At 46.4% G+C, this 241761-nt stretch overlaps 4 protein-coding genes and 1 long non-coding RNA gene across 12 annotated transcripts; 2 read left to right on the forward strand and 3 right to left on the reverse strand.

Annotated features, from left to right (window-relative positions):
- The first annotated feature begins 66266 nt into the window (after positions 1-66266).
- Positions 66267-74256, forward strand: PMPCA (peptidase, mitochondrial processing subunit alpha). Its single transcript, XM_081848534.1, has 13 exons — positions 66267-66388; positions 67911-68113; positions 68479-68558; positions 68991-69073; positions 69668-69762; positions 70299-70399; positions 70952-71215; positions 71366-71458; positions 71556-71674; positions 71883-71973; positions 72317-72379; positions 72602-72746; positions 73733-74256. Exons 1-13 carry the CDS (start codon positions 66342-66344, stop codon positions 73900-73902), a joined length of 1554 nt encoding a protein of 517 aa, XP_081704660.1. The 5' UTR covers positions 66267-66341; the 3' UTR covers positions 73903-74256.
- A 1789-nt stretch (positions 74257-76045) lies between these two features.
- On the reverse strand, positions 76046-87344 carry INPP5E (inositol polyphosphate-5-phosphatase E). 2 transcript variants are annotated; one of them, XM_081848354.1, is made up of 11 exons: positions 87160-87344; positions 84855-85751; positions 83663-83786; positions 82849-82946; positions 81509-81633; positions 80037-80156; positions 79272-79379; positions 78372-78530; positions 78151-78266; positions 77805-77941; positions 76046-77111 (listed from the first exon to the last, which is right to left on the reverse strand). In XM_081848354.1, exons 2-11 carry the CDS (start codon positions 85589-85591, stop codon positions 76979-76981), a joined length of 1857 nt encoding a protein of 618 aa, XP_081704480.1. In that variant the 5' UTR covers positions 85592-85751; positions 87160-87344; the 3' UTR covers positions 76046-76978. The 2 variants fall into 2 exon arrangements, with proteins under 2 accessions (XP_081704480.1, XP_081704479.1); XM_081848353.1 differs by having other exon boundaries at positions 78372-78533; positions 87160-87343.
- Positions 87345-88312: 968 nt separating this feature from the next.
- SEC16A (SEC16 homolog A, endoplasmic reticulum export factor) lies at positions 88313-130124 on the reverse strand. Of its 7 annotated transcripts, none has more exons than XM_081846867.1 (32): positions 130021-130124; positions 119176-122894; positions 117175-117317; positions 116491-116579; positions 114938-115058; positions 113487-113673; positions 112153-112315; positions 111896-112038; positions 110407-110468; positions 110162-110300; positions 109520-109762; positions 108817-108914; positions 108057-108138; positions 107556-107673; positions 107313-107424; positions 106690-106795; positions 105213-105353; positions 104254-104367; positions 103457-103664; positions 102537-102776; positions 101322-101410; positions 100049-100102; positions 99250-99399; positions 99038-99115; positions 98882-98938; positions 98458-98569; positions 96917-97063; positions 95859-95953; positions 95315-95389; positions 94228-94287; positions 91704-91766; positions 88313-91042 (listed from the first exon to the last, which is right to left on the reverse strand). In XM_081846867.1, exons 2-32 carry the CDS (start codon positions 122818-122820, stop codon positions 90974-90976), a joined length of 7203 nt encoding a protein of 2400 aa, XP_081702993.1. In that variant the 5' UTR covers positions 122821-122894; positions 130021-130124; the 3' UTR covers positions 88313-90973. The 7 variants fall into 7 exon arrangements, with proteins under 7 accessions (XP_081702993.1, XP_081702994.1, XP_081702995.1 ...); XM_081846868.1 differs by lacking the exon at positions 130021-130124 and adding an exon at positions 129119-129254 and having other exon boundaries at positions 100049-100099; XM_081846869.1 differs by lacking the exon at positions 130021-130124 and adding an exon at positions 129119-129254 and having other exon boundaries at positions 96917-97060.
- LOC309333644 lies at positions 91773-97922 on the forward strand. The gene is made up of 3 exons (XR_014152632.1): positions 91773-94000; positions 96797-96875; positions 97501-97922. It is a non-coding gene; the product is annotated as an uncharacterized lncRNA (long non-coding RNA).
- Positions 130125-141426: 11302 nt separating the features above from the next.
- NOTCH1 (notch receptor 1) lies at positions 141427-241070 on the reverse strand. The gene is made up of 34 exons (XM_081846864.1): positions 240553-241070; positions 231082-231163; positions 202575-202837; positions 202116-202454; positions 198149-198271; positions 197046-197279; positions 196723-196878; positions 195389-195574; positions 193924-194037; positions 189667-189780; positions 185486-185719; positions 184211-184321; positions 183140-183332; positions 180953-181098; positions 179274-179387; positions 176872-176991; positions 171154-171306; positions 169937-170165; positions 165549-165750; positions 164629-164782; positions 163732-163916; positions 162449-162581; positions 157429-157686; positions 155970-156082; positions 153914-154482; positions 152771-153196; positions 152316-152464; positions 150003-150219; positions 148930-149020; positions 148195-148360; positions 147331-147626; positions 146795-146942; positions 146614-146711; positions 141427-145873 (listed from the first exon to the last, which is right to left on the reverse strand). The coding sequence occupies exons 1-34, from the start codon at positions 240629-240631 to the stop codon at positions 144467-144469; spliced, it is 7602 nt and encodes a 2533-aa protein (XP_081702990.1). The 5' UTR covers positions 240632-241070; the 3' UTR covers positions 141427-144466.
- Between the last annotated feature and the right edge of the window lie 691 nt (positions 241071-241761).

Here is a 241761-nt window from a genome sequence, read left to right on the forward strand (position 1 = left end):
GTGTACAGTGGTGCCTCGCAAGACGAAAAGAATCCGTTCCGCGATTCTCTTCGTCTAGCGGTTTTTTCGTCTTGCGAAGCAAGCCCATTGACGGCTTAGTGGATTAGCGCTATTAGCGGCCTAGCGGCTTTTAGCGGCTTATCGGCTTATCGGATCAGCTGATAAGCGGCTTAGCGGCTTAGAAAAAGGGGGGGGGGACAAAACCCGCAGGAACTCGCAAGACATTTTCGTCTTGCGAAGCAAGCCCATAGGGAAATTCGTTTTGCGAAGCGCCTCCAAAACGGAAAACCCTTTCGTCTAGCGGGTTTTCCGTCTTGCGAGGTGTTCATCTTGCGGGGCACCACTGTAACAGAGACTTGGTTGGGTGAAGCAGATGGGCCTGTTCTTGCCCCTGCTTGTCCACCAGGTTTCTCTTACACACAACAACCCAGGTCATGTGGGCAGGGAGGGGGAATTGCAGTGATTTTTAGGAAGTCATTAGCTTGCACCAGGCGTCCTATTGGGAAGACCCAGTTCTCTGAGTGCATGTTCTGGAAGTTGGGCAATAGGGGCAGTACAGGATTCCTTTTGGTGCACCGACCTCCCCACTGCACAAAGGATTCCCTGCCCAAGCTGCTTCGGGTTGTGGCAGATGTTCTCCTGGAGACACCTAGTTTGGTTGTCCTCCTAGGGGATTTTGATATCCACACCAACACGACCTTACAAGGGGCTGCTCAGGACTTCATGGAAAGCATGGTCTCCATGTGGCTGTCCCTGAATAAGTTCGGCCCAACTCATAGTCGTGGACATGCCTTAGACACTAAGTAAAAGCAGAACAAAAGAAGTGCCATGGTTGGATCACTTCCTGGTGCAACTGGACTTCTCCATGACCCTTTCCATCTGCAGGGAGGTGGGACCAATTCGGATGGTCCTCCCCCTCCTCTTAATGGATCCAAATGGTTTCCAGAGAGCGGTAGGGGATGTTTTATCCCATGTTGATGGCCTTTCAGCTGATTCCCTGATAGCCCACTGGAATGTGGAGTTAACCAGGGCTATTGACTGTCTGGCTCTGAAGCGCCCTCTCCAATTGCATGGAGCCCAGACAGCCCCGTGGTTTTCACAGAGCTGAGGGCAATGAAACAATCGTTGAGATGGTTAGAGCGCTGGTGGCGGAAAACTCATTCTGAATCTGACTGAACATGGCTTAGAGCTCAACATCAAGCCTACCAAGTGGCGATAGCAATGGCGAAGAGGACCTTTTTCACTGGCTCTATTGCATCTGCAGAAAACAGCAGCAGAAGACACTTTCAGGTGGTTCGCAATTTAACAGCACCACCTTCACTAAAAGGGCCCCAATATCTCCTGCAATGATTTTGCTACGTTTTTTACAGGTAAAATTGCTCAGACTCGGAAGGAGGTAGACACCACCGTGGGAGCAGGGATTGGGCGGGAGAGTGCTGGAGTCCTGTCTAGTCAAGTTGTGTGGGATCAATTCCAATCTGTTACCTCTGAGGATGTGGACAGGATGCTTGGACGAGTGAAACCAACCACCTGTCTCCTTGATCCTTGCCCATCCTGGCTCATAAAAGCGAGCTGGGAAGGCCTGGACGGTGGGCTCCGCAGGGTGGTGAATGCTTTTCTCTGTGAGGGAGCCTTCCCAGACCTACTGAAAGAGGCGGTTATTAAACTGCTTCTTAAAATAAGCTTTTTTTTAAAAAAAAAATAATAACTTTTATTCAAAATTAAAACAAAACATATTATCCAGAAACATATCATCCTTAATTCCCCCCATTTTTCCTCCCTCCCCCTCCCTCCCCCACAGAACCCACCCACCCCCATCCCCTGACTTCCCTCAGTTCCAGTCTTTGATTTCTCTAAAAATGCTGTTTTCTGCATGTTACACAGTTGGATAAAACCTCAAACTATTTAACTGATTATTATCAATAAAAAGTTTGTGACTGTTTATTCAAAACCAGCCAAGGAGTCCAGTTCGCTTTGTTGTGTCTTCAAATACTTTGTAAAGGGTTCCCATTCATCTTTAAAGTCACAGTTATCCTTGTCCTGTAGCTTGTATGTTAGTTTTGCCAGTTCTGCATAGTCCATCAATTTTTCTTGCCATGATTCTTTAGTTGGGGTTTCTTCAGTCTTCCATCCTTGTGCTACCAGAACTCTCGCGGCTGTTGTCGCATACATGAAGATGTTTTTCAGCTTTTTTGGCATATCTTTCCCTACAATCCCTAATAAAAATGCTTCAGGTTTTTAACAAATGTTAAATGGAACATTTTCTTCAATTCGTTGTATATCATTTCCCAATTTTTTAAAATTACCTTACAATCCCACCACATATGATAAAATGTCTCCTCCTTTTCCTTACACTTCCAACATATATTTGAACTAGTTTTGTACATTTTCCCTAACTGCACTGGTGTTGTGTACCATCTGTACATCATCTTCATATAATTCTCCTTCAATAGGGAACAATCTGTAAATTTTAAGTCAGTTTCTGGAAGTCAGCATCAACCATGGACCACTGTCTAACTCTTTATCACCTTGCCAGTAAATACACTGCACCAAGGCAAGGCCACCTGTTTGCCGCTTTCATGGACCTGGAGGCCGCCTTTGATTCCATTCCTAGGCAGAGATTATGGTCCAAACTTGCCCATTTGGGAATTGATCCGCACCTCCTTTCCCTAATTATTTCCCTTTATTCAAACACCACAGCTTGCGTTCGAATTGGTCCCAACGGCTACCTTACCACTCCATTCCCAACGGCCAGGGGCGTCCGACAAGGTTGTCTCTTGGCCCCTTTACTGTTTAATCTTTATCTTCATGATGCCCTTTCCCCTTTGAAGCTAGCAACTAAGTACCCTCCTCACTTAGCAGGCCACCCCGTTGCTTCCCTTTTCTATGCGGATGATGCCGTCATCTTATCCAGAACAGCTGCGGACCTAGCAAATGCAGTTAATGCATTTATCGCCTATTGTAAGGCGGAAGCTCTTAATATTAAATTATAAAAAATTGAAAGTTCTCCACTTCACTCGTTCCCGCAGACTCAAGCTGGAGCCGCTTAAGATCACAGGTGGCTACTTAGAAAAGGTAAAAGCCTTTAAATATCTAGGCTTAATATTTACTTATAATCTCTCCTGGACCACCCATCTACAATCTGCCTCTCTTGCTGCAACCACGACCTCTAATGCCATTGTCCGATTTTATCACCAGAAGGGCGGCAAACACCTTCCAGCAGCAATTCAAATGTTTAATGCCAAAGTTGTCCCTAAACTATTATATGGCTGCGAAGTATGGACTACAGCAATATCAGGTAACTTGGATCGCCCACTTCACATGTTTCTGAGATCTCTTTCCGGCGTCCCAAGATGTGTCTCAGGTGCAGCCCTACGACTTGAGTTCGCCCAGCCCTCAATTGTAAAACGAGCATGGAGTCGAGCCATTTCCTACAGCTCCCACCTACTACCATCGGATGCTCGAATTAGAGGTGGTTTCTCCAATCTGATCCTAAGAGATATTCATAATTCTCCTTGGAAAACTACAATTAATCTCAAATTCCGCTCTCTTCTCAATTTGAACCGCAAAACTGTTTTTAATTTAGAGTGTATTAGCCCGGCGGCCCTACCTCTAATCAAAAAGAAGCTACAGCAACTTGACTTCTCTAACACAGCTTCCCATGCAAGAGGGCCGTGTTCAGGCTTAGCCCTAGCTATTCCACCCCCTGAAGGGATCCCTCTATACTGCTTTACAATTCCTTCGGAGGCTAAACGAAGGGCCTTTACCTGTGCCCGTCTCAACTGTTTTCCTAAAGCAGTTCTGTCGGGTCGTTACTCCAGAGTTCCCATCGCAAATAAAACATGCTCCTGCAATGACACGGCTCTGGAGACTATGGAACATGTAATGCTCTTCTGTCCCAACTGGACAGATGAAAGATCTCGGTTTCTAACTCCTCTCGTGAACAAGCTTCATCTCCGAATCCAGCCTTGGATAGTGTCCCTTCTTCTGCAGGATTCTGATTGTTGGATTACCGAGATGACAGCTAATTTCCTGCTTAGTGTGATGAAGAGGAAAGCGGCACCAACTCCTTCTTCAATACCACAGATGTAGTCGATACGCCGCACAATCGAACCTGCTTTTTGTATTCTCTGTTACTCGATGTTTTAAATCCCCCGTTACCTTTGTTATCCCCATTCTCTCAAAGTATTCGCCCAGGATGACATACGCTTTTATCTCCCCACCCCCATTTTATGTTGTTATTTCTATGTATATTATGCTATGGCCGCATGGCTAATGCAATAAAATCATTATAAGTCAGTTTTCCATATTTTTTCCCAATCTTCCATCATAATGTTGTGACCTACATCTTGTGCCCATTTAATCATAACTGCTTTTACCTCTTCATCTTTTGTCGTCCATTCTAATAGTATGCTGTATGCGGCCTTCAGTAGTTTCACTTTCCCTTCAATCACTTCCGTTTGAAACCTAGATCTAGTATAACTAAATCCTTTCTTGCTGTCTTCTTTATGTGTTTCATATAGTTGTCGATAATTCAACCAACTCTGAAAGTGGTCTTTGATCTCATCATAATCTCTTAATTTCCATTTTCCATCATGTTCCTTTAATAAATCAACATATGTGAGCCATTTTCCTTTCTTTCCAAGTGGTTTGAGCAGTAATGATTCATGTGGTGAAAGCCACCACAGGGTCTTTTGTTCCAATAAGTCTTTGTATCTCTCCCATACTCTCATTAGTGATTTCTTGATTGTTGTTGTTTAGTCATTTAGTCGTGTCCGACTCTTCGTGACCCCATGGACCAGAGCACGCCAGGCACTTCCGTCTTCCACTGCGTCTTGCAGTTTAGTCAAACTCATGCTGGTAGCTTCGAGAACTGTCAAACCATCTCATCCTCTGTCATCCCCTTCTCCTTGTGCCCTCCATCTTTCCCAACATCAGGGTCTTTTCCAGGGAGTCTTCTCTTCTCATGAGGTGGCCAAAGTATTGGAGTCATCTTCAGGATCTGTCCTTCCAGTGAGCACTCAGGGCTGATTTCCTTAAGAATTGACATGTTTGATCTTCTTGCAGTCCATGGGACTCTCAAGAGTCTCCTCCAGCACCATAATTCAAAAGCATCAATTCTTTGGTGAATATGGTTGTAAAAACTTCTATGAAACTTCCCTTTCCTGTACCATAAGTATGCGTGCCAGCCAAATCTGTTGTCATGTCCTTCTAGTTCTAATGCCTCTTGCTTATCCAATCTCATACAGTGCTGATCCATACCAAACAAGCAGATTCATAATACAATTTAAGGTCTGGGAGGGCAAACCCGCCTCTATCTTTTACATCTGTGAGTATTTTATGTTTTATGTTTTTATAAATCTTGAAATCTCTTTCTGCCATTTTTAAAGCATTAATATTTCAGGATGACTGGTATTGATTGAAAAAGAAATATCATTTTTGCCAACACATTCATTTTAATCGCCGATATTTTTCCTAACATTGAGAGATTCATTCTGCTCCATATTTCTAAATTTCTTTTTACCTCAAGCCAAATTTTTTCATAGTTATTTTTAAATAGGTTTATATTTCTTTATGTTAACCAAATCCCTAAATATTTAACCTTTTTATGGACTTCAATCTCAATGTTTTGTTCCAATTTGGTTCTTTCTTCTTCATGTTTTTAACTAATAATTTAGTTTTATTCCTATTTAGCTTAAATCCTGCCACTTCCCCAAAATTCTGATTTTTTTCTATTACTTTAGGGAGTGAAGTTTTAGGTTCTTCCACTGTTATCACTAGGTCATCTGCATATGCTTTTAACTTGAATTCACTTTTCCCAGTTTTTACACCTGTAATCTCTTTATTTGCTCTTATGTTTTTGGCAAGTACTTCTTGTTCCTTTTTGGATCTTACAATCATCCGTTATCACCCGATTTATAATTAGTTTGGCTTTTTGTTCTGCTTTAAATAATCTTTAGACCCGGCCAATATAGCCAACTATTGCCCAGTCTCAAATCTTCCATTCTTGAGCTAGGTGATTGAGCGGGTGGTTGCTGAACAAGTCCAGGCACGCCTGGCGGATTCAGACCATTTGTATCCCTTCCAGTTGGGATTCAGGTCTTATCATGGGACTGAAACTTCCTTGGTCACGCTGGTTGATGATCTCCAATGGGCTAGAGACAAAGGTGAAAGCTGTTTCCTAGTTCTGCTGGATCTCTCAGTAGCCTTTGATACCATTTACCACCACATCCTGCTGGACTGTCTAGAGGGGCTGGGAGCTGGGGGCAATGTCATACAGTGGTCCCGCTCCTTCCTCCTGGGCCGTGTTCAGAAAGTGGTGGTGGAGGATGAATGTTCAGGCCCCTGGGCTCTCACTTGTGGGATGCCTCTCCCCCCATGCTTTTTAACATGTACATGAAGCCGCTGGGAGAGATCATCAGGCGGTTTGGGCTGGGTGTTCATCAGTATGTAGATGATACCCAGCTCTACCTCTCTTGAAGGTCCTGGGGTATTACCCCATGGCCTGGACCCCACCTCACCAGCCTGGGGCAATGATCCAACAGCTCGCAGAATAAGAATTATAAAAAATGATTTCTTCTCATCTCTGTTCTTGCTCAAAGACTGTTGCAGCAAAAAGCAAGTGAACAGACAGTTTTTAAAAAAAATCATGCAAGTAACAGGACATCAGCTTTTTTTTTTCCTTTACTTGTGCCAGCCACTCGAAGTAGCTTTAGAGCGCTTATCTCTTAGCTGCTATCTCAGAAGGACACTGCTGCATTCTCGCCAGCCAGCTACTCTGACCTGCTACTGCCTGGAGCCAATTAGGATTTACAGTCAAGCGACATAAACCCAGAAGGCAAGGGTTACCCACCCCCCTGCCCCAAGTACTAACCTGGAAAGTGACTTTCTTAAAAAGCAAGTGAATGCTTTCTGTGAACTTTGTCAAATGTTTTTCTTTTTAGGTGCTATTGAAGATGCGCAGCATAGGAATTTGAAACTTTGAAACTTTCCCAGTGCACGGGAACACCATGTCCCTCCTGCTTAGAACTAGCAATCACTTGGCAGATGAGCTGAATATTACACGCAAAAGCTCTGAAAAAGCAGAACGCAGGAAAAATACTTTAAAAAATCTCAGCTGGCAAAACTTAACCCAAGAAAAGGACTGTCAAATTGGGTTGCCATGTTAACTTCTTGCCCAGTTCCATGTGCGAAGACTTCCTGCCACATTCCCTAGACGTATACCTTATGTGAAAATGATATGTTCACTTCCGGAGGCGGCACCTCCAACAATGGCGGATTCCCTCTGATCCAGAGGGAGACAGCTCCACAGAAACTGGGTCTTACCGCTGCAGCGAAGTGGGGACCCTTTCAAAAATCGCAGGCGGAAGAAGCCTGCGACCGTGGGACTCGGTGGGCACCATTTGCGCCCCCCCCCATTTAGCAAAGGGACCCTATTAAGGGCTCCGGAGTGGGACGGGGGTTGACGTGGTGCTGAGAGTCAATCGCTACTTCTGCGGAGCGAAGCTGCATAGCTGATGTCGGAGAGCGCTGTCCTTTTTCCTGTGACAATTCGGACTTTAAACAACAACCCGTGAGTAGGATAATTGAAACTTTTGGACTTAAAAAAACATCTTTGAATTTGAACCAAGACGGGAAGGTGTAAACAGGAAGTCCGCCTCCCGTTCCTTGTATAAAGAACAAAGCAAAGATCCTATAAGCTAAAAGCCGGGTAAATTGACAGCTGGGAATTTCCTGCATTTTTAATCATCAACCGCCCCCCCCCCAGCCAGCAGGAGGAAAGGGGGAGAAATTTGACTTTTAAATCCTGCTGAGAGTGTGTTAAGAAAGCAAGCTTCCACTGTCCCTAATCTGGGGACGGAATGACAGGAAAGAAACCGTCGGTGATGCCTACAATTTGATTATAGAAAAATTGACAGATAGAACTGGAAAAGGGGGAAAAATAATTCTAACGCTCCCTTCTGCCTGTTTGTTTTACATTGAAAGGAAACAAAATATCTGAGAATGGAAAGTAACTTTTTTCCTTGTTGGTTACATTTTTAAAAATGGATGTCAAAAAGTAACTACACCCCCTAGAGGAAGCCAGCCAGGGTGTTTGTTACAATCTGCAAAGAGAACACTGTAACTGGGAAAAATAGACCGTGGGACTAGTTCCCTGACCTTGACAAAATGACTAGAAAGGAAGCTTTATCTACCCTGGACAAAATATATGATGTATTGCTCCAGCTGGATGAGAAAGTATCTCGGATGAATCAACAGATGGTCTATGTAACAGCTGCAGTCAGCAAGGAGATGCCAAGGGGAAATGCAGTCACAGAAACCGCACAACAACTTACTCAGGAAGTTGGATTAACAGAGCAAGTGCAAGGTCAGAGAATGATGGAAGAGGCTGTGAATGCACCTCAGAAGATAAAGAGACTTCAAGTCCTACATGACCAAAAGTTGCAACATTGGGAAATGGAACTTGGAGGACACTGGCTAAATTTTGGATTTAAGAAAAGTGTTATTCTTGGTGGGATTGTGAAACAGGTGAAAGATCATTTCTGGAATAACTGAATATGTTCAGTGCAGTCGCTGCCGTCTTTGTTTTCTCTTCTCTTAACAGGTGGACTTTTGCCAGAACGCCCTATCAACCGGGTGAGGAAGTGATTGGACTCCAGCCTTGTTGGAAGGGACCCAAGATGCCCGACGCCCACCAGATGACCCGACGCCCACGAAACTACCGCCCTGCTGACGTCATTCCTGGACGCTGACGTTTTGCACGGCTCAAGAATCCAGCATGGATTGAAAGAGGACATTTTCTCATTTTCTTTCCTTTCCCTTTGCATATACAGTTTTTATAGAAGGCTGCTGGGCCCCTGGATAGCCTTACACCACCCCTGCAGAGGAGGGTGTTTTTGTGGGACATTCAATCAGGGAAATTATGCCCCAGCCCCTTTCATTATCTTGCCACCTGGCAGAGCTCCACCCAGAGCCTCCAGAACTTAACTGAAGCCGCCCCTTGGCCCACAGCACTGACTTGGTAATAGATAACTGGATCCCTGTGCACAATGCACATGATGGTACCATGATGGTATTTTTGCAAATGGCAGAAATGATGGCTTATTCTGCAAATCAAACCAATTGCACCGTCTGCACTCTGGCACCTACAGATGCTCTGGGGGGACTGCCCCTCCTTCCTGTTCCTTGGAATGAGACCTTAGTTACAGCTCCGATTCTTGCCTTCCACCCTCTGGGCAACCATTTTTTTTAATGGAATCATTCCATCCCTTTTCCAGGTTCACCGAATTACTGGCTAGCTTTGTGTCAAAATAAATCAAAGAGTGCCAGTAACAATCTGACATGTGTAGAGACCTCCAGCTGCAATTGTACCTTCCCAGCCCAAACCGTTACGCCTGAGTCCACAGCAGGAACTCTTTCTGGCTTGGTGTGGGCTTCAGAAGGGGGAGGTAGTGTATCTGCTCAAGAATGAGAACATGTGGCAAGCATGGAGTTTGCTTCCTGACCCGATAAACTCTGCACCCCGTCGAAGGAGGCGTTCAGCTAACCTAGCAACAATTGCAGGAGGCAGCTCCCAAAAATTGGGGCAAGCATTAGTGGCCTCAAGAAAGGTTAGTGGCCCATTTGGGATGAGCCTGGAAAGGCTGTCCAAAAATTAAGAGGGGGGAATGAAGGAGGTGAGGACAGGTGACCCCACCTAGGCGAAAAGTCACCCCCCCAACCAGGCCTCAAAACTGTCCAAAATTCCTTTCTCTCTTCTAAAAATCCACAGCTAAAGTTTTCCTCTGCTTTTCTCACAAGATGCTGTGCATAGGCAAACCATTACTTTTATCAGTACGAGAAGGCTTCAAAAAGCTAATGAATAGACTCTTGTCAGAGCAAGCCTGAGAACTGACTTTTATCTCATTCAGTTGCAACATCTTGGACATGCTGAACCGCAAGGCTCCTCGACCCCCTTGGCTTCTCACCCCCTTTCCTAGGAAGAGTCCAAAAGAGTCCCAAGACAGGAGCTTTCTGTTCATGCTCAGGAAACACATGGGGCAGGACTCTTGAAGAGGAGAAGAAAGGGGAGGGAACTGGAAGGGGAATATATGCTCTGTGCAAATGACTGTGAACTCGTGCTTGTTTTGTGAATCTATCACACTTGCTCCTTCTGCCCCCCCCCCCCCCCCGGAATGGCAGAATAAAGCTCTTTCTCTGGATTTAACCCCCTTGGTGTCGTTTGACTCTTTTCGTCTCTCTCCAGGGACAATGCTTTCCTACCCATGGTTAAAAGGGCCTAGAAAGGCTACACTGGATGGCAGCTAACAGTTTGAGGTTGAATCCTGACAAGATAGAAGTACTGTTTTGGGGAGACAGGGAAAGTGTGGGTGTGGAGGACTCACTGGTCCTGAATGGGGTAATTGTGCCCCTGAAGGAGCAGGAAAGCAGCCTGGGAGTCATTTTGGACTCACAGCTGTCCATGGAGGCACAGGTCAATTCTGCATCCAGAGCAGCCGTCTACCAGTTCCATCTGGTATGCAAGGAAAAACCCGGCCAGATGGGTGGGGTATAAATAAAACATTATTACTATTATTAAGTCATCTATGAATTTCTACTATATCAAAAGGCATGGGAATTGAAAGACTGAAATGAACACCCTAGATCAGAAATTAAACATATGTTTAATTTTAATTTTAGTTTAATTTCAGAAATGAAAAGGGCTGCAAGTAAAGTTGGGCTATATCTGGTTTTAAAGATTGTGATGTTTCACCAGCTAAATATCGCAGTATACCGGAATAATATTATATCTAAAATAATGACAGAACTATGTAGAGGCTAATTGAGGTAATGTCCTGCCAACTGCTGCTGCTTAGGTGTTTAAAACAGATAAATTTTTGCTTACTTTAACATATTGTTACAACTGTGACTCTAAGATACAGAAAACCTTTAAGTTAGCACATTTTTTCTAAAGCTGTGGAAGTAATTAATAGCATAAATATCAAAGGTAATGTGAGATTTTGTGCCCACAAATTTAACTATTACTAAATATTAAAAAATCCAATTCTGTGACATGAGGGAGATGCAGAAACACAGAGAAATGCACACACACAAACACACAATAGGAGAGAAGGGAGCTATGAGGCTTAAACAACAGGGCAAGATTTATTTGCATTTTTTTAACTAAGTAAATAACCCCAGTTTATTTTTCCACAGTCAAGCTGCTACATTTGCATAAGGTTTACCAGGCTTTGGGAAGGCGGTGTCAGGGCTTTGGCAGCATCCCAGAGCCCTTCCCTCCTTCCCAAAATTGCGCAAGCACTTACTAGACTTCCTGCTTTGGGTGGTGGCAGAGCTCTAGCAGCATCCCAGAGCCCTCATGCTGCACTCCAAAAGCCACACAAAATGGACGGACTTTGCAATCTTTCCTGAAATGGCACCCTCTGTGGAAACCTATGTTTGGCGCCCTCAAGTGGATCTTTTTAATTGTGCACCACCTCAGCTAAGAGGCGCCCTGTGCAGAGAAACTGACAGCACCTCTCAAATATTGCTGGCACCACTGTCAATCCAGCCCTGCCACTACAGCTGAGCTTCTGGGAATAAAATTATCGGGCTCTGGCAAGGTTCTAGAGCCGTTCTTGTCCTTCCGAAAGGTGGGCAAGCACGGTTCTGGTTGTTTATGGTTTTACACCTCTGCCCCCACCCCCAAAAGGATTCTCCTCCACAATCAGCTGAGCGGGTCAGATTTTGCCACCAGGCACAAGAAACATCCACCATTAATGTTGGTTCTGCTTCATTAGCAGCACTGAAGTGAACTCTCTGGAGCACAAATCAAGTCAGTCCGTCTTCACAAATCCCCTCTACATGAGAGGAGAGACAGTTGTCCTTTCAAGTGAGATAAGGGGATGGCTCTCCTGAGGTAATAAAACAGAAGCCCTTAAAAGCCGAAAACTGAAGGGCAACTGCTTTTCTTGGAAACCAGCATTAGAAGAAATACAATTACGCACAGTGGTTCAGTTGTATCTTTTTGTACAAGGAAGTGTCTATGCAATTTTGGTGTTCCACCACTAGAGGTGTATTCAGATTTTTTTATGGTCTGAAATAGCATAGCTCTATGTAAATACGAAAAGGGAAAAATGGACGGAAATGGTAATAAGTACCTCAGGAGAAGGTTCCACAAGAAAAGCAGGTTCTACAAGCAATGTATTGTGTCATATATGAGGTTCCGCTTGAAAAGGAACGGAGAGTAAAATTAACCTCCTTCATAAACATAGCTCAGAAATGAAAAGGGCTGCAACCAGGGCTAGGCTCTGTCTGCTTTTCAGCATCGTGATATTTCACCAGCTAAACATCGCGGTATACCAAGATAACACAATGTATGAAATAAGGACGGAACTGTGTAGAGATGAACGAGGTAGTGTCCTGCCAACTGCTACTGCTTAAGGATAAAAAATTAACACATTTTTACTTATCTTTAACATATTATTACAGCTGTGATTTTATAATACAGATAATTTTTAAATTAGCACATTTTCTCTAAATTAAAAGGTGTAAACCTAATTCGCAGTATAGCTATCAAATATAAGGTGAGAGATTGTTCCCTAAAAATTTAATTCTATTACTAAACATGAAAAATATTCTATGATATGAAGGAGACACAGAAACACAGAGAAACATGCACATAAAAAGAGGGGAAAGGGAAGAAAGACACTTAAAGAACAGGACAAGCTTGGTTTCCCCCCCAGTTCTGAAGTAAATGAGCCCAGTTGATTTTTCCATGGACTTGGAGCGGCTGAAAGGGTTCCAGCTTTTGGAAGGGGGGTCAGGGCTCTGACAGTAACCCAGAGCTTTCGCGCCGTGCTCCAAAAGCCACACAAAATGGATGGAGATTGCAATCTTTCATAAAATGGCGCCTGTGAGAAGCCTGTATTGGCGCCCTCAAGTGGATCTTCTTAATTGTGCATCTCTCAGCTCAGCAGCGCCCTGTGTGGAGAAACTGCTGTCACCACTGTCAATTCAGAACTGCCACTGCAGCTGAGCTAGGCACCTGGCTCTGGGAAGGACACTCCCAGGCTCTAGTAGAGAGAGCCCTTCTGTCCTTCCAAAAGGTGTGCAAGCACAGTTTTGGAGGTTTCTGGAATTATGCTTCTGCCCTCCCTCCCAGCACCCGCATTCAGGATCCTCCTCCACATTCAGCTGAGTGGGTCAGATTCCCCCCCCCCCCCAGGCACAAGATAGACCTAACCTTAATGTTGGTTCTGCTGCTCCATCTTCAAAAAGAACCTCTACACTGTAGGGTTGCCACCTGTCCCGTATAATACAGTATTGTCCTGTATGTCAATGTAAAATGCTATGTCCTGTTTGATACAGTTTTGCCCTGTATTTCAGGTCTCCTCTCTTTCTCCCTTCCCACCCTCTCTCTGCCAAGTTATGGATCCTCTCTAAATGCATGTGTTTGAAAGGGTTTGCAAAAGATCATGTATCATAGCTCTGGGTAGCCAACACAGACCGATTTACAAATTTGTGTGTGTGTGTGCAGCAAATTCCCGAGGGCTGGTCCTGTTAGGCTGCAATAAATTGTAATTGATTACTTTGAAGTCACTTCAGCACTAGATGAAAAAACAAATCACCACCCACCCTGCCCTGTATTTTGACAGAACAAAGGTGGCAACCCTAATGAGAGGAAAGACAGTTGTCACTTAACATGAGATAAGGGCTGTCTCTCCTGAGGTAAGAAAAACAGAAGTCCTTAAAAGCCAAAACCTGAAGGGCAACTTCATTTCTCCGAAATCATCTTTAGAAGAACCAAAATTAAATACATTGCTTCAAATATATAGTTTTGTACAAGGAAGTCTCTATGCAATTCTGGCATTCCACCACTAGAGGTGCACCTCAGATTTTCAAAAGATTGAAACACCACATACAATGTAAAAATGAGAACAGGAGTAATGGGGTGGAAACAGCCTACAGTTTTATTTCACCCAGAACAAAGACCCAGTTTGGCACCCATATGCGCATTTCCGTACACACACACACACACACACACACACACACAGAGGCTGGGAGCCTCAATGGCGTCAATCTGGAAGCTTAACTTGTGCAAAAAACCTAGATGGCTCCCCTCCCCAAGCCACGGCTCTGATATGCCGTACCAAAAAAACAGGTCCTACAAGCAATGTATTATATAATATAGGAAATTCTGCTACTTGAAAAAACATTGAAATAGTGAAATAAGCCTCCTTCATAAACATAGGTCAGAAATGAAAAAGGCTGAAACTAAGGTTGGGCTATGTCTGCTTTTAAACATCGTGATATTTCACTAGCTAAACATTGCGGTATACCGAGATAACTTGATGTCTGAAATAAGGACAGAACTGTGTAGCGGCAAACGAGAATGTCCTGCCAACTGCTACTGCTTAGGGGTGTAAAATGGACAAATTTTTACTTACCTTTAACATAGTTGTTACAACTAAGATTCTATAGAACAGATGATTTTTAACTTAGCACATTTTCTCTAAAATTAAAGCTGTAGATGTAATTAATGTTAAGGTGAGAGATGGCTCTCATGTATCCAACTATATTACTCAATGCAATAAAAGACAATTCCGTGATATGAGGATGACACAGAAAGACACACACACACACACAGAGAGAGAGAGAGAGAGAGAGAGAGAGAGAGAGATGGAAAGAGAAGGAAGTAACAAGGCTTAAACAGCAGGGCTAAATTTATTTGTATTTTTCAAAACGGAGAAGTAAATGACCCAGTTTATTTTTCCTCGGGACTAGCAGCAGCTTCTAAGCCGAAAAGATGCTTTTGCATTAAGTTTACTTATCAGGGCTCTGGCGGCACCCCAGAGCCCTTCCCTCCTCCTCCTCAAAGCTGGGCACAAACTTTTGGCTTTCAGAAGTGGGGGCAAGGCTCTGACAGCATCCCAGAGTACTCGCACCCTGCTCCAAAAGCCACACAAAATGGACGGGCCTTGTAATGTTTCATAAAATGGCGCCCTGTGAGAAGCCTATTGGTGCCCTCAAGTGGATCTTCTTACCTCAGGTCCGCCCACTCTCTGCAAAGCAAGTGTTGTCACCGCTCTAAAATGCTGCACTGCGGCAGACCAAGGCGCCTGGCTTTCTGAAGCTTACCATGCCTTGGGAAGGAAATCGGAGGGCTCTGGGATGCAGCCAGAGCTCTCATGCCATTGCCTTCCCAAAGTCAGGTAAACTTTCTTTCACCCTTCTGGGGGGCGCTGGTTTTGGTTTTATGTGTTTTTCCCCTATATAAGATACTCCTCCACATTCAGCTGGGAGGAGTCTCAGTCCTCCCCCCCCCCCCCAGCATCCTGCCCTGACAAAACCAATGACCTACAAATCCTTGCAGCATAATAAAGAATGGAGCCACAGTTAATAAGTGAAGCTGTCTACACCTCCCCCCTGCCACTTGCTTCTGTTCTTGTCACACTTCCTAGCAGATGGGTAATAAGGCTGAGGCAAAGGGATATGCACTACGAAGACCCAGCTTTAATGTTGGTTCTGCTGCAATAGCAGCACTGAATTGACTTCTCTAGTGCACAAGCCTGGGCAGTTTGTTAGAAAGTCCTGGGCTGTCCAGACAAGAGCCCCCTCTCAGCCCCCACGCTGATGTGGTTCAAAGGAAAGCAGTGCTATATGGTACCTTTGGCACCAGCCTGGTTGCAGGAGATGCCCAAAGGAGGCATCCAAGGTGCCATCCAACCACCTTAGGGACTCTATTCCGGACTTGTGCAGGGTTTACTCCTTAGCCGTTTATTCTCCAGAAGATATCCCACAAGGCAGCAGGTACGGATTGTCGTCGACAGCTGAAGGGCAACTTCATTTCACAGAAACCTTCATTAGAAGAAACACAATTAAGTGCAGAGATTCAATTGTATCTTTTTGTAAAAGGAATTCTCTTTGCAATTCCGGTGTTCCACCATCAGAGGTGCATTTGGGATTTTTTTTAGGACTGGGAAAGCATAGCACTATGTAAAAATGAGAAAAGGAATAATGGACAGGAAATAGCACTAAGTCCCTACAGGCAATGTATTATATGATATATGAGGTTCGGCTACTTGAAAAGGCATGGAGATTGACCAGCTGAAATGAGCATCCTACATAAACATAGGTCAAAAAATGAAAAGGGCTGCAACTAGGGCTGTGCTATGTCTGGTTTTCAACATTGTGATATTGCAGTATACCAAGATAAGACCATGTCTGAAATAATGATGGAACTATGTAGAGGTAAACAGGATGTTGTTCTGCCAACTGCTACTGCCTAGGGGTCTAAAATGGATAAAGTTTTGCATACCTTTAACATATTGTTACAACTGTGATTCTATAGTACAGATAATTTTTAAATCAGCGTGTTTTCACTGTCATTAAAGTTGTAGAAGTAATCAGTAGCATAGGTATCAGAAGTAAGGTGAGACATTGTTCTTATAAATTTAACTAGATTACTAAACATGAAAGAAGCCAATTCTGTGACAGGAGGGAGACAAAGAAACTCTCACAAACACACAGTAGAGGAAAAGTAAGGAATGAGGCTTAAACCAGGAGAAGGTTCTTTTCTATTTTTTCAACTCTGAAGTAAATGACCCCATTTTATTTTTCCATGGAACTAGATGCAAAGAGCTGCATTTGCATGGTGTTTATCAGGCTTCTAGATGGCTATGTCAGCGCTATGGAATCATCCCAGAACCCTTCCCTTATTCCCAAAGCTGGGCACTTACTAGACTTCCAGCTTTTGGGAGGGTGAGCGCAGGGCTCTGGCAGCATCCCTTCTTCACAAAACCCTTCCACATGAGAGACAGTTGTCAGTTGTCAGTGAAGGAGCAAAACAGAAGCCCGAAAAATCAAAATACGAAGAGCAACTTTATTTTGCAGAAACCATATTTAAAAGAACCACTATAAGGACAGAGGTTCAATTCAACCTTTTTGTACAAGACAGTCTCTTTGCAATTCTGGGGTTCTATGACTAAAGCTGCATTCGGGATTGTTTTTAGGTCTGCAGTAGCTTAGCACTATGTAAAAATGAGAACAGGAATAATGGGCAATAAATAGTACCTCAGGAGGAACAGACTCTATAAGAAAAGAAGTCCTAGAAGCCACGTATTAGATCGCATATGTAGTTCTGCTATTTGAAAAGGCATGGAGATTGACTGGCTGAAATGATCATCTTACATAAACGTAGGTCAGGCATGAAAAGGGCTGCAACTAGGGCTGGGCTCTGTCTGCTTTTCAGCATTTCACCAGCTAAATACTGTGGTATAGCAAAATAACACCATGTCTAAAATAAAAGACACAGAAGCATACAGAAAAACAAACAATCACATTAAGAAGGGAGGACAAGAAGAGAGACGATTAAACAACAGGGCTATGTAGATACGGTAGATAGATATTTAAAACAGTGAAGTAAATGATTCCTTTTTATTTTTGCATGGGTCTAGGAGCAGCTTGCAAGCCATCCTAGAAACCTTCCCTCCTTCCCAAAGCTGGGCAAGTTTCAGAAGCGGTGGAGCAGGGTTCTTGAGCATCTCAAAGACCTTGAGCAGTGCTCCAAAAGCCACACAAAATGGACAGACTTTGTAATTTTCCATAATACATGTATGGTGCCCTATGTGAAACCTATATTGGTGCCCACAAGTGAATCTTCTTAATTTTGCACTATGTCAGCTCATCAGCTCAGTGCCCTGTGCATGGAAACTGCCAGCATAGACACTGCTCTCAAGGAGAGCAAGGAGGCAAAGCAAGGGACCTGCCTCTGGGAAGGACATTCCCAGGTTCTGGCAGGGTCCTAGAGCCCTTCTGTCCTTCCCAAAGCTGCACAAGCACTTCCCATGCTTTAGGAAGGAGATGGGAGGGTTCTGCATGATGTGTGAAATAAGGATGTAACTATGTAGAGGCGAGGGGGCTTTAATGTCCTGAACACTGTTGCTGCTTAGGGGTCTAAAATGGATAATTTTTTATTAACTTTAACATATTGTCACAACTGTGATTCTATAGTACACTTCACTTTTATAATACCATGTTTTCTCTACGATTCAAGCTGTGGAAGTAATTAGTAGCCTAAATATAAAAGGTTATGTGAGAGATTGTTGCCTAAAACATTGATTCTATCATTAAACATGAAAAAAATCCAATTCTGTGACAGGAGGGAGACTCAGAAATACACACACACAAAGAAACAAAGTCAAAGAAGAGGAGAAGGGAGGAAAGAGATTCAAACCTGAGGGCAAGGTTTATTTTTATTTATTTTTCAACTCTGAAGTAAACTGACCCCAGATTATTACTAAAGAACTAGAAGAAAAGCTGTTTACAAGCTGAAAAGCTGTTATTGCATAAGGTCAGCTTTCAAAGGACTTTGGCAGGATCCCAGAGCCCCTCCCTCCTTTCCAAAGCTCTGGTTTCTGGTTTGGGGAAGCCTCCCCCCTTCCAGAGCCCTTGCACTGCACTCCAAAAGTCACACAAAGTGGACAGATTATGTAATGTTTAATGAAATGGTGCCCTTGGATAAGTCTGTATTGGTGCTCTCAAGCGGATCTCCTTAATTGTGCACCACCTCAGAGTGACGCCCTGTGCAAAGAAACTGCCCTCACCACTTGATCTCAAATACCTTACTGCAGCAGAGCAGGGCACCTGGGTAAGCAGTCCTCCTCCTGACTGAGGCCCCTTCTGCAGGGTTTTGGTTTCCCCACATATATGATCCTCTTCCACATTGAGCTGAGAGGGGCCTTAGATTTTGCTCCCCAGCATCCTGCTCTGATAAAATCCATGATGTACAAGATATTTGCCGCAAAATAAAGAGTGCAGCAACGTTTCATAAGTGAAACGGCATACACCTCCCCCCTGCCATTTGCTTCTGTTTTTGTCAAACTAGCTAGCAAATGGTTGAAAAGGCTGAGGCAAAAGCATATGCACAAGAGAGACCCACCCTTAATGTTGGTTTTGGTGCATTAACAGCATCAAAGTGACCTCTCTGGGGCACAAGCCAGGGCAGTATGTACCAAGGTCCTGGGTTGCCCCCCTGCCGCCGCTGCCACTGCTGCGCTGATGTAGTCCAATGAAAAGCAGAGCTTTGCAGGACTTGTGTACGGTTTACTCCTTAGTCTTTGCTTCTCCTGAAGATATTCCACTAGGCAGCAGGAATGAGCGTAGCCAAGGGGGGCAGCTTCCCTATTAAATCAGGCAAATTTAAAAAATGTTTTAACAAACTAACCAGCCATGTTACTGTTAGCATAGTTCAAGCTTCCCCAACAATAATCCTGCCCCCCCCCCCCAGAAATCCTAGCTACGACATGGCAGCCAGTGCAAATTGTTCAGAAACCATAATTAGAAGAACTACAATTAAGCGCAGAGGTTCAATAGTACCTTTTAGTATGCAGAAGACTCTATGCAGTTCTGGGGTTCCACCACCAGAGGTGCATTAGGGATTATTTTAGGACTGGAAAAGCATAGCACTATATAAAAATGAGAAAAGGAAAAATGGACAAGAAAGATGACAAGACCCCCCCCCCTTTTTGCCACACTGATGTGGTCCAAAAGAAAGCCAAGCTGTATGTTTGGCACCAACTTGACTGCAGGATGTGCCGGAATAAGCTCTTTTAAAAGCTGAAGGGCAACTTAATTTCTTAAGAACCATCATTAGAAGAAACACAATTAAGAGCAGAGGTTAAATCATACATTTTGTACAAAGAAGGTGCTATGCAATTCTGGGGTTCCACAACTAGGAATGCATGAAGGATTTTTTTTAGGTCTGAAAAAGCATAGCACTATGTAAAAATTAAAACTGGAAAAATGAACTGGAAACAGCATGAAGTACCTCAGTAAAAATAAACCTAACAAGAAAAGTAGGTTCTATGACTTTCTGCCACTTCAAAATGCATGGAGTTTGACAGAAATGAGCATCCTACAAAAACAAAGACCAGAAATGAAGAGGGCTGCAACTAGGACTGAGCTGTCTCCTTCTCATCATCGTGATATTTCACCAGCTAAACATCGTGGAATACCGAGATAAGACGATGTCTGAAATAAGGAGGGAAGTATGTAGAGGCAAACAAGGTATTGTACCACCAACCACTACTGCTTAGTAGTGACTTAGTTTATGACTTAACTTTAGCATATTATTACAACTGTGATTCTACAATACAGGTTATTTATTTATAAATTTTTATTATTTATTTATTTATAAATTAGCACATTTTCTATAACATTAAAACTGTAGAAGTAATTAGTAGCATAGATATCAAAGGTAAGGTAAGAGAGTGTTCCCAGAAATCTAATTCTGTAATTAAACATGAAAAAGGCAATTCTGTGACATGAGGGAAACACAGACGCACAGACAAATATACACACAAACAAACACAAAAACCTCAGGTCAAGGTTTATTTTTATTTTGTTCGACTCTGAAGAAAATAAACCCATCTTATTTTTCCACGGGACTCAATGCGGCTTCCAAGCCGAAAAGCTGCCTTTGCAGAAAGCTTACATGTTAGAGCTCTGGTATCAACCCAGAGCCCCTCCCTCCTTCCCAAAGCTTCCCAGCTTCCAGAAGGGGAGGCAGGTCTATGGCAGCAGCCCAGAACTCTCATGCTGCACTCCAAAAGCCACACAAAATGGAAGGACTTTGTAATGTTACATAAAATGGCGCCTTTGTAATGTTACATAAAATGTGAGAACCCGTGTTGGCGCCCTCAAGTGGATCTTCTTAATTGTGCGGCACTTCAGCTCAGAGGCGACTTATGCAGAAAAACTGCTGGCGCAGTGCAAGGCACCAGGCTTTGGGAACCTTACTGTGCTTTGAGAAGGAGATAGGAGGGCTCATGCCACTGCCTTCCCAGTGTCAGGTAAGCAGTCCTGCACCATCCTGGGGTCCCCTGTTCTGGAGGTATTTGGTTTTGCGCCTTTTTTCTCCTATACAGGATCCTCCTCCACATTCAACTGAGAGGGGCCTCAGATTTTGCCCCAGCATCATGCCCTGTCAAAACCAATAACTTAAATATCATTGTAGCAAATAAAGAGTGGACAAACATTTCCTAAGTGAAACTACATATACCTCTGCCATGCCACTTCCATTTGTTCTTCTCACACTAGCTAGTGGATGGATAATAAGGCTGAGGCAAAGGAATATGCACAACAAAGACCCATCCTTAATGTTGGTTCTGTTGCATTAGTAGTACTGAAAGGACCTCTGGGGCACAAACCTAGGCAATTTGTGCAGAGCTCCTGGGCTGCCCAGATGACAAGACTGGCTGCCCAGTTCGTCTCACAACAGTGGTCCAAAGGAAAGCAGAAGGAGGTCTACAAAATGCCAGAACCACCTTGTGTAGGGTTTTCTGCTTTGCCTTTTCTTCTCCCAAAGGTAGCCCACAAGGCATCTGGCATGGGCGCAGCCAAGGCAGTGCAGGGGACCAGCTGCCCTCCTCTAAATCAAGGAAAAGCTTAATAACAGAAACAATTGTGTTGTCCACATCAATCCTGATACCCTAAAATAAACCCTGCCTATACCCATGCCAGCAGGTAAGGATTATTCTATCTTCACAAGGGCTCCATGTAGGGCTGGGCCATGGCTTGAAGCTATGGAAGCAATCAGTAGCTTAGATATCAAAGGTAAGGTGAGAAATTGTTCCCTAAAAAATTAATCCTATTACAAAATATGAAAAAAGCCAATTCTGTGACAGGAAGGAGACACAGAAACACTCCCACACACACAAATAAGGGGAGAAGGGGAAATATAGGCTCAGAGAAAAGAGGAAGATTTATTTTTATTTTTTTCCAACTCTGAATAAAATTACCCATTTATTTTTCCATGAGACTCATTGCGGCTTCCAAGCCGAAAAGCTGCCTTTGCATAAGGCTTACGTGTCAGGACTCTGGTAGCACTTACTAAGTGCTTAGTAAGGTTCCGGCTTACAGAAGGGGAGGCAGGGCTCTGGCGCCATCCCAGAGCCCTCCCACTGTGCTCCAAAAGCCGCACAAAATGGAAGGACTTTGTAATGTTACATAAAATGGCGCCTTTGTAATGTTACATAAAATGTGAGAACCCGTGTTGGCGCCCTCAAGTGGATCTTCTTAATTGTGCACCACCTCAGGTCCGCCCTCCCCGTGCAGAGAAAGTGCTGTCACAGCTCTCAAATACCGCACTGCGGCAGAGCAAGAAGCCTAGATCTGGGAAGTTTACCTTGCTTTGGGAATGAGATTGTCACCACTTTCCCAAAGTCAGGTAAGCAGTCCACCACCTTGCTGGGGCTCCTGGTTCTGGACATTTCTGGTTTCATGTGTGTGTTCCCCCCAACAGGATCTCGGTCCACATTCAGCTTAGAGAGGCCTCAGAATTTGTCGTCCCCCCAACATCATGCCCTGACAAAATCAATGGCATATGTATCCTTGCAGCAAAATAAAGATTGCAGTCACTCTTTAATAATAATAAGTGAAGCTTAATAATACCTCCCCCCGCCACTTGCTTCTGTTCTTGTCACGCTAGCTAGCAGATGCATAATAAGGTTGAGGCAAAAGGATATGCACAATAATGAACGACATTTAATAATGCTGATTCTGTTGAATTGGAAGCACTGAAGCTCTGGGGCACAAGCCTGGACAATCCTGGGCTGCCTTAATGACAAGACCCACCCTACTGGCTGCACTGATTTGCTCCAAAGGAAAGGGAGTAAAATGTTTGGCACCAATCTGGATGCAGGAGTTGGCTGAAGGAGAGGTGCAATATGCCTTAGGGACTACACTCTTTTTGTGTGTAGGGTTCACTCCTTAGCTTTTTCATCCCCAGAAGCAATCCCACAAGGCAGCGAGAATGGACATATCAAGGGGGTGCTGGAGGCAGTTGCCCCCAATCAAGCAATTTTTTTAAAAAAATACTTAACTAACTGACCAATCGTGTCACAGATAGTTCAGTTCTGCCACCACCACCACCCCACAACAAAAATCCTGTCCACCTGAAATAAATACTGGCTGTGCCCATGGCAGTAGGTAAGGATTGTTCTGTCTTCACAAACTCCCTCTAAATGAGAGACATGTTGGTTAAAGAGAGATAATGGGATGGCTCTCCTGAGGTGACAAAATAGAAGTCCTTAAAGCGGACAGCTAAAGAGCAACTTCATTTCGCAGAAATTGGAAGAACCACAATTAAGCACAGAGGTTCAATTCTACCTTTTTACAAGGAAAGCTCTATGTGGAATTCTAGGGTTGTACCATTTTTTAGAACTGATTTTTTTAGTATAGCACTGTGAGAACAGGCATAATGGAAATGAAACAGTATTAAGTAGCTCAGTAAGAGATTGCTCAAAAGAAAAGCAGGTCCTATAGACAATGTATTATATCAAATATGGAGTTCAGCTACTCAAAAAGGCACTGAGATTGACAGACTGAGATGAACATCCTTCATAAACATAGGTCATAAAAGAAAAGAACTTCAACTAGGGTTGGGCTCTGTCTGGATTATAACATTCTGATATTTCACCAGCTGAACATTGTGGTATACCAAGATAAGACCATGTCTGAAATAAGAATGGAAGTATGTAAAGCAAACAGGGTATTGTCTTGCCAACTGATCCTGCTTAGGGTAGGGTTGCCATATTTCAAACAGTGAATATCTGGACAGAAAATGTATAGGAAATTATGGACGAACGGCAGCCCTTCTTCCATGAAAATAGTGATTTTGCCCAGAAAAGCTCAACAACTTTTATAATAATAATAATAATAATAATAATAATAATAATAATAATAATTTATTATTTATACCCCGCCCATCTGGCTGGGCCTCCCCAGCCACTCTGGGCGGCTTCCAAAAGAATATTAAAATACTATGATACATCAAACATTAAAAGCATCCCTAAACAGGGCTGCCTTCAGATGTCTTCTAAAAGTCTGGTAGTTGTTGTTCTCTTTGACATCTGGTGGGAGGGCATTCCACAGGGAGGGTGCCACTACCGAGAAGGCCCTCTGCCTGGTTCCCTGTAACTTCACTTCTTGCAGTGAGGGAACCGTCAGAAGGCCCTTGGCGCTGGACCTCAGTGTCCGGGTAGAACGATGGGGGTGGAGACGCTCCTTCAGGTATACTGGACCGAGGCCGTTTAGGGCTTTAAAGGTCAGCACCAACACTTTGAATTGTGCTCGGAAACGTACCGGGAGCCAATGTAGGTCTTTCAAGACCGGTGTTATATGGTCTCGGCGGCCGCTCCCTGTCACCAGTCTGGCTGCTGCGTTCTGGATAAGTTGTAGTTTCCGGGTCACCTTCAAAGGTAGCCCCACGTAGAGTGCATTGCAGTAGTCCATCCAGATTTTCACTGTTTGAAATATGGCAACACTAAGCAATGGTTGTCCGTTAAACTAAGATGAGGGAATGGGTCTCTTGAGGTAAGGAAATAAAAGCTCTTTAAAGTCAACAACTGAAGGGCTAATTCATTTCTCAGAAACCATCATTAGAAGAACCACAATTAAGCACAGAGGTTGCATCATACCCTTTTGTACTAGGCTAATTGCAATTCTGGGTCCACCACTAGAGATGCAGTTGTGCTTTTTAAAGGACCGAAATAGCATAGCACTATTAAAACTGAGAACATAAATAATGGACAAGTAAAAGCCTTAAGTACCTCAGGACGAATAATACCTAGCAACGGGAGCAGCTCCTACAGGAAATGTATTATTTCATATATTATGTTTTCTGCTGCTTGAAAAGGCATGGAGATTGACCGCCTGAAATGAGCATCCTACATAAACATGTAGGTCGGAAATAAAAGGGCTGCAAGTAAGTTTGGGCCATGTGGGGCATCCAACATCATTATATAGTATTTTACCAGCAAACCATCGCTGTATAATGATATAACACAGTATTTGGAATGAGGAAGGAAGTATATAGAGGTGAAAGGGGTGAAGTTCTACCAGTTACTACTGCTTAGGGGTCTAAAACAGTTAATAATTGACTTACCTTTAACACATATACAAACAAATAATCACAAAGAAGGAAAAAAGTGGCTTAAACAAAAGGGGAAGACATTTCTTTTCCCTGAAATAAATGACCCTGGTTTCCTTTCAACAGAACTGGGAGCAGCTTCCAAAGCAAAAAGCTGCCTTTGCATAAGGTTCAAGTGTCAGGGCAGAGCCCTTCTCTCCTTCCCAAAGCTGAGCAAGAACTTACTAGGCTTCCAGCTTTCAGAAGGGGGGACAAGGCTCTGGCAGCTGCGCTCCAAAAGTCACACAAAATAGAGGGACCTTGTATGTTTTTATGTTTCATAAAATGGATCCCTGTGAGAAGCCTATACAGACACCCTGAAGTGTACCTTCTTAACTGTGTGTCATTTCAGCTTGGCAGTGACTTGTGCAGAGAAACTGTCGGCACAGTGCGGAAAAGGAAGGCGCCAGGCTTTGGGAAGCCTACCATGTTTTCAGAAGGAGATGGGAGGGCTCTGGTTTCCCACCGCCTTCCCTAAATCTGGTATGAAGACCTCCACCTTCCTGGGGCCCCCTGTTCTGGTGGTTTGACACCCCCCCCCCAAATACAGGATCTTTGTCCACATTCAGCTGACAGGAGCCTCAGATTCTGCCCCCCCCCCCCCAGCATCCTGCCCTGACAAAACCAATGACACACATATGTTTGCAGCAAAATAAAGGATGGAGTCTAGGTTCATTAGTGATGCTGCAGACACCTCCCCCCTTTGCCACTCGCTTCTGTTCTTGTCGTGCTGGCTAACAGATGCACAATAAAACTAAGGAATATGAACAACAAAGACCCACACTTAATGTTGGTTCTGTTGCATTAGCAGCACTAAAGTGATCTGGACAGTTCTGGGTTGCCCACATTTCAACCCTTTTGGTTCTGCTGATGTGGTCCAAATGATAGCAGAGCTATATGTTTGGCACCAATTTTGCTGCAGATGTTGTGCTAAGTAGGCCTGAAGGAGATAATTTTTAAATAAAAACTTACCGTATCTTTCAGATAAGTTTTAAATTAGCACATTTCCTGTATAATTAAACCTATGTAAGTAGTTAGTAGTATAGATATCAAAGGTAAGGTGACAAATTGTTCCCTAAAAAATTAAATCCATTACTCAAATTGATAAAAGCCAACTCTGTGATATGAGGAAAACAACGAGGCAAGGTTTATTGTTATTTTTTTCCAACCCTGAAGTAAAGTATATGATCCCAGTTTATTCTAGAAGCAGCTTCCAAGTCGGAAAACTGCCTTTACATAAGGTTTATGTGTCAGGGGTCTGGCAGCATTCCAGAACCTCTCCCTCCTTCCCAAAGCTAGGCAAGACCTTACTAAGCGTCCGGAATACTGAAGGGGGGGAAGGGGTCTAGCAGCATCCAAAAGCCACACAAAATGGAGGGACTTCGTAATTTTTCATAAAATGGAGCCTTATGAGAAGCTTGTATTGGCGCCCTCAAGTGTCTCTTCTTAATTGTGCACCACCTCACATCCGCCCTCCCCGTGCAGAGAAAGTGCGGTCACAGCTCTAAAATACCGCACTGCGGCAAAGCAAGCAAGACGCCTGGCTCTCAGAAGCTGACCATGCTTTGGAAAGGAGACGGGAAGGTAGTTGGAGGAGGGCTCTGGCAGTATCCTAGAACCCTTCTCCAACCACCTTCCCAAAGTCGGGAAGGCAGTCCTCCACCTTGCTTGGGCCCCTGGTTCTGGAGGTATCTTATTTTACACCTTTCCCCCCAATACTGGATCCTCTTCCACATTCAGCTGAGAGGGGCCTTAGATTTTGTCCCTGAACATCCTCCCTGGGAAAACCAATGAGGGATATATCTTTGCAGCAAATTAAAGAATGGAGCGACAATTCATAAGTGAAGTTATAAACACCTCCCCACTGCCATTTGCTTCTATTCTTGTCACAGCAACTAGCACATGCTTAATAAGGCTGAGGCAAAGGATTATGCACAAAAAGACCCACCCTTAATGTTGATTCTGCTGCATTAGCAGCACTGAAGGGTCCTCTCTGGGGCACAAGCCAGGGCAGTCCTGGGCTGCCCAGAGGACAATACCCCACCCCTGGCTGTGCTGATGTAGTCCAAAGAAAGCGAACTATATGTTTGGCACAACGTGCCAGCCAACCACCTTAAGGACTCCACTACAGACTTGTTTAGAGTTTACACCTTAGCCTTTTCTTCTCCAGAACATATCCCACAAAGCCATTTCCGACCCTGGGGAGGAGAGGGGGTTGCGGTCTAGCCCCTCCCCCCCAGGCGCGGGGGCTGTCCTTGGCCCCCCGCGAGAACTGGGGGAATCCCTGGGCGTGCCCGCGACCCTGGCCGCCTATCGGCAGGCCAGGGGGAGGCGTGGCTTTATGTATTTTAAGCCGGGCATGCCCAGGGTCCGCCCTCTTCACTCCCGACCAGCTGAGAGGTTTTTTGCCCATCCCACCCACCCTTAGATACTTAGGCAGCCGTAGGTCGTCATGACCTTGCTATGGACTTCGGTTGGTCGCCGCAAGGGGCCTGGTAGGAATTTTTCCAAGTTGGCAATCTTTCTGCCATTTGGTTTTTTCGCCTACCTCATAGCAAACGTCACAACTTTCCCCGTATTGGCGGTTAGGCATTGGCTGGGGTTCTATTGTTATGCAAATGGATGGGGGGGAAGGAACGCCATCACCTTCCCCCAGGAAATGGGGTAGTCCGGTAGAGGACTCCGAGGGGCGTTGTCTTGTCCGAAACCTAGCTTGGTAAGGGCCCCCGGCACGCCCCAAGCGGTGACACCCGTGGGATCCTAGTTGGCGTACTTCAACAGGCTCTCCCACGGTTCGTGTTAACCCTTCCCGGTCATCATCCCGGGTAGCTGATAGGAGCCAATGCCTAGGGCCAATACCTTCAATCCTCTAATCAATAAAGTTGTGGCCATTTCATGCCCATTAAAACTTAAACATCGTGTCCTGTGTCTTTCTTTCTGGTGGGAGGGGTTTTGACACGCAAACAGCTGGCATGGGCATATCTGGTGGAGGGGCAGTGCCCTCCCCGAAATAAAGCAAAAAACAACATGAGCACTTAACTAACTGACCAATTGTGTCACAAATATCTCAGTTCTTCTCCCCCAACATCAATCCTGCCCCCTTAAAATAAATTTTGGCTACACCTATGGTAGCTGGTAAGGATTGTTCCATCTTCAAATACTTCCTCTACATAATACACAGTTGTCGGTTAAATTCAGATAAGGCTCTCCTGAGGTAACAAAACAGAAGCACTTTAAAGCCAAAAGTTGAAGGGCAACTTCATGTCTCAGAAACCACCATTAGAAGAAACACAATTAAGTGCAAAGGTTCAATTCTATCATTTTGTACAAGGAAGTCTTTGGGCAATTCTGGGGTCCCAGCACTAGATGCATATTTGGGTTTCTTTTAAGACTGAAGAAGCTTTGCACTATGTAAAAATGAAAATAGCATAAATTGGACTGGAGTGTTAAGTACCTCAGGAGGAATATATCCTATAAAAGAAGTAGGCCCAACAGACAATGTATTATATAATATAGGAGGTTCAAATACTTCAAAAGGCAAGGAGAGTGACAGTCTAAAATGAACATTCTACATAAACATAGGTTAGAAATGAAAAGGGCTGCAACTAGGGTGTGGCCGTGTCTGGTTTTCAGCAATGTCATATGTCAGCAGCTAAAACTTGTGGTTTACTGAGATAATATGATGTGTGAAATAATGATTGAAGTATGCAGAGAGGAACGAGGTAATGGTCCTGCCAACTGCAACTGCTTAGGGGTCTGAAAGGAATACATTTTTATTTATCTTTAGCATATTGAGAAAACTGTGATTCTATACTGCACATTTTTTAAAATTAGCACATTTAAAGCACATTTAGTAGCCGAGATATTAAAGGTAAGCTGAGATATTATTCCCTAAAAAATTAACTCTATTATAAAAATGAAAAAAGCCAATTCTGTGATGAGGGAAAATAGAAACAAACAGAAACACACACACACACACACACACACACACAGAAAGAGAGAGAGAGAGAGAGAGAGAGAGAGAGAGAGAGAGAGAGAGAGAAGGGATGAAGGGAAGAAAGAGGCTTACACAACAGGACAAGGCTTATTTCTATTTTTTTGAACTCTAAAGTAAACTGACCCCAGCTTATTTTTCCATGGGTCTCAAAGCGTAAAAGCTGCCTTTGCGTAAGGTTTACAAGCCTCCAGCTTTCCAATGGCGGGGGGGGGACATTGCTATGGCAGCAGCCCATAGCTCTTGCGTCAGTGCTCCAAAAGCCACACAAAATGGAGGGACCTTACATAAAATCGCGCCCTGTGAGAAGCCTGTATTGGCGCCCTCAAGTGGATCTTCTTAATTGTGCACTACATCAGGTCTGCCCACTCTCTACAAAGAAAATGTCACAGCTCTAAAATGCTGCACTGCGGCAGAGCAAGGCGCCTAGCTTTCTGAAGCTTACCATGCCTTCGGAAGGAAATTGGAGGGCTCTGGGATGCTGCCAGAGCCCTCACACAACCGCCTTCCCAAAGTCGGGTAAGCAGTTCTCTACTTTGCTGGGTCCCCTGTTCTTGAGATTTTTGTTTTTTCCCTTTTTTCCCCTGTACAGGATCCTCCTCCACATTCTTCTGAGAGAGGCCTCAGATTTTGTGCCACAGCATCCTGCCCTGACACAACCAATAACCTACATATCCTTGTAGAAAAATAAAGATTGGAGCTGTAGTTCATAAGTGAACACCTCTCCCCTACCATTTGTTTATGTTCATGTCACACTAAATAGCAGGTGGGTAATAAGGCTGAGGCAAAAGTTTATGCACAAGGAGCCACCCACTCTCAGCAGCCAGAAGCATCATAGCCAGACACTGGAGAGACCTGTCAGGAGTAAGCATAGACCCATGGTATCAAATAGTATGGGAAACAGCCTTATTAGAAAAACTAACCAACAAATTGAAACTAACCAGCAAATTGAAACTGACACAGGGACAAATAGAAGAAGACACTTTCACCCCAGTATGGTTACCTTTTATCACATCCAACAAGAACCCACCAACAGCATACAAATCAATCTGGCTAACATGATCCAACACACACACACACAAAAACAAGTTTCATTACAGCCAAACAAAGACAACCAACCACACCTTAAGCCACACCAAACCTCTCTCACCACCAAAGAAATACAAGCGAATAGTAAAGAGAACCCACAAAAGTGACCCTGACACAAAACCACACCTATACACTAATTAGAATAGAAGCATTGCCACCCAACCCCACCCCACTCACCATTCCCCCCTCCACCTCTCTCCCTTCTTTTCTTCCTGTTGTAACACTAATGTCTCAATAAATGAAACTGATCTGTAGAAAATGTAACTTGAAAAAAGAGACATTGCACATACTTTTGTAAACCAAGAAAACTTTAATAAAAACATGTTTTTAAAAAAGAAGGAGCCACCCTTAATGTTGGTTCTGTTGCATTAGCAGCACAGAAGGGATCTCTTTGTGGCACAAGCCTGGCCAATCCTGGGCTACCCATATGACAAGACCCCACCCCTGGCTGCACTGATGTAGCCCAAAGAAAGCAGAGTTATATGTTTGGCACCAACTTGTCTGCAGGCGTTGCCTGAACTAGGCATTTGTTGTTGTTGTTGTTGTTTAGTCATTTAGTTGTGTCCGACTCTTCGTGACCCCATGGACCAGAGCACGCCAGGCACTCCTGTCTTCCACTGCCTCCCGCAGTTTGGTCAAACTCATGCTGGTAGCTTCGAGAACACTATCCAACCATCTCGTCCTCTGTTGTCCCCTTCTCCTTATGCCCTCCATCTTTCCCAACATCAGGGTCTTTTCCAGGGAGTCTTCTCTTCTCATGAGGTGGCCAAAGTATTGGAGTCTCAGCTTCAGGATCTGTCCTTCCAGTGAGCACTCAGGGCTGATTTCCCTAAGAATGGATAGGTTTGATCTTCTTGCAGTCCATGGGACTCTCAAGAGTCTCCTCCAGCACCATAATTCAAAAGCATCAATTCTTCGGCGATCAGCCTTCTTTATGGTCCAGCTCTCACTTCCATAGATCACTACTGGGAAAACCATAGCTTTAACTATACGGACCTTAATTGGTAAGGTGATGCATACAAGGCTCAATACAACTGCCTTAGGACTCCACTTTGGACTTGTGTAGGGTTTACTCCTTAGCCTTTTCTTCTCCTTAAGATATACCACAAGGCAGTGGGTCCATATTGTTCTGTCTTCTGCACAAATCCCCTCTACATGGTAAACAATAGGGTTGCCATAAGTCCAGTTTTTCCGGATGGTGAAGGGCAATTTCATTTCTCATAAACCATCATTAGAAGAACCACATTTAAGCACAGAGATTGCATCATACACTTTTGTACTAGGTTCTATGCAATTATGGGTTCCACCTCTAGAGATGCAGCTGGGATATTTTAAAGTCTGAAATAGCATAGTACTATTAATACTGAGAACAGAAATAATGGACAACAAAAAGCCATAAGTACCTCAGGGGGAATATGTCCTGCAACGGGAGCAGGTCCCAGAGGCAATTGATATCATATATGAGATTTTCTGCACTGGAAAAGGCATGGAGATCGACTGGCTGAAGTGAGGATCCTACATAAACATAGGTTAGAAATAAAATGGCTGCAAGTAGGGCTGTGCCATGTCTGGCATCCAACATCATGATAGATTATGTCATCAGCAAAACATCGCTGTAAGCTGATATAGTATAACAGGGTGTCTGAAATAAGAATGGAAGTATATAGAGGTGAAGTGGGTGGATTTCTGCTAACTACTATTGTTTCGAGGACCAAAACATAAAATTATTGACTTATGTTTAATGTCTTGTTAAAACTGTGATTCTGTAGTACAGATAAATTTTAAATTAGTACATTTTATCTAAAATTCAAGCTGTAGAATTAGTACCACATATATCAAAGGAAAGATGAGAGATTATTCCCACAAATTTAATTCTATTACTAAACATGAAAAAAGCCGATTCTGTGACATGAGGGAGACACAGAAATATAGACAGATAAACACACACACACACATATAAAGAAAGAAAGAAATACAAAGAAGGGAAGAAATAGAAATAGAAAAAGAGGAAGATTTATTTTTATTTTTCAGCTCTGAAGTAAATGACCCTGGCTTATTGTAAACTGGGAGCAGCTTCCAAGCTAAAAATCTGCCATTGCATAAGGGTTAATTGCCAGGGCTCTGGCAGCATCCCAGAGCCCTTCCCTCCATGCAAAGCTGAGCAATAACTTACTAGGCATTCAGCTTTCAGAAGGGGGGGGGGCAGGGCTCTGGCAAGAGTGCTCCAAAAGCCACACAAAATGGAAGGACCTTGTAATGTTTCATAAAATGGATCCCTCTGAGAAACCTATATAGGCACCCTGAAGGGTATCTTCTTAACTGAGCGCCACTTCAGCTTAGCGGCGACTTGTGCAGAGAAACTGTCAGCACAGTGCGGAAAAGGAAGGCGCCAGGCTTTGGGAACCCTACCATGTTTTCGGAAGGAGATGGGAAGGCTCTGGCTTCCCACCGCCTTCCCTAAATCCGGTATGAAGACCTCCACCTTCCTGGGGCCCCCTGTTCTGGTATGACACCCCCCCATATACAGGATCTTTGTCCATATTCAGCTGACAGGGGCCTCAGATTCTGCCCCCCTCGCATCCTGCCGACAAAACCAATGACGCACATCTGTTTGCAGCATAATAAAGGGTGGAGTTCATTAGTGATGCTGCAGACACCTCCGCCCTTGCCACTCACTTCTGTTCTTGTCGTGCTGGCTAACAGATGCATAATAAGGCTCAGGTAAAGGGATATGCACAGCAAAGACCCACACTTAATGTTGGTTTCTGTTGCATTAGCAGCACTAATGTGATCTAGACAGTTCTGTTTGTGTGGATGTGGTCCAATGGAAAGCAGAGCTATATGATTGGCACCACATTGGCTGAAGATGTTGCCTGAAGTAAGCCTGAAGGGAAATGTACAAGGCGCCATCCAATCACTTTAGGGACCCCAGTCTGGTCTTGTGTAGGGTTTATTCCTTAACCTTTTCTTTTCCAGAAGCAGTCCCACAAGGCAGATGCCATAGGCAAAACCAAGGAAGTACAAGGGGACAGCTGCCGCCCTACATCAGCCGAACTAATTGAGCAATTACATCACAGATAGGTCAGTTCCCCGCCCCCAGCATAAACCCTAGCTACGCCCATGGCAGCGGGTAAGGATTGATGCATCTTCACAAACCCCCTTACATGAGAGTTTAACTTTGAATAACGTGAGATAAAGGAGTGGCTCTCATGAGGTAGCAAAACAGGAGGCCTTAAAGCTGACAGCTGAAGGGTAACTTCATTTTTCAGAAACCACCATTAGAAGAAACACAATTAAGCCCAGAGGTTCAGTCATCATCTTTTGTACCAGGCTCTATGCAATTCTGGTTTCTGGGTTCCACCACTAGAGATGCAGCTGGGATTTTTTAAGGACTGAAATAGCATAGCGCTATTAGAACTGAAAACAGAAATAATGGACAACAAACAGGCTTAAGGACCTCAGGAGGAATATGTCCTATAACGGGAGCAGGTCCTACAGGCAATGTATTATACAACATATAGGGTTTTATTCTACTTGGAAAGACATGGTTATTGACTGGCTGAAATGAGTATCCCATAGAAATATAGGTCAGAAATTAATAGGGCTGCAAGTGGGGCTGGGCCATCATGATATAGTATGTCACCAGTAAAACATTGCTCTATGCTAAGGTTACCAGACGTCCCCGTTTCCTGGGGACAGTCTCCAGATTTACAAATCAATCCCCTGACAAAATCCATCTATTTAGTAGGAAGTTTAAAAGTATCCCTGGATTCATTGAAAAAAATCTGGTAACCTTACTCTATGCTGATATAACACGGTGTCAGAAAAAAAGATTAAAGTATATAGAGGTGAAGGGAGTGAACTTCTGCCAACTACTGCTGTGTAGAGGTCTAAACCAGATTATCATTGACTTACATTTAACATCTTGTTAAAACTGTGATTCTGAAGTACAGATAATTTTTAAATTAGCACATTTTCTCTAAAATTCAAGCTGTAGAATTAATTAGTACCACAGATATCAAAGGAAAGGCGAGATGGTTCCCACAAATTTAATTCTATTACTAAACATGAAAAAAGCCAATTCTGTGACATGAGAGAAAAACAAACAAACACAAAGAAAGAAAGAAACACAAAGAATGGAAGAAAGAGGCTTAAACAAAAAAAGGAAGCCTTGTTTATTTTCTTTCAGCTCTGAAGTAAATGACCCAGGTTTCTTTTCAAAAGAACTAGGAGCAGCTTCCAAGGCAAAAAGCTGCCTTTGCATAAGGTTTAAGTGTCAGGGCTCTGGCAGCATTCCAGAGCCCTTCCCTCCTTCCCAATGCTGAACAATAACTTACTAGGCTTTAAGCTTTCAGAAGGGGGGGACAGGCGGGCAGGGTTCTGGCAACAGTGCTCCAAAAGCCACACAAAATGGAAGGACCTTGTAATGTTTCATAAAATGGATTCCTGTGAGAAGCCTATATAGGCACCCTGAAGTGTATCTTCTTAACTGAGTGCCACTTCAGCTTGGCGGCGACTTGTGCAGAGAAACTGCCAGCACAGTGCGGAAAAGGAAGGCGCCAGGCTTTGGGAACCTTATCATGTTTTCGGAAGGAGATGGGAGGGGTCTGGCCGGAAGGAGATGGGGGGGCTCTGGCCTTCCCTAAATCCGGTATGAAGACCTCCACCTTCCTGGGGCCCCCTGTTCTGGTAGTTTCACACTCCCCCCCCCATATACAGGATCTTTGTCCACATTCAGCTGACAGGGGCCTCAGTTTCTCCCCCCCCCAACATCCTGCCCTGACAAAACCAATGACTCACATATGTTTGCAGCAAAATAAAGGGTGGCGTCTAGGTTCATTAGTGATGCTGCAGACACCTCTCCCTCCTTGCCACTCGCTTCTGTTCTTGTCGTGCTGGCTAACAGATGCACAATAAGACTAAGGAATATGAACAACAAAGACCCACACTTAATGTTGGTTCCTGTTGCATTAGCAGCACTAAAGGATTCTGGACAGTTCTGGTTGTGTGGTTGTGGTCCAAAGGATAGCAGAGCTATATGATTGGCACCAAATTGGCTGCAGATCTTGCCTGAAGTAGGCGTGAAGGGAAATGTACAAGGCACCATCCAATCATCTTATGGATCCCAGTCTGGTCTTGTGTAGGGTTTACTCCTTTTTTTCTTTTCTTTTTTAATAAATATTTTTATTAAGTTTTTAAAAAGACAACAAGCATGAAAAAGAAAAACAAATACACAAAAATACAAAATTATAAAATACATAAGAAAAAAAATAGTTTCAAAAAAGAAAAGAAAAAACACATTTTAAGAAAAAAGAAGAAAAAACAAAGATTCCTCTTTTTACTTCTCATCTTTGATTCACTTATTTTCTTGACTTCCTCACATCTCCCTTTTTTGTATCCCTGTTGAAAATTAATTCAGCAAATTCATATCCAATTTATTTGTCTAATTATCCATCCAATCTTATTTTTAACCTCGTTGCTAGAACCCCTTCAGTTCATTTCAATGCCATTAACATTCAAAAAATTTACAATATTTCTGTAAGTAAATTTTAAATTTCTTCCAATCTTCTTCCACCTACTCTTCTCCCTGGTCTCGGATTCTGCCAGTCATTTCCGCCATCTCCATATATTCTATTACTTGCATCTGCCATTCTTCCAGAGTGGGTAGATCTTGTGTCTTCCAATGCTTTGCGATGAGTATTCTTGCTGCTGCTGTTGCATACATAAAAAAAAATTCTATCCTTCTTTAACACCAACTGGCTGACTATGCCCAGGAGAAAGGCCTCTGGTTTCTTAGGAAAAGTGTACTTGAGTACCTTTTTTAGTTCATTATATATCATCTCCCAGAAAGCCTTAATCCTTGGGCACATCCACCAAAGGTGAAAGAATGTACCTTCTGTTTCTTTACATTTCCAACATTTGTTATCGGGCAAATTATATATTTTTGCAAGCTTGACTGGGGTCATGTACCACCTATACATCATTTTCATAATGTTCTCTCTTAGGGCATTACATGCCGTAAATTTAATCCCGGTGGTCCACAACTTCTCCCAGTCAGCAAACATAATGTTATATCCTATATCTTGTGCCCATTTTATCATAGCAGATTTTACCGTTTCTTCCTCAGTGTTCCATTTCAACAGCAAATTATACATTATTGATAATATCTTAGCATTGGGTTCTAACAATTCTGTCTCTAACTTTGATTTTTCCACCTGGAAACCCACTTTTTTATCCTGATTATAGGCCTCTCTTATTTGAAAATAATGTAGCCAGTCTCGCACCTTATCTTTAAGCTTCTCATAAGTCTGCAATTTCAATTTGTCACCTTCCTGTTCCAAAATTTCTCAATATTTTGGCCATTTAGTCTCTATATTAAGTTTTTTCAAAGCTTTCGCTTCCATAGGTGAGAGCCACCTTGGGGTTTTACTTTCCAAAAAGTCTTTATATCTCGACCATACATTAAACAGTGCTTTCCTGACAATATGGTTTTTAAAAGCCTTGTGTACTTTAACCTTGCCATACCACAAATATGCATGCCACCCGAATACATTGTCACAACCTTCAAGATCAAAGATGTCTGTGTTCTCAAGAAGTAGCCATTCCTTCAACCAGCAAAAAGCTGCTGATTCATAGTAAAGTTTCAAATCTGGCAGGGTAAACCCCCCTCTATCTTTAGCATCCGTAAGTATCTTAAATTTTATTCTGGGCTTTTGTGTAGGGTTTACTCCTTAACCTTTTCTTTTCCAGAAGCAATCCCATAAGGCAGATGCCATAGGCAAAACCAAGGAAGTGCAGGGGGACAGCTGCCCACCTATATGAATCAAATAAAAATACTGTACATATGCCAGACTAACTGAGCAATTACATCACAGATAGGTCGGTTTTGCCCCCCCCCCCAGCATAAATGCTAGCTATGCCCATGGCAGCAGGTAAGGATTGGTGTAGCTGCACAAACCCCCTCTACACAAGAGGTTAACTGAGGTAAGGCAATGGCTCTCTTGAGGTAGCAAAACAGGAGCCCTTAAAGCCGACATCTGAAGGGCAAATTCATTTCTCAAAAACCACCATTAGAAGAAACACAATAAAGCCCAGAGGTTCAATCATACCCTTTTGTTCCAGGCTTTATGCAATTCTGAGAACCACCACTACAGATGCAGCTGGTATTCTTTAAGGACTGAAATAGCATAATGCTATTAAAACTTAGAAGAGAAATAATGAACAGCATTAAGTACCTCAGGAAGAATATACCCTACAAGTGGAGCAGGTCATGTGGGCCATGTATTATATCATATATGAGGTTCAGGAACAGACATGTATATTGACCAGTTGAAATGAGCATCCTACATAAATGAAATGGTCAGAAATGAAAAGGGCTGAAACTAGGGCTGGACTATAGCTGTTTTTCAACATTGTGATATCTTACCAGCTAAATATCATGGTATACTGAGGTAAAATGATATCTGAAATACGGATGTAAGTAAGTAGAGGCATACCGGGTAATATACTGCAAAGTGCTACATCTTAAGCATCTAAAACAGACCATTTTTTACTTACCTTTGTTACAACTGTTATTTTATATTAGAGATTATTTTTATATTAGCACATTTTCTCAAAGATTAAAGCTGTATAAGTAATTAGAAGCATAGATATCAAAGGTAAGGTGAGAGATAGTTCCCTAAAAATTTAATTATTTTACTAAGCATTAAAAAAAGGAATACTCTGACAAAAGGAGACACAGAAACACTAATACACACAGACAAGAGGAGAAGGGAAGAAAAAGGCTTAAACACCAGGGGAAGGTTTATTTTAATTTTTTTCCAGCTCTGAAGAAAATGACCTCAGTTTATTTGTCTACAGAACTCCATGTGGCTTCCAAGCTGAAAAGCTGCCTTTGCATATGGTTTCCCAGAGCCCCCCCCCCCTCCTTCCAAAAACTGGGCAAACACTTACCAGGGGTGTAGCCAGGATTTATGTAAGGTGGGCAGGCTTCATGTTAGGTGCGAAAGGACCTCCATTAGTTAAGGGGGGGTTGTATTGTTTGGGGAGGGGAATTGTCCCCTACCCCTTCCCAGGACCATGACACTAAGTAAGCTTCCAGCTTTCGGATGGGGGGTGGCATTGCTCTGGCACCCCTCTGAGAGGCCTCGCATGCCCCAAAAGCTACACAAATGGACATGCTTTGTAATGTTTCATAAAATTGCGCCCTGTGAGAAGCCTGTTTTGCCGCCCTCAAGGGAATCTCTTTAATTGTACACCACCTCAGTTAGGCATGCATTGTGCAGAGAAACTGCTGCCATGCCATGCTGTCAAATATTGCACTGCGGCAGAGCAAGGCGCCTGGCTTTCTGAAGCTTACCATGCCTTGGGAAGGAAATGGGAGGGCTCTGGGGTGCAGCCAGAGCCCTCACACAACCGCCTTCCCAAAGTCTGGTAAGCAATTATCTGCTTTGCTGGGTCCCCTGTTCTTGAGGTTTTTTGTTTTTTGCCCCCCCCCCCCAGGATCCTCCTCCACATTCTGAGAAGGGTCTCAGATTTTGTGCAACAGCATCCTGCCCTAATGAAACCAATGCAGTGGCAGAGCATATGTCTGTGCTGCGGGGGGGGGGGGCACTCTCCCGAGGGGGGGCGGGGCATGTAGCGAGCTGCACACCCCCACCAATCCCGCTTTCTTCCTCTCCCCTACACTTCCCCCTCCGTTATTTACTCACCTGCCTCCTTCCTGTCCTCTCCCTGCCTGCCAGCCTGTGAGCGTCCTGGGAGGTTTCACAGGCAGGCAGGCGGGCAGGCAGGCGGGCAGGGGAGAGCACGGGAAGAGGCAGGCGAGTAAATAACGGAGAGGGAAGGGAAGGGAAGAGGAAGGAAGCAGGATCAGTGGGTGCACGCAATGCCCAGTGGGGGTGCCAGCACCACCCAACGGGGTTGCACGAGATGCCCGGCATTGAAGGAGCGCAAGGGGGTTTTTTTGTCACACACCCCAGAGATGGCACCTGGGATGAACCCCGCCCCCACCTTTGTCCACCAGTGAACCAATTATGCACATATATTTGCAGTAGAATGAAGAGTGCGTCCACATTTCATAAGCGAAGCTGCAGACACTCCCTTCTGCCATTTGCTTCTGTTCATGTCACGCTAGCTAGCAGATGCATAATAAGGCAGAGGCAATGGGATATGCACAAGAAAGAACCACCCTTAATGTTGGTTCTGTTGTATTATCAGCACTGAAGGGACCTCTCTGGGGCACAAGCCTGGGCAGTCCTGGGCTGCCCAGATGGCAAGCACCCCCCTTTTCCCCATTTTGGCTGAGGTGATGCAGTCCAAAGAAGGCAGAGCTATATGTTTGGCACCAGCTTGGCTGCAGGAGTTGCCCAAGGTGGCGTACAAGACCTCACTCTGGACTTGTGTTGAATTTATTCCTTGGCCTTTTCTGCTCCTGAAGATATCCCACAAAGCTGCTGACATGGGTTTGGCCTAGGGGGCTGGGAGGGCAGCTGCTGTCCTCCTAATACAGTAAATAAAGAAAACTTTACTAATTGGCCAATCACATTGCCGATAGCTCAGTTCTGCCCCCCCAAACATATGTCATGCCCCCCTAACTTCAATCCTGGCTATACCCATGGCAGCTGGTATGGATTCTCCCATCTTCACAAGCAAATAAATAGTTGTCAGTTAAAGTGACATAATGGGGTGGCTTCCTGAGGTAAAAAAAACAGAAGGCTTTAAAATCTGAAAGCCAAAGGGCGACTTAATTTCTCAGAAACAATCATTACAGGAACCACAATTAAGTGCAGAGGTTCAACCATACCTCTTTGTACATGGAAGTGTTTATGCCAGAGGTTTTCAACTTTTCTGAGTCCACGGCTCCCTTGACCAACTATATTCTTTCTGTAACACCCCTTTGGGGCTCAGGGGCCCAGTTATGTCACCCCTTGCCTGCAGAGCTGGCAGCCTTTTTTTGAACATCTCCCTTGTGGAGTATTCCCTCAGCCTCCTCTCACCTCACCTCACATCTCCTTGGGAGTCCTCTGAGTAGCCACTGCTGCTGCCCCTGGTCTCTGAGCTCCCAAGTTTACCAAGATGACTCAATGTCTGAAATAACGATGAAACTACGTAGAGGCGAACAAGGCATATGTCGTGCCATCTGCTACTGCTTAGGGGTCTAAATTTTTACTTACTTTTAATATATTATTACAACTGTGATTCGATAGTACAGATAATTTTGACATTCATACATTTCCTCTAAAAATAAAGCTGTAGAAGTAATTAGTTGCATAGATATAAAATGAAAGGTGAGAGATTGTTCCCAAAAATTTAATTGTACAGTATTACTAAACATGAAATGCCCATCATGTGACATAAAGGAGACACAACCCCCCCCCCCACAAACGCATACACCTAAAGAAGGGGAGAAGAGAAGAAAGAGACTTAAACAAAAGAGGAGACTTCCCCACCCCTAAGCTCTGAAGTACGTGACCCAAGTTTCTTTTCAACAGAACTATGAGCTGCTTCCAAGGCAAAAAGCTGCCTTTGCATAATGTTTATGTGTCAGGGCTCTGGCAGCATTCCAGAGCCCTTCCCTCCTTTACAAAGTTGGTCAAGTGCTTACTTAACTTCCGGTATAAGGAAGGGGGTGCAGGGCTCTGGTAATCTCAGAGCCCTTGCACAGTATTCCAAAAGCCACACAAAATGGACGGACTTTGTAACGTTACATAAAATGGCTCCCTGTGAGAAGCCTGTATGGTGCCCTCAAGTGGATCTTCTTAATTGTGCACTACTTCAGCTAGGCACGCCCTGTGTGGAGAAACTGCCGTCACCGCTCTCAAATACCGCACTGCGGCAGAGCAAAGCGCCTGGCTTGGCGAAGCTTACTGTGCCTTGGGAAGGAAATGGGAGGGCTCTTGGATCTTCCACATTCAGCTCAGAGGGGCCTCAGATTTCTCCCTCCAGCATCTGCCCTGGCAAAACCAATGAGTCACATATCCTTGCAGCAGAATAAATAGTGGAGCCATGGTTCATAAATGAAGCTGCATACACCTCACCCCCGCCGCTTGCTTCTGTTTTTGTCACATTAGGTAGTGGAATCAGAGTAAGGCTGAGGCAAAATGATTTTAGTTAATATTTTAGTTGCAGTTCATTCATTTTCAGCTTTGTATTCTTGTTATAACAAAGTGTGTCGAGACATTCCATTTTTGTGTCCTTAACCTAGGATTAAGGTGCCATTTAGCCCCTACCTTTAATATCTCCATTTATAACACTGTGCCTAAGGGACCCCACTCTGGACTTCTGCAGGTTTTACTTCTTTGCCTCTCTTCTCCAGAAGCAATCCCACAATGCAGTGGGCATGGATGTAGCCAAAGGGGGCAGAGGAGCAGTGCCCCCCCAATCAAGCAAATAGAAACGAATACTTAACCAATGGACCAACCACGTCACAGAATGCTCAGTGCTGCCCCCCCCCCATAAACTCAGCCCCACTAACATAAATCCTGGCTATGCCCATAGCAAGAGGTGGTGGTGATTGTTTTATACACCACCCATCTGGCTGGGTTTCCACAGCCACTCTGGACAGCTTACAACATATCTAAAAACATAATAAAAACATCCTTAAAAACTTCAAATGTTGCCTTCAAATGTCTTCCAAAAGTCAGACACTGTAGTTGTTTATTTCCTTGACATCTGAAGGGAGGGTGTTCCACAGGGAGGGTGCCACTACTGAGAAAGCCCTCTGCCTGGTTCCCTGTAACTTCACTTCTTACAGTGAAGGAACCAGCATAAGACCCTTGAAGGAGGACTTTAATGTCCAGACTGAGTAATGGGGATGAATATGCTTCTTCAGGTAAAATGGGCCGAGGCCATTTAGGGCTTCATAGGTCAGCACCAACACTTTGAATTGTGCTCAGAAACGTACTGAGAGCGAGTGAAGATCCTTTAGGACCAGTGTTACATGGTCCTGACAGCCACTCTCAGTCACCAGTCTAGTTGCTACATTCTGGATTAATTGCAGTTTCCGAGTCACCTTCAAAGGTAGAGCCCATTGCAGTAGTCCAGGCAGGAGATAATCAGGGCATGCACTACTCTGGCAAGACTGTGGACAAGTAGGGTCTCAGCCTGCGTACCAGATGGAGCTGGTAGACACAGAATTGACCTTCGCCTCTATGGACAGCTGTGATTCCAAAATGACTCCCAGACTGCACACCTGGTCTTTCAGGGGCATAGTTACCCTGTTCAGGACTAGGGAGTCCCCCACCCCCACCCACCCCCTGTCCCCCAAAAACTACTTCTGTCTTGTCAAGATTCAACCTCAATCTGTTAGCTGCCATCCATCCTCCAATCGCCTTCAGGCACTCACACAGGACCTTCACTGCCCTCTATGTGAGGGGCATGTTGGTTAAAGTGAGATAAAGAAATGGCCCTCCTGAGGTAACAAAGCAGAAGCCCTTGCAATCTGAAAGGTAAAGGGTAGCTGCATTTATCCAAAACCATCATTAGAAGAACCACAAAAAAGTTCAGAGGTTAAATTCTACCTTTTTGTACAAGTCTCTAGGCAATTATAAGGTTCTACCACAAGAGGTGCATTTGGGATTTTTTAAGGTCTGAAACGCATAACAGTATGTAAAAAAGAGAACGGAAATAATGGACTGGAAACAGCGTTAAGTACGGTAGGGCAGGAGGAATATACCCTACAAGAAAAACAGGTCCTACTACAGGCAATGTATTATATAATATATCAGGTTCTGTGACTTGAAAAGGCATGAAGATTGACTGGCTGAAATGAGCATTCTACATAAACAGAGGTTAGAAATGAAAAGGGCTGAAACGAGGGCTGGGCTTTGTCTGGTTTTCAACATCGTGAAACTAAACATCGTGGTATACCGAGAGAACACGATGTCTGAAATAAGGACGGAACTGTGTGGAGGCAAACAGAGTTATACACTGTCAACTGCTTCTACTGAGTCTAAAACGAATTTACCTTTAACATATTGTTTCAAGTGTGATTCTACAGTACAGATAATTTTTAAATTAGCACATTTCATGTAGAACTAATTTGTAGCATAGATATCAGAGGTAAGGTGAGAGATTGTTCCCTAAAAATTTCATTTTATTACTAAACATGAAAAAAGACAGTTATGTAGCAAGAAGCGTGCACAGAAGCACACAGAGACAAACAAACACACATGGAAAGGGGGAAATGGAAGAGAGAGGTTTAAACAACAGGGCTTCATTTATTTATATTTTTAAAAATTCAGAAGTAAATGACCCCAGTATATATTGTTTCACGGGACTCAGAGCGGCTTAAAAACTGAAAAAGCTGCCGTTGCAAAAGGTTTCCAAGTCAGGGCTCTGGCAACAACCCCTCCCTCCTTTCCAAAGTTGGCCAATCACTTACTAGGCTTCCAGCTTTCAGAAGGGGGGGAGGGGCAAGGCTCCAGACCATCCCATAGCCCTCGCACCATGCTCCAAAAGCCACACAAAATGGACGTCTTTATAATGTTTCATAAAATGGCTCCCTACGACCAAACAACTAAACAACAACAAATGAGAAGCCTTATTGGCGCCCTCAAGTGGATCTTCTTAATTGTGCACCACTTCAGCTAGGCACGCCCTGTGCAGTTCTCTGACGTCACAGGTACTGCTCTCAATCCGGCACTGAGGCAAAGCCAGGCGCCTGGCTCTGCGAAGGATGCTACTTCACAAAGCTGTGCAAGCACTTAACATGCATTGGGAAGGTGATGGTAGGGCTCTGGGATGCTGCCAGAGCCTTCCTGCTGGTTTCTTGCTTTACACATTTTCCCTCCCATATGCAGGATCCTCTTTCACATTCAGCTGAAATGGTTCATAAGTGAAGCTGCATACACCTTCCCTCTGCCACTTGCTTTTGTTCTTGTCATACTACCTAGTAGATGCATAATAAGACTGAGGCAAAAGGATATGCACAAGAAAGAACCACCCTTAATGTTTGTTCTACAGCATTAGCAGCACTGAAATGACCACTCAAGCCCGGACAGTCCTGGGTTTCCCAGAGGATAAGACTCCCTCTTGGTCCTGCTGATGTGGTTGAAAGGAACCCATAGCTATACATTTGGCAACAGCTTGGCTGCAAAAGTTTCCCAAAGGAGGTGTGAAAAGTGCCACCCAAACACCTTAAGGACTCTGCTCCAGACTTGTGTAGGGTTTACTCCTTGGCCTTTTATTCTCCTTAAAATAACCCACAAGACATAGGGCACGGGCAGAGCCAAGTTGGTGTGGGGGGGCTGGAGGGCAGCTGCTCCCCACAGAATCAAGACTAATTTACCAATCGCATCCCAGAAAGCTTGGTTTTGTCCCCCTAACATCAATCCTGCCCCCGCATATGAATCCTGCCCGTGCCCATGGCAGTGGGTAGGGATTGTGGTGTCTTCACAGCCCCTGTCTACATAAGTAACAGTTGTTGGTTAAAGTGAGACTAGGAAATGGCTCTCTTGAGGTTACAAAAAAAAGCCCTTAAAAACGCACAGCAAGGGCAACTACATTTCTCATAAACCACAATTAGAAGAACCCTATTAAGTGCAGAGGTTCAACCGTATTTTTGTACAAACAATTCTCTATGCAATTCTCTGGTTCCACCACTAGAGGCAAATTCAGGATTTTTTTAGGTCTGAAAAAACATAGCACTATGTAAAAATGAAAATAACAGGAAAGGACTGGACAGAATGTTAAGTACCCCAGGAATAATATACCCTATAAGAAAAGTAGGTCCTACAAGCAATGTATTATTTCATATATGAGGTTCTGCTTCTTGAAAAGGCATGGAGATTGACCAGCTGAAATGAGCACCCTACATAAACGTAGCTCAGAAACGAAAAGGCTGCAACTAGGCATGGGCTATGTCTGCTTTTCAGCATTGTTATGTCAGCAGCTAAACATTGTGTTATACCAAGACAACACAATGTCTTAAATAAGAATGGAAGTAAGTAGCGGCAAATAAAGTAATATCCTGCCTACTACTACTTCTTGGGCATCTGAAATAGATTCTTTTTGACATACCTTTAACATTTTGTTACAACTCTGTATTGTAGAGATGATTTTATATTAGCACATTTTCTCTAAGATTAAAGTTGTGGAAGTGATTGATAGGATGGTAGCATAGATATCAAAGGTAAGGTGAGAGATTGTTGCCTAAAATTTTAATTTTAAGATGAAAAAATAAATTTATGTGACATGAGGGAGACAGAGAAACACACATACAAATACACAGACACACACACACACATACAAAGAAGGGGAGAAGGGAGGAATGATATTCAAACTGCAGGGCAAGGTTTCTTTCTTTCTTTTCAACTCTGAAGTAATGATCTCCCCTTATTTTACCAAGGGACTAGGAGAGGCTTCCAAGCCAAAGAGCTGTGCTTGCATAAGGTTTATTTTTGGAAGGCGGTGTCAGGGCTTTGGCAGCCCCTCCCTCCTTCCAAAAGCTGAGCAAGCACTTACTAAGCTTCCAGCTTTCCGGAGCAGGAACAGAGGGGGAGCAAGGCTCGGAGGGGGAGCAGGGCTCTAGCACAGAGCCCTGCGCCCCTCTCCAAAAGCGCACACCCTGGGCAGAGGAGCTTCAGGCAGCACTGTCAAGCCATTACCACCACTGGAGCTGAGCAAAGCCCCTGGCTCTTGTAAGGATGCTCCCAGGCTCTGGAAGGGTCCTAGAGCCCTTATTCCCTTTCCAAATCTGGACAAGTATTGAGAAGGCAATGGGAAAGCTCTGGGGTGCTGCCAGAGCCCTCCTACAGCCATCCCAAAGTCAGGTGAGCAGTCCTCCACTTACTGGGACCACTGGTTCTGGAGGTTTCTGGTTTTATTCATTTTTTCCCATATGTAGAATCCTCCACATTCAGGAGAAGGACCTTCGATTTTGCCCCCCAGTGTCCTGCCCTGATGAAACCAATGATGCACATATTCTTGCAGCAAAATAAAGAATGGAGTGGTGGTTCAAAGCTGACACTGCATATCAGCTCCCCCTTAAGATTTGCTTCTCTACTTGTCACACTAGCTAGCAGATTTGTGATAATGCTGAGGCAAAGTGATATGCACAAGAAAGACCCACCCTTAATGTTGATTCTGCTGCATTAGCAGCACTGAAGGGACCTCTCTGGGGAACAAGCCTGGACAGTGTGTGTGGATTTCCATACAAAAAGACACACATGCCACACTAATGGGATCCAAACGAAAGGAGATGTTCAGTTCACATCAATTTGGCTGCGAGAGTTGCCCAAAGGAGACTTTTAAGGTGCCATCCAACCGATTTAGGGATTCCACTCCAGAATTGTGCAGGGCTTATTCCTTAGCCTTTTCATCTCCAGAACATATCCCACAAGGAAAAGGATACATTTTGTTCCATCTTCCCAAAAAACCCTCTACATGACAGGAGAGACAGTTATCGGTTCAAGTGAGATAACGAGATGGCTCTCCTGAGGTAACAAAACAAAAGCACTTAAAAACTGGCAGCTGAAGGGCAACCTCATTTCTCATAAGCCTTCATCAGAAGAACCACTATTAAGTGCAAAAAATCAAGCACTCCTTTTTGTACAAGGAAGTCTCTGCAATTCTGGGGTTCCACCACTAGAGGTGCAGTCTGGAATTTTTAAGGACTCAAATAGCATAGCACTACGCAAAGATGAGAACAGTAATAGACAAGAAAAAGCATTAGGTACCTCAGGGAGAATATACCCTACAAGAAAAGCAGCTCCTACAGGCAATGTATGAGATCATATATGAGGTTCTGCTACTTGAAAAGACATGGAGAATGGAAATGAGCATCCTACAAAAACATATGTCAGAAATGAAAAGGACTGAAACTAGGGCTGGGCTCTGTCTGGTTTTCAACATCGTGATATGTCGGCAGCTAAACATCACGGTGTACCGAGATAACACGATGTCTGAAATAAGGACGGAACTGTGTAGAGGAGAATGAGGTTATGTCCTACCAACTGCTACTGCTAAGGGGTCTGAAATGAATACATTTTTATTTTTAACATATTTTTACAACTGTGATTCTATAGTACAGGTAATTTTTAAATTAGCACATTTTCTCTAAATCAAAAGCTGTATTAATCAAAAGCTAATTAGTAATATAGATATCAAATGTAAGGTGAGAGATTGTTCCCTAAAAAATTAATTCTATTACTAAACATGAAAAATGTCAATTCTTTGATATGAAGGAGACACAGAAACACACAGAAACACACACATAAAGAAGGGGGAAAGGGAAGAAAGATACTTAAAGAACAGGACAAGGTTTATTTTTATCAATTCTGAAGTAAATGAGCCCAGTTGATTTTTCCATGGACTTGGAGCGGCTGAAAGGGTTCCGGCTTTCGGAAGGGGGGACAGGGCTCTGACCATCCCAGAGCCTTCACGCCGTGCTCCAAAAGCCACACAAAATGGATGGAGATTGCAATCTTTCATAAAATGGTGCCCGCAAGAAGCCTGTATTGGCGCCCTCAAGTGGATCTTCTTAATTGTGCACTACGTCAGCTCAGCAGCGCCCTGTGTGGAGAAATTGCTGTCACCACTGTCAATCCGGAACTGCCGCTGCAGCTGAGCTAGGCACCTGGCTCTGGGAAGGACACTCCCAGGTTCTGGTAAAGTCCTAGAGCCCTTCTACCCTTTTCAAAGCTGGGCAAGTGCTTACCGGGCTTTAGGAAAGAGATGGGAGGACTATGGGATGCTGCCAGAACCCTAGTGTTGCCTTCCCAAAGCCAGGTAAGCAGTCCTCCACCTTACTGGGGTGCAGGTTTTGGAGGTTTCTGATTTTATTCCTTCCCCCAAATCCTCCTCCACATTCAGCTGAGAGGGGCCTCTGATTTTGCCCCCCTGCATCCTGCCCTGACATAACCAATGATGTACATTTCTTTGTTTATGAGTGAAGCTGTATATATCTCCCCCCCCGCCACCTGCTTCTGTTCTTATCACACTAGCTAGCAGATGCATAATAAAGCTGAGACAAAGGGATATATACAAGAAAGACCCACCCTTAATGTTGGTTCTGCTGCATTAGCAGCAGCAAAGTGACCTCTCTGGGGCACAAGCAAGGGCAATGTGTATGGCAGACCAAAGCTCCCCAGACAACAAGATTCTCCCACTCGGCAGCACTGATTTGGTCAAAAGTAAAGCAGAGGTGCATGGTTGACATCAGCTTGGCTGCAGGAGATGCCCCAAGGAGGCATTCAAGGTGCCATCCAACTGCCTAAGTGGCTCCACTCTGGACATCTGTAGGGTTTGCTCCTTAGCCCTTTCTCCTGAAGATATTCCATAAGTCTTCATAAACTTATTTACTATATAAGCGACAGTTTTCAATTAAAGTGAGATAAGGGGATGGATCTTTTTGCGGTAATGAAACAGATGCCTTTAAAAACCTGCAGCAGAAGGACAATTTAATTTCTCAGAAACCATCATTAGAAGAACCGGAATTAAGCGCAGAGGTTTAATCATATCTTTTTGTACAAGAAAGTATCTATGCAATTCTGGGGACCCACCACTAGAGGTCATTCGGATTTTTATAGGACTTAAGTTGCATAGCAACATGTAAAAATGTAAACAGGAATAATGGACAGGAAACAGAGTTAAGTACCTCAGGAGAAATATACCCTATAAGAAAAGCAGGTTAGAAATGAAAAGGGCTTCAGGTAGCCTTTCATTCATTGGTAGAAGTGCAGTATTTAAATGAAGGAATTGATTGATTGATTGATTGACTGACTGACTGACTGACTGACTGACTGACTGACTGACTGATTGATTGATGAATGAGTGAACACTTCCAATGTTTGATAATGAACTGTCACCTGATTTTAATAATGCAGAAGCATAATGCTGATATGTGCCACCTGGCGACTCTTCTTCCTCCCTCCCCACCTCTGCCATCAGCTATGGAAGATACCCCAAAAATAACTGTATCTCTGCCTTCTGAGAACTGTAACCTCAAGAAATGGTGCCTATACTTTCTTTTTCTTTCCTCTCCATCCCTTTGACCCCATCCTTCCGCAGGGTCTGCAAGATGGAGCTGTTCCGCCTGGCCTTCGGTCCTGGCCCAGTTTGACCCCTCTCTATGGGACCCTTTTATTGGCTCATGTGGGACCAACATGGATAGCTGGCCCTGATGAATACTTAAGGTTCCCGATCCGTATGGTAGTAATTCGTGGGCAGTCATTTAATTTTACCCTGATTCTAATTTTTAAGCTGTATTTTAATCAATTGTTCAATTGTGTTTTAATGTATTTGATATTTGATGTTAGCTGCCCTGAGCCCAGTCTTGGCTGGGGAGGGCGGGGTATAAATAAAAATTTCCTTCATCCTTCCTTCCTTCCTTCCTTCCTTCCTTCCTTCCTTCCTTCCTTCCTTCTATGTACTGTGTCCTTTAAGAGTGCAGGTACCGAATGCAGGCAAGGGATGTGTTACTACTGAATCTTTGTATGGTGCTCTGAGACCCATTTTGGCTGAGGGGTTTAAATAAATAAATAAAGTGGGGCTTCTTTCAGAGTGGTCACACATAAGACTGCACATGTTGAATTATATAGAAGCTCAGGAAGTTTTACCCAATGCAACAGAAGACAGAATCAAGGATTTAAGATGACCTTAACAGATTGGAGAACTGGTCCCAAACTAACAATATGAATTTCAATTGCAAAAAAATTAAGGTTCTACATTTAAGCAGGATGAACCAGATGCATAAATATAATCTGAGGGACACCTGGCTTGCCGGTAATACATGCAGAAAGGACCTTGGGGTCTTAGAAGACCACAGCTTCACATGAGTCAACAGTGTGAAGCAGCAGCAAAACAAAAAAACAAACAAACAAACAACCCTAATGCTATCGTAGGCTGCATCAACACAAGCATAGTGTCCCGTTCAAGAGAAGTAATAGCTCCACTTTATTCTGCAATGGTGAAACTCCACCTGGAATACTGTTTCCAGTTCTGGATACCACAATTTAACAAGGATATTGGTAAGCTGGAATGTGTGCTTAGGAGGGTGACCAGGATGATCAAGGGTCTGGAAACCAAGTCTTATGAGAACAGTTGAGGGAGCTGGGTATGTTTAGCCTGGAAAACAGACTGAGAGGAGATATGATAGCCATCTTCAAATATTTCAAAGGATGTCCCATGGATTATGGAGCAAACTTTCCCCCGCCCCTGCTCTGGAGGGTAGGACCCAGACAAAATAATTAAAGTTACAAGAAAAGAGATTCCAACAAAACATCATGAATAACTTTCTGGTTGAAATAACTGTTTGACAGTAGAATAAACTGCCTTGGGAAATGGTGAACTCTCCTTCCTTGGAGGTTTTTAAGCAGAGGTTGGTTGGCCATTTGTCATGTAGGTTTTAGCTGATATTCTTGAATTGCAGGGGGTTGGACTAGATGATCGTTGAGGTCTCTTCCAACTCCCCAATTCTATCATTCTCTGAAACAGGCTAGTTTAGCATTTGAACAGCTCTTCCTGCACTTGCTAGGCTGGGTCTTAATGCCGGAACAGGAAAAAGGAAACCAAGGATGGAAGAGTAGCTTGTGCAAGCCAGCTAGCCAGTTACAAGGATTCCAGAATATCCAAGAGCAAGTGAAGCAGGAGCTCAGCTTCATGGGCAATGGACACCCACAGGAATAAGCTTAAGGAGGGCCCTGATGGTGGCAACAGCAGCTCTGAGACTGCACAAAGAACATAAGCTAAGCAGAGTTAGGTGGTGCAGATGCTCATTTCTTGCCTGTGTCCAGAGCTGGTAGTCAACATATTCAGGTACCTGAACAAGGGCAGGGCGGTGTATCTGTGCCAGGCCTGGTAAGATGCTGCCTATCTCCACATTATGTGGTAGGGTGTGGAGGGCAACCTGGTCCTGAATCACTCCTTCACTGAGAATTGTTACTGGTTACCTAAACAAGGGACGTGGGTGGCGCTGTGGTTAAAACCTCAGCGCCTAGGACTTGCCGATCGCATGGTCGGCAGTTCGAATCCCCGCGGCGGGGTGCGCTCCCGTCGTTTGGTCCCAGCGCCTGCCAACCTAGCAGTTCGAAAGCACCTCCGGGTGCAAGTAGATAAATAGGGACCGCTTACCAGTGGGAAGGTAAACAGCGTTCCGTGTGCTGCGCTGGCTCGCCAGATGCAGCTTGTCACGCTGGCCACGTGACCCGGAAGTGTCTGCGGACAGCGCTGGCTCCCGGCCTATAGAGTGAGATGAGCGCACAACCCTAGAGTCTGGCAAGACTGGCCCGAACGGGCAGGGGTACCTTTACCTTACCTAAACATTAGGAAGAACTTCCTGACAGTAAGAGCTGTTCGACAGTGGAATTTGCTGCCAAGGTGTGTGGTGGAGTCTCCTTCTTTGGAGGTCTTTAAGCAGAGGCTTGACAACCATATGTCAGGAGTGCTCTGATGGTGTTTCCTGCTTGGCAGGGGGTTGGACTCGATGGCCCTTGTGGTCTCTTCCAACTCTATGATTCTATGGTCTGCCTGGAAGCACTTGGTGTCTGGCAGTTTGGGGTTGTGGAGATCCTCAACGTCAGTGACTATTTTGGTCTCACTGGATGAGCTGAGATATGTTTTGGGGGGAGACTTGCTCTCCCTGTGGGTGTTGGACCTTCACTGACAGGAATTTCCTAGGCAGGAATTTCAAATACCTCAAAAGCCTGGAAGTTCTGGAGCAGATATAAAAAGGTCGCTGATACCAGCCTCCTGCTCATTGTCAGTGACTTGGGGCATCTCAAGAGACTCATACTGAACTGATGCAGCCTGATCACTGACCCCAGAGTCCAGTATCTGGCCCAGGAGCTCTCCTGCCTATGTCACCTTGGCCTTTGTTGCTGTCAAATCACAGATGAGGCTGTCTCTGTCATGCCTTAGAAGGCTGAGGCCTCTCAACTTGAAATTATGTGACTTCATCACCAATGAGAGCATCAGGCACCTGAAAATGGCTGCCTGGAGCTGAAGCAACTCAGACTGATGACTTGCCATAGGCTCAGCAATTACAGTGACCACTATCTGTCCCAGAATCTCCCCTGCCTGCACCCCTTGACCTCAGATAATAATGTGTTAAGTAATAATGGTCAAGACACTGCTTTCTCGGTCACACCTGAAGAGGCTGAGGACCCTTGACCTGATCTGCTTCAACATCAGTGACAAGGGCATTGGGGTGGCATCACCTCCAATAGATTCCTGGAGCTGAAGAAACATCAACAGGCAAGCTTTAAGTGGCTTATTAATTTTGGCATCCACTGCTTGGTCCAGGAGAGGCTCCAGGAGCTGCCAAAACACCACAAACAAGATGTTGCTGTCCCTGTCATGCCTGAGGAGGCTGAAGACCCTCCCGGATGAGAGCATAACAGTCAATGATTGCATTACAGTACACAACTGTAACTTACATGCATTTAACACACGCAATTTCAACCATATGTGGTTGAAGGCTGTCTGGTTGAAATTCTGCTAGTAAAATGCAAGCGAAGAATAGAGTGTAAAAGCTTTATCTATTGGATTGGGTTGCCAAGTGCAAAAAAGAGCTTTTAATCTCTCTATGCTGTTTGGGGGTCAAGTCCCCCTCAGAACACTGGTTCCAGAAGGCTAGAAGTGCTTGTGTAGGGATGGTTTGAGTATACACATTTTTGCATATGTGTCATCCCTGGAATGCAACCCCTGCATAAGATGCAATTGTACTGTACAGTACTTGTTTTTGTTTTCTGTTTTTCCAATTTTTTTTTATTATTTTCCTTACACGCTTTTTCAGACAATACATTGATCAACATATAAACCTTTTTGCTCTGCCGAGCTAACGACTTCCCTCCCTCCCTTCAGCTGGTATCCCTTATCAAATCCAATCGTGCTTTCTGACTCTTTACAGCTTATCAACATTGTAGGAGTTACTTCAGTCCTGCTAGTGTCTTTAAATTTTTACAGTAATCATTTAAGTATACAATAAATTTACTCCAGTCTTTCTGGAATTTCTGATCGTCCTGGTCTCGAATCCTGCAAGTCAGTTTGGCCAACTCAGCAAAACCCATCATCTTCACCTGCCACTCCGCAATAGTAGGAATTTATTGTGATTTCCTTTTTTGGGCCAACAAAGTCCTCGCTGCCACTGTGGTGTACATGAATAGTCTTTGATCTAACTTCATAATCTTGTTTCCTATCAAGCCAAGCAAAAAAGCTTCCGGCTTTTTGGGGAAGGTATATCTAAAAATTTTCTTTAATTTGTTGTAGATCAACTCCCAAAATGTCTTTGCTTTATCACAAGTCCACCACATGTGATAGAATTCTCCATCTCCATCTTTACATTTCCAACATTTTTTATCCCTCATCCTGTACATTTTTGCTAACTTTACCGGTGTCAAATGCCACCTATATATCATCTTCATTTAATTTTATTTCAGAGCCATACAAGCTGTAAATTTAATACTTTCATTCCATAATTTTATCCATGCATCCAATTCAATGTTGTACCCAAAATCTAAAGCCCATTTTATCATAGCTTCTTTCACTTTCTCATCTTTCGTAAACCATTCTAACAACAAATTGTACATTTTCGATAGTGTTTTACCTCTGCCTTCCAACAATTCTAGAGTGGTACCTCTGGTTACGTACTTAATTCGTTCTGGAGTTCCGTTCTTAACCTGAAACTGTTCTTAACCTGAAGCACCACTTTAGCTAATGGGGGCTCCCGCTGCTGCCACACCGCCGCTGTGCGATTTCTGTTCTCATCCTGAAGCAAAGTTCTTAACCCAAGGTACTATTTCTGGGTTAGCGGAGTCTAACCTGAAGTGTATGTCTAACCTGAATGTCTAACCTGAAGTGTCTAACCTGTCTATGTCTAACCTGAAGCGGAGTCTAACCTAAAGCGGAGTCTAACCTGAAGCGGAGTCTAACCTGAAGTGTATGTCTAACCTGAAGCGTATGTAACCCGAGGTACCACTGTATTTGAAATTTTGTTTTTTTATCTTCAACCCAGCTTTCCTCTTGTCTTCTTTAAGTATAGCATTTACCTGGTGGTATTGCAACCAACCTGTAAACAAACCTTCAATTTGTTCATATGGTTTAAGCTTTAACCCTTGTTCCGTTCTTCTGGTAATTTCCTCATAGGTGGCTCGCCTTCCCTCCATACTTACTTTCTTAACCATCAGTACCTTTATCAGTGATATCAACCATGGTGTCTTTCTTTCCAATAAGTTTTTATTTCTTTCCCATACTTCATAAATTGTCCTTCTAATCACGTGGTTTAGGAAACCTTTATGAACTTTTACCTTATCATACCAAAGGTACGAGTGCCACCTGTACCTATTATCGTGACCTTCCAAATCCAAAAGATTCGTATTTTCCAATATTATCCATTCTCTTAGGATGCCTCAAAATAGAGTTTCAGATCTGGCATGGAGAATCCACCTATTTCTTTTATATCTGTTAATATTTTAGATTTTATCCTTGGCTTCTTCGCCTGCCAGACAAATCTCAATAATATTTTTTGCCATTCTCTGTCCCCTTGATCACTGGAATTGTTTGAAATAAGAATAACATTCTAGGCAAAACATTCATTTTTATCACTGATATTCTGCCTAAAAAAGACAGTTCAAATCTATTCCAAATCTCAAGGTCTTTCTTGATTTCCCTCCATGTGATTTCATAATTATCCTTAAATAAATTTATATTTTTTTATGTCAGCCAGATTCCAAGATATTTCACTTTCTTAGCCACCATAATTTCTGACCTACATTGCAATTCCTCTATCTATTCTTTATTCATTTTCTTAACTAACATTTTGGTCTTAATTTTATTAAGTTTTAATCCTGCTACTTGCCCAAATTCATCTATTTTCACTAGAGCTTCTCGTACACTATTCTTTGGATCTTCTACTGTTAAGACTAGGTCATCTGCAAAGGCTTTTAATTTAAACTCTTTTGCCCCCACCTTAATACCTCTGATTTCTGGCAATTCTCTCAAATTCTTATTTAATACCTCCAGGACCATAATAAACAACAATGGTGACAGTGGCCTGGTACCTTTGGAGATATCAAAGTTATCGGACAAATTATTATTTATTATGAGTTTGGCTTTTTGTTCTGAATATATGGCACCGATACCTTTCAAAAACGTTTCCCCTATTCCCATCATTTTTAAATTTTCTTTCATAAAATGCCACGAAATATTATCAATCGCTTTTCCCGCGTCGATAAACATTAGTGCTGCTTGTTTATCATTCCTGGTCTCCAAATACTCAATTATATCCAATATAGTACTGATATTATCTTTCAGTTGTCCACCTGGTAAAAAACCATCTTGGTCCTTATGGATTACTTCATTTAACACAATTTTTAATCTATTAGCTAGTACATCTGCAAATAACTTATAGTCATTGTTCAATAATGAGATAGGCCTGTAATTTTTGACATTCAAACCATCAGTGTCCTTCTTTGGAATCAGGGTAATGTACGCCTCTTTCCATGTTTTCTGGATTTTCCCTTCTTTCAAAATATTATTCATAACCTCACATAGCATCGGCAATAATTGCCCGCTTAGTATCTTATAATATTTTGCCGAAATACTATCCTGGCCTGGAGCTTTCCCTATCTTCATTCTTTTTATTGCCATCTCAATCTCCTGTTCCATTATTAGCCGATTTACCGTAACTGTTCCATTTTCCCTAAAGGGATCTGTTGTAACTGATGACTTTGTATGTAGCTCTCTATTTTCTTAGTATCTTGTTAAAGTAGTCACCAGAAATTTAAGAACAGCATAAATAGGAGCGGGGAACCACCAGGAGTCTGCAAGACCCCAAGTCAGTTACTACCGGTACTTTCCAGTGCTCTGCTGTGGTTGATGCTGCCCTCTTTGCTCTGGGGCTCTGCTGTTGTAAATGAAGAAGAGGAAGACGAACATGCACACAGAGAACACACACACACAGTGTATTGGGTGGATTTATCCACACACACACACACTGTTCAGACAAGACAACCTCTTGAGGTTCAGACAACCTCTTGTCTGAACAGTGTGTGTGTGTGTGGATAAATTCACCCAATACATGCTAACAAGCTAAAGTGGCCTGTTAATCTATGCAGCGGGGAGTCAACTGAAAGAGGAAGACTCAAATATGCAAAGGAAAAGTGCTATTTAGACCTGATTTTTGCTGTTTTCTCTAACGAAACCTTTCAGAAACCACCTTTTTACTTGGAACTTTTTACTGAATGTACCTGAAATGATTTTCTTATGATCCTGTGCATGTAATAATAATAAAAACACCTTTTGACTCTTAAACCATTCTTGACTTAGCACTTCTACAGTGGTACTGCGGGTTACAGACCCTTCAGGTTACAGACTCTGCTAACCCAGAAATAGTACCTCGGGTTAAGAACTTTGCTTCAGGATGAGAACAGAAATCGCATGATGGCGGCGCGGCAACAGCGGGAGGCCCCATTAGCTAAAGTGGTGCTTCAGGTTAAGAACAGTTTCAGGTTAAGAACGGACCTCCGGAATGAATTACCGTATTTTTCACTCTATAAGACGCACCAGACCACAAGACGCACCTAATTTTTGGAGGAGGAAAACAAGACAAAAAATATTCTGAATCTCAGAAGCCAGAACAGCAAGATGGATCGCTGCACAGTGAAAGCAGCAATCCCTCTTGCTGTTCTGGCTTCTGGGATAGCTGCGCAGCCTGCATTCACTCCATAAGACGCCCCCCCTTTCTTTTTAGAAGGGAAAAAGTGAGTCTTATAGAGGAAAAAATACGGTAATTTCTTAACCCGAAGTACCACTGGAAAGGCAAAACATAAATGTCAATATGACACGCAAGACATCACATTGCATCTGAATACCCTGTTTCTGACACCTATTGTACCACTCCGATTTCGTCCATCAACCTCTTGTCTGAACCACCTAAAGTTGTCACGCCTGTGTAACTCAGCACCGCTGTCTTTTCATCTATGTACCTCCTTGCATGCCTCACCAATGTACCTAAACCCACCCCACCTTTACGTTAATATGACAGCTTGCGACATTTCATTTTGCCCGAAAACCTAAGGTATAAAGGCTCAAACACATCTTTGTTCTGGGTTCTTCTTCTGCCCATCTATGGCTACCCAGTTACAACTGATTTGTTGGATTGGAATTGTTGTTGTTTAACAGCGGAGGAAGTGTTTGTGGTGATTAATGTTTATTTGCACCCAACCTACAAGAAAAACCTGGTGGACCAAAGATGGAGGGGAATTCAACTGACTCTTGAAACTCTCCTAGAGAAATATCCTGAAGCCACCTTTCTAGTTACAGGAGATTTCAATGGCCGATTGTCTCACTCTGATAAATCATTATTTGCTAAATATAATAAATATCCCCCACTACCCATTTTAACCTCAGACCTTTTACCCAGGAACTTTAAAGACAGTGTTGCTACATACGCAGGTTTTAAATGTAGACAAACTTTGATGGCTCTTAATTTTCACCTTCTAAACGGAGCTCTCAGTTCTGATTACCCTGCTGAATTTACTTTCTGGTCAGGCTCCCGAGCTTCTACCATAGATAGCAAGGAGCTAGTCTCCAATCCGGTTGCCACCACTAGGGGGGTAAGACAGGGCTGTTTGCTTGCCCCTGCTCTGTTTAATTTCTAGATTAATTCGCTAGTGGTGCATATGGCAAATACTGATTTCCATCCACCAAAACTGGCAGGACGAGCCTTGAATGTCCTGCTGTATGCGGACGATGCCGCCCTAGTAGCTACCTCCCCCATCGGATTAAGGAGGATGCTTCGAGCTCTTCATGAATATGAGACCCAACATGAGCTCCAACTAAATTATGCCAAGACCAAAATAATGGTCTTTGCTGCTCGACTGAAACCTAATTTATGGTCAATTAATGGTATTCCTTTAGAGCAGGTCAGTTGCTTCAAATACCTGGGTCAGGTTGTTAGATCAAATAGGTCCTTCTTGGCACACAGAGAATACATAACCTCGAACACATCGAAAGCAGCCTTGGTGATTAGAACCCTGTACTCCAAGAAACAGGCACAAACTGTCAAAGTTGCCTTGCGACTCTTTAAAATGAAAGTCCTCCCTCTTCTGCTGGTGGGCATTGCCTTGGGCTCACGTAGGGACTTTGAAAAATTGGAATCTATCCAACCCAGTTCCTCAGGGCCATACTCAGGATCCCCCCCTCCGTGGCAGGTGCGATCATGAGATTGGAAACCGGTTGTCAAGCCTTTAGGTATGTGGCCCTGAAAGCAAAGTTATGGCTATGGCTCAAGCTCTGTTTCAGACCGGTGGGTTTGGCCCCCTTGATTCTGAGGGATAACTTTAAATCTCCATGGTAAGGGGAGATAGTGGAGGAAGTGCAGAAGTGCGGGTTGTCCTCCCTTTATATAGAGTCCATGACGTATAGCCACGCAAAGGCGGTGATCGCCCAAAGATTAAGGGATATTGCCAGACAGGAGGACATAGCCCGTGTGAAACCTGGGTTGTTTCTGGGGGAGCAGATGTATCGGGCTGCTCCAGCTCGCTACCTGGCGGATATCCACTACGTGGAATACCGCAGACTATTTACCGCGGCTAGGCTGAATGTTCTTGACTCGGCGGTTCTGAAGGGAAGATATGGAGGAGTCCCATATGACCAGAGATTATGCCATTGTGCGTTGGGTGAGGTAGAATCCACAGAGCACATTTTACTGAGCTGTCCCTTCTACAACGATTTAAGACAGTATCTTATAACCCCATACTTACCCCAGCTCAGTCCCCGACAAAGAGGAAAGCAGACAGCATATCTGCTAAATAAGTCTTCTGGGAAAACAACTTTGTCAGTGGCTAAATTCCTTTTCCTGGCACTCAAGTGTTGGAAACGTATAACTGAATGCCTTGATGTGGGTTATCTGTGAGAGGTTTAGTACTGTGGCCCTACCTTATTTATGTACCCCTATGATGTTTTAGTTTATAACTCTGTATTGTGTTTTATCTCTAACTATCGGTCGAATAAAGGAAATTGGATTGGAATTGTTGTTGTTTAGTCGTTTAGTCATGTCCGACTCTTCATGACCCCATGGACCAGAGCATGCCAGGCACTCCTGTCTTCCACTGCCTCCCGCAGTTTGGTCAAACTCATGCTGGTAGCTTTGAGGACACTGTCCAACCATCTCGTCCTCTGTCGTCCCCTTCTCCTTGTGCCCTCCATCTTTCCCAACATCAGGGTCTTTTCCAGGGAGTCTTCTCTTCTCATGAGGTGGCCAAAGTATTGGAGCCTCAGCTTCACGATCTACAACTGAATAACCAGGATCAAATTTTGAAGCTTATTTGATATGATTCACTGCATTCCCTGAGTCTTTTCTCCACTTGCCTAGCATTCTCTCCTGAGGGCTCCTGAAGCTCCAGTAGCAGATGGGGACCTTCCAAAGTCCCCCCCACCCCGTTTTGTATTTTTACAAACGCCAAACGCTGCTCCTCCACGGCCCTGGGCGCTTTTCAGCACCTGCAATGGTCTTTGTAAGTGTGCAGACGCGGTTGGCCCTCCATGGGAAGCCCTCTGGCGGTTTCACCTCTGACTGGTAGCTCAGTCCATCTCCTTCAGGCGAGGGACTGTGCACACTTCTTCCTCTCTGGTGGCTGAGGCAAGCGAGGCAGAAGCAAAGCTAGCGGGGCGAAGCCATGAGTGGACACAGCATGGGATTGGGCAATGATAGCAGAGAGCAGCGGGGAAGAAGAGGTATCAAAAGCACCTGGAGGTGGGGGCAGCAGCGTACCTAATCTCCCTTGCACCCTTGGCAAGGAGCTGCAGATGCACTCCTGGTCTCTTGTGCCCCTGGCGCCTCCGAAGCCGGGAGAGACCATGGACTAGAAACTTAAAAATGTTGCTTTTCGTCACCTTTCGCACACTGCCAATAGCCATTGGGGTCTGCTCTGCCTCCCTCCCTCCTCCGTTGATCCATCTGCCTGCCTGCCTGCCTGCCTTCCTCCTCCTCTTCCTCTCCCCCCCCCCCACTCGCTGCTGTCACTTCTGCCTCCTCCCTCCTTTTTTCTTCTTCCTGCATCTCTCTCCTGCTCTCTTTCCCCATCTTTCTGCTTTGATGACCCATGCAAGCAACTGGATTCCTCCGCCGAGACGCCCGACCGCCCAGAGCAGCGGATGAGCGGCCCAGTGAGCATGTGAACGGGCGGGCTCCTTGCCACTCCAAGCCAGACTGGAGAGACGCAATTTTTGTGCCTGCCTGAGAATGGCCACGTATGTGAGGATGCAGGTGGCAATGGTTCCCCATCCACCACTGACCACTGATTATGATCAAGGGACTGCTGCCCTGATTCCCAGTTAAGCATTTGCCTTCAAAGTTCCAGTTCCTAGTGTTATGGAAAATATGCTCGTAGGAAAGTACATTTTTACTCTCGAGTATGCACAAGCACAGCACAGACAGATAGCATCGGTGACAAGCACCGGTAGCCCATTAGATTTTAAATCCCCTAATAAAACAGCAGTCTCTGTAGGAATAGCCTTGTAAGCAGCAGGCTAGACTCTGCAAAACCTCTGCAGAGTATCCATCAAACAGCAGGGGGCAAAGTAGAGAAACGCGCCTCGCGGGACTTAGGGTATTAATGCGGGTAAACTCATTTTTATGAATGAAAACATAGTAAATATTCCCAAATGTTCGGGTGGTCCCGAGCAGCCAGGTAATTGGCAGCCACAATTCCGGTACTCGACCTTTCCAGCAAGCTATCAATGAGCAATACGGGGTAACAAAAAGCAGAAAAATGGTTTGTTGTTGTTTAGTCGTGTTTGACTCTTCGTGACCCCATGGACCAGAGCACGCCAGGCACTCCTGTCTTCCACTGCCTCCCGCAGTTTGGTCAAACTCATGCTGGTAGCTTCGAGAACACTATCCAACCATCTCGTCCTCTGTCGCCCCCTTCTCCTTGTGCCCTCCATCTTTCCCAACATCAGGGTCTTTTCCAGGGAAGAAAGATGGTTATCTAATCATAAATAAAGGACTATTTGAACAAGAGGTTGAGTGAATGGGATTAGAGCGATATTATCTGTCATATGTCAAAGAGATATGTAAGTTGTTGCCCAAAAGGTGAAAGACACTTTGACTGACAATTGACAGGTCAGCGACTCGAATTTATGCACATCACCACCCCTTTCTGTGACATAATATGCTGACTGTATTACGCTTTTGGGGGGTGGATTTCAGGAGGAAATAGAAATTTGAAAAGGAGTTGCATCCTTCCGTTTGGGGCTTCTTCTTGTTGCCTCTATGAAATGGAAGCGTCTTAACAATTAAAAATCAGTCTTACTAGCTACAGTGGTACCTCGGGTTAAGTACTTAATTCGTTCCGGAGGTCCGTTCTTAACCTGAAACTGTTCTTAACCTGAAGCACCACTTTAGCTAATGGGGCCTCCTGCTGCCACTGCGCCGCCGGAGCACGATTTCTGTTCTCATCCTGAAGCAAAGTTCTTAACCCGAGTTAATATTTCTGGGTTAGTGGAGTCTGTAACCTGAAGCGTATGTAACCTGAGGTACCACTGTACTTTGTTTTACCTAGACTTTGTTTCAGTTCCTGACAAATGGACCATGCGGAATCGCGAGGTCCTTTTCTGAGGGGTGCGCTGCACCAGCGACCTCTGATTTCCACATCAGTAGTTTTAATGGAGACGATTGTGGGATCTCGGAGATTTTGCCTATTGACTCCAGCAGTTCAGCCACCTTCTGCAGCTTTTTCACGCTAGAGAGCAGCTACCTGAACTGAAAGGAGGTCGTTTGAAGAAAGGTTTTTTTAAAAAAAGGAATGTGGACATGCCAGGATTTTTTGTTTATTTGTATGACCGCTGTGACATTAAAAATATATCAAATAAAGAGAAGGGAAATTAAAACTCAAAGATTACGAGGAAATAAAAGACTTGGTTTATGACTGGCTGCTACATAAACAATTAAACGAGACATTTAAGGAAGATAATAAGAAGGGATTCAGGTATACTGTATCTAGATTCCAAAGAGAAGTAATAGATTATTAAAGAAAACATATAGTTTACTGTTAGAATGGGAGACAAAAGATAAGGAGGTGAAGTCAGTAATGATTAAATGGGCACAAGATATAGGACATAATATACAAATGGATGATTGGGGGAAATTATGGAAAAGTAACCTAAAATTTACGCATTGCATATTGTTGAAAGAGAATTATATGAAGATGATGTGGTATATTACACCGGTGAAAATGGCAAAAATGTACAAAATAAGTTCTAATAAGTGCTGGAAATGTAAAGAAAAAGAAGGTACCTTTTTTCATACGTAGTGGAATTGTAAAATAATTATAAATTATTGGGAGATGATTGATAATGAAATGAATAAAATGTTTAAGATAACCTTTGTTAAAAGACCAGAAGCATTTCTGTTAGGTATTTTAGGGCAGGATTTACCAAAAGACAAGAAAAATCTATTCATGTATGCAACAACAACGGCCAGAATTTTATTAGCTCAAAGATGGAAAAGCGCCCTGCCAGGCGTGAGCCGAAGATGGCAGGCTGGCAGTGCTACGTGGATAACCTGATGTGTGATGGCTGCTGCCAGGAGGCCACCATTGTCAGCTACTGTGATGCCAAGTACGTCTGGGCAGCAACGGCCGATGGCATCTTTCACAGCATTACGTCTTGGTTTTTGTAATGGGCAAAGAAGGGGTCCCTGGAGGCGGATTGAATAAGAAGACATACTCAATAGCAAAATACTTGAGAGACTCTGGGTTCTAGTTGCTAGGCAGACTGTTAAGTATTAGGGGAAATTGCTATTAAATTTTCCTGGCCTCAAGCTACACTGTGGAAACTTTATTAGCAATGCAGGGTGATGGGGTATGAACCTGTGTCTCCTTTGTATCCCTTTATTGGTGGGGAAAGGTGTTATTCTTTCTTTAATTCTGTTCATCCTTGTTTCCTTGTGTACTCCAGCATTGATTATGGTCATGGGAAAGGGAAGGTGTCCATGGAGGGACACTCAACAAGAAAGCTTATAAACTGGCTTTATACCTGAGGAGACCTGATGTCTAAGCAGCCTCTCCCCATCTACATAGCAACTGTTCTCATCACCACCTCTTGTGTTAAAAGTACTACTAGCCTATAGATGGCTGTTTTATTTACACATTTCCCTATTGTCATGGCTCCAGTTACCCTTTTTGTTTGTATGTTAATCACTGTTATACCCATGTTCTGTATCTGGCACCATCTATTGCACCACAAAAGATGATATGCATGATACCTTGAAGCCTTGGCAAGGAACCATGCCAAGTCCAGGCATTACTTGTCTTAGCAATTAGTGTGACATTGAGAACTAAACCAATTTAAATTAAACTAAATAAGGTGCCGATTGTACAATCCAGATTGATCAATGCGTCCTCAGCACTTTGAGCATTTATACAGCTCATTAGTCTTCCTTTTGTAGAGCATGGTTGGGAGGGGGAAAGTGCATGCATATCTCTCCTTTCCTCCCCTTTATCCTTACCTTTAATCCACTCTTCTTTTTTGTTTGCTTCCATCTCTATCTTTCTATCTATACACATTTTTAAATACAGTGCCTGGTTTGTTTAACCAATTTGCTGCTTGAAAGCTGTCACAAGTGTTGCTTTAGTTTTGTTGTTGCTCTTCTGTGTAGACTTGCAAAACTCTTCATGGTGTCTGAAGCTCATCCTGCTTTTAAAAGGGTAACTGCAAAACTATGAAAGGTGCCAATACTCTTCTCCCTTCCCTTCACCACCATCCCTATCTTGAATGAATCCCCAGGGACATTCCATCACTGCAATAGCTCAGACACGTAATTTTGTTTTTGTTTCTGCCAGCTCCTGTTCTGAAGTTGAAATGTAAAAAGGCTGCCATCATGGACTTTAGATATCCCAGTGTAAACCATCTGGAGTGTGTCCTGTTTCATTTTTTAATAGGACCAATTTGATTTGCAGTTTGGGTTTTTATATGAAACTGCATTGTCATTGTCAACAAACTACCACCTCCAGCTATATACCTATAGCCTAGTCTGAGATCAGTCTGTCAGATCATCAACTGAGAAATAAGATTTGCTGCTTTGATGTCAGTGTATGTTTTGAAGGTTGGTAGTTGTAAGATAAAACGGTCCAAACGGATACCATTTCAAATCTAATCTTCATTTGGCCTGTTATGCCCTTGCTGCAGAAATTGTGGAGTGAACTGCCTTGTGCACTAGTCATCCGAAACACGTGTAACCAAATTGTCAGTTTGAGCACAGTACTAACTTGTGTGTCCATTTAAAAGAGAACTGCAGAACTCTGCATACAAAAGAGAAAATGGAAGATGGTCTTGGTTGGAATAACTGAGTTGGCTGTCTTGTGATGAATTTTTAAAGTATTCTGTGCCATGCCAATGTTTTTAAAAAATGAACTGTTGCTATTGTGAGATGGATTTAACTGACAAGAAAGATTTCTTCTGAATGGCACTACTTTAGGGACACTAGTATTTGCTTCTGTTGTTTGGGCCTTTGTGGATAATGTACAGACTTAAAAACAAATTCTTGTTGCTGATTTGTCCATTTATTTCCCTGCACTTTGTTACATCTGGGATACAGTCTAACTCATCTGATTTCATATGCATTTCAAAAAATGCCATAACTATTAAACACTTTGTTTACAGACAGATGAAATAAATTTATTCAACAACAACAACAAAAAGATGGAAAAGCGACGAAATACCAACGAATGAAAATTGGCACGAAAAGTTGAGGGAATACGCAGAAATAGTGAAGCTAACTGAAAGACTCAAAGATAAGGACAATAACGACTTTAAAAAAGATTGGGAATATTTTATGATGTATATACAGAAACAATGCACTGAAATGAACTCACTGTCAGGATTCGAATAATACACTTACAATGGACAAATACAAACAGAAATTATAATTGTGTGGTAAAAATGAGAAGAATAGACAAATGATACAACCTTAATTTTAATATACAAGGAATATAAAATTATGAGCAGAAGAAACAGATATGCTATAAACCAGGAAGGGAAGTCGTGGGAAGTTGGGGGGGGGGGTGTTAATTGAAATTGTAAAATGTAATTTGAATGTTTGACTATGTTAAAATTTCTTCAATAAAATTAAAAATGTTGAATAAAGATAAAAAGATATCAAAGCAGTTTACATCAATAAAAACATAGCACCACACAATAAAAACTATTGAAAAGTCAGAAACCGTTAATCTCCATGGAAGGATCTGCTTATAATTGCCCACACCCCAGCCTCCAGCTCTTTCTCAGTGATGGAGAACTGGAAAGGTGGGCGCGTGGCACCAGTGGTGTTGTGAAGGGGTTGCCCAGGTGGATAGAACACACACTCCTGGTCCTTTCTACCAGGCCCTGAGTGTGTGGCTCTGAGTGTGGTGTAGCCAAGGAGGCGTAGTTGCCCCGTAAACAAAGTAAATAAATAAAAATGTTTAACTAACTGACCAATTGTGTTGCACATAACTCGATTCTGTGCCCCCATAAATAAATCCTGGCCCCGCCCATGTGGGTCTCTCTCAACTTTGCAATGCAAACTTATGCCATGGACCTGTGCCCCACGGCTCTTACGGATCTAGCCATGTCCGTGCAAGCAATGAGCAACTGGCTTCTTAGTGCAATCAGAACCCATTGTGTCCTTATTCATGGCTCAGTGGCAGAGCACCTGCGCTGCCTTGCAGAAGGCGTTCCAGTTCAATTCCCAGCGGCATCTCTACAGGTAGGGCTGAAGAGACACCTGCCCCAAATCTTTGGATAGCTACTGCTGCCCCTGGCACACGCCTGCGCGTGTGATTTCCTCCCCGCAAATGGAGCCAGGAAACTTATTGCCCCTCAGTGAAGGGCACTCCTCAACAGCAAACTACAATTCCCATAACTCTTGTGGTGGGAGGGGATATAGGAGGCCAATACGCTTCGCGTCCAGGAGAGAGGCGGGCCTTTGGGCGCCACCGCAAAGCGAGAGCAGAGGAGTTCTACGCCACGCAAGCCATAGAGGCTGTAGGGCATCGAAAAGCAAGGCTCTGAAGCACAGTGCCCCCTCAGCGTGCACAAAAAAACCGTAGGGCGGAGGAGGCACGAAGAATCTGCCCGTCAAACCTCTTAGGGCTAGGGGTCCATTGAGATTTGGAAGTGTTAAGCGGGAACCTTATTCTCCTTTCCTCTTTACTCTCGCCCTCCAATCTTCTCTCTCTCTTGCAGCAGCAGCTGACTTAAGCTCCGCCCCGTAAAGGCGGCCGCCGGCCAATCCACGCTGCCCTCCTCAACTGGCCAATCCGCGCTCACCTCGCGTGCCTCGTGACTGGCACCTCTCCGCCCTCGCCGTAAAAGGAAGCAAAAATGGCGGCCAAGGTGGTCGGTCGGGGCGCCTGGGGCTCCGCGCGGAGGTGAGGCTGGAGCGGACCCGGCGAGGGTGGGGGGCGTTATTTGGGGGCGAAACGTTAGCAGTGAGCCCCGCCTCCCTCAGCTTGTCACTCAGTGGGGGCGATGGGGAGACGCTTCCTGCCCACGAGATTCTCCCCTCCTGAGAGAGAGAGAGCGCGCCAAGAGGCAGCCCCTTTCCCTGAGGGAGAGAAACCGTTTTTGTGGAACTCGCGGGGAGGGCAGGAGCTCCCGGTGGGTGCAGCACAGACCTCCCTCCACGCTGTATTAACTCAATATAACGGCAAGCATCGTTTATGCACCGCTTTCCCCTTGGTGAGCTCAAGGCAGTGGCTGCGTCCCCCAGCACCCCCATTCCACCCCTGCCACTTCCAATTTTATCCTCACTACACCCCTGTGATGTAGGTCATGCTAAGTGGTTTGAACAAGGTCTTCTAGCAGGAACCAGGAAGGTTGTGGCTCATAGCTGTCAACCGTCCCTTATTTGGTGGGAAACTCCCTTATCCCAGCGCCGTGTCCCACTGCTGTCCCTTATTGATGATGTCCCTTAAATTTCCTGAGTTTCATGCTCGCCCGGCTCGATAGGGAAGCAGTGGCTCGGGGTCCTCTGCGGTGAGAGAGAGCGCGTGCTGGCGCCGTCATCCTGGCGCAAGGAGTTCCATCGGCCCTTCCCCGCCCGAGGGGGGGGAGGGAGAGAGACTCTTGCCCACGCCGCCCACGAGCCCGGAGGTGGCAGCAGTGGTAGCAGCTGAGGAGGTGGCCTGAGGGAGGAGGAAGAGGAGGGGATGGGGAGGGAGGCAGAAGGGTGGTGCTTCAGCTGCCACCGCAGCGCCGCAACTGCCTCATGCCAGATTGACAGCATCTGTCAATCCTACCAATGTATGTAACTCTTTACAATAACAAAATCCCTTATTTGGGCTGCTGATCCCTTATTTTTGAAGCTGCTGGTCCCTTATTTTCAAATCTGTAAGTTGACAGCTATGTTGTGGCTGCATCAGAGGCACCAACTTGAATAAAATATTGGGGGGCCCAGGTAAGCCCCACCCCACATAATTGATCACAAGATGCAGTGCACACCATTCGAATGGCAATGTACATCAACTTGGGGAAGTTGGTGCCCTCTAATATTTTATTTTTGGGGGGGATGAAGGAACCTCACTCCCTAGTATTTGGCTCCTATGGACTGCATTGATATCTTCATGTAAGTCTGGTGTGTGTGTATATATATGTGTGTGTTTATATATATATATATATATATATATATAAAAATAATTACTGTTAATTTATTTTGTTTGTATCCCGCCGTTCTTACAAACGAAGCACGTGTCATATATAAACCTGCAGTATATAAAAGTAAAGCAATTAAAATCCAACTAAGTCTTCTGAAACCCATTGAAACGAATAGCTCTACATTACACCATGTTCATTATTTTTCAATGGGTCTGAGTAGATCTAGCAAATGAATGCAACCTATAGTTGCTGAAACTATTTCTAAATCAGTGTAAATTCTTATTTATTCTTCTGTAGGTTTGGCCTAGTTGCCTACCGGAAATACAGCAGTGGGGGCAGCTATCCCAACATCCCTCTGACAGCTCCTCTGCCTGGAGTGCCAAAGCCCGTCTTTGCCACTGTTGATGGCCAAGAGGGCTTTGAAACCAAAGTGACCACCCTGGAGAACGGGATGCAGGTGGCTTCCCAGAACAAATTTGGACAATTCTGTACAGTTGGGAGTAAGTTGATTTCAGTTGCAGCTATGCAGGTTTCCTGGTACCAGATTTATCTGCTTGGGTATATTATGTGACACATTTTGTGTGGTCCAGGATGGGAAAAGCAGACTATTCTCTGCTTTCTTCCCACCAGCAAACCCATCCTGGTTTTCCAATCTAAAGGGATGGGAATAATTTTGCTTTGGCAAAGAGCCTTATGTTTTGGGGTGGGGGTCATATTTGTGAAGAGGCTTTTGAGCCTTTCCTCCTGACATGCCTCCTGACTGGGTTCCCAATCCCAAGCGCAGGAAGATCTGAGCGTCCACACTACTTTTGGAGGGTAAACAAACTGATTCTCTTTTCTTCTCTCTCTTCTGCCCTTTTTTCAGTCCTTATAAATTCAGGCTCAAGATATGAAGCAAAACATACTGGTGGCATTTCACACTTTCTTGAAAAGCTTGCTTTTTCTGTAAGTAAAGTGATGAGTGATAGTCATATATACTTGAACTTACTCTTTGCAATTATGGGTGACAAACATCCATTGAAGTCAGTGGACCCAATCAGACTATGACTAATGTTAGGTATCACGCTGAACATATTATTGTAAACTGTCTTGCGGTCTCTTGATGAAGAGCGGTATATAAATTTAATAAGTGATATAACAGCAGCAGCAGCAGCAATTATCGTAATAACCTGTGATCCTTACTACTGTTATTTGGTAGCATGTATGTGCCCTATAATTCCCCTCACCCTTTTCATATCCAGCCTCCTCCCCATGTCCTGTTAATCCTATAAGTCTCTGAGAGAAACCCCCCCCCCCTCTCTTAGGCTATAGCCATAGTCACCCATGGCTAGAACATGGTTTATGCTGACATCCTTGCTTTTTCTGTTGTGCTTTCAGTCTACAGCTCAGTTTGGCAGTAAGGACGAAATCCTCCTCACTTTGGAGAAGCATGGCGGCATCTGTGATTGTCAGGCGTCAAGGTATGTCAATCTAAGCATCCTCTGCTGAAGACAAAATGATCAGGAAACAAATGGGCATCTGTCGAATTTGTATTTTATTCACTCTTTTAAAAAGCTAAATAATATATGGACCTCTAAAATAGGCCTTTTACTGTTGGACCTACTTTCACGCCAGGCTCTTATGTTAATCCTTTTTAGGGTTCAGATTAGAGCCTGTGTTGTGTTGTGGTTAGAGTATCACCTGGGAGACCAGGGTTCAAATCCCCACTTAACCATGAAGCTCACTGGGTGACTGTGGGACAGTCGCTGCCTCTCTCAACCTAACCTGGATTAAACGAGGAAGGAACAACGTGGGTCACTTTGTGCTCCTTGGAGAAAAGTTGGGATAGAAATGCAGTAAATAAATAACAAAACTGTTCTGACTTGTAGTAGCTTTCCAGGGTTTCTTAAGTCTGGTGCACATTTCTTCACATGCAGTTAAGACTGCTTTTTCATATAGTTTAAGAAAGGGCCTCAGCAGAATCACAGCAATGTAGGAGGTGTCTCAGGGCCATGACTTCACTGAGGCTGAATGTCCTAAACTGCTCATCAACCCAAATTCATCCACCTTTGCAGGGACACCACCATGTACGCCGTTTCAGCCGATGCCAAAGGCCTGGATACTGTTGTCAGTCTGCTGTCTGATGTGGTGCTACAGCCCAGATTATCAGGTGAGGCAGTACAAATCTTGAGACTGTAGCGAGAGAGAGGACTGAAACCCTGGCTTGGGGAGCCCCTGTTTCCACAGATAAAGACATAACAGGAGCTATGGTTGCTGCAGCAGATAGCATGAATATGGGGATTCAGGGCAGGAGAAGAGTAGCATGGGGGCATAAATGCATGTCCTCTGAAATTTATTTGTTGGCAACTCAGAGGCTTGGCTCTGTTTTGAGGACCATATTGCAGTTCAGGCAGGACTTTCCTTCCACATGAGAATGGCATGTGAATGTGCCGTCGTAAATGCAGCTTCAGTAAATGTGCTGTTGTACACTGACCAAAAGGTCAAGGAGTGACATTCTTGGCCTTGCTTTGAGTTTGGTTCTGTGAGCTGCATTCAAGGACCCTGTGCTCAGATCCTGCTTGCGGCTTTCCCATGGAGGCACCTCATTGGCCGCTGTGAGGACCAGAAGCTTGACTATATGGGCCACAGGTCTGACCCTGCATGGCTCTTCATATGTTCTTAGGATGCTTTTTTCTCTTGGAACAGATGAGGAAATTGAGATGACACGCATGGCGGTCCGCTTTGAGTTGGAGGACCTGAACATGAGGCCTGATCCAGAGCCACTGCTTACAGAGATGATTCATGCAGTAGGTCCTGTTTGAATCTGTTCCAGGAACATGTTTTTGAGATTGAAATTGAGTGCTCTGTGTGTGATGCTTGAGAATCCCTCAGCTGCACAGCTTAGGAAAAAGAGCAGTAGCTAAGAGACCACTTATCTCTTGAACTGACTATGAGGGTGCTCTTTGGGACGACACTGTCAGTGGGCCAAATAGGGGCATTACCAGAACAGCTGCCCAGTGCTGGTTCTGAGAGCCTTCCCAGACTGTGTACCTGTTCTAGGATAGGCTACCTCCCTAATTCCTGGACACAAGGAAAGCTCACTTAGAAGATCTCCATCTTGTTGTGATTAAGCCACTGGTTTTGTTGCTGGTGCTCTATGTTCACAAGAGTTGAATTTCTGCTGAAGGCAAAAACTTTTATTGTCTTGCCTGATAAACATATTTAGGCCAGTGGTAATCTCTTGCTAATTAGACTCTTGGGACTCATCTCTTATAAGGCAAGGGAATGCAAATGAATTTGTGGATCACTTCCCCCTCCCCCCAAAAAAGAGCCTCTCCATCCGTTTTTTCTCCCAATAGGCAGCTTTCAGTGAAAACACGGTAGGATTGAACAGATTCTGCCCGGCTGAAAACATAGACAAAATTGACAGGAAGGTTCTCCATTCATACATGCGGAATTACTACACACCCAATAGGATGGTATTGGCTGGCGTTGGGATCGAGCACGACCAGCTGGTGGACTGCGCCCGGAAGTATTTCCTTGGAGCTGAGCCTGTGTGGGGGAGCAGTACGGCTGCAGCAGTGGACAGGTCTGTCGCCCAGTACACAGGAGGGATCCTCAAGGTAAGCCAGAGAAAATCCACTCCTGCTAGCCAGTGGATGCTTAAAGAAGTGCTTCCAGGTGGAATTGGTGGTGCAAGCTTCGTATTGGAAGAAGCCACAGACTGTGGTGAACATCTGTTTTCTTTTTCTGATTATTTTCTCCCTCTGCAGCTGGAGAAAGACATGTCAGATGTGAGTTTGGGGCCCACCCCTATCCCAGAGTTGACCCACATCATGATTGGGCTGGAAACCTGTTCATTTCTGGTAAGGACCTCCCCACCCCCTGAAGCCTCTGCTTGCACTCGACATCCTTTACGCTGAACTCTCAGCCACCCACTGCCTTTGCTCCCCCACATTCTAGGAGGAAGACTTTATCCCCTTTGCCGTCCTGAACATGATGATGGGAGGAGGTGGGTCTTTTTCTGCTGGAGGGCCAGGCAAAGGCATGTTCACCCGGCTGTACCTCAACGTGCTCAACCGGTGAGTCTCTTCTGCTCAAGGGGCAATGTGACAGATCCCCTCAGAAGACCTCCTTGTCTGAGATCCCAGACTTGTGCTTCTGCATTGGGGATGAATTGCGCATTTGTACACGGGAGGTATTGAGCAGAGGGGAAGAGCAAGATGAGGGTGGAGGAGCCAGCAAGAATTGTTGCCTGTGGGAGTTCACCTTAGCTTTTCCGCTTTCCAGGCATCACTGGATGTACAATGCCACAGCCTACCACCACAGCTACGAAGACACAGGCCTCCTGTGCATCCATGCCAGTGCAGACCCCAGACAGGTGGGTGGCTTTCCTGGACTGATTTCACATCACAGACCACTTGGTGTCCAGTCTTGGGCATCTCGTCTGGCCACCTCATGAGCTGATCAGTGGTAACTGCAGTGTGGGGATGCATTTACAACCACAGCTAAAAGCTTTCCAGGCTGGCATGCAGACAGCCCTGGAATCCCACTGCTCTCAGTGGGGCAAGATTGGGTGATACTCTTCATCTTTGGGGGTTCCAGGAAGAACTCATTGGTGATCAGCATTTTATACAGTTGCCTTCCTTCCATCCTTCCTGTCCCAACTTGACAGCCACCTTCATTGCTGCTTTTCATCTACTTACTTCATTATTTGTTTCCAGGTTCGAGAAATGGTGGAAATAATCACCCGGGAATTCATTTTAATGGCAGGAGCAGTTGGAGAGGTTAGCTGTTCCCCATATTCCTAGAATTTACCTGCTGTTCTTAAACAGAGCAGCAGCAGCAAATACCCATCTGGGTACCTGGGAGGAGCTCCTGGGGAGGTTTGTGCTGCTCATGACTTTCTGGTGCCTTTGGTCACTGACCCTGCTCCCTCCTTCCCCATGGAGCACATGAAACAAAAGCCTGAAACATAAGTTGCGTTTGTCCTCGGTCTCTTCTTCCAGGTTGAACTTGAGCGAGCAAAGACTCAGTTGCAGTCCATGCTGATGATGAACCTGGAGTCTCGGCCGGTTATTTTTGAGGATGTCGGAAGGCAGGTGTTGGCAACTGGCATGAGGAAGCTGCCCCACGAGCTCTGTGTCTTGATTGGTAAGTAAACTTGACTGGCTTTTCTAGGGTCTCTTCTTTTTCTGGGCCTCATAGCTCAGAGCACCTGCTTGGCATGCAGAACATATCAGGTTCAGTCCCCAGCAGCATCTCCAGGTTGGGCTGGGAATGCCCTCTGCCTGAAACCCTAGAGAGCTGCTGCCAGTCAGTGTAGACAATATGCAGCTAGAGGGCAGCTTCTCATGTTCTTCTGAGGGAGAATATATTTTTGTAACCATCAGTTTTATTTTGGGCTCTTACCAAGACCAGCTTCATTGTCCCCACATCACTTTGACACTCCTGGGCACACACACAAAGCTCTGGCTCCTAATGCAGTTTTAGATCCCTCTCATTTCTCTAGCCACTTCTTTCTTTCTCTGGGCCACATGACTGCTGTTTGCTGGCCCCTTGATCTCCATTGCTCCTACTGCACCTCCTTCCTGGCTTAGATTTCCCTTTTTGTGCTAGTCATCCCAAACTCATCTCCTGCTAATAGTGGGGTGAGGAGCTTCCAGCTCTGAGGCTGAATGCATCCCTCTGGGCCTCACGATCCAGCCTTCATGACTTTCCAGAGGGTGTGCTCTGCACCATGTTGGGTGCCTTTGCCTGCTTGGAACGTGTCCTTTAGCTGTGCTGAGGTTTCTTGCTTTGGCTGGGTGGAGGCTAGAGAGATGTGTGGGTGAAAAGATACCTTTGGCTTTTACACAACTGGAATGTTACCTCCCATCTTAACAGAATAACATTCGCATCTGTTGCTCTATCCCTACTCAGTGCCTTTGGAAGGTGCGACCCTTGGGCTGGAAGCATTTGCCTGTTGTTTTTACAGTTCACCATTACAGTCCAATAGCCAATACCTACATGTACTCAGCACCAAATTTTAAAAACTAAATTTGCATAAGCAGAAACAGTGGCAATGTGGCTTTGCTTTGTATTGGTTCTGAATGTCCCTTGAAGCCATGCCTGATAGTTCCCCCCCCCCCCTTCTTTAGGCAAAGTGAATGCTAGCGACATCAAGAGGGTGGTGACAAAGATGCTGAGGAACAAGCCAGCTGTAGCCTGCCTGGGGGACTTGACTGAGCTGCCCAGTTATGAACACATCCAGGCAGCCCTTTCCAGCAAGGATGGGCGGCTTCCAAGGATGTATCGGCTCTTCCGTTAACAAGCCCTCTTGGATCCACTTGTCGAGATTTGTGGTTTCCCTGCCAAAGCAGCTCCTGTGTGTGCGAGCCCAGGAGAGGAAGCTTTGTGAAGGTTCTTCGGGCACCTTCGTAACTTTGAAAAGAGCACTCTGGGCCTGTCAACTCAAGCACCTTTGTCTCTGGAAACAGCTTCTTCTTAAGTTTCCTAAACAAACTGCAAAACATGCACCAGTGAAAAGACAGTGGAAAGAGCTGCCCACAAAACTACAGCCTGCTGATTTGATTTTATATGTGTTGCAAGCCACCCAAGAGTGGCTGGGGCAACCCAGCCAGATGGGCAGGGTTTAGACAATAAAATTATTATTATTATTGTTCTCAAAGTTTCTGTTTGTGTTGATTTTTTGTCCTAAATCAGGTGCCTGCAGCCCAGCGACAAAGACCTGTTCCACTCCATGGTAGTAAAGAACACAAATAAATTAATATAACAGGTCACGTGTTGTGATTACATACTGATTTTTGCTTGGCCACAGTAATATACTGATATAAAAATTAGAGACCCAAGGTGTATATTTTTGATTGTAACGTTTCAATATTTCACTATTAATTGCTTTTAACCTCTTAGCTAGATTGCACAAAGGGAAAGGTTTGATTTCTGTGTGAGGTTCCCTATCTAACAAGGTGGTGCAGATGGCCTTCCAGGATGTTGTTCTATCATGAGTTAGTTCTGGGCTGTAAAACCAGCCATCCTTGAAGTTTCTTGGGAGAAAGTAGAAGGGAAGTGAGATACAAGGAAGGCATGTCCATAGCCCAAAGACCTGGTTGCCAGAGTAGCAGTGATAGAAGCATGACATTTGAGACCAATGGCCTGGCCACATTTGGGCCACTCCAAGGTGATTGCAAGGGTGAAGATACTGATATGGAGCCATGTGTGGTTTTTGTTGTGTTTTGTTTTTTTACTTCTCATGACCCATAACCTTTCCTGATGTACGTAGAAGGATGTTTATGTTTTAAGAATGTTTAGATATTTTGTGGCTCTTTGTGTGCTGCCAAAAAGCCCTTGTTCTGATGCTCCTCATGGCAGACTTCTTAACTGGGAGTTCTAGCCTATTGCAATAGCTACAATCAATGCTGCGTCCCTCCTGGACTTGAATTAATTTCCTTGGTTCTATGTTTTATTTAAGAGGTGGTCCCTCAGCTGGGTAACAAACAGAGTGGTGTAGAAGTACATTCTTACTACAATACTTGTGTAGAAGTATATGCCACTATTATGGTCTTTCACTTAGGCAGGAAGAGTAAAGTGCTTAACAGTGACTGGTGGCCTCAGGCGAATATTTGGGCTATCTGAAGAATGGGATTCGTTTCCTCTCCTACTGCCCACTTACCCATGGCCAGCCTTTTCCTCTGCCTCTATAGAGTTACAGCAGCTTAGCCAGTGGTAGCTTCAAGTATGCTTGCAATGCCCCATCATGAACAAAAGAGCATTGCTGGATCAAGCCAATGGATTATCTAGTCCAGCATCCAATTCTCACAGTGGTCAAGCAGATGCCCCGATGGGAACCCTACAAACAGGACCTGAGTACAACAACATTCTCCCCTCCTGTGGTTTCTGGAAAACTGTTTTCAGAGGCAGGAAGTGACTGAAAATGGAGGCAGTACACTGCCATCATGGCTGATAGTGACTGGTAGATCCACAGAGGCACATCAGGACTCTTAATTTTTAAAAGACATTCAAATTGGTGGCCCCTGCCACATGGAAGCCAAATTTTAACTTCTGTGAAAGAGGGGCAACTCAAACCAGTCACTACCAGAATGATGTCCCCCTATCCCAAATCCATTTGTGCACAACAGTGATGAACAGGGGAGATTCCTGCATCTTGGGGCATTTACAGGTGTGAAATTTGCCATGAGGCACAAAATTCAACCTATTAAAGACACAAGCTCCTACTCTAACATGGAATCATATTAATTTCCTTTTGCATTATTTACTCTGAGCAGAGTTTAACATGTCACAACATTTAGGGGTGGGGTCCTGCCTTTTCTAAATGACTGAAAGCTTATCCTAACCTGATGGAATGCCTTCTGTTTGCTTTGTGAGGATGTTTGATGGTGAATCAACAATGCAAACTGCAGCTGAAGAAGAAGGAAACCTTGACACATTTGAAATAAGTTTTTAGAAATCCAGCACTTGGTTTATTAAATTATGGACACAAATGCAGTCCAGAGCAGTAACAAGCAACCAAATGGTGGAAGGGTAAACCCAAAACTCCAACATGCCTGCGGCCCTGCTTTGCACCTGTTTACAAGTCAAAATTTGGTCTTGCCACAAAGAATACTGATTTTTGTAGCCAGCTGGGAAGAGACAAGCAACAAGGGTTCTTGGTTCAATGAAACCAGAAAGCCTTCTATTTCTTAATACTACTAATCTATGTCCAGGTCTGGGAATGAGGGAAGATATCCGAGGCCCTTCCCAGGAGTTGCAACATGCCATCAGCACTCTCCCTGGCACTTCCTACTTCAAAAATAAATGTGCCTGTTCCAAATGGGAACTTTGCTCTTTCTGGAATTGAGAAAACCATGTGTTTTGGGGGGCAAATGAAGCTAGCAGCATGCTCAAATGTTTCTGCATATTCAGCTTCTTGGTGGCAGGGAACGAATGGAGTAAAAATACAGATGCAGAATGTTCCCAGAGCTGGTCCCCAGAGGCACCTGATGAAAACCAAGATGTGAGCACATGGTCTTAAAACACAAAAAGGATGCCCATGACCCTTTTTCAGGCAACAAGTTTCCCAAAACGGCATCAATGAGACAAGGGAGCATCTCAGTCTAGGAAAGTCTCCCCCCAGCTCCACTGGACAAGTTTGTTGCCTTCTTGTGATCAAGTGTCTACAAAGAGCCAGTCACTGTCAACCTCAAGAGCATTCCTTCCATGTTTCCAGGCACAGCAGCGACAAGGCAGTTTCAAAGACCTGATGGCAGGAGGCCCCAAGCGACAGATGCTGGCGCTCTTTCCTGCACAGGCCCTTTCACTGCGGGGAGCAGTCAGAAGCTCCTCTTGTGCCCAGCTCAGAAAAGCCCTCTTTGGATGGCCCTTTGAGGTCAGGAAACAGAACAGACGGCACTGGCTTTTTGGTCCTTGAGTGCTTGCTTCCTCTGAAGTTCCCTGGTGATACGTCGCCTGATGCCAATCAAGTAGAGTTCTCGATCAAACAGGCCAGCAGCCAGTGGGATGCTGGAAAGAGACAAGGCAGCATTTAGGTGGGAAGTGACACGCAGGTGGAGGAAGCTGCATCTTCACAAGCCATAAAAGCAGGACTCCTGGCATCTCCAACACTTGATGAACTCTTAACTCCCAGCAACCCCAGTAGCCAGCATCGTCAAGGCTCAAGGAAGATGCTGGTGCTGATGGTGGGGAGTATTATTCAGCAACATCCAGAGGGCCTCTGTTTCCCCATCCTTGCTGTCAAGCGATATCCATGCCAGGTGTGGGGAACGTCCAGATGCTGCTGGACTATGACTTCCACCAGCCCCAGTGGCTGAGTAGGATGAGAGGAATTGAGAGTATAATAATAATAATAATAATAATAATAATAATAATAATAATGATAATAATAATAATAATGTAGTATTACTTATATCACACCCATCCAACTGGGTTGCCCCAGCCACTCTGGTTAATCATGCTACTGCCAAAATCAAGACTTTTTACTGAATTAGACCACACATCCCTCTCTGGGGACTAGTTTGCAAGACCTGTGCTGCCTGCCCATGATGCAATTCCTGTGCCAATGTGGTTCCCTACAGCAGGGGAACAAGTGCTACCAGTCTGCTCTCTCTTGGAGGCTGCTTAGTACCTACCCCTCACCTCCAGCCCTCCATCAGATTCATGCCAAAGGCCACCACGACGCAAAGTGTCAATACTAACTTGTCTCTTCCAGGCCTGACTTTGACACGAAATAACCCATATACAGGCCGGTGGTCTGACGTTTTGATCCCAAGGCAGGAAGAGTATTTCACAGCTTGAATGTCATCCTTGTGACGGCTCCGGTAGATCACACGATCCTGAGAAGTCCAAGGGGCAAAGAGGGGAAAGGCGAGTTAATCGCTACAGCAGAGAAACAGCCAGCTCTCTTCCAAAGGCACTTTCCTTTTCACAAGCATAAAAGACACTCAGTGGTAAGTGCTGTACTTCTTTCCCACCAAGGCACAATATCATTCTTCCTGAACTTTCCAGGTGAGATGCTGTCTGCTGCTCATGTAGAAGTTCTTACCGTGTACGAGGGTGTCCTCTGCTTGGAGGTAGTATCGTAGGAGTCCTGCCCAACATCAAACTTGTAGGAAGGGCGGAAAAGAATGGGAGCCTCTTGGAACCCCTTGAAAATTGATCCTGTGGGAGGGAAGGACGCAAAGAGTCAACTTTCCCCATGGCTTCATCAGGGATGAATCAAGCTTTAGTTTTGGGATGGAAACATGGCTGTGATATTCTCCTTACCACTGGCCATTTCCTTAATCAACTGGTCATGCTGTAGCAACTTAGACATGTCCGCTTCCAGCCCTTGGCTAAGGATCTGCTCCACCACCTCCCGATCCTCGTTCAGGCGGAAATTGAAATCCCCGAACCAAAATACATTGTCAAAGTGGGTTGTGACGTCTGCTGCAGAGCCAAATGAAAGGGAGCTGGGATTAGGTGAGGAATCTTACCACGACCCTATTTCAGCTGAAGATCCAAGATGCAGAAGTTCAGCAACCAAATGTGAGATGCAGGAGTTTGATGAGATTGTCACAAGCCTTGACCTTCAAGAAGCACGTAAATAAACTGCTAAGTACTGCCACTGTTAACATTCTAAATTAAGGGGGATGCCTCCACAGCAGCTTAGCTCTGGAGCTCCCTTCTTCAAGGGCTTTATGGTGGCCTAAATACATTCTCTTATGTTTACTGGGCCAAAGGAAAAGAAACTATAAGTGATGAGGTTTTCAATCTCTCTAAAGATTGTGGACTTCCTCCTCCTTCCTTGCAAGGAGGGCAGCAGATTAGAAGTTTCAGCCTCTAGTTAGTGGAAAGTCATTGCCTGTAATTGGCAGTTCCTCTACGTCACACTAAACTGTGGTTTAGCATGACATGCATGAGCAGGAGGAACTCCAGCAAATTTCAGGCTCTGCCTTGCAGCTGGAAGGAGGAGCTCAAAAACATTCACTTTGGCTTGTGTTAACTGTGTTTACCATTAACCACATGAGGGCTAGACCACTCATTTGGAGAGGAAAATCAGCTTATTATTTAGAACTAAGTTTTCCATGGTGGTTTACATTTACTGGGAAGGAGCAGCTCATTACAAAACTGCAAGTATTTCACACAACAAAAAAGGGCCTTTCTTCCAGACATCAAGCTACTCACAAGGACTGGAGCGATAGGGGTTGGTATCAGGAATGTTTTTTGGAAGTGTAAGAGCCTGGATGGTTTTGTTGTAGTCCAGGACCCTCTCGTACACTTTGCCATCTCCAGCTGAAAAAGAAAAGACAGTCTGCTTAATGCAAGGCCTCTTGAAAACAGGAGACAGGGGACAGAGTTCATGGGTAGCTTGCTCTGGCAATTAATTATCAAGAGATTCCTATATGGAGAAGAGGCGATGGATTCTGTTTTGAAACCCAGCTGTACTGCACAGGTCCTGGGCAGGATGGGGTGTGGTCCACAAGGCTGAGTCAAGGCAGCCCAATTTAGCAGTCAGCACCATCAAGCAGGTTAAGCAAGATTTTCCTCACAACAGACTGTCCAAGGATCCAGAAATGCCACACATACAAATACAGACATCCAGCAACAGAAAAATGGGAAAAGGACAAAGACTGGGGAGAGGGACAAACCCCAGAAATGCCAACAGAGGATAGTACATTAGAAGCTCTATGTAATCTATGACTTGGATGAAAACATCTGGTCAATTGCCTTTCCTCTGCTTCCGTCTCTCTCTCACAGACACACAGTCCACAGTCCACAGTCCACAAATACCCAGCCTGATCTGCATGGTTCATTTTAGAGCCTGCTCTTGAAATGAGATGTTGGTGACAAGTCCCATTCAAACCATTGATCCTGGAAAGAAGGGGCAGCAGTGTTCCTTGCCCCATCTGCTGCTTATATATGGGGATGGGGGCCTGGGGAGATACTCACATGTGAAGTGGGAGGTAATGAAGAGGAAGGAAGTGCCGAAGAAGGTGAAGCAAACTCCGAGGGCCCCCTTGGTCTTGATCTGAGACACAATGCGAGTTGTCACGGTGGCATATTCCACCTCTGGAACGAAGGAGGGAGAGAATGCCTGTCACAGGTGATGCACCCAACTCGTGGCCAACCCCGACCTCTGGCATAAACCAAGATCACAGGCCAGTGGTGGTGGTTAAACAAGGGACTTTCCTTCCAAGAAAAGTTGAAGCTTCTGCTTATATTGGTGCAGATTTCATCACATTGAAGAAAAACAGTAACAACCGACCCCTGGGTTTGAGTCATTTTAATTCTGTTGGATATTGCAGTTTTATGGGCATTTTTAAAATTAGATTGATTATAAATGGCTAGCTTCTCTCTCTCCTATCTCCCAGTCCCTGCTTCGGAATGGTTTTCTAGGATTTGGGATATAGCAGTAATGTATAATATAAATTAATTTATTGTAACCATGCATGGGGAAATATTCTGTATGAATTATTGAAAAAAAGAGCAATTTTAGTTTTGGTTTGGAATTAGAAGTTTGGAGAAGACATTAAGACCCTGTTTATTATTTTTGTTACTTTAAAAAGAGTAATATATTATGTGCACATTTTTTTCTCTTTTTGTCCTATTCTGTGAAACATAGTAAGAATGAGAAAATATTATGTATGGTTTATTTTAATTTTCTGGAAGCTGCCTTGACCCCTAAAGGATAGATAAATAAATAAATAAATACTGTCCCTAAATAAATTTAAATCCAGCTTGATTAGATTTAATACTTATACCTTGCTTTTCTATCCAAGTAATAATCAAAGCAGCTTAACTAATAAACTGAAACTGATACGGGGACAAATAGAAGAAAACACCTTCACCCCGGTATGGCTCCCCTTTATCACATACACAGCCCAACAAGACGACAAGAATCCACCAATAGCATACAAATCAATATGGTTAATTTGATGCAAAAACACCCACCCACCCCACTCACACATGAAAACAAAGTTCACCATGGCCAATCACAAACAAACAACCACACCCTAGGCCAACCCCAGCCTCTCTCACCACCAAAGGAACACAAGCGAATAATAACGAGAACCCACAAAAGTGACGCTGACACAAAACCCCACACATACACTAAGTAGAAGCATTGCCACCCACCCCCACCCCCCTCACCCATTCCCCTCTTCACCTCTTTCCCCCTTTTCTTCCTAATATAACACTCATGTCTCATCAAATGAAATTGATCTGTAGAAAATGTAACTTGAAAAAAGAGACATTGCACATACTTTTGTAAACCAAGAAACCTTTAATTAAAAATATGTTTAAATTAAAAAAATGCAAAGCAACAAAAATACTAAAACTACATATTCAAGATCAACGATAAGAAATCCAATGCATAAATGACTTAAACTTTTTTCAAAGACCACCCAATTGGCAAGCCCCACCTGAGCAGAACCAGATGAGGTCCCTCCGCAGGAAAACTGACATGTAGAGTACACCGTGAGATGCCGCATAGAGCATGACGTAATGGGGGCCCAGCGTCTCCTGCAAGCGGATCTCCCACTCACGCCTGGCAGGGGGAAGCAGAGGAAAGGAAACCTGTTGCGCGAGCGTCTCCTCACCCAGCCTTGAAGTCCACCAGACATGTTTCAAAAAGGCTTGCTAGTGACAAGTGTCAGGCTCATTTACATGACATGGGGTGTCTGACACTGTTCTAAAAAGTGCAGGGAATCCTCAGCAGTGCCCCCAGATTTAGGTTGTACCCAGCTAAGTCCTACTCAGAGCAGACCCACTGAAATAAATGAACGTAAGTTAGTGTCATGGACTGGCTGAATGCAGAGGAGATGGGGAACCCCTTAGGGAACCCCTAAGGGAGGAAGGCTCAGAGCCAGAGGATTTGTGCTGAGACTATGATGCGTGGTCAGAGGGAGAAGGAGCAGGCTGGAAGGAGGAGGTGTCAGCAGTAGGAGAGGTGGCAGGGTTTAGTGAGCAGGAACAGGCTGTGGCAAAGGGCAGTTCAGACTGAGGCTGAAGCAGATGCTAAAGAGGAAAGGGATCAAGAGGCTGCTGAAGAATACAGGGAATCTCCGCCTACTGCTGCGACCAGCTCCCCTCACCCAGTCTCTGAGAATGCACAGAGAAATGAAAAGAGCAGTGATTAGTTGTGTGCAGACGCGGTTTGCGACTGCATGGGGAAATCTCTGGAGAGAAGAAGTCTTAGAGAGGGGTGGGAAGGCAGGAAACTTTAGTCCTTGCAACTGCTTCACTGGGGCAAGACCTCCTAGGAGAAGTTGCTGAGACCACTAGGCCTGAGCTCTGTGGCTGGTTTCCTTGAATAAAGATTTAACTTCACTGGCCTCAGGTAATTTGTTGTTTTCGTTACTGACCTACACTTGACTCAAGCCCTGACAGTTAGCCATGTCCATCAGCTTAAATGCATCTACTCTGAGTAGGACTAGTACTGGATGCAACCCCAGACTTCCTAATCCTGCCAAGGAACTCTCCACTCCACCCACAACAGAGGCGAGGCAAAGGCCTCCTGCCTCCCAGGAGCCCTGGGGCCCTTATTTCAGACACTGACAATGATCCAAACTGAAGAAACAGGGTACACTTGCATCAGGCAGCAGGAGGTCTGTACTGGCTATACTCTACAAGGGGAGAATTGCCCTGCATGAGGTCATGTGGCAGTGCTCAGCTACAGACTTCGACCCCTTGCAGGCAAACCACCCTCTGTGCAGTGGGTGGGGGTTACGAGGCCAAAGCCAGCTTCTCTTGGTTTCCATACCTATCTGGGCAGCCTTCTTGGATCCCTATCACATACATGTCCTGGGCAAAGTCAGGGCCTGGCGGCAGCAGGAAATCATCCAACACCTCAGGAAGTTCCTGCAAGACAAGGAAGACTTTTCCAAACTCTAGGTGAGTACTTAAGTGGGAGGGTGATAGGGAAGGAGAAGGAATGGACTCTCAAGGATACAAGCGCCAACATGTTTAGGGGATGTAACCAGCAAGCTGACTACTAATCAATCCCATGCAGGTTCGTTAAACCAATAGAGTTCTTTAGGTTTACAGACACACATCATGCACTCCAGGTGTGCTTCCAATAAAGTTTCCATAAAGGTATAAAACAAGTTCAAAACAGGACTCATAAAGTGGCATCACTAGGGAACGTCTACACTTCTTAAGTGGCACATGTAAAATGTCACAAGGGATGTGAGCTGGAATGATCTACTCTGCCATCTTGCTTGTTGTATGTGGGCAAAGCTGTTATTGTGGCCAGATTTGCAGGATGTGCATGACAAGAGGGAGGAAGAGGCTTCCCAGACAGTTTTGGACACAACTATGCATAGAAACATAAGAAGCCGCTTGATACTGAGTCAGTCCATCTAACTCAGTATTGTCTACAATGACTGGCAGTAGTGGCTCTGCAGGCTGAAGATGCCTCTGGAGATGGAACCTGGGACTTTATGCATGCAAAGCAGGTACTCTGCCATTGAGCTATGATGGCCCTTTCCAAATAAGTATTCTTGACTTGGCCAGGCTCCCTGGATCAAAGGCCAATCACCAGGCAAAGCCCCCAGCCAGCCTTTTTCTTCCCTCACCTTTTGGCCCTGCATATTCCAGGTGGCAACAAAGATGCCAATGTTCCGGTCAGGAAAATACCGGTTCAATTCCTCTGCTCCCAGCAGTGCACCAGTCGCCAAAAGGCTGCCTTCCAAATAACTTCTGTAGGGAAAGATAATGCATTGTTATTTCTTTTTAAAAAAAATATTATAAATTTGCTTCATTTGAGGCTGAAGTGAAAACTGCCCAGTGATGCAACAGAACTAATGTCCTGCCTGGGTGGGGTTTCTTTACAGGTGGAGGTGTGCTTGCCACATCCTGCACTCTTGGTGCTTGAAAGATGGGTCTGGAAACAGAACAACAGCTGATGAGGCCACTGTGATAGTGAAGGAATACACTCCTAAAACCCAACACATAACCTGTTCACTGCATTCAAGACCAAACTCCTCCAAGAGAGTCCCATTGAGAATATGCAGCAGTAAATCAAACTGTAAGATGTAACTCAAGCATGTGTCACTATGGCCAGATCTGCACCCTCAAGGCACTGGCTGGCATGTCAGTCTAAGTGGAGCTGAGGCCTTGCTGGCCAAGGCTGTCACCTGGACAACTGTAATGCTACAATCCACTATCCCAGATTGCCTTCCTCATTCTTTCTTCCTTGGGAAATGAAAAACAAAACAAAAACAGAGTTTGGGAAACATCCTATGAGAGTCAGGGAAGGCAGGCAGGTGGGGAATTACCTAGTTGAAAGGTAGTGCCCTTCTATTATGTATTGGTGTAACAAAATATAGCAGGATGCTGAATCATAAACACCACTGGGAATCCTGTAAAATATATTATGTACTTCTATTTATCTGCTCCCCACCCCTTCATTCCTTTCTTCAAACAAGTTGTGCTTCTTAGTGCTATTTATTTCTTTTTGTGTGTATTTATATTCATAAGCTATGGGAAATAAAAAGATGAAAGCAAATGAACTAAAAGTTTAAATCAAATATATTTTTAAAATCTAAGGGGCCCTTTCAGGAAAGAGATGAGAATGGGTTATCAGATTCCTGCCAACTCCTGTTCCTAAGTCTTTCCCTGGGACAACCTCAGGGATTTTTTATTCCAACAGAAAATTCCGTCCCCACCTCACTGAGCACCCAGTGAGAATTAGCATAAGTGTACCTGTGGAGGAATGCTCCTCATGACTCCCCCTCTTGACCTCCCCCCACGCTACAAGGACCCTACCTGTTCCGCACATCCCTGACGCGGATGGGGGTCAAGAGACTGAAAGTGGACTTCATAGAGGTGGTGGAGCAGTTGTCACAAACCATCCCGCGGCTGTGGAGCCTGGTGTCACTCCAGCTGCTGCCTGCCCTTGGAAAGGCACTCTGGGAGCAAAGCCTGTAATCCGCCCAATCTGGGTCGATCCTATTAGTTGTCCTCAGAGAAGGGAAGGAGCCATCAAGCTCCAGAGGGGGCGGAGGATGGGTGGGCATCACTCTAGACAGCTTCCCATGCAAGTTGCCATGCCTGGTGGGGGGCGCCTCCGAAGCTTGCTGCAAGCCACAGAGGGATTCCTGGTCACAGTGTGAATTGCTTGTGGAGGCTGCCATCTGTCCCAGAGGATTCTCCCCTTGGAGGGATCCATTGGAGGAGCTCATCTCGGAGGGATCCACCAAGCTGTCTCGGCTCATCCTGAAGAGCCTCCTCCTCCGCCAGATCAGTTCATCGAGAGAAGAAGTTCGCTCAAGTCTTGGGGGCTTGCGGGGAGGCTTTGGGGTGAATGACCTGAGCTCCGTGTGGGCCTGGAACCCTTCTAGATGGCTTTCCAAAGCGTTGTTGAAAAAGGAAGCCTGGATTTCTTGCTGGTGCTTGGAGAGGAAATCCACGTTGTCACCCGCCTCCTGTCTGGCAGCCCGAGCAGCCTCCTTGGGTGGTATGTTTTGTGGTACTTTGTCCTCAGGGTTCGGTGTGTGCTCCATTGTCCCCTAGGAAAATCCATTGGATATCCCATCTATGCAGAAGTCAAGGCAACAGCCTAAGGCATGTTTTCCTGAGTGGGAAAAGAACCCCAATCAGGACACCAGTGTCAGGAACGGAAGGCCCGTTGCCTGAACATGAAGATGCATTGCTGGGATCCACCTAGGAATAAAATAACAACAACAACAACAATAATTTATTTTGTATTATTATTATTATTTTAAAAAAAAGATTAGCCAAGATCTCCAGGCATTATTAAAGGCTTCCCATCTAAAGCTCCCAACCTCCACATAGGATCTCTGCTCTCTAGAATAACTGTTTTTTATTAGTTTTTATAGGAGTGCTTTTGGTGTTTTATGTTGTTATTGTGTTGGACTGTGAATATGACATTCTGGGCTCCCTTTGGGCAGGACAAAGATGTAACAAGCAAATAATTTAAATATATTATTGATTAGCCAGATCACTCCCATTTGGCAGGTGGCCAGCTGAGTGACTCACAAGTCAGGAACCTGGGATGAGGGTGCATCAGTTGATTCAGGGGTGCTTTATTTCCACAGCCTGCAACTGTGTGGGAACACCGTCATGAGCAGTGACAGTGTTTGTGTACACAGAATCTGCCTGGCAGTAGCTGTTCAAGTCTAAAGCTCCGGAAAGGTGCTGCCACTCTAAGGCTCAGTCACACCCCTCCGTTTCCCAGAGAAGCTGCAAGGACCCATAGCTACAAGCAAACAGTTTGACTCAGCCAACACACCTTTTTCCATAGGTTTCTCAGGGATTGCTTGAATCAAGAAATATGAGGTTGGCAGTCAATGTGGCCCAGTGTTTGGGAAGAAGACAGGACTGGATTCAAGACCTGCTTCTTCTACAGCCGCTCTTGCTTAGCCTCTTTAGCCCTGTCTATAAAATGGGAATAGCAGCTGCCTCTGTAGGCTCAAGCACGCTAAGCAGCAGTGGCTGATGGCTCTATCCTAAGGCCTTTGTCAAGGCAGTGATCCAGAGCTCAAAAGGAGGGATGCCAGCAGAACAAGGGCCTGTTTTGAAACTGTAAAAACTTTAGCATACACTGTGAGTTTCAATGGGATGTTTAAGCAGCTACCCAGCTATGTTATACTAGAGAATAGAGCAGACCCACTAGAGGTTAATGGAACTAAGTTAGTCGTGTCCACTATTCTGCAGTGTGTGTTTATACATTTATATTGACCTAAAAAATAAAATGCTGCTGTGATACAGTATTTAATACAACCACACACACACACACACCAATGCATGTAAGCACGAAATGGAACTCTACCAAAGTTTTCGCTGGATCCCTTTTAGAATTGCGGTTTGTCACCAAGATAATATATATGTCATTGTGATTAACCAACAAAAAATATCATTTGTATTAAAGCAGCCGATGAAGGAGCGATTCAAACCGTTTCCCTGCATATTATTCACAGTAATAATATGTAACACAGTAACATGCGTATACACACAGAACGTGCGCTGAGACACCCTGTCCCGGGACAAGCCCCCACCCTCATCCTCTTCCCTCCAGTCCCACCCCCCGCCTCCATCAGCACCCCCAAACCTGCAACTCTCTGAATGAGGCCAGGCCGCTTTCCTCCCCGGCCTCTCGTCGCCGCTGCCCTCCTCTGCCTCCTCCTGCGGGGCCTCCCTGCTGCTCCTCCCAGCCGCTTCACTCCGCGAGGGGAGCCAGAAGCTCGAGTCCTTCTCGGAACCGCCGCCTCAGAGATGGGCCTAGCGGCGGGGACTCCAATTCCCATCAGCCCCTGCGAGGGCGGCCAATGGCAGGGCATGACGGGAGTTGGAGTTCCGAAACACCTGTAGAGGTGTCCTGGAGGGGGTGTCTTCCCCACCACGGACCACGACGACGTGGGCTTTTAATACTTTTAAATAAATGGATACTGCCTTTCTATCTTTGAAACAACAGCAACATTAGTAGTAGTACTTTATATAGTATGGCACCACTTTTAGCGGTTTTTCAACCTGTGGGTACCCAGATGTTGTTGAACTACAACTCCCATCACCCCTAGCTAGCAAGGCCAGAGCTCAGGGGTGATGGGAGTTGTAGTCCAACAACATCTGGGGACCCACAGGTTAGAACCGCTAAAAGTGTCCGTGGTACATTGCGTGAGGGATCCCTACGTTAGTCCCATACTGTAGCCGTGGGCTGAAAGACTTTAAAAGCAGGAGCACCTTTGTGGCCCTCCTGGCAATTCTGGACTCAAACTCCCATCAGCCCCTGAGAACACATCCAATGGCCAGGCATGATGGGAGTTGTAGTCCAATAACCCCTGAAGGACCACAGCTCTCCCCCTGCTCCTCTCAAATTCAGAGTTTTACTCATTTACTACATTTATGTTCCAACTCTCCTACTTCGATCTTCACAATGACCCTGTGAGCTAGGTAAGGCTGAGAAGGAGCCACAAGCTCCAGCTGGCTGTGTCCACTGTTAGCTTCTGCTAAGAGCAGACCCACTGAACCTGATTGGACACGACTAACGGCAGTGTATTGATTTCTGTAGGTCTGCTCTGAGCAGACGGCAATCCTAGTTTTCCAGCTTTTTTATTAGCATTATTTAAAACATGGTGCTATGGTTCTACTGCGGCGTATGGTAGGGTCTTCTGTTGTTGTGACCAGCCCCTCCCCTTTGGAAGAGATATATTTTGAGAACCCCAATTCTTCTGCGTGACCCCCCCAATAACCACAAGCCAAGTAAATTGTGAAACGTGCTTCAGAGCACAAAATATTTTATTTTTTAAAGAATGTACAGTGTGTTGATTCTAACATTTAGAGAGGACAGGGAGAAGGCTCTCTGTGCCAAGGAAAACCTCTTGAGCTGAGAACATGTTTTGGCGGGTCCACATGAAAAGACACAGAATCAGAGACAGCTGCACAAAAAGGGCAGAATGGCCAGTGGGGCACAAGTATTTGAGAAGACTTGGAAGGTAAAAAAAGAAGCAGCCATCATCACACTGTCAGCAAAAAGTCCAGGGCTCTTGAATGTGGATCGTTAACAATTCCTCCTGAACACAAGTAATCCCTTCGTCATATATTTAAGGCTTTCCAGATTCCAAATATGTGGAGTTAACCCATAAAGACTCCAGTCAATATTAATAAATCAGTAATAATAATCATGATTTATTTATATGCTGCCCATCTGACTGGGTTACCCCAGCCACTCTGGGTGGCTTCCAACAAATTAAAACACAATTAAGATCAAACATTTAAAATTCCCTATAGAGGGCAGCTTTCAGATGTCGTCTAAAAGTCAGATAATTGTTTATTTCTTTGACATCTGACGGAAGAGCATTCTAGAGGGAAGGTGCCACTGCTGAGAAGGCCCTCTGCCTGGTTCCCTCTAACCTCACTTCTCGCAGTGAGGGAACCACCAGAAAGCCCTCAGAGCTGGATCTCTGTGTCTGGGCTGAATGATGGAGGTGGAGATGCTCCTTCAGGTATGCAGAGACAAAGCCGTTTAGGGCTTTAAAGCACCAACACTTTGAATTGTGCTCGGAAACGTACTGGGAGCCAAAGTAGATATAATTCAGATATGGCCCCAGAAGCTGCTCCCCATCACCAGTCTGGCAGCTGTATTCTGGATTAGTTGTAGCTTCCGAATCACCTTCAAAGGTAGCCCCACATACAGCACATTGCAGTAGTCCAAGCGGGAGAAAACCAGAGCATGTACCACTCTGGCGAGACAGTGTGCAGGCAGATAGGGTCTCAGCCTGTGTACCAGATGGAGTTGATAAGACAGCTGCCCTGGACAGTGTTGATCTATGCCTCAATGGACAGCAGTGAGTCCAAAATGACTCCCAGGCTGCACACCTGGTCTAAGGAGTCCAGTTACCCCATTCAGAACCAGGGAATTCCCCGCACCTGCCCACCCTCTGTCCCCCAGAAACAGTACATCTGTCTTGTGAAAGTTCAACCTCAATCCATTAGCCGCCATCCATCCCCCAACTGCCTCTGGACACACACATAGTATGTTTACCACCCTCACTGGTTCTGATTTAAACAGGAGGTAAAGCTGGGTATCATCTGCATATTGGTGAACATCTAGCTCAAACCCCCCTGATGATCTCTACCAGTGGTTTCAGTGTTAAAAAGCATGGGGGAGAGTACAGATACCTGAGGCACCCCACAAGTGAGTGCCCAGGAATCCATTCACTTCCCACTCTTTTCTGGACATGATGCAGGAGGAAGGAGCTGAACCACTGCATAACAGTGCCTCCAACTAAACATCTCTTTCATCTCTTCAGCATGATTGGTTGTGGTGGGTGAGTGAATTGGCTCCATCACTACCAGAGAAAATCTTAACCCAGCACATAAATAAATATTTAAGTCTCCCTCCTGTTGGGGTTCTGTCAAGCTTAAGAGGGTGTGAGTGTGGCCTACTTCAAAGGGAAGGTTGGCTGAATCAAAATCTGTTTGATTTAATAGAATACCACAGTGATTCTGATCATAAAGTAAGAGAAAGACCCTCCCCCACTTAAAGAACAACAACCTTTAAACCATTACTGCATTAATTTAGAGATTTATAACCAAGAGATTGAGAGAGAGAGAAAGAGAGAGATATATTGCACTTCAAGAGGAATTGCCAGAGAGAGAAGAGCATCATCTACGATATAAAGAGTTTCTGGGAGTTGTTTGTTTTTTTAACTATACAGTGGCTGCAGAAGGAGCCTAAACACAAACTACATACATACTAGAGAAAATCCACTTCCAATTAATTTTTAATTACAAATCACAGTTTTCCTTTTTCCTTTTTTAATTCATTATACATATATCTATTTGGATGAGCTATGTTTCCTGCCTCCCATTCAAAGGGAGGAGGTGTATTGTGGGAGAAAGGTCAATATGTCAAGAAAAATCCCAGCCAAATATGTCTTAAATGCTTCAGGATAAGCAACAAATGCAGGCTGGTGGTTTTATATGCATAAAACTGTGCCCCAATCCCTGTAAGGCCACAAACAGCAGTGTTAAAGGTGACAAATATCCCCCTAAATATTGGGAAAGAGCTCCCCTTTCCTAAAGCATTCAGAAACCACTGAAGAATATATGGATTCCAATCAAAGTCAGCCAAAGGGTGGGGGGAGGACAGCCCTCTCCCCACCTCTCTTTTGATTCTTGCAGCAGAGAGTAGCCATTTCATTACTGGGGATTTGTCTCTCTCTGGAGTTAGAACACTCCAGCTGGCTTTTACGTAACGGGGTGCATTTGATGACTGATGCAAGTCAAGAGTCTCAGTGGGAAAAGCCACCAAAACGAATCTTCCCCTCAATATGAGAGAGGACAGATTCTGTACGTGGCATGGGATTTTGAGAAATTCTTTGTAAATTCATGTGTGATGGCCCAGGTGACAGACTTGCTGGGTGCTATTTTAAGGTGGGGTATTTTCTCTGTCCAATTCTGCCATGTCTTGAGTTTCCTGAAGCTGCAGCAGACTGGAAAAAGACAAGAAAAAACAAAGCTGAATCCAATTTCTACCTACACAAGAGAAGAAAAAAATCAACAACCCACAACAGAACATTTTATTTATTTATTAAATTTGTACAGCGCCCTATACTCGTATGTCTCAGGGCAGTTCATACCAGGGACATTTTCATAAATGTATGGGAACACTACTTCCCTTTGACTCCAAGTTGAATAGATAAACTCAAAATGCAAAGCATCTGGAATTCTGTGCCAAATCAACCTAAATCCCCAAAGCTGAAAGGCTTTTGCAAAAGCATCCCCCAAGCAAACCTGTGGGCTGAGGTGAGACACAAAGAAACGTCTCCTGGTCAGTGGTTCCTCCAAATGTTGCAGGACACCAACTCACAACACCTAGGGAGAATTTGCCAAGCCAACTTAGGCAAGCTGTAGTCCAGCAACACCTGGAGGCCCAAAGGTTTCCCGCCACTCCCTGCTCTTGACCATTTACTCACCCCACCCCCAAAAGAATATAGGCTTTGCTCAGGATGTAAATTATGGGATGTTTTTGCAACAACTCCTCTGTGACCCTCATAACTCCCATCTGTAGAATGGGCAGAAGAGGGAGGATCTCCCTTACCAGGGGGCATGTACATGTGTTTTTTGTGTGTTTCCAGGAATGAACAACGTTACCTGCACAAACTGGGAAGGGTTGTAAAACTGGACTGTGCCGGCTGGGGGTCCTCCTGAATGTGGCTGCAGTGGAGAAGGAGAGCTTTCCATTAGTGAGATGCAAACAAAAAGAGGCATCACCGTTTCTTACCAAGTTCATTTTGTGCACTTGACAGATGGAAGGAAGAGGTTGCATAACACTGCCAGCGCCCCCAGTAGGTGCAGAGCAACAGAGGTTTGTTGTTATACATGGATGGAAACACACAAGACACACACACAAAAGGAACTAAACCCACGCATTCTTGGCCCTCCCCCCCCCCAGCGCTTCAAGAAGTTTCCCACATTGTCAACAGCAGCAGCAGGGTGCAGGGTCATCGCCAAACCAAGGCACATGCACAGACCCAAAATGACTTGCTTGCTTGGGGCATGCGGGAGGAAGAGCAGAAGGGGTTAATGGTGGCCAGTTGCTTGAGGAAGCACCAACCAGCAACCTGCATTAGTGAGGCTTATGCCTTGCTTGAGAACCGCATGGTGGACTCGCCCCAATTCATGTTATCAGAGGAGCCCCCCACCCCCCACAAAAGTATAAGAAGCATTTGGCTTCTCCCTCACAGAGCTGGGGGAAAGACTTCTGCGCTCCTTGCATTTTAAAGGCTAAGAGGCCCAGATGAAGAAAACCTGCTTTGGAGGCTCCTCCAAACGTAAAAGGCCTTAACCCAGACAGATCGATTATCAGATCATTTCGATCTCCAGAAATTGCGCTGTTAGAAGCACCACAGCGTCCATTCCACATTTGTGAAAATTCAGTCTTTTAGTGTGGTAGGAACTCTGGAACTCCCTGCTTATTGGTGTTAGGAAGGTGCCCTCTTGCTCTATTGCTTTAGATACCTGCTGAAAACTTTTCTGCTTCAGCAAGACTATCCAGACCCGTTTGCTTGTTTCATAAAAATTATACACCTTTCAAATGTAAAAAGAAAACGCTGGTGACCAAATGGGGTGACAGATGTCGCAGCCAGATCGTGCCCTCACATCCAAAAGGAAAACCTCAAAGCGGTTTACCAAAAATTAAATAAAACAAAAGAATAAAATTGACACTAAGAAGAATTTACAGTAACGATTTAGGAATTTAAAAAATGTAAAAATAGCAGTAGACTAAAAACAGATTAAAACTTGCATCAACTTTCTAAACATCTGGGCAGGCTCATCTTAACAAGAATGTTTTAGCAAGTGCTGAAAAGAGTACAGGAAAGGTCTGACATCAATAGGCAGGGGGTTCCAAAGTGCATTGGTGCTACCTGACTAGGAGATCCAAGTTCTTACAAATGGGAAATGGGTATTATGTGGCACCTGTAACAGTGCCTGTTCTGTTTATAAATTTTCGAAACAAACCACCACACAGAGGCAGCTAGTGACGTCTTGGCCCTGTGGGCGGAACCTCCAGCCTGGCTCTCCTCAGGTCAAAACCTCCCCTGCAAAGCATCACACAGAGACCAGAGTGCTTTTGGTACATCTGATGCACCACCATGCAGTGGCTGTAAAAACCTTGGTCTGCCACATTCCCTCTTTTGCCCAGGGAATCAAGGACTTTCAGAGAGAGAGAATTATTTTTAAGCAGAACAGCAACATGTCCACTTGGGGATGGCGCGTGTTCCAGGTCCCCGAGTATCACTCCCCTTGTACAATAGCCTTCAGCATTATGGTGGTAACTCCACTTCAGAGGTTGTAGGACTACAACTGCCATCATGCCCACCCACTGTTAGGGACCATGGAAGTTGTAGTCCAGCAACTTCTGGAAGGCACCAAGGTTAGAGGAAGCCACTGCAATAGTATTTGAAGGGCAGTAAAAACTCATATCTGAGTGTTTGACATGAGGAGAGTTTAATTTACTGGGTTCTTCAATGCTGCTCTTGAGTCTTTGTTGCATTGGTTTCAATGTTCTTTGTGTTAAGCTTTAAAGATTCATCATGTTTATATTTATGCTTTTCCTGTTTGAAGTACAATGCCCTGAATATTCATATCAAACACTGTCTAAATCAGCCTTCCCTTTAAGCTGTAGTTCAACGCTTCTGGTTGGGGAAGGCTGGTCCAAGAATTCCAACAAATAAATATGGGAGGGGGGTCACCACCATATTTTGAGGACTGGAATAAATCCAGCTCTCAGTCCTGAGTTATTTCTTCCAGCAAAGACTAAGTAAGTTGTGTCCGTCCCCCACAGAAAGAGGTGGAATGTCCAATGCAGTCAAAATTCTCAAAGGGAAGGATTACTAAGAGAGGAAGGAGCCCAGCTAAACTTGGATCACAACTGCGACTCTCTAAAGGCAAGGAGGAATACTTCATCTTTGTGGCCTCATGTTAGTCCCATGAAATGCAGGTAGGAAAAGATGTGTATTAAAAAGTAAAGCAAACATAAAAGGGGGGGGAGGGAGAGGGAGAGGGAGAGGGAGAGGGAGAGAGAGAGAGAGAGAGATGGAGGGTAGGGAGGATGAGGAGAGAACTCAAAGAGGGAGAGAGCCAGGGTTAAGGAAGGATGGCCAGCCAAATGTACCTGATTAAAATGCTGGCTTACTTCACGTGATAATGAGCTCATTGAGCTAGAGCGCGAAAGCTACAAAACAGCAAAAACACACACATACACATACACACACAACAACACACACAAAAAAAGGGAATCAAAAAGTCATCATGCAGGCTTCTGCCTCAAGCTCTCTGTTCTCCTATTTTCAATAAATGGAGTGGAGAAAGGACCTTCCAGCACCAATGGTTAAATGATATGAATTACAAAAGGAGGTAAGTTAGCTTAAATTGCAGAAATAAAAAATAAAAGGGCAGGAGAGTAATTTCTTTGGTTAAACACACCCAAGATGCAGCTGGTAATGGTGCCTGCCTACGATTTATAAATCTAGTGGGGTTACGGTTGTGCATCTGCATGGCATTTAATATGATAAACCACACACATGCACAGAGGGGAAAAGAGGAGAATCTACCACCCTGCCTTTTCACATAAAAAAAGAAACTTCCTCCACAACCTCCTTCCTGTGGGGAAAGGCCACAGCTCAATGGCAGAGCAACTGCTTTTCATGCAGAAGGTCCCAGGTACAGGCCCCCATGGCCTCTCCTGGCAGGGCTGGAAATGTCCCTCTTTGTATGAAAATCCTGGAGAGTCACTGCCAGTCAGTGTAGACAATACTGAGCCAATGATAAGGCAGACTCCTCTGTTCTTTTATGCAGAGACCTGTTCAATTAGCACCCCCCACGCCCACGCCCTGCCCAGCCTGAAAGAACAGCCTGCTGGAACAGACCAAAGGTGTGGCATTTAGTCCAGCCTCCTGTTCACACAGTGGCCACCCAGATGCCCCAAAGAGAAGTTCAAGAGCAGGATTTGAGCACAAGAACACTCTCCCTTCCTGTCATTTCCAGCAAATGGATTTCAGAAGATGACTACCTCCAAATGCCAAAACAGATCTGAAAAGCCTCTGCCAACTACTCCTGGTTCTGATTTTGGAGGTAACACGAAACTTCAGGGGCAAATCTGCTCATGACTCAATTACCTGCTGCTGCTGTCCCTTTATCTAAGGGTTTAGGGCTTGCCTGTAGAGGTCCACCCACCCACCCATTTGGCCATGCAGACCTACCTCTCCAGGCTGGGAGTCCTCTGGGTTGGAGGGAGGGAGCTCAGAGCCAGGTGGCAACACGGCAGAATTTAAGTACTCCAGGGAGAAAAACAAAGAAGCAGAATTAGGTGGCAGAACAAACCAGGGAATGGGACCCTAAAGGCCCAGCAAAATGCTACCAACAATCCAAAGATCAATAGGCTTTTGAAAAAAATAGGTATTTTACGAAATTCTTTTCTTAAAACAGAAATCCTGCTATGGGACAAATCCATATCAGTCCCCAACAAGGGTTGTGTAACCTCCTAAAGACTTATAAGCGACATGCTGGATCAGGCCAAAGCGGGCCCATCTGGTCCAGCCTCCTGTTCTCCCAGTGGCAAACCAGATGCCTATTATGCCACAGGAAGGACCTGAGCACAACAGCAGCACTGTCCCCACATGTGTGGTCTGATTCAGAGGCACACTGCCCCTCCAGCACTGGAGGCAGAACATATCCATCAAGTTAGTAGCCACAGGCAGTCTTAATATTCTCTGAGAACATGTTAACACTGCAAATCCAACTTACTGAGGGTTCTGCAGCCACTCCAGGGTTGCTCTGGCTTCCTGGCACAAGCTGCCCTCCTGCCCCTTTCTCCTCCAAAGGCAGCTGATCCTCTGGAACTGCAGGAGAGAGACCCCAAGTTAGTACACAAAACAAGCTTTGTATCTCTTCAGACAGGGTGGTTGGACCCAAAGGTGCGCATGGGAGAGGCCAAGACTGAGCAGCCCATTTTCCAAGGAGAAAAGACCACAAGCAAAGGATAACTCCTCTTTGCCCCTGAGAGTAGGTGGGACTAGCAAGTAGACCTTCCACCTGCTGCTGGACTACAACTCCCATCATCCATGATTATCAGCCATGCTGACTCAGGGGCTGATGAGAGTTTGAGTCCAACGTTGTTTGGAGGGAAACAAATTAGCCACCTCTGTACTTTAGAGCTTTCCATGATTTGCCAGAAAACAGCTGTCTGCAATAAAAAGTTTCACCCTCTAAACTGAATAGGGGTGGGGGTGGGGAGACTAATTGCTGTTTGTTAATGGGATGTTCTACACAGTGTCTACATTTCAGAGTTACGAAGCCATAAAAGATTGTTTGCTTCATATTGTATACTCTAAATATGTTTTTTAGTATTTTCATTTTTATGTTGTAGAAACTCATGTTTATTTAGCACCTTGGCTTTTACTCTTTTAGATCTATTGATCAATCGGGGAATATATTCTCTAGTGCTGGCTGTTCAAACATCAAGTCAACTGGTAAAGGAAATTTCAAATTTCAAGGAAGAACCAGAGAATTGTAGGGCTGGAAGGGAACCCCAAGGGTCATCTAGTTCAACCTTCAAATCCCACTTTTTAAAATTATTATTATAAAACCCAAGGCACCTAAAGAGAGCGAGAAATACTTATAGCTACTGGCGAATCCACCCACCAAATGGCAGTTCCCATGAAGACTTCCTCCTTTCCTTAAAGAACAAGAAAGAGGCCAAACAAGAGGAATAAGACTGACCCTCAAACAGTTATACAAGAGGAAGTGAGGGAGGCAGAGGAAGTGGGCTGGGGCAGGGAGAGGCCTCTCCAGGCTCGACTCACCTGAGTTTGGGACGAAGAGGTTTGCTGCGATGGGCATGGGGGCCAGGGGAGCAAAGAGGTCTGATGGAACAGGGGGCGCAGCACCACCACTGGGTGACTTGGCCCCACCAGGGTTCAGGATGTCGACATACCGGGCTCTGCTTCCTGCTGGAAAGAGGCAAGGAGGAAACTTATCACCATGCAGTGATGGAGTCTGAAGGTAGAGATCAGGGAGTGGGTGGGTGAGGGCAACCAGGAAGCAAGAGCACCCTCCAAAAATAGTCATAATCACATTAGCAAGGGTCCAAGCAAACCCATTAAAACTAATGGACATTATTAACTTAGGTCCATTCATTCACAGAGAGCCAGCATGATGTAACAGTTAAGTGTTGGATTAGGGCCTGGGAGAGACTAGGGTTTGAATCCCCACTTGGCTATAAAGCTCAATAGGTGTGACCGTGGGTCACAGTCACTACCTATCAATCTAATGTAGTAAGGATTAAAACAGAGAAGGAAGAGAACTATATACACTGCCTTGAGCTCCTTGGAGGAAAAGGTGGCATATAAATTAAATAAATAAATGAATTTTCAGTTACTCTAAGCAGGACAGCTGGATTCAAGCTCACTAACGCTGGGAGTGTGAAGTGCGGAGAACAACACGTGCCAGTAGAATAGCCACGTAATGGTCATTCCACACTTGCAAAGAACCAATTCTTCAGTGTGGCAGCACCTACACTGTGGAACTCCCTGCCCCTTGATGTTAGGAAGCCACCTTTGCTGTATTACTTTCAATTCCTGTGTTGTTGTTTTAAACTGTTTTTAAAACTACTCACTTTATATTGAAAAAACAACTAACAAAGTTTTTTGTTGTTGTTTTTTTAAAACCTGGCCTTTGGTCATAATGGCAAAAAATAACTGCTTATCCAAGAGCAAGAATTGCAAGTGAATATGGAAATAAAATCTGGGAAAACTGGTTGCCCCTTATACATTATTGTCAGGAAAGTAACTGCCTACTCTGAGAGCAGATTCAAGTAGGTTTTGAGGTATACAAGGTATTTTAAATAGGACCTTAAAGACCAACTAAGTCAGTTCTTGGTATGAGCTTTCGTGTGCATGCACACTTCTTCAGATACCAAGAGGAAGTGAAGGTATCTGAAGGTATAGGTATCTGAAGAAGTGTGCATGCACACGAAAGCTCATACCTAGAACTGACTTAGTTGGTCTTTAAGGTGCTACTGGAAGGAATTTGTTTTGTTTTGACTATGGCAGACCAACACGGCTACCTATCTGTAACTTTTAAATAGGAAATACTGTAGTTCTGTGGGTTATTGTTAATAGTTGTCAAATAATAATTACACACACACACTTCTCTGCCTAATCCCTGCCTAGTAATTATTTGTTTCGCACATAATTTTGCGTAAGGGTAACAGACCTGACATGCAGCTTCTTGCATCTGTAATGACTGGCAAAGATTGAATCCTCTGCCAAGGACCAAAACAAACAAACATGTCTATTGTACATGCTATTAATGCCCAGAACACAGCTCACACCTGAACAGTTACCTGCTTTCCTGGAGAACATGTTTACGGAGCTGTTGGGAGGTCCTCCTGATCCAGAGGGAACTGCTTGAGGGACCTGAGGGAACCCTGAAGGAGGTGGAGGTGGTGGCTTGCTCTGGAAGTAGGAGGAAAACAGACCCTTGAAACCAAGGCCACCTCCTGGGGCAGGTGCATTAGGAAAGGAAACGAACTAAACTCTGCTCTTTGCTTGACCCCAGACTATCTGTCACATTCACATCATGCACTGTGATACCACTTTGGACAGTCACGGCTTCTCCTGAATAATTTTGCGAATTCATTCAGGGTGCCAAGGGTTGCTGGGAGACCCCCTTCGACACCTCGCAAAGCTACAGCTTCCAAAATGGTTGAACAGCCAATCCCTCTTTTACAGGGAACTCTGGGAACTGCAGCTCTGCCCAGTATTTACCTCTTCCTCCGGTTCATCCAAGTTGACCCACCGCTGTTTCTTTTCATCCCAGACAATCTAGGAGAACACATAGGAACTGGTTAGGAGGCAAACCAGGCAGGCTGTGCAGATGTTCAGTTAAGGACTCACAACCACTGGGATTCAGGGTAGACCTACCGATTTGTTCTTATCATCAGGGAGGTGAGCTTCGTTCTTGCCTTTCCCCATCAGCCAGCCAAGCCACGTTGCTCCACTCTGCAGGGAAAAGAAAAGAAAGGTAAGTCTTGCAAGAGGGTGAAGACAATGGCCCCGCCCCCAACAAACCCAGCCAATTGGAAAAGCTGGGGGCAGAGATGAAGCTGCTACTTTTACCTTGAATGCTGGCCTACCTTCCGAGGCTCAGGCTCTTTTTTGCTTGGCTTCCCTTCTGGGATGGGCGGTGGGGGCGGGGAGGGCTGCTTGGCTGCAGAGTTCCGCCTCTCGCGCCCAACAGAGTGCACAGAGGATTCCGAGGTGGTCCGGGATCGCACCCCGAAGCCCTGCAATTGTTACAAAAGGAACCAGGATAACATTACAACCCCAAAAGAGAAGGAAGCTTCAGCAGGTGCCAAGAGGTGTTGTGGGTCCCCTGTTAGTCTGGGTCCCCTGTTAGTCTGACTCAAGAGCAGATCCGCTGAAATACAGTGGTACCTCTGGTTACAAACTTAATTTGTTCTGGAGGTCCATTCTTAACCTGAAACTGTTCTTAACCTGAGGTACCACTTTAGCTAATGGGGCCTCCCACTGCTGCTGCACCGCTGCATGAGTTCTGTTCTCATCCTGGGGCAAAGTTCTTAACTCGAGGTACTGCTTCCGGGTTAGTGGAGTCTGTAACCCGAAGTGTTTGTAACCAGAGGTGTTTGTAACCCGAGGTACCACTGTAGATGGATGGGTGGGTGTTGACTAACTTTGGTTGATCAGCTTTGTTAACTTTGGTTCGTCAGTTTCAGTGGGTCTACTCTTGAGAACTTAGTTGGACACAACCCAAGGTTCATCAGGGCAGAGAAAAAGTTCCAATGCAGCATGGAGGTGTGAAGAAAGAGTGAGATATTTTTTTAAAAGGGAGGAATGAAAGAGAGAGAGAGACAGAGAGAGAGAGACAGACAGACAGACAGAGCGACAGAGGTAGGGAGTCTGCGCATGGCATACCATGTGAACTGAAGAAGACTGGGAGGTGGATCTGGATCGTCGGCCCGAGCCCTGCTTAGACACAAAGCCAGTACATCAACAAGCAAGCTAAGCCAACCTACTAACAGCGGATGCAGAGTCAGGCCAGCACATTCTTCAGCCACAAGTTGAGCTTGTTAAGTGGGAAGGCAAAGGCTGTATGGTGAGCCTGATACAACAGGTTGGGAGTGGGGAGCCTTTGGCCCTCTGGAAATTGCTGAACTACAACTCCCATTAGCCCCAGCAAATGTGGCAAGTGTGATGATGGGAGTTGCAAGTTTTCAGTTGTTTTAAGCTGCTTTTAATATTGTGTTTTAAAGTTGCAACCCACCCAAGGACCTTAGGGTGAAGGGCGGGTAATTAATGTTTATAACAACAGTTCAGCAATATCCAGAAGACTATAGGAGCTCCACGCCTGTAGCAGGTCTTGACTGGACTCCCCCCTTGACCACCTGGCTCCTCTGCTCTTGGCCACTCTTCAGTATGACTGTGTGGAAAGGAGGATTAGGTTATCCTGGGGGGGGGGGGAGATGTCCAGAAAATCTGGCCCACACACCTAAAACAGAGGGGGCTACTCTGCCAAACAAACGGTCTTAGGAACATGAGAAGCTGCCTTATACCAAGTCCATCCAGCTCAGTGTTGTCTCCAGGGTTTCAGGCAGGGAGCCCTTCCCATCCCTACCTGGAGATGCTGTTAGGGACTGAACCTGTGTCCTTCTGCATTCAAAGCAGGCACTCTACCAATGAGCCACCTCGCCTTCTGCTTCAGCATGCCCCTGGCGTCTGAGCATGCACACAGCACACACAAACAAGGGTGGGGATTCACAGCACGCCTTCAATACCAGACCTTTTTTTTCTGGGCTGTACACAACAAAAATTTTTCTCAGTGTACACTCACTGAAATGAATAAGCCTAAATCAGTCATGTCCCATTAATTTCACTCCGAGTATCGGGTTAACGTTGGGTACAACCCTTTTATGTGTGTGCCAGATGAGGATGGCCACACACTCATCGTCAGCACAGCTAGCTGGGAGGACAGCACTTCCGAGCGACGGATTCGAAAGCAGAACCCAGAAGCAGACCTCCAGATGCCCCTTTGCTTGGCCCTCGTACAAACCTGAGCTACAAACTGGAGAGGAAGGAAGGACAGAGCTTTCAGACAGGGTCATGGGTGGAATTTGGCTCCAAATTAATGGCCATTATGTGCTCCCAACAAAACAAAACGTTAAAAAAAGAGTAAGAGCAGGATGGATACCATGCTTGCCATCTTCCCATAGAAGTCATCCTCTTTGGGCTCTGGTCTGGCCTTCCAAGCTTGAGTCTCCTGGGAGCCGCCCTGCACTCCTATAAAAGACAGGTCAGGATGAGTATGCAATGGGTTGGAAGGAGGCACAAGAATGATTGCATCATTAAATTGCACCAATGGATAAACCAGCTCAACGTTTGCTGAACTTGCTTTCACAGGAAGCAGTGATGGCCATCAACCTAGAGGGTGATGCTTTAAAGAGGACTAGACAAATTCATGGAGGAGAGAGCTAGCAATGGCCACTAGTCAGGGTGGCCACGATGCTCTGTATTCACAGCTGGGGGCAGCCATGCTTCTGAGCATCAGTTGCTGGAAACTACAGGAGGGGAGAGGGCTCCTTTGCTCAGATCCTGCTTGAGAGTTTCCCCAAAGGCATCTAACTGTCCACTGTGAGAACAGGATACTGAACGAGATGGGCTACTGGCTGTGTTGAATCAAAGGTGAATTGTTTCAGAAGCTTTGCTAATGACATCTTGGCTGCCAAGATAACCCCACAATTAATGGCTGTCAAGATAACCCCACAATTAATTGGTAGTTGTTGCAGCAATGAGCTCACATATGTTCACAGTCACTTGCTTTTATAGAGGCTAATGATGCTTTGATGTTACCCTTATCTGTGAGGCTTGGGGTGCTGGGCTCTGAGCCCAGAAAGGGGATCTATCTTTAAGACTTGGGTATCTACCATCAATGCCCTCATCTAGTCAGGTGAAATGACATATGCTGCTTTGTTTATGAAGAATGTATGCATATTTGCTTGGGTGTGGACAAGCCATCTGCTTGCTATGTTGTCTATCCTGCATCTGCAAAGGCTAGGAGAACTGGCAGGCTGCTTTGCTGTAAGTCTACACCTTCTCTAGAACTGGCCACTCTGATGTTTTTCACATTCTTCTTTAGTGTCCCTGCACCCAACCACTCCTACAAGCCCTTCTTTGGGCCTGCGGTTCAGAACATTGGTCAAGGGCTGGTTTCTTCTTATGTTCTTATGATATTTTGGTGTGGACATTCCATATTGTACGGCACTCCCCAATGTGACCGTAACTTTGCAATGCAGGACATAAGCAAGTGATGGGGACCTTTGAAACATGTGCAGCTCTCCAAGAATGGAAAAAAGCAGAGAGACCCCTTTCTGTCACACCCCGCCCCTGCCACAATGCCAGGACAAACCTGCATCTTGGTTGAGCTGCTCCTGCAGCTGAAGCTCATTTGCTTGAGAGGATGGACCTGTTTGTGGCACCATCCCCATCGTGGGGTATGGAGGGTTCTGCTCGGCTCCATAGGCATGGGCATAGCTGGGTCCTGGCCCTGTAGAAGGAGGAGCCGCAGGGTAGAAAGGCGTATGGCCAGTAGCCTCTGAATGGGAAGAAGGTGTCGCAGTGACTGAGCTGTCAAGGATGGCCTGGGGAGCTATGGAGGGAGTGACAAAGAAGGTAAATGGACATCTAGGATGTTTGTAACCCACAACAGACTGGAGCCCAGAACAACTCATTATCAATCCAAAGAATATTCCACCCCTCTTTGATGGATGAGAATATATTTGGGTCAATTTGCATGGCCAGAAGCAGCTCAGTGGCTGCTGGCAGATCAAACCTACCATCAATGAACTGCATGGGTTGTGGAAACAAGCTCCACCCAGGCAGCCTGTGTGCCTTGAGACATCATAACCAAAAAGAGCAAACTGGATCCCCAACCAAGTGATGACTACTGGCACAGAGGAGGAGAAGGCTAGCAGTGGCTACTAGCCACGATGGCTATGCGCTGCCTTCACAGTTGGAAGGAGCAACTGTATCCGGCTCTTGCTTGTGGGCTTCCCACTGCAGCATCTGGGTGGCTACTGTGAGGACAGGAAGCTGGACTAGTTAGGCCACTGGAGTGACTCATCAGGGCTCCTCTGATGTACTTAACACCAAACACAACAAGGCCTTAAACTGGGAGCACAAAGGGTCCTGGGGAGCCCACCACCACATTCCAACAGTGGACACTGCTGACAAATGGTTCCTACCCTACAATTCACTGTTGTTTCTTATTCTCCCTGCCCCATCTCTGACCTCTCCCTACCCCATGAAACAATGGCAAGGAACACCCACCGGAAGGCATCAGCTGGACACTCGGCTGCACAGGGTGACCTGTGCCAGGAAGCAAAGAGGCCAGGAGTGGGTTGTCAGAGCCGGATAGCATCTCATGGCCAGCCCCCATCCCCTCACTTTGACTGACATGGTCCAGTTCAGAGCTTGGTGTGCTGCAGGCATATTGCTGAGGTGTGGATCTCCCTGCGCTGTAAGCGATCCCGCCCTCCTGGGAGAAGAAAAAAATCAAAGATGGCAGTTTTCAACTGACAGATATATCTACATGTTTCCCTTTGCTAGGCCCAAGACCACCACTGCAAAAGGTTTCTAGGTTAAAGGCCCCTCTGTGACCTCCATCCCTTAGTCAGAGAGAGAGGAGCACAGGTCGCTGCCTTACAAGGAGTCAAAGCATTGAGCCCATCTAGCTCAATATTGTCTACACTGACTGGCAATGGATCCCTTCAGGGTTACAGACAGGGTTCTTTTTCTTTTATACAATGGTTCTTGAGATCAAGGAGCAAGTTTTGGTCTATGTCTGGAGACCCTAGGATGCAATTTTGAATCAAGATGGTGGATTGAACCTTTCAAAACTGATTTCAAAACTGCAGTGGTTTTTTCTTGGTTTCTTAATATTCCTGAGCAACATGAGGTATAAGGCTGCTAATGTTTCCAAGCAATTCTTTAAAAATAAGGGAAAGGTTTTCAGCTGAAACCCTCAGCTCACTTCTGTTTATACTGCACAAAGCGGGGCTACACTGATTGAATGAACATGCTTGGGAATCTCACACACTGAACTTATGGGAGGACAGCATACTCACCTTGATCTGCCCATCTAAGCTTCGAAGTTGTACCAACCAATCAGGTTCATCAAAAAATTCCTGCTCAGGTTTCTCCCTTATCTGAGGGTCAAAGAGCCGCAACCGAGGGGAGATCTGTGAAGCAGAACCATTGGAAATGGTCAAAGGAGGACAGAGAGAAGGGAGCTTCTGGGACTGCTCTGTTGGGGCAGGCAACTGCAACCACTTTTTTAAAGATTTACATATATTTATTTATAGTAATACATAACAAAGTATAATAGCGGATGCCAAATAAAACTAAATAAGACAAAAGTAGAACGGGATAGCTAAACATGTAGGAATAAATTTACATACTAAAATCCAACATAATAAATTAACATCACAAAGTTTCAAGTGACAGAAATGGGTTAACATTCTCCTGTACCTTATTACTTCAGTACATTATAAAAAGACTCCATTTCCTGATGAAAACACTATCTTTTAGTCTGCCCTCTCTGGTTCTCACTATATATGTGAGCTTAACTATGTTAACTATGTCCCAGATTTTAGTTATTCATTCCTCATGGATGGTGTTCTCATTTCCTCCCCAGTCATGATAGATAATAATTCTGGCAGCAGGCAAGAGATGTTGCATCAATTCCCTGTCCTCTATTAGTACAGTTTCTTTAACATTTCTGAATAGCAAAATCTGACGATCCATACGTAAATTATAGTCAGGTATTACTTAAATTTTCATTGCTGTATCTTCCCAGAACGTTCTAAGTTTTGGGACAAGTCCAGAATATATGCTGCATTCAAGCACAGACTGCAGTCATTTCTAACTTTATGTTTCCCTCTCCACTGAAGATATCCAGGGACTAACTGCTCATAGAAACATTGGAGAGGGCTGTGTGTTGTGTTCGGAGGGGCCTACCTTAACCAAGACACACAGCACTGGAAAAAGGCAGTTGAACCTCCCCCCCACCCCCAATATACTGTACCTGGATCAGCTGACTAATCAGGACCGGGGAATAGTAACAGGGGTTCTTGAGGATGGCTTTGGAAATCACTTCACAGTAATGGAAGGCCTGTGCGGCCAGCCCCACTTCGGCCAGTCGACAGGCATAGATAAACTTAAAAACCTGTAAGAAAGAGGATTTTGAATCTTAGGTGATTTGGGAGCATGGCCTTAGCAGCAGCAGCAGCAGCAGCAGCAGTTAAAAGCATGAGGGTGCCTGGCCTAGACATGCTGCTTGCACAAGCAGCACCAATGTTCCAGAACCTCAGAGCTGTCATTTCTTCTCAAGCAGCCCAAACCTACAAGGTGCCTAGTGCCCAGCCCCTGCCCTGGCGTTCACTCCGGACTCTTCTCAACAGCTCATGTCTGGGTCATGTAACCTTCATAGAGAGGAATGTAACAGGGGACTTTGCCCTCTTATGAGGAAACACCCTTCGAGGACACCAGGATTGTGCCTGGAATAGCTTTCGGCTGATGCAAGCAAGTTAATTAAGAAAGGTATTTGTATGATCAATGTGTCATTAAAAAAATGAAAACGGGTCACAACAATAAAACCTTAAAAGCTTGCAATAAAAGCCATTTAAAAAGTTAGAAATAAGACAGCAATTAACAGTTGTGGAAGGATGTCTTCTTAACTGCCCATGTAGGGCTGGCAAAACAGAAATATTTTCAACAGGTGTTAAAGAACAGGCTTAGTGGCCAAGTTCCTCTCCTCTGCTCAAATGTCTCTCAAGATCTGAGGGATAGCTCAGTCGGCAGAGCAAGAGACTTTCAATCTCAAGGTTGTTTGGTTTGTGCCCCACACTGGGCAAAAAGATTCCTGCATTGCAAGGGGGGAGGCTATATGACCCTTGTGGTCCCTTCCAACTCTACAATTCTAGGATTCTAAGGCGATGCTCCCATTTTAGCTGCAATTTTTTAATCTTATGTTTCTATTTTTTGCTAAATCCTTTGTACCTGTATTACAATGCATTTTAAGCAAGCAGATGTTTTCATGCTCAGGATTTATCCTGTGTGTGCTCTTGTTTTAGCGAGTCTGCGATGGTATAAAAAAATGATCTGATCTCTCCACAGCTCCATGCATCCAACCTGAAACACTCCTTTCCCAGCTTCTGTGGCCACTCCCATCTTTTGCTTTTCCTTCCTCTCCCTCTCCTGCCCTGAAGCTGTGTGGCCCAGAGGGTGGGGTGGAGGTGGGGCTGGGGGTTGCCACCGCCCCAGCACACACAAGCCAAAAAGGAGCTTCCTCCAGCACACATTCCCAAGAAAGGCTCCTGAACTGCAGGGGCAAGGTGCTCCTTTTCCATGCTTTCTCAGAACTTGAGCTGTGTTGCACATTATAAGCAAGATAAAGTGGAAGGGGACAACAGCTGTCAAGCATTTGCAACCACTGCAAAACAACAAGGGGACAAAGAGCAGCCATCACCCAGGAGACTGAGAAGACAGGAGGCACCCCAAACCTGGAAATTGGGCAACGAGCATGGCTGTGTCCCCAGGGACTGCGCATATTCGTAGGCTTCTGTCCTTCGGATGGCTTCATTGGTGGAGAACTTTGAAAAAGGTGAACTGAAAGGTAAACAGAAGGGGGTGGGATAGGAAAGTATTTTGTGAATGAGACACAGGCACTTGACTTGAAGGCCATTTAGAATATGGAGGTAGAAAAAGGCGCAAGACCCTCTGGCACCCCTTGAACAGCTCCATCAGCAAATTTCATTGCCATGGCCCTTCTTTGGCCTCAGAGATAGAAACTTGGGACAGGGGCAGAGAGACAAGCCACAGTCCCTCAGCGAGGCTGCAATTGGCCCAGGGATCAGCAATAGGTGCATATCAAAATGTACACAAAGGCAAGGCTTTCCTGCACAACAACCACAACCCTGAGTCAGGGAGAGGCAGCTTTAATGTTCTTTTAAAAAAAAAAAATAATGGTGATAATGAGGGGTGGCTGCTTCAATGCATTTGAAACTGTGTTTGTGTTGGTTATTTGGTGTTTGCATGCTGCTTTGTGAAGGCTCACCCCTCTTTAGAAAGTGGGTTATAAATTTATTACTTAGGGCTTCATGGCAACCCATTCCTCCCCACCCACCTGTGGTTTGAGCCAATCAGAACCAGCTTAGTTGTTTTCTTCGTGTAGACTCCGAATCCAACCTGAGCCATCAGGTAGCAGAAGTGAGCAGCATCTAGGAGGCCTCTCGAAGCTGTGGCAAAAGACAAAAGGCATCCTTTAAAACGGGGGCAGGAGAGGACTGAGGCCCAGGGGCCCTCTGTTCCCAGACACTCTTCCCTCCCACCCCAATCTCCATCGGTGGGATTTGCTTCTGTGGTTTACCAAGCGTGTCGCCCATGGTGGTGATCGTCCTGTGCTCCACCTCCATGTTATTTGTCAGGTTGGAAAGGACCATTGCCAAGTGGGGTCTCCAGTCTCCCCATTTCTCATCTCCACAGCACTGGGGGGGGGGGTGGCAGAGAGAGAAAGACAGGATAAATGAATTTTCCAGTACACTGCTAAGTCTTTACCTCTGCCTTTCAGTTTGTTTCTGCATTAAAAACAACAACACTGTACTGTGATTTTACTGTTTTGCTTTTACAATTGTTTTGCACACTGCCTTGGGACTAATGTGAATGGAGGCATAAAGATATAAAATAAGATGAGCCAATGCAAGTCTGACGAATAAATAACTACAAATTCACAAAGTGCATGGCTGCTAAGGGAGCACTTAACAGTGCATTCCTGTTTAAGCACGCACAAAACTGAAAGCCCTTTGCCCAATGAGGAATTGTGGCCTCCTCCAATGGGCAGGGACAAGGCAGGCTCTCACTCAGGACTCACTGTGGATGCTGCGGGCATCCTCCCGGACATGAGCTGGTAGACGGTCTGCAGGGGGTCGTTGATTGGGAGGCTGTTGGCGAACCTGACAAGCCAAGAACACACAAAGTCAGGGGTCTTTCTAAGGAGACATTAAGAGAGTCCAACGGCACTTTGAAGGCATAAGAAGAGCCCTGCAGCAGCAGTTGGATCAAGCAAAGGGAACCCATCAAGTCCAGCATGCCAGTCCAACAGCAACCAACACGATGCTCCAATGGGAAGCCCAAATGCAAAACCTGAACACAACATCAACTCTTCCCACTTGTGGTTTCTAGCAACTGGTATTCAGAGGCATACTGCTTCTGGCAGTGGAGGCAGAACAAAGCCATTGTGGCTAGTAGCCACCGATAGCCTTCTCCTCCTTTGATTTGGTAAATCCCTTTTAAAGCCACCCATAAGAAGTCTGCTAGACTGTGCAGTCCAGCCGTCTTATGGTGATCAAGCAGATGTCCACGATGGGAAGCCTGTAAGCAGGACCTGAGGAAACAGCAGCAATTCTCCCCACCTATGATTTCCAGAAATTGATATTCATTGGCATATTGCCTCTGATAGTGGAGAGAGAACATGTACCCATCGTGGTAAGCGCATTTATTTGCTTCCTCCAGGCAAGAGATGAGTAAAGAACAGGTGTGGGTAACCAGGTGACGGCAGCAGAGTTTTAAAAATGTATTGAAGTTCACTGGAAAAAGGGCTGGGAGTGCACATGGAGGTAGGTATCTCTTACCTGGTCATCACTCTTGCGTGAGCCCTACTGTCCATCTTGCTGGCCAGCAGCAAAGCGTGGCCCCAGAGCCCGTGTTTCATGGCTGATTCCAGAGCGTCCTGGTGAGAGGGAGAGGGGAGGGGACAGAAACTTGTCAAGCTGGGCATGGATCTCCCCTGGGGTGTGCTCAGCACCCATAGCTCTCCTCCTCACTCCAACACATGATCAGGAAGAAACCAGCATTTGACTGAGAAACCTTTAATCAGATTTCTTTTGGTGTCAGCACCTAGGGTCAATGCCAGCTTCTAGAAAGACCTTAAAGGGGCTACTTCAACATCTTGGTATAGAAGGGTGTGGTGTATCGCCCTCACTGAAAACCCAACATGCAAGCTATGACTGGCAAAGAAGAAGAATACACAAGGATGCTTTTGCTGGAGAGTTGGTGGGACATCACCACCATCACAAATGCAAAACCAAACAGGACCAGTACCCAGCAGTTTGCACTAATGTCATGTGAAACACTTCCTCCCTTCCTTTTAACAGAAACATCTGCCATTGTAAGGTGGAAATTACTATTATAACAAAGATTAAGGTATCTCCAGAATTGGGAGTCATAGTGCTGTTTTTGTTGCCTTTGGTTCAGTAACAACACTAAAATTTTACACACACATATGTATTACTGTTATGTAAGAAAGAAGGAAATTAGCCATCCCTAGCCCGTCACCTTCTTGCGGCCATAGAGCAAGAGCTCCCGGAACCGGTCTGTCTCCTTCTCGAGGTTGCCAATGGTGGCGATGAGGCTGTCTGAGAGGAAGGAGAGCTGGGCTTCTCCAGACTCCTCCTCTGCCTGCTCCAGGGCCTCGTTCGTGAAGTCAATCAGGTTTGCTTCATTGGGTGATTTCCCTGGGAGCCACACTGTGCGATGATCCTGCAGCAGGAGCTCAGCAAGGTCTGTGCCCACCACTGTCTGCAAGGAAAGCAGTGGACAGCAACACTCTTTCAGAAGGGCAGCTTGGATGGAGACATCCCACAACCTGGCAAGGGGGTGGGGAGAGAAACATCTAGCTGGTCCCCCCTAGCCCAGAAACTGCAGGACTTGTGTTCGCAGTCAAGTGTGACTTTAGGTTTGTTAATAAAATTAACTGTTTGGTAGACTATACCCAAAGAGTGATTATCATTCTTTAGCTCTGCATTCAGGCATTCTTTCAAAGTTCAAGGTGGGAGGGCAGGGCAGAGCATGCCTTTCCCTGTACATCACTGCAATCATCCCATAAAACTGAAAGCACAGTGAGCTGGAAGGATTAATCTGCAGGATATTAAGCATTTCACTGGTTCAGATATTTAGCAGGAAGCCCAGAACTCTTACCCCATTCTGTCTGCACAGGAGAATGATGAAGTCCCAGAGGAGCCGGGCAGACTCCTTGTCGATCAGAGTGTCATTCTGAAAACACCGGGTGGCTTGGTTCTGGGCAAAATTGATAACATCCACTTTGTGAGTCTCTTCTCTATAAGGAGGAGAAGAGAAAGCAGTGGTGAGGCAGGGAACTAGGCCTCCAAGGGAGGCAGCTCGGAGCAACCTCCGACGTGACGAAAGGCAAGTGCTTCACATACTTGGTGAGGGGGCCAGGGAAGGCTCTCATCTCCTCCTGCTCCAGAGAGTGCTGCATCACCATCTGCAAGGCAAGCAGAGGGGAGCATCATGGACAGGGTCTGTGATGCATCTCATTACACTGAAGGCAGCACTAACTAGACCCTGCTGAACTCACAAATTAGGGAACTCAGCAATGGAGGAGTGGGCTCTGCTGAATTAAGGGGGACATAACTATTAATAATAACAACAATAGTAATGTATTACCCATTCATCAGTCAAAGGTCCCAGGCAGGATTACAACATTAAAACACAGTATGCAAACCAGTTTAAAACAGCTTACAATCACAGAAATATGGTGTGTTCTAAAATATACCCCTGAAGTGACAAATGTCATGGTAAATACTAATAATAATTTATTATTTCATGAGGCAAGCCAAAGTTATTTTCAATATAAGGACACATATAAAACAGATAACTACATATAAAAACCATGAAAACAATTGTGTGTATTCACACACACACACACACACACTTATTAATATAAAGTACAGTTTACAACCACATCACATATAGAAAAGCAATGGGATAAATATTTTAGAAGGCTTAGTGAAATTAATGGCAAGCTTTGTTTCATTGCATATCATCATAATTTTTTAAAAAATGAGCTGGCCATTTATACACATTAAGTGTTATTAAGCATTAATTATTATTATTATTATTATTATTATTATTATTATTATTATTACAGTGGTGCCCCGCAAGACGAACGCCTTGCAAGACGGAAAACCCGTTAGACGAAAGGGTTTTCCGTTTTGGAGGCGATTCGCAAAACGAATTTCCCTATGGGCTTGCTTCACAAGACGAAAATGTCTTGCGAGTTCCTGCGGGGTTTTTCCCCTCCCCCCCCTTTTCCTAAGCCTCAGCCGCTTATCAGCTGATCCGCTGATAAGCCGCTTAACAGCTGATCGCTAAAAGCCGCTAAACCGCTAATCCGCTAAGCTGCCCATGGGCTTGCTTCGCAAGACGAAAAAACCGCTATACGAAGAGCCTCACGGAACGGATTAATTTCGTCTTGCGAGGCACCACTGTAAATACATTTGTCCCAGATCACCTGGCACTTCAAGTGTGTGACTAGCAAGGACAGCAATGAAAGCTGGGCATTAACCGGAAGCTTCCTAGAAAGCCTCCTCCTCTATTTTGTCTGTTTAAAAAGAGTCTTAATTAGCCAAGTTCAACAAATAAATAGAAGCTCTTCCAACAAAGCTCCATTTTAATTTTTTTGCACCGTCTAAATAATTTGTTCATTCCACCACTTTAGGCCTCATATTTGAGCTCCTTGAAGGAAAGGTGGGATATAAATGCAACAAATAAATGAACAGAGCAATGTTTTATACAGGATGGTTTAGCCTGCAAACTTGGTAAGGCAAAGAGAGATTCTGTAGCATTAACAATAGCAAGACACAGAGTCCTGGGTGGAGCACAGCTGAGGCAGGCATTCCCCTCCCTTACCTCCATGCTGTGGATCTCAACCAAAGCTGGCTGCCCCTCTGAAGGCAGGTTTGCCAGGACCTTGATCAGGTAGCCCCCAGGACCGAACCTGCAGCAGACATGGGGCACTGAAAATTTCTCAGGCGGCAGAGGCCTTGAAGAGGCTGCGATGGGGAAAGAAACAGGCAGGCAGGTTAAGAACAAACGTCTGGCAGGTGTCGGCTCTCTGTCTGCACCTTACTGGATGCATAAAGCCCAAGAAGCTGCCCAGGTGCTACCTTGTTCCACAGTCATCCACGCAGCTTGAGTTGCATAGCTGTCCATGAAAGGGGTCTGCTCGCCAAAGTGGTTATAGGAATACTCTGTGTGGAGTGAGACTGGTTGGTGATTCGCTTCATAGGTGCCAGCTGTCAGGTCATGGTTGCTTCGATACAGCTGGCTCTGGAAGGGAAACATAAGGAAGAAGTGCTTAAGGGCCAGAGTTTGAGCAGAGGAAATGGCAAGGTACAAGCTACTCACCGCCCTTCAAGTGAGAGCCCAGGTTGTCCTAATAAACCACAAGGACCTGCCCAGGTTCTAATATCCTCAGTCGAGCACCTTCTAAGTGCCATCCACATCAGAAGAACGGTTGGGGGTGATGTGAGTGAGAGTGAAGTTTCTTCAGCTGCTCCCTGAGGATATTCTCTTCCAAGAGAGGTCAGGATGGCTCCCTCCTTGCTATAATTCTGCTGGCAGGCTGAGACTTCCCTGTACAGACAGACCTTTGGAAGACTAAGATGCAGGTGGTGCTAACCACTGGGCTGCTGTCGGAGCAAACTCAGTTTTTAACTGCTGGTTTTAAATGTGTTTTGATGTACAGTCATACCTCGGGTTACAGCAGCTTCAGGTGCGTCTTTTTGGGTTGCGGACTGCCGAAACCCAGAAGTACAGGAACAGGTTACTTCCGGGTTTCGGCGGACGCGCATGCGCAGAAGCGCCGAATCACAACCTGTGTGTGTGCAATGTGGGTTGCGAACACTGCGGGTTGCGAACGTGCATCCTGCACGGATCACGTTCGCAACCCGAGCGTCCACTGTATTGTTTTTAACTAGTTTCCTTTTATTACTTTATATTTTACAATGATGTTTTTAAACTTTGGAAGCCTTGAACCCCAACTTCTGAGAAAAGCAAGATATAAAACATTGAACATCAATAAGAATAGTATTAATAGTATCATCATCATCATCATATCTTTATTAAGAAAAGAGCTGGTGCTGTGACATCTTTATTGTAATTATTTGTAGGCCTTAATAAATCATATATATGCATGTGTGTTTCTGTTAATGTTTACTTGCTTTTTAAATTATTTTCTCCACCTCCCACATACGTTTCTAGCTGTTCTTATTTTATCCTTAAGCCACCTTGAGTCTCTGTCAGGGAAGAAGGTGGGATATAAATAAATACAATAACAACAACAACAACCCTGGGACAGTTTCTTTTGGTGGTGGAGGTGGAGAGAGAAATCAGTGAGACCCAGCTGAGGCACAGCTAGTGCAGGGGGAGGGGGGAACCCAGACTGCAGCGCTGGGGGTTCTTTCGTGCTGCCAGGTGATTCTCCAGAGACAAGTCTTACCTGCTGGGAGCGCGAGCTGAAGCTGCTCCGTCGGCTGTGGGAGCTGCGCAGGCTGTGGCCAGACTGTTCACTGTGAACACTGTGTCGGTCAAACTCGTCCCCATAGAGGTTCCGGCGAGGCTCTAGGTCATCAAAACTGGCGGTGAAACGGGGGTCATACTGCCAGTGCTCCTCATACTGTTCGTGGCTGCAAGGCATGGAAACAAAACAGTGCTGGCACATAAAGTCTACAAGGGACAGGGGGCCAGGGGCCTACAAGAGTGCCTTGTTAACCCTCAAAGGCCCTGCTGGTGCCACTGCTGAGCTCTGCCTACTTGGTGTGGACCTGCAGCAGGGCCCTTCAAATCCTAATTTCCACTGTAAAACTGAGGCCACGTTCACAGCGCTATACTGCTTCAAACACTCAAGGCTTCTTTCCCCAAAGCATCCCGGAAGCTGTAATTTGTACAGGGTACTGAGAGTTGTGGGGAGACTGCCCCCTCCCATTCCCCTCCCACAGCTAGAATTCTCAATGTTTCAACAATCAATCTCCTTCTGAGTGAACTCTAGGAATTGTGGCTTTGTGAGGGGAATAGGGGTTTTGTAACAACTCTCAGAACCCTTAACTACACTTCTTAGCTATGACTTTTTAAAGTAGTGTCATGTTGTTTTCAATGTATGGTGTGAATGTGGTTAGGTCCCATCTACACGGTACATTTAAAAACACCATTATACCGTAGTGCTTTAAGTGTGTGGTGTGGATGTCACCTGTATTCCACACTATTACAGGGAGATTTCAAAGTCTGCAAAATCATAGAGCTGTAGAACTGGAAGGGACTCAAAGGGTCATTTGGTCCAATCCATCTGCAATGCAGGAATCATAGATAATGTGAGAATCACAGCTAAAGGACAGATAGACACCTCAATCCACTTGAAGTTCTCCAGCCTCTGCCAGCCCTTTGGACATCCAGTCCTTTGGGATCGCATGCAGGCTCAAAAGCCAGGAGAACCTTAGCTGTTTCTGCCACTGCTGCCATGGCCAGGCCCTGCAAGGGCAGCAGAATTCTGACAGAGGAAGTTCCCTGCCAAGGAGGGGCTTTTTCTACTCAAATGTGAGGCCCAGAATGTGATCCTGCTACTTCATGAGCTTCAATCCTCTGGGGGTGGGAGGTGCACTTGGTGTTTTGAGTTACAGATAGGTAGCCGTGTTGGTCTGCCATAGTCAAAACAAAACAAGTTCCTTCCAGTAGCACCTTAAAGACCAACTAAGTCAGTTCTTGGTATGAGCTTTCGTGTGCATGCACACTTCTTCAAATACAGTGTGTATCTGAAGAAGTGTGCATGCACACGAAAGCTCATACCAAGAACTGACTTAGTTGATCTTTAAGGTGCTACTGGAAGGAATTTGTTTTGTTTTGGTGTTTTGAGAAACACCCATCAAGACCATTCCAGACATCCAGAGGTTCACAAACCTGTTTGCGTAGGGATAGGCCTCTCTCTTTTGGTAAGGGTGCTGTTCTGGGTAATCCCAGTACCTCTGGTCGTAAACACTGGGGTCTCTGTACCTGGCGTCGTATGGGTAACGGCTTGGACCTTAGGAGGGCAAAGGTAGGAGAGAATCAGTAATCCCAGAAGCTTCACACAACCATTTCAAGCCACATTTTAAGACTTGCCAGAAACAGAGAGCACATGCTAGCATTCTATATGAAAATCCAGGCATGTCAAATTTAAAAATGGCATCCCTGCTATTTATTATACAAGGTGTGTGTAAGAGAGTTGTGTGAACTTGAGGCTGTTTCAGCTATAATTAAGAATAGAACTGGAATGTCCCCTCTGAAAACTAATTGGGTCAGGTTTTGAAGAGGATGGAGTTTGCCATCAAAGAAGTGCCCTCTTTCTCTCTCCAGAAAATGTTATTTTTAGGTTTGAGATTATTTTTTTAGCCAGATCCCATGCAAGGTAATAAACCTCTGAGCTCATTTACTGGGACATGCACACCCTGCATTTCCACCTTTAGCAATGGAGGCACTCAGGGAGTTCAACAGGGTTTACTCCCAAATCAGCATCCATAAGGCTACAGCCTGGGAATTTCAAAACAAAGCCATCTCAAAATATATAATAAAATTAAAACATCCTCAGCAAGGCAAATGGGGGCATTGCTATGCATCATTCCAAAACATACAAACCCATTTTCTTACAACCAATGCTGCTTGGTTTTTTCCTCCTCAAACTTGTAAAGTTGCCAATTTCATTACTGACATACAATTCCACACCTAGGGATTAGCTTTTATCATGAATGAGAAAACTGCTACTGTAGTTTTACAAATTAATTATTCACAAATCTTAAAAACACTTTTCCAGGTCAGTGAAGTATAAAAGGTTCAAAGAAGAACTTCACTTGGTAGCTGGAAATTAGCATCAGTAGCTCCCTTACTAGCTTCATGAGCACAATGAGTGACAGGGCAACCAAAGTAGTTTCTGTGCCAAAACTGGGCCTAAACCCTGATTGAAATGGATCTACAAAATCCATTTCCTCTAAGGTACACCTGTATCTGGTCTGTAACCACCCACACAAGAATCTTGCCCAAGGTATTTATTCACAGCCATGATGACTAAGATTTTACTTTATTTTTAAAGGAAAGGCCACAAAGCTCAGTGGCTGAGCATCTGGTTCACATGCAGGAGGTCCCAGGTTCAATCTCTAGGGGCATCTCCAGGTAGGGCTGGCAAAAACTCCCTGCCTGAAAACCTGGAGAGCCGCTGCCAGTCAGTGCAGACATGACTGAGCTACATGGAACAATGGTCTGACTCAATGTGATGCATCTTCCAATATTCCTAATCAACCATGCTCTTCTCCAGTACAAGATCGTCCCTATAAACCTGCTGCTTGCCTCCATCTTTGAAACTCTGCAAATGTTATAAGGGTCCGCAGCGGAAAAGGGAGAATATAATGCTAGATTTAGGTTAACTATAAGATGAAGCAATGGTTATAAAATGTGTTTTGCAACCCACTGATATTCCCTACCTCCATAATCATAGGGATTTACATAATAGTCCGAGTAGTAATCATTCCATCCGCCTTTGGTGTTGTAGTAATCTTCAGGATATCCCTGCCTGCAAGAGGAAGGAAGAGGGGGTTGTTTTATTTGTTTTAAACATCGATCATCAAAGAGAGCCATGCCCATCAGCTCACAACTGAACTGCAGTGATATCACACAACTTGAAGCTCTTAACTGGTTGTTTCTTGCTAAAATTTAACTGATGGCTTCCCATTTACTTTGTTCTTCCTGATGCTTTAGAACCACTTCACAAGCACCAGATTGCTTGGTAAAACCAGGACACAACAGGCCTTTGTAGTTTCACACTACAGCAGCCATAAATTTATTCTGCAAACAGAGGTTCAGGCAGATGCCTTCTATGTCAACTTTTAAATGCTCGTATTCCATCAGGCTTACACAGGCAATTAAGAATACATCTTTCCACGATAGTTAGCAGATTTACGTTTACTTTTTTTATATGGTGCTTGTCTTATGGTTTGATGCACAATTGTCGTAAACTGCTCTGATTTTATTTATTTATGAAAAGCAATATAGAAGTATTTTTATTTTTAAAAATGAACAGGATGGGGTGAGGGTTGGCTAAAGTGTCTTTCAGAAAGGGGTGTACACATAAACACACACACCCCACACCGCTTTCAAGGACTGCACACCTGGAGGAGGGTTTATCAGAGGTATGGCTTGCTCTGGAGCTGGGGCGTTCTGGCTCCCCCTGATGATAGCTCCTAGCGTTCCTACTGGGTGCCGTGGTGTCATAATGCTGGGAGGCAGGATCATATCGGCCGTATGGATGCTCCTAGAGGCAAGAGGTTATATATTACTCAACAGAAAGCTCAAGAGCCGAAGTCCACCACATCTAGATCCCCTTCCTCTCCCAGCTGACCTTTTGCCAACTGCTAACTAGAGAAGCTTTGGAAAGAATAAAGGCTCAGACGTCAGGAGAAATGGGGAGTTTAGGCCATCATTCCTTTCAACAATTGCCATGTGGTATCACATGTTTGGGGGAACCCACATGATCCTCCCCTTTGCTGGTTTTTGAAGTTTCTTAATCCCTTCACCCTGAATGTCTTTTCTAATTAAGAACGTAACAGTAAGGCTGACAGGTCAGGCTAAAAGAGGCCCAACCAGTCCAGCTTCCTGTCCTCACGGTGGGGGGAAAAGATGTCCCAATGGGAAAATGCTCCCAAGCAGGACCCGAGCACAACAGCAACTCTCCCCTCCTGTGGTTTCCAGAAACTGGTAGTTGTGCAAGCATAGTCAAAAGTAAAAAAGACAAAAACAAATTAAAACTGGGTGCAGGGAGAAGGCTCTAGTCAAAGAGCAGCATAAACCAGCCAAGTCCTCTGGCCACATTCAAATGATAGGCAAAGCTAGACCTTCCCACATGCCACTGCACTCCAGATATGTTGGCATTAGAGCTCCTGGCAACTCGCACAGAAACTGATCACGGATAGAGTTCTAGTTGAAAGCATTTTGAGAGCATCAGGAGTGGGGAACCTTAGTCTGCAGTTAGGATTTCATCCAACCCCCTCTGGAGCAGCAAAAACCAAGGCATCTTCAAATATCTGAAGGAACATCACATGGAAGATTGAGCAAGCTTTTTTTCCTTCTGTTCTGGAGGGGAGGATCCGAACCAATGGATTCAAGTTACAAGAAAGGCGATTCCAACTAAATATCAGGAAGAACTTTCTGACAGCAAAAGCTGTTTGACAGGGGAATGGATTCCCCCAGGAGGTGGTGGACTCTCCTTCCTTGCAGGTGTTTAAGCAGAGGTTGGGTGGCCATCTGGCATAGATGCTTTAGTTGAGATTCCTCTGCAATGCAGGAGGTTGAACTAGATGATCCGCAGGGTCCCTTTCCAACTCTACAATACTATGATTCTAAGCTTGTTCCATCTTCAACGTGGGAGCCAATCTTCAAAGGGCAGTCACATGAGAGATGGAGCAAGGTTGTTTTCTGCTGCTCCAGAGGATCCTAATTAATGATTTCAAATTGCAAGTCAGGAGATTATGATTAAATATTAGGAAGAATTTTCTGATGGTGAGAGCTGTTAAGAATGTGGAATGAACTTTCTCAGAACTTTCTCCTTCATTGGAGTTTTTAAAACAGGTTGTATGTCCATCCATCAGGGATTCTTCAGCTGTGATTCCTGCATTACAGGGGGTGGACTAGATGAGCCTTGGGGTCCCTTGCAACTGTAGAATTCTATGTTTCTATATATGGAACTGCTTTTAATTGTTTTGATTTTTTTTTGTTTAATGCTTGTAAATAACCCACCATGGGATCTGATGATAAAAAAGGCAAGTAAGAAGTTTAATTCAATGAATGAATAAATGAATAACTAAATTATTTAGCTGTGATTCCTGCATTGCAGGGGGGTTGGACTAGATGATACTTGGGGAGGTCCCTCCCAACTCCACAACTCTGTGATTCTCAGCTGACATCTGTCCATCAGCTGTTCAGAAGAGAGAAACTGAGAGAAGGGGAAAGGAAGATTTTCAATGTGGAACCAACCCCCCCCCTTTTTTCCACAAAGCCAGCCATTGCTTTTTCCCCTGGGCTTCCGCTAACACGCCCACCCTCCCTACCACCTCACCACCCCACCTACAGCCAACCACAGAACGGCACAGAGGAAAAACAACCTGTGAGCCCACCTGGTAATAAAGGTGAGCAGTCCTGGGGTCCACTGGAGGGTATGGCGTCTGGTACGAAGGATAACTGTTGTAGGGGTGCCCATAGTAGTAGTAAGGGTTCTGTGGCTGGATGAAGGTGGTCTGGCAGGGGGTCTGAGAAGGCGGCGGGTGCTGCGGCTCATGCTGAGAGGGGATCCCGGCTGGCTGACCAGCCACTGTCACTGCATTAGTCTGGCTGGTGGCAGCCGGAGCACTCTGAGGTTGGCTTGACGACACCGGCTTGCTCTCCATGGACGCCTGAGCGTAGGTTACCAAACCCCCATCAGCCTCATAAGTCCTGTGGCCTGGGGGCTGCTGAGCAGAGCTGCTTCCAGGATGCACCTGGGAGTTGGACGGATCATGGGGCTGCCCTGAGGATGCTGCCTGCTGCTGCTGCTGCTGCAGGGGGGAAGTGCCACCCGGAGGCTGCACATCTTTTGTGACCTGCTGATAGAAATGCTGTGGATCCTGAACCTCATTCTCCCCTCGGCCAGGGTGACCAAACACCAGCCCACTGGAGAGTGACTGGTTATGCACCTGGGTGCAGCTGGTGGTGCTGCTTTGCTCCAGGGACTTTGCTACCGTGAAATCTAGCACTCTGGGAAGCTCCTGACTGCCTGAGTTCTTGGGACTGCTGTTCACAGGGCCCGTAGCGAGGGTCAGAGGGGTTGACGTCACACTGGAGGCATTAGCCCTAGACTTGCCAGACAAGTCTGAAGGAAGCCCTTCTGAAACACTAGCCTTTTGGCTTTCGGAAGCTAAGTTGAAGGTGCCTTCGGAGGCTGGGTGCATCAGTGAGGTGGAATGTTTATTCGAGGCCATTTCAGAAGTGCCGAGGGGATTTTGTAAAAAATTAGAATTTGACAGAGCAGCAGCAGAAACAGATGTCTGACCTGCAGGTCTGGGTTGCCCCAGAGGCATGGTTTCACTATGAGGGTTTCTGCTGGTGTGGAAGCCCAGCAGAGGCTTACTGCCACCCCCGGGATCTTTTGCCAAATGGCTGCTTTCACTCTTGCTCAGCTGATCAGTGAGGGAGAAATTAACTGGCTGAGCCAAGCTGTAGCTTTGATTCGGCTGGGCGATCAGGACGGGCTGGTTCTGCAGAGCCTCCGTAGGTGGGGAGGAGAGGAGGCTTGCGTAACCCGAACTCGCCTGGGAGCGAAGAGCCTCTTCTTCCCCCAGTTTGGGAGGGTTTTCCAAGTTTTCGGAAGACACATTCCCAGCCAGGGATGGTGGGTGGGGGATGGACCCTGGTGAGAGGGACTGCTGGCCAGGCAAACCTTCCTCGGGTGGCTGGAGCACCTGGGCTGCCTGCTTGGTCGGCACCTGCACTGCTGGAGCAGCCGGGGCCAACAGCACATTCCCCCCAAAATTTGGCACCTCACTTTGGGCCCAGAGTGTAGTGGCTGGGCTCTCACATTTTTTTCTGTTTCCCTGGGCCCTGCCTGGCAGTTTCTTCTCAGGAACCGACTGCGCGTTTTCCACCAAGGACCCACCGCTGGGTTGCAGAGGCCCTGCAGCACCACTCCCCAATGTGAGAGGCAAGGGGTAGTCCCGGGGCACGAAAAGGGTCTCCAGATTATCGGGAGGCTGCTCCAGGTTCCCCGGTGAGGCGACTGGGGTGGCCTGGCTCTTCTTGGCACTTGAAAGGCTCTCTCTCAGCTCGGCCACCATCTTCGCTTGGTCGGCCTCAGGGGGCTTCACCCCCAACCCATGCGACCTGACAGGCTCGAATGAACTGTTGGCGCTCGTCTGAAAGACCCCCATGGGCTTGGGGGGGCTTGGGGTGGGTGCATGGGACAGAGGGCCGCTGTGGTGGTAACTCTTGCCAGGGCTCTGCCTGCTACCATCCCCTCCCAAAGGGGAGGAATCAATCTGCTTGAAGAAGCCCATGGAGGAAGACGATGATGCCTCCTCCTCTGGGAGCTTCCCGCTCTCCTGCTGGATAAATGTGCCCAGCTCCTGTGGCTGAGATGCGCTGGGGAGACTCCACTGGCTCAGGCTGCTGTAGTTGGAGGAGACACTGTCGGACCGGATGGGGTGAGGCAACAGATCAGGCGCTTCAAGGTTTGGCCCTCTTTCCAGACGGCTGGTGGCGCTAGACTTCGGCAGTGATGGGCCTAGCAGTGAGGTGTACCTGGTCGGATCTGGGGCCACCCCGGGAGACAAACGACTCTGGTTTGTAGGCTCGCTCGGCAGGACTTCCTGGTTTGGAACGCACTCCAGGTTCTCAATGTTTTCGTACTGCGTGCTGACAGGCCCTCGAGCATCGGCAAGGCTGGCTTTGTCTTCAGTGAGGAAGGCTGCACTTTTGCCAGCCTGGGCATCAGGTGGCTCACAGGTGGCTCTGAAAGGATGCTGAGCTTCCAGGCCCTCAGCTGTGCTTGCCTGCATAGGAGAGAAAGACGCCGCCGGGATCTGCTGAGAGTGGAGGGGCTGGTAGTATGTGTGGCCCATCGTCTGTTGAAAAGTGTCAGCGCTGCTGCTGGCCTGCTCGGCTCCTTCTGATGAAAGGATTTCCTCATTCTCAGCCTCATCTCCTTTGAAAAACATGGAAACTGTACCTGAATCAGTATTGGTCGGGCACTGCCTGCTGGCCGCTTCAGATGCGCCTTGAGGTTCAGCTGAGGAGTCATTTTCTTGAGTGGTGGGATTGCCAAGAGTGTAAGTTGTTTCAAGAGGTTGCAGGTAAAAGTGTTCTTGAGGGAGGTGGCCAGGCCAAGGGCACCCTGCTCCTGTGTTTTGCCAAGCAGTGTGATGGTGACCAGAGCTCTGGCTGGAAGTCATGCTGGAGACATCGCCATACGTCAATGGGGCCTGAGCAGCATTGTGAACAAGAGGCTGCTGCGGAGAATTCGGATGGGGCTCCATGTGGGGACCTGGCTGGGAAACACCAGCAGCAGACTGAGTTACAGCATAGTGGGTGTTTTGGGATGGTGGTTCTCGGTAGGGAGAATAAGCCTGGCCCTGAGGTGGCCCTGAGCTCCCTTGGGAGGGTTTCCACTGAGGCACAGTTTGCTGGGCAGGAGAGAAGAAAGACAAAGATGCTGACAGGGAAGCAGGGTTGCTTGGATTCCCACCAGCCTCCTGCCTGCTCAGAGGCCTGTCTGGCATAGGAGCCAATCCCTGGTGCCCGCTGACAGAATTTTCAAGAGCGATCCCCATGGAATGATGCTGCCCCAGAGGGCTATGGGTACGCTTGCCAGGCTCAATGCTCAAAGGAGTTTCGGCACTGTTTGTGACTTGTGGAGCAAACAATGGCATGGGGGCTGCCACACTCGAAAATGCATTGTTTCCTCCAGGTTGAGAGGCAGGCGCTGCTGGGGAAAATGAGAGCAGACCATGAGGACTGTCTGCTGCATGTGGAGGAAACGCTGCTAGAGAAAAGTCTTGCACAACAGGTGGATTGCCTCTGGGGTTGTTGCTGGCAGCAAACTGGGTGCCTTGTGGGGCTTGCTTGCCAAAGGCAAAGGGGTCTGTCACGGGTTGCACCGGGCCTGCGGCTGCAGAGACTGGCACGGTGGCCCGCTTGCCGAACGGATTGCTTCGCCAATACATGTTCTGTGATGTTGCCAGTGGAGGGGGCCCGCCTGCCCCAGTGGGGATGGTTTGTGGTGGAGGCTGCATGACAGACTCCTAGCTGAGTTGCTCAGGAGAATTACTGGAGGATGCTGTGGAACTGGCTTCACTTCATGCACTCACTGCAAAGGAGAGAGAGAGAGAGAAAAGACAAAGAGTTAAAGAGGCTTCCTACTTCATAAGAAGTGTGAACTAAGCATTGCCAGAAGTCACCGTTATGATGGGGGGGTGATCCTTTTGAGTGTTTACTGAAATACTGTCATCCAAAGAATTCGAGGAACAAGTCCAGTACAGGGTTATTTCCTATGCAAGATGATTTTTTGTTCATTTTGTTCATCACAATTAAAAATGCAAATGTTTACTCACGAATTATTTTTTGGAATGTTTGTAAATATTTTAAAATGTGACAACTCAACAGGATGTTATTCTACCACATTAGACTTTAAGGGGAGGGGAAGGAAGGCACAGAAAATTCAACATGTCAATTTTAGCATGCTTGAAGAGTTGTTAACATCAACAAGTTCTGGTGAAACAAGGAAATCCTTCATTGCTACATTAATGTTTATGAAGTATAACATAATTTTTAAAAAAGAAATATCCTGTTTCCAAAAGCTGAAAATTAATCATAGAAAAACAGAGTGGGAAGTTGTCCACATCATTAACTTGCATATATTATTTAAGTCCACATCATTGACTTGCATATATTATTTAAGTTCATTTTTCATTTGCTGCCAATTAATTTTTTACTGTGAGAATCTGAAAATAGCTCTCCATTCACAGAAGGCTGCATTGAAAAGGAAGTCCATTGAAGCACATGCCTTATAGCCAGGTGCTCCCACTAAACAATTTCAAGTGCTACTCTATCAAGACAGAAGCCTTCTTAAAATGAAGAGGGTCTCATAATAAGCAAAACCCTGCTAAACGTCAGCACTTTGGAAATGCAACCCTGCAGTGAGTGTTTACACCTAGCTTGGTAACTCACTGGAATCAAGGGGGCTATGTCCTGAAATTAGGGAGGCCCTGCTGCAAATGTGTAAACAGGCACTCTCCTCATCACCTCTAAGTTTCTGTGCAAGCAACTTGGTGGGGTGTATTAATCATAAAAAGAGGTCCAACTAAACAGTGGCCCTCCAGATGTTAAGGGATGACCTCCACACACACAGCATCCCTGATCATGGTTGCTTCAATTGTGCTTGAACAACAACAATGCTCCCCCACTTTAGAAAAGCCTTGCTTTCTTCCTCTCATTTTAGGCCACAGTGTTGTACCAAACAACTAATCTTGCCATGTGAAGCCTGGAAAGCTAGCAAACATGACAGTGGGCTTTCCTAGGCTTACTTTCATGGCTGCCCTGAGGTTTTAGATCAGAACCAAAATCTTTCATCTGAAATGCACTGCACTATTACGTGTTCCTAGAACCCCAAAGCAAGGGGGCCCCAGTCTTTCTGGAAAGCTAAGAAGTTGTTGTGATCACTGCAAAATGCCTATTTCAGAGAAGAAAAAATGGATATTGCTTAGAACTCCCCCACCCTCAAACAGGTATGCACACAACAAAACAGGCAACCCTTCCAACCAAAGAGAAAGGCAAAACTCCCTCCATTTTTAAAATGAAAAAGAATGGGATCAGTGGATCTTGATGGGAGTCACAGGGGTGTCTGAAGATGAGCTTGGAATTTCTCCAGCTCTGAACAATCTTCCAAGAAAGGCAGAATAGCATCACCCTTTCTGATAAGCTTCTCCAATACAAACTTCCCCTGGGATATTTTGTTTAAGTATGACCTAGTTTAATTTTTATTAAAAGGGAGACATTCAGAGTGCCAAATCAAGAGTTCTGAGTGGGAAGGAGGGACTACTTGTGGATCAAATGCCCACATACAGTAAGACTTGGCGGCAGTGCAGATGGAAAGGATTCTGGCCTGGATAGCTCAGTCAGTTAGAGCAGGGGTGTCAAACTCAAATTCATCGGGGGCCGCATCAGCAGTTTGGTCACCCTCAAAGGGCCAGTTGTATCTGTAGGACTATGTGTCCACTCTTTATTATCATAAATTATTGTCACTGCATTCAATTATTACTGTTTTTTGTAATAATGTAGACGGTCCACTTTACATTTATTTTAAGGGTGTTTGGAGTGTGCGTGCGCGCCTCTTTCTCTCTCCCACTCACCCCCCCCACCAGCCACCCCATATTCCCAAAGAACAACTTGATCACGGGCATCGTCGGTCCTGGAAAGGCTGGCTGTGCAAAGATGGAGAGGGAGGCGAAATGAAGAGCAAGGGAAGCCCCGGGCTGGTGAAATCCAGTGTGGAGGAGGAGAGGACGCTTCCCGCAGGACGAGTTTGCACGCCGGGAAGGATCGGGAAGCAATAGCAGGATGTGCGAGGAGAGAGGGGCTTTCGAAGCCACCCACCCTGGGAGCGGACTCTCCTTTAAAAAAACAAAACACAATGATTATGGATTCTTAACATATGGTGGGAATTTTATTTTCTCTCTCTTCCTGCTTTCTCCTCCTCCCGCCACCAAGCTCGCCGCCGCCACCACCATCAGCATCTCTTTGCATTTGAAGTGCAATTCTGGGAGGGGGGAATGCAGAGGAGTTGGAGGCAAGGCGAGCGGATATAATAACGTGGAGAGTTTGGCGAGGGGAAGACGCGGAAGCTCCGGAGTGCTGGCTTGCTCCTGGCTGAAATCAGAAATCCGATTGCGCACTGGGTTGTGATTGGAAATCTAATCAGATCCTGGGATCGGCAAGGGGGGAGAGCGTGAGAGCAGCGGAGGGGGGGCAGAGAGGGAGAGAAGAAAAGAAGAGCCCCAAAGTTGGCGTTTCTGAGAAAATAATTTCAGATGTTGCAAGGGGACGCGCCTCGGTGGAGGGCAGAGGGGGAGACACGGGAAGTGCGGCTGTGGGAACCCCCGATGTAACGTGGACGCACATGGATCCGCTCGCAGAGAAGGAGCTGCTTGGCCGGAGCTGAGCAGACATAACAAAATCGTGTTATTAAACCAAACAGCGGCCGTTTCAGACAGACGGGGCTGCCGCTGCTGCTGCTGGTGGCGGCGGCAGGAAGGGAAACCTTCCGCAGAAGCCAAAAACGCTTCTCTCCCACGAAGAGGGATTCCAAGGTGGCTGAGGAATGGAAGAAAAGGGGAGTTTGGGGGGCGGGCGGGGAGGATCCAGCATCCCCGGAGAAGATCCAAGGCTGGAATAAAAAAGTTTCTCTGAGGAGAAAGACTCCCCCTCCGCGGCGTGGAGAGACCTGACCTTCTGCTTGCTCTTTTTGAGCAGTGAGCAGGAGAGAGAAGCCAGCTGCCCGCCTCGCTTCGGCCCCCGACGACGAAGGCGCAAGTTGAGAGACGCGGGGACATTTGAAGCAGCAGCCACGTCCTTAAGAGCGACGGGGGGAGGCGAGTAGGGAGCCGCACCATGTAAACTTTCTTGTGTCAAAACAAAACAAAAAAAAGCGAGAATAAAAGGTGAAGGCTGGCGGCCGCCGGCGGCTACATGGGCCACATGACAAGGTCTGGCGGGCCAGATTCGGCCCGCAGGCCTTGTGTTTGACACCTGTGAGTTAGAGCATGGTGCTGGTAACACAAAGGTTGCAGGTCCAATCCCCATATGGGACAGCTGTATATTCCTGCATTGCAGAGGTTCTGACTATGATCCTCAGGGCTCCTTCCTCTATGAATCTATGACTGCAATTGATCTACACTGGACATGATGAGCTGCACTTTATTCTTCCCTACTTAGGCTTGATCTGAAGTTCCAGGTCCAGTTTTGGGCACTCACTTCCTTTAAGATTTCTAAATGAGAGAAATAGTCAACAGCATGGAAAAATAAGTTTTGAGGAACTTGGACTGTTTACTCAACAGAAGAAAAGACTGTTAGACGGAATTACAGTGCTCTTTAAACCCCTGAAGGGCCATTATATAGAAGGGGCAAATGACTTGTTCCCTGCTGCCATAGAGGGCAGGACTAAATTACTTAGAAGTATTGTGTTTAAGTTCTAGGAAGAGAGAAAATCCAGTCCAATGTCAGAAGAAGCTTCTTGACAGCAAGAGAAGCTGGAACGATGGAACCAATAATTGAGGGGAGGGGAGGGGAGGATTCCTTCAGGTAGAGTCTGGGCCGCCATTGGGGGTGGGGGGTGGGCTCTGGATTTCATGGAACATACTACCCTATTTGTAAGGCACCATTGCATAAAGTACAATGCAGATGCAGATGCCTTCAGGAAAGGCCACTAGATTTAGTTTTGGCTTTTAAAAGCAACACCTTCATGTCTTTATGGAGTTCACAACATCCATATTTGTTTGCTTTTTGGTGTGTGTGTGTACGTGTGTGCACGCGCACCGCCTTAAAACACACAAAGTTTTAAAGCAATATTTACAAAGCTTTCAAAGACTTGCTTTTTTCATTGAAGAAAATAAGATTTTATTCTTTATGACACATGTTATGACACATTATTTTTTATGACACATGTTATGACACATGTTCATCCAGTGTCATACTTGAATTAAACCCAGTGCACAAGCTGCAAGGAAATCACAGTTGCAAAGGTCAAATCAGATTCAGGAGATATCCTTTAATTGGACCAATTCATTTGGTTAGCTGTGTGGGGCTGTGATAGTGAATGAAGTCGAGAAATGTGAGTTTTTAGAAATGAGCGTTTGGACTTTCAGGCCTTGGCTTCAGGACATCTCATCCAAAAATCTCCCATTAAGCAAAATCAGGGCTGTTATTAACCACAAGTTGTAAAAGGCTGGGATGCTTCCTGGCTCAAAGAAAAGGCAGCCAGAAATTCCCAGGCAAACTGAATATGCTACCTGTCTATTCACCTCATCTGACCACTAAACCAATCTCCAGGATTTCAAATAGGAGCTTCTCCCAACCTTACCTTCTGTCTGCAAGGGAGATCCACTACTCTATAACACGCCCCCCCCCCCCGCAACTCTTAACCACACTCACAGGCAAACACCCTTTTTATCACTGCCAATATTTGTTTTGAATGACTCAGAATGTGGGATTAAGATATAGACCAACAAAGCAGTCCTGATGTTTTTACACTGCACTCCTGGATTGTCTCCCTTTTTCTCAGCACCTGTTTTCCCCCCTGTAGGATGATGAGCAGAAACTCAACAGGTGATGCCATCTCTCACTGGAAAGAGTACGAGTTGCACAAGTTTCAGGTAGGTAGCTGTGTTGGCCAAGTGTTTGGCAGGACTTTTCCATATATTTCCTGTGCAAAAATTTCCTTAGTGGTGCAAATCAGATCTCACAGTTATGTTCAGATATCCTTCTTCAGAGTCTACAGCTATCTATTAAGGGGAAGGGTGCCTGCAGCAGAAGTCAAAATCTTGACAGGCTGTGGCTCAGTGGTAGAACACCTGCCTTATGCCAGGTTCAGTTCCTGGCATCTCCACATAGGGTTAGGAATGGCCTCTGAACATGAAACCCTGGAGAATAGCTGCTGCCAATCGGTGTAGACAATACTGAGTTAGAAAGATCAAAGGTCTGACTCAGTTCCCAGTGTTCCTATAAGGTTCATGTCAGGCCAAGTTTATATTCTTTTAGACTTCAGGTGAAAATCTTTTAAACTTTCCCAAACCACTTAGTTAACTTTGGTTAGCCTGTTCTAAGTTATATATAGCTTCTCACACTCATGGGTGTCCTGAAGCAACTTGCTGTAATACAGTTTGGGGTTTCAGAAATAGGTGGGTCCTTCCCAGGCCTACCTTGAATTGCCACTAGGGACTGAACCTGTGACCTTCTACATGCAAAGCAACTGTTCTACCTGGTGATCTGAAGCCTTTCCCAATCTACCTTCTACCTAGTCACATCACTTGACTCATGTAGCTCAGCACTGTCAACATGGAGCGGCAGCAGCACTGGAGAGCCTCAGACTCACAGGACGTTCCTAGCCTCACCATAGGAGCCTGTCCCTGCAAATCACAGGCTCTAACCACTGAGCTACATCCTCCCCTTAGAATAATTTTCGGGTCCTCGTGGTTATGAATAGAAGGGCTGAATTAAACAAGAATGCCAGCATATTTAACTTAGCACGAGTGGGGGCCGAACTTGGGCCCCTCCTGCGTGCATGCAAGAGAAGTCACAACCTCGCCCTGAGAGGCTGATTTATTTCTCGTGAAGAAAGCCCACCCGCGACTGCCGCATCCTCATCCTTATAACCTTCTCCTTCACCACAATAGCATGCGACGGATAGAAGAGAGGGTGGGAGAAAGGAAGGGCCTGCCAGGTAGACTGCTGCTGAGCCTGGAGGCTCCACCTTTATCCCCGCACCGGCCTACTCCGCCCTCTCCTTCCTACGCCCCCGACACCCCCGGGGGGACTCACCTGCTTACCGCTCGCTCAGCAGCGCCAACCGGCTTTAACGGTGCCTCGGTGACAGGCAGGCAGAAGCAAAAGCAGCAAACGCCGCCGCCATCTTGGAACATCCGGCAGCGCAGACGTGTCACGTACGTCCCTAACCATGCGTGTGACGCCATCACGGCCCCCCGCCCCCCGCTTTGGCCGGCTCCTACACAAGGTAGAGATGCATGTAGACTTACGAAAAGGGATGACTATAGACTCATGCACGATTTCACTTCCGAGTTCACTTCCGAAGGTTTTTCTTTCTTTCTTTACTCCGCGCCCCTTTTGCTCCCTAAGAGCCACGAGGACTGCTAACTTTGGCTGCCTGAAATGCCTTGCATTTAAATCATATTTCCAATCCACCCCGCAAAGGATCGTGGGAATTGCAGCTTGCTTAAAAGTGCTAAAACTGTAGCTCTGAGGAGTGGTGAACTACAGTTCCCAGGATTCTTTCGAGGGGAGAATCGCTATGTACATTACAAAGATGTCTGCAAACGTGACATGAAGGTTGGCAACATCAATCTCGCCGTGCGTGAATCCCTTGCAGATGATCACAGTGCCTGGATCCACAGCAGTGCTCAGAGGAGGAATGACTGCTAGGAGGAGCACAGAGAGAAGAATCGCCATGGTGCACCTGTAACAGCGAAACCGGGTGCCTTCATCTGCCCCAGATGCAACAAAACATCTCTCTCCCACATCAGTCTCTACAGCCACATAAGGCGCTGTAACCTTCCAACAGCTTAACAGCTTATCTTAAACTCCCAAAAGCACACGCCTTCATGATCTCCTGAGACAGAGGTATGCTAACAACGTACAGGTGCCCTTTCTTGGGTGGGTTAGAATCGGAGGAATCGATCCATAGAAGTTGGGATCAGAGCGCCGACCTGTCATCTGTGTTTGTGTTCCGGTGGGAGGAAACAGGAATTGAAGGGTGGGCATGCTGCTCCTTATTTTCTTAGCTCTACGGTTTCGTCTGCCGTCAGTAATTCGTTGCTCGGCGTTTCCGTCCTCCGCCCCCAATCAATGAGTCAGTTAAAGGAGAGGCCACGGCGATCCCTTTAAAGAAGTTCGGAACTCTCCGGCGGGAGGAGGCGGAAAGAGCCGAAATCATTCCCCGGCTTTTCAGCTCGGAATCTTTAGTGCGTGGAGTAGGCTGGCTAAGAGCCCCACCGTGCCTCTGAGCATGCACAGAGTTCCCTCGCCCTACACGCATTTCTTGAGCTTGTGAGACCCGGAGGGAAGGACGCTCATCCCCCCCCCCACTTTATTACAAACACTTTCTTTTTATTTAGTTTTAAATTCTTCGCAGCTCCGCAAAAGTTTTGCAACCCAAATTTAATTTACATGAAGAAGATGCCTGGAAATATTTTGAAGGTCAGGGTGGAGGCTCAAGCCATTTGTGCTAAAATGCTAACCAAATCTGCATCCACACTGAATAATAATAATAATAATAATAATAATAATAATAATAATTTATTATTTGTACCCCGCCCATCTGACTGTGTTGCCCCAGCCACTCTGAGCAGTTTCCAGCAAATATAAAAGCATAACAAAACATTAAATATGAAAAGCTTCCCTATACAAGGCTGCCTTCAGATATCTTCTAAAAGTTGTATAGTTCTTGATGGAAAAAGGTAAAAGGTGGATCTAGACGGATCCTCATGAATTCATATGATTTTTTCATTCAAATTAAATAAAATCACCATGATATTATAGACCATGTCTTACTCTGTAGACAGCATCAAAAAAATCACACACCCACTGTTTCGCAGGGGCGCAAAACATGGTTAAAAAACACGGATCCTCATGATTTTTGCACTAGATCAGGCCAAAGTCACCATCAGATCAAACATCATGGCCATGGGCACAGCATCCACCACAAAAATCACGCATCCACGGGTTCCTTGCCATGCTGTTGTTTAGTCGTTTAGTCGTGTCCGACTCTTCATGACCGCATGGACCAGAGCACGCCAGGCACTCCTGTCTTCCAGTGCCTCCCACAGTTTGGTCAGACTCATGTTTGTAGCTTCGAGAACACTGTCCAACCATCTCGTCCTCTGTCGTCCCTTTCTCCTTGTGCCCTCAATCTTTCCCAACATCAGGGACTTTTCCAGGGAGTCTTCTCTTCTCATGAGGTGGCCAAAGTATTGGAGCCTCAGCTTCACGATCTGTCCTTCCAGTGAGCACTCAGGGCTGATTTCCTTCAGAATGGATACGTTTGATCTTCTTGCAGTCCATGGGACTCTCAAGAGTCTCCTCCAGCACCATAATTCAAAAGCATCAATTCTTCGGCGATCAGCCTTCTTTATGTTCCAGCTTTCACTTCCATACATCACTACTGAGAAAACCATGGCTTTAACTATACGGACCTTTGTTGGTAAGGTGATGTCTCTGCTTTTTAAGATGCTGTCTAGGTTTGCCATCACCTTTCTCCCAAGGAGCAGGCGTCTTTTAACTTCATTACTGCTGTCACCATCTGCAGTGATCATGGAGCCCAAGAAAGTAAAATCTCTCACTGCCTCCATTTCTTCCCCTTCTATTTGCCAGGAGGTGATGGGCCCAGTGGCCATGGTCTTCGTTTTTTTGATGTTGAGCTTCAGACCATATTTTGCGCTCTCCTCTTTCACCCTCATTAAAAGGTTATTTAATTCCTCATCACTTTCTGCCATCAAGGTTGTCTCATCTGCATATCTGAGGTTGTTGATATTTCTTCTGGCGATCTTAATTCCGGCTAGGGATTCATCCAGCCCAGCCTTTCGCAGGATGAATTCTGCATATAAGTTAAATAAGCAGGGAGACAATATGCAGCCTTGCCGTACTCCTTTCCCAATTTTGAACCAATCAGTTGTTCCATATCCAGTTCTAACTGTAGCTTCTTGTCCCACATAGAGATTTCTCAGGAGACAGATGAGGTGATCAGGCACTCCCATTTTTTAAGAACTTGCCATAGTTTGCTGTGGTCGACACAGTTAAAGGCTTTTGCATAGTCAATGAAGCAGAAGTAGATGTCTTTCTGGAACTATCTTTCTCCATAATCCATCGCATGTTTGCAATTTGGTCTCTGGTTCCTCTGCCCCTTCGAAATCCAGCTTGCACTTCTGGGAGTTCTTGGTCCACATACTGCTTAAGCCTGCCTTGTAGAATTTTAAGCATAACCTTGCTAGCGTGTGAAATGAGTGCAATTGTGCGGTAGTTGGAGCATTCTTTGGCACTTCCCTTCTTTGGGATTGGGATGTAGACTGATCTTCTCCAATCCTCTGGCCACTGCTGAGTTTTCCAAATTTGCTGGCATATTGAGTGTAGCATCTTAACAGCATCATCTTTTAAAATTTTAAATAGTTCAGCTGGAATATCATCACTTCCACTAGCCTTGTTATTAGCAGTGCTTTCTAAGGCCCATTTGACTTCACTCTCCAGGATGTCTGGCTCAAGGTCAGCAACCACACTACCTGGGGTATACGAGACATCCATTTCTTTTTGGTATAGTTCCTCTGTGTATTCTTGCCACCTCTTCTTGATGTCTTCTGCTTCTGTTAGGTCCTTTCCACTTTTGTCTTTTATTATGGAAATCTTTGTACAAAATGTTCCTTTCATAGCTCCAATTTTCTTGAACAGATCTCTGGTTTTTCCCATTCTATTGTTTTCCTCTATTTCTTTGCATTGCTCGTTTAAGAAGGCCTTCTTGTCTCTCCTTGCTATTTTTTGGAAATCTGCATTCAATTTCCTGTATCTTTCACTATCTCCCTCGCGTTTTGCTTGCCTTCTCCCCCCCACCCCCACCCCCACCCCCACCCCACCCCGGTATTTGTAAGGCCTCGTTGGACAGCCACTTTGCTTTCTTGCATTTCCTTTTCATTGGGATTGTTTTAGTTGCTGCCTCTTGTATAGTGTTATGAGCCTCCATCCATAGTTCTTCAGGCACTCTGTCCACCAAATCTAAATCCTTAAACCTGTTCCTCACTTCCACTGTGTATTCATAAGGGATTTGACTTAGATTGTATCTTACCGGCCCAGTGGTTTTTCCTACTTTCTTCAGTTTAAGCTTGAATTTTGCTATAAGAAGCTGATGATCTGAGCCACAGTCAGCTCCAGGTCTTGTTTTTGCTGACTGTATAGAGCTTCTCCATCTTTGGCTGCAGAGAATATAATCAATCTGATTTTGATGTGTCCATCTGGTGATGTCCATGTGTAGAGTCGTCTCTTGGATTGTTGGAAAAGAGTGTTTGTGATGACCAGCTTGTTCTTTTGGCAGAACTCTATTAGCCTTTGCCCTGCTTCGTTTTGAACTCCAAGGCCAAACTTGCCAGTTGTTCCTTTTATCTCTTGATTCCCTACTTTAGCATTCCAATCCCCTATAATGAGAAGAACATCCTTCTTTGGTGTAATTTCTATAAGGTGTTGTAAGTCTTCATAGAAGTGGTCAATTTCAGTTTCTTCAGCACCAGTGGTTGGTGCATAAACTTGGATTACTGTGATGTTAAAAGGTCTGCCTTGGATTCGTATCGAGATCATTCTATCATTTTTGAGATTGCATCCCAGTACAGCTTTTGCCACTCTTTTGTTGACTATGAGGGCCACTCCATTTCATTTACGGGATTCTTGCCCACAGTAGTAGATGTGATGGTCATCTGAACTGAATCCGCCCATTCCCGTCCATTTTAGTTCACTGATGCCCATGATGTCAATATTTATTCTTGCCATCTCATTTTTGACTATATCCAACTTACCAAGGTTCATGGTTCTTACATTCCAGGTTCCTATGCAACATTTTTCTTTACAGCATTGGACTTTCCTTTCGCTTCCAGGCATATCCGCAACTAAGCGTCCTTTCGGCTTTGGCCCAGCCGCTTCATCAGCTCTGAATCTACTTGTACTTGTCCTCTGCTCTTCCTCAGTAGTATGTTGGACGCCTTCCGACCTGAGGGGCTCATCTTCCAGCGTCATAACTTTTATATGCCTGTTGTCTTTGTCCATGGAGTTTTCTTGGCAGGGATACTGGAGTGGCTTGCCGGTTCCTGCTCTAGGTGGATCACGTTTGGTCAAAACTCTCCACTATGACCTGTCCATCTTGGGTGGCCCTGCACGGCATAGCTCATAGCTTCTCTGAGTTATTCAAGCCCCTTCGCCACGGCAAGGCAGTGATCCATGAAGGGGCCTGGCCATACCGTGGCCCAAAAACGTGGTTTTGAAGCACGGATCCTCATGGATCCTCACGCTTTTTGCATTGGGCCAACCCAAACTCACCGGCAAATCACACATCATGTCCAGGGGCACTGTCTGCACAACAAAAAACTCCGATCCACGGCTTCCTGGCCGTACTGTGTCCCAAAAACATGGTTTTGATGCACGGATCCTCATGGATCCTCATGCTTTTTGCATTGGGCCACCCCAAACCCACTGTCAAATGACACATCATAGCCAGGGGCACAGCCTGCACCACAAAATACTAGGATCCATGGCTTCCTGGCTACAACATGGCCCCAAAATGTGGTTTTGAAGCACGGATCGTCATGGATCCTCACGCTTTTTGCATTGGGCCACCCCAAACTCACCGTCAAATCACACATCATGTCCAGGGGCACAGCCTGCACCACAGAAAACAGTGAGTTTGGGTTGGCCCAATGCAAAAAGTGTGACGATCCATGAGGATCCATGCTTCAAAACCACGTTTTTGGGCCATGATATGACCAGGAAGCCCTGGATCCAAGTTTTTTTGTGGTGCAGGCTGTGCCCCTGGGCATGATGTGTGATTTGATGATGAGTTTGGGTTGGCCCAATGCAAAAAGCTTGAGGATCCATGACGACCCATGCTTCAAAACCATGTTTTTGGGCCATGGAGTGGTCAGGAAGCCGTGGATCCAAGTTTTGTGTGATGCAGGCTGTTCTCCTGGACATGATGTGTGATTTGACAGTGAGTTTGGGGTGGCTCATTGCAAAAAGTGTGACAATCCTTGAGGATCCGTGCTTCAAAACCACACTTTTGGGCCATGTAGTTGCCAGGAAGCCATGGATTTTAGGGTTTTTTTGGTGCAGGCTGTGCCCCTGGACATGATGTGTGATTGCATCTCGAGGCCCCAGACCCACCCCCAAAATAAATACACATGGACACTTATATTAGTTTAAGTTTGGGGGCAAATTTTGGCCACAGCTTTATTGAAATACAATCACGTGAGTGGTATTGACTTAGGCATTGACTCCCCACTATAACTGACTCCACCTCTCAGGGTGATCGTCCAATGGGGTAAACCAAACGAGGTTGATGAGGACCAACCTAAGCTCACCCCAGGGTTCCTGTGGTCCTGGCCCCTCAAGTGGACTTCAGACGAGATCCAGGACCCCCAAATTCCTTTAACGGAATACCCAGTTCCTGGAGGGGCAGGTGATGGCTGTACCTCTCCTCCCCACAATCCAACGGATCCAATGCCTAACTGCCACCTTACAAGTTGTGATGATTTGCTAAGAGGTAGGCGAAAACAAAATGGCTAAAGCCAATCTGCCAAATGGAAAAAATTCCCACCCAGCCCCTGTTCCAAAACAGGCGACCCAAACCAAAACAAGGCCAAGCAACTTTACCTAAACTAGGAAGGGTGGGCAGGTGTTCAGCCGTGCAAATGCAAGTGCCCCACTTGCATCACCCTGCTGTTTTTAAAGCCCCTGGGATCACGCCACCTACTGGCTATTGGCTAAAACTTCATGGCATGATCCCAGGGGAATGGCCAGGACTTCCTGCTTCTCCCCCCCCCCCCATTTTAACCCTGTCAGGTGAGCTCTTGGTCCCGAGCGCAACCAGGACCCTCTGCTATGAAGATCCCATTTGACAGTGAGTTTGGGTTGGCCCAATGCAAAAAGCGTGACGATCCATGAGGTACCGTGCTTCAGAACCACATTTTTGGGCCACGGTATGGCCAGGAAGCCGTGCATCCGTGATTTTTGTGGTGCAGGCTGTGCCCATGGCGATGATGTTTGCTCTGATGGTGACTTTGGGCTGATCTAGTGCAAAAATCATGAGGATCCACAAGGATCCATGTTTTTTAACCATGTTTTTGTGCCACTGCAGCCCCACGAAACAGTGGATGCATTATTTTTTTGATGCTGCCTACAGAGTAAGAGGGACGCGAGTGGCACTGTGGGTTAAACCACAGAGCCTAGGACTTGTCGATCAGAAGGTCGGCGGTTCGAATCCCCGCGACGGGGTGAGCTCCCGTTGCTCGGTCCCTGCTCCTGCCAACCTAGCAGTTTGAAAGCACGTCAAAGTGCAAGTAGATAAATAGGTACCGCTCCGGTGGGAAGGTAAACGGTGTTTCTGTGCGCTGCTCTGGTTTGCCAGAAGCGGCTTAGTCATGCTGGCCACATGACTCGGAAGCTGTACGCTGGCTCCCTTGGCCAATAAAGCGAGATGAGCACCGCAACCCCAGAGTGGGTCATGACTAATGCTCAGGGGTCCCTTTACCTTTTTTATAGAGTAAGACATGGTCTACAGTATCATTTTGGTTTTATTTAATTTGAATGAAAAAATCATATGAATTTATGAGAATCTGTTTAAAATCAGCTGTATCCGCCTTTTACCCTTTTCCTTTCCCGGGCATAGGTGGTATTCAGCCCCCTTAAGCAGTGTCTGGGTGGAAATTGCTGAAATGTCATGGCAGCATAGATTTTGGTGATTTTCAGTGAAAACAGCTCAAAAACTCATTGTCTTTTGTTAAGATTAAAAAAAAAAATGCTCAAGAACTTTTCTCTCATTGAAATATGGCAACCCTACTTTTGTGGCACCTGTCTGTCCACTGTGAGGACAGGATGCAGGACTGGATGTATCCCCATCAGTGGTGCCCTGTGAAATGCTAAATAAACATGGTGCCCTTGCCACCTCTCGCACTCTGTTCTGCAGCATTGTTGTGGCATCCCCTGCAGCACTGCAGCTACACTGATCGCACTAACCTAAAATTGCCTGTGACCACACTATTCCTGACCCAGCAGCCAGGTTCTTATTATCAATGACCATAGCTAAACTATGGAACTTGCTCCCACAGAAGGCACCAATAGCCACCAACTTGGATAGGCTTTAAAGGAGGATTGGACAAATCCACAGCAGAAGAAGAGACCACTGCTGGCTAATAGGCATGATGGCTGTTTACTGCCTCCAATATCAGAGGTGGATCGAATAGTTTGCAAAGGTGAGGGGAGTGCTGTTGTGTTTTCAGGATCCCCTTTGGTTGGTTGCTTTGAGACAGGAGGTTGGACTAGATAGGCCCCTGTGTTGAACTGAAGGTGAACTGTTCTGGAAGATTTGCTAATGCCATCTTGGTAGTCAAGATAAGCCCACAATTAATTGGTAGCTGTTGCAGCAATGAGCTCATATATCACTTGCTTTGATATAAGCTAATTGTCTTGCTTTGATGTTACCCTTATCTGTGGGGTTTGGGGTGCTGGGCTCTGAGCCCAGAAAGGGAAGCCATCTGTAAGACTTGAGTTTTTGCCACCTATGCCCTCATCTGGTTAGGTGAAGTGATGGGCAGTCTGGTGATGTATGCTGCTTTGTGGATAAAGAATGTATAGACATTTGCTTGGGTGTAGACAAGCCATCTCCTTGCTGCAGTGTCCGTCCCACATCTGCAAAGGCTAGGAGAACTGGCAGGCTGCTTTGCTGTAAGTCTACACCTTCTCTAGAACTGGCCATTCTGATGTTTTTGACATCCTTCTTTGGTATTCCTGCACCCAACCACTCCCATGACCTATAAAGACGTAAACGGCTCAGGACCACAATACCTCAAGGGCCACCTCTCCCCATATGAACAACTGCAATCACCATCTGAGGCCCTTCATGAGAGGTCAAGAGGGTGACAACATGAGTGCAAGCCATCTCTGTGGTGGCTCTCCGTTTGTGGGATGCTCTCCTGGAAGGCTTCTCTGATGCCTTCATTACATATCTTTAGGCACCAGGCATAAACATTCCTCTTCTCCCAGGAGTCCACCACCTTCTGAGAAAGTCTGTTCCACTATGAAACAGCTATTACAATCATAAAGTTTTTCTTAATGTTTAGCTGGAATCTCCTTTTATGTCATTTGCTTACACAACAGGACTTCCAGAGGGTGTGGGGACTCTCCAGAACAGATTTTGGGGGAACACTTTGGGTGGAGGGCTATAGGAATGAGGAGAGAAAGGTGAAGTCCTTTTATGCAACAAGTCTACTTCCGTGGTGTTGGATTCTACCCCATGATTTGTTGAGCCAGATGGTGAGAAACTAGTCGCAAACAGCTTTTACCATCAGAAAGTTCTTTCTGATGTTAAGTCAGAATCTCCTTTCTTGTAACTTGAAGCCATTGGTTTGGGTTCTACCCTCCAGAACATGAGAAAACAAGCTTACTCCACCTTTCATGTGACAGCCTTTTAGACATTGAAGATGCTATCATATCTCCTCTCAGTGTCCTATTTTCTGGACTAAACATACCCATCTCCCTCAACCATTTCTCGTGAGGCTTGGTTTCCAGACACTTCTTGGTTGCCCTCCTATGCACATGTTCCAGGTTGGCAATATTCATCTTAGATTGTGGTGCCCAGAACTGGATACAGTACTCCAGTTGTAGTTTGATCAAGACAAAATAGAGAAGGACTGTAACTTTCCTGGGTCGTGTTCAGAAAGTGGTGGGGGGGGATGAGTGTTCAGACCCCTGGGCTCTCACTTGTGGGGTGCCTCAGGGTTCTGTCCTCTCCCCCATGCTTTTCAACATTTCACCATTTACATGCAGCCGCTGGGAGAGATCATCAGGAGGTTTGGGCTGGGTGTTCATCAGTATGCGGATGATACCCAGCTCTACCTCTCTTTTAAATCAGAACCAGTGAAGGCGGTGAAGGTCCTGTGTGAGTGTCTGGAGGCGGTTGGAGGATGGATGGCGGCTAACAGATTGAGGTTGAATCCTGACAAGACAGAAGTACTGTTTTTGGGGGACAGGAGGCGGGCAGGTGTGGAGGATTCCCTGGTCCTGAATGGGGTAACTGTGCCCCTGAAGGACCAGGTGCGCAGCCTGGGAGTCATTTTGGACTCACAGCTGTCCATGGAGGCACAGGTCAAATCTGTGTCCAGGGCAGCTGTTTACCAGCTCCATCTGGTACGTAGGCTGAGACCCTATCTGCCTGCGGACTGTCTCGCCAGAGTGGTGCATGCTCTGGTTATCTCCCGCTTGGACTACTGCAATGCGCTCTACGTGGGGCTACCTTTGAAGGTGACCCGGAAACTACAACTAATCCAGAATGCGGCAGGTAGACTGGTGACTGGGGGCGGCCGCCGAGACCATATAACACCGGTCTTGAAAGACCTACATTGGCTCCCAGTACGTTTCCAAGCACAATTCAAAGTGTTGGTGCTGACCTTTAAAGCCCTAAACGGCCTTGGTCCAGTATACCTGAAGGAGCGTCTCCACCCCATCGTTCTGCCCGACACTGAGGTCCAGCACCGGGGGCCTTCTGGCGATTCCCTCACTGTGAGAAGCAAAGCTACAGGGAACCAGGCAGAGGGCCTTCTCGGTAGTGGCGCCCGCCCTGTGGAACGCCCTTCCAGCAGATGTCAAAGCGATAAACAACTACCTGACATTCAGAAGACATCTTAAGGCAGCCCTGTTCAGGGAAGTTTTTAATGTGTGATATTTTACTGTATTTTTGGTTTCTATGGAAACCGCCCAGAATGGCTGGGGAGGCCCAGCCAGATGGGCGGGGTATAAATAATAAATTATTATTATTATTATTATTATTATTATTATTATTATTATTATTATTATTTCCTTGACTGGGCCACTATATTTCTCTTGATGCAGCCTAGAACTGCATTAGCCTTTTTTGCCACTGCATCACACAGCTGACTCATGTTGAGCTTGAGGTCTACCAAGACCCCTAGATCCTTTTCCCATATACTACTGACAAGCTAGGGATCTTATATTTTCTGCCTGCTTATTATTGTATAAACCTATCCAGCTTAATTTCAATGCATCCATCAACTTACTTGGATACACCCTTAAGTAACTTTAAACCTTACCAGACAAAAAGTGATTTGCTGCTTGAGGCAATGTACAGTGGCGCCTCAGAAGTTGAACGGAATCCGTTCCAGAAGTCCGTTTGCCTTCCAAAATGTTTGGAAACCAAGGTGCAGCCAATCGGAAGCCGGGGAAGCCCTGTCAGACGTCCAGGTTCCAAAGAACGTTTGCAAACCAGAACATTCACTTCCAGGTTTGTGGTGTTTGGTCAGAGAAACAGTTCCTTTTGTAGTGATTTGCTGTTTCCCCCCCAGTGGGGATCTGCTGCTGCCTCTCCTTTATTTATAGTGGAAAAGGTCAATAGCAGAGATCTCAGAGTGGCTGAAACATGCAGGCCCCACCTGACAAGGTGGATTTAGCGGCCAGTGCTAAATTTGCAACCTGGCTTCTGTTTTGCAGCAAGGAGGGCTCACCTTTCAGGGTCAGTGCTTAAAAGGGTATTCCTCAAAGGACTCTCATTAAATTGTGGGCGGGGGGGGGGGGAGGAGTTTCCATGGCAAATGCTCTGCATTTTTTTTACATCCTGATAAATGAGTATACCTGTAATATCTAGGCAGGATTTTGCTGAATCAGCAAGATGCAAGACTACTCAAAATTGTTGGCTGCTGGAAGTTAATTTTTACAATGTTTTTTTAAAAAGAAGGAATCACATCCAATGTTGATCCTACTCAGAGTAGACCTAGTGAAATGAATACCTATCCATCTTAATTTCAATGCATCCGCCAACTTACTTGGATATACCCTTAAGTAACTTTAAGCCTTTCCAGACAAAAAGTGTTTTGCTGCTTGAAGCAATGTACAGTGGCACCTTGGAAGTTGGAACGGAATCAGTTCCAGAAGTCCTGTTTCACTTCCAAAATGTTTGGAAACCAAGGTGCGGCTTCTGATTGGCTCCTGCAGCGAATTGGAAGCCACGGAAGCCCCGTCGGACGTCCAGGTTCCAAAGAACGTTCGCAAACCAGAACATTCACTTCCGGGTTTGTGGTGTTCGGGAGCCAAAACGTTTTGAGTCGCAAGGTGTTTGTCAACCAAAGTACGACTGTATTTTCTTATGAAGCTCCATTAAAAATAAAAAACTGTTATAAGAATGTAAAAGAGTATGAGAGTTGGGTCACCTTGTTTAGCACCTTTGTCTTCAACAGTGGCCAACCAGATGCCCCAATGAGAAGCCAACAACCAAAACCTGAGCACAACAGCAGCAATTCCCCCCACCTGTGATTCCCAGCAACAGACGCAGGATTAAGAAGGGAAAAAAACCACATTTCAACTTTAATAGAATTTCTAGATGCCCCGGGGGCATACTTTATTGCAAATCAGTTAACAAAACAAAAACAAAAAACAAAAAAATACATCCTTTTGCAAACTACACATTTTGCTTGAACATTTTTATTATGGAAGGGTGCTTTTTTACCACCCACATCCATCCCATCCCACCCCACCCCCCACACTTAAGAAACTACACTCTAGTTTATAAAACATAAAACAATGAACACCAGAGGGTGTTTAAAAATCACTTTACTTTAGGGATATCCCAATATCAGCACTTTGCCATGCTTCGTAAGAGGTGGGTATTCAAGAGGCTCCCCCACAAGCGGGGTGTGCGTGCGTGCGCGATGCTTGAGTGTGTCAAGTTGAGGTCCAGCTGGACAGAGGACCACTGTAGCACCATAAACGCACAGGATATTGGAATGCCCCCACCCCACCAACTTGGATATGTTAGTACAGTGGTACCTCGGGTTACAGATGCTTCGGGTTACAAACTCCACTAACCAGGAAGGTTAAGCCCAATTAGCGAAAGCACGCCTCAGGTTCAGAACTGTTTCAGCTTAAGAAAGGACCTCTGGAACGAATTAAGTTCTTAACCCGAGGTACCACTGCATAAGGGAAGTGTTTCTGAATCAGGAAGCCCCTGCAAAGTCAATGGCATGAGCGCCAAATGAAATGTGTGTCAGATTGAAGTCTTCAAGGGTGGCTCACTTGGCAAATCCTGCCAGTGAAACTAACTCGTTCTCAAAAGAGTGCTGTGGTCACACAAAGGCCTTGTTCAGTTCAGTGACTCTCTCAGTGAACTTTTTGGTGGATTGGGCTCCTTCTCTTGAGCAATATTTCACCACCTCTAAACCACTTTCACTTTCAACTTAAAACCGTTTTAGATTTTTTAAAACAAAATCCACCCTTTATCTCTCTTTTCTTTAAGTAAAAACAAAACAAAACAAAACAAAACAAAACAAAAAACTTATTTACAGAACATTAGCTTTGCCATAGGCTTATACTATATATTTATATATATAATAATTTTTTATTTTTTTTTACAAAGTCGACCCCCTTCCCCATTCTCCTTATTGCCATAAGAGCAAACATCCAACGTGCCATTCCGGAAGACTTTGCAATCTCTCTCTCTCTCCCTCTGTCTTAAAAACAATGAATTCAGCCCCTTTTTGCTTTCTGGGGGTGTCCTGTGATGACAAGAGTCCAACCCAAGTCGGGCTGTAAAACTCATTTCAAAATCAGGAACACCTAACTGGGGCCTGGCCAGTTTGGCACTGGCATCTCCCAAAGGGCCATCCAAGGCAAATGTTTTGCCAGCCCATCAAGGTCTAGGTATCCCCACCCCCCATGCCCCCCGTCACTGCCCTCCTGCATGTGGGGCGGGGAAGAAAGATTGGGGGGGGGGCAGGTTTGGAACTGCTGGCCTAGATTCTGGCAAGCAGGGTTTAATTTCCACCCAGAGTTCCACTCTCCAGCTCCCAATATTCAAGTGGGGCAGGAACACAGTGAATTCCACTGAGGACTCTACAGATGAAAGGCCACTCACGAGATGAGGGGGTGGGATTTGCAGTTGCTGCAGGGGGCTACACTGGAAGCAACAGGGGCAGGAAGAAGGTTGAAGCGGCACCCTCTCCAAGACATGTCCCTGAGTGCAGCACCTTTTCACTCTCTTCCATAGAAGTGAATGGGTTGCTAGGATCAACCCCTTCTGGGAAAATTACAGCGCTGTGATATTTATAGGTGAGCCTATTGCCATGTGACTAATGGCCTGTGGCTCATACCCTGAGGTCTCTCTACACTGCACAGACACACCAACCCTCTCTCTGGGTAACCCTAACCTATACAGCTTATGTTTTCACACAGACACATACATCTCCTGCCTGTCATGATCAACAGCATTTTGTTAAGTCTTCTCATAGTAAGAAATGTGGTTCTTAAAATGGCAACACCCCCCAAGGTGATGGGTGCTTTAAAAATAGCACGATTGGGACAATTTAGAGAAAAACCACAAAGCTATCCTGGAGTCAAAGTAAAGTTTCTTCCTCTGCACCAAAAGCCTTTTTGAGCACAAGACTTTTTTGGAGAAGGGAAGTTGGAGGGTGGGCCCCGAAGGAAGCATTGGGATTTCATTTATAGCTTAGAACCCGTGATCCTGATTTTTGATCATAGGCAGTATTTCAAATAAATAAAAAAGAAGTAAAGCTTGCTATCATGCAAAAAAGGACAAGCGAGATAAACTATATAATACTGAAACTTTAAAACAGAAATTCATGGCTGCTGTCTCATAATATTCCCCGACTCTATCCACCCTCATACAAGGGAATATTTTAAAGCACTTAACAAAACAAAACAAAACAAAACAAAACAAAACAAAACAAAACAAAACAAAACAAAAAACCAAACAAAACCCAACAAAAACCATCAACAACCACCCTCCCCCCGCAAAAAACCATCAACTTAAGTTTAAATTATAATTTCCCTTCAAATAGGTAAACTTTTGTTGAAAAAATGTGCCCATCCTCCCTATTTTTCCAGAATTAAAAACAAAAACAGGAAAAGAAATATCTTGTTCAATAAATAAATGTCACTATATAATCATGGGTCTTTGCTTACAGCTTTACAAAAGAAAACCTCTCTGCACAAGAACATCCTTGTGGTATAAAAGTTTTTGTTTTTGTTTAAAGAGGATGTCCTAAAAAAAAAAAAAGTAGTAAGCAAGAGAGAGCAAAGCAGGCAATCAAACCCCATTAATAAGATTTTAAAATTTGGACCACAGCAAATGCATCCCACTGAGCTCTCAACAAAACTTATAAATAAAAAAGGCAGTGTTTTCATGTAGTACATAAATAAATACTAACGAAGGAAGAAAAATGTTGAAATTTCCCACTTACATTGTATGTAAAAATACTTTTCTTTTTATATATATATATAAAAAACAGAAACTCAAACCAAAGGTTACTCTGGTTCAACCAAAGAAGCGTCTCCCTCCGAAGGAAACTCTCTGGGGTCGCCTGCCCAAGCGGTTCCCCTCCTCTTGCTCTACTTGAACGCCTCTGGGATGTGCCCCATCTGCGACTGCATGCTGGTGGGCGGGCTTGAGATGCCCTCGGACCAATCTGACAGGTTGGAGTGTGGAGATGAGCTCGACCATTGGTCCGGCGACTCCGGGGAAGGTGTCAAGAACGGGTGGTCTGGCACCTGGAGCTGGTGGCTGGGGGTGTTGTCCAAGGGGGAGGAGTAGCTGTGCTGGGAGGGTGGAGTCAGGAACTGGGTGGTGGTCATGGGCTGAGTGAGGGCAGAGGGCAGGGAGGTGGCCAGGACCTGGGTGTCCTGGGGCAGGATGGTGTGGACTGCCAGAGCCCCGCCATTCACTTGCTGCTGCAAGTCAGGCTGGCCCAGCTCATTCCCTAGGAAGTTTGCACTCCCGGCATTTGGGGCGGCGTTGTGGGTCTGCTGCTGCTGCTGCTGCTGCATGCTTTGCTGCTGGATCTGCTGCAGCTGCTGTGCCTGCAGGAGATGGGGCTGGGCATTGGCTGGCAGGCGGCCGTTGGGCATGGCCTGGTAGTTCATAATCTGGGACAAGGTGGTGGTGGGCAGCCCGTTGTGGAGGGAGGTCAGAAGACCGTGCTGGAGGGCCTGGCCCTGCGGGAGTGCCCCCTGCTGCAGGCCATTCCGCATAGTGTTGTACTGGCCCTGCACCTGAATACCGCTCTGCATCTGACTCAGCCAGCTGCACTGCCCGCTCAGGCCAGGTGCTCCGCTCACGGTGAAATTCATGACAGTGGCGTTGGAGGTGGGCAGGTGGGAGAGCCGCGGGGGCACCGAGTCGAAGGGCTGTTGCATCCGACTGGCACCCAGGCCCAGGTCTTGCTTGCCCACCAGGTTGAGGTGGTTCATGCTCAGGTGGGCATCGGGCATCCCTGGCAGGTGGTTGAGGGGCATGGAGGGCGACAGTTGGAAGGGGGAGGTCATCAAGGGAGGAGATGCCACATCAGACAAGTACCCACGGGGGGACTCTAGGGAGTCGACTGGGGAGAGGACACTGGAGCTGTCCAGCAGGCAGCCTTTGCCCTCCTGCGACTTCTTCCGGCGGGCCTTGAGGTCCTTGGAGGACTCCTTCCCGTTGCAGATCAGTCCCTTGGCGCTAGGCTTCCGCGCCTTTTTGCCCTGCATAGCTGGCTTCAGGCTGCCGATGTAACTGCTAGGCGAGCAGAGGGGCGGGGAGAGGGTAGGTGCCCCCAGGGGCCCGCTGTGCAAAGGGGGGCTGCGCACCAGGTTGTACTCGTCCAGGAGGCGGACGATATCATGGTGCATGCGCTCCTGGGCGATGTCCCGTGGCAGGCGGTCCATGTGGTCTGTGATGTCCCGGTTGGCGAAGTTGTCTAGGAGGACCTTGGCTGTCTCATAGCTCCCTTCTCTGGCCGCCAGGAACAGAGGGGTCTCCTCCTAAGGGCATGGGAGGAAAGGGAAGAAGAAAGCAGACTATTAGAGGCTCTTCTCCAAAATGAACAGGGTTATGCAGCTGAAGTATTATTAGTCATTCCTTACATTTACCAATTTGCTTTACACAATGAAAGGTCTAGCTGCAGCTTAAGAACATAAGAAGAGCTCTGCAGCTGGATCAGGCCAATGGCCTACTTGGTCCAGCATCCTGTCCTCACAGTGGCCAACCAGACACCCCAACTGGAAGCAAAACAGCCCTCTCCCCTTTTGCAGTTTCCAGCAACTTGTATTCAGAAGTGTTGCAGAGCATAGCCATTATGGCCAGTAGTCACTGATAAACTTCTCTTCCATGAACTTAGTCTTGTCCTCTTCTAAAGTCATCTAGGTTGGTGGCCATCCCTGCCTCTTGCGGGAGGGAGTTTTATAGTTTAACTATACGCTGAATGAAGGACTTTCTTTTGCCTATCCTGAATCGTCAAACGGATGCAAGTCAAGTTCAATTAAAGCTAATTCCCTGTTTCCCATCCTAAATTGCAGATAAACGATAAACTTCTCCTTCTGCCCAGGGAAGCCCACAAAATGCCAGGGCACCTCTCTCCTATTTCGCAGCTTATTCCAGCAAAGCTTCTGATCCTGTCATTGAAGATCCTGGGCTTGCTGGTCCTGTCCTTGGCTGGATGGCCAGTAGCTTTGCCTCGCACTGGCCCAGCCCTGCTCCAGGAAGAAGCCCCCTCCCTTCTCACCTTGTTATTCTGCATGTCTTTATTTGCCCCGTTCTTCAACAGCACAACAGCGGCATCAATATTATTCACGGCAGCAGCCCAGTGCAGCGCTGATTTCCCTATGGACACAAAGGCACAAATGTTAAGGCCATGACCATGAGCCCCTCACCCTTCCCCAGAATGATTTGGGAATGCCAGGTACCTAGGTCATCAACCGCATTGACGTCTGCGTGGCAGCTGATGAGGTCTTCCAGCATGCCCTCCACAGCCAAACGGGCAGCCAGAATGAGAGGGGTTGTTCCATCGTGCATGCGAGCATCCAGGTCGGTGGCCCTGTTCCTGATCAGAATCTGTCCCAGGAAAGAGAGACATCTTAGTTATTTGACATCCTGGCAGGGGTAGACTGGGAAGGCAAGAGAGTGAATGTCTGTTCTACAGCCGCTCAGCTGAAAGCCACATGTAGCTAACCAGAAACTCAAAAGTCCCTGCTTTGCATTGCAGGGGGGTTGGATGAAAAAAGAAAAACCTCACTGCGAAGGCAGAATGGTTGCATCTGAGGAACTTAGGCCCAGAATGAGCACAGCTTTTGCACTAGAGTCACAGAATGATAGGAATCATAGAATTTTAGGGTGGAAAGGGACCTCAAGGGTCATCAAGTTCAATCCTCTCCAACAGGGAGGGAGCTACCCAGCCCTCCTGCACCGCTCCCAAGCTCTGGAAGCACTGGACTCGCCTTACCTGGAAGACCCCCTGAGCGTCGGCCGAGACGGCAGCATGGAGTGGCGTCTTCCCCATGTGGTCCTGGATGTTGGCATCGGCACTGGCTTCCAGCAGTCTCTTGGCTGCATCTGAGCGTGAGTAGCGGGCGGCCAGGTGGAGGGCTGTCTCCCCAGTGCGGTCTGTTTGGTTGTGCAAGCTGGCCCCCTGGTAGATGAAGTCTGAAATCACGGCTGGGGCATCCTCCTCCTCCTCACTGTTGCCCATCTCCAGCCCACCTCCGCTGCAGGAGGCGATCATCAGTGGCGTGAATCCATCTGCCAAGGCACAAGTGGAGGGAAATCAGTCAGAAGCGCAATGACAGTGCCTGGATGCACTCCCATGATATCAAAGCACCAGGGCCTGAACTAAGCCTGAAGATTGGTGATCAGGAGCTAAGAACAAGTGTCTTGTTTCTGGACCAGACCAAAGAGGGCCCATTCAGTCCAGCATCCTGTCCTTACAATGACGAACCACATGCCTCTTCTGGGAAACCTGAAAGCAGAACATGAACCACAAGAGCAACTCTCTCCTCCTGCCATTTCCAGCTACTAATATTTGGAATCATTACTGCTTCCAACTATGGAAACAAGAGTATAGCTATCATAGCTAGTAGCTGTCAATGGAGAAAGAGAAGGCTATCAAATTTGTCTGATCCTCTTTTAAAGAGCTGGGCTACTCCAAAGTCCTGTTCCCCTCCCAAAATCCCACCTGGCCTATATGCTGTTTGGTTCTTCCCCTGGGCCAGCTCTAATGCCCTCCCTCCTGGCATTGTCCTCCTTTCCCCTGAAAAAATCACGGCAAGGGAGGAAGAGAGAGGCTTTGACACCCACACACCCTCCTTACCTGGTCCTCGCACGTTGACATCCATACAGTCAGCATCAATTTCCCCTTGCGGTGGGGTGGGTGCCATGGAGGAGATGCGCAGGTCGGCTGCATCCAGGTGCTGTTGTGTCCACTGCCTGTGGTCAGCCTGGTCATTCATGTCCGGCAACATGGCCTGTTCTTCCACCTGGGAAGAGAGGTGATTGAGGTTTTAAAGGATCCTTTTGGACATAAAACTCTACTCTTTCTCGCACATTGTGCTGCTGAGTTGAAAACAAGAGTTATCCCCTCTGCCCCCAACTTCAACAAATATAAAATGAACCCTGCCACTACACAATATGGAAAGCTAAATTCTATTATAAGAATGAGAGTTGTTTAATTTTGCATAAACCGGTTTTCCAGTATTTCCTGAAAATGGAGAGGCAAAGGGGGAGAAGGCAAGGAAGGAAGGAGCAATGTGCTGATCTTCTGCTGAGGACAAGAAACTTGCTTTTTTAAGACAGGACCAAAGATAGGGGCCTCTTGGTGAAATCAGGCAGGGAGATCTACAGATGCCCATAGGGGCCTTGGCTGTTGTGGGATAGCAAGGTAAGCCTGGGGGGGACCTGGGGGGTGTCAAAAAGTTCCATTGGGCCAGAGATGAGGGAGGGACTCGCAGTGCATACCAAATGCATCCAAACAGGATGGAAGAGACCTATGAATTAGGGAGTGCCTTTAAGGCTGAAACCGCATAGAAACAGCAGCTCGCTGGCTTACCCTGAACTTCTTGGTGTCTAGTGTCTCCTCATCACCCCACTCATTCTGGTTGTCGTCCATCAGGGTCCCATTGGAAGCATTTTTCAAGGGTCTTCATGGAGAAAAAATAGGAAATTGGATCCACCTCTAGAAAAACCAAACTCTGCATTTTTTCACCAAGGGCTAAATGGAGTAATTAAGGATGGTGATGATTTAAAAAGTTTCCCCTGCCATACTTAGACTTGTCCAAGCTGTGCCACACCCTAGGTGACATTTCAGACATCATTTATCAGAGCTGGGCACTGTACATGGGAACTTGCTTAGAAGCTGGAAAATAAGTGAAATTAAGGACCAAGCCTCTCCAAAGTCCTTCCACCAGCCTCAGTGTGCTATTTCTGCCTTGTGTGGATGATGCACCAAATCTGCTTTTTATATATGCCATAAAACCTTGGTGCTACACTTGGAGAAAGCAGACAAAAGCAAATGGGCAGGTTGTGCCCAAACCCAAAAGGATCCTTCTTTCCTCCAAGCCAAAGGAGGACTACAGTAATGGATTTAAGTTAGCCATGCTCATCAATTTCAGTGGGTCTACTCTGTGAAGGGCTAAACCCCTTGCTCTGAACTGCCCGGCCTTCTGGCTTCCACCACCCTTCCCTGGACACTCCACATGTTCATTTCAATGGCCTGGAAAAACTGACACTTAAATTGGGCTCAGAATATCCCTCCCAAAAACATTTTGACACCAAATTTCCCTTCCTCTCCAGCTTGTCATCCAGAGAGCTGTGGCACAGTAAAAATTAAAACCAACTTTTTTAAAATGTGCAGAGTGAAAAGCTAACATCAAGCCTTTGGCAAAACTTTGTGCCCTCTGGATTTTTGCATTACAACTCCCATCAGACCATGGTGGCTGGGACTGATGGGGGTTGTAGTCCGAAACATCTGGAGGGCACCAGGTTGGCGAATAAAAAGAACTATGGTCCCCAACAACAGCAGCAACCCAGGAAGGAGGCGGGAAAGGGCCTTTCCCTCCCTCCCCACCCAACCAAATGGCAACAAAGGAGACCCAGGAAGAGGTGAAGAGGGGGATTACTCACTTCAGCCCCACAGAATCCTCCCCCAGGGGCTCTCTGCGCTTCTTCTTGCTGGACTCGGTCACTTTGAAGCCCTCAGGGAACCAGAGCTGCCCATGTTCCCTCCGCCGCTTGCGCGATGCCAGAACCCCGAAACCAATGAAGAGGAGGAGGAAGACACCAGGCACTACCATGTACATAGGGTACCACTGGGTGCTCTTTTCGGGGTCAGTACTTTCACCTAGGAGAGAATGAGAGGCAGAGTGTGACGAGAGGACCTCGAGTTAAGATGCATCTCTGAATGGAGGCAGAAGGCAAAATGCAGTGAAATTAAGTTAATAAGCTGCCAGCCTGGCTGTGTCTTGATTCTTCCGCCTGCAACCGAACCCCCACCCCTCCCCACTCACTGCCCCCAAACTCCTCCAAAGCCCCCTGGAAAAAAGAAGGTCATTTTTCTATGCTGTTCATCAGAATTGCAAACTGTTTCTGTATCTGCAGCGCTGGAGGGGGAGAGGGTTCCCCCCCTTCCTCCTTTCACGGATAAAGGATTAAGCAAACTTCAAATCATTGCATTCACATTGAGCTGTTAAGTCAAAAGGATTGAAGGGGGATTTGGAAGATGCAAACTTCAACACTCTGCGTGTCACTGATCGATTACAAGGTTTGGGTTGTGGGGTTAACTTTGCGCGCGCTCTCTCTCTCTCTCTCTCTCTCTCTCTCTCTCTCTCTCTCTCTCTCTCCGCCCCCCCCACTCCTTCATCCTCCCCCAGCAGTAATGATTTTGGAATCAGCTATGGATGAGAGAGGGGCGGAACCATCAAGACAGAACTTCGAAGAACTAAAAAAGAGTTAAAGAGATGCCACTTCCTTCTTAAAGAGGAATCAAGTTCTTTTTACGATATTGTTTAAGACAAACATCATACACTGTAACTCTTTTGAATTTATTCCATAAAATTTATATACCATTTGATTGTTGAGGGGGGGAAACACCCAACCCCCCAAAACAACAAAATTACCAGCAAAAAACCCACCATTTAAATCATTCCAAAAATGACTGAAACCAGGAATAGGTTAAAAAGCATATTCTTTTTGGTTCCCACTTAAAATATGTTTGTTGAGGAAAGTCCATCCAGACATTCTGAATGCTGACAAGTGTTTTAATCTGGTTTTTAGCCTACTGTTGATTTTAATTATTTAATATGCGTTTAAATACGTGCTTTAAACTGTCACTTATCTGTATTTCTTAGTCCTTTAATGTTGTAAGGCTTTTATCTTTTTGGAAAATGCTTAGAGCAATGGCTCCAAAATTCTCCCCACCCCCACAAATAGACCACCTGAAAATTGCTGAGGGTCTCAGTGGACCACTGAATTATTTCTCAGCTTGTTGTAGAAACGGAAATGCACCATGCTAGATGCTGTGTGGTTTTTAGCTGCATTCTTAAATTCCTGCCTGCCAGGCAGAAGGCCTTCTTGGTAGTGGCACCCACCCTGTGGAACGCCCTCCCGTCAGCTGTTAAAGAGATGAGCAATTATATAATTTAGGAAACATCTGAAGGCAGTTCTGTATAGAGAAGCTTTTTAAGGTGTAATGTTTTACTATGTTTTTATATAAGCTGGAAGCCACCCAACATGGCTGGGGCAACCCAGTCAGATGGGTGAGGTATAAATAATTTTTTATTATTATTTTACTGCTTCCATGGAATTCTAATTGCAATGCAATAAAATACAACAGAATAAATAAAAGGAAGTGATAAAAACACTCCCTTGGCTCTGCTGTGACAGACCAGCCCCATCAGGCCCCTCCTGCCCCTGGATTGTGCAAGCTGGTTGTTAGAGGACCAACTGTTTAGAAACTGGTGACTGTGTTTTGGTTTTCCTCTTCCCTCCTTGTGCCTTTTCCTTTGTGTATCATGCCTTTTAAAAATTTTTATTTTAAGCCTGTAGGTAGGGACTGCCTTGTTTTGACTGTATGAAAGCTGCTCTGGGAGCCTTTTTGACTGAAGAGCCTGGTACAAATGCTTCAAATAAATAAATGAACAAGAAAGACACAATTAAAAACATTTAATGCAAAGAGTGTGCCATCTCCCATCTCCAACCTCAGATCCACAGGTATGCATGGGTGGACCGCCTGATTGAAGCTCATCCATGGACCACACCCTGGGCAGCCCCGGCTCAAAGCTTTCATTACAATCAAGTGGTATGTAGCTTTTGTAAAAGAAAGTGAAAAACTGCTAGGGGCAAAAGCTGACTGGGGCAGAGGCGGCTCAGCTTCCCAGGATATGCCAGCAGGGCTGCTAACGCATCAGCAGGTGTTTCCTGCACGTGTGGCAGACTTACTCTTAACGGCTTCGATTTTGTATGGGAAGTCCAGGCTGCCCCGCGAGGCCAAAGCACCGAGGAAGGCCGCCACATCTGTGGTACTTTGGAAGCACTGAGAGGAGGACTGGACACACTGGCGATTGTCAATCTCCAGGTGAACGATTGATCTGCAGGTTTTGGAAGAAGAAAAGAAAGTGGGAGTAAGAAGCAATAATCTTGGATGGACAGCTTCCTAGGTTCCTATAAAATTCAGTCCCTTTTTTCAGAATGATGAGGACCAGAATCTTTGTTTTTAGGGGAAGAGCCATGGCTCAGCTACAGAGCACCTGCTTTGTATGCAGAAGGCCCCAATGGCATGTCCAAGTTGGGCCAGGAGAGACTCCATGCCAGACATTCTGGAGAGTCACTGCCAGTCAGTGCAGACAACAACCTCCTCCTCCCTGCTCCCAGAGAGCCCCAGCCGAGCCACTCACCCGCAGATGTCCACATGGTCCATCTCCCTCCTGCGTCTGTCAATGATGGTCTCATACAGCCTAGATCTTATCGTGAAGACAGCATCACTCACATCTGGCCAGCTCGCCAACGACCGCTTGATGTGGTGCTTTTTGAGCTCCTCTGGCTTGCCATAGTAGGGGAATATCATGTACTCGCCCTGCTCATCCTTCTTGAAGACCACATTGGTGTGAAGAATGCGGCTGAGCTCCCGCAGGAAGTTCAAGGAGTTGTTCTTTAGGTTCTCTGGGGAGGTCAGCACCACCACCACTAAAGTGCCGTCCGCCAGCTTTTCGGGAACGTTGTTGGCACAGTCGAGACCGTCCCACTCACACTCCGCGTTGTTGCAGCCCTGGTCACAGTGTCCATCAGAGAAGTGGTCCTTGCAGTACTGGTCGTACAGAGGGCTGTGCAAGCAATGGGGAGAGGAGGAGAGGAGTTGAAAACAAAACTGCCTGGTATCTATAATGCCATTATACAAGTCTATGGTGTGGCCACATTTGGGATACTGTGCACAATTCTGGTTGCTTCAGCCCCACAGTCACTCAGAGCAGGGCCTTTAGTGTGGCTGTCCATCCTTTGGAGCAGCATGCCCGATGAGATATGATAAGCTCCACCATTTGCACTTTTTAGAAACAGCTGAAGGGCCATTTTGTCCCCAAAAGGCTTTCTTCGCTGTATAAATGAGTATCTGACATGAGTGCCCACTGGTTTGGATTTCACTTGTGTTTTTACATAAATTTGTTGTCATTGTCTTTTGAACTGTTTAAATTATATGTAAATTGCCCTGAGATGATGGTTTAGAAGGTGAATAGTAGCTCAAAAATAAAAATGAGAAGAAGAGGAGGAAGAAGGAGAAGGAGGGGTAGAAGAAAGAAGAAACAACCTTTTGCTTCTGGGCCCTCCCTGCTCTTTCCACATACTCTCATCATAAAAGAGCAAACAGGCACATCCTTTAGCCCCAGAAGCAAATCGTTACTGTTACTACTACTACTACTACTACAATTTTATTATCTGCCCTTCCACCTAAAGTCCCAGGGTGGGGACTTACAACAATTAAAACATAACTTTGATATCAAAGTGCATCGTGACCCAATGTAAAAAACAGTTTAAACTCCACTCACTTGCACTGCCCCTCCATCTTCTGGCAGTCGAAACCGTCGTACAGGCAGCCGGTGTTGTTGCACTGGGTGTCACAGCGCCCGTTGTTGAAGTAGTCCCAGCACTGGAGGGACTGGGAGCAGTTCTTCCAGGGGTCGTTGAAATTCAGGGAGCAGTCGCCGCCGTCCCAGCCGCAAGCGTGGTTATTGCACTGGGCGTCACAGATCTTGTTGCCGGCGTGGCTGGCGCACACAGGGATCTCACACTTCTCCTCCAAGGGAGGTGGAGTGATGTTCTGGCCAAGGCCACCTGTGAAGTCGTAGTCCAAGATGTGGCAGTTCAGACCGTTGAACCGGGCTGGGCAGTTGCAGCGGTAGTGGGGCGGCTCCTTGGCAGGCTGGCAGGTGCCCCCGTTGTAGCAGGGGCTGGAGTGGCAGGGGCTGCCAGAGGAGAACTGGCAGGCAGCTCCACTAAAGCCCAGTGGACAGAGGCACCTGGAGCTCTTCTGGGTGGAGATGCAGGTGCCGCCGTTCAGGCACCGCAACGGTCCGCAGCCGTGGGCGTCGTTCTCACACGTGGCACCGTCCCAGTCCTGCAGAGGGCAAAGAGTGGAACGACTGAGACTACTCCAAAGGCAGTAATCAAATCACAGAAAAGTAAAGTGGGAAGGCCTCCAAGGGGTCATTATTATTTTTATTATTATTATCATCTGTTAAACTTATTTGTTGCTTGTTACTTGAAGGTCTCCAATTGACTTACAGTAATACACGCACACACACAAATATTCTCCTCCCAAAAGGGAGGAGAAAAGGGGGGGAATCAATATGCTGTCTAACACAGAGCTTTCCCAACTTTTCATGTTTGTGATACACTTTTTAGGCATGCATCACTTTGCGACACCATAATTCACTTTTCCTAGCAAACCAGAGGTTAAACTAACCCCAGGAGGAGCACGCGTAGTATTCACGTGAGACTCCTACACACCGCAGCCAACACACTAATGTGTCACGATACAGTTTGGAAAGCTCTGTCTAACACAATACATATGAAAAGAAAAAACAAAAAACACACCTGCTATATAAATAACAAACAACATTAACTATTATCGTCAAATAATAAACCAAGAATACACTCACCCACTAATGAGCAGATTTCCTACCCACTAATGAGCAGATTTCACCAACTATTTCTCCAACTTTTAGCTTCACCAACCTGCCCCAAACTCTGTTCTCAGGCCAACTGTTTTATATCAGCAGTGGGTTGGTCAGTGTCCTCCTCCAGGAACTATCCATTATCTCCCTTCAGAGGGGAGCAGCTGCATGGCAAAGCAGGAACGTGGTGGCAAAAGTTTTATCTGCTTTGCCGTTGGTCTGGCTACTGCTTTTGTCCTGCTGGTGGTGGTGGTGGGGGTGCATCTAGCTCAACCCCCTGAATGCTAGAATCCCAGCTAAAGAATGGGCATTACTAACTTAAGTCTGCACATTTTGGTGGGTCCACTCTGAGCAGGACTAGCATTGGTTGCAACCCTAAATTTGCAGTTTATGCTGAAGTCAGTAGAGGTCAGCATACTCTTTACTGATAGCTGCTAATCTCCTAGTGTTCAGATGAGCAGAATCAGTGCCTTTTTTTTTCAGAGATCATGTGCTCCCCTGTCCACACTTGCCTGGCAGGGTTGCATATATATACATGGGAACTTCCACATGTGGAGCAGATGCACTACCTGCTGAACTATGGCCCTTCTCCTAAGAACAAAGCAAGGTTCTAGTCCTCAAAGTTATGAATAAGGGGATGAAGCTCAGTATTGTCTACACTAACTTGCAGGGGCTCTCCAAGGTTTTAGACTCACTGGATGTGCCCAGCTCTTCCTGGGATTGAACCTAGGGATTGAACCTAGGATTTTCTGCATGCAACACAGCTGATTTACCACCAAACTACGGCCTTTCCTCATCCAGCAACTCCTAAGAATCCAAAACAGATGCTGGCTAGGAAGGGGCGCAAATAATCCCACCCAGCCCAAGAGGCTGCTTCCGTCTCTCAACCCCACAGCTCGTCCCCTAAAACCAAAAGCTGACTACACACCGGAGGGCACCTGCAGATGTAGCCGTGCTGTGTGTTGCTGGCCACTGCACAGGTCCCACCGTTCTTGCAGGGCTGGTTCCGGCAGCCGTCTACCACCGTTTCACAGTGACGCCCTGGAAAGGGGATGGAGAAAGCCTCGTCAGGTTGCCCCGCCGTCACCCCCAACATTTCCCCCTGGACCTCTGCAGTAAAACAGCTGCATCTCTCCATCTCTGAAATCTCATGTGCACACTCTTTTACTAGTTAAGGGGGGGGGGGCGATGGATACCTATTGGCTGGAAAGAAGATGTCTATGCCATCAGGGCAGCCCACTCCACCCCATGTATCTTCTCTAGAAAGGGAAAAGTTGAAGATATTAAGAACCTAAGAAGAGCCTGCTGGTTCTGGCCAAAGGCACCCCATCTCATCCAGCATTCTGTTCTCACAGTGGCCAACCAGATACCTTTGGGGGGCCTGGGCACAAGGAAACTCTCCCCTCCTTGTGATTTCAAGCAACTGGTATTCAAAAGCATTTCTGCCTCCAGCTGTGGAGGCAAGAGCACTGCCCTCTTGATTAGCAGAAATCTCTCGCCCTCTGTCTAATCTTTTTTTAAAGCAGTCTAGGTTTGTGGCCATCACTGCCTCCTGTGGGAAGGAGTTTAACTATCATCATCATTTTATTTGTATACTGCCTTTGCACAGTTAAAACTATGTAATTACACAATTACAAAAATGGCCATGAACAATAAGTAAAACACAGGGGGGGAAAGCACACAGCAAACCCAAAAAATTTCCACATAAATGAAAATAAGATCTAAAAACAAGCCTGCAAAAAATTAATACCAGGAACAGCAACAACCTCCACTAAGCAATACCCCAGCACAAGAGTCTGTTCAGCAGCCTCATCTTTTGTAGCCGGGAGTCGTCAGGCAGGGCCCTGGCCCTCCCCCACAGGCCAGGTGGGAAAAGGCAGGGAGTAGGACTCCCAGCTAAGATAGTTTATGCACTTGGGAGAATTCAGGGCAAATAAAAACAAAGTACTTTTTTACACAGTGCATAGATAAACTCTAAAGGGGGGGGGGCAAAGACATGGAGCAGGATAATGCCTACGTTCTCCCTCCACTGTCAGAGCAGAATGCCCCTGAATACAAGCTGCTGGAAACCACCGAAGGAGAAAGTGCTGTTGTATTTGGGTACTGCTTGTGGACTTCCCACTGTAGCACCAGGTTTGGTTAATGTGGGAAAAGGATGCTGAGTTGCCCTGATCCAGCTGAAGATCTCTTCTTATATTCTTACTAGATACAGTCCATGGCTTATAATCTTTGGGTATATGAACCACCTATATTAAACTGCATGTTTGCATTAGGACTGGAGAATACCTTTACTGTCAACATCAGCCAGTAATTCTTAGAGAAAAAGCAAGAGGGGGGGGGAACACCAAAGACCACGTGTTTTTTGGGGGGAGCCTTGTGGTGCTCACCAGAATACCCCAGACGACACTCGCACACGTAGTCGTTGATGCGCTGCACACAGTTCTGGGTTCCTAGCGGGTCACAAGGGTTGGACAGACACTCGTTGACGTCACCCTCACAGCGCTCCCCAACGAAGCCCAGCAGGCAGATGCAGCTGTAGCCCCCTACGCGGTCCACACACCGCCCGTTGTTGAAGCACTTGGGGGCGAAGGTGTTGGGGTCAAAGGGTGGGCTGCAGTCGTCTATGTTGATCTCACAGTGCACTCCTGTAATGGGGAGAGTGATGGGGAGCAGAAGAAGGTGAGAGCTGGATCCCAAGAGGCCTGCTTACAACTTGGCCTAGCATTGATCCATTTTCTTTACATTTCCTGGAGGCACCCCCCAAAACAAATAAATTGAAAACCTGTATTCCTGTACATACACCAAAACTTTTAATAGTATGTATCTGTAAAACACATTTTAATTAAGTGATCCACAAGTACTGTGTCCAGTTCTGGGCACCACAGTTTAAGAAGTTTATTGATAAGCTGGAATGTGTGCAGAGAAGGGAGACCAGGATGATGAAGGGTTTGGAAAAGCCTTATGAGGGAGTTGGGTATGTTTAGCCTGGAGAAGAGACAATTGAGAGGAGATACAATAGCCATCCTCAAATATCTAAAGAGCTGTCCTATGGAAGATGGAGCAAGCTTGTTTTCTCCTACTCTGGAGGGTACGAACCGAACCAAGTGCTTCAAGTTACAAGGTAGGAGATTCCAACTAAACATCGGGAAGAACTTTCTGATGGTAGCATTGGAGAGCTGGAAGGGATCCCAAGAGCCATATACTCTGCAATGCAGGAATATCAACTAAAGCATCCATGATAGATGGCCACTCAACCTCTGCTTAAAACTTCCAATGAAAGAGAGTCCCTCACCTTCCAAGGGAGTCCATTTCTCTGTCAATCAGCTCTTAACATCAGAAAATAAGAGCTGTTCCAACTAAAGACAACCAACCAAACCCTGCCCCACCAACTTCTCTCACTACCAAGGAAATACAGAAAGTGAATACCATGGTACCTCTGGATATGAACAGGATCAGTTCCGGATACCTGTTTGCATCCTGAAGCGAACGCAACCCGCGTCTGCGCATGCAACGAAACCCAGAAGTAATGCGTTCCGTTACTTCCGGGTCACCGCAAAGTGCAACCCAAAAGCGCTCAACCTGAAGCATATTTAAAATGAGGTATGACTGTAGAAAGAGAAACTACTCAGGTGGCACTGCCACAAAAAGCAAATACACTAAGCAAAAGAAAGTAAGTTTTACCACCCCATCCCCCTCTCCCCCCCTTCTCTTCCCCATCCTTATACTGTATACAACACACTAATGCAGCAGTTCTCAACCTGTGGGTCCCCAGATGTTGTTGGACTACAACTCCCATCATCCCTGAGCTCTGGCCTTGCTAGCTAGGAATGATGGGAGTTGTAGTTCAACAACATCTGGGACCCACAGGTTGAGAAATGCAGCAAAACCCGGTAGAAACACGTTCCGTTACTTCCAGGTCACCGCAGAGCGCAACCCAAAAGCACTCAACTTGAAGCATATTTAACCTGAGGTATGACTGTAGAAAGAGAAACTACAGTGGTGCCCCGCAAGATGAATGCCCCGCAAGATGGAAAACCCGCTAAACAAAAGAGTTTTCCGTTTTGGAGGTGCTTCGCAAAACGAATTTCCTATGGCCTTGCTTCACAAGACGAAAATGTCTTGCGAGTTCCTGCGGCCCCCCCTTTCCCCCCTTTTTCTAAGCCGCTAAGCCGCTTATCCACTAAGCCGCTAAAAGCCGCTAAACCGCTAATAGCGCTAATCCGCTAAGCCGTCAATGGGCTTGCTTCGCAAGATGAAAAAAACCCTAGACGAAGAGAATCGTGGAACGGATTCTTTTCGTCTTGCGAGGCACCACTGTACTCAGGTGGCACTGCCACAAAAAGCAAATACACTAAGCAAAAGAAAGTAACTTTTACCACCCCATCCCCCTCTCCCCCCCTTCTCTTCCCCATCCTTATACTGTATACAACACACTAATGCAGCGGTTCTCAACCTGTGGGTCCCCAGATGTTGGACTACAACTCCCATCATCCCTAAGCTCTGGCCTTGCTAGCTAGGAATGATGGGAGTTGTAGTTCAACAACATCTGGGACCCACAGGTTGAGAAATGTGGCAAAACCTGGAAGTAACACGTTCCGTTACTTCCAGGTCACCATGGAGCGCAACCCAAAAGCGCTCAACTTGAAGCATATTTAACACGAGGTATGACTGTAGAAGGAGAAACTACTCAGGTGGCACTGCCACAAAAAGCAAATACACTAAGCATACACTAAGCAAAAGAAAGTAAGTTTTACCACCCCATCCCCTCCCCCCCCTTTTCTTCCCCATCCTTATACAATGGTACCTCGGGTTACATACGCTTCAGGTTACATACACTTCAGGTTACAGACTCCGCTAACCCAGAAATATTACCTCGGGTTAAGAACTTTGCTTCAGGATGAGAACAGAAATCGTGCTCCAGTGATGTGGTGGCAGCAGGAGGCCCCATTAGCTAAATTGGTGCTTCAGTTTAAGAACAGTTTCAGGTTAAGAATGGACCTCTGGAACAAATTAAGTACTTAACCCGAGGTACCACTGTACTGTATACAACACACTAATGCAGTGGTTCTCAACCTGTGGGTCCCCAAATGTTGTTGGACTACAACTCCCATCATCCCTGAGCTCTGGCCTTGCTAGCTAGGAATGATGGGAGTTGTAGTTCAACAACATCTGGGACCCACAGGTTGAGAAATGCGGCGAAACCTGGAAGTAACGCATTCTTTTACTTCCGGGTCACCGCGGAGCGCAACCCAAAAGCACTCAACTTGAAGCATATTTAACCCAAGGTATGACTAGAAAGAGTACCTACTCAGGTGGCACTGCCACAAAAAGCAAATACACTAAGCAAAAGAAGGTAAGTTTTACCACCCCATCCCCCTCTCCACCCTTCTCCTCCCCATCTTTATACTGTATACAACACACTAATGCAGCAGTTCTCAACCTGTGGGTCCCCAGATGTTGGACTACAAGTCCCATCTTCCCTGAGCTCTGGCCTTGCTAGCTAGGGGTGATGGGAGTTGTAGTTCAACAACATCGGGGACCCACAGGTTGTCTCATAACAAATGTGATTGATCAGTAGAAAGCACAACCTGGAAAAAGAGACAATGCACGTACTTTTGTAAACCAAGAAAATCTTTAATAAAAATCATTTTTAAAAACGAAAGAAAGTAAAAGCTGGAAAAATGAAACAATAGTGTGTAGGTTTATCACCCACCCTCTCCCCTCCCCTCTCTCCACCTCCCTCTGGATATTGTCTTACACTGAACATAAACTAAAAGACTTTATAATCTGAACAACAAAAAAGAGACATTGCATGGTTTTTTGTAGTCAATGAAAAACTTTAATAAAAATTATTTTAAAAAGAAAGGAAGTAAGAGCTTTTCAACAGTGGAACTGACTCCAAAGGGTGGTAGATTCTCCTTCCTTGGGAGATTTTCAAGCAAAGTTTGGATGCTTTAGTTGACATTCCTGCATTGCAGGGGGTTGGACTAGATGCCCCTCAGGGTCCCTTCTAACTCTTCTATAATTCTAAGTTAGTATACACCTTTGGGACTAATCATTAGTTTTCTGTGGAATTAGTGAATGAAATAAAGCTCCACTGTTCTCCTGCAGAGGCATATCTATGCTTTGTTCCTCTTGCCAGCCTTAATTTGTGAACCAATTTTTCTTTAAGGGCCATACACTCTTTCAGGTTTGCACATTTTAAGTCCTTCCAGACTGCAGCTATCACCCTGTGTGCAGCTACTAATAGAAATCCAATTAGTGGTTTATTCATCAAGTCCTGATACCCACTTAAACCCATATTCAGTAACGCTGACAACACACCTGAGGGCACCTGCAGATGTAGCAGTGCCATGCCGATGAGTCATTTTACTTATCTCTAATTAAACACTTGTTCTCTAAAAATTTCCACCAGGTACATTCACCAAAAATGCCAACCAATACCCCTGCCTCCACACTCTTGGCAGCACATATGTGAAGCAGCTTTATAAAAACAATTTGTTCCTTCTTTCTCTCAAGACCCTCCCAAATTCATAGCAATGGGACCATCTTGCGTGGATTCAAAGGCATGGAGGTATTTGTCCAAATGTGCATCACAGGGTTGTTTTGTGAACTGAGGGGAGAGAACTACAAAGGTGGCACTGAGAGTCTTGGAGGAAAGGTGGAATGTTCAACATAGTCATAAATACACAAATAAGACAATCCAGCTGCCAATCCAATGGCATTCCAGTCAGCTTCCTCGAAATAAGGTCCCATGAAAACAGCAAAGGGGAACACGAGTGGGGAGTAGCAATGTATTTCACTTTCAATCAAGGCAAGACCCTTCCCCTGCAAAAAGTCTAGATAGAACACTGTGCCCCTTCTCCCGGCAAGTTGCTGAATACCCCTCCCACACCTTCTGAGACGGACACACACACACACACCCCTTTGCAAAAATGTGTGTAGGGGGAAGCTATTGAGTCAGCTCTATATGCAAAGTCTCCCAACCGGCATTCAACCTGCACTTCATGCTCTACCACTTAACCAAAATCTCAATCCTCACTGGGTTTTCAATAAATTTGGGGTTTAAATAGGAACATTAGCAAGCTGCCTTGTACTGAATCAGACCATTGGATCCATCTAGCTCAGTACTGTCAACACTGATCAGGAGTAACAATCCAGGATTTCTACCAGGGAAGGAAGGGTCTTTCTCCAGCCCTACCTGGAGATTCTGCTGAGCACTGAACCTGGGACCTTCTGCATTCAAAAGCAGACACCCACTGAACTGATGACTTTTAAGCCAATACAGAACAGACTGATAGAAATACTGGAGCCCTCCACCCCCCCCTCAATCAAGTGGGACACCCCTAAAGACTGGGTCTTTCCCTACCTGCCCATGCCCCTGCTTCCACCCAAACCCACATTTACCTTGAGTCCCTCGGGGACAAGAGCACTTGTAGGTGTTGATGAGGTCGATGCAGGTCCCTCCGTTCTGGCAGGGGTGGGAAAGGCACTCGTTGATCTCCTCTGAGCAGTTGATCCCGTGGTAGCCAGCAACACACTACAAGGAAAGGTAGTCCAATATTCCCGAGTTGAAATGAGTTCTAGGGGGGTAGGAGGATTTCCTCCTTCCCACCTTGGAAGGCAGCCCCTCAAAAGGGAGCCCACAATGGAAAATGCCAAAACCAACTTGTAGTATATTTTTTAAAATGCAACCAGATGAAAAATAGACAAACTGTACCGTCCTCAAATCACCCACCCCACCAAAAATGGCTAGTGCCTGAGCTGCTGTAATGTCACAGGAGCTGCAAGCGTACGAGCTGCTGGAGGGTCAGGTTCGCAAGGACTGGCCAAGACTGAACTGTGCAATCTTGCCGCGGGAAGTGGAGAAAAAAATTGGGGGCTGAGACTGGGGTGGGGACTTTGGGTGGGCATGGCATGGTGTGCTGGGAATATTTCTGAAGCTCATGGTCAAACAATTATCAAGGCTGCTTAGACATAATAAAAAATACTTGCATTACTTGGCCTTTCATTAAGAAAAGCCAAAAGATGTTTAGGTGAACTCCACTGTGAAGTAGCATTACGATTTCAGCTAGCTTTGAAGTCCGCAAGGGAAGCACCCAAATGTTCTATCATGCAAGAGCTTATGAGGCTGCCTCTGTCCGCTGAAATGCATTACATTGACTGGGAAATGGAGGCTGGCACAAGCAGGGACAAAGGTGCTGCCTTCTACCCAGCCAGACTGCCGAATCATAGGACTGTAGAGTTGGAAGGGACCCCAAGAATCATCTAGTCCAACCGCATGCAGTGCAGGAATCCCAGCTAAAACATCCCTGACAGGTGGCCCTCCAATCTCTGCTTCTAAGCCTCCAGTGAAGGACAGCCCTCCATCTTTTAACTAGCTTTTGCCAGACGTGCTGGCAGGGAGTGAACCTGGGATCTTTTGTTGGCATAGGAGATGCTCTGCTACCAAGTTACGATGTACCCCTTTCCCTGGAAACTGTGGCTTCTTTGCAGGGTGGCTGTAGACTACCCAGCAATCTGGAAATATCTATGATGGAGGCATGTCCTGTACTTCATTCTGATGTTCCACCACATCTCAGGACATGTACCCAGCTCCGCTGGCAATGCACAAACCCAGGCAAAGGAGGGTTCACCCTGTGTCCCCTGCCCCCCCCCCACGCCACCTCGCTTCTGAGCACCAACCGTACCTCACATGAGTAGCCCCCTAGGTAGTCTGTGCAGGTGGCCCCGTTCTGGCACGGGTTGGGGGAGCACTCATCCACCTGCTCCTCGCAGTAGCTGCCTGTGTAGCCGGCCTGGCACTGGCAAGAGTGGGTGTTGCCCCTGTCCACACAGAGCCCAGAGTTCCTGCATAGGTGCACCACCTCGACACCTGCAAAGGTATAGGAGGGAGGTCAGGTACAAGTAACAGGTGTGGGTGTGTGGGAGAACGCCTCCTCAGTGATGTCTACTCCCAGACCATGGAACACCCTCCCAAGAGAAGCCAGACCGGCTCCTTCCTTGTCACAATTCCACAGGTGAAGACTGTTTTTATTCCAGGAGGCTTTTAGGAAATAACTGTTTTTTTAAAGGAATGGGTGTTTCTATATGGTGTTCATCCTCATTATCATCATCATCATCTGTCATGTGCTTCTTATTGGAGGTCCCCCCCCCCCCCGTTGGGAGTTTAATTTGCTTTTAAACAATTTTTAAAATATGTTTTTAGCTTTTTGTATTTTATCTGTGTTGTTTAAATTTGTGTAAGCTGGTCCCTAAGAGCCGGAAGAAATCTGTTTATGTATGCAACTACAGCAGCTCGGATTTTGTCTGTGTGTGTGTGTGTGTGTGTGTGTGAGAGAGAGAGAGAGAGAGAGAGAGACATAGCTGTAATATATAAAAAAAATATAAACCAATAAACACCTCACTGCAACAACTATCAAATACTGAACCACTTCAAAACGAAATGCCAAACACCAATCTATGCATCTGGCTGGGGTCAGCCACCCCTCACCGGGTCCTGCCCTGGCCGGAGTCTGCTCCCAGGACAGACCAAAGAGGGAAGACAGAGGAAGGGGAACACAGCAAGCAGGATGGGGCCTTCTTACCTTGCTGCCGTGCAGCCACCTCACAGGAGACATTGGGGACATCGCAGTAGAGTCCAGTCCAGCCACTGGTGCACTCGCAGCGGTACAGGTTGTCTGTCTGCCAGCACTTTCCGCCGTTCTTGCAGGGTGAGGAGTCACACCAACGCACCAGGTTCTGGGGGCGAAGAATCAGAAGGTTTGTGGGTGCAACAGCACCAGGGCCAGGGTAGGGTGGTACGGAGAAGGGGCTTTGTGGGTTCAACCCTGAGCAGCTGGTTGAAGGACACGGCCCTGAAGATGCCAGGGTGGAGGGGAGTCAACAGCCCTTCCAAGTGCCATGTGATTCCTACTGCTGGCAGCCAGCATAGCCATGGATGTTGATGACAGGAGTTGTAGTGCAGCAACACGGTTTCCCATGGCTAAGCAATGTTTTGTTGTGTTAGCCATGGTTTGGCTCAGCAAACCACAAATCATCTCACAGACAAGCAAGGCCACAGTTTGTTTCACCATGCTTGGTTTCCCCAGCTGCTCTTGCAATGTGACTTTGGGGTTGTCAAAGAACCAGAGTTAAGCAAGGCTGATGGGGAATGCACAGAATGCTGAACTATCCTTAAGCCAGCAGTGTACCTTGACTTCACATCATGGTTTGTTGCCAGGTGAAATGAAACACTGTTAAGTTTGCCAGGTGGGGTTCAGACAGTCAAACAAACCATTGGCAAGCTAAACAAACCATGAGTTTGTGCTGGATGCGAACTAGGGCTGCTGCCTCTCTGCTCTGACCTCAACACTTCAGCCATTTGTTCCTCACTCTGTGAGCCCACCCACCCCAAGCCCCCAGTGAAACAACAGAAGCAAATGAACTGGGAAAGGCAAGTCCCACTCAAGGTCAGGCTCTGCAGGCAGAACTGGTTCGGCATCCAGTGGGGTCTTGGCCCCCTTACCTGACAACTGAGGCCAGTGTAGCCCTGAGGACAAGTGCACTTGTAGGTGCCGTAGCTATCCTGGCAGGTGCCGCCATTCAGGCAGGGTTTGGAATCACACTCGTTGATGTCATGCTCGCAGTAGATTCCCGTGAAGCCAGGTGGACAGACACAGGTGAAGGTGTTGATGCCGTCCACACACGTGCCCCCATTGAAGCAGGAGCTGAGGGGCAGAAGGAAACTGGCTGTGCCATCAAAGCTCTCCATTGGAAACTGCCTTATAGCAAAAGCCAGAATGCTGGGTCCGTATAGTGCAGTACAGAGTACACTGACCACCACCAGCAATGGCTCTCCAGGGTTTCAAACAGGGAGTTTTACCCAGCCTGACGGAGTTGCCATTGGGGATTTAACTCAAGACTCTTTCCATGCAGAGTGTGTGCTCTACCATTGAGCCCTTTCCCCAAAATGTAAAATAGTATTCTAGATCTCATGATTTTGAATGAAGGGCTGAATTACATAGGAAGCTGCTTATACCTAGTCATACCATTAGGTTCACTTGGCTCAGTAGTGCCTACACTACTGGCAGCAGCAGTAGCTGTCCAGGGGTTTCAGACATATCGAGTTTTTAGGGGAGGAGTGAAAAATGGCATTTTGGGTGCTTCTATGCTTAGTTGAGATTCCTGTATTGCAGGGGGTTGGACCAGATGACCCTCAGGGTGCCTTCAACTCTACACTTTTATGATTCTACAGCTGCAAAGTTAGTCCACAGCCAATGTCTGCTGAAATCTCAGAAGCCAGAGAGAGCAACAAAGCAAGATCCAGTATGGTGTAGTGCTTAGAGTGTTGGACTCAGACCTGGGAGACCAGGGTTCAAATGCCCACTCCACTTGGCCATGGAGCTCACTGGGTGATCTTTCTCTCAGCTTTCTCTCAGCTCTAACCTATCTCACAAGGTTGTTGGGGAAGGTAAAATGGGCTGAAGGATTACCACGTACCCCAACTTTAGCTCCTTGGAGGAAAGGTGGGATATAAATGCAGTAAGATAAATGAAAGTAAATTAATGTTAAGGAAGACCTGTGCCATGTTTGTCTTCCTGCAGGAGAACTTGCAAAGCTACACTTGTAGCAAGTGCAAACTGGTTGGCTTGCTGGAAGAGAAGGTACAACAACCTGAGGTCCAAATAGTCAACACTTCGAGGTATAGGGCAAGATGCAGACTTTCGCGATAGAGCTGAGTGGACTGTGACAGAACAGCAACACAGGTGCCCCAAGGGAGGAGGAAGATTGCTCATGGCAAGAGACCAACCCCTGGAGGAACGTGACGCACACAAGTAGGACTGTCAGGAACCATGCTGTGTCATTAGAACTGTGAAATCGGTTCCATGCTCTCACCAAGGACACTGATTCTGGGGCAGAAGAGTTAGTACAGCAGTTACGGAACTTAGAATATACTAAGGTAGCTGTGAAAGGTACAGTGCACATAATGATTCCTGTCACCCCCAATAGGAGGAATAGACAGGAGGAGATGGACTTGGGAGGTTTTTTTCCATTCTTGATCTAACCCTTTCAGATCCAAGGCTACTGGTCACGAATGAGTATGCTGATAATCCACCTGATACCTTCCAAGGAAATGATCTTGGGAGAAAAGGAATTGCATTCTGGCGAAGGCAAGAGGAGGAGGAGGAAGTACTAGAACCATAAGGTTCCTGCCTTTGTAACCTATTCCAGTAATATCCAGATCAGCTCGAAGAGACGAGAGGGGAAGACTCAAGAACAGCAGCTGCAGACCTTAGAACACTCCAAGGCGATTTTGGAAAGCACAGTGTACAGAACGATTCCTGCCACTCCCCAGAGGAGGAAGAGACTGTTGGTGGTAGTAAGTGGCAAGAGGCAATAGTTTTCAGAGGAAACAGGATGTCCCAAGAGGTGTCTTCCAGGTGCAAAGATTTGCAATGTGACAGAGAACTTGCCAAGTCTTATAAAGCCCACTGACCACAACTTTAACATATAGCAAGGGACTATGAGGCTGGGCAGGAAGCTGAAGAGCCTTGGGGCACAGGTTGTCTTTTCATCACTTCTTCCTGTGGAAGATCATGGCCCAGGAAAAGAGGAAAATACTGGAAGTAAACCACTGGCTGTACAGGTAGTGTCATCAGGAAGGGTTTGGCTTCTTGGATCACCATCTCTGCTTCTTTGAGGAAGGACTTCTGGGTCGTACCTGACAGCGGCTGGCAAAAATGTGTTTGGTAAGAGTCTAGCATACCTGATCAGGAGAGCTTTCAACTAGATTCTGAGCGGGAGGGCAGACAGCATTACAGGTGGCAGAAGAACACCTGGTACTGGGGATAGTAGCTTCATTGGTGCACAAGAAATTGAGGTGGTGCTTGCCCTGCTAAAGGGCAAAGTACCAGAGGAAGGAAGCAACTGGAGGGAATGATTCATGGTTCCAGTTGTCTCTGCACAAATGCAGAGCATGAGAAACAAACAAGACGAATTGGAGCTTTTAATGCAGGATGGCAAATATGACCTGGGAAGCATTACTGAAACCTGGTGGGATGAGACTCATGACTGAAATGCAGGAATTGAGGGGCATAAACTGTTCAAAAGGAATAGACCAAACAGGAAGGGAGGAGGAGTAGCATTATATGTAAAGGATGTCCAAACTTGTGAATAAATCAATGACCTGCAGCACGGAAAGCATATTGAGAAAATACGGGTAAACACTGTAGGAGAGAGAAACAATACTGATCTTACTATGGGGGCTTTCTATAGACCACCAGGTCAGACTGAAGACTTGGATGGTGCCTTCCTAGAGCAGATTACTAAACATTCAAAAAGGAGAGATAAAGTAGTAATGGGAGACTTCAAGTACCCCATATCTGTTGGAACTCAAACAATGCCAGGAATGTAAGGTCCAACAAATTCCTCCACTGCATTGCTGACAATTTCATTTCCAAGAAGGTGGCAGAAGTAACAAGAGCATCATCTATCTTGGACCTGGTCCTCACCAACAGGGAGGAACTAATCAAAGAAGTGGAAGCGTTTGGAAACTTGAGAGAAAGTTTCATGACACAGAGGCAAGGGAAAGCTGAGTGTAGCGAGACATGCACTCTGGACTTTAAGAAGGCTGATTTCAAAAAGCTTAAGGAGCTACTGGGTGAGATCCCATGGTCAGAAATACTCAAAGAGAAGGGAGTCCAAGATGGGTGGGAGTTTATTAAATGAAATATTGAAGCTCCAAATGCAGAAAATTCAAACAAGAAAGAAAAGTTGGAAGTATCTAAAGAAACACTGGTGTGGCTGCATAAGGAGCTTACAGATGAGCTGAGATTTAAGAAGGGCATGTATAAGAAATGGAAGAAAGAGGAAATCACAAAGGAAGAGTGTACACAAGTAGCCAACAGTTGCAGAATGAATGGCAGGTTCTGCACTTAGGCAGGAAGAACTAGCTGCACAAAGAGAAGATAGGGAACACCTGGCTTACTAGTAGTACATGTGAAATGGGTCTATGGGTCTTGGTGGACCACAAGTTTCACTTGAGCCAACACTGTGATGCAGCAGCAAAAAAAGCTAATGCTATTCTAGGCTGCATCAACAGAAGTATAGTCTCGAGATCAAGGGAAGTAACAGCCCCGGAAGCCAACCAGGCAGTCACAGAAAAAGACATTGCCTTTTTTTATTCTGCCTTGATCAGACTACATCTGGGATACTGTGTCCAGTTTTGGGTGCCACAATTTAAGAAGAATGTTGACAAGCTGCAGCATGTGCAGAGGAGGGCAACCAAGATTATAAAGGCTCTGCAATCAAAGCCTTATGAGGAACAGTTGAAGTAGCTGGATATGTTTAGCCTGGGAAAGAGGAGACTGAGAGGGGATATGATAGCTATCTTCAAATATATAAATGGCTGTCACATGGAAGATGCAGCAAGCTTGTTTTCTCCTGCTCTGGAGGGCAAGACTTGAACCAATGGCTTCAAGCTACAAGAAAGGAGATTAAGGAAGAATTTACAGTAAGAGCTGTTTGACATTGGAACGGACTCCCTTGGGAGGTTGTGGACTGTCTTTCATTAGAGGTTTTTAAGCAGAGTGTGGATTGCCATCTGTCATGGATGCTTTAGTTGAGATTCCTGCAAAGCAGGGGGGTGGACTAGATGACCCATGGGGTCCCTTCCGACTTTATGATTCTAAGGCCATTTGATTAGGGTCCAGAGCCCTCTTGCCCATCACCAGAGTAGACTATGCAAAATAAAAATTTGCAAGTGATGGGTGTGATTTATACCAACACTGCGGTGTGCAGAATGTTGGTTCTCTTGGGATGAACCATCCCCACTCACACACAGGAGCATGACTATAGCCAAGCACATTGTTTTTAAAAAATGACTTCCAACGTTATTTCTGGCTCCTGAATTACCTTTCTGTGCAGTCGGGGGTGTTATGCTCGCAGTGGATCCCGCTAAAGCCAGAAGGGCAAGTACAGGTGTAGCTGTTGACACAGTCCGTGCAGTTGGCGCCATTCTTGCAAGGGTTGCTGGCACACTCGTCAATGTCCTCCTCACACTTGGGGCCCCGGAAGCCAGCGAGGCAGTCACAGAAAAAGGCATTGATGCCATCGGAGCAGGACCCGCCGTTGTGGCAAGGATCTAGAGGTAGTGGGGAAAGGGGCAGCGATGGACTCTCATTCCATGGGGCTGATGGTTTTTTTAATTATTTTTTTGAGGCTGCCTTGGCCTCTGCAAAACTTCCCACATTCTTTCCTAAACCTTCTGTGTGAACTGAACGCACAATTCTCCCCAGCCTTTGATAACGCAGTGCCCTGTTATTTGTTTATCTAGTTAATAATAAACAAAATAAATCAAAGATAAAGCTTACAGAAACACTGCTGCAGATGGCTGCAAACTGTACACAGCTGAACATTATCACTGAACAGTCTTCCAAAACATTACAAAAAATGCCCATTTTCCCATGAAACCTGTTTTCCTGGCTTTAGATGTAGCCTTTTGTAGTAAGTTAGCATATCATAGTTACTGCGGAGCAAATGTTCTCAGTTCTTTCAGACATAGCAGGAGATAGGCTTCTCCAACCCCCAACCCAAATTTTGAGCTATTACAATCTTAGTTAACAGTTAAAAAGTTAAACACTATTTCTTGATCATTTTCCAGAAGAACATCTTTTACATTAACCAAGCAGAAATATTTTATGTTCGAAGGGTATATGATTTCCTCACATAGCAGAGATCTTATTAGCCTGAATGAGTTTCCAGAATATTTATATTTGAGAACAATTCCAATATGTCAATGAATTTTCACAAGACCTCCCATTCCTCATGTTAAGAACACCAGAAGAGCATGCAGGATCAGGCCAAAAGGCCCATCAAGTCCAGCATCCTGTTCTTTTCTGTTCCAATCAATCCTTCTTTCCAGGGAGCTCTGGGAAATTGTAAATCTGGGAAGGAATAGAGGGGTCCTCTTAACAACTCTCAGCACTCCTTTATAAACTACAGCTCCCTGGATTCTTTGGGGAAAATATTGACTGTTTAAAGTGATGTGCAGCAGTGCTTTCAATATATGGTGCAGATGGGGTCCAGGTCTCCTAGGGCAACCCACTCCCCAGCCTCCTTGAGGCTCTTACTAGGCTGGCAGTCATCGACGTCCGTCTCGCAGGTGTTGCCTGTGAACCCAGGTTTGCAGACACACCAGTAGCTACCGTTCGTATTCTGACATGCGGCACCATTCCGGCAAGGGCTCTTCACGCACTCGTTGATGTCGATCTCACAGGTTTGCCCTGAGAAGGCAATTTGAATGGATATTTATTTTTTACATATTTCATAAAATTTACAGAGTTTGATTGCTAAAAAAAAGAAAGAATCTCAAATGAGGCTTATGAAGATTAAACAATAAAATTGCCACTAAGAAAAGTAGCGATATTTTAAGACATACAAAAATTGAAAACAACAATAGATTAAAAACAGATAAAAACTTGTACCGACTTCCTAAACATCTGGACAGGATGGCCTAAACAAAATGGTTTTGGCAGGTAGTAAAGGAAGGAAAGTGCCTGCCTGACATCAATAGGCAAGGAGTTCCAAAGTGTAGGTGCTGCCATACTGAAAGATGGGAGCTCTTACAAATTTGGAAAGGGTATTATGTGGCAACTGTAACAGTGCCAGTTCTGCTGACCGAAGCACCATAAACTAAGAAAGAAATCTTTGTCACTCATCACAGTATAGGTGTCTTTCTGAGATACTGAAGGAAGCTTAAGATTAATGGAGTACAAATTTAATAAACAAAACGATCAAGGGGATGGAGCGACTCCTCTATTAAGAAAGCTTGCAGCATATGGGGCTTTTTAGTTTGCAAAAAAAGGCAAGGAAGGGGTGACATGACAGAAGTTTATCAAATGAAGAAAGTGGGCAGAGAAAAGCTTATCTCCCTTTCTCAGGACACTAGAACTCATGGATATCCAATGAAGCTGAGTGTTTGAATATTCAGGATGGATAAAAGAAAGCCTTTCTTCGCACAGTGTATAGTTTAAACTGTGGCACTCACTCAAACAGGAAGCAATAATGGCCACCAACCTAAAATGGCTTTAAAAGAGGATTGAACAAATTCATTGAGAAGGCCATCAATGGCTGCTAGCCACAATGGCTGTGCTCTTCCTCCATAGATGGAGGCAGCAATGCTACTGAATATTAGTTGCTGGAAACGGCAAGTGGGGAGAGTTTGCACCAGGTATCCTATTGGGAAGACCCAGTTCTCTGAGTGCATGTTCTGGAAGTTGGGCAACAGGGGCAGTATAGGATTCCTAATGGTGTACCGACCTCTCTGCTGCACCAAGGATTCCCTGCCCGAGCTGCTTCAGGTCGTGGCGGACATGCTCCTGGAGACACCTAGCTTGGTTGTCCTGGGGGATTTTAACATCCATGCCGACACGACCTTACAAGGGGCTGCTCGGAACTTCGTGGAAAGCATGGCCTCCATGGGGCTGTCCCTGAATAAGTCTGGCCCAACTTATAGCCGTGGACATGCCTTAGACTTGGTGTTCACCTCTACGGACGTTGGTGATCTATCACTAACTAAAAGCGAAACAAAAGAAGTGCCATGGTCAGATCACTTCCTGGTGCAACTGGACTTCTCCGCAGCCCTTCCCCTCTGCAGGGAGGTGGGACTGATTCGGATGGTCCACCCCCACCACTTAATGGATCCAATTGATCCAATTGGCTTCCAGAGAGTGGTAGGGGATGTTTTATACCAAGTTGATGGCCTTTCAGCCGATTCCCTGGAATGCGGAGTTAACCAGGGCTATTGACTGGCTCCGAAGCGCCCTCTCTGATTGCATGGAGCCCGGATAGCCCCGTGGTTTTCCCCGGAGCTGGGGGCGATGAAACAATCATTGAGACAGCTAGAGCGCCAGTGGCAGAAAACTCATTCTGAATCAGACCGGACACGGGCTAGAGCTCAACGTCGAGCCTACCAAGTGGCAATGGTGATGGCAAAGAGGGCCTTCTTCACCACTTCTATTGCATCTGCAGAAAACAGCAGCTGGAGACTGTTTGAGGTGGTTCGCAATTTAGCAGAACCACCTGCTCCATCGGGGCCCAGTACGGGCCACATGATCTCCTACAATGATTTTGCAAAGTTTTTTGCAGATCAAGTCGCTCAGATTTGGGAAGAGGTAGACTCCACCGTGGGAGCATGGCCGGGGCGGGAGAGTGCTAGAGCCCTGTCTAGTCAAGTTGAGTGGGATCAATTCCAATCTGTTACCTCTAAGGATGTAGACAGGCTGCTTGGACCAGTGAAACCAACCACCTGTCTCCTTCATCCTTGCCCATCCTGGTTTATAAAAGCTAGCCGGGAAGGGCTGGGCAATGGGCTTCGCGGGGTGGTGAATGCTTCTGTCTGTGAGGGAGCATTCCCAGACCTGCTGAAAGAGGCGGTTATCAAACCGCTTCTTAAAAAAACATCTTTAGACACTGCTAATATGGCCAACTATCGCCCATTCTCAAATCTTCCATTCTTGGGTAAGGTGATTGAGAGAGTGATTGCTGAACAACTCCAGGCACGCCTGGAAGAAGCAGACCATTTGGATCCCTTCCAGTCGGAATTCAGGCCTTATCATGGAACTGAAACTACCTTGGTCACACAGGTCGATGATCTCTGGCAGGCTAGGGACAAAGGTGAGAGCTGTTTCTTAGTTCTGCTGGATCTCTCAGCGGCTTTTGGCACCAACAACCATAACATCCTTCTGAACCGCCTAGAGGGGCTGGGAGCTGGGGGCACTGTTATACAGTGGTTCTGCTCCTTCCTCTTGGGCCGCGTTCAGAAAGTGGTGGTGGGGAGTATGTGTTCAGACCCCTGGGCTCTCACTTGTGGGGTGCCTCAGGGTTTTGTCCTCTCCCCCATGCTTTTCAACATCTACATGCAGCCGCTGTGAGGGATCATCAGGGGGCTGGGCTGGGTGTTCAACAGTATGCGGATGATACCCAGCTCTACCTCTCTTTCAAATCAGAACCAGTGAAGGCGGTGAAGGTTCTGTGTGAGTGTATGGAGGTGGTTAGAGGATGGATGGCGGCTAACAGATTGAGGTTGAATCCTGACAAGACAGAAGTACTGTTTTGAGGGGACAGGAGGCAGGTGGGTGTGGAGGACTCCCTGGTCCTGAATGGGGTAACTGTGCCCCTGAAGGACCAGGTGCGCAGCCTGGGAGTCATTCTGGACTCACAGCTGTCCATGGAGGCGCAGGTCAATTCTGTGTTCAGGGCAGCTGTCTACCAACTCCACCTGGTACGCAGGCTGAGACCCTACCTGCCCGCAGACTGTATCGTCAGAGTGGTGCATGCTCTAGTTATCTCTCGCTTGGACTACTGCAATACGCTCTATGTGGGGCTACCTTGAAGGTGACCCGGAAACTACAACTAATCCAGAATGCAGCAGCTAGACTGGTGACTGGGAGTGGTCGCGAGACCATGTAACACCGGTTTGAAAGACCTACACTGGCTCCCAGTACATCTCCAAGCACAATTCAAAGTGTTGGTGCTGACCTTTAAAGCCCTAAACGGCCTCGGTCCAGTATACCTGAAGGAGCATCTCCACCCCATCGTTCTGCCCAGACACTGAGGTCCAGCACCGAGGGCCTTCTGGCAATTCCCTCACTGTGAGAAGCAGGCAGGGAACCAGGCAGAAGGCCTTCTCGGTAGTGGCACGCGCCCTGTGGAATGCCCTCCCACCAGATGTCAAAGATAAAAACAACTACCAGACTTTTAGAAGACATCTGAAGGCAGCCCTGTTTAGGGAAGCTTTTAATGTTTAATAGGTTATTGTACTTTAATATTCTGTTGGAAGCCGCCCAGAGTAGCTGGAGAAACCTAGCCAGATGGGCGGGGTATAAATAATAAATTATTATTATTATTATTATTATTATTATTATTATTATTATTATTCCTGCTGTTGCACTCATGTCCTGCTTGTGGGCTTCCCATTTGACCATCAGGTTGGCCCCTGTGGCAACAGAAAACTGGCCAATGGCCTGACCAAACAGGCTCTTCTTATGTTCTTAATATCTGCGTGCTGCAGACATAGCACAGGCTCCCCAATGCTAACCATGGTTTGTGGTGTAATGGTAAACCACGGTTGGAAAAAAATCATTAGAAGAAACAGGTGCTGGAAAGGGGAGAAAGGAAGTGTACCTCTTTAAGACAGACTTTCAGGCTGAGTTTCCTGCCTGTCCTGGGGCTGTCTAGGGATTCCAAATGAATGCCTGTCATTTTGGGATCAGCTCACTGACAACATGCAAAACAATTGAGGCTAGCGCCAAATACAATCATTGATGTCCTTGGAGAAGAGAAGAGAAGAGGAGAGGAGAGGAGAGGAGAGGAGAGGAGAGGAGAGGAGAGGAGAGGAGAGGAGAGGAGAGGCTCTTTGTAAATGAGCCCAGAAAGGCACCAGCAACAAGAAAGCAGGAATAGAGAGCAAAGGGAGAAGATTAACAGCGAACCACAGAGCAAGGGGCTGCAGGAAGGCAGGTGCATCCTAGGCAAGCCAAGACCTATATAGCGGTTGTCGCTTCAGGCAATAAATCAAGTAACCTGTCACTAGAGAGAGAGAGAGAGAGAGAGAGAGAGAAAGAGTGAGGGAGGTGGGGTTTTTTTTGGGGGGGGGGAGCTATCTGGGGCCTGTTCAGGGTATCTTTATTATTTAGAGCCGAGATGCAATACTCTCTTTTTCTCAATCTCAGTGTTGAGGGAGTTGGGTGGGGGAGGAGAGGGAGATTAACAATATCTGAGACCTAAGAGACTCTCAAAAAGTTATTTTACCACCTGCACACAGCAGAACATAATTTGCATTGGTCCAAATTTAAAAAATAAAATAAAACCAACGATATATGGTTGCATCTAACAGTAGTCTTACTCAACAGTATATCCCCTAAAGTTAATGAACACAGATGTTATTTTAATCTTATTTATTTATTACATATATATCCCACCTTTTCCTCCCAAGGAGCTCAAGATGGTGTACATGGTTTTCCTCCTACCCAGTTTCATCCTCAGAACAGCCCTGTGAGGAGGGCTAAGCTAAAAGGCAGTGACAGGCCCCAGATCATGACTAACATAGGTCCACTGATTTCAGCTCGTCTACTCTGAGGACTTACTTGGATATAACCAATAGTTTATAAGAAATAGAAGGCTCAGTCTATTAAGTCTGACTGTTCTGGCTGCTGCATCCTGCCAAAGTCCAGCCTCCTGTTCTCACAGTGGCCAACCAGATGTCAATCATGAAAAACCCACCAGCAGGATTCGAGCACAACAGCAACCCCTACTACCTCTGGTTTCCAGTTTCTGGTGTCCAGAATCATTGCTGCCTCCAACCACTGAGGCAGAGCATAGCCATTGCGGCTAGTAGTCTTCGATAGTCTTCTCCTCCACTGATTTGTCTAATCCACATTTAAAGCCATTCACAAGAGATCTGCCAGATTGGGCCAAAAGGGACCCGTCTAGCTCAGCATCCTGTCCTCACAGCTGCTAACCAAATGCCCCAATGAGAAGCCCACAAACAGCGCCTGAGTGCCACAGCAGCAACTCTCCCCACTTGTGATTCCCAGCAACTTCGGGGGCATTTACTTCCTCCAACAGTGGAGGCAGTTACATAGCCATTGTGACTGGCAGTCATTGGCATCCTGCTCCTCCTCCATGAATTCACTGAACCCCTTTCTAAAGTTGTCTGAACTGGAGGTCATCCCTGTATTCTGTTGCAGTGAATGAAGCAGGCACCACCACCACCAGCACCACCAACACCACTACATATGTTCATGCGGGCACCTCTGGAGACCATGGAATGGGAACCAAACCCTTACCTTGCCACCCTGGAGGGCAGGCACAAGAGAAGCTCTCAAAATCTTCAGATTCTCTGCACTTGCCACCATTCTTGCAGGGACCGTCTGCACATGGAGCCAGGACATCCCGACAGGTCGGCCCTGGAGTGTAAATACATCAAAGTTGAGGAGAGTCCACACATTTGGTCAGGGGAACAGCCATAGCAGCTCAACAGGCTTTGCATGCAGGAGGTCCCAGTTTCATTTCCTGCCAGCGTCGCCAGGTAGGCTGGGAATGTTCCCCACCTGAAACCCTATAGTATCACTGCTGCCAGTCAAGTAGACAATCCTGAGCTAGACAGACCAACGACTCAGCATAAGGCACTTTTCTATGTCCCTACTTGTGCTGAGGCTGCTGCTGCCAGCCAGTGTAGACAATCCTGAGCTAGACAGACCAATTGTCTTTGCTCAGTAGAAGGAAGCTCCTTACATTCTCTTGGTCCAGTACTCGCCCTGAAAATCTCATGGATATGCTATGGTTTTCTCATGCTGCCCAATAAGACTTGGGCTGATCTGTGTGTGCATGGAGAAGCAACATGCTGTGCAAAATTTTCGTGTGTGTGAGAGAGAGACAGATTAACACACATTCCTACAAACTTTTCTGTGCCCTTTGGCCTGTGGGTCTTCAGGGTCTTGCTGGGAGCCTTGAGAGATTTTCCAAGAGATTCTCTTCTCGGGGAAGAAACATACAGTGGTACTTTGGGTTACAGACGCTTCAGGTTATAGACTCCGCTAACCCAGAAATAGTACCTCGGGTTAAGAACTTTGCTTCAGGATGAGAACAGAAATTGTACAGTGGCAGCGGGAAGCCCCATTAGCTGAAGTGGTACCTCAGGTTAAGAACAGTTTCAGGTTAAGAACGGACCTCCTGAACGAATTAAGTTCTTAACCCGAGATACCACTGTATTTCTTATCCCTTGTTAAGGGGTGCTTTGGAAAGGTACGTTCCCAAATTTCACATGCTTCTGCATGCTGTCAGGGCGACCCCAATAAGGGAACACTATTTGTGTGGGGTGTTCGAGTTCAACTTAACTCATATTTTCTCTCTTCCCCACCTCTGTCCCATTGTCTTCCTGTTTATGAAGCCAATATTCCCCACATTTTACGTTATCTCCCTTGTCAGGCCCTTACCATCCAAGGACCCTTTTGCTGTTTTCCAGAAGGGGGCCTTTGACTCCCCCATTTTTCTCTGGATTGTTTCCACAGCAACTGGCCAAGGCAGGAAAGGAGTCATGGCTTCCTCTAATTGTGTGCAGGATGCTGCTGTTTTGTGAAGCAGGAAACGGGGCAGAGGACGACTCAACTCAGCAGAAAATCCCTGCCCTTACAAAGCTGATGGACCTGCCTATGCAGGTGATGCGAGAGAGGCCTCCATCATTCCAAAAGAAAGCATCCAAGGGCATGAGCGAAAAGTCTTTTTGCAGTAATTTTTTTTTAAGTGAAAAATGGACTCATTGAAGAAAAGCTGGTTCATATAAGAAGGCTTTCTCACAGAACAAGGTGCTGCAAAATGTGAGTGTGGGAAAGGAGTCCCTCCTGTTCCAGCAAACCAAAAGATGACCTCCCCCCTCCCCACTCCGGAGCATGTGAAAATGATAAGCGGGAGGAAGCATCCTATGTTTAGAAAACTCTTCCAGCTGGTTTTGATTTCAGGGCAGAAAACAGGAGCAAGCAGCCCTTCAGACAACCTTGACGTAGGTGCTTCTGCTGGCCTGAGTTCCGGATTTGCACAAAAGCTAAGATCACACCTGCCCCCATGTTTAAAGCAGCACCATGCCACTTTAAACAGTTATGACACCTCCCCCCCCCCCAAAAAAAGCATTCTGGGAACTGTAGCTTGTTAAGGGTGTTGGGAACTGTAGCTTTGTATGCAGTAAATTACAGGGTTCTTGGAGGGAAGACATACCTGTAAGATACATTTAAAGCAGTACCACACCACTTTTAACAGTCACGGCTTCCCACAAAGAATCCTAGAAACAGCAGGATGCTAAGGGGTCCGAGAGACCTCTATTTGCTCACATACACACACGCACCAGAGCTACAATTCCCAGAGCGGTTTAATAATCAATCCCTCTTCCCAGAAAACTATGGGAAACTTTCTATGCTTCTCATTAAAACAGCCCTTTATTCAGAACCATGAGAACTAGAACCTTATTTTATATTTAAGGGGGAAAGCAATAGCTCAGCAGCATGCAATGGATGCTTTACACACAGAAGGCCCGAGGTTCACCATCTCCAGACAGGGCTGAGAAAGACTCTCTGCCTGAAGAGGTGCTGCTGCTGGTCAGTGTAGAGCAAGATGGACCAATGGGTCTGACTTAGCAGAAAGCAGCTTCCTGTGCTGCCACAGCTACAGGTTTTTGATCCAGGGTTTGGTCTCTTACCGGTGTAGGGTGGAAGACAGTTGCACTGGTAACGGGCCACGTCATCAATACAGGTCCCTTGGTTCAGGCATGGGTTGGAGGCGCATTCGTTGATGTTGGTCTGGCAGTTGGGACCTGGGAAGATCGAGAGACCCACATGCACGGTCAGCCTGCCAAAGCTTGCCTCCTCTCTCCATGACTCCTAGGCTGGGATCCTTCCCAAGCCAGCCTCCCTGAAGCCTTTAACTGGTTGCAAGTCCATTTCTAGGCCCAGTTCAAGGTGTTCACATTAGTATTTGAAACCCTAAACAACTTAAGTCCCAAATACCTGAGAGGCAGCCTCCTTCCCTTCAGACCCTCCTTGGGTGTTGTGGTCAGCAAAGGGGGCCCTCTTGGTAGTTCCCACTCCCATAATGAGGGAGGTGTCTGGGAGGGAGCCTTCTCTGTGGCAGCCCCTATGCTGTGAGACTTCCCCTCAACAGAGGTGTGCCTGGCACCTTCACAGTACAGCTTTTATTTATAAAAAATACTTTTTTATACCGCTGTATCTATGATTACAGTGGTTTTAAACAGCATAAAAACATTAAACCAAATAATAAAATCATTAAAAGTTTGAAGCTAGTTAAAAATAAAAATAAATGAAATCAAACGTCCACAGGCCATTGTGGGGATGTACTCTTAATTGCCTGCATAGGTTTGGAGGAATAGAAAGGTTTTCAGCAGGCATGCTGATGACGTATCTTCCTCACTCTGGTCTCTGACACACCTGAGGCATATGTTTAGGATCCTCCCTATTCTTATGACCTGCAATTTTATTCATTCATTTATTTGATTGATTGATATACCGCCCTTCATCATAAGATCTGAGGGTAGTTCACTGAATAAAATGGAGGATAAAAACAAGTAAATAAGTAAAACAAAACAGCAAAACAATACCCCACCCACGTTCCACAGAAACATTTTAAAGGCTGTAGCCAAAAGCCTGATTGAAGAATGGCATTTTCACCTGGCACCTAAAGATATATGATGATGGTGCCAGCAAAACCTCCCAAGGGTGAGGATTCCACAAATGGGGAGCCATGACGGAGAAGGCCCATTCTCATGCTGCCACCCTCTGGGATGGATTATAAGGGGAGAAGTGGTCCTTGAGGTATTGTGGCGCCGAGCCATTTAAGGCAATTTGTTTAAACTGCTTTTAATGTTGTATTTTAAATTGTTGTGACCCACCTTGGGGTCTTAGGGGTGAAAGTCCTAGTCCTTCTCAGACCCACTGAAATTAATAACCATGACTAACTCAGGCTCATTCATTCCAGTGGGTTTACTCTAGAGCAGGACTAGCACTGGCTACAAAAACTTCGGAGCACCTGGAAGTGGGCAACCTGTGGCCCCCAGCCTCATTTTATACAGCCTCTGACGGCCCCTGAAGAAACCCCATCCTTCCATTTAATCGAAGTTTCTTCCTTCTGCTTTGTTTTCTTCTGGCTTTTAATACAGTTTCGATTGTTTCTCTCTCAAAAAAAAAAAAAAAAAAACAAGAACAGTGACCAGAAAGCTCCACCCAGCTATAACCAGGAAGTCTAGTGCCACCTATTGACTGGACTGTAGAATGACACTACCCATTACACCATGGGCCAGTCACACTTCATGGTGTGCTCAAGGCAGGGCAAGCACTCCCTGTCCGCTCTCCCCAGACCTCTTACCACTGAAGCCCTCCTGGCAGGTACAGATGTAGCCGCTGGTCATATCTTTACAGGTGCCACCATTCATACAAGGGTTGGATTCGCACTCGTTGTTGTTGATGTCGCAGTTTGTCCCGCTCCAGCCTGGGTCACAATCGCACTTGTAGCTGTCGTTAAGAAGCAGAATGCGCATGAGCCCCACCCTGAGCATGTGCATGTGTGAAGACCAACGTGGAGGCTTCCAGATGTTTTGGATGACACAACTCCTGCTCCTGATGGGTGAATTGTGGTCCAAAGAATCTGGCGGACACCAAGTTGGCAATTGAAAGGGCTGGTGCAGACTGTGTGTCTGCAGCAGCCACCCCCCCCAACAGAGACCCATCTTGTAATCCATCTTGTAATCTTTGGTTCCAAATGTCTGCTGCTCAAAGCAGCTGCCATCCTGCCACCCCTGGGTGCCCTGTTCCTTTCAGACACTGTGCATGTATACAGTTCTAAGAACCTCAGAAGGGTCCCGCAACAGCTGGATCAGGCCAAGGAGGCCCCATCTAGTCCAGCATCATCTTCTCACAGAAGCCCACAAAAGGAGGACCTGAATGTATTAGCCACCTCCCTGCATGTGATTCTTAGCAACTGACATCAAACTGACAAAGAAAGACAGGAAGCTGCCAAACTCTTGGCCCATCTACCTTAGCATTCTCTACACTGGCTGGCAGTGGCTCCCCAGAGTTTCAGGCAGTGGACAGTCCCAGCCCTATTGGACTTTCTGCCTGGGAAACATCTGCTGTTCTACTAAGCTGGGACACTTCCCGAAACCTCTCTGGACTCTCTTTTCCTTGGTGTATGGCAGCTGTTATAGGAACATAAGAAGAGCCTATTTGGTCAGGCCAATGGCCCATCTACTCCAGCCATCTTGTTCCCACACTTGGCCAACCAGATGCCACTATTCAGTAACCCACAAGCAGGACTTGAGCACAACAGCCCCACTTTTGATTCCTAGAAATTGGCGTTCAGGGGCAACTTGCCTCTGACCCCATAGATTCCATGCAGTCACAGGAAGACTATATCTCTTACGGATGCTTGGAGGATAATGCAAACCCAGAATTATTCAGAGTAGACTCAAAGAACATTAGAAGAGCCTGATGGATCAGGCCAGTGGACCATCTATCCCAGCATCCTGTTCTCATGGTGGCCAACCAGATGCTGCAATAGGACCTGAGCACAAGAACACTCTCCAGTTGTTGTTCCCCTTCATCGGTTATTCAGAGGTAGAGTGTCCCTAGACACAGAGCGGTGGTTCCCAAAATTTTGTTGGGCCACTGTGCCCTTGGCTCCATCAACTCATCCCCACAGCCCCCTAACCTATAAAAAGCATTATTCAGAAGAGTGGTTTTCACAACTCTCTAAGGAAGGTAACAGCAGAATAAAATTCAAAACAGTAACGATTAATTGCACATTTATTAAAAATCCAATTAAAACTATTGAGTTTAATTAATTCAACAAAATTGATGGAACTTGATGCAGGGATACCAGCTTTTCAACATCTGGTAGTCATTTAGCAAGAGTCTTAGTAACTCCTTCACTGTGCAGCAAATTCTTAATGTGATGCCTGGGCTTCATGAAGTGATACCAGTTTCCCGATGTCCGGTTTCAAATCACCACGTTTAGGAATCTGATTTCATTGCTTGGATAACCACACTAAAAGCATGTTCCACCAAATGTGATGTTGGAATTGCAACAAGGAGCTTCTAAACCCCTGTCTATCGTTATGTGCAGGATAGCGATCAAAAATTTCCTTCTGTAACCAAAATGCTTGGTACGATTTCTTAGACTTCGCCTTCTGCTCAGTGTCATTTTGTATCTTCCATGATGTATTCCTTTGTATATTCCTTTATATTTTTTGTTTCTAATGTTGTACATACATTTCTCTTTCTCTTTTTAAAAATTGTCTTACTGTGTTATATAGAAACCGCTTAGATGGGGTTTTTTCATATAAATCAATAGATAATTATTGATGATCCTGTTGTCATGGTCCCCAACCAAGTGACTATGAGAACCTGAGAGATGCCTGTCTGGGAAGTGATCCCGGAACCTCTCACCTTGCTCTACTCTCAGCTTGGCAAGGGCTGCATCTGACCATGTGAGACAGCGGGGGGAACTCCCCCATGCCAGGCAGAGAGCCCCAGAGCCGCCTCCCCAGAAGCTTACCCATTCAGGCCATCATTGCATTTCCCGTGAATGCAGGGGTTGCTGTTGCACTCATTGACTTCCGAGAGGCACATGGGATCATGGTAGCCCTCTGGGCAGACGCAAACGAAGCCATTGATGCCGTCCCTGCAGGTGCCTCCATTGTGGCAAGGGTTACTGGCACATTCGTCAATGTTGATGTTGCACATCCTCCCTGTGAAGTTTGGGTAAGAGAAAGAGGTCACAGGCTGGCCCAGTGTCACAACCCAGAACCAATCACCATAGCCATAAAGAAAACCCAATACAGTGGTATCTCGGGTTAAGTACTTAATTCGTTTTGGAGGTCTGTACTTAACCTGAAACTGTTCTTAACCTGAAGAACCACTTTAGCTAATGGGGCCTCCCGCAGCCGCTGGAGCACGATTTCTGTTCTCAACCTGAAGCAAAGTTCTTAACCTGAAGCACTATTTCTGGGTTAGCAGAACTTGCACCCCGTTCTCTTGGAACAGAAGAACCTTGTATTTTCAGTGTTCCTAAATGCTGAGTGTTGGAGCAGACAGAATAACTCGTCCTCAGGGTTTTTCCTGTGCACCTTCTCCAGAGGGACACTGGGAGCCCATCCAATCCATACAAAATGTGTGGAGGCTTATTCCCAATGACTACAAGCTCCCCTATCATGCTGGTTGGACAGCTCTAGGAAGCTAGAGACAGTGACCCTGCTGCAGAAAAATAGTACAGTGGTACCTCGGGTTAAGAACTTAATTCCTTCTGGAGGTCCGTTCTTAACCTGAAACTGTTCTTAACCTGAGGTACCACTTTAGCCAATGGGGCTCCCGCTGCTGCCGCACGATTTCTGTTCTCAACCTGAAGCAAAGTTCTTAACCTGAAGCACTATTTTTGGGTTAGCGGAGTCTGTAACCTGAAGCGTATGTAACCTGAAGTGTATGTAACCCGAGGTACCACTGTACAGTACAAGAATGGCTTCCCTGCATTGCACTGCAATGCAACCATTGTTGGTTTAGGTCCCTTTCAACTCCACAATTCTATGGTTCTATGATCCCATTCTGCTCCTATCCCATCCCCCGTCCTCACCTGCATATCCAGGCTCACAGGTGCACTCGTAGCTATTGATTTTGTCAATGCACTTGCCATAGTCACACGGATTGCTGGCGCAGTCATCCAGGTTGACCTCGCAATTGGGCCCTTAATAATAAGAATAAGAATAAGAATAAGAATAAGAATAAGAATAAGAATAAGAATAAGAATTTATTTCTATGCCATCCATCTGACTGGGTTGGCCCAGCCACTCTGGGTGGCTTCCAACAGATTAAAACATCAAACACAGTAAAACACCAAACATTAAAAACTTCCCTATACAGGGCTGCCTTCAGATGTCTTCTAAAAGTCAGGTATTTATCTCCTTGACATCCGCTGGGAAGCGTTCCATTGCGTGGCCATGGCTGTTGAGAAGGCCTTCTGCCTGATTCCCTTAACCTCACTTCTCACAATAAGATTCTTGGAGCTGGATCTCAGTGTCCAGGCTGAACGATGGGAGACCCAAGCTGGATACTACAGCAACAAGGGGCTGATTGAGCCTCTCACCTGAGGAAGGCTACAGCATTTGAGACTTTTCAGTTTAAAGAAAAGGCAAGAGAGGGCATGGTAGAAATTTGCAAAATTACGCATGGCATGGAGAAAGTAAATAGAGAAAAGCTTTTCTCCCTCTATGGTAATGCTGGAACTCTGTGGGTGTCCAATGGAGCTGAATGATGGAAGATTTGGAACAGATAAAAGAAAGGACTTCTTCCGTCATCAGTGGAACTCGCTCCCAATGAAGGCAGTGATGCCCATCAACTTGCATAGCTTTAAAAGAGGATTAGTCAAATTCATGGAGGAGGAGAGGGCTATTGATGGCCACTAGCCATAAGACTATGTTCTGCCTCCACAGTTGGGAGGCAGCAATGCTTCTGAATACCAGTTGCTGGAAACCACAGGAGGGGAAAGGGATCTTGTCCTCCATGCTAGCCACTTTAAGAACAGGACACTGGACTAGATGGGCACCCTTTGGTCTGATCCTGCAGGCTCTTCTTATGTTCTTATTTCCTGCTTGTGGGCTTCTCACAGGGACATCCCCGAGTGGGCATGAGGTGCTGCCATGCTGCTGGATCAATTCCTTGCAAGTACAGAATGGCGATGATGTGGCCCTTGTGAAAATGGGAGCGATTCCCATAGCTAATCTACGTACCGAGTGCAGAAGTACTTTCCTTTGTCTGTCCTGAGCCTTCGCCTTACCTAAGCATCCCTTAGGATTTAATTTTATTTTTTTACAAAAAGACTGCTGCAGTGAACACCCCTGGGAGCTCTTACCTGTCGTCCCTTTGAGGCAGAGGCAGTTATAAGCGTTGTTCCGATCCTGGCAGGTGCCCCCGTTCTTGCAAGGCTGGCTCTGGCACTCATTGATGTTCATGTCACAGAGACGCCCCGTGTAGCCTGGCTGGCAGAGGCAGGTGAAGGTGGCAATGCCATCTTGGCAGGTCCCATAGTGGCAAGGGTCTGGGTCACACTCGTTAATGTCAGTCTCACAATGGGGGCCAGAAAAGCCTGAGGAGGAGGCAACACCAAGCAGGTCATGACAATCAGTCCATCAGTCAATCAATAAATTGGGAGTCAGCCACCCCAACACAGATCTTTGTTTTATACTGGGTCCCCCCCCCCAAATATGTTATTGTTTTCACTTATTTATACAAGAAGCAACAATGAATATTAAATCATGCCCCCCTCATCCTGCAGAAGCACCAAATGTCCATTTAATTACAATTAACTCCAAAGATTTAAACAAATGTACTATTCCACAAGTTGCCAGATGTCCTCAGAGCCTATAACCATGTTCTATTGATGTTGCATATATATCGCAGAACTACACCAGGTTGATTGAACAGTAGTGGCTTGATTGTTAGTTTGACTCTCTTGGATGTGTTGTCCATTTGTGCATTAATATCAAACCCCAGAGTTGTGAGGTCCAGATATGAAACACGTCTGCACTTAAGAGTCTACCTTTCTGCTGGTTTTAATGTACGTGCTATTTCCTTATAAGCTGATTTGAGTTATTTTTGTAAAAAAGCAACTTGTAAGCTTAATAAACAACAACAAAAACCAACACAGGGCAACCCATAGGCAACTTGCAATTTTCAAAACTTTTCAAATTCCATCAGCAGCTGAGTAGCCTGGGCAGGGGGCAAGGAGAGGAAAGTCTTAACTAGGCACTGAAAAGATGTCAATGTCTGCAGCAGGTGGGTTTCGCATGAGAAAGTATTCCAGAGGTTGGTGGGGCACAGCCAAAAAGCCTCTTGTGGACACCTTCTGAGCCTTCTCTCTCTAAGGGATCACAGAACACCAGTATGACCAGTCCTTACAGGAATCATAGGTGGCTCTTCTCATTGCTGTGACCTTGAAGCTGGTTTGGAATCAGCGCCTGGTGCAGGAAGTGGAGGCCAGTGAAACTACGGAACTCACCCCTGCAGGAGGCAGTGACAGCCACCAACCTGGATGGCTTTAAAAGAGGATTGGACAGATTCATGGAGAAGGAAGAGGAAGAGGTTTATCAGCGGCTACTAACCACGATGGCTGCACCCTGCCTCCACGGTCAGAGGCAGCAATGCTTCTGAATCCCATTTGCTGGAAACCACAGGAAGGGAGAGTTGCTCTTGTGCTCAGGTCCTGATTGTGGGCCGCTGTGGTTGGCCACTCTGCAAACAGCATGCTAGATGGCCAGATCCAAGAGGCTCACTTGATGTTCCTATGACTTAGCATGAGGCAGCTTCCTATACAGATGAGTTCCAGGGGAAGCCCCCACGGAGAGCCTGGGGCACAGAAGCTGAACCAAACACACACCAAGTGCCCTTGAGCCCAGCAGCTAACAACCCCTTTGCCAGCCGGCGTGGCCAAGACATGGATAGGGGGGACCCTGGCTGCAAAGGGAAGACAGCGCGTGGCAAGAGGATTTGGAGAGGAGGTTCCCTAACGATCGGAGGAAGGAGAAGGAGCTGCACCCCCCTCCCTACTGCCTCCCAACTGAATGCAAAGAGAGCCTGGCTTTGTCCCCAGGAGCGCACAATGGCTCCCCTTGCACAGACTACCCCTTTCTTCCTGTCTTTCGCAGGAGCCCAGAGGCAGCCTCTTTCCCCACTTTGTCTGCATGCAGCTCAGAGAGGCTGGCCATGGAATCCAAAAGGGCAGGACCAGGACGGGAGGGGGAGGTGCGGGTTCGGTTGGGACAAACGGCTGCATGTACGGCTGCCTGTATGGAGGGATAATAGCAACTGAGAAGTGCCGGGAGACAGAGGAGGGAGGAGGACAAAAGCCCGGAGTGGGGGAAGGAAGAGGGGGGTTGGAAGGAAGACAAAGTCAGGCTTTGACTGTTCCCCCCCTCCCCACAGGCCTCCCCCATCAACGAAATCCACATCTCAGCTTTTCATCGGCGAGACCAAGATGCTCATTAGAGACTGTTCAGCTGGAAGATTTTTAGCGGAGGACCCCCACAAAAGCACCTCTGTTCACTGCTGCCGGCTCATGGCGTCGGCTTTGTCCCCAAACCTACTTGAGTTTCACTCGTCGAGTGCACACGGCCCCTGCTACCCCCCCCCTAAAAAAAACTCTGTGTGTAAGGGTTTGGAAATGGCCTGTTTTTTTGTATTGCTCCGTCCCCGCTTTCTCCTTTGCGGGGAGGCGAGGGGCCCAAGAAGGAAGGAGGAGACCAGAGGCAAAGACCCCAATGGCTGGCACACAACACCCCCTTCCCCAGCAATGTTTGGCTTTCAGCCAAGGTGAGGGGGGGGCTGCCTCCATTGTGTCAGGTGCTGCACAGAGTAAAACTCATGAGGAGTGGGGGAGAGAGGGAGGAAATGGAAGCAGAGTCCAAATATTTTTTGGAGGGGGTGCCCCCAGTTGTCGGTGCCAGGGACCCTGGCATTGCACCAGTCAAGAACCAGGGCTCCTGCTCCTCCCCTCCTGAAAGCATTTCTAGGTTGCAAGCCGAACTGAGACCCCTCTAGGCCTTTCAGAAACATCTGAGGAAGTGTCATGGCGGTATCTGCTTGGCATGCAAAAGGCCTCTGGGCTCAATCCCTACATATATCTCCAGGTATGGCTGGAATCATCTCCTGCCTGAAAACTCTGGAGTGCCATTGCTGCCAGCCAGTGTAGACTGAGCTAGAGGGACCATGGCATCATTAGAAGGCTGGTAAACTGCTGCCTCTCAGGCTACTGTCAAGAGGCACAGAAGCAGGACTTAAGAGGTTTTTTAAACACACACATAAGGTAAAGGTAAAAGGACCCCTGACCATTGGGTCCAGTCGTGACCGACTCTGGGATTGCGGCGCTCATCTCGCTTTATTGGCCGAGGGAGCTGGCGTACAGCTTCCGGGTCATGTGGCCAGCATGACTAAGCAGCTTCTGGAGAACCAGAGCAGCGCATGGAAACGCCTTTTACCTTCCCGCTGGAGCGGTACCTATTTATCTACTTGCACTCTGGTGTGCTTTTGAACTGCTAGGTTGGCAGGAGCAGGGACCAAGCAACGGGAGCTCACCCCGTCATGGGGATTTGAACCGCCGACCTTCTGATCGGCAAGTCCTAGGCTCTGTGGTTTAACCCACAGCGCCACCCGCGTCCCAAACACACACATACAGAGAGAGAATAGGCAGTAGCCTGGCTTTACGAGCAAAGTGTGTGTTAGACTCATGTCTGATGAAATGCAGAAAAAGAAAAATTAGACACTACTCAGTGCAAACAGTAATGAATTAGATGCACCAAGGGTCTGTCTCAGTATATGGTACCCCCAATGTAACTATTTAACTCAGCCCTTCCTTCAGAACTATGAGGACTAGAATCTTACTTTATTTTTAGCCGAATGGTCGGAGCTTTGTGGTATACAGCCCCCGGAATCTCCAGGTAGCCCTCCTCCAGTAAAAGCCCTTATTCTCCTGGGGATATGGGCGATTTTAATGACACTGTTGTTAACAATGTTCAGTCTGTGCTTTACGGTGTGTGAGTTTTGTTTTACAATTCTTGTTCCAACATTGAGTAACATTCTCTACTACGTTATGCTATTTTGCATTACTTTGCAGTATACTTTGGAACTCCCTGCCTAGTGACATCAGGCAACCACCTTCACCGTACTCTTTCTGGCACCTGTTAAAAACATTTTTGTTTAGACAGGCCTAACCAGGTATTTAGAAAGTTGATGCAAGCTTTAGTTCATTGTGCTTTTAACCTTTAAAACGGTTCTTAAATTATTGTTGTTTATTCCTCTTATTGATAATTTGTTTTAAGCATTTTTGTGCTGCACAGAAGGGTTTTGTTTTCAATCAAGGCATGTTACAAAATATATACTAAAGCACATTAGAGACTTTCTTTTAGCACAAGCGATATAAAAGTCTAATAAATAAAATCCCTTTGCGCGGAATGAAATACATTATTTCCGCAGTGGCCTGCCTCAGAATCCGTGCCCTCCAGAAGACGTCAGAGATCCCACACCCCCAACCCTGCTTACCTTCAGTGCATTCACAGGTGTAGGCATTGGGGCCATCAACACACTTGGCACCATTCTTGCACGGGGTGCTGGCACACTCATCAATGTCATACTGGCAAAGGTGGCCATTGAAACCTGCCGGGAAACAAAGAGGCTGAGCTTGGCCTGAGCCCCGACTTCAGGGTGGTCGAGACCCCTGCAATGGTCACCCTTCTCCTCTCCCTTGCTGGTAAGGAACAAATATGGCTCCCATCTCTTCCACAGGTGAGAAGCCTCTTCTTGCCCAGTAACCTGTGGCAAGTAATGGATACCTCTAGGTGACCAGAAAGGAAACTGTAGGGGCTTTAGGAGAAGGGCTGTGGCTTAGTGACAAGAGTCGCTGCTTTCCATGCAGAAGGTCCCAGGTTCAGTCCCCGGTTGCATCTTTAGGTGGGGCTGGGAACATGACTTCCATGAAACCACTGGACACAATACTGAGCTAGATGCTGGAGACCATGGCATAGGGAGGGCTCTTGTGCTTAGATCCTGCTTGCAGACTTCCCATACGGGCATCTGATTGACCACAAGTGAGAACAGGATGCCAGCACAGAGGGGCGCCAGTGGCCTGATCCAGCAGCCAGGCCCTTCTTAAGTTCAATTTTAGTTCTACTCAAGATAGACCTATTGGAAATTATGGGGATTCCTAACTTCAGTTTTCAATGGTTCTACTTCTTCAGCAGGGCTTAGCTGGCGATGACCCCTTTTGTGCACATCTTTATCTGGTCAGGATGCAGTCCAGACACCCTGCTTTAATTTCCCAGTCACTTTTATTTTAAAAAAGGAGTACCCAAGGGACAGTCAGAAGAGTTGGGAATAAAAGCCAAAAAACCTTTTCTGTGAAATATCTTGATGAATAGGCTGTCATTATACACTTCACAGCTGCCTTCCCACAAACATCCTCAGCACCAAAGTGGGGCGGGGGGACCCAGTTTGGGGCGGACAATTACGCTAACTCTTGTGATTTCCCACAAACTGGAGGGTAAAGCTGTATCCTGCCCCCCCCAATCCTCAACCCCTTAAAAAATGTCCAGAAATGTGAAAATGCAAACTGACAGATGGGCACTGCTCCCCCTTCCAAGATCTTGTCCTTGTCTCTGGAAATCTTCTCTAGAGAGCGTAAAAAGCATGTCATGGGGGCCTGGCTGCCCCCTTTTTTCGGTTGCCCCACTTGGCACAGTGCCCAGGTGCGAAAGCGACAGCCAACTCTCTCTGTCTCCAGCACCTTCTTAGTTACACATTTTGTTTCTGGGAAGTTTGCAGCACAGAAGCAGTAGAAATCTGCTCCACTTCACTGCAGAAAGCCAATATGACTTCTCTCTCCCACCACCAGCACCCTCTGGCCACCATACATTTTAAGTACTGTGATGCCACTTTAAAAAGCCATGGCTTTCCCCCAAGGAATCCTGGGAACTATAGTTTGTTCAGGGGGTTGAGTTGTTAAGCAACACCCCATATTCCCCTTACAGAGCTACAATTCCTAGAGCAGTTTAACCATCAATGCCTCTTCAAAGGGAACTCAGGGAACTGTAGCTCCATGAAGGGAATAGAGGGGTTTCCTAGGAACTTACAGCACCCTGAACAAACAGCAGCTCCCAGGTTTCTTTGGGGGGAAGCCATGACTCTTCAAAGTGGAATCATAGTGCTTTATGGTGTGAATGTGAAGCTTGCTTTCTCTCTCTCTCTCTCTCTCTGTCACACACACATACACACACGGACCCCTAAACTATCCCTACAACCAGGATAAGAAAAAAGAGCTTGAAAATGTGGGTTTTTCACACACCCCTCCATACACACACAAACTCTTCCAACTAGACGCTGAAGGGGAGGGGGACCTTCAAATCCTCTTCTTGCTAGTAAATTGTGGCTTGCTGTGGCAACTATTCCACGTCAACACTTGGGGTGCCAGCCTTCTGTACCCTGGGGCTCTGCTTCCCCTCCATTCAGCCCCCAAATCAAGTTTTTCAGGGCCTTCACTCTCCATTGCCATGGAGACGGCTGCCTGGGGTTCTGAATGGGCGCTGGACTGGCTCTCCCTGAGAACATCTTATTTACATCTACAGAGGAGGAGGAGGAGGAGGAGACGGAAAGCCCGGCCTCTCAACTTCAAAAAGCCCCCAAAGCCCCATTTCATGGATTATCCAGCCCTCTCCCCCATTCTCTCGTCCTGTGGACTGCAACACCTCATTTAAATCCATCTAGCCTTCCTCTCATTCTGCCTCTCCCAGATTCCCAGTGCTCCCCCTCACCAACTTATTCCCCAACTAGGGGGGCCTTTATAAGTGCAAATCTTGTTCCTGCCATTATTTAAATTGATCCTCGGTTTCTCGCTCCCTCGCTTTCATTCTGTCTCCCAGATGAAGGAGGAAGTAGAGCTGGGCTTGAAGGTCTCTTTATGCTGAGAGGAGAGGTGTGTGCATTTGCTGTTCTGAGTTGCACAAAAAAGGGGGGGTGTCAGAATGGGGCATAACAACCCCCAAAGTAGCGGCCCCTTCTAATCAACAGGGTAGAACCCCTAACCCCCACCCTCAGCATCTTAATTCTGCAAAAGTGGCACAGAGGCTTGTTGTGCAGCTGGTGTGGTATAACTTTGGCTGCATTTACATGACAGTCTATTCCATGGGTAGGCAAACTAAGGCCCAGGGACCGGATATGGCCCAACTGCCTTCTAAATCCGGCCTGCAGATGGTCCGGGAATCAGCATGTTTTTACATGAGTAGAATGTGTGCTTTTATTTAAAATGCATCTCTGGGTTATTTGTGGGGCATAGGAATTTGTTCGTTTTTTTCCTTCAAAATGTAGTCCAGCCCCCCACAAGGTCTGAGGGACGGTGGACCGGTCCATGGCTGAAAAAGTCTGCTGACGCCTGGTCTATTCCCTTTTCCTGACATTTCCCCAACTGCTAGTTTCCATGTTATATTTGAGCTTTCACACGATGTAAATCCACTTCCAGGAATATAGAGAAGGCTGCAATCCCAGCACAGTTTATCCCATTTTCCTGAAGTTTCCCTAACTGTTTATTCCTGCATTATATATGAGCTTTAACATGGCGAAGAAGCCACCTCTAGAAATCTAGTGGAATGTAGAGCAGGTTTTAACATGTATCTCTGTGTTACTTTCTTCCAGAAGAAATGTCTGTTTGCAAATAACACAGAAATGAGAGTGAAACCTCGGTTGCATTCTGCTATATCTCTGGTTTTCATCTCATGCAAAAGTTCAAATATAACACAGAGGAAACGTCATGAAGGCGAAATAAACTACCGAGTCAATGCAGCCTCTAAAAAGGTAACAGGATCCACAGAGGTCATTGGTTTTTTCCTGTGGTCACAACTACTTACCCTAAATTATATTTGCTGTTAGGAATCTTGTAATGACAAAGCAATTTTACACACACACACACACACACACACACACACACACCCCAAATGATAAACTTAGTTTCTCCATAGGGCAGGCACTGAGCAGAGAACAGAACCAGTCCTGTCTGCCTGATGATGAGTGTGCCTGGGTGATTCCCAAGCTTCCCAGTGCACACTCCTCTCATCCACACATGACGTGCACACCAGGGCCCTGAGCACAATAGCACTTCCTTGCTAGCCACCCCTCAGCAACTGGCACAACACCTCTGACCATTTAAAGACACAACACCTCTGATGCGGGGGGGGGGTGTCTTTCTGTCCTGAACACAGTGCAAATTCTGTCTGTGCAAGGCAGATTTCTGTTTAAACCTGCCCTTTATTTAGAATCATGAGGACTTACTTCCTTTTTTAGGGGAAAAAGCCACCAGTGGCATGGAGCCTTCTGCTTTGCATGCACAAGGTTCAAAACCCCAGGGTTCAGCCTCTGGTGGCTTCTTTAGGTAAGGCTAGGAGATACCCCTTGCCTGAAAGGTAAACTGGACCTCTGGACTCAGAGGTTTCCTTCACTTACCACGGCTAACAGCAGTGGCAGGGCCCCCCCCAACACTCCTTCAAAGACAGGGCAACCCACTTCTCAACACCACATTCCTCCACCTCAAAAGCAGGCGTGGAGCCCCTTGGAACTGCCAGAATTAAGAGACATCAGAGGAGAAGCATCCAATTTCCCCCGAGCTGCCCACTCTGAGCATATTTCAAACCTGCCGGCAAGGTTTGCCTCTGGGTGGTGGATTAACTGCAGCTCCGCTCTCACTACAAAGGCTTTGCACTGAAGGCGGAGAGATCGATGCCCCTCCATCCCCACCCCACCCCGCTCCAGTAGTACCTCTGGGGCACTCGCAGGCAAACTCATTGATCTTGTCCACACAGTTCCCGTTGTGCAGGCAGGGGCTGCTGGCGCACTCGTCCGTGTTGATCTCGCAGTAGATGCCCTCGTAGCCTGAAAGGAGTTTCCCGACAAGGAAAGAAAAGGTAAGCCTAAAGGAGCTCCCCTGATGCATGCTGAGAGGACAGCACACCTATAGCAGAAAAAGGTCCGTGCCTCAGAGAGCCAGCAGCAAATGGCTCAAGCTGGCAAGGCCAGCTCCTCCTTTGGTTTATGGTGGAGGAGAGACTCCTGACTCTGCTTAGCCACTTTCTCCTGCATTTTGGTGGCAGCAAAATGTTGCAGTGCATCAACACATATCAGGACTGCTCTTGTTCAGGATGTGATACGTGTGTGTGTGTGTGTGTGCGCGCGCGCGCGCGCGCGCGCCTAAGCGAGGCTCTCCCACCCCCTTCCTTGACCAGCTGCAACACAACAGCCCTGCAGTGTTGCCAATGGGTTTTACTCTATGGTAATTGCTGCCACCTTCCATCCTCCCACTTAATCCTGCAGTCCAGAAGGGAGGGGATCTCGGGTGCACCAAGGCAATTACTTTTTAAAAGGCTCTGAGCCTGTGCATCCAGGCTAGGGTCAAAGCAGCTTGCTTGTTTCCCTCTTAAACTTCCTAAAACCCAGGCATCCCAAGACCAAAGCACCCTGTGTTTTAGGAGGCAGCTCTCTTACAAGTTACTCAAGAGTGTAAAGGCAGCCCACACAAACCGAGTCTCTCCCAGATCTCAAAGAGCATGCTGATCTGTTTCATGGGGTTCCCACCTGCCCCTCTTCCTAAGATCAGAAGGAAATGTCCTTTCTCTATGGTCCCACCCTAGAGGGAGGCACAGCTTATGGCAACAAGAGACAGGGCCTTTTCAGTAGCTGCACCAACCCTATGGCTTTACTTCATTGGTAGGAGAAGTCCAGGTGTGGCAAACGTCAAAGCAGAATATGCCCAGACACCACCTCTCTCCTAGGCATCAGCTCTCCTAGGCACAAACTGACATACAAATATGTTGTAACAGAGGCTGTCAATGTGGTGACCTGCAGCTGCTGCTGGACCACCAGCTCCCAGCATCATTCACAAGCACTGGCTATGCTGAGAGTCAGGTTTGATGCAGTGGTTAAGAGTGTTGACTAGGACCTGGGAGAGATCAGGGTTAAAATCCCCCACCCCCCAACTTGGCCACAAAGGCTTTCCAGACAGGAACTTGGGAGCCAGTCACCGCCTCTTAGCTTAAGCCTAACCTCACAGGGTTGTTGAATTAAATGAGGAGCAGAGGAAGAACCATGCATGCCACCTTGAACTCCTTCAGGGCAGTGTGTGTGTATGTGTGTAAGTGAATAATAAAGGGAGCTGAGAGTTCAACAACACCTAGAGGGCACACTGCTGGAGATACCTCCTGGGTGGTACGTAGAACTGGGCACTCACCTGGCATGCAAATACAGTGAAAGACCCCAATCTGGTCCAGACAGGTGGCATCATTCTGGCAGGGGTTTGAGGAGCACTCATTCACATCAATCTCACAGCGGGGGCCAGAGTAGCCTTGCTGGCACTGGCATTCGAAGGAGCCCTCTGTGTTGAGGCACTTCCCTGCATGCTCACAGGGGTTGGCACCTGTTGGGTTCAGAACCATTAAAAAGACATAATCAACATTCTATATTAGCATTACTGGTCTTCCGAGTTTGTAGTGAACTGTGTTAATTCTTTACTACGCCTTTGCTTTATCTATATGCTGTCGTGAGTTTTTCAATACAAGAAATATTGTTTGCTCATTTGTAACACGGTTGTTGTTGTGAGTGCTCTGAGCTTGGCACTGCCATTGTGCTCCCCCCCCACTTCCCAGAAAGCAGCAAACAAATATTAAATCAAATCCAAATTGAACACACACACACACACAAAAAACACAGTGAAGAGAAGCAGTAGCTCCCAAAGGAAGAAACAGAGCATGACTGGGGGTGGTGGCCATGGATCGGGACCTCCCAGCCTGCACCTTTCCTGGCCTTGTCCTTCCCCAAACTCTCTGTTTGCATGTAGTCTCCTGAGCTGGGTTTCAGGATCCCACTGTAATCCTTGGGTATTTCTTATGATGACCTGCTCTAGCTAGCTCCCTATTTTGGGGGGGGTCCAAATGTTGCTAAATAATGCAGAGTGTTAACTCTGGGCAGATTCAATGCCCTTCCATATCCCAAGTGCTGTGAGGCAGCAGGTATGCTGGCTCCCCTCTTTCCTTCAAGGTATTATGCCCCTGTTAACTATCAGGAGCTGGAATCCACAAAACAATGTATATCTGTCCTGCAATTACTAAACTGGAGTTTCACAGCAGAATAAATTTGGCCCCTTTGCTGACCAAGGTCAGTTCAACTTTACGTTAAAAATTGAATGGAAGATAAAAACAAACAGTGGCATCAATGGCAGCTAAATTTCTATCGGTGAGGAAAAACCAACACCTGAAACCAAGAGAGCATTTTCAGCGAGTAACTCTGTCAGCAGGGTTTCCAGCATTGCAGGGGGTTGGGCTAGATGACCCTGAGGATCCCTTCAAACTCTACGATTCTAACTCCAGATTACAGTTGTTGTTGTTGTTGTTGTTGTTGTTATTTTGCATTTTGCTATCTGCTTTGTTCTGAAGTCCTTGTGTGAGGCATGCTTTCTTTATTTCCTGTGTGCTGACTGTATTACATTGGGTTTCAGGCCAAAACAGACTACGCAGGACCCTTTCCACTGGTATTTCTCCCTGCCAAGTCCTCCCTGTGCCCACTTACCAAGCGAGCATTCATCCACATCCTGGTTGCAGGCAGGCCCCATGTAGCCAGAGGGGCAGGTGCAGATGGCCTTGCCAGTGACTGGGTTGGTGTCGCAGTTGGACCCATCATTGCAGGGGTTGCTGATGCAAGCATCATTGAGGTGGCACAGCAGACCTGCAAGAAAACGGGCACAGGTGCTTAGAGAAGAATACTTGCAGGGGGGCTCCGACCCTCCCTCTCTCAAAAGTCCCAGGGCCACCCATCCCAAAGTGGCACCCCTGGTCTCGTGTACCAACAGGGGAGGGAGCTGGGACCTTGCATTCAGCTCCCTTGATCCGCACCTGTCCGTCCATGAGGGCACTCGCAGTAGAAAGAAGCCACACGATCATGGCAGGTGGCTCCCACGAAGCAGGCAGCGTTGGCACAGTCGTCAATGTTCTCGCTGCAGTCCTCGCCTGTCCAGCCATTGACACAGACGCAGTTGTAGCTGCCATGGGTGTTGTGGCACGTGCCCCCGTTCTGGCAAGCATTGGGGATCAGTTGGCACTCGTCCACGTCCTCTGCACAGTACTGGCCTGGAAGAGGTTCACAGAATCATAGAATTGGAAGAGTTGGAAGGGACCCAAGGGGTGGTCATCTAGTCCAGCCCCTGCAACGCAGGAATAGCAGTGGGGCGGAGTAAAGAGATGAGTTGGAAATTATCTTTGCCCTCATTGTCAAAAGACAGCAAACTTATTTAACTCATATAACACAAGGTCCTCAGTAACAATCGTGATAATTGTAAGAGTGGATTGTTTACAGCTAAGTCCTATGCAGAGCTGACCTACTAAAATTTGGGTGACCTGAGCGAGTCAAATTCACTAATTTTAATAGGCTTACTTTGAGGAGGTGTAATGTGGGATAAGCCCCAGCAACATTATTAATGGTAGCAAGAGCAACACCAATAATAGTTGTAGCTAAGGCTAATAAAATGGCAATAACAACACTAATACAGTGGTACCTCGGGATGTGAACGGGATCAGTTAGGAGCCCCGTTCGCATCCCGAACGGAACGTAAGACGCGTCTGCGGGTCACGTTTTGCCGCTTCTGCACATGCGCGTGACATCATTTTGAGTGTGTGCGCATGCGCGAGCGGGGAAACCTGGAAGTAATGCGCTCCGTTACTTCCTGGTTGCTGTGGAGCGCAACTCGAACGTGCTCAACCCGAAGCACATTCAACTTGAGGTACAACTGTATTGCGTATTTCATAATGCATAACTTTCAACATAAATCTGTAAAGGTCTGAAAGTACATTAAAATCTTGGCATCTTACGTGCTCCCTATGAACAGAGAATGGATTGGAAGGGTGCAGCTGAGCCAGTCTTCAAACCATGACCCTCCCTGGAGCCAAACCCTCACCTTCCCCTTGTCCCCCACCCAAGGATATTGGCCTTCATTCCCTACCTGTCCATTCAGGGGGGCACTGACAGTTGTAGGTGTTCACCCCGTCCACACAGGTCCCTCCATTCTTGCAGTTGTTCCCTGGGCAGTCATTGAGATTTTCCTCACAGTTCTGACCAGCAAAACCTGCCAGGTGTTTGAAGGTAGGCAAAGAAAAAGGGGAAAGGAAGAAAACGTGTGTCAGACCTGGTTTTTAGCCCCCTCTGACAATGGAGGAGAAACAGCAGGCTCTGTTACTTAATGGCAGAGGATGCAAAATTGCTCAGCTTGCTGGAAAACCTCAAGAGATGCTGTCAATCTGACTTGACGTGAAATGCCATCCAGTCTCAGAAAATATGGGTGCCCCATTAAAAAAAAAAATACTGGAAAATTATCTTATATATTGGATTTGGAGCCTCCATGCTTGCTTAAGAACTTAAGAAGAGCCTGCCGGATCAGGCCAAAGAGGGCCCAGCGTAGTATAGACAATCACCAGTCAGGTGACTCTTTTGGGAAACCCTCTACCAGAGCACAACAGCAACCCTGCCCTCCCAAACATTCCAGCAACAGCTATTCAGAAGCATTTATTGCTTCCAAATATGGAGGCAGAGCATCGCCAGCATGCCTAGTAAACTCTCCTTTATGAGTTTGTCTAAACCTATTTTAAACCATCCTAGTTGGCCATCACTCCTCCTTGTGGGGGGTGAGTTCCACAGTCATAACTATGTGCTGTATGAAGAAGTCCGTTCTAAAAGAACACAAGCTTGCTTGTATCTTCTCTTGGGGGCCAGGGGCTTGAACCTTGCTGGTTCAAATACAGCACACGGTGAACTGGGTGCCACCCCTCGCTCTCCAGACATGTGGTGACCCTACTAATGGGACTCCCCCTTTTTCTCTCTCAGCAGGAGGTCTTGATCCCTACCAGAGGAAGGTAGCTGTAGATCAACAACAATCTGGAGGGTCAAAGGCTCAGCTCACATTTGTTCTTGGAGCATCACCATTTGTTTGGTTTTTTCCAGAAACTTAACTGCTGCACCCTGGAGGAACCAACACGCCTGAATTTGCGTAAGACTATGTTTACGTTCACTTTTATTGTGAAGCCAGAGTAGCGAGCCCCCGGGTACAAGACTTTGCAGAAAAGCTGTGTAAGTATCTGGCCACAGCAACCTGTTTCTACCTAAGCTCACAAGAGAGGAGCTGTATAATAATCGCGGGGAGAGAATGCAATATGAAGTGTGTGGGAGATTCCAGTGCTGGAGGCTCCATCGCCTGGTGTCCTTCCATTCAGCACAGCAGGAAAACAGGGCCCAGAAAGGAAGGAACTGCACTGCAATTGGGGGTGGGGGTAGAGAATGGGACTGGTGCCACACAGACTCCGCCAACCACAGGGTTTTATAGCGGAAGGGCCCTGCCCGCTTCACCTCCTTTTAGCTCCCTTTGCCGTCCATGATGTAACCTGCTTTTCTCTTCCTGCTCCTGCCGCTCTCTCTCTCTCTCCCCCCCCCCCACCCCATGTGCAAGGAAGTCCTCCTAGCATCCTGACATTTGCAGCCCAAAACAAGGGGTCCATTTCTGCGACAGGAACCTAAGAAGAGCCCTGCTGTGGCTGGGTCTGGCCAATGGTGTACCTCGCCTAGACTTCTGTTCTCCCCGTGGCCAACCAGACACCCCCGAAGGGAAGAACACAAGAAGGACTCAGGCACAAGAGCGGGAGCAGCGCTCTCCTCCACTTGTGATTTCCCAGCCGGCCGGCATTTGGATGCATACTCTGCCTCCTCCCGAGAAACCAGCTCCATCAAAGTCTGAAGGCTTTAACGTGACACAGCAATGGACCCAGAGCCTTGCTCATTTCCACACAGAAAGGATCTCCCACCCTCAAAAATAGAAGAGGAGGAGGAGGAGGAGGGAAAAGACAGGATCTTGTTTGATCAAGGAACCCTCCTTCTCTGCTCTTCATCGACACAGATTTCTCCAGCTGCCACCCTGTGTCCTCAACTCAGGGTGAAAGCAATATACTTGAGAGTATACAGTGAAGGAGCTGGAGAAGCAGGTTCTGCAAAAAGACACACACACAAACACCCCTAGAAGTGAAGCAACAGCTGTTTTGACTGCGGGCTGCATTTTTTTTTTTTTTTAGCAAACTCCTACTTCCTATATGTACAATAGAAGCTGCCTTTTAAAGAGTAACGACAAATGGCCCATTCTATCCAGGACCTTCCTACACTGGATGATAGTGACAGTCTAGGTTTTCACATGAGGAGTCTCCTGGAGATGCTGCTGGGGGTTGGATTTGGGGCCTTCTGCACAAAAAAGCAGCCCTCCCCCTAAAAATAAAGTTAAGATTCCAGTCCTCATAGTTCTGAATAAAACAGGAACAAGTAAGACCAACAAGCCATCTTAGCTCCATATTGTCTGCACAGATGGCAGTGGCACTCCAAAGTTTCAAGAGGAGTCTTTCCCCGCCCTTGCCTGGAGGTGCCAATTGGGGATTGAACCTGGGACCTTCTGCATGTAAAGCAGGTATTCTACCACTGAGCTACAGCTCAAAGAAGTTATTCTTGTCATGAAGATACCATGATTGGAGGAAAAATAATGTCCCCTGCCTGAAATCCTGGAGAGTCACTGCTGCTGCCAGTCAGTATGGGCAGTATGGAGCTAGATGGACCAATATCTGATTCGCCACAAAGCTGTTAAATTGCTGCCTCTCTGGCTGCTGTTAAGGGGCACAGAAAGAGGACTGAGTGTTAAAAAAAAGAAATGCAAAGAATAGGCAGCAGGTCAGACAAAAAGAAAAAAAAGAAAAATTAGTCATTTGTGAATACTAAAAAAGTAGGGCAGCTAAGATAAGAGGAAGCCTGATTCGTTCTTCTTTGTTACTTTTTGAACTTGTGCCTCTCCAAACTGATTAATCTTTCAAAGAAGCCCAATTGACCAATCTAAGGATCAGGCAGCAAAGACACTTCGCAACTCCTTTTGAGCCTGTCCCAAGCAATTAATCAGCTGGAGAGGCACCAATGCTTTCAAACTCAAAGCAGCACATTAACAGCAGCAGCAGCAGCAGCAGCAGCAGCAGCAGCAGCAGCAGCAGCAATAGGGGTCTTAGATAAAGTTAGCAGGCAGTTGGGATGGAAAAAACAACAACAGGGGAAGAGGGCTTTGTTTTTGAAGAGCCCAGCAGCAGCACACTCCTGTTGCGATAACTGACCCCTCTCTGCCCCTCCTGGGTACACGGAAGGATCTGATTGCTGCCTGGGAAACGGACTGCACTGATACTGAGCAGCACTTTGGGTGTGGAGGAAACCTATCTAAGGGACCTCTAGCTGCAGATGTCAAGCCTGGGTGCCACAGGACAGGACCACTAGTAGCCAGGTTGCTAGTGGGTAGCTTGCTGGAGGGAGCAAAGAAGCCCCTCTTTGCTCTGGGTCCAGGTGGTTTGCATAGGGCATAAAGAGCTGCCGTATAGCAGTTGGGCAATTGGAATATTCTAGCTTTATATCCTTCGCACTGAGTGGCAGCTCTCTAGGGTCCAAGGTAAGGAGATTGTACTGGGGGTTGAACCTGGGACCTTCTGCATGCAGAGCACTGAGCTACAGCTCTCACCGCAAAATAAGAGAGGATTCTGGCCCTCATGGTTCTAAACAAAGGTCTGAATTAACCAGGTAGGGCAGGAATTGCTCCCTGCCTGAAACCCTGAAGAGCTGCTATTAGTGTAGACAATGCTGAGCTGGTTGGACCAATGTCTCAGCATTGGGCAGCTTCCTGTATTTCCATTTAATTCAGCGCTTTGGTTCAGAACTCTTGAGGACTAGAAACTCCTCTCCACAAACACCCTGGTGAAGGGCTGGAGCTCAGTGGGAGCCCCATTCTCTGGCTCAGCAGAAGGCAGCTTCCTACATACCCACCCCCACCAAGGGCTCGCAGCCACTAGAAGCCAAGGAGAAAAGGCAGCTTCAAGCAGCCAGCAAGAACCGGGCAGTGCCCCCATCCATACCTGGCAGGCACGTGCACTCGTAGGTGGTGTCTCCGGTCTGCCGGCAGGTGCCTCCATTCTGGCAAGGCGAGGGGTTGCAGGGGACGTAAAGGTGCTCGCAGTTCTGTCCTGTGTAGGCCTGCCTGCAGTGGCACTGGTAGGAGCCCACCTCGTTGACACAGGTGCCGCCGTTCTTGCAGATGGCGGGGGAGCGGCTGCACTCGTTGGTGTCCTCCTTGCACGTGGCCCCATGGAAGCCCGATGGGCACTTGCACACATAGGTCGATTCGAAGGGCACACACTGCCCACTGTTGGCACAAGGGTTGGAGGCGCAAGGGTCTGCCTGCTGGCACGTTTTGCCTAGGAAAGGGGCAAACACAGAACACAAGCTTCCTTTAGAGAAACATTCTGCAGCCCAACTGAGTTGGGACTGATAATAACCTGGGATTGCTGGTGCTCAAAGACTTGCTGCCCGCTTACCTGACCATCCTGGAGGGCAGCGGCACTTGTATTCCGTCAGCGTGACCAGGTCGCAGCTCCCTCCATTGTGGCAGGGGCTGCTGAGGCACGCGTTCTCCTCGGGAGTAAGGCACAGCTTGTCAGTGTAGCCTAGGTGGCAGGCACAGGTATACTCGGCCACATTGCCACGGACGATGGGCTGGCAGGTGCCCGCATTCTTGCAGGGGTAGCTGAGACACGGGTTCTGCAGGTGGCACCGGCTGCCCACATGAGAGCTGGGGCACCTAGAGTGAGGAAGAAGGGGACACATCAGGACTAAGGAGGGTGGTGGCATGGCAGCATTTACCCAAAACAGCAAACCTCAATGGTTACATTGCACCTCCATTGCCTCTGAATGCCAACTACAGCAGAGGAGACTACAGTTGCACTCAGAACACATCAGTGTTTGAAATTCCCGAGGTGCATTTTGCTATTGGCGCGGGCCCAATTGCAACTATGTGGAGATTTCTGGGCACAAGGTTGGCAACCACAATTTAAAAACCTTTGCCTTAGGCCATAGTTAATACCATTTCTGCTGTGTTGTGTTTCTCCTTGTATACTGGGACAAAGGAATTGTTGTAGAGCAAGCTATAGTCAAGCAATGTAGCTGTGATCATAGAATCGTAGAGTTGTAGTGTTGGAAGGGACCCCGAGGGACATCTAGTCCAACTCTTTGACAAGTAAGGCACTCCATTGTAGTGACCACAAACTAGGTTTAAGGTGACCATTGGCACCTAACTTATATATCTAACACTGCTTCCCATTGGGGCATCTGGTTAGCCAACGTGAAGGTCTACCATAAGAGGTCTACCATAAGAGCAGAACCTCCATCCCCAGGAGCAGTCTAGCTCTGAATACCAGTTGTTGAGAATCACAAGTGGGGAAAGTTGCTGTGTGCTCAGGTCTTGCCTGTGGGCTTCCCATAATAGGCATTTGGACACCCACTGTGAATACAGGGTGCTGGGGGGGGGGCGCCTTTGGCCATATCCAGGATCTAGCAATGAATACTCAACTGGTAGTAGGAGGTCTTCCAGGAGACTTTTCCCAACATGTTTCAGGTACCTCAGCAATCCATACAATGCTCAGGGCAACTGGCTGGTGGGGCTGATTCAACCCCTCCCAGCATTCTGCATGACGGGGAAGGGGTTGTGCCCCCAAACTATCACCTCCTGCAGCCCATGTCTGCAATTGACCCCTGCCACCTGAAAAAAATGCCCTCTCATTTCCAGGACAGGACAGGTAACCTGTATATTCCGCAGGGCCACAACAGGCTTTTTGTTACCTCTTGTCACACATTTGTGGGTTTCTCTTGGATTTATAGCCCATCCCATTCAAAAGGTTCTAGGTGGGAAGCAACAGATTTAAAAACAGCTGAATAAACTGTTACTGGGGACACAAGAAGAAGAAAGAAGGAGGGCAGGGCCTCAAGGCTGTAAATTCTTAACAGCCCTGCCAGATTCCATTAAAAGCCCCCTGCTTCTCGTCTCCCACAGTGGCTAGACAGATGCTTCTAGGGAGTCCTCAGACAGGGCAGAAACTCAACAGGCTTCTTTGCTTCCCACCGGCCCAGTAACTTATACTTGGAGGTAGACTGCCTTGGAATGTGGAGGTTCCACTGAGCTGTCATAGCTCATAGCTGTGAATAAATGTGTCCCCCTCCTTGAATTTTGTCCAGCCCCCTTTTAACAACTACTGGCCCTTATGTCCTGCGGAAAGCAGCCATCTCACAATTTGCACTTGCCCCCAGACTTCCTGCAAATCAATTTCACTGAATGACTCCTGGATTCTGATGTTATGACAAGAGACAGGGGTCACTGCACAAGATAAAGGCAGGCTTCCCACAGAAGTGAAACTCAATCCCCTGGGTTTTTAAATCACAAACTACCCTCAGCTCCTGCAAAGACCTGAGCTGGAGAATCACAAGCAATCCATCAACTGTCCAAGCCTTCCACAGCCCATGGGAACCCTTTTTTCACATGCACCTTAGGCACCACTTTCACACCCTGGCCATACACTCCCACCCCCCCAATGCCCACGAACCACCTGCCCCAACTCCTCCCAGAGTCACCGAGGGAGCTATAAATCTCCCAGCCTTCAAAGAGGCAGCTCCAAAGATCAAAGAGCCATCCCTGAGAAATCACACCCTTTTTTGCTGCTGGACTAGATGGGCCATTGTCCTGATCCAGCAGGCCGTTCTTACGTTCTTATGCAATGGAAGTCAAAGAGCGAGGGACCCACTCTGCGCTTGTCAACAAGTGAAGCAGCACCCTTACTAATGCCCCCACCCCTATTGGGTGCACAACCCTCGAGACAACTGCTTCGCCGTTCTCTTCAACTATAAGCTCCCTTCCAAAAGTTGTTACCTACAGCTAAAAAGGCAGGAAACAAGGCTCTCCCCCTAAATGCAACATATGCCAGATTATCTCAGTGTGAAAGCGCCACATTTTTATTTTCTCTCTTTCTTTCAAAAAAATAGAGACATCCTAGCAGCAAACACACCCATCCATCAAGTGGTCACTGGCAGAGCCATCTGTTACCAGAAGCCAAAAGGGCCAGCTCGTTAATAAAAGAGAGAGACCCTAAACAAAACAAGGCAGCATGTGACACAAACACATATGGGCGGATTTGCAGATGTGAGTATTCCATGGAAAGGATGCTCTGAGATTCCAGGAAGCTACAATCATTCTTTTAAACCAGGAGAAAGTCTTTCAGCAGCAAAATCCTGTGCAGCTCGAATCTTTCTTGCGGCCCCAAGTTTTAGTGCTTTGGGGAAAGGAAGGTATTTTAAGGATAGCCTAGCAAAAAGGTGGCAGTTTCTTTTCCTGCAGAGGGCTGCAGAGGTGATGTGGGCTGGAATTCTGGAGAGTCGAGCACAGCCCTGCAATATAACCATTGCAGCATTATCCCTGGTGTGGGTGGGAGGATGGAGAAACACTCCAGAGCCCCCATCTCTAACGTGGGCATTACATCATGTGCAAAAAAAAAGAGATTTATTTTAAGTTCCGAATGTTTTTTAAAAAGAGCACCCAGTCTGTGTGCAAGCACTTTCCCAAGTACCAACCACCTTGGACCCTACGATTGTCTAGTGAGGGCTTGTTGGGAGCTGCTTAGTTGGTGCTGACCTGTGACTGGGCCTTTTCAGTGATGGCTCCCCAGCTGCAAAATGCCCGCCCTAGTGGGGTGCAGCTGTCTCCATCATTATAAGCTTTTCAGGAGGAAATTGAAAATATTCCTGCTTGCCCCGGCCATTAGGAGGCGGAAGACAGCTGCTCCAGGAAGCCTCATGCTAATAATAAAAAGAACATTTTTTAACTGAAGTTGTTTTTAGAATGCTTTTGCTTTGGTTTTAAATGGTTTATCTGTTTGCCACTCTGGGCTCCTTGAGGAGGAAGGACAGGGTATAAATTGTATTAAACAACCACCATCACCACCAGTACGAGGCCTCTCCAAGCAATTCAAGCGCTTGGTTTGGTCTGAATGGGGCAATTTAATATTCCTGCCTCTGGCCTGGAACACTTAAAAGTGGACTACACTGCTGGGCTGTTCTGAGCAACTCTCTTCGAAACACAGCATTCCTGCCTGCAATGCTGGCATAACAGAACTACACTACAAGGCTCTCTTGCCCCAAGAGAGCAATGGACAACATGGCAGGAACACTGTGGGCTCCTCTCTCAGCTTTAGCCTAACACCCCACAACTTAAGAAGATGGATGGGAGGGTCAGGCTGTTGTGAGGATAATATAGGGGGGGGGGGAGACCCACGTACACCAGCTTGAGCCCTTTGAAGGGAAGAAGGTGGGATAAAAATGCAATAAAAAGATAATAAATAAATCCACCGGATTCAGGACATAGAAGCCAATTCTGGTTCAGAGGCTGAACTTGGCCCTTTCCAAGTGAAACTCTGCCTGTATGGTAGGGAGAAAACAGAGAAAAGGTGTCCTGTGTACCATAATTCCCCTCTTTCTTTTCCTTTTCTTCCACAAGGCTGGTTACATGAACAACCCAAAGAGTTCAAAGGCGGCAAATGAAGGCCCATCCTGTGCCACAGATGCCCAAACAAAGGGCCAGGAGACAGGTGGGTTTGTGCTAGCCAGGTGTTGACAGGAGCTGTCTTGGGAATATCCCTTTGATTACAATGATGGCGATTATTATTAAGAAGCGCCCTGTGTCTGGATTCTGGAAAGAGAGAGGGAGGGAAAGTTCCCTCCTCTCTCTCTCTCTCTCCTTCTCCTCACCGGTCTCAACTCCCTGCACCCGCCATCTAACTTTGCCACAACTCTGCCATCCTGCACAAAGAGGACTGCAGCTGGCTTCAGCCCCAGCCCGCTCTTGCATTCATGGAGAATAAGCAGCACTTTACACAGGGGGATGGGATGTAGCAAAACTGCCACAACATGGAAGGGCAGCCTTTTGAGGCACAGCCCATTCTCCTAGGGCAGCTGCAGGGTGAGTGCCAAGAGCTTTCCCCGCTGCCACCCACAGATCACCGCGTGGGGTGCTGGAGGCATTTCAGGCAAAACTGATACCCGCCAATTTAGCCCCACAGCCAGTGTGGTCTATGGCCAGGAGTGATGATTTGGAGCCATCGTCCTGCAACATCTGGAGGGTAAAAGATGCCCCCACCCACTAAAACCTCCTCTACCCACCCAGAACCATGCTGGTGATTTGCAACTTAAGATTGCTCAAGGCTCTACAGGATCAACCCCTTGCAGCATCTCCAGGGAGGGCTGGGAAAGTCTCCCTGCCTGAAAAGACCCCTGACAGATACTGCTGCCGGTCAGCGTTGGAAGGAATGGGCTGAAATAACGATGGTTTGACTTGACGCAAGCGCAGCTCCCTCTGTGTCCTTGCACTGTTGCTATTATGGGGCTTCAAAACTGCTCGGCTTTGGGTGGTCCACATTCAACACTTTGAAGACCTGGGAGGCCAAAATGTGTCCAGATGATATCAATAAAAAACCCCGGGGAGGGGCAGCAAAAACACCAAGTGGGAGACCAAGGCAGGAAGTAGGTCAGCAGAACCAGCTGATCCAGAGGGAGCAAGGAAACCAAACCCCCAAATGTCCTTCATGCAAATGGAGAGAGCAAAGGAAGGAGGCAGCCAGCAGCCTACCCCTTCCTCCTCCAGCTCCACAAACTCCCGAGCTCCCATTGTTTGGGGTCCTTGTGTTTGTGAGAATCCGAGGACATTTCAAGTTAATGAGATGGCATGAGCCAGGCCCAGTGAAAAGTGGGCATAACAGAAAGAGAAGGAGGAGGGGAAGAAGGGGAGGGGGAAGGAAAAAAGGAAAGCAGGGCATCTGCTGGGCAGACAAAAGGGTGCCAGGAGCAGGTGCGCATGTTAATTAGAGGGTCAGAGCAGCTGCTCTCCCGCTCGCCAGCCAATGTGCTGTTCCAGAGGACCGAATGCTGCAGGGAAGGGGGAACTGCAGGGGGCTGGGCGTGCACGCGCGCGCGCACACACACACACACACTGCTCTGTTAGGGAATTCAGCTGCCTGCTCTGGCGCAGGGGAAACGTGCCAGTGAGATGGAGGCACAGGGCAGCAATGGCGGCATCCCGAGGATGGCGGCTGCAGGGCTGCTGCTGCATGTGTGGCTACTAGCGGCTGCACCCTCTGGCACTTCCTGTGGTGGCTTCCTCTCTTCTTTCTCATAAGCTCAGATTGGAGAAGCAAATCACCCCAAGTGCATGGCGCTGGCATTAAAGGGTGTGTGAAGTGGGAGAGGTTTGTGAGTTGTTTAAGGGAAGAAGGAAGTAGCAAACTTCCTTATTTCAGCAGCCCACAGCTGGGTATCTGTCTGCATTGGGGCCAACCAAAAGAAGTCACATAAACAGCTGAAGGTCCCAAGTTCCCCAGAGCTCCTGCTTGAATAAGTTCATGCAGCGCACATCTGAACTATGGAACTCCCTCCTGCAGGAGGCAGTGAAGGGCACCAGCTTGGATGGATTTAAAGAGAATCATAGAGGAGAATAAGGCTAGCAACAACTACAACTACTACCAGCTCCATCGTTCTGCCCAGACACTGAGGTCCAGCGCCAAGGGCCTTCTGGCGGTTCCCTCGCTGCAAGAAGCCAAGTTACAGGGAACCAGGCAGAGGGCCTTCTCAGTAGTGGCGCCCGCCCTGTGGAACGCCCTCCCACCAGTTGTCAAAGAGAAAAATAACTACCAAACTTTTAAGACATCTAAAGGCAGCCCTGTTTAGGGAAGCTTTTAATGTTTAATAGGTTATTGTATTTTAGTGTTTTGTTGGAAGCCGCCCAGAGTGGCTTGGGGGACCCAGCCAGATGGGCGGGGTATAAATAATAATAAATTTATTATTATTATTATTATTATTATTATTATTATTATTATTATTATTACTATTACTACTACTACTACTACTACTACTAGCCATGGGGGCTGTACTGTGCTCCCATGGTCAGCGGCAACAATGCTTTCGAATAGAAATTGCTGGAGACAACATGAGGGAGAGTGCTCTTGTGCTCAGGCCCTACTTGCACATTTCTCTGCATCTGGTTGGCCACCATGAGAGGAGGATGCTGGACGAGGTGGGCCATGGGCCTAAGCCAACAGGATCCCTCTTAGGTTTCTCATCCACTGTTGGAGGCAGTACGCCTCTGAATACCAGCTGCAGCAAACTGCAGGAGGGGAGAGTGTTGCTCTGTTCTCAGGTCCTGCTTGTGGGCTTCCCATAATGGGCATCTGGTTGGCCCCTGTGAGAACAGGATGCTGGACTACATGGGCTACTGGTCTGATCCAGCAGCCAGGCTCTTCCTGATGAAGAATTCCAGAAGTCTCAAAAGCTTGTCACATTTCTTGAACAACTTTTTGGCCGATACTATCTTACTGCGGACACTCTCCGGACCAACTCAGTTCCACAGATGTTGTCTGTGCAGCACCATGCTAGCCAGCAGGGCTTGCGAATCATGCTGTGTCTGGGAGTAATTTTGCTCTTCTACATTTCCCACAAACTTTACTAGTAAGGAAAATTGCCTCATATTTGTGAGCCACTTGCAGGAAATGCTCTCATGTCTTTACAAATAACAATGAAAAAACCATACTTTGCCTCGGTAATGGACTGGATGAGAGCCAACAGACTGAAACCCAATCCAGATAAGATTGAGGCACTGTTAGTGGGTGGTTCCCTAGACCAGATGGGTGGGAAATCGCCTGCTCTTCATGGGGTTGCACTTCCCCTGAAGGAGCAGGTTTGTAGCTTGGGGGTACTTCTAGATCCTTTGCTGTTGCTCAAGGCTCAGGTGGCCTCAGTGGCCCAGAGTGCCTTCCATCAGCTTAGGTTGGTGGCCCAGCTACACCCCTATCTGCACAGAGATAGTCTAACTACTGTTATGTGTGCGCTGGTAACCTCAAGGCTAGATTACGCAATGTCTTATACGCAGGGTTACCTCTGAAGATGGTTCGGAAACTTCAGCTAGTGCAGAATTCACCAGCCAGGTTGCTCACTGGAGCAAGACTGTTTGAGCATATAATATTACATTGATCCCGGTCCGACAGCACTGGCTAACAATTTGTTTCCGGGCCCAATTCAAAGTGCTGGTTTTGACCTATAAAGCCTTAAACGGCTCAGGACCGCAATACCTCAAGGACGCCTCTTTCCATATGAGCTTACCTGGAACCTGAGATCATCTCCTGAGGCCCTTGTTTGTGTGCTTCCTCCCCGAGAGGTCTGGAGGGTGGCAACACGAGAACGGGCCTTCTCTGCACTGGCTCCCCATCTGTGGAAAGCTCCCCCAGGGAAGTTCACCTGGCGCCTTCATTATACACCTTTAGGTACCAGGCAAAAACAATCTTTTTAAACCAGGCCTTTGGTTGATTTGATTGACCTCCTATACCCTTTTAAAATGTGGGGGTTTTTTGGTGTGTGTCTCTAGGGGGGTGTTATTGGGCTGTTGTTTTTATTTTTATTATATATTTTGTGCTTTTATATATTTTGATCTTGTTCTGTGAACTGCTCTGAGACCTCCAGGTATAGGGTGGTATATAAATTCAATAAATAATAAAAAAATTAAAATAATAATAATACATCATTGGAGATGCAAATCCTTGCAAAATCCATGTAGTTTGGGCTTAGCCAAACTATGGATCCAGGGGGCAAAGATTCTCTTAGTAACAATAACAAAAAATGCAGTAAACGCTTGCAAAGCCACCCTCTACACTGCAAGTACGACTAGCAACAATTACAATCCAGCAGCTTTAATTTTATGATATGATATTCTCTGATTTATGATGGTTAATAAACTACTTTCCCATCCACACACTTTTTTTTTAATCACTTGTTTCTTCCCCATTTTCTGTATTGGGCTGTCATCAGGTCAAACCATATTTGAATGCTGATTTTAAATTTGTTTTAATTTATGTGTTTTAATTATTGTTCTTACCTAGTTTATTTTTATTGCTTTGTATTTATTACAATGACACTTCTAAAATGTTGGAAGGTGCCTTGAATGCCAACTAGGGAGAAATGTTAGATATAAATACATTAAACAAAGAATGAAATAGGACGATAGCTCAGATGGTAGAGCATGAGACTCTTAATCTCTGGGTCATGGGGTCGAGCCTCACACTGGGGAAAAGATTGCTGCATTGCAGGGGGTTGGACTAGATGACCCTTGTGGTCTCTTCCAACTCTACAGTTCTGATTCTTGGGGGAAATTCCCCTCCCTCATTCCCTACTGGAATGTAATGCGGTTTGGCTTAAAACGAAAACAATTAACACCTGGATCTACTGAATGAAATTTGTGCCTTATAGACATTTAAATTAAAATGCATTGGTTGGGCGGGGGGGGGGTGAATCCCTCCACAGACAGGAGGAGGCAAGACAGTAGCTAGGTCTCTGGGTGGACGAGACAAGCTTTCAGACACCCTCAAAGGTCAGAGCATGGGTCAGGAAGGTTTATCTTGCCTGGGCCAGATTGGTCCCGTGGAGATCCCTCTGTGGGCTGGATCATGCATGCGCGTGAGTGAGCGTGCCCGCGATTGCACATGCGCAGGTGCAATTTCCAGCGCCACAGAAGTGAGTCCCCATGCCTCGCTGCGCCACTTTAGTGCAGCGCGCGAGTGGGCAGCTTGGTTCGGGGGCGGCTCATGGGCCGGTCAAACGACCTCTGAGGGTCGCTTCTGGCCCATGGGCCTTAGGTTGCTGACCCTTGGTCCAGAGTAATAGTGCTTGACTCCATTTGGTTGTCTGACTGAGCATCTCCCAACCTGTGTCCCTGCGATAAAGGCTCTTGCTTATCTGCTGGAGAGGTTGGCTCTTAACCCTCCAGTGGATTCAAGATCTGCTGCAGATAAGCACCAGATAAGCTCATGACATATCTATCTGCCCTGGTGAAGATCTTCCATTGGAAACTAAACCGTTGCATTGACCCACCATTCCTAGAGTGTGCATGTGTGTTGTGTGTCTATAAAGACAAGCACAGCTCTCTGTGGCCCCGATGCCTGCAAATAAAAGCTTGGAAACCTGTGTGGGAAGAGGGTGCTTCAATTCTCAGAAGTCCAAACGAGGCTGAAGAAAGCTTTCTGGTGGTATGCAGAGCAGGGAGGCAAACTGTCGCATCCTGTCAAAGCTCTTTGTGGCTCCGGGGCTCTTCCATTACCTCCCATCACATCAGGACATGACATTTAATCTAAGAATGCCACAGCACCCACCCGTCAGCTTCCCGTGTAGGGCTTTGCCAACAAAGTATTTCTTTTAAAAGCACAATCTTGGAACTACCACAACAAAACTACCCATAAATGCAGGTGCTTAATCTAATCTGTTCACCAAATTTTGGGCTTTTCTTTTGAAAACTGGCTCTGTGTGCAGTGAGCTCGGTGTGTAATTTCTGCTAACACATCACAGTTTGTAGTGCAGGCTGTAGGCAGTGGTGTTGGGCACTGGAAGAAGAGTTGCCTTGGTCATGTTGGCAAAGGAGGCTCTGGTTTTTCTGAGCGCAGCAGTGCAATTTGGCAAAAGCGTGTGTGTAGGTGCACACATTCATTGATCTGCCTGGTGGTGCTTCCAATCAAAAGGAATCACAGAACTGCAGAGTTGGAAGGGACCCCAAGGATCATTTAGTCCAAACTCCTGCAATGCAGGAATCCAAACTAAAGCATCTATGACGGATGGCCGTCCAACCTCTGCTTAAAAACCTCCAAGGAAAGAGGGATAATCCACCACCTTCTGAAGGAATCTGTTCCACTTATTGTCAGAAAGTTCTTCCTGATGTTTAGCTGGAATCTCCTTTCTTGTAACTTTTAGCCACTGGTTTGGGTTCTACCCTCCAGAGCAGGAGAAAACAAGATACACACACACACACACACACACACACACACACAAAATTGTACCTATGTGGACAGTGCTTCATGCATTTGATGACATGGTCTCTGGCCCAGGAAAGTGCACTCTACTAGCAGTGCATATGAAAAGGATCTAGAGGTTCTTAGTGGACCACAAGCTCAACAGTGTGCTGCAGCAGCAAAATAAGCTAATGCTATTCTAGGCTGCATCAACTGAAGAATAGACCAAGGGAAGTAATAGTCCCACTGCTTTATTCTGCTATGGTTAGACCACACCTGTGTCTGAATTCTGGGCACTACAATTTAAGGAAGATGTTGACAAGCTGGAACATGTACAAAGGAGGGTAGCCAAGATGATGAGGGATCTGGAAACCAAGTCTTATGAGGAATGGTTGAAGGAGCTGGGTATGTGTAGCCTGGAAAAGAGGAATCTAACAGAAGACCTGGTAGCCTTCTTCAAATATATAAAGGGCTGTCCCATGGAAGATGGAACCACTTGTTTTCTACTGCTCTGGAGGGTAGGACTCTCCTTCATTGAAGGTTTTTAAGCAGAGGTTTGACGGCCATCTGTCATGGATGCTTTAGCTAAGATTCCTGCATCACAGGAGGTTCCAACTCTACAATTCCACAATTCTACAAATATACATGTTGCGTCTTTCAAAATGCCACAAGATTCTCAAACATTTCTGTTGTAACAAACTGGGTGCATCCTGGAACTGGCTCTCTGCTTTTCTTAGGTGGCGTTTGTTGGAAACGAGGAAGATCTTAGCTGGTGCCTGTTGCACTTCACCAAAATGTGCAGTCTGAGTTAAGAGGCAACAGCATTTCTCACAAATTCTCCTATAAAATTCATTTTGAAGAAGAGACCTGTTGGATCCGTCCAATGGTCCGTCTAGCCCAGCATCCTGTTCTCACAGTAGCTGACCAAATGCCCCAAAGGGAAACCCAAAAGCAGCACCTGAGCACAAGAGCACCCTTCCCCTCCTGTGGTTTCCAACAGCTGGTATTCAGAAACATTACTGCCTCTGAGTCTGGAGGCAGAGCATAGCCATTGTGGCTAGTGGCTATCGGTGGCCTTATCCTCTCCATGAATTTGCCTAATCTTCTTTTAAAGCCACCCAAAATGCACAAGTGAGTTCTACAGTTTAACTATGCACTATGTGACGAAGGACATTCTTTTACATGTCCTGAATCTTCCAACATCCAGCCTTGCTGGATGCCCATGAGTTCTAGGTTTAGGAGAGGGAGGAAATATTTCCCCATCTCCAGCTTTGTGCCGCACATAGTTTTATAAGTAAGAATGCCAGCTACCCCTTTGGGCAACTGCCTGCTTGACCTCTAGGGAAACTCATAATGGCAAAGCCCAATACTTTTCCTGAATTAAAACTGAAACAGAGCCGACAGTCCTCTGGCAGTCTGGAGCCTGTTTGACAAAACGTGTGCGCCCCCCCCCCCGCCTTTTGTTCTCTTATTTCAGTATTTCCACTGTTTTTCGGGGCTTTTCTGCCTTTCTACCAGCAACAGGTTTTGTCTCCCCTACACTCTCCCTGTATAGAAATGCCGTCTCCTAACACAACCCCAGGCAGATGTTTTGCTGACCTTTAACCCGCGATCAATTCAAGAGGTTCACCGTTTTTCTTTCACAGCCTCCAGCTCACCATCTGCCACCCCAGGGACAGATGCCACGCACATGCACCCCCACACATCGCACACACTCCCCCCCCCCCTTAAAAAAAGCCTCACAGTCCATTTCATTCTGCCCTTTTCTCAGAGCGGGGGGAGTCCCTATTCCCACCTTACGATGGATAAGCCCACTGCCAATCTGACACAGAAATCAAAAGGTCCATCACGGGACAAGAGAAAGCGTGAATTCAGGAGGGGGGAATCTGTCTGCAAAGAAAGAAGTTTCCCATGGACCGTAAGGCATCCCAGCTCCACAGCCTCCCTCCCTCAAACTAATTCTGATTCATTCATTTTTAAAACTGCCTGTCTGTTCAACTTGAGGCTTGTTTGCTTTTACCAGGAAGGAACATAGAAAGTTGAGGAGCGAAAGCTATACAAAAAGGCCTAGTCAAACCAAATACAGTGGTACCTCGGCTTAAGTACTTAATTTGTTCCGAAGGTCTGTACTTAACCTGAAACTGTTCTTAACCTGAAGCACCACTTTAGCTAATGGGGCCTCCTGCTGCTGCCGTGCCGCCAGAGCCCGATTTCTGTTCTCATCCTGAAGCAAAGTTCTTAACCTGAAGCACCATTTCTGGGTTAACAGAGTCTGTAACCTGAAGCGTATGTAACCTGAAGTGTATGTAACCCGAGGTACCACTGTACCTTTTAGCAACAATGGAAGTTACGATCTTATTGGACCCAAGAAGAAGGAAAAGCAGGGGAGTGGGGTCGAGAAAACTGATTAGGAAGGGGCAGTGTCTCTGTGAACTGGCTGGGCCCACCAGATTAAATCAGGATTCGAAGTTAATTCTCAAACTGAGGGGGGTGAGTTTAGAGGTTGGCTTTTCTGACTAAGGCCCCACTATACATTTGAACCTGCATCATATCACTTTTGCGGCTTCCTCTAAAGAATTCTAGGAGCTGTAGTTTGTTCAGGGTGCTGTTAGGAGCCCCCCCCCCCATATTCCCCTCACAGAGCTACAATATTCACAGAATGTCTTCTCAATCAATCTCTCCTCATGAGGAACTGTGGGAGTTGTAGCTCTGGGAGGGAAGTACAAATTGCTGCATCTTAAACAAGCTACAGTTCCCAGGGTTCCTTGAGAGAAGCCATGACTCTTTAAAGCAGGATCATTCTTTAAATGTGCAGGTGGGGCCTACGAAGCAGTTCCTACTTGCACTGGGAAAATAACATTTCACTCTGCCTCAGTGAGACTCTTTGAAGTATGGGCAGGATTGAACATCTTGGGTTAACTCCTTAAGTCCAACGGATAGACTGTGCTAACTTCGGTCCAACAGTGGCTACAACCCAGTGCTTTCCAATGGATCTTGTAGGTTTCATACTTCTCTCTCTCTCTCTCTCTTTCTTTTTTTTTTTCTTTTCCTTCTCCTCCTGCGATGAGGCTACATTTTAATATTTTAATGTTCCATTATTTTAATGTTGTATTTTATTTTTGTTTTTAAGTTGTAATCATTCATCTTGTTTTTATTATTGTTTGTAAGCCGCTCTGAGCCCGGCCTTGGCTGGGGAGGGCAGGGTATAAATAAAAAAAAATATTATTATTATTATTATAAGAACAAAGGAAGAGCCTGAAGGATAAGGCCAAAGGAGACTCATCTAGTCCAGCATCCTCATCTCACAGTGGCCAACCAAATGCCTGTGGGAAAATAGCAAGCAGGATCGGAGCACAAGAACCCTCTCCTCTCCTGTGGTTTCCAGAAACTGAATTTCTGTACCATCAGTGTGCAGGCAGTGTCCTGGCTAACAGCCATTCCAGTGGTACCTCGGGTTACATATGCTTCAGGTTACATACGCTTCAGGTTACAGACTCCGCTAACCCAGAAATAGTACCTCGGGTTAAGAACTTTGCTTCAGGATGAGAACAGAAATCGTGCTCCGGTGGTGCAGCAGCAGCAGCGGGAGGCCCCATTAGCTAAAGTGGTGCTTCAGGTTAAGAACAGTTTCAGGTTAAGAACGGACCTCCAGAACAAATTAAGTACTTAACCCGAGGTACCACTGTAATAGCCCTCTCCTCCATGAATTCATTTGATCCTCTTAACACCATCTAGGTTGGTTGCCATCATTGCCTCCTGGGGGAGTGAGTTCCACAGTTTAACTATGCCCTGCATGAAGAAGCACCACTCATTAAGTGAGATCAGCGCTTGTGTGAACCAATGACTTGGAATGGTTTCTAAGAAAGTTCTAGGATTGCAAACTAAATGCCCCTCTAAAAATTTTTTCCACACCCAATCCTGCTAACTCTCTGTCATGGAAGCTGCTGCTCCCCAAAATCTTTATCTGTTGGAATCATATTGGCTCTGCCTGTCTCCCCCCCCCCCCATGGTAAAACAACTCAAGGGGAAGTCTGGGAATAGAAAGGTCACTGCCTTTTAATTAGACCCCCCGCCCGCCTCCACATTAATTAAGCACTAAGAGTTTCCACCTCTGCCACTCTGACAACTGGGAACCCTCCCAGGTGAGCTGCCAGCCCAGCTCCGTAGCTGACAGCTGCGCTCTCCCCAGCAAATTCCCTAAGTCCTCCTGATTACAGGTATCACCTGGTGGAGATTATAGAGCCCTTCTGCTGCTCCAGGTGCCGTTTTATGGCCCTGCCACCTAGCCCTGTATCTGGAAAGTGCTTAATGATTGATCCATGCAGAGGCTCAAAGTTTGAAGCTGGCTGTAAAAGTCAACAGAAAAAGTGCCTCTCTCTCCACTCTCTGTCCCAGGATGTGCCGCCCCCCCCCCCCACCGCCCCGAGGAAAGTTTGGCACTTCTACTCTTGGGTGTTTATAAAGATTAAAATAAAAGGGCTTCTTTCCTCCCATGCCTGGGAGAACTGGGAGGAATATTCTGAAAGAAGAGAAAATAGGTTTCTCAGCAATCCAGTACAGATATCGCCTCCCTGAGGTCTAGCAAGTGTTTTATGACACCCATCAAAAGGGGTTGCCGCTCTCCATAAACTGCCTACAGCCACTCCAGCAGCAACAAAAATTGGGGGAAAGGCTGTAGCTGGGCGGTGGAGCATCTGCTTTGCATGCAGAAGGTCCCAGGTTCACTCGCCTGGGGCATCGGCAGGTAAAGCTGGGAAAAGACTCCCTGCCTTAAGTCCCGTAGACAAAACTGAGCTGGATCACTGATGGGGTCTGACTCAGCAGAAGGCAGCTTCCTTTGGTCCCCAAAAGTGGGAGATGTGCCCCCAAAACAGTAGTCTTCAACCTTTTTAGACCCAGAATCCAAACATGCATCTAGGGACCCATTTCTTGACCTTTTACTGGTGGCAGTGCTCCTGTTGCATACCACTAGTACAGTGGTTCTCAAAGGGTGTGACGCGCCATACTGGTGTGGCAGGAGAGGATGGCAAGTGTGGTGGGGAGTTTAAAGGCAACCAAAGGAGCATTTACTGTAAACAGTTCAGTGTAGTATAGTACTGTGTAGTACAGGCGGCAACCATTTTGTCTGCGCCCACTTTGACTTCTCCAGCTCAAACAAGCATCAACCTAAGTTTTCAGTGGACCCATCCTCAATGAGAACTTCACTGGCCACTGTATGAACAGGATGCTGGACTAGGTGGGCAGTTGGCCTTATCTAGAAGCCAGACTCTCTTAGATCCTTTCTTAGAAAGTTGCAGAGGCTCTCAATCAGGCAAGGCGGAGGCACTTGCCGCTTGTGGAGAGCTAATCTGTGCTGCCAGGGAGTCTTTCATCAGTTATCCCAGATAAGATAGCTCAGTCTCATGACTCAGAGCCTCTCCTTCCAAGCAGTTCCTGTGATTCCAGCACACGCTAGGAAAGGAATCAAGGGCTCTGAGCTTCTTGACTCCACTAAAGCTGCATAGATCTGGATTTGCCATGAGTTTCTTAAATTTAAGAACATAAGAGCCTGCTGGATCAGGTCAAAAGGGAGCCCAACTAGTCCAGCATCTTGTTCTCACAGTGGCCAACCAACCAGGTGCCTCTTCTGGGAAATCTGCAGGCAGGATCGAAGTATAAAGCAACTCTCCCTTCCTACCATTTTCCAGCAACTGGTTTTCAGAAGCATGACTGCCTCCAACCCTGGAGGCACAGCACAGCCATCATGGCTAGTAGCTATCAACAGCCTTCTCCTCCTCCATGAGAGTTACCAATCTTATTTGTAAGCCATCTAAGTTGGTGGCCGTCACTGATGCCTGTGGGTGGAAGTTCCATAATTCAGCTGTGCACTGTATGAACCTATGGGTGGAGGAGTTCTGCATGGTTTTGTACCTTTTTGATCTGACCTCAAGCAAGGAGGAACACGGTGGAGGACCCCTCCCCCCCCGACTTACAAATGAATACGGCTGATATAGTAACTTGGGGCATTCGGATACAGTGGAACCTTGGTTCTTGAACTTGATCTGTTCCGGAAGTCCGTTCAACTCTCGAAACCGTTTGAAAACCAAGCCACAGATTCTGATTGGCTACAGAAACTTCCTGCACTCAAACAGAGCCATGTCGGATTTTTGGCTTCCGAAAAACGTTTGCAAACCGGAACACTTACTTCCAGGTTTTCAGCATTCGGGAGCCAAAACGTACAAGTACCAAGGCATTCGAGAACCAAGGTACATATGCCATGAAGAGATCCAGTTGCTACATTCCACACATTCGTATGCTTGTGGTTTATTTTTATTTGTTTTATGTCTGGTTTTTGTTCAATAGTGATCTGTAATTGCATATGGACTGTGCATATTGTCAACCTCTCTTAAAGCCATCCAAGTTGAGGCCGTAACTGCCTCTTGTAGGAGAGAGTTCCGTAGTTAAAATTCTGCGCTGCATGAAGTACTTCCTTTTATGCTTCCTGAATCTCCAAAAACATCAGCTTGATTAGAGGTCCACGAGTTCCAGTGTTAGAAGAGAGGGAGAAAAGCTAGATGTGGAAAAGACCATGAGTTGGCTAGAAGTCACCTTGTACCCATTAAAGAGCAACAGCGCAGAACTCTGCACAACCCTGCCCTCCGCTTTCTGAGCCTATGCTAGGTGTGGTTTTCACCCCACATTCCCAGATCATTTCTTGAGACCTCAAAATTTCATTTGAAACGGAGAAAAGCAAACTGTAATTCACAGGGTTGAAAATTATGCCCAAAGACATTCAGAGACTCACATATACAGGGTTAATATTCAAAGACTTGAAGACAAGAGATTCTTCTTAGATTTTTTTTTTAAAGAAAGAAAGAAAAGGGGGTGGATGCAAATGATCATTCATAATCCCTTCAGTTGGCAAAGGAGTATTTCTGCTGTGAATGGAACCTTGTAGATGCTTCATTCAAAAGCAGTTCCTCTCTTCCAATCCCAACCCCCCCCCCGCCCCATTCAGAGACAGACACAAACTGTGATTCTCCGCCCACACTCCTTTTATCAGTGGGGACTGTACTGTCTTTTCATTACAATAGGGACTCCCAATTCTTAAAAAAAACTTAAAAAAAAACTTGGGTGACATTTGCCTACATAACAGCACTGAGGATTTATTCCATACATCCCTCCCTGTCCCACTTGGGATGGAGGAAGAAAAACAATTCTAAGTTGCACACAAATTGGAAAAGAAACACTCCCAAACTTTCACCATAAATGGTAGACATGGGTTTTTGTTGTTGATGATGATAAAAGTTCGCAATTCTGTCTGCAATTTGTTTTTAATTAAGAATGGTTTTTTTGTGGGGGGGGGGACCGCAAACACGACCAAAGAGGCACTTTTTTAAAAAAAACACCGCCTGCCATTCATAACTTGCACCTTGCATTTTGCCACTGCTTAATTGTGTCCCCCGCCCCCTGCCGATGGCATCCTGGAGTGTTTTAATAAACTTGGATCTGGATGTCTGATGGATTTAATTTTGCACTGCTGTAGGGCAATAGCTGGAGCAATTGTATCTGGGCTAGCTGGTCTAGACTTTCTGAAAGGGAAGAGTAAGGTGGGGGGATTTAAAGGAGGAGGAGGGGAGTGTTAAAAAATGTGGCCCCGATCTCAGGCTGCTTTGTGGTGCTGTGGAGCATTGATGGAGGGATGGTTCTGTTTTTGAGACAAGGCCACCTCCCCAACTATTAACATGTGGCCCAAGGACTGATGTCAAAACCAGACTAACTATTTCCTAACAGTTGCTGTCACCAAAAACAAAAAACTGCACAATCTTTCATCAGCAGATGAGTCAGATGGCATACCAAGCAACTGAGAGAACATTTGCAAGGGGGTTAAGTAGAGACCTCCGGACAGTCAGAAGTATAAAAGCAAACCACTAGAAATGAACATGGTTTTTGTTTTGTGTTTTTGTTGTTTATTACCTATCCTTCACCCTAAGGTTCCAGGACAAGTGACAACATTAAAAGCCGCTTAAAACAAGTTATAAAAACAAGGTGGGTGCTAACAAGTGTTGTTGTCTGTTTTTTCCTCAAGCACTATTATAAGAGAAGCTTCTGGTTGTGTTTGGTGGGCAAGAGGGGGAAAACAATTGCCACTTCCTAAAGCAAACAAGCAGACTTTGCAGAGCAAAGAAATCCTCTCTGCTGGGCTTGGGAGCATACTGTCAGCGGCTCCTCAGACCAAGATTCAGTCAGCGAAGCCCATGTGTCAACATGAGGCCTTATTGACAGACTCTAGACAATGAGGGGAGTCTTGGCCCTCCCGCCATTCTTCCATGGCGTCTCTTGGAAACCCACCTTTCATGGTGAACAACAGGCACTGTGCGGAAAAGCAGTCTGTCACCCCTCTGCCTTTTGACTCTGAAGAGGAGGAGGCAGCTGGATGGGGGGCAGGGGGCGGTTTCTGAACTCTCCCTGCCAGCTTCCTCTGGACAATCAATTCTTCCAGGCCACAACAAGTGTCAAGGGGTCTCTCTTCCCACTCTATCCAATCAGACCTAACACATCTCCAAACAACATTTCTGCAAGATACAGACTGAAGCCAGGCCAAAGAAGATACCTTCCTGCTTTCCCACCTGTTTCTTTACCATGGGCTCTGCTTGTTCTGTGCCTAGAAAGCACGGGTCCGAACAGTTTTCCACTTGACCCAAGCTTTCTAGGTATGGGTCCAAGTGGTTTCGCTCCGCTCCTAGGGAAAACTTGCTCTTTAGCTTTAAGTTGCTGTTTGCTCCAATTCAGTGCTAAAGATTGGATTTCCCCAGGAGAAAGTGGTGGGGAAAGCTGAAGTCTGGATGAGCCCAGTGTTCAGAAAGAGTACAGTCAGAAATTAAAGCCAAAAAAAACCCCAACCTCCCTTCCCCCGTGTTTCTACTTGTTGCACCAGACTCTCGTGACCAGCTGTGTGTCTGGAGCAAAGAGGAACGAACGGCCAGTTCCATCCAAGCCCCCAAGCTATGAAGGGCTCGCATTTTCTTGCCAGAGCACCTCAAATGACTGGCTTAGCTGTGATTCCCAGAAAGAGAGAGAGAGATGAGGATGCAGTTTTGGCATAATTTTTAAAAGGTACAAATCGGCTTTCTAGACATATAAATGCCACCTGAATAAGTGTGTGTGTGTGTGTGTGTGTGTGTGTGTGTGTGTGTGTAGGGTAGATATATACAGGTCGAAGGAGCATGCAAACAGGAAAAAACTTGTTAAAGAAGGCACTGGTTTATGTGCCTGTAAACTCTTGCAGGTAAGCCAAGCGTGAAACTTCTCTGTTAAAATGCAACTCCTCACCATCAATCCCTCTTCCTTGAAACCTTCCTTGGTCATTCCACTAAAAAGGTATGGCAACCCAGACCCAGGAAGTTAATTGCTTTCAACTTTGATGAACTCTACCCTTGAATAACTTCAGACATGGGGTGGGGGGTGGAGATAAAGAGAAGCAGAGGCAGAACAAGGAATCAGTGCAAAACACTCATCAGACCAAGACACAAACAGGAAGGTGGGATTCGCGGGGGGGGGGGGGAGGTACTAAGAGGCAAGGGGTGACAGGGAGGCACTGGAGGTGTAAATGCCTATCAGACTTGGAATAAATGTGAAATTAATTCTTACCATTTTGTCTCTACAGCTATAGCAGGCACTGTAACCTTTCCACAGTTTTGACTTCACCCCCAAAGGCACACCCCTAAGCCAATGCCAACAAAATTATCATGTAAACTGCTGTTCTGATTAATGCTTCTTATAAGATAGGGTATGGTGCATGCCAGATGAGTTTATGAAACCAGTAGCCTGGAAAAAGAAAAGGGAACCACTGAGCTGTACTGAATCTGAGCTGTTGACATTGCAAAGTAAACTGCACTCATTTCTTGGGAGAGGATGAGGGGGGCACTGCCTCATCAGTATGAGTTATTATCCCAGCCTTTGAATAAGTCAACTCTGTCCTCCTTCCCATGATAAGAGGGGTGTGGAATGCAGCCTTTGGAAGTTCCCCCCAGGCGCTCTCAATCTAAAATTCCTGCAAGATAGCCGGCAGGTCCAGGGACTCCCCCCAACCCAACCCAACCCACTTAGGAAGTGCCATTCTATTCAGTGTGGGCCAGGAATCTGATGGGAGCCAGAAGATGAAGAGGGGAAGCCTTGGGAGAAGCATGTGGAGAGCCACTGACAGCCAGTGTAGGCAATACTGTACTGAGCTAGATAGGTCAAAGGTCTGGCTTGCTAGAAGGCATCTTACGAAATTGTGGACGTTGTAGGTGTGTCAGTGTGCAGGTTCCCCACTCCCCAAGTCTGGCTTCCTAAAAGCGCTTCCTGAGTCAGTGTGGTCAGAATGCTACTGGGGGTTCAGCGTCAGAGGACCAGAGTTCTGAGTTTAGTGGGCACAGGCTATCTTCCCTTAGGCAAACCACCCCCACAGGATAGACTTAGGGTTGTTCTACCAGATCCCTGCCCGGTTCCAGGTCACTCCAAGGACAGCTGCACGTGTCCAGCATCCAAAGACTGCCAGCAGCAAAAGGCGACAAGGCTATGAAGCAGATTTCTCTCCCAATCCCACTTCCAAATAGCGCCCAACCTAGGAAAGGAGCCAAAAGGCTGTCAGAACCTCAAAGAGGTGTCAATTCTTTCGGAATTAAGACCGGGACCAAAATTTCACACTCCCTGCTGCAAAGCACAGAAGCCACAAGATGTTGCCAGAGCTTGTGTGCATGTGTGTGTGTGTGCTTGCAATGTTTCTATGCCAAACCCAACACCTTATACAATGCAGCTGGACTGTCCCCTGACTGAGATAAGCAAGAGAGACAGAGCAGTGTGATACTGAAGTATGTTGGACTAGCAGTGGGGAGGCCCCTGGGTTCGAATCTCAGCTCAGCCACAATCCTCACAGGGTGATCTTGGGCCAGCCCCACACATATTCGCACAACAGCTCCACACTCCCCCCTTTCCTGTGGTTTCCAGCAACTGGTATTTGGAAGCATTGTGGCCTCAAAACATGGAAGGCAGAGCATAGCCATCATGGCCAGTTGCCCTCAAAAGTCCTCCATGAATTGGTATAATCCAATCTTCATGAAATCTTGGTTTAACTTTAGACCTTGCAAGTTTGGGGGAAGAGAAACCGGCCCGATGCAAGGCAGGGCTGCATGCCCAACTGAGGAATAGAATTTAGGGAAGGGGTGTGTTTGTTTCCTTCCACTTGCCGTCTCTTTATAATAATGAACACAGGCCACAATACCGGAAGCCAGTCCTTTAGCACCAAACTGCTTTTTTGTTCTGTGTCATGGGCTGCTCTCAGCAGAGCCACAAATGCAATTTCATCTCTCTCTGCAAAACCAGAAATGCCCATTTAAGTTTACAGAGTCACAGAAAAGAGGAAGCTGTGAAGGAAATGGCTGTGCTTGTAGTTCAGTTCTGGGTTGAAGCAAAAGATCACCCTATCTCAAGCAGAGGAGGCACCCTTGTCAACAAAGAATGGCAGCCAAATTAGGTTTCACTTATTGTTTGTATTTTAAAAATTATTATTTATTGCATAACATTCATAGACTTATGGATGGTAAAAAAAGGTGAATAAACCTCAAAGTGGTTTACAAAAAATATATATGAAGCAATGAAATCATCAGTTAAAACAATTTAAAACTTTGGAATTCCCTGCTTGTTGGAATCGAACAGGTGCCGTCACTGTACCCTTTTTGGCACTTGCTAAAAACATTTTTGTTTAGGCAAGTCCTATGCCAATATGTAGAATGTCTGGTGTGTGTTTTAATCCAGTTTTTAGTTAATTGCTGATCTCACTTAAAAAAGAATATTTTAACATTTATTTTAACTGTTTTATCTGATAATTTTATTCTTTTTGTAAATCACTTTGAGGGTTTTTTCACAAGCGTATGCATTTTACTTTTAAAAAATGCTATGTGAAACTTTAAAAAAATCCTAAACAAAAATGTTTCTAACAGGTGTACAGCAAAGGTGCTTGCCTGACATCAGTAGGCAAGGAGTTCTGAAGGGCAGGTACCACCACATTAAAAGATCTGATTTCTTAAAAATGGGAATGAGTGTTATTATGTGGGACCTGTAACAGTTCCAGTTCCAGTAAGACTATTCCCTGTTCCTTTATGGACTTCCTCTGGCTATTTTAACACCACATCCTTTTCCTGCCCACTGAGAGTCCCTATTCTCTCTCTTGCCCACCCCACCCCCCACTCCCACATTGCTGTTATTTGATGGAATTAACAGCAGCTTAAAACGGGAGGAAAAAACTCAGGCAGAAAAACTTCCACCTCTCAAAGCATTAAACAATGGCGTTAAATAACCCCAGGGCTGGATGGGAAGAAACCCAATACCAGAAGGGGCTTTGGACTCCCCACCATAAGAAGCTTTCCGTGCAAGGTCCTTTACTTACTCCTCTTCTGGTATGGTTTTCTCTGCAACACCCATGAGTGTTAAGCAACGCCTGCAAAAAGCTAAGAACCTAAGAAGGGCCTGCTTGATTGGGCCAAGGGAGCCCATCCAGTCCAGTATCCTTTACTCACAGTGGCCAGCCAGATGCCCCCAATAGGAAGCCCAAAAGCAGGACCCAAGTGCAATAGCTGTGCTCTCCCCTCCTGCAGTCACCAACAACTGGTATTCAGAACCATTTCTGCTTCAAACTGTGGAGGCAGAGCATAGCTATCCCCATGTCAGACATAGTGGCTGCTGGCATCTATTTTGAACCTTCCATGGCCGGAGGCTTGGGAGGCAGAGGCAGTCAGTGGGGTTGGAAACAACAAGAAGCAGCGCCTCACAACTTTATCCCCCCTCACGAGAATGAAGAATCAGTTTCAAACATCAGAATCTAATTTCTAGGCAGCTGCCACTTCTGAAAATGATGCCGTGCGGTGCAAATCATCACCCAACAATCACCTGACCTCTGTTCATTTCCAGTAGCCAACAGGGCCAGCCATCTAAAAAGCTGTTCTCTCCATAGTGGACATTCCTTGGCCTTCTGCAAAAATGTGCCCCCTTGGCTGGGCCACCCTGCTCCTCTTGGGGCTCAAGTCGCAGTGTATTTCCAACATAGGCATAAGATCAAATGGCTGGAACCAAGGTTTGGCCTAGCTGGGCAACTACCAAGGGGCCACACCTAGAAGGACGACCACTGGAAAAAGCCCCTCCCCATCCTCTTCCACACTGCTTGTCCACCTGACTCTCACTGTGGCCCAGACAACTGCGGCAGTAGGAGCGCAACCTCCCGTCAGCCAAAATGGGAATGCCATTGCCATGCAAGGCCAATGGCAGGTATGTTCACATCACCTGAGCTCCAGAGCTGCACACATAAGCCAGCCCAACTCTGGGCCAGTTTATGAGCACATCCTTCTACCCAATCACTGATCCAGACCCTCCCTCCCCCCCAACAGCACCATCTGCTTCTAACTAAGCCAGCGGGTTGAGGGAGTTCCTGGGAAAGTGGCAAGCCGCGCCACCACAATCCCAAGACAAATAAATAAATAAGCAAGTCCCTTTTCATCTGTGGTGGGGATGCCAGCCTGAGAGACAGAGATGCCAAGGTCTAATTGGTACCTACGACAGCTACATGATCCCTACAGAAACCGTTTCATCTGATCTGGGAAAAAGCATTTAGCCCAAGTGGAGGGCCCAATTTTTTCCTCTGCAAAGCTGCAGTTAGCACTTTCCACCCCAAAGCCACAGGACTCCGCAGGAAAAAAGCTGAAGCTACCATCAGTGCTTGTTGGCACAAGACCAGCCCTGCCACCTCCAAGCACTTATTTTGTTTTTATCATATTATATATCTAGATAGATAGATAGTTTTGCTTTCTGGTTTCTATGTGCTTTTCTCGCTATTTTTGCAAGGATGACGAAACACAGATCATCACATGCAAGGGAAAAACTTCGTTCTAAGCAGGTGGGCTGGGACTATTATTCCATTTATTTATTGTAAAAAGTTGGCTATTTTCTTTCTATGGGCATAGCATATAATCTAGTAAGAACAAAATAGTGTGGCTAAAATCAACTTTCATAAATTTTTATTTATTTATTTATTTTTACCCCATTTTTTGGAAAGGTCTTATCTACAAAGCAGCTTCCACTGTTATCTAGAATTGTTTTGCAAACGTTACAGTATATAAAAAAGTTCACCTGGATGTGATTCCTATTTACCAAAGGCAGCCAAGAGAGTTTTAATTTGCCTTTTGAAGTTGGAAACAAGATTCTCAAGTTGAGGAGACCTCCTGCACACTGCGGCCACCGAGACATGATTCTCTTCTCAAAACGCTTCAGCAGATCCCAGTTTCAATTCCTGCTACTGCCTTGAAAACATCATCCAAGTTCCTGCACTGTCCACAAAATACAGTGTAACAGAAACATCTTGGAAGGGTAGGGCCCTGGCCCAGTGATAACAGCAGCTGCCTGGCATGCAGATGACAGTCAGTGCTCATGCATAGAAAGAGCAGAAGAGGAGGCAACTCTGGCACATGTTGCTTCCTAGATTTTGGTCCTCCTTGCATGGCTGATGTGGGGGAATATTTGGTCCTCCAGATGTTGCTGAACTACAACTCCCACCAGCTCCAGAGAGTGGCCAATGGGGCAGGGAGAAGGACGGGAGTTGTAGTTCAACAACATCTGGAAGCTGAAAGGTCCCCCCCGCTCACTCACCTATGTAGAGATTGTGGTCCAGGACAACAGCACCTTAGAAATCCTCCCAAAGGATTTAATGTCTTATTTTAACTGATGGTATATAACCCACTTTGGCAGGCTTAGTGGTCAAAAAGCAGTTTGCAAGTGCTATAAAGTAAATAAACTGCATATAACAATGCCATTTGCGTTTGTCCAACTATACACAGCCAGGCTTGGATGGGCAGCCATGCAAATATATCAGCCCTCAGGGCTGCAGAGCTTTCCCCAGAAAACCTTGAACGGGAAAACATTTTCTCTAGGCAAATCTTAAGCTTGATTTTTATCAGAACATTTTTGTTCAGGTTGCAACTGAAAAATGTTCTGATACCCAAGACAGAGAGAGTGCACCATCTAATGCAGCATGCTTACTTGTTTACTTTCATATTTAGTTGAAAAAATTAAAAAGCTGGAAACTTTCAAACTTGCTGAAGGTTGCCTAGCAATATTGCTCCTGAAGGCTTGCTTCCATTTGTGATCACTGCTAGCAAATTTTATGAAACAGAAAAAGGTTCCATTCCACATCGCTGCTTGGCCCTTTCAATGATGATGAACACTGGAAGCCGTCCAAATATTGATATATATATGACATGACCCAAAGGTTTCTAGGCTGGCTTAAGACACCAGGAGGAAATTCATGGCTGCGTTCTCCCACTGTCATCCTTGCTCATTCTACAAGTGGGAAGTCCTCTGAACGCCGCACACCCCCCCCCCCAGCCACAGCTCACACGCCTCAGGCCTAATTAGATTCCCCTGCCATCTGTACATCCAATGTAAATCAAGGGGAATACAAGAAGGCTTCTTTTTTGGAGGAAGAAAGAGCAATGGGGGCAGAATAGCCAAAGAGAGAAACTGGGGGAGGGGGGACACCCAAAGAAGAGAGATTGAGAATGGGGGGTGGGTGAGGGTACAGGAGGTGGGGAAGAGGAGTCAGTTATGCATTCTGGGAAGCCCTCCGCGATTAGTCACATAGCATTAATCTGCCTCCCGCAACAATAGCTGCTGAATTTCGACCGAATCCCAGCTGTCACTCCCTGAATGAAAGAAAACAAGATTTAGAGCGTCAAGCGTCCTTACAGCTTCTGCAGTAGGGGTGGGGGGGACGGTGCGGTGCACATTTATTAGCGGCTCACAAAGGCGCCCAGCCTTTGTCCCTTAAATTGCTCATGTGCCCGATTAATTTGCTGAAGGGTTCTCTTCTCTCTCCCCCTGTCCCCCCCCCCACCCATCATCCCCGGAGCAAACAGAAGACGCCAAATGTGGGGGCAAAATTAAAGAAGTGGAGCAGACAAGGGACAGAGAGGTGCAGGCTTTCCATCCCCCACCCTCAATTCCCAACTGCACCGAAAAAGTCTGCCATTCAACAGTTGGGATCAGGAATGCCTGTAGGGAGAGCTGCTTCCTTAGAGAGAGAGAGCCACACCCCCCCTTTTTAAAAGAGTCTTCACATTTGCTTCCAACAGGTGGAGTTAAAAAAAACACACCAAAACAAGCAATCTCAACATATCCAGCTCTCAATCAAATTCTGTTCCAGGACTCTTGCAAGCAGCGGATTCCACTGAACATATCCTGAGGCTACATGCATTTGGGGACAGAAAGGGCGGAAAGGCTGCTGCCTTTTGCTTTTCTTTTATAGAAGGGTTAAGAAAAGAGAGCAGAGGTGGAGGAGATGCTGGGTCTTCGTCCCCACATTAATTGGTGGGCAACTTGTTCCCTGCAGCCATCACTTGGGGAAGCCCATGAGAAGTTCAAAGGCTCTAAAACTTTCCTCACTGTAGGGAACATGGGGGCACTGCAGTAAAGCTGCTGGCATTTCCAAGTGCAACTGGGGGGAAATCCCTGCCTGAAAACCTGGAGTGTCACCGCAGCCAGTGCAGACAATATCCATGGTCTGACTGCATATAAGGCAGCTGCCTATTTCCATAGTTAATTCACACAAACATAAGGCAAGCATCCTGGAATGGGTCAAAAGGAGTCCCCATTTAGTCCAGCGTCCTGTTCGCAACAGCGCTCTGATGGCAAGAAACCTGCAAGCAGAACCTGAGCTCAACAGCAACTCTCTCCTCCTGTGATTCCCAGCAACTAGTATTCAGAGGCATGGTGCTTCTGACATCTCTTTCTTCAGAAACATTAGGAGTACTTGGTGGGGGGGGGAAGGCTGATTTGCATGCAGAAGGTCCCAAGCAGCATCTCCAGGCAGGGCTGAGAAAAATAGACCCCTGATCCCAAAACCCTGGAGAGCTGCTGCCAGCCACTGCAGACAACACTGGTCCAGATAAACTAATGGCCTGACTTAGTATTTTTTATTTATTTATTTAAGCGAAACACACATACTGCTTGATAGTAGCAAAAACTCTCAGCGGTTTAAAAGCACAAGGCAGCTTCTTATGCTCATCATCCTAAGTCTAGACAAGGGCTGGCTATTCCCACTTGGAAGAGGCTCTGTCCCTCAACCCCAGTTATCTCTAATCCCCAGCACAGAGCACAAGTACAACATACACTCATTAGGGCCATACACAATTACAGATCAATTGACATGGATAGTTTAGGGTTGCTCAGTTAAATTGCAATCATCCCCCTCCTTCCCCTTCCACAAAGTTCAGCATGAATTAAATGGGAGGGTGTGTGTGTGTGTGTGTGTGTGTGTGTGTTATCCTCACAATCGCTCTTAGATGCATGCTGCCGTGTTGAAACTACTTTGGATAATGGCAACTCCACAGATGGAACTGCACCTTGAGCCCAGGTTCAGCTCCCAAGGATCCAGTCTACAAACTCCCATCAGCACAGCATTGTTTCATATCACACATATGCCTATGTTTGCAGCAGTTAATAGAAGATGCACACCCCCAAACAGTTAGGGGTGTGGATGGGGAGTGATGGCAGGAAATTGTTGGCTCCCAGCGTCACATCTATCACATGTGGAGACTAAAAGTTGTCTCCCTCTTAATAGGCACACCCCCAATGTAATATTAGGCTATCTGACTCCTTCTGGAAGCCATATTGTAATCCTGGACTTCAAACTCAAAATGTAAAGTGTCCTATTAAAATCTGGAGCCCTTTTCTGCCTATCAGAACCAGGTTGCAGATTAGCTTCCATCAGTCCATGTATGTTTTTTTAAAAACAAAACAGGTAAGCAGGTAGGAATCTGTTTCAGCCCAAGGGCCACACTGCCTTCTGGGCAACTGCCCAAGGGCCATACTGCCAGTGGTAGGTGGGGCCAAAAGTGAGTAAGACAACCACTTTAAGTTATACCTTTGTGAGTAGGTTAAGGGTTGTTTGTTGTTGTTGTTTTTACACACTCCTCTCCATCCAGACAAGCAGAGGGTATCCTCAGAATTCAAGGACATATTCCAAGCCACCCAAAAAAAATTGGGATGGGAAGCAGGGTGTGTGTTGCCTGGGGAGAGTTCCAAGAGCCAGACAGAGAGGCCTTGAGGGCCACATCTGGCCCCCAGGTCTGAGGATGTAAACCAGAAATCACACCTCCACTGCATATAATTTCGCACTTACCGGCAAACCCCTGTTCCATTGGGGTAGGTTTCACACCTTCCTCCATTCAAGCAGGACTCCGAAGCCTGGGAACACTGGATGCCTGCAATGAGACCGCAGAAAGTTACAGTGGTACCTCAGGTTACAGACGCTTCAGGTTACAGACTCCACTAACCCAGAAATAGCACCTCGGGTTAAGAACTTTGCTTCAGGGTAAGAACAGAAATTGCACGGCAGCAGCGGGAGGCCCCATAGCTAAAGTGGTACGTCAGGTTAAGAACAGTTTCAGGTTAAGAACAGACGTCTGGAACGAATTAAGTTCTTAACCTGAGGTAGCACTGTATTTGGGAATTTGGTTGAAAAGACAATGTAGGACAGGGCTTAGATCATAGGACTTGAATCTTGAAACCTGGGAAACTTCAGACCACCTTCATTCTTAAGTCAGCCAACAGCCTGAGCCTGGGCCTTGCCTCAACCTCAGATCCCCATCTGTGAAATGGGGACAGGATTCATTTACCTTGTGGGGTTGTTAATGCTGAGAGGAAAGAGGTCTGATGATTATATTTCTTTGACTGTGGCAGCATTCAGGGTTTTTCTGAACCAAGCTAGAATGCTAAGTGAGTACAATGTATTGTTTATGGAGTAGGTCACCGCAAGCCGCCTGCCGCTTATCTCCACCCTCGTTTATTATTTGCAAGGAGTGATTATTCTGTGGTATTATGGCAGTGGACAAAGGTGTAGTCTAACTCTTGATTTTGTGAGGAACGTATTGTTATCATTTGTTTTAATATCAAATAAATGTGTTTAAAAAAAGAAAAGGAAAACATTATTTCCAAGCCTTTGGAGAGTAGTAAACACAGAATAAGCAAAAAGGAAACAAGTTCAGATATAGCAGCAATTGTTTGCAATTCAGTTTAGGAACTGAAAACAACCCAAAGATTTGCAAAGAGGGGCATTTTTCTTTGTAAAGAAAGGGATTTTTTTTACAGCCCTTCAGTTTTTCTAGTTCTACACGATTCACTTTCCTCCACTGCAGACATGCAACAAGTAGGAACTCAGCATCAGTCAGGCAAAAGAAAAGAAAAGAAAAGAAAAGAAAAGAAAAGAAAAGAAAAGAAAAGAAAAGAAAAGAAAAGAAAAGAAAAGAGGCCTCTTTCCACCAAAGGTCTCTTTCTGAACACTTCCTGTGCTTCAAGTTCAGTACCACCCGGGCCAAGCCACACGTGGAATGAAAGTGTGGAAAGACATTCTCACTTGCACGTGGTCCCAAACACAGCCAAAGACACCTCTGCCACCTTGGAGCAGGCTAGAGATCCAGGTTTGAATGTGTTAATTGCAAGTCAGTGTTAAAGTGCAGTTAAAATAAAATATGCAGTTAAAACAAATGATGCAATGAAGCCCATGCTTCCTATCTGTGCATAATTTAGCTTGGAACCAGAGTCCCAGTTCCCCAAGAAGCTAAAAGAGGATGGAGGGGCAAGCAAAGATAGTGGGAAGAGGAGGGAGCCTGGCAGGGACAGGAATCTGTGCAGAACGGCAAGTTCCAGCTCTGACCCCACAATTTCAAGCCACATCAGATCTCCTTCTTGATTTCTCCCTGCAGACTTCCAGACTTTCCTCCATAACCATGAGGACTAGGGTGGGTTTTTTGTTTTAATGTTTTGAAAAGGAAGAAAAATCAGGATGCCAAATTCTATGCTTAACTCAATTCAGGGAAAACGTGCACAGCCCTACAGATAAGATCCATGAACTGGAACGTGTTGTGGTTTGCCAGCAGTAACGCATTGCAACAAGGCGCATCCTGGCTGAGCATAATTCTGGTTAGCCAACAGAGAGACCTCAGGGCCAGTTTTGTGGAAAAGCAAATGCTGCAAGTCTGATTCTCAAACCAAATCCAAAGAACAACCATATTGTGTTCTTGGCTGTTGGATGAGCCACATTTTTTAAATGGGCAAGAGGGTGGGTGGGGAGCTGTCAGTCCCAAAATCTGCCCTACTTCCCTGCAAATAGGAAGTTCATGTCTGACCAGCAATGGTTTCAAAGCACATAAGTGTGGGCTTTGTTTTAATAGAAAAAGGTTCACGCCACCCTGCTGGAGCCCCATAATGATGTCAGCGGTGGTTACTCAGAAGATCAAGCTCAGCATCAGACCCTCAAATGTCAGGACTCTGCCACCTCGGGTACCTGTGCTCCAACTGCTACTGTTCAGTCTTAAGCCAAACGCTCTTTGCGAAAAGGAAAAAAGCAAGAAAGCTCTTCTCCAATGGGGTTCTAAGGCGGCAAATGAGACAAGGCTGAATTAGTGGCTAAGGTGCAAGAGAAGCCAGCCAGCATCGTTCAGTAAGCCAAGGACAGGGAATTTTATTTCAGCTCCCAAGGGCCACAATTTTTCATTGCCAACCTTCTGGGGGGGCCACATATCAGAGGAGGGCATGGCTAGGGAAAAAAGTGGGAAGAACAAATGGATGCAGCTGTTACATGTGAACAGTACGCTCTGCTCTAGCCATGCAAAAGTCAGAAGTTTGTACACACACCTCTCTCTCCATCCACACAAGCAAACAGCACCATCGTGGTTTAAGGACACCAGAGCTAGCCAGGTAAGAGCACTTAAGGAGAAGGCAGTGCAGGGCTATTTAATGCAGCCTGGTGAATGTGGGTGGTCCAGAAGAGAGAGTCCTGAGGGCCACATCTGGTCCTTAGGCTCCACACCTATGTGGTAGCTCACTGAAGCAAAGAGCTGCCTACTTAACTTCTGCCGTTGTATAACAATGGCAACAGTAGTGGAATTTAAATGCTCATTCATTGGATTGCCTGGAAGGCACGGAAGTACTTGCTCATCAGAAAAGAATTGTTGATTTCTTCTCTTTAGGTCCCTGATGGGTCACATGAGACACTGCTATGGGCAGGGCTGCTACTGCAGACTTACCTGCATGGCTGAATCTTGGGATCCTGGGTTCAAGGCTACACTTAGCCAGGAGAACCTCAGACAAGCAAACCAGAACCAAGCACAACCCTATTACTGCTCTGCTCTTTATAGCCTGCCACTTATACCTTAAGTTTGAGACAAAAGATGAAGGAAGTCTAGATTGTGAACCAGCTGTTTGGCCTACTGAGGTAAAGACTGTTTTGTTTTATTGTTGTTGTTTATTACTGATTGCATGTAAAGCCACTCTGAGTCTTTTTGGCTGCAAGTGCTCTAAAACCAGAAAACAAGGACTTTCACTAAATAAATAAACAAAAGACCCCTGGCTTATGGCTTAGCTTTCAACAAGGTGAGTTCAGCTCAGCACCTCTCTGTAAAATAAAAATGGGTATGATGCTTCCATCACATTCACTGTGAGGTGAGCATAAGCAAGAAACTGAAACATTGGTCTCTGTCCCAAAGAGGCTGGGGCAGTGACTATTCCCCCAAATTAGCAAAGTATTGGTATTTCACTTAAGTTTTTAAGCTACTGCTTCAAAAACATTCAGGCGGGAGATTGTCCTTGCAGCCGGTGCACGGCTGCGTTCTAGAAAGCCCACTACCCTGGACAGAGGAAGCAAAAAACCTGTCTTTCATTTACAGCTATAGGAGTTCAGGCTCTTTTCTTTCCAGAGGGCAGACACAAGACACACCCCCCGCCACCATCCTGCTCACAGAACACACACAAACACACACTCTCTCTTACAAAGCTATTTTTGAATTGTCTGGCTGCTCAGATATTCATGAATATATATTTTTTTTTTAAGCGCAGTGTGTCCGCAAAAGGAGCCCAACAGAGACCAGGATAAGAGAGAGTTCTAAAGCAGGCGGGTCCGAGTTCGTGGGAAAAAGCAACAGCTGCAGAGCAGAGCTCTGCGCCTTCCCAAACAAAGCGGGAAGGGAGGGGGTGAAATCAGAGCTGCCCATTGTCAAAAGCCAAGGATACCTCTTGTATTTACTACAAGCTGATGGGGTTGGCTCAGTCCCCTTGATACCCAACACCTACATGCTCCTGACTGAGTCGGGAGAGAGCACTCTTCAGGACCCATGCACACACAGACATACCACACAACACAAACACACAGCAACCTCAACCAGGCACTCTAGTTACCGATAGCTCAGAAGGAAAGTGGAGGATGGGCCTGTGTGTAGCTGGAACTGCCGCTGGGGGGAGAAAACACAGAGCGAAACTAGACACTGACCCCAAAAGGTATGCAAAAAAAAGAGAGCTGTTCCTCCTCCATTTCCCGGAAGGCAAGAGGTGAAATTATTATTTGGCATGATGACTAAGGTGACTTGCAGACTTCTGCTGTGCACAGGAACACCAGAGAAGGGTGGCCTCAGGCAGCCCAGATCCTTCGAAGGCTCTTCCAAAGGGGCGGTTCACATGTGCGCACACAACCACTTGATGGCTTGCACCAAATGTGTGAATACTGAAAGAGGACCCTCCAGAAGTGGCCAGTACGTAGCTGCCAACTTTTCTTGTGAGGAATCCTATTCAGAATAAGGGAATTTCCCTTAAAAAAAGGAAAAAGTTGACAGCTATGGGCCTGTAATGAGCATGAGAAGAGGCTGCCGGGCCAGGCCGGGCCAGGCCAGAGGCCCGCCTAGGTGTCTACTGAAAGTCCACAAGGCAGACCTCAGCACAGCAGCAGCCGCCCTCTTCTGAGGTTCCCAGGAATGCTGGTTTTCAGAAGCATACTGCCTTCAACAATGAAGGCAGTGGTACCCTTATCCTCCTGCATAGAATCACAGGAGCGATCCCAAGGGTCATCTAGTCCAACCCCCTGCAATGCATCCATGACAGATGGCAATCCAACCTGAATTTTGTCTCATCGCCTTTATATAAAGCCATCTGAGCTGGTCACCACCAGTATATCTTGTGGCAGCACATTCCATAGTCCCAATATAGCACAAACAAGTTTTAGGGGGAAAGAAATCCAACAGCCCAGTGAGCACTGAGTGTGCTGAGTAGGCATGGGGCACAGCCCAACTCTTGGAGGGGGTACGGCAGGGTGGAGTATCCTGACTGGAATCCAAAAAATAAGGACCCTACGCTGCAACATTTTGTTACAGCTCCCAGTTGCTTGTCACAACTGAACCCCAAACTCCACTCAAGGAACTCAGCTGGAAGAGCATCCAATTTAACCTATGAACAACCAACATGGTGCCCTCCCCCTCCAGACTGTAGACTCACTTGGTGGGCCACAGGTTGCCCATGCCTGCTTTAATCTCTGCTGTGCTCTACAACTGCCTGGGGGGCGGGAGGGGGAAGGCACCCCCAACTCCCTGTTAGAACTTTGACCCTCAGCTCTAGTAATGGAGACTCCTGCCTCCTAGTTTCTTCCTTCCACCACCCAAGATATTCTTGGGAATCCCACAGAAAAACCTATTATTGTCTCAATGCTCCTGGTGGTGAAGCTTAAAAAGCTGATTGGTTGAGCAGGAACAAAGGTCCTGACTTTTTCAGTTGCTAAGGAAGCTAAAACAGTCCAGCTTCTATGAGAGACTGGGAGGTTATCAGTTTGACTGGGTCCAAGATTGCACATGTACACACAACCCAGACATGGGAAGGGGTCTGTTTGGCCACTGGCCTGATCAAACAAACCCCTCTTGTTTGATCAGGATTGGCATATAAACTGTGATGGCCCTGCAGCAAAGTGCTAGGACTGTAGAGTGCTTCTGTTCATGGGCCAGTTAATTTTATTACCAAATCAATCAGGACTCTCCATGCAAGCTGTGTATTCCGGTGTGGTGTTATGCGTAGAATCACAGAATAGGATCTGGGAGCCCAGGGTTCAAATTTCCACTCAGCCATGATGCTCACTTGACTTTGGGCCAATGAGCCAGTCAGTGCCTCTAAGCCTACCTGCAGGGCTGCTGTGGGGATAAAATGGGAAGACTGAGAACCATGTACACCACCTTGTGCTCCTTGGTTTTCCTCCTTGGATATAAAGGCAATCAGTAATATCATAATCATAATACTCCATTTGGGTGCCTGCATGTGATGGAAACATAGGTTCCCAATCCCAGCTACGTAAAATCTTCTGATTTCTCTGCTGATTTCTATGGGAAGTTTAATCACTTCCACCCCTGGGAGGGATATAAAAATAGCATCGCAGGTTGAACCAGGAAATGAGCTACCTAGCCAAAGAAGTTGTTCGCTCTACCCTTTTCCATATCTATGTCTCTTCCTCCCTCCTCTTCCATGCCATTCATCCCAAACAGCTGTCAGCCCCGCCCCTTAACCATCAATCAGGCTCAGGACCCACACTCACAAACTTTTCAAGAAGCTTTGTAGGAGTTCCCTTCTCTCCCTTATGATTTTTTTATTATTATTTCTGCAAATCTCAGGGTTATGGCAAACCTCTCAGGCACCCTCTGCCCTGACACTGAGCCAGTGTGGGCATGACATAGGGGTTAGAATGTTGGACTAGGACCTGCAAGAGACCAGGGTTCAAATCCCTCACTTGACCATAAAGATCATTGGGTGACCTTAGGTTAGCCTGACCTACCTTGCAGGGTTGTTATGAAGGTTAAATGGGGAGGAGAGAGAACAATGTACATCACCTTGTGGGATATAAATGCATTTTTTTAAAAAAAAAAGATAGTTAATTAAACGATGACCCTGTGAGAACTGAATTAGGATCTGAATGCAAGACATTGATGACACAAAGTGGGGGTAGAGGGGTGTCTTCCTGAAATGACACTATCTGTTGGGTATGAGGAAACCAGGAAAGACCAAGGCTGTGGGGACAAAAAGGTCTTTCTGGGTGACTAGAAATGCAAGGGTTTGGGGGGGTAGGGGATGATATTGGGCCAACAACTTTTGGAAACTATTTACAAGCTGTTCCAAAGTAAGGGGGCTGGAGTGCGGGGTGGGGAGAGAATCACTTCACTTTCACTAACATGGGTCAATCCATGCCAACTATCACCAGAAGTTTATTCCAAAAAACATTTACTGAATTGCTTGACCATTTCAAATTATTAGCAAATTATGTCCCTGCTAGAAAGGCTCCTTCTGGCAACCAAAAGAGAAAGAGAGACCAAGACCTGTGACACTGATGGGAGACTTGAGTGGCTGAGCTTGGAGTCACTAGGTCAACCCCCTTCAACCTTGGGATTTTCACAGTGTGGTTAGGCTATAACTCCCATCATCCTGTAAATCAGTGGTAGAGCAACTGCTTTGCATGCAGAAGATTCCTGGTTCAATCCCTGGACTTTCCAGGTAGGGCTAGGACAAGATTGCCTGATAGCTTCCTATGATACTCATAATTGGGCTAAGCCCAATGATGGTACTCTGCAGTCCTGGAAGTACAAAGTTGATGAATTCTGCACTAAGGGATCCAAATCAGGATCTGAGCCCTAGTCTTCTCCCAGCTCCAATCCAGAGAGAGCTATGCTTGAGATGTGTGTGTACATCTATGTGTCCAGATAGTTTAAGGATCCCACCCACCAAACCCCAGAGCAGATCTCTTTCTCCACCCCCACCCCCCACAGCCCCATTTCAAGGTGCTTGCAAAAGCAAGGATGCCTTCTTCTCCAAACCCACAGCATGTGTGACAGAGAAACCTGAAACTCAATCTTTAATTTAGTTTTAGTTTTTGTTTTTTGTTCAGAGGCTAAACCAACACACCTCTGAATTATATACTCTCAGCACACACAGCATCAACAATCACAAACCGTTCCCTGGCAGCAAAGCATATGAATCAAGGTGAGAAAAACTGCCCAGCAAGCACCCCAGCATTTAGCCACTGCACACTTTGATTTGAAATTGAAACGACTTCATTCAATGAATCAGGCAGCTGGTGAGAAGTTCCATTCACCCAGCACACAGAGCCTTTTTCTCTTTGTCTCCACTACTCCAGTTAAAATTCTGTCTCCAAAACAGATTGCCCTGAGGCACTTCAGAGAAAAGTGAGAACAGCCTGCTCTGTGCAAAACTTTTTTGCCCCATCTCCAAGTCTAGCGCTCACTGTCCAGGTTCTTCATTCCACTGTCCCCCTTCCCAGCAAGGATTCACAAGAGTTCTGCAGAACAAGAGCACAAGAAACAGCTTGTGACATCCACCCCCAGAAAGTAACACAGCAAAAAATAAAAAGGAAGAGGGAGGTTAAAGAAAGGCAAGGGTGCGAATACAGGAAATATTACGCATATCCACAAAGTAGAAACACCCCCCTCAACCGCAGAAAAAGTACCCTAACCTGTGACAGAGTCCTAAATTTCCCAATTAAATCTGAAACCACCATGCAGACAATAGTTTGGCCTTTCACAGCTTCCTACCAAACAGAAGGCAGTCTTTTCACACATTATAATGCAGCAAACCCTGGTTTGGGTTGGTTGGGTGCTTGCAAAAGAAGCCCCCTCTCCAAGATGGGAGGGGGAAAACTGTGGTTGTGCTCCCAGGAGGCCCAGGAAGAGGGAGAGGACCAGATATCCAATGATTTGGGGTCATCTCCAATGCCAGCCTTGCTCAGAGCAGACTCACTGAAATGAATAGGCATGGTTATGTTTCAGTGAGTGTAGAATCAGAACGGTACAGCTGGGAGGGAACCCCAAGGATCATCTAGTCCAACCCCCTGCAATCAAAGTCTACTCCGAGAAGAGCTTTGCTGGTTACAACTCTTCTCCCTCCTCTCTCCCCATACAAATTTTGTCAGGACTGTGTGCTGCACGGCTACGCATTTGCTCAAACACGATGCTGGGAGAGTCCCACTCCCACTTCCTAGAAAGAGGGGGGCGGCAAAAAGTTTTGCAAAGCAGCTGGAGAGGGGATTCCTCACGCACACGCGCGCGCGCGCGCGCTCCATTCTTGAAAGACTGCCGTTCCCAGTAAAGTACCAGGCTCATGCTGCATTTGCCCGGGGAAATCAACATCTCTGCAAACTTTTTCGCAAAAGCAAAAAAAGCCCCAAGCAGCCTAGCCGTTCGGTTTTGTTTCACTTTTGTTGCAAACCCCAAAGCGCACTTTGCATCAAATAAATATGTAAAGAGAGTAAGAAAGGAAAATCCTGCCCTCTTTCCTGTTAAGGTGAGCTGCAGGTCACCGACGCTGCCTGAACCAGCTGCCAGGCAGCTTGGAAAACTCGCGCGGAGGGCAGGAAGGAACCCTCAGGGTAGACTGCGCTTGCACGGGGAGGCTTCCCATCTGAGCTCATCTGAGCCGACACAACGGCCCGGCTCGTTGTTTTGTTTTAATCGCCCTAAACGTCAGCACCACCACGCCGCGGGCAAGGGAGACGCTTGCAAACACAATCGTAGAGTCGAAGAGTTGGAAGGGACACCAAGTGTCATCTAGTCCAACCCCCTGCAATGCAGAGCATAGGAGGACCATACCAGGTACACAGTTCAGCCCCCACCCTCCATTCCATCGCTCGCCATGAAATCCTGAAAGTGGAAAAAGCGGCTCAGGAAGCTCATCCCCCACCGGATCAGGCCCAAGACGGTCCCGCGAACCCCACCAGAGGATGTCCAGGCCCGGGGAGCGCAACAGGTGGCCGAAGTGGCGTCGCCGTCTCCAGCGCACCTACCTTGAGCGAAGGCGGGCAGCAGTGCCAGCAGCAGGAGGCAGCAGCAGCCGCGGGGGCTCCGCACCCCAAGGGGCCGCATCCCGCCGCTCCCCAGCCGAGCGCGGCTCGCCGGGTTAGAAGAAGAAGAAGGTCAGCTTCCCAAAGTTGGCAGCGGTGGCAGCGTCCTCTCCGCCCTGCCCACCGAGGCTCTGGCTCCGCACACGCGGCCGCCCCTTCGGTCCGCTCTCGGGCGCCGCCGCGCTGCAGCAGCCCGTCGAAAGGAAGCGCCGGGACACTTATTAACTCTCTCTCCGCTCTAGCTCCCCTTGGAGCGCGCTGCCCCCCTCGCCCCGCCGGAGGATTTCTCCGCGCCGTGCCAGGTGCGAAGTTTCCCAGTGGGGCGCAGAGAAGGAGCCCCCGTCGCCCGATTCCCGGTCCCCCTCCTCGCCCTGGCGCGCGGCGGGCTCTCCTTCGGGATGGCCCTTCTCTCGCGCGCCGCACAGAGAAACAGGAACTTTCTCCTCCTCCTCCTCCGCAGCCGCCGCCGCCTCCTCTTCGCTGATAAGTTTGGGGAGTATGTGTGGGAGGGAGCAAGCGAGCGCCCGGCCACAGCCTCTCGCGGGGCGGGACCAGCCGGTTGCGGGGCGGGGTAGCCTCGGGGGTTGCTTAGTATATGAGGGGCGACTCTCCCCTCCCTCCCTCCCTCCCTCCCTTCAAAGGGGGCTTCAGCCTTCCTCTTGGTGGGCGAGGGAAAGGCGCTCGAGCGCATGCAAAGTTTGGCGCCTGCTCCGACCCGGCCCTGCCACCCAGAGGGAAGCTACTCCGCTCCGCTCGCTCGCTCGCTCGCTTGCCTGCCTGCCTGCCTCAGCGCCGGGGAGAGGCGGCGAGGGGACCTCTCAGGAGTGGAGAGGACTTAGTTATTTATCATTTATTTTTATTTTATTATTATTACATTTCTGGCCCTCCCTTTCTACAAGGAGCTATGCCCACTCTCCATTTGACCCTCACAACTGCCCTACAAGGTAGGCTAGGCTGAGAGTGTTACGTTACCGTTTGTTTATACTGTATGTCATTTCAACCAAAAAAAGCCCCCAAGGAGGCTCACAAGAATGAACAGACACATACAAATACCATAGTGCAAATATGAAATAATGTCAAGACAAACAACAGAAGTGATACAAATTTGAAACAACAAACACATGACAGTTTCTGCCAAAAAAAGACAAACAT

The sequence above is a fragment of the Podarcis erhardii genome (genome assembly GCF_964252035.2).
Source record: "Podarcis erhardii genome assembly, chromosome: Z".
Taxonomy (NCBI): domain Eukaryota; kingdom Metazoa; phylum Chordata; class Lepidosauria; order Squamata; family Lacertidae; genus Podarcis; species Podarcis erhardii.

Coding starts and splice junctions, on each gene's coding strand:
- NOTCH1 (XM_081846864.1), bottom strand. CDS start 240,631: ATGCGGCCCCTTGGGGTGCGGAGCCCCCGCGGCTGCTGCTGCCTCCTG. Junction 195,575..196,722: donor TGTGGATGAATGCTCGCTTG/GTAAGTGGGCAC, acceptor TGAACCCAACAG/GTGCCAACCCCTGTGAGCAT. Junction 194,038..195,388: donor TCACTGTATTTGCATGCCAG/GTGAGTGCCCAG, acceptor AACTCCTTTCAG/GCTACGAGGGCATCTACTGC.
- SEC16A (XM_081846867.1), bottom strand. CDS start 122,820: ATGCAGCCTCCACCACAAACCATCCCCACTGGGGCAGGCGGGCCCCCT. Junction 112,039..112,152: donor GTGGATGACTGTGGAACAAG/GTAGCACCTGGG, acceptor TCCCCATCGCAG/CCTCTTCAAGGCCTCTGCCG. Junction 98,570..98,881: donor TGGATGAACCGGAGGAAGAG/GTAAATACTGGG, acceptor TCCTACTTCCAG/AGCAAGCCACCACCTCCACC.
- PMPCA (XM_081848534.1), top strand. CDS start 66,342: ATGGCGGCCAAGGTGGTCGGTCGGGGCGCCTGGGGCTCCGCGCGGAG. Junction 66,389..67,910: donor GCCTGGGGCTCCGCGCGGAG/GTGAGGCTGGAG, acceptor ATTCTTCTGTAG/GTTTGGCCTAGTTGCCTACC. Junction 71,459..71,555: donor TGGAAACCTGTTCATTTCTG/GTAAGGACCTCC, acceptor CCCACATTCTAG/GAGGAAGACTTTATCCCCTT.
- INPP5E (XM_081848353.1), bottom strand. CDS start 85,591: ATGGAGCACACACCGAACCCTGAGGACAAAGTACCACAAAACATACCA. Junction 82,947..83,662: donor GGAATATGCAGGGCCAAAAG/GTGAGGGAAGAA, acceptor CTTGTCTTGCAG/GAACTTCCTGAGGTGTTGGA. Junction 77,112..77,804: donor GTCAGGCCTGGAAGAGACAA/GTTAGTATTGAC, acceptor GTCTCTTTCCAG/CATCCCACTGGCTGCTGGCC.